This window comes from Conger conger, chromosome 5 (genome assembly GCF_963514075.1).
Source record: "Conger conger chromosome 5, fConCon1.1, whole genome shotgun sequence".
In the NCBI taxonomy this organism is placed as follows: Eukaryota; Metazoa; Chordata; class Actinopteri; order Anguilliformes; family Congridae; genus Conger; species Conger conger.
Window position 1 is genome coordinate 51182525 of NC_083764.1, and position 243793 is coordinate 51426317.

Consider the following 243793-nt stretch of genomic DNA (forward strand, 5'->3'; position numbering starts at 1 on the left):
TTTTGTAGAATGGTGTCCCTGGGGCCTGGCAGGGGCTGTGCCCTGGGGTATATGTGCCTCATTTTCTGCAGTGCCTGGCCATTTTGGTATGAGGAACGGATCAACTGCTAATTTACGGGCAACCTGGAAAGGGTAGTGCTATCTTACAAATTGTGTATATAAAATGGCAATTGACTTTCTGGTGACAGAATAATTAAAGTGACTTACACAGTATTCTACCATTGAGAATGGGTAAAATAACATGATTGTTTCTCTGGCAGTATGGCATTGTTATATTCAGTAGAGTCCCATTCAATAAATGGAATATTTTAAAATATATTATGTCTGTCTGTGTATATACGTATGTGCAGTATGTAATAAATATTTTTGTTTGAATTCTATTCTTGTCATTTGTAACAGGTTACGTCATGTACCATCTTGGCAACATCTGATGTTTACTGTAGGACTTGCGATAATTATTCAAAGTCAGTTCATCATTATATTGCATAATATTTATGCATTTTGTGAATAGTTTTCAAACTTAATTTACCACAAATCTCTGTACTCTTCAGAAAAAATACAGACATTGCAAGGAATTCATAATTTGAATAAATTAAAGTCCAAGCAACAAGCTCTATAATATAGGAATACAACTTGAAATTAATATTGTCAAAACAGGCTCTGTACAACTTGTAAACTCCTAAACATAAAGAAAGTGAGGTCTCAGAACCAGCCCCACAAATCCATACAATACTTAACCCTGTAATGAAATATAATTACTGGCAAAAATCTATTTTAGTGAATTTTACAATCTTTGAATTTGTAAAAGAGAGAAAGAGCCCTAAGTGTAATGTACACAGATGAGTGAATGAAAGAAGAAAGAATTGTTCAGAGCTGCTGCAGTAAAACTTCAACTGGTCAGAGCAAAAATGGAGGTAGGAAAATATGATATCCTTGCAAGAGAGGGCGGGGGGAACCATGGGATACTATGTGCCTCCTCAAACTCATTGATGTTCCTGCAATGGAATGGACTTGCATTTGTAACTTGGTGTTCCAAACAACAAAATAGAGAATATGCTCTTTGTATCCCGACTGTACCTATGGTTAATTACCATGCTTATATTTGACATATGGTTTAAAAAGCAGGATATTGAACTGAAATACATCACGTTAAGTATCATTTTGTACAGGGATTAGCTCCCCAGATATTTTTTAGTTTTAGGCTGTGAGCCCTTAAGTACTTCACTTAACTGTCATCCTTATATTGATGAATATATTTGTCTTTTTCTTTCCATGAACCTGATTGAATGTGCATCCATCATGCTTGAGTGAGCATATAATCAGTTCTTCAATACAGTTAAAGCCTGTTGGTGTGTAAAGAATTGAACTTAACCTCTTTCTGGTTACTGGAACTTGGTTGGCATGACAGCAGTTTTCAGCATAACGTGGCCTCCTTGCAGAACCTGTTCTGGCAATATCCAGGGAACAAAGAGACCTCACCTCTCAAGCCATTTTTTTCTGGGCAAACATTAGTTTTATAAATGCTTAACTCAAAATAAGACTCAAAGCTTCGGTCAATCAATACTGCTTACATTCTACAGATGTCTCAACACTGCCCCCAAGTGGAAGAGACTAGGCAAATCGTAACGTTGCCTTGCTGATCTGCAATTGCAGTTTTGACATTCACAGATGCTGGCACCTTATTTAATGCTTATTTAATACTTATATGAGTTTTTGAGATATGAGCATAATATCATGGTGTTCTGGGTGGATGTTTATTCTACAAAGAGCTGTCACCGGTTGTTGTGAATACAGGGAGCTACAATTCTCTGGTTTAGATCGTTCAACACACTTTTTTTATGTATCTACCGAGCATTATTAAAAAAAATGTTTTTACTCATGATCTCCATTAATTTCATTTATTTCAGTTTTTTTGCAATAACTTGTAAAAAATATGTATATATTTTAAATTCATTGGACATAATTATTGACACCCTTAATAATAATGTGTAATGTTCAAACATATGAGAAGGCTATGGACTTTTATTTCAATGCATTACTCATGTTTCAATGTTTTTTATTAAGTAATCTATTTTCTTTCTGAAAACCATAGGTGTCACAATTATTGGCACCCCTAACAGCTATTGTAAATAGATTCCAATAGAATGTTACTTAATTTATTTAATCTCAGTCTAAATGAATTATATTGAGTCATTCCACAAATTAAGAAGACTTGTGGCTTTTATTCTTGCCACGTCTGTTTGCACAAAGTATTAAACCAGGGGTGCCAATAATTGTGAAACCTGTTTTTTGGTGAAATACATTTTTTATTTGAAAAATGTAAGACTTTAGTTGATTCCATTTAATCATTAATAAAGTATACTGTTTTACACATGTTGTAAAATTAAGCTTATGTCAATAACTGTATTTTTAGTTTACACTATGTTTTGTGCATATTTATCAAGGGAGCCACTAATTCTGGAGCCCACTGTATATACTGCATTTTTTTAAAGGGCCTTGTACACCTACAGTACACTAGCCAGTTTTGTTATCAAATAAATTAATATATTAGATTTTAGCAGATTTTTTACCGAGGAGTAGCATTGAATTGGCTATTGAAGATTACATTTTGTGATTGAATGAGCTCTTCCATATGAATGGGCTGCCCTTCGGGTTTCCACGGGCATCATTAAATATACACCAGGAAAAAGAACAATGTTGACAATCATGTCAGAAAGTATCAGTGAAACTGAGGAGAATCCCAACCCACGGCCGTGACATGTGAGTTTCTAATCGGTAGGTACAGTGCTCATCGCTGTACAGGTCCAGGAGATGGAACAGGCTAAATAATTCAGCAGTCGCAATATGTTGCACCCAGTGCAACCTGTCTAAAACCACAGCCCTGTCTGCCAGCTGCCAGCATCCATTGAAACATCGGTGAAAATGTCAGGAAGACTCTGCAACGGCACCATAACTCTCCAATTCCATGGGTGCAAGACAGTGATTTCAGTCTCTCTCGTTCTTTCTTCTTCCTGAAAATGTTTTTTTTTTTTTCAGAACATCATCGAGGCCCGGTTACCATGACAACAAAGTGGAATCTCATACTAGATCTCACCTCCACTGTTTCCATTCACCTGACACTCCCTCCACTGAGTAAACATGGATCCCTCCCTTCACAGAGTCTGCTGAGCTAACCTTGGACTGGCTCCTCTCTCTCCGCTCTTTCTGTTCTCTGCCCAGTCTTTTACTTTTCGCTCTGCAAAATCCCCTTTCTCCCCAACATATATGCCTCTTTCAACTCCCCTTACTCACTACTTTTTTTCTCTCTATTTCTGCCTGTCTCTTTCTTACTTCCTGAACCTCTCCATTTTGGTCTCTTTCTCTCTCACACACGCACAAACATACAGAAACGCACACTCCTCTCTCTCATTCTCCCTCTCTCTCTCTCACACGCACACACACAAACTCTCCCTCTGCCTCTGACTTTTTTCTTGGGCTTAGAGGGAAGACAAGTTCATAATCAGATTCCTTTATGTGTCCATTGAGCAAAGTAAATGCAAATCCATTAAAAGTAATATGTTGGCAAAGCTTATAAGGGCCCTCATATGGTATGTGAACAATTTTCTATTGTTCACATTGTGGCCCCCCTCGGGGTACCACTGGGCCAACCTGGCACTCATCAAGGGCCTGCCGCTGGAGGATACCTCTTGGTCAGGTGATTGAAGGAAAGTATTTTCCTGCTGATATGATGGAGGGCTTTAGGACCATGGAGAGAAACGCTGTGCCAGTCTTGAGGACAATAATTGAATGATTGAAGCTGATCAGAACCCAACGAGGCACACCTGGTGAGTGTGAACTGCTCCTGGCCACACCCCCTCAAGCACAGATGGGCTGTGCTGGAGTGATGAGGCCAAGCACTTTAAGGACAGGAATTCTCCAAGAGCAAAGGAGAGTGTGATGGTGAATTCTGTGACTGCTGAATTTTTGTAATCTTTTCTCCAGTTTTCCGGAGTAGTACCGAGCCCACTAACACAAGAAAAGCTTGGGAACCGGGAACCCACCAGCCGGGAAGCTTTGGATCGGCTGTTTTTTGTTCTTTCCCGCCGCCCCTTGCCCTTCACTGTTTTTTATGAGAATAAACGAACCTCGGTTTTTTTCACTTAAAACATTTTGCTGCCTGTTTTTTGACCAGGGATCTCACAACATATATATGCATGTCATAAAGGTTTTAAGCGGGTTAACATCCAGGTTGGCATGAAAGTCATGTTCCTCTGCTTGGGGGGAGAGTTTTCTCTGCCAAAACTTTTTTTCATGTCATGCCATCTTCTCAGTAGGAAGCAAAGCATGTGAGCACAGCTGAGCAGGTAGGATATAAACGGGATATAAACATCACTCAGAAACTTTTTAATTACTTCTCTCTTTAATTTATGTTCCATGTTTACACTCAGGTGCTTTGTAGTGTTGCCAGTGGCACTCTTTACCACCCTCTTCAAAACAAAATACGTTTAGTTTTTTTCCATGGTGAAAATATTAGCTAAACTCTGTCTTGAAACGGAATTGCAAAACATTTTTAGGGCCGTGTTGACAAGCAATTGCGTACTAAGCTGGCAGAGCATGTGTTGCTCGTGGGTCTAAAGAATGGAGTGAGAGAAGATCAGTGCTATGACAATGCTCGCATGCTCAACATGAAAGAATACCTCTGCTGGAAACATTGCTCCTCCCCATGCAATGGTTCATTGCACAGCTATAGTTTGTATGCAGCAGTTGTTTCTTTCCGTTTCTTCCCACAGTCCAAAGACATGTAGGTTAACCCTTGTGTTGTCTTAGGGGTCAAAAATCAGCTGTCACTATGTTTTACAGCAGAGAAAACCCCCCTAAATGATCTTTTTTCAACTTGAAATTTGATGACAAAGTTTCTGATGAGTGAACGGTTGTTTCTTAATACTAAATAGATTTTGGGTTTAAAATTCAATTAAGCTGCTTTATTTTAGGGGTTTAGTGAAGGCGGGTCATTTTTTACCCAGCGGACAAGGGGAGTATACAGAATGTTAAGACTACACAAGGGTTCACAAAAGAGTCTAAATTGCCCCTTGGTGTGCTCCTGCTGTTGCCCTTGCGGCACTGAACTGGTGTTGGTTCCCGGGTACCTATGGCTGCCCACTGCTCCTAAGTATTTGGGATGGGTTCAATGCAGATCATGCATTTACAACCATGAATCAATAAAATCCAAATAAAATAGAATACAATCACTGGAGAATAAGAGGATGCTGTAGGGATATAGCCATTTAAATATTTGTTTTAAATAAATTCCCATTTAAAAATAATCATCACTGAGTCTTTATATAGGAAAACCAGAAAATAAAAACAAAAAACATGTTCCCCCTTCCACTGAACAACAATAATCATCTAGCTCGTTCCATGTGTCCTTGAATGTGTTTTAAACAACATCATGAGGTAAACAGCATGAATCATATGCTTTTATCCAAAGGTTATGAGGATGCACATTTTGCAAATGACAACCATAACTAAGAGCTACATGCTGTTTAAGATGAGCATTTTGTGGGGATGTATTTATTTTGGCCTATTGGTTAAATGGGCTGCTGATAGCATATATTAATCCAATTTAGTGTGAACATTATTCACATTTGAGGTGCCATGTAAAGTGTTTTCTGACAGGTTTTCTGATTAGTGCGAACATACATTTCATTACAATACAGTTATGCAGCTGATGTTTTATCTAAAGTGACTCATAGTTGATTACACTAAGCAGGTAAAATTATAGCGCACTTGAGCAATGTGCTATAGGTGAAAATTGCTTTGCTGCACTGATCTTATTGTAGCTACTAACTACAACATTCTAGGTCCCAATCGAGCAGCTTAACTATAGGCTATAGCTCACTGTCACCATACCCATCTCTGTTAGCTAATACAATATTAAATGTTTATTTTCCATGTGCGCATTTTTACTTTTATTACAATGTTTTTCTGGCAAGGAAACAAACATTAGCATCAACTTCAGCTTCTGTTTATTTCTTCTGACTTATTTCTTTAAAAAGCACCTATAAAAGCAGGGATCACGCAAAGTATCACACTAAACCAGTATCCCTCAATGTAAATTATAATCCATGTCATAAATATGTATTTAGAAGTTCTAATTCTAAATACATACAATTCTCACAAAGAACATATGGGATTTATGCAGAGTGGTCATTAAAAGTGAATGGGGATTCTTATAAGATTCCAGTCTTCTATATGTCTTTTCCATGGATGTTACATGGGTCAACTCATTCTTGCTCCCCAGTGAAACAGGATGACTTTTGGTTGTTTCAATTTGAAATTAATTTAAGGTGTAAATTGTGATGCAATCTTATAATTATATATTTTTGCAGCACAATAGCTGGTTATATCAGTGCCTGGGGCGAGATAAGCCCCAGCCACCCTTCACCAGTTCACCTTTCTTGTATTTTAAGGAATCAACCCAGGGGACAGCCCAAGCAGCACACAGAGAGGCGTGCAAGAAAATAGATTATTTTATTTCTTAAGACAGTTTCACACACACACTAACCCTGGTTCCCTCCCCTCCTTACAAGACCAACCCTCCACTGCTGTAGGCAAAACCCATAAGCTGAGGAGTCAAAGCAGGCAAGGCATAGCACACACCTGCTTAACCAGCTGACACACGCACCACACACTGATACAGTAATTAGCACGGCCCAAGATAAACTGCAGCCAAATCTCAAATCCTCCTCCCACTCCCAACTAGTACACCACACAACCAGACAAATAAACAAAAACACCATTCTGCCTATTCTACCCCCTTTTATCAGTTTTCCTCAATCAATGCCCATATTCACACACCAGTCACTCACTATAAAAGTGCAAAAACATAATTTTAGGTTGCATTTTTTTAATAAGGTGGCTAATTTGGTTACAATTTGGAGTCCACGTGGATGGCAATAAACGGGTCCTCATCCATGTTATTGATTATAAAGTGAGCTTGCCCATCGCTGCCCACGGTCACCTGCTTGCCGGTGCAATGGTTGCCCTCCTTCTGACCAGAGATGATGTCACAATATGTCCCACCAGGCAGTGCGGTGTTCAGAGTCATGTCAAGAGGCCTGTCAGTGACAGAGGTCATGTTATAGTTTGTGTGGCTCAGAAACATACTCATGTCAGTGGCAGTTGGAAAGAGTTTAAAAATGAAAATTTCAGCGGTCGGATTGGAACCGACAATCTCTGGCTTGCTAGGACCAAATGTACTTGACTGCATCAATTTAATCATTTGAAATTACCCAGCGAAAGGTATCTCAGAAACACGACTTAGTAAGTTCTGTGCACGAGTACGTTTTCTCGCGCGCATAAGTTACTTTACGTTTTTTTGCAATGTCCCTTTCGGGGCTCTGTAAGTTTGTGACACAAGAGATATAAAACATTATAACACATGCAAATCAAGAATAAGCATATTCAAGTGTGAGTGATGATTGTTAATATTTGCTAAAATATGTACTTTTAAAAAAATATTACACTTGACATAAATACAGAATGTACATATTAATTAATGTAATCTTTTTTTAAATATTATAAATATTTTAAATATTTTGCAATGGAAGACTGTACCAGAGTTCAGAGGAGTTAGATCCTTACCAGTCATCATTATTGAAGACAATGAACCCATGGTTTCCACGGCCAAAAGCAACCTGGTTGCTCCCGTTATCCCACCAGTGTGAGAATGGCTGGGTGTTGACAACATTACGGAAAATGACCATGTTTCTGCATAGGGAAGGGCCAGAATTGATAAAATGTTGTATTAGTTCTGCATGAAAGCTTCTATTTCAACAATTGTAACCTCTTGCTCACCTGATCTGGCGCCATCTGTGCTCGCACACCCAGCCGTCCCCACAGGTGGTGTCCGGGTTGATGGGGACAGGCTTTGTGGAACCATTTGAGTAGCTTGGGGGTCCCATCCAGTCATTCTGGTCCTGAAAAACAATACATGGTAAATGCTAATGTCAGTATGGCAATAGTTTTGATTGTGTTAATTGCAGTCAGAAGTAACATTAAATGTATCTCCAGGAAAATATTCAGAGCAACTTAGAATGACAGACCTGGCTAACAACATTCCCAAGACCAACAAGTATAAATGCAGCATGAATTCCCCCCCTGTAATGAAGTAAACGTTTGCCAACTTCATCAGTTATAATACAAAATCTAATTTAATATAATATAATGAAGAAAAAGGTACTGGGAGGTGGGAATAGGAATACATTTAAGCTTTATGGAACAAGAACCCATGGTATATTGAGTTCCATAACGCTTTTATACTACGGTTACCACGTTTATCTTTTAACGTTTCACTAAATAAAGACAAGATAAACTTTAAATTAATGTATTTTTAATGGAACTGTTTTATGGTAAATGTATTCTTCCACTGAACAGTAGTTTATTGGTTACTAAGCAATGGTATTGCGAATGTTAGCAAGCAATAATGTATCCCCACTGCACTAACATTAGATAGCTAGCTGACATACAAGTAATTTGTCTTTGTTGTAGACGTTTATCTGGACACTGCCAGACAACATGCAGTTGTTGAAATAACTCATAAGTTATCGCCTGGGTTAGGTAATCTTACTGGTATTTCGATGTTTGCTTAGTTGTATATTTTTTGTTGCTACTCCTTTCCGAAACCCCAAGAAGGTCAAATGACACTTTAAAATCACTCATTTTGTTTTACTTTGGTAGGTTACTAGTGGCGAGATGATGATAATGTTAAGTTAATTTTGATTACAAAGTAGATAGCGGTGATCTACATCGCTATACAATTTTAAAAGATGTGTTAAAGATGTGTTAATATTCCATTTAGCTCTGCGTATATCGTGGATATTGGCATGGCTGAAACGCAAACTGACCAATAGAGACAATGGACCGCATCTATCCGTTGTATATTTACATTTGCTGGACCTTCTGCATTTTTAAAATAGTTTTTCATGCTTTGTTCCCCCATTCTCTCCCCAATTTGGAATGCTCTTTTGTATTTTACCAGCATTCATTGCTACAACCTCGGAAATGCGATATCAGCTATTGCTTCTAATGAAACCACATTTCAGCTCACACAAACACGAGTTACCTTTCCATCCACAATGTGACGATCCCAGCGGAAGCTAGACATCACCCTGGTTACTCCATATGGATGGGCCAGCATAAAACCCATGGCCATTTTGTAAATTCTGAGCAACAAGAAAGACAGAAACCAGATGTGACAGTGTGACAGTGCTATTTCCTATGGTCTCCAGGTCCAGAGTAGTATCGAAGTAACACAAGTTACCTGGGGTCCCAGAAGGTGATAACTGAGCTACCTCCTGCTCCATGGCCTCTCTGGTTGTCATGATTGTCCACAAACACTAAAGCCTTGTCCGAGGACATGAATCCCCAGCCTTCACCCCAGTTCCTGTAGCAGACCCAGGACAATTAGGAACACATACACACATACAGGCATACACACAAATACATACATGCACATACAAACGTGCCCACACACATACACACAAAGACATACAATCATGTCCAGATTCACAAACAGCCTTTTGTTTAATCTCTAAAAGCAAATACATTCATCTTAACTGTTTTATAATTATTGCCATCATTGATGATAATAAATGTATACATTATATTGACATATAACATATCGTACCTCAGATAGGCCATCTTTTCACCATACATTTTGCGGATGACTGTTCCCAGTTTGGCGCTGTACTTGAATTCTGTGACCTGACCCAGTCCAGTATACTCACTTGCAGTAATGGGTTCCCCACCAAGGTCAATAACCTACAGTAGAATGTGAGAAGCACAAAAGTAGGATTAGCACTCCATCCACTGGTCAACATACCCTCATACCTGATGTCCTTACTATCTGAATGCTTAAGTAAGGCTCACCTCTTGGTAGATGAAAGGCTGTGAGTTGATGTGGAACCAGTTTGTGTTGAGGCTGTGGAGCTGGCTGTACACAGCCTTCAAGTCCCCAGGCCACATATGCTTGCAGGCATCTACCCTGAATCCAGCCACACCCATGTCAATCAGAGTGTTCATGTACTCTGCCACCTTCCCACGTACATAGTCCTTCTGCAGGTTCAAGTCCAGGAGGCTGACCAGCCGACAGTCCCGCACCTGTCAGAACCATAGACTATAAAAAAGTATATATAGACAAAATGCCTGTGACATCACCTACTGATTTTCCCCTGCTTGCGAAAAAGCATTTTGAAGCCAGGGCAGTGCATTTTTTTGTGTTACAATGTAGCACAATTTGAAGCTAGAAACTGCAGAGTAGGGAAAGGAGGGGACCGTTATAGGGTCATGAAGTCTGGGCCCGGTCCTGGTCCTGGTCATCTAGTAAGCGCCATAAGATATTGCCCCCAATGTGACGTTCACTGATTAGGCAGTGGTGCAACCTGTCCCTGATTGGTACACAAAATAATAATATATTGTCCAAATGATACAATAACTTAAAGGTAGAATAGGGATTTTTTGTGTTAAAACACTGTTACAAGACCATTGTAAATGCCTTCCTAACATGGAAAAAGGCTCACTGACATGTCGACTCACCCTCTGCCTGTGTTTATAGTCCTTAAATCCAGGTTTCAAAATATACACATGACTCACTTTGAATAATACCAGGTCGCTATTGGTAGCAACAAGCAAATTAGCCATAGTTAGCTTGACAAATTTACAAATATCCACCAGGCAATATGAATATAGTAGCAAGCATTGCGAGCATAGTTGCACAAGCTTTGTGCATCAGGTGGATATTTGTAAATTTGGCAAGCTAACTAATAGCTAATTTGCTTGTTGCTACCAATAACAAATTGGTATCGTTTTATAACTAGATATTTTTTCTTCACTTGGATAATAAGCAATCGTAAGCTATACAGAGTTTCAGTGATCCCTTGTCTGGAGTGCAATTTCAGCAGCTACACGTTCCTTCTATCTCTTTACGTGTTCAATCCTGCGTGTTTAGCTAAACTTTTATTTGTCTCAAACTGTAAGTTACAGTTACATTGTTTGTGGTAGACTATCATATCTTACTAATATAGACAGCTAGTTAGATAGCCAAATAAGTTGCTTGCTCCTAATGTAGTTGGTCAGCTGAAGTGAAAACTTCAAAAAGACCAAAAATAGAAATAGTGTTGTGAACTGAACTGTATAATAATGCTATATACTATATATTATAGACTGGGGGAAGGATAAACAGTGTTGTGGTCTGAGGGTGTTTGTTGCTACAATTCCTCTCTTGGTCGTTAGGAGTCAGAAACTACCTATTTTAACTTTAAGAAAAGGGGAGCATGGGGTGACATTAAAAAACTCAATTTGAAACTACATGATCTTGTGAGAAAAAAAAAAGGATTAACTTTGTATTTTGACACTGAAACAGGTAGCTGAACAACCTATACTGGAGCCAACCACACTAGCACTAAAGAACAACAAGACCAGGAAGACATGGCCCATTGGTCACAACAAATCTGGGTATCCCGTCATCCAGAGAGATTTTAATGAAAAATGTAGTTGTTCTGCTTGTTTTTTTCTCATTTAAATCCATACAAATTATAAAGTTGGCGGCTATTCACATCAGCTACATCATCAGTCAGTCTCTCATAATTCGAGTGACCGGGGTTAGCTAGTTAGCTAAATTAGCGGGTTACAGCTGGACCAAAGCATCATTGCTTAATCTAATGAGTGGAAACATCATAGCTGTCGACATCCAATGTAAAGTGAGCTAGCAAAACGCAAAAGTAGGCTGTCAGATTTATTGATCGGCTGCAATGGAGCCGGTAGAATGTTAAAATGATGGCTGACGTTGATGGCTGCATGTAAGAGCTGTCCTCATATCGCTCAGGATAACCAAGGTATCTGTATGCTAACCTTACCGTATTTTTGTTGGAGTATCATGTGATGGACGTGTTTGTTTTGAGAAGTTTTGCCCCATATTTAGGAAATGGCTACGCTGACTGTGATTTTCAAAATGCCGACACACATAATTTAAGCATTTAATCCAAATGAGCTCAACTGAAAAAAGCATGACAGTGCTCGTTTAACAAGCGTACACAGGGAATAGGTTAACTCAATCAAAGATTAAGTTATTATTCGCAGTCATACCTGGAAAATGTCATGGTAGCTCTCAATATTACCGCTGCTCGTCTTGCATTTATCATTATTGAAGTCCCAGGAGGAGTAGGGCACGGAGGGGAAGTCGGGCTTGTGGGCATTAAAGTATGTGCCACAAGATGAATGCTTGCCTTCACCCCCACTAGCTCCACACATGTGGTTGATGACCACATCGACATAGATATTCACCTGGAGGAACAAATCATTATTATGTGCCACACTAACAACACACTTGATGTTACCCCAGGTAACTTGTGTTACACTTGTTAAGTAGAATCGTACAGACTGCATGTTACATTGGCATACTGCATTATATTAAGGAGTGAACAAAAACTCAGTGTAAGTACAGAGCTTTAATTTTTGTAAATGTAATAATTGGAGCCATGCATGTGATAACACCTTGGATAAGGACTTGCAAGTAAGTATCTGCATATAAATATGAAAAGAAATATCAGAAAACTAATCGGTAATTGTAGGGAAATGCATTATTCCAGTGTGATAAGAAATACCTATTTGTCAACTGCATGCTCAGTAATTCCATCTAATTACTTCCACATTCTGTCTCCCTTGGTAACTTCTGGACTCATTTTTAGACTTGCAGAAATGTACTTCATTCAATCACAAAAATGAAATGTTTAGTAATATTTTACCCCAACGTTATTGCACCTGGTGACCATGTCTCTCAATTCTTGCTCGCTTCCTGATCGAGAGCACAGGTTGTAGCTGATTGGCTGGTACCTCTCCCACCACGGCCGCCAGGGATTTGAGAGGACAATGCTCTCAGTGGGAGGGGAGATCTGACACAACAGACATACCCATCAATCAAAGATACTAGCAACAACAGCAACATTACATTACATTAATGGCATATGGTAGACGCTCTTATCCAAAGCAATGTACAACAACGTATTACCAGGGATAAGTGCCCTGAAAGACCCTATAGGGAAGTACAATTTAGTACAACAAAGATTTAGTACAACAAAGATCTTATATCAGTATATATACTGGTATACCTATTTGATCATTGGAATTATTATTATATATGAATATACAGCTTATCTAGTCAAACAAAACTAGCAAAGGTATCATCCTAGTAACACAAGTAAATAACAACAGTTAAGGTTTACAGGGAGTTAGGGAGGGGCAGGGAGAGGTGCAGCTTGAAGAGGTACCATCACCAGGTTGAAGAGGTACCAATTGGTGACATCACCAAAAACAACAGCACCAGTCATGACCATATTTCTTGTGGTCAAACAAGCAAAATTGCTTGCTCTTGCCGATGATTAGAGACAATCAACTTTTTAGATAGCTGGTTGTCTCTAAAGTTTGTGAAGTACATGTGGAGAATATTGTGGATGTGTTGGATGGACATGTGTATTACATGCCATTATTTTGAGAACCTGATTAGCCTAACACAAATGAGGCTGGCACAATGTTAAACCTGGATTTGGGGATTTTTGGAGTGTTTGTTATCCATGCGTAGCCAGCCCATCATAGTAAGACATTTTTTTAAAGTAAAGGCAGCTCCCACAAGAGATTTATTTTTTCCCCACTTCATTTCTTCACATTCTACTACTAATATCCCAGTGAATGCACTGGATTGAGTTCAATGCATAGAGTAGTAATATTAGTAGTAGTAGTAGACAAATAATGGGACTAGTATTGTAGTTTGAATACTGTAAATTAAGTTTAAGCACTGCATCACTATAAACTACAACCTTTGCTTGATCATGGTTTATAATATTAAATGGTTTATAAGAGCTTATTTACTAAAGCTTTGTGGTTCAATCTAACTGCAATAGTTTTTAGAAAACATAACAGTTTGACTGAAGTGTTACTTTGCCTTTCAAACTATGTTCAACCATTTCAAATTTGTTTTGTTATCAGTCAGATGTGCATTATGTACACACATATTGCATTTGAGCATAAAGCCTAGTGCTGGATATCATTAACAACATGCTGAAACATGCAGGCTTGTAGATTAGCACACAAGTAATTTCAGACAATATACTTGGTTAGTCTTAATGACTGTACTTACCTGAACCCCACCAAAACCATTGGGTGCTAAATACCGCTCACATTCCTCCGCTATGTCAGCCCAGCGCCACTCAAATAAATGAACTATGGACGTCCTCCCATGTTTCATGTGTGGGTCATATTGAGCACGAGTCATATGCAAAACTAAGGCCAAAATGAAGATCTTCATTTTCACCTGGTGAAGGATGGACACATTACCCAGAGGATAAGCAACTGGTACTGCATATATACACAGTAATGCATTCACACTGTCCAATGAAATCTGTTAGATGTTATTTATTGTATAACTGTACTTAATCAGAAGTAAGGAAAATGAGAAGCTAACAGGTGCAGAATGGTATTTGTTTCTCACCGGTTACACTGGTTACAAATTGACAAATCAAGGTGACCTGTTTATTTAAACATGATATATTCGCATGAAGCACATGTCGCTAATTCAAGATGCTTACCCTTCCTCTAATAAAGTTTGCCATGGTGATTAGCAACTTCATGGTCACATATTGCTATGGATACTTCAGTGGATAGACTGCCATATTCAGACATCTAACATAAATGCCTTTTTTAAATGAACTGTGATATGTTCAATATTTTGTGTTGTGCCTTCCACTATAGATCGATGTAGTCACAGGCAAACTGGGATGACTACAACCTTCCCTGTGTCCTCTTTGGAAAATGTCCTTACAAGCCATGCTCAACATTTTATGAAACAGGTGAATGGTACAAATATGAAAAATAATTATATGGGAAATGCATACATTTTGTTTATAAAAGATTATCAAATGTGAGTTTATTGGGTAGTTTTACTTTATCAAATGTAAGTGATTAAAGTTAGTAAAACAATGTTATCAAACTATGTTGGCTAGTTTCAAAACAACATTTTCATTTTATATACTTAAATTTGTCCTGCAATTATACCAACTGCACCAAACAAAACATGTTTGTTGCCTGAGAAATATCAAACCAGCGTTTTCTTGGATTTAGTACCCAACATTTATAAATCAGCCCTGAATGTGTTATTTGATTGGTTTCTAGTTTGTACCTCTGGCAGCCAATTATGTTCATTTTAAATACAAAATGTGTTAATAGTTTTTGTAATCTTGCACACAGAAACAACGTGATAGATAATGTTTGTATTCATTGGACTTAGTCCAATGTATAAAAAAACACTTTCTGTTTATTCTTTACACAACGCTGGCTTTTCCCAGGCCTGTTGAGTGGGAACACCTGGACTGGCCTCACAGAACTTTAAATAACTCCTGTGGCTTTTTTACACTTGTTTAGTGCCGCCCCTTGAGTCTCATAGACTAGACATACATTTTTCATCAGAATATTATATTACCCATTCCATATCCAATATACTGTATACAGCATAAACAAATCCTATAATATTAATCTGGCAAATACGACTGAGATGGTCAGTGCATCATATTGTTAGCCAGGTAATGTATTTTTGTGACTTTTTTGTGACTTTACTGAAAGCATAACCTTTGAAATATTCAATGTACATTCATAATTCTTCAATCAATTCAGTCTGAACTACAACTAATTCTTAAGGCAGTGTCACTCCTGGGAAATCAGAAAAGGAAAACAGGCATTGTCTTCTGTTAATAACAATTCTTCACCTGGAGACCATGGGGTAAAAGCAAGGTGACTTGACATCATTTTAGAGAGGCCAGAAGTAGACAGCTTGCCACTGCGACAAAATAACTCTGTCCTCGATACAAAATCAATTTCAATATAACAAAAAGTTAATTAAAATATGAAGAGTGTGGATTATCCAAGATTTCAGGAAACTTCCTGGGTGCGTTTTTACAGGTCACTTATAATGCCAATCTATTTTCTCACTTGACAATAAATAAATAGATGGCACAATTGAGACATTCAGTTCTTTGCTATGCTGTATACGGTAATGTATAAATGTACTCATTAATTATAATTCTAAGAATTACATGAAAACGTCCATGCAGGAAATGCGTATGAACTTATTTTGGCTGCCCTGCCTACTGCTTGCTAGCGAGCTGACTGGTCAAACTTTATCACAATATGTGCAAATGAATAAATGACAGCATAAGCCAGGTTATGGATTCTTGGTTAACTTGTTTGTCTAAATTGTCTTAGATTAATCCAAACTACCTACCTCTTGGGATGCGAGTGGATCAATTGCTTCACACAACTAGACGTTGTTTTACATTTGTCCACTTGCTTTCAGTGTTGACCTTTTGTCTACATGCTGGATGTTCTTGCCAAAGCAAATTGTAATCTTGGCACAGATGTTTTGTGTGGATGAAATTCATGTCAACAGTAAAGGTATTCAAGCAAAAGAAATACCAAAAAAACATTTTACCCCTTATTGTAAGTCTCAACCAGCCTGTATTTGGGCCCAAGTGGGTTTATTTGTGTTCAACAGTTCTTTTATCACAGTGAAATTTTCAATCAGTCAGGTCACAGAGTATACAGTATACTGCTTGAAAGCAATACAACTCACGGTTGTAGTAACTATTTTACTATAACATTGTTTTAACAATAATGGTCCCTTATTTTGTAATATTTCGGGTGGCAAAAAAAACTCACCACACCTTCTATGCATTCTGAAAACCCACAGATGACACAAATCATGGTAAAGTGGAACCAAATCCATAATAATTTTTAATTCCAAAATCCAATTAGGCATATATCAGTGAGCATCTAAATATGTTATTATTAGGACAATGGTGTCTGCAGGAGGTCATTCATAGATGCCTTGATTAGGGTATCAGCATGCCTTTGATGTTGGTGGAGGGGAAACAGACTGCATTCTTAGAAGCAATATTTTGTGGGTTTTTTAAAAGTTTGAGGCAGAAAAACTCTGAAACAGTGGCGAGCAAAAATTCCCCAAGGGGAAGAAATCTCAGGAGGAATCTGGCTATAGAGGGATTCCCATCCTCTGTTGGCCTATAGGCTGAGATGATAACAGTTCAGGTGTTAAACTAACAGGTAAACTAGAAAATCCACATGGATGGATGTAAAGTATTCAGTTCAGAGGGGAAGGGGATGAATCTGTAGCTCCAGGACAGGAACCATGTCCATGACCTCAGAGCTGGGGTACGGTTGGAGTGGTCAATGAGCTTGGGGGGAAGGGGCAGGTACCCCAGGAAAAAGAAACAAAGAAAGATGTTAGGCACTAGTATCAGTACATAGAATAAAATGTTCTCATGCATAGAACACCTGTCCCACACAAACCTCCCCAGTGACGAAGGGTGTAACTAACCCCAAAGGCATGCTCAGTGCTTCCAGTCATGTGTGGATTTATAGAACTAGTAGCCTGACCGGCCAGGCATGACCAAAATGCCAGTACTTTACAAACCTCCCTGGTGACTAAGGTTGTAATTAACCCCACCGGCACCGTTAATGCATGTACAGTGTTGCCTGTTACCTGTGGATTTATAGAACCATTATATACAAATCAGTGGAACTAATTCCTCATTCACCATTTGGCCATGGGAAACTTCAAAAGGCCTCTTCACAGTGGGCTGCAGGAAGGAGCAGGAACTGGGAGGTGTTAATGTTTGTGTGTGTGCGTGGCTGCGTGTGTGTCTGTCTAAATGTGGGTGGCCGAGCAAACTTCACGCTGGCACCTCTCATACTATTAAGATTATTTTATTATATAAAGTAACCTGCCATGTGACTTGAAATAATCACGTGGCAAGTTATTTTATGTCATTTAATGCCCCGTTGTAGTAACTGAACTAGGTCATTTGTAATTTAACAGTGGAGAAATTAAAATGTCCGCAGCCGGATTTGAACCGAGGAACTCTGCTCTGTTAGTCAGATGCCTGCATATTAGTATCTCTAGTATCTCATGCGCACAAGTTAGTGTCTCGTGTGCATGAGTTAGTTTTCTCCTGAGCGCCAGTTAGTATCTTGTGTGCACAAGTAATTTTTTTTGTGAAGTACATTACAATTATTTTTTCGTTTTTTTGCAATGTCCATTTAGGGGCTCCGTACATACGCAATGGGCGGCCTGTAGTGTAGTGGTTAAGGTAAATGACTGGGACACCCAAGGTCGGTGGTTCTAATCCCAGTGTAGCCACAATAAGATCCGCACAGCCGTTGGGCCCTTGAGCAAGGCCCTTAACCCTGCATTGCTCCAGGGGAGGATTGTCTCCTGCTTAGTCTAATCAACTGTACGTCACTCTGGATAAGAGCGTCTGCCAAAATGCCAATAATGTAATGTAATGCAAAACATAATAATAATAATCATCATCATCATCATCATCAATTGCAGTGTGCTTACCTGTTTCATCTTCAGTTTTAAATGTCAGGATCACAGAACTGCATCACAACTGGAACATACAGTATATCCTAATCATTTAGGGCTTTAAATCTGCAATTGATCCATGCTGTTTAAATTATTCAGATAGCCTGCAAAAAAAGGCTCTACATGTGCGGTGGGCAGATTATTCCATGTCCATATTAAATTCTGCTTGCAACAATACAAAGTGCACTGGCCAAGTGGGCAACAAAATAATAGAAGCCACCAGGCTCAAAGCTTGTATTGGTCCTTTAAGTTGCTGGATATTATTTTACCAACAGAGGTCACTATAAAGCAACAATATGAATGGTGGAATTGATGTCCTTTTGAGAATTTTATGAAAAGTAACGGGAATGTTGAGCTATTGACTTAATTTTTCTCCACTTTAGTAGAATGTTCTTCTTCTTTAGTAGATGAGCCATAACTACAAAGGAATACAACTGCAAATGTATGTAAACAAGTACGTATTTTATCTGAGATTCAGTGGTTTGTGTGTATGATTTGACCAGTTCTAAATCCACATGGCATTTCAGCACTCCCTCTCTGGAAAATTAAGAATGAACTGAAATGGTGATGTCTGAGTTCTTGCTGTAGCCCTGTATCAGGTGGTATATCTGCACCCACCCAGATGACGTACAAACGAACATTTCAAAGGAGAGCACGGAGGCCGGGGGCTTTGCACAGCAATCTCAGGGATACTCCACATTCTTCCTGGTATGCAGTTTCTTACTGGTACAAAGCATAACTTTTTGAGTGACTGGGGTTCCAGTGTTGGACAATGTGTCTTTTCAGTCCCTCTCTGAAGTTTTTTAGGTGAAGACACAGTAGTGGTCTTAAGATCATATTCACACTTCTTAACCAGCAGGGAGAGTGAGAGTGAAAGAGAGTTCAAGGGTTCACTCTGCCAGGCAGTGAGCAATTACATGGCCAGTCAGCACAACCTCTGAAACACAACCTCTCCACTGTGGTGTGTGAACACATTTTGTGCGGCCTGTAAAGTTCCAGACCTGGGTCAAATATGTAATTGTTTTAGATTCAAATACTTTTCTATGCTTTACTGAGCTTGTCTGGTGTATTGGAACCTATGAAATATTCTCAGAAAGTGCAAGCCTATTGGTTGTCTCAATTGCACCAGGCAAGATCAATCAAGCACATCTCCAAACAATGACATATTTGTCCCAGGTCTGACATTTACGCTTTATTGTTGTCACAGAATCACCCTTTAACTGCTGCTACTAGGTCTGGTTATCAGGTTCTATTCTACACATTTTTATAGTTGACATCTGTTGAATTACGCAATTATCTAGCCTACAAATCTACTTACGATGTACCTCAGGCTGTTCCCGCTATCTTTTTATTATATGTCCATGACCTCACTTTTTTCAGCTGTTGTGCATGAATTCCTGCCAGTTTAATTTGGATTTTGGAGACTTCCAAGGTAGAATAAATAGTGGCGACTGGATCTGCAAAAATGGTAATGTGGTAAGACCAAGCAAGAACACAGTGGGACCTAGGAACTTATTTACACAGTGAAATGGGTGAAAAAGAGTTATACAATGATTATGAAGATGAAGATGCCGAAAAATGACAAACTAGAGCTGGGAAGCTGGTGGGTTCTGGTGGCCAGTACTTAGAACTGTAACACCACTGGCATGCAAAAAGTCACTCTGCTGAAAGCTTGGCAAAACATCACTTGTTTTTGTGTATTTATGCTTCAGAACAGTCCTTTCATAGATTTTGGTTAAAGTGAATACTTGACAGACATCTTGGTCATGGATCAAATAGAAAGCCTCTATCAGACATTCTGTAAACATATAAATGACAGAAAAACATAATCTCTCTCTCAAGCTTACATATTTCTAAATTGTGTTTTAAAGTTTATAAAATAGCTCACTGTCTGCTTTTATATTTGAGTCCTAACAATGCAGATCGGTTTGGGAATGAACAGTAGCAGTGTCATTTGTGAACTGGGGAGTACACAAGATCTTGTATCGGGAATTGAAGTGTGTGCAAAGCTCTATTTGAATGTTAAATCCTTAGTCCTACTGGGACATAGAGTAACTCATATTTTACCTCTGGGTACGATTCCTATTTGAAAATGCTGAATTGTTCTTCAAAGCCCATGGGATAAAAAAATGAATAATTGTATTACTATTGAAATTAACTCTTGATTACTGAAATATGGAAGCTTTCAGGAAGCCGTATGTTGAAAAGTTTAACAACTAGTGTCCTTGAACAATCGTAGACTAGCCATAAATGTGGAAAAACTGGTTACTTGTTACATTTCCATACAAATGGGCAACCAGCCGAAAAACCGCAACTACCTTTTTTCACTTTGGAAAAAGCACAGTCGCGTATTAGCTGGCAACCTTGTCTCCAGGTAGCCTATGTTGTTCCATGCCAGTCCTCAGGTATATAGTTACAATATCTGTTGTTCAGCGAGTCACCTATTATTTAATAGCTTGGTCTTGATGTTTCAAGTTTCCCTTTTCATGCAATCATCCCTTGTCAGTGTCATGCCTTCAAAATATTTGGAGACTGGAAATATTACCATGTTACATGCTGTCTTTTGTCATTTTTTACCCAAGTTGAAATAATGCCCCTGTTGTGCAGTAATATGTCTAATTAATGTGCTTATACTGACTTATATTGTTTTGGCTGTGGTTCAGCCTATTGCAGCATGATTGTAAAGCCTATTATGGATTTTTAATTGATTAAATGTTGGCGGTTACCAAAACATGAAAATACTGAAAATGCCCATCCCTACTTGATAGCATTTCTCTACATCAAAAAATCATGTTCCAATATAAGAACAAAAATATACTATTCAGAACTTGCATGAACAAACACATCGTTTTTTTTTTCTTAGCTCACCTTTATTGCAAGTCCGGCCGACTTATTTCCAGTTTGGTAGAAATATACAATTGTGTTTCTAATCGGTAGGTACAGTGCCCATCACAGTCCCTAGGTCCAGGAGATGGAACAAGCAAAATAATTCAGCAGGCGCAATATGTTGCACCCAGCGCAACCTGTCTAAAACCACAGCCCTTTCTGCCATCGACACATTGGTTGTCTCTCTTCAATTCCATGGTGCAAGACAGTGATTTCAGTCTCTCTCCTGCTTTCTTTTTTCTTCCTGAATTTTTTTCTTTTGTTTCTGAAAATCACTGAGGTCTGGTTACCATGACAACAAAGTTGAATCTCATACTGGATCTCACCTCCACTGTTTCCACTCACCTGACACTCCCTCCACTGAGCAAACATGGATCCCTCCCTTCACAGAGTCTGCTGAGCTAACCTTGGACTGGCTCTTCTCTCTCCGCTCTTTCTGTTCTCTGCCTAGTCTTTTCCTTTTCACTCTGCAAAATTCTCCCCAATATATTTGCCTCTTACAACTCCCCTTGCTCACTACTTTTTTCTCTGTATTTCTGCCTGTCTCTTTCTTACTTTCTGAACCTCTCCACTTTGCTCTCTCACTCACACACACACACAGAAGCACACACACACAAATCCATGCTTCTCTCTCTCTCATTCTCCCTCTCTCACACACACACACACACACACACACACACAAACTCTCCCTTTGACTTTTTTACTTGTGCTTAGGGGGAAGACCAGTTTATAATCAGATTCTTTTCTGTGTCCAGTGAGCAATAAAAAGGGAAATTCATAAAAAAAATAACCAACAATTTCCTTTTTTTTGCTCATGCAGGCCCACGGGAAGTTAAAAGAAGAAAAGACAGTTTGAATGAGATAACCAAGAGAAGATCCCATAAGTGTGTGTAAACAGCTGTTTTCTAATTTTTGTCATAAAGGTTTTGAGCTGGCCAATGTCCAGGTTGGCCTGAAAGTCATGTTCCTCTGCTTGGGGGGAGCGTTTTTTCCTCCAAAAACTATTGCAAGTTAAAGCAATGTGTTTTTTTTATGTCATGCCATCTTCTCAGTGGGAAGAAAAGCATGTGAGCACAGATGAGCAGGTAGGATGTAAACGGCAAACATCACTCAGAAACTTTTTAATCACTTCTCTCTTTATTTTATGTTCCACATTTGTGCTTTGTAGTGTTGCCAGTGGCACTCTTCTTTACCATGTTCTTTAAATGTTTATTTTGCCATAGTGAAAATGTTTGCTCAACTCTTGAAACAGAATTGCAAAACATTTTTAGGGCCGTGTTGACATACAATTGCGTGCTGAGCTGGCAGAGCATGTGTTATGCTTGTGGGTCTAAAGAATGGAGTGAGAGAAGATCAGTGCTATGACAATGCTCGCATGCTCAACATGAAAGAATACCTCTGCTGGAAACGTTGCTCCACCCCATGCGATGGTTCATTGCACAGCTACTGTTTGTATGCAGCAGTTTTTTCCTCCTGTTTCCTCCTACAGTCCAAAAACATGCAGGTTAGGTTAACTGGAGAGTCTAAATTGCCCCTTGGTGTGCTCCTGCCATTGCCCTTGAGGCACTGAACTGGAGTTGGTCCCCGGGTGCCAGACTATGGCTGCCCACTGCTCCTAAGGATTTAGGATGGGTTCAATGCAGATGATGTATTTTATTGCCATGGAAGGCAATGACAACCATGAATAAATACATAAAATCAAAATAAAATACAATACAATCACTGGAGAATAAGAGGATGCTGTAGGGATATAGCCATTTACAATGGGGTAAATAGTTATTTGAAAAATACAATTTCCATTCAAAAACAATCATCAGTTAGTCTTTATATCGGAAAACCAAAAAATGAAACCAATAAACATGGCCCCCCTCCCACTGAATGACAGTAATCATCTGGCTCGTTCCATGTGTCCTTGAATGTGTTTTAAACAACATCATGAGGTAAACAGCATGAATCATATGCTTTTATCCAAAGGTTATGGGGATGCACATTTTGCTAATGAAAAACCATGACTAAGAGGCTACATGCTGTTTAAGATGAGCATTTTGAGGGGATATATTTATCTTGGCTTTATCAAAATCTATTGGTTCAATCCAATTTATTGTGTAGATTATTTGAGGTGCCATATAAAGTGTTTTCTGACAGGTTTTCTGATTAGTGTGAATCACACTGTGAGTCAATACCATGGAGGACTTGGTATCATTTTTTCATTTTTTAGATTTTTAACATTTTCCAAAAAAGAAAACAGAATGTGCAATATAGCAGTGCAGGAAGCCACTGTTGTGCCAGGGTCTGTTGATATACTATGCAGCAGCCACCATGTTGTCTGTCCTGACCAGCAGAGGCAAAAAATTATGGAGAGCAAGTAGAACTTCCCCCAGCTCCAAAAACATTTTTGTGCTGAGATGCTCAGCTTCATGTCCAATGGCCCCAATGCAACCATGCCCTGCTCATCCTGGAGCTGAGGTGACACGGTACAGTCACAGGTACAGTCAAAGTGCACCCTTGGCCAGCCGTATCTGGATTGCCATTGCTCTGCACATCCTAGTGAGCAGATAACTTGGGCATGTGGCTGCCCAACCACAACTGCTTCTGTATTATCTCCTCAAAGTCTTGGAGAAGAGGCATCACTGTCATCGTCAAGTGCAGCAAGGGACCCTTGGGGTCTTCTGGGAGAGAAACATCCAGGGCATTAACTGCCCTGCTGATCAATGCCCTGATCTGGAAGTTAGGCCATGGCTCCTCTGAGCCTGGTGCTTTCACTTCCCATACATGTCATTACATTAGAGTTATACAGCAATGTGAACAATATTAAATGTTTATTTTCCAACTGAGCATTCGGATTTATGCAGTTTACTATACCTTAAATGGGTTATGATGGTAGTGGTCATTACAAGTGAATGGGGATTCTATAAGATTCCATTCTTGTTCCATCTACTATGTTTGTGCCATGGATTTTACATGTGTTAACTCAATCTTACGCCCCAGTGAAACAGGATTACTTTTATTTGTTTCCACTTTAAAGAAATTTAAAGTGTAAATTGTGATGCAATCTTATAATCATATATTTTTTCAGCACAATATAGCTGGTTATATCAGTGCCTGGGGTAAACCACAGCTGGGACCCCGATAAACCCCAGCCATCCTTCACCAAAGTTCCCCTTCCATATATTTTAAGGAATCAACCCAGGAGACAGCCCAACCAGCACACAGAGAGGCTGACAAGACAATAGACTATTTTATTTCATAAGACAGTTTCACACACACGCCTCACAGCAAGGAGGTTCTGGGTTCGAATCCCCGTTGGCCGCGGCCTCTCTGTGTGGAGTTTGCATGTTCTCCCCGTGTTTGTGTGGGTTTCCTCTGGGTACTCCGGTTTCCTCCCACAGTCCAAAGACATGCAGGTGAGGCTGATTGGAGAGTGTAAATTGCCCATAGGTATGAGTGTGTGACTGAATGGTGTGTGTGTCCTGGCGACCTGTGCAGGGTGTATTCCTGCCTTTCGCCCAATGTATGCTGGGATAGGCTCCAGCCCCCCTGCGACCCTGTTCGGGATAAGCGGGTTGGGATAATGAATGAATGAATGAGTTTCACACACACACTAACCCTGGTTCCCTCTCCTCCTTACAGGACCAACCCTCCACTGCTGTCGGCAAAACCCATAGGCTGAGGAGTCAGAGCAGGCAAGGCATAGCTCACACCCGCTTAAGCAGCTGACACACACACCACACACTGATACAGTAATTAGCACGGCCCAGGATAAACTGCAGCAAAATCTCAAATCTCAAATCTCAAATTCCCAACTAGTACACCACACAACCAGACAAATAAACAAAAACACCCATTCTCCCTATTCTACACCTTTTGCCCCTTCCCCTCAGTCAATGCCCATGTTCACACACCAGTCACACACTCTCCTCCTGCTCTTATTCTTGTAAGCTGTGGGGTTGTTATTCTTCTTGGCGACATTGGCTCAGGAGGTAGGTGATAAGCGCAGTCGCCTGGCAGTCGGAGTGTTGCTGGTTCGATTCCCCGCCTGTGGTGTGTCGAACTGTCCCTGAGCAAGACACCAAATCCCTAAATGCTCCTGACAAGCTGGTTGGTGCCTTGGATGGCAGACAATCACTGTTGGTGTGTGAGCGTGTGTACGAATGGGTGAATGAGAAGCATCAGTTGTGAAGCATTTTGGGTAAATATTTATATATATAAATGCCAACCATGTACCATTTACCATAAAATGATTACTGTAGCTTAACCTCTTACTCACCTGATCTGGCGCCATCTGTGCTCGCACACCCAGCCGTCCCCACAGGTGGTGTCCGGGTTGATGGGGACAGGCTTTCTGGAACCATTTGAGTAGCTTGGGGGTCCCATCCAGTCATTCTGGTCCTGAAAAACAACACACGGTAAATGCTAATGTCAGTAAGGGAATAGCTTTCAATGTATTAATTGCAGTTGCAGAGATTAATCTTAATCTCATCTGTCCATAAAACTTTGTTCCAGAACTTGTCTGGCTCATCTCTTCTTTGAAAATAATACCTTCTGATTCTTACTACTGGCGAGTGGTTTACATCTTGTGGTATAGCATCTATATTGCTGCTCTCTAAATCTAAATCTAAATACCTTCACCCCTGCCCTGTGGAGATTGTTTGTGATGTCACTGACTGATGTTTTGGCATTTCACAGTTTCACAGTTTCATAGCTCCTACAGTGTTTCTGTCATCAACTGCTGTTGTTTTCCTTGGTCGACCTGTTTGATGTTTGTTGCTCAGTACAGCAGTGGTTTCTTTCTTTCTCAGGACATTCCAAGTTATTATACAAGCTATACCTAATTATTGTGCAATGGCGCTGATCGATTTCCCCTTTTTTTCACAGCTTTTCTCCCAAAGACAGCTCTCTGTTGGTTTATCTTTTCTAACACAAATGCAGTCTTCACAGTTTATTTCCAAAACTAAGAGTAGAATTTCAGAAACACCTGTCAGTGTCACATGTTCCAATGCTTTTGCTCACCTAAAAATTGGGTGGTCTGATACAAAAGGTGTATGAAGTTGTTTAACAAATCTAGATAAAAATACCAGGAAATAAAATCAGAAATTCAGATCTGTCACCTCATGTACATCATTTGAGGTCAAACTTAATTGTCTTCAATACATAGCAAAAACAAAGGAATTGACATTTCTGTCTCAATACTTTTGTATTTTACTAGCATTCATTGCTGCAACCTCTGAAACATGGTGTCAGCTATTGCTTCTAATGAAACCACATTTCAGCTCACACAAACACGAGTTACCTTTCCATCCACAATGTGACGATCCCATGCGGAAGCTAGACATCACCCTGGTTACTCCATATGGATGGGCCAGCATAAAACCCATGGCCATTTTGTAAATTCTGAGCAACAAGAAAGACAGAAACCAGATGTGACAGTGTGACAGTGCTATTTCCTATGGTCTCCAGGTCCAGAGTAGTATCGAAGTAACACAAGTTACCTGGGGTCCCAGAAGGTGATAACTGAGCTACCTCCTGCTCCATGGCCTCTCTGGTTGTCATGATTGTCCACAAACACTAAAGCCTTGTCCGAGGACATGAATCCCCAGCCTTCACCCCAGTTCCTGTAGCAGACCCAGGACAATTAGGAACACATACACACATACAGGCATACACACAAATACATACATGCACATACAAACGTGCCCACACACATACACACAAAGACATACAATCATGTCTAGATTCACTAACAGGCTTTTGCTAAATCTCTAAAAGCAAATTAATTTCTCAACTATTTTATAATTATTGATAAGACATTTTTTTATTGTGCCTATTCACATATAACATATCTTACCTCAGATAGGCCATCTTTTCACCATGCATTTTGCGGATGACTGTACTTGAATTCTGTGACCTGACCCAGACCAGTATACTCACTTGCAGTAATGGGTTCCCCACCAAGGTCAATAACCTACAGTAGAATGTGGGAAACACAAAAGTAGGATTAGCACTCCATCCACCAGTCAACATGCCCTCATACCTGAGGTTCTTACTGACTGAATGCTTCAGTAAGGCTCACCTCTTGGTAGATAAAATACATATATACTGTATATTGACAAAGTGCCCCCCCCCCCCCCCCTCTCCCGCTCACTGATTAGGCAGTAGTGATGACTTTTTCCCCACTGAAACAGCTGAACTACCTATGCTGGAGCCAACCACGCTAGGGTTAGAGAACAACATTTCTCAGCAAAACCAGGATGTCATGGCTGATTGGTCACAACAAATATTTAATATTCAAACAAATATACACTCAGTGAACAATTTATTCAATAGACGTGTACACCAGCTTGGTAATGCAAGTATTTAATCAGCCAATCATGTGGCAGCAACTGAATCCATATACACATGCAGATATGGTCAAGAGGTTCAGCTGTTTCTCAGACCAAATTTCAGAATTTCAAGAAACGTGATATAAGTGACTTCGACCATGGAATGAGTGTTGGTGCCAGACAGGGTGGTTTGAGTATCTCAGAAACTGCTGATCTCCTGTGTAAATCCTTTCACATGCAACAGTCTCTAGCGTTTGCAGAGAGTGGTGTTTAAAACAAAAAACATCCAGTGAACTGACAGGAAGGAGATAGTAATGCAAATAACTACAGTGGTATGCAAAAGAGCATCTCTGAACACACAACGGGTCAAACCTCTAAGTGGATAGGCTACAGCAGCAGAAGACCAATAATTCAAAAAAAAAATGTATAATAAATACCTAATAAAGTGCTCATTGAGTGTATATAGACTTTAGCCAATTTGAATACATGGTACTGAACAATATGGTAAATGGCAGGCATTTATATAGCGCCTTTATCCAAAGCGCTGTACAATTGATGCTTCTCCATTCACCCATTCATACACCGATGGCGATTGGCTGCCATGCAAGGCCCCGACCAGCTCTTCAGGAGCTTTTCTGGGGGTTAGGTGTCTTGCTCTGGGACACTTCGACACAGCCCAGGCGGGGGATCGAACCGGCAACCCTCCGACTGCTCTTACTGCCTGAGCCATGGCGCTCCCACAATTCATATCTACAATACCTTCTACCATAAATCCTAAAATTGCATAAAAGTACAATGTATATAAGTACAAATTAACAAGCTTACACAAGGAATAGGTTAATTCAATCAAAGATTAAGTTATTCTTTGTAATTATACCTGGACAATGTCATGGTAGTTCTCGATATTACCACTGTCTGTCTTGCATTTTTCATTATTGAAGTCCCAGGCGGAGTAGGGCATGGAGAGGAAGTCGAGCTTGTGGGCATTAAAGTATGTGCCACAGGATGAATGATTGCCTTCGCCCACAATAGCTTTACACATGTGGTTGATGACCACATCAGCATAGATATTCACCTGGAGGAACAAATCATCATTATGTGCCACACTAACAACAGAATAGGACACTAGTTGAATCGTATAAACCACTGCAGGTTACTTTGGCATACTGCATTATATTACGGGTGAGGAAAACCTCAGTGTAAGTGCCAGTGCGAATTCCATAACAAATACCTATTTGTCAGCTGCATGCTCACTAATTCTATTTAATTACTTCCACATAATGTTCTGTCTCCCTTGGGTACTGCTGGACTAATTTCTGGACTTTCTTGGAGAAACGTACTACATTCAATCACAAAAACTGAATGTTTAATAATATTTTACCCCAATGTTATTGCACCTGGTGACCATGTCTCTCAATTCTTGCTCACTTCCTGATCGGGAGCACAGGTTGTAGCTGATTGGCTGGTACCTCTGCTACCACGGCCGCCAGGGATTTGAGAGGACAACGCTCTCAGAGGGAGGGGAGATCTGACACAACAGACATACCCATCAACCAAAGATACTAGCAACAACAGCAACATCACCAAAATCAACAGAACCAGTCACCTTTCTTGTGGTCAAACAAGAAAAATGACATACTCCTGCAGATGATTAGAGATTACATTACATTACATTACATTACATTATTGGCATTTGGCAGACGCTCTTATCCAGAGCGACGTACAACAAGTGCATACCCATAACCAGGGATAAGTTCGCTGAAAGACACTAGAGGGAAGTACAATTTCAACTGCTACCTGTACAACAAAGATAAGGACAAGGGCAATTTTTTTTTTTTTTTTTTTTTTTTTTAACAAACAAACAAACAGAGCAAAAGTGACCAAAGTTAACTATCCAAACACTGCTTACCTAGCCAACTAAAAATACCGATACACAAAGCAAGTCACAGAGACAACAATTAAGGTTCACAGGGAGGTAGGGAGGGATGGGGAGAGGTGCTGCTTGAAGAGGTGTGTCTTCAGCTTGCGCTTGAAGGTGGGGAGAGATTCTATAGTTCTGACCTCAACGGGGAGTTCGTTCCACCACCGTGGGGCCAGAACAGACAGTCGTGAGCGTGAGGTGGAGGTTCTGAGAGGGGGAGGTGCCAAGCGACCTGTGGAGGCTGAACGAAGAGGTCTGGCAGGGGTGTAGGGTCTGATGATTTTTTGCAGATAAGCTGGGGAAGACCCCTTAACTGCTTGGAAGGCTAGCACCAATGTTTTGAATTTGATGCGAGCCATGACAGGCAGCCAGTGGAGGGAAGTAAGCAGGGGGGTGACGTGTGAGTATTTGGGAAGGTTGAAGACCAGACGAGCTGCTGCATTCTGGATGAGTTGGAGGGGTCTGATGGCGGACGCTGGGAGGCCAGCCAAGAGGGAATTGCAGTAGTCCAGGCGGGACAGAACCATCGCTTGGACCAGGAGCTGGGTCGAGTAGGGGGTGAGAAAGGGGCGGATTCTCCGTATGTTGTATAGGAAGAACCTGCAAGACCGGGTCACCACCGCAATGTTCTCGGAAAGGGACAGTCTGCTGTCCATCACCACGCCGAGGTTCCTTGCACTGGGTGACGGCGTGAGTGTGGTATCCCCAAGGGAAATGGAGATATCCAGATGGGGAGAGGCATTAGCAGGGATGAATATCATTTCAGTTTTACCTGGGTTGAGCTTTAGATGGTGGTTGTCCATCCAGCTCTGGATGTCCCTCAGGCAAGCAGAGATACGGGCTGAAACCTGCGTATCAGACGGCGGGAACGAGACGAAGAGTTGGGTATCGTCCGCGTAGCAGTGGTAGGATAGCCCATGTGCAGTGATCACAGGGCCAAGGGAGCGAGTGTAAAGAGAAAAAAGAAGTGGGCCAAGGACTGAGCCCTGGGGAACTCCTGTGGCGAGGGGCTAAGGTGTCGATACCGAACCAGCCCAGGCAACCTGGAAGGAGCGACCAGAGAGGTAGGACTCAATCCAGTCCAGGGCTGTGCCACAGATGCCCGTTGCTGACAGGGCAGACAGGAGGATGGAGTGATCCACAGTGTCGAAGGCAGCAGAGAGATCTAGAAGAATGAGGACAGAGGAGAGGGAGGCTGCTCGTGCGTCATGGAGTGACTCACTGACGGAGAGGAGCGCAGTCTCTGTCGAGTGGCTCGATCTGAAGCCAGGCTGATGGGGGTCTAGCAGGTTGTTGTTAGAAAAGAAAGAAGAAAGTTGAGTAGAAGCGGCTCGTTCTATAGTTTTAGAAAGGAAAGGAAGAAGAGATACCGGGCGGTAGTTCTGGATGATGGAGGGATCCAGGGTAGGCTTTTTTAGCAGCGGAGTGATGTGGGCCCTCTTGGAGGATGCCGGAAAACAGCCGGAAGACAGGGAGGAGTTGACAAGGGAGGTGACAAATGGGAGAATGTCAGGTGTGATAGTTTGGAGAAGAGAAGAGGGGATAGGGTCAAGGGCACAGGTTGTAGGGCGGTGGCAGAGCAGGAGTTGAGAAACATCAGAGTCTGTAAGGGGGGAGAAAGTGGAAAAGGAAGGGATGGGCCTAGAGGGGGGGAAGGGCACAGTGAGGGGGGCGGTGGTTGTAAAGGATCTGCGGATGACTGTGACCTTCTCATCGAAGAAATCAGCAAAGTCATCAGCAGCGAAGGAGGACTGAGGAGGAGGAGGCGGTGCGTTGAGGAGAGAGGAGAAAATGGAGAAAAGTTTCCGGGGGTTAGAAGCAGAGTTCTGAATTTGTGTTTGATAGTATTTTGCTTTGGCGGCAGTGACATCGGAAGAGAATGCCGCCAGGAGAGACTGGTAAGTCATGAGGTCTGAAGCATCTCTGGATTTCCCCCACTTCCTCTCCGCTGTGCGGAGGCTGGCCCTGGAGGTACGGAGGGTGTCAGATATCCAAGGACTGGGAGGGGATGTGCGAGGTGGCTTTGAGACAGGGGGACAGAGAGAGTCAAAGGCGGAGGAGAGAGATGAAAGGAGGGTGGCAGATGCAGAGTCAGCGGGGAGTTTGGAGAAGGATTCGAGAGGGGGGAGTGAGGCGGTGACGGTGCTGGCAAAGGAAGAGGGTGAGAGGGAGCGGAGGTTACGGCGGGCTGAGGAAGTGTGGGTGGGAGGAGGGGGAGGAGGATGGGGAGGAAGAGGGAGGGAGAATGAGATGAAGTGGTGATCAGATGTATGCAGAGGGGTAACCGTGAAATCGGAGCATGAGCAGTTCCTCACAAAGACAAGGTCTAGGACATTGCCCGCCTTGTGGGTTGGAGGAGAATGTTGCAGGGAGAGGCCGAAGGAGTGGATTAGCGGTAGGAAGGCAGCAGACTGGGAGGCTTCTAGGTGGATGTTGAAGTCTCCAAGGAGAATCAGTGGGGTGCCATCCTCAGGGAAGGAGCTGAGAAGGGTGTCTAGCTCATCAAGGAAGTTTCCCAGGGGCCCTGGAGGACGGTAGATAACTGCAATGAAAAGGTTAGTAGGGTAGGATACTGCAACAGAATGGAATTCAAAAGTGGATATTGACAGGTCAGAGAGGGGGAGAACAGAATTTCCATGAGGGGGAAATTAAAAGACCAGTACCACCGCCACGGCCGGAAGGCCGGGGAGTGTGCGAGAAGGAGAAGGAGGATGAGGGCAGCGGGAGTGGCGGTGTTGTCAGGTGTGATCCAGGTCTCCGTGAGGGCAAGGAATTGTAGGGACTGGAGGGAGGCATACGCAGGGATGAAGTCAGCCTTCCGAGTGGCAGACTGGCAGTTCCATAGTCCCCCTGTGACAGCAAAGTCCTCACAGGGGGTCAGCGGGGGATAGCTGAGGTTTGAGGGGTTCCGACGCCGTGGAGGCCCACGTCGCAGGGGGGGTCTTCGAGGGAGAGAGCAGACTGGGATGGGGTGAAACATAACATCACAAACTGGGACGGAGCGTCGCTCTGACACGCCTATTTAAATGGCCTACAATTGCTCACAAGCAATACCAAATCAAAGCTAATCTACTGATAAATTCCACAGCTATTTAAGTTATTTAAGACAAATGTTCAATCACTCTACAGGTATGCAACCAGTAGAAGTGATTAACAGGTAATAGACAAACAACCTGGCTCAAGCCCTAACCCTTGCTGTTCAAATGAGCAATTTAAAAAAATCAACGATCATGGCTGGTTGTCTCTTTAGTTGTGGAGAATAAGTTTTGGATAGACATGTGTATGCATCCAGAAATGAGATTCAATCAAAAAACATATTGCAAATCTTTCATTATTATTTTTTTGTACATTCCAGTGGACACTAGGTCCAAACAGTTGTAATATGTAACATGTAAGATTCAATGGACTTATATTGTTTTATTAATAGATTCATATGGTAAAAAATTTCACAAAGCATTTGAAAAAAAGGGGGAACATGTGTTGTTCATTGAAAAGTTGTTTTATCCTTTTTAGTGTTTGTTTAGTGGAAGCTGTGTAGCCAGCCCATCATGAGTAGAAGAAAAGGCAGCTCCCTCAAGAAATGTGTTTCTTTTTTCCATCCATCCATCCATCCATCATCACCCGCTTATCCGGAGTCGCGGGGGCAGTAGGCAAAGCCGGGTATTCCAGGCGTCCCTCTCCCCAGCAACGCATTCTAGCTCCTCCTGGGGGATCCCGAGGCGTTCCCTGGCCAGGAGAGATATATAATCTCTCCAGCGGGCTCTGGGTCTCCCTCGGGGTCTCCGCCCAGTTGGACGAGCCCGGAAAACCTCCAAAGGGAGGCGCCCGGGAGGCATCCTGATCAGATGCCCGAACCACCTCAATTGGCTCCTTTCGATGCGAAGGAGCAGCGGCTCTACTCCGAGCTCCCTCCGGATGTCCGAGCTCCTCACCCTATCTCTAAGGCTGAGCCCGGCCACCCTACGGAGGAAGCTCATTTCGGCCGCTTGTATACGCGATCTCGTTCTTTCGGTCACTACCCAAAGCTCGTGACCATAGGTGAGGGTTGGGACGTAGATCGACCAGTAAATCGAGAGCTTTGCCTTCCGGCTCAGCTCCTTCTTCACCACAACGGTCCGGTGCAACGCCCGCATTACTGCTGACGCTGCACCGATCCGCCTGTCGATCTCACGCTCCCTTCTACCCTCACTCGTGAACAAGACCCCGAGATACTTGAACTCCTTCACTTGGGGCAAAGACTCGTTCCCAACCCGGAGGGAGCAATCCACCGTTTTCCGGCAGAGAACCATGGCCTCGGACTTGGAGGTGCTGACTCTCATCCCGGCCGCTTCACACTCGGCTGCAAACCGCTCCAGTGCGTGCTGAAGGTCACGGTCCGATGAAGCCAGCAGAACCACATCATCCGCAAAAAGCAGAGATGCGATTCTGAGGTCACCAAACCGGACACTCTCCTCACCTCGGCTGCGCCTTGAGATCCTGTCCATGAATACCACAAACAGGACCGGTGACAAGGGGCAACCTTGGCGGAGTCCAACACCCACCGGAAACGTGCTTGACTTTGTGCCGAGAATGCGGACACAGCTCTCACTTTGGTTATACAGGGACCTGATGGCTCGTAACAACGGCCCCGGTACCCCATACTCCCGCAGTACACCCCACAGGGTTCCCCGGGGGACACGGTCGAAAGCCTTCTCCAAGTCCACAAAGCACATGTGGACTGGATGGGCAAACTCCCATGACCCCGCCAGCAACCCTGCCAAGGTAAAGAGTGGTCCACTGTTCCACGGCCAGGACGGAAGCCACATTGCTCCTCCTGAATCCGAGGTTCGACCGTCGGTCGGAGCCTCCTTTCCAGTACCCTAGAGTAAGCTTTCCCAGGGAGGCTGAGGAGTGTGATACCCCGGTAATTGGAGCACACCCTCCGGTCCCCCTTCTTGAAAATGGGGACCACCACCCCGGTCTGCCACTCTACAGGTACTGTCCCCGATCTCCACGCGACACTGAAGAGGCGTGTCAGCCAAGACAGCCCAACAATGTCCAGAGCCTTCAGCATCTCAGGGCGAATCTCATCTACACCCGGCGACTTGCCACTGAGGAGCTTTTTGACTACCTCAGCAACTTCCGCCAGGGATATAGGTGCAGATTCCCCCAAGTCTTCAGGCTCTGCCTCTTCCACAGAGGACGTGTTGTTCGGGTTCAGGAGCTCCTCGAAGTGCTCTTTCCACCGCCCGACAATATCCCCAGTCCGGGTCAGCAGTTCTCCTCCCCTGCTGAAAACAGCCTGAGACAAGCCCTGCTTTCCCTTTCTGAGTCGTCGGATGGTTTGCCAGAACTTCCTCAAGGCCAACCGAAAGTCCTTCTCCATAGCCTCCCTGAACTCCTCCCATACCCGGGTTTTTGCTTCAGCGACTGCCGAAGCTGCAGCCCTTCTGGCCACCCGGTACCTGTCTGCTGCTTCAGGGGACCCCCGGGCCAGCCAAGCCCGAAAGGCCTCCTTCTTCAGCTTGACGACCTCCCTCACCGCTGGTGTCCACCAGCGGGTTCTTGGGTTGCCGCCCCGACAGGCACCGATGACCTTCTGGCCACAGCTCCTGCTTGCCGCCTCTGCAATGGAGGCTTTGAACATGGCCCACTCGGACTCCATGTCCCCAGCTTCCCCCGGGATGCGTGAGAAGTTCTTCCGGAGGTGGCAGTTGAAGACCTCGCGAACAGGGGCCTCCGCCAGACGTTCCCAGTTCACCCTCACTACACGTTTGGGTTTACCGGGTCTGTCAGACAGCCTCCCCGGCCACTTGATCCAACTCACCACCAGGTGGTGAGTTGAAATCTGTTAGATGTTTTTTTATTTATTGTATAATGTACTTAATCAGAAGTAAGGTGTAGCGTTCCACGTACACCAGTTTCCACTTGCTATAGGCCACGGAGTTACCGCGAGGTAACTAGGTGTGTCCGTAGGCCTGGTAGTGCCCTGTGCAGCATTCAGCCTCTGTCTGAGTCTCGGAGCAGATGAGCCGAAGCGAATGGCCAAAAAGGGTGCGTCGAGGAAGGGAATGAAGAAAGGGAAGAGAAGAGAGAGATCTCAAGAACGTGTCTTGCTCTTATACGGGAAAGTTTATTGCTCCCGCCATACGGGATTGGCTGAATCAAGTTAGACGTCATTCCTGGTGGACGTCGCGGAATTTTCCTGTGGGAATGTGGAAGTTGTAGTCCCTACAAAGGGAAATGAGAAGCTAACAGGTGGAGAGTTGTCAGGTTCTGGGTTTTCTGCATCTGTTTTTGTTTTAGTCATTAGTGGTCATCTAGGGTCTTTCAGCGAACTTATCCCTGGTTATGGGTATGCACTTTGTTGTACGTCGCTCTGGATAAGAGCGTCTGCCAAATGCCAATAATGTAATGTAATGTAATGTAGTGCTTTCGTTTATTTTTACCCTCTGTTCATTAATTTCCTGGTATTCATTTCACCTGTCTCCCACTTCCTGATTGTTTCCCACACCTGATTTTCATCCCCTCTCATTACCTGTGTATTGTGTGTCTTACTCCTGGTTTTGGATTTTGATTCTGTCTGGAATGCCTTTGTGTTTTCGATCCTTCCCCTGTGATCACGACCACTCTCTGGATTTTTTTTGTTGTCCCTGTTTGCCTGCATATCCGACCATTGCCTGAACCTTTGATTACGGACTGCTTCATCTACGTTACATCTGTTTGCTGGTTCTTGACCCTTGCCTGTCTGATCTGCTGCAAAAAACATTGACATTAACTTCTGTGGTCTCTCTCTTGGGTTCAGTGTTCTTACATACAATCCTTGATCACTCCCTACTCCCCAGCTAGACCACTCCGGTCTGCCAGCTCTGATCGCCTTATGGTTCCCTCTCTACGTGCACCTGGCAGTCGAGCTGCACGTTCACGCCTGTTTTCCGTTCTGGTTCCACAGTGGTGGAATGACTTGCCTACCACTGTCAGGACAGCAGAATCCCTCCCCCTATTTCGACGCGGACTCAAAAAACACACCTTTTCAAACTCTACCTTAGTCCTCCCTCCTGATTTCCCCCACCCCCCCTTTCTGATATCCCTATCCTCCTTGTCTAACCCAAAAAAAGAAAATTGCACTTATGATGACTATATGCTTAGAACAGCATTTCATGTGTATTTTCCTCGTTATGGATGTGATGCTTTGACTTGTGGAAGAACCTATGCACTTGTAAGTCGCTTTGGATTAAAAGCGTCTGCCAAATGATTAAAATATAAAATGTAAATGTAAATGGTGCCTGACCGAGAGTGCTGTTTGTTTTTCATCGGCGGGGCTGGTTACAAATTGACAAATCAAGATTGACCCTTTTATTTACGCATGACAAATACACATGAAGCTCATGTCATTAATTCAAGATGCATACCCATCTGTATGTCTAATAAAGTTTGCCATGGTTGTTAGAAACTTCATGCTCACACATAGCTATAGATTTAATTAGCTTATAGTTTGATTGCCATATTCAGACATTTAACATTCCAACACAAATGCCTTTTTTAAAGGAACTAATATGTTCAATATTTTGTGGCAAGTAAAGCATAGCAGTAGTGTTGTGCCTTCCACTATAGATCAATGTAGTCATAGGCAAACTGGGATGACCCTGAAATCTGATGTCTAAAGGCAAACAGGTTGTTGGCTGAGCAATATCAAAATGGGTTTCTTGGATTTAGTACCAAGCATTTATAAATCAACCCTGAATGTGTTATTTGTTTGTGGTTTGCATCTCTAGCAGCCCATTATGCTCATTTTACACATAAAATGTGTAAATACATTTTGTAACCTAGCACACAGAAACAACATTATAGATAATGTTTGTATTAATTGGACTCAAATGCTTTGTCCAATATAAAAAAACACTTTCTGTTTATTCTTTACACAACACTGGCTTTTCCCAGGAATATTCACTGTGAACACATGGACTGGCCTCACAGTACTTTAAATAACTCCTGTGGCTTTTTTACACTTTTTTAAAATAAGTGCCGCCCCTTGAGTCTCATAGAATAGTCATCCGTTTTTCACCCACATATATTATTAATTCCATATCCAATATACTGTATACACTATACACAACTCCTATAATATTCATCTTCATCTGGCAAAGACCACTGAGAACGAAAGTGCATCATATTGTTAGCCAAGTAATGTATTTTTCTCTGATGACTTTACTGAAAGCATAACCTTTGTATTCAGCGATATTCAATTCAATTCTTCAATCAATTCAGTCTGAGCTACAACTACTTCTTAAGGCATTGTCACTCCTGGGAAATCAGAAAAGTAAAATCTTGATTCTGTCTTCTGTTAATACCATTCCTTCACCAGGGGACCATGGGCTAAAAGCAAGGTGCTTTACATCATTTTAGAGTGGCCAGAAGTAGATAACTTCCCACTGCAACAAAATAACTTTGTCCTTCATCAAAAAAATAAAATATTAAATAAAACAAAAAGTTAATTCAAATGTGAAGAATGGATTATCCAGGAGTTTTCATGAAACTTCCATCCATCATCATGTGATAAAACTGTCAAATCTAGTTTTATTTGACACCTGTAGTGCTACTGTAATCCACTATGTATCTGGTCCATACTTGAGAATGATGGCGGTATCTAATACAGTCATGAAGGATAAATCATTTTCTTTAACTTTCCTGGTGTCAATAAGGTCTCATAATGTTACTTGGAAGAACGGATGTCATCATCAGATAATGTTGTTCTAGCTGGCCTGACAGATTCTATTCATTTTAAAGCTTTCTGTTCTTTGTTATTCTTTGCTATACTGTATACTGTAATGTATAATTTTACTCATTAATTATAAAATTACAATTTAATATAAGAATTAAATGAAAGCGCCCATGCAGGAAATACATACGAACTTATTTTGGTAAGCCAGGTAGTGGGTTCTTGGCTAACTTGTTTAACTAAATCACCTTAGATTAATCCAAACTACCTACCTCTTGGGATTGCGGGTGGATCAGTTGCTTCACACAATTTGACGTTGTTTCACGTCTGTCCATCTGCTTTCAGTGCCAACCTTTTATCTACATACTGGATGTTCTTGGCAAAGCAAATAGTAATATTAACACAGATTGATGTTTTGTGAGGACACTGAAGGTAGTCAAGTGGAAAAAATACCAAAAAAGCATTTGACCCATTGCTGTCTCAACCAGCCTGTATTTAGGCTGGTATGAGTTTATTAGTGTTCAACCCCTTTTTTTATAACAGTGATATTTTCCGTCAGTCAGGTCACAAGATATACAGTATACTGCTTGAAAGCAATACAACTTACTATCTATCTGTATAAACTATTTTACTAAAATATTATTTTAACAACTGTGGTTCCTTATTTTGGAACATTTTGGTGGCAAAACAACCCACCACACCTTCCATGTATTCTGGAAATCCACGGATTACACAAATCATGGTAAAGTAGAACCAAATCCATGATCATTTTTAATTCCAAAAACCTGATCCAATCATATATCGGTGAGAATCTAAATATATTCTCATATTATTATTCAGTATGCTTATAAATAAGGAGTAGGCTTGCTTTTGAATAATAAATGGAATGTGTTGGGAAGCGAGGATGAATATATATATTCTCCGAATCCAGCAGTTGCAACAATCAATGCCCTTTGCTAGAATATTTCGCCCTTCTCCTTGGAATCAAATGCAGGCTGATGAAGAACACGCGAACAACTTCTCTATAGAGTTTTACAATTTATTACAATGCTCAAGGGAGAGACAAACACAGAACATTTGGGCAGTCTGTTCTGAGAATATCTCAACCCAACTAGTGTGCATGGTCTGTTAAAATACATACATATCAAAGGTATGTTTGAATTTAAATGGGAACCTCAGATGCACTGTTTTAGCAAGAATGGGTTATATCCCTTGCTGCCACAGAGACAGGCTACAGAGAATGGTGTCAAATGAATACATATAATGTCTGAAGTGCAAGTACAACTAGTAGTAGTAAAAACTGGGAACCTATCACCTTGTTAAGATGTTCAGCCCTCTAGCACTGAATACTGAACACAAGTGGTATTGCATGCTAGACATATAAAAAATATTTTATGTGATTTCAATTAATAATTATTATTAAGAATGACAATTTACAATTAAATCGCCTAATTATTTGATAGGTCAGTCTACAGTAAACTGGTGGAATCAACCAACAAGTCAAAACAAACTGAAATAAAAGAAGCAGACAGTTGGAATGATTAATAAAAGTCATACATTCTTTATTGAATGTTGGCTCACTACTTCTAATTTACAACACAGAAGACATCACCACTTTGATTATCCTTATGTATGCCATATTTTATAATAGCACTATAATATTTATTCTAGTATTTGGGGTATTCTAGCTGCCCATCATTTGTATGCTAGTTGGTAAATTGTATTTGTATGCTAGTTGATGCACTCTTCAAGGGTTCAAGTTGTACCTATGTGATTACTCTAGGACTCCAAACTGTACTTTCCTCACAGGTCCTCAACACACTTGTCCCTGGGTTTGACTTGCACTTTATTGTATATCGCTCTGGATAAGAGCGTCTGCTAAATGCCTGTAATGTAATATAATGTAATGTAACGTTAAACAAGACATTGTTTAAGAGAGAATGAGACTGATATATGTAAGGTATACAGTTCAGAGAATTTGAGAATCTGTAGCTCCAGGATGTTTCAAACTGTGGGCATGAATCAGGGGAGGAGCAGGGCTGCAGCAGTCCATGACCTCAGACCTGGGGTCCGGTTGGAGTGGTCCATAAGCCCCAGGTGCCACAAGAAAAAGAAACAAAGAAAGATGTTAGGCACTCGAAAGATGTATTAGTACATAGAATAAAATGTTCTCATGCACAGAACACCTATCCCAGCCAAAAGTTTGGACACAAACCTTACCCTTTTCTGCTTTTTCCTATTAATGTTTTATTTTCTCTGTTCACTTTGTCCATTCATGGTCAAAGTGCAGATACTCATCTTTAAAAGGTATTTTCACCATGTAGTAATTACAGCACATAGCCCTGCATTTCAATGTTTGAGACAAATGAACATATTGTGAAATAAAATAGTCATGTTTTGTATTTGGTTGTATATTGTTTGCATGCCATGACTTCTTCGACCCCTCATGAAAATGAGGGCTTCATTGTGTGCGTTCCTGGGCTAATGTTCCTAGGCTTTTGGCTTACAGTGGAAAGGAGGCTAGTGTGTGCATTACACTTGCAGCGTGGGTTATGTCTCTTGTTTCCCTCTGTGACTACCATAGTTCTGTATTCTGTTCATTATCTGTTTCACCTGTTTCTTGCTACCTGATTCCCTGTTGTCCAGCTGTTAGTCATTGTTTGTCATTATCTGTCTATTTAAACCCGCCTCTGTCTCATGGTCAGTGCCAGATTTTAATGTGCTCCAGCCATTCTTTCTAGTGGTTAGTCTGGCTGATCTGCCTGTATTTCAACCCGTGTATCCCAACCACTGACATTTGGATTTCCCTACTGCCTGTTTTCGACCTGCTGTGCTTGGACTGTGTTTGGATTTTCGGTTTGTGATTTTGCATTTAGTTTTGGTTTGTCTGCCTTCTCTGACTGCCTTTCTGTTAAAAAACTTTTGCCTGTGACCGTGACCACATTTTGGATTACCTGTTTTACATCTGTTTGGGTTTCCCCTGCCTGGATTACTGATTTGCCTGCTCTGATTGTTCAGCACTTTGGTCAACGTGGGTTGTTTTTAAATGTGCTATACAAATATATTTGATTTGATTTGATTTGAATATGAACTGTATTGTCTCTAACATTGCTGTTTGCCTGTGCTTGACCTGCCAGTCCTTCAATAAAGACTTTTATTGTAAGTCCTTTGTTTTTGATTGGTTCCTGGGTTCTGCGGGCTGACAGCTCTTATGTGTTAACACAATCTGTGAGCTTGCAATTGCAAGTAATTCAATTAAAGCTGATTAGAGTGTATATGGAGTAGAGGCTTTTGAACCACTGATCTAATGCTGACTAGGAAATTAATTTTATTGTATTTTGGTATATTGTATCAAAACAGGCTTGTGTTGAAGAGGGTGACACAGAATGGGGACAAAGGAGGACAAAAAATAAATGAATAAATGAAAGGGGGTAGGTGTCAGGCTTCAGAACAAGGAACCCAATACCGAGACAACAGGAATAGAGTTCAAAGTCTTTATTTTGGCGGAGTTTGTGTCAGGAGCCGGTGGCTGGGCTGGATTTGCCAGAGTTGGGTGGGGCTCGGTGTGCACATGGATCCACGCATGTGACGTGCCAGCTGTCGGGTTTGGGGGCGTGACGCAGCTGTTTCCTGTTTGACTAATGAAGTCAGGTTTAAAAGAAGCAGGTAAGGGGCAGACGCGAGAGAGTCGCCAGGGTTGAATGTTGGGTTCCGCGAACAGAATTTTAACTGGTCGATTATATTTCAGTTTGTTGTGTTTGGGTTTCTTTTTCTTTTTCTTTTCCTTTTCCTGTTTTGTTTCTTTTGTTTTTGTTTTAGGCTGTCTCCCGCATTGGCGGTGGTTAGCTGGCTGACAGCCCCGGGAAATTGTGGACGCTACACGGGCGATGCTGTTCGCAAGTGGGACCAGCGCTGGGTGATTCCGGTGGAGCAGCGCGGTGTGGAGCCAGACTGGTGCCGTGGCAAAGACCGTGCGACTTGGTGGAGGAAAGACGCAGTGGGACTACACTAACCCTGACGAGGGCGCAGGAAACTGTGAGTCTTCCACGCGGCGGAAAAGCAACGGGCGGACCAGGACCGGAGCCAGCACAAGCTCACTCCCCATTGGAGGAACAGCGAGGACGCTGAGGGTGGACAGTGCGGCAGTTCCAGTGTGTAGTGGACAGCAGAGTGGTTCGGGGCACAGTCCAGCGGCCCAGAGACTTAAATGTGCAGCGGGAGACAGCAGATTGTTTAGGGGTTGGGTTTTCTTTTTTTGCATTTTTTTGTTTTGGGATGTGGAGGCCCAGCACAGCGGTGGGGGCCAAATACATCCCTTCTTTAAAGATTATTTGTTGTGTTGTTGGTGTGTGTGGGAGTGAAAGATGTGAGTGCGTGTGTGAGACCCCGCCCATGTTGGTTGACTTCCCCTTTGAGTGGGGTTTCTTCCCCCCCCCTCCTGGGCGTGGGCTGGGTGGGGGACACTGGAGTGCCGTTTGGTCACTGGGGAGTTTAGCTGTGATTGCCTTTGTGTGTTGTGTATCGGGTTTACACTCTACCTGTGCCAGGCTCTGAGTACGGGAGGGGGGGAAGTGTTGGTGTAGGAGTAGTGGGGAAGTCAAAGGGGGGTGGGGTTGGTGCGAGTTGTGGCGTGCTCTGTGTTTTTTGAATAACTAAAATAAAGCTTTTTGCCCTTTACCTGCTTCGCCCTGAGCTCCTTGTGGTGGGTGGGTTCTGCATAAGAACAATCGGAACCCGTGGAGGGGGCGGGAATCAGCTGGTGCTTTTCCCGCTCCAGACATTTGAGAACTAACAAACAGGTATAACAGATTTCAGGCAGTTTGTGAGTGGTAATTCAGGCAGAGGTCCAAAAGCCAGACAAACAGATACAACACAGGTAATCCCGCGGATAGTTGAGGTCACAGGCGGAAGGTCAAAAACAAGAAGGCAGTTCTGACAGGCAGATAAACAAAGTCGGAACCCAAAAACAGAAACCGATAAATCAAAGAGAGTTGAAAAACAGTGGGTCAAAGAAGTACAGACGGGAAGCGGTTGTCAAAAACGAAGCAGGTCGATACCCTGGCGAACAGACAGAAAATAGCGCTGGAAAGCAAGGTGGAAGCATATGACAATCTGGCAATGTAATACAGAAACAGGGGGTTTAAATACAACACTAATGAATATAAAACATGGGACAGGTGAGTAGAAGTTGTAGGCGGAGCCACTAATAGAACACAATGAATGAATACACACACTCGCAGCCCAATGGCGATTGGCTGCTATGCAGGGGCATTTAGGGGTTAAGTGTCTTGCTCAGGGACACTAATGAACGACACAGAAGACAGACTATGGTGGTCACAGAGGGAAACAAAGAACGGAAACGCTAAGGACAGAAGGGCTCAATTACCTGACACATAAATGTGTAACATTTAAGTTGACTTCACATTTGAAATGCATTTGCCTTTAGTAGCATCCAATATGTCTGCATGACTCAAAGCATTAGTGATTCTTAGTTAAGATGGCATTCATGTGTTTTTTTTTAGTTTTTAGTTTTTTAGGGCTATAGATGACTATCATCATATAACACCCCAAACTCCTGTCCTTCCAATGCTGTTCATTTAAATGTGCCTTTTATCAGCTGTACAAATACAGGTTACTGAAAATACATGCATTTTAAGTTAATTCATTGTGGAACGAAGAAGTTCATTGTGTGGTTCATATTACATTTTGGGCCCTTTTGTTGACTACACAAATAATAGTTATTTTGCACATATGCAAATCTTATCTGCCACGATTAGAATTTGAGGTGATGCATTGTCATGAATAATGTTGTATAATATCTTTTGAAACTTTATTACAAACCCTAATCACATATTTTCAGCAAATTTTACCTCCTAATATGTTCTCTTCCTAAGGTTCTGGGTCCTGACCTTAGCAGGTCCATTACGAATGTGGATCATTCATGCTCTGTAGTGGTAGCCCATTGAACATTTTATATGATTTTATATGTTGGTATGAACCAAAACCACATTCTTGGTGCCAAAGGTATGGGACTTTGAAAGCATATACGGTAAGATCAATCAATTTTACAAAGAATATGGCTTGAAAAAGCACCACTGCTTGGGACACACTTCATCAAGACAGCAGTGCCCCCAATAGGTAGAAGTGTGGCTGAAATATTTTTTTTCATGAAGAAAAGCTTTATTTGAGGGAAGAAATAACAAAGCAATACATGATGTTTCCCATTTAGGATATGCATACTATTGTCCTTTATTACAGTAGATAGGAATAAACAGTTTGGTATCGGACACAGGGCTCAATTCAAGGCAGTTTTACAATGGCCATTCTAGCTCTGATAAAATTGGATGGCATGTTTTGCTTGTAATTCACACAGACCACACTTCTTTTAACCCTTGCGGCATGGGTTGCCGGTTCGATTCCACCCTGGGTGTGTTGAAATGTCCCTGTGCAAGACACTTAACCCCTAAATGCTCCTGACAAGCTGGTTGGTGCGCTGCATAGCAGCCAATCGCCTGCAAGTGTGTGTATGAATGAATGAATGAGAAGCAGCAATTGTACAGCGCTATGTAAATGCCTACCATTTAATAATAATAATAATAATAATAATAATAATCAATTGCAGTGCGCTTAACTGGACTTTAAGCTTTAGTTTTAAACATCAGGACCACATAACTGCATTACAACTGGAGTATACAGTATATCCAAATTGGTGAAATAAGGATGAGTTGTTCCAGCTGAAATGCAATTCTGTTATCTAGGGCTGAGGCAAATCTGAGGTTTAAACTCCTTGTAAAGAAATTGCTATTGACCCATGCTGTTTAAATAGATGTTGGCTAAGATAAGAGTAATTCAGAACACAAATTATTCAGATAGCCTGCAAAAAAGGCTGTACATGTACGGTGGGCAGATTATTCCATGTCCATATTAAATTCTGCTCGTAACAATACAAAGTGCACTGGCAAAGTTGGGAACAAAATAATAGAAGCCACCAGGCTCAAAGCTTGTATTGGTTCTTTAAGTTGCTGGATATTATTTTACCAACAGAGGTCACTATATAGCAACAATAAAAATGGTGGTATTGATGTCCGTTGGAGCATTGTATGAAAAGTAACGGGAATGTTGAAGATTTTCAGCTATTGACATGGAAGTTTTTCTGCATAATATGATCAGCTTCCATTGAAAGGCTTAACATAATCTATTAGCTACTCAAAGATAACCAAAACTCTTGCACCAGTATATAAAATAAAAACAACAATACAAACCATTGAAATGATTCTTAGCCATCTTAACAATGATTCATTACTTCTATACTCCAGAAATAAATACATGCATACATGTTGTTGATATACAGTACAGCTCATTCATAACATAACCTAGTAATCTTCTTTCTCCCATCTGTGTTTGTGGTCTCCAGTGAATTGCCTGTTAGACAGACACCTGATTTAAATTTCACTGCTTCCGACCAAACTGGCCGTCTGTTAATCACATTCAGGCCACGAGTGCAGAGCTGACTGAAAGGATGAGTTTGTCGCCTGAGAAAGATTAACAATATGGTCGAACTTCCATGTGAACAAGGATTTCAGAAGACCCTACAGGGAATCTTTTCATACAGGATTGAATTAAATGTTAATTTCTTAGGAATCTTCCTTATCTGTGGTGACTATGTATGCAAATTATGACAAGACAGAAAACACCCACAGTCATCTCTATATTACATTAATTATAGCAAAGAAGATACATCTGAGCCAAACTTGTAAACAGGTTGAAATTGTATTTAAACATTACATGTTACCTGTTGACATAGTCGGCAGTAAAAGGGTGAGTGCAACAGCAGTGCCCCACCTGGAATTCTAACCGGTAACCTTGTTATGAACCAATGCTCAACATTGCTGCCATAGTAGAAGGTTCTAGTAGATGAGCTATAACTACAAAAGCATACAACTGCAAATATATGTAAACGTGTGTGACCAAATCCAAAACCCTCAGTGGGTAGTGTGTATTATTTTACCTTTAAAGAAAAAACAAAAACAAAAAAAAACTAATATATATATATATACATATCCATCAATTCATTATTATGACCGGGATTCGAACCCAGGACCTCCTTGCTGTGAGGCGGCAGTGCTCCCCAGTATATATATATTTCTGTAATACATCTTGTTTTTGTGTGCAAAAGTATGATACTGCCAGTTCTGTATTTCAGGTTCAAATCTGCAGGGCATTTCAGCACTCGCTCTCTGGAAAATGAACACTTTATTAACTAGAACTGAAATGGTGATGTCTGAGTTGTTCCTGTAGCCCTGTATCAGGTGGTATAGAAACTGCACCTACCCAGATGACATACAAACGAACATTTCAAAGGAGAGAACGGAGGCCGAGGGCTCTGCTCAGCAATCTCAGGGATACTCCACATTCTTCCTGGTCTGCAGTTTTTTACTGGTACAAAGCATAACTTTTTGAGTGACTGGGGTTCCGGTGTTGGACACTGTGTCTTTTCAGTCCCTCTCTGAAGTTTTATAGGTGAAGAGACAGAAAATGGTAAATGGCTGGATTTATATAGTGCCATGCAAGGCACCAACCTGCTCATCAGGAGCCATTGGGGGTTAGGTGTCTTGCTCAGGGACGCTTCGACACATGCAGGGCGGGATTGAATCGGCAATCCTCCGACTGCCAGACGACTGCTCTCAGGTGGTCTTACCATCATGATTACACTTCTCCACCAGCAGGGAGAGTGAGAGTGAGAGAAAGCGCTTGCCACGGCTCAAGGGGTCAGCGAGTATATAGCCAGTCAGCAGGCCCCAGTGAAACACAACCTCTCCCCTGTGGTGTGTGAACATTTAAACACTTTGATTAAATGGGCAACCCCGCAGATTTGGTGCATGTTTTGCTATATATTTACTTACGTATATAGTCAAAAGGCTAACAAAAGGTCAGTTGTTCCACCACATGAGGAATGTAAAATAATGTTTTTAAATGAACAAAGTCCTTTCAGAAATGTAAATTTTTAGTGCAAAATTGGAAAAACCTAAAACATTTTCCAGTAGGTTGTCAGTCCATCTCTCCTCAATTTCCAGGAACCATATCCCACATTTGGATTTCAGCCTCATCACTCTGAACAATGTTATGTTTCAGTGGTAACAGTCTTTACATTTGTAACAAACTGACAGAAAACTGACGAAAGATGAAAATCAAGCTGGGGACCTTGAGGTTTACATGATTTGTACTGTGCTGTGATTCATGCACAACTTTGAACAAGTCATGCAAACATTACTTGTTTTCATTACCTACCAAAGAGTTTCAGTGAACAAACTTTTAACACTGTAGAGGTAAAGGAAGGTACACACTCACTTCAGCTCACTGTTCAGGGCTGAAGGCTAGCTGCAAAATGGCACGGCAGGCCTCAGTGTCCCATACAAAAAAAGATGGATAATTTCCTGCTGTAACAAAACATGGAGATGAAATGAGTTCATTAAATGTTGCCTTATCACTCAATTTGATGCATTCATTTGTATTCCGTTCCATTATCAAACACAGAATTTGTCAAATAAAAATTTGATGCAGGACAGGCCTTGAAGCCAAAAGAAAATCTTCAGTCTGTGCACACTGTTGCCATTATCAATGTTACTTCCCGAAAATAAACAGGATATAACATAACACTATAAAATCTTTAATAAATAAGTCGGAATAGTCTAGGATGCACGTCCATCAAAAGTGCTTCCTGCCAGTCACATCACCTCAGTCCACCATCTGACCTGTCGTTATGCTGGAAGACTACAGCAAGTCAATGAATTGTGTTAGGGTTACATTCCTGGGATCACCATGTGAGTCATTTTATTTGCAACTCGGAAATTCACGTTTAACTAAAGAAACATTCGGTCAGAAGACGTTACAAACATTATGTTCATGGAAATCCCAACATGGAAGAATACAAACACAAGTTTAAAGTAATTGTACAGTTGACATAATAACTGTAATAAAAACTTGAAAGTGAACTAAAATCATACTGTAAAGTACTGTTAAGTACTGCCATAAAGTTTAACTCATAACCTAGTATTTTCTGGTGTGTGGTTGGCAGGGAATTTGTTTTCCATAAGCGTTCAGTACCTTTGGGTGGTGTTTCCCTCCTTCTGTATTGATTTTTAATTTAATTTAAACAATTTCTCTCAGTGTGGATTTACATTATTGAATTTTATGTAGGTTGGGGGCTTTCTGAGAATTTTAGGTGCATTTGTATGGCAGACCAGTTATGGCCGGTCAACCAGAAGGGTCATTCTTGTACAGTGGGATGGGGGAAGTGCTGGCAACTGAATCTTTCCTCCCATGGGTGAAGCAGCAAGTGATTGTGCATTAACCTTGTGTTGTCTTGAGGGTAAATGACAGGACCCCTAAATAATCTTTTTTCAACTTAAAATTTGATGACAAAGTTTGTGATGAGTGACAGGTTGTTTCTTCGTGCAAAATAGATTTGTGGTTTAAAATTCAATTCAGCTGCTTTATTTTAGGGGTTTAGTGAAGGTGGGTCATTGTTGAGCCTTATGACAAGGGTAGCATACAGAATTTTAAGACTACACAAAAGTTAAGCCCCAGAACACTGAGCAACAGGTCAGAAATGTTTATGGTTAGGATTTCATTCCAATTTTATTGCAGTTATATATCGAAGTGTTTCAGCTGGGTGCACCTCACTGGAAACCTCACAGTGATGTGAAACTAAGGGCTGTGGTCATTTTACAATGGCCCCACAAGTGAGTGATGAAATGAAAGACAATTTTTGGATTCAAAAATTGGTCCTAAACTTTGACTTAAAAATGAATGCAAGTGTTTGTTTTGTTCCTTTCACAAGCAGTTTTAGATAAGTATGGGAATAACTGAATCTTCATATGCACATATGCTTATTTTTCTTCAATATGAGTTAAGTACATTGACCAAAGACAAATTAAATTCAGGTCAATATCCAGACTTTAGTTTTAGAATTTCAAATTTTTTTTAGAAAGGTTTTGCAATTATGGCCCATTAAGACCAGTCCACAATTCAGAGACAAATATAAAATATTATATAAATATTATTAAAATATGAATCACATTTTTTTGTTATGTTAAACCTGCTCCCTGACTTCAAATGCCTGGAAATGTTTGTGTGTTTCTTCCATCTTCCCATTAGTAACTGCAACTAACACTCCAGTGTTAGTTCCAATTCACAACATGTGAATTACACAAAAAATTCCACAAATGTGGAAATAAAATTCATTAGAAATAGTGTGAGAGGGTGGGAATCAGGCAGTTGTTGGGAATTTTCCATAATGCACAACACAGAGCAGAGGAGCACATTTCACACCCAAATGTAACTCTTGGTATCTAGTATCATCTTAACAAAAGTCATGGTTATTTTTTCTGAAATCAACACCAGAAATGTAACACTCATACACATTTTCCCACAAAACCAATCATTTAACTCATTCAGATTTACTGTGTGCAAAGCAAGAAACTACAATTAAATACAAAACAAAAGAAGAAAACATATGTCCTTCAATCCATTAGCCAGAAAAGAACAAACGTTAACATGCTCGGATTGAAACCAGGCCCTGTCCTTGTGTTAGTGACAAGCAGAGGAACAGACAATTTTGGCTTTTGTTCTAAAAAACAATAAAACATATTAAAAACAAATGGCATGATGAGACATGTCTTTACAAAGACACTTCAATACCCAAAGGAAACTTTTGTGTTCTGTTTTGACTATGTTTGCCAAATTAGACCCATTTATCATGTCTTTCAAATTGGAAAAAAGTCTGTGTGAAGCCTCTTAGTCTTTATTGCTTATTCAAAGCCCTTTATTCAACAACTCTGGAGCAGGTGAAGCTATTGAATAAGAGTCTCACATCAATGTCTTTAATTCTACTTATTTTTCCTTCTCTTTCCATACATGTGGTGAACGATTTAATGCTCTGCAAAGAAAGGAAGGGGGAAAAAAAACAAGGGCTGGTCTGAAGGAACACCGCACTGCATCGGATCGTTGGAAAGTCGGCTGTAAAAATACAGATGGAGGCAAGTTTATTATCCTCTTTCACAGTAGTCAGCAGGAAAAAAAGTGCTTCAGTTTTCATGGTCACAGGCCCAGACTCACTGTGCTATTAGGAGTCTTCTGAGCTACTTGCCATGCAACATTCTGTTCCATTCCTGCCATTCCATTGCCTCCATTGGATTCCTGGCAAACAGAAGCCATGGCAACCCTGGAACCCACAACCTGGGAGGAAGTCTGGTTCCTTACATTGCATTGCATGTGGCATCTCAAAAAACCTTTGTATAATGTGTGCAACCTGGATTCAGTCATGGACTTTACTTTCTTTAACGTTACTATAAATATTTTCAAAGCAATTTCAATTATGGTCGCTGAGGTTGGTGATAATTAATTCATAATTAAGGAGAAATGATGACTAAATACAGCTCTGGTAGCTGATACTTATAGCTATTCATACTGGCATAGGCACATACTCAGAACAATATAATTTTAAAGTAAGACAATACACTATTTTATAACCCTGATCCAGGCTCAAATGCGTCCAGGAGACCCCCAAAAGTTAACTTTCAGGGATAACTTTATTTGGTATTTACTCTTTTGCCTCCAGAAGAGCATGTATTATTGGTGGCATTGATTCAACAATGTGCTGGAAACATTCCAAGGATTTTGGTCCATGCTAACTTGATTGCATCACATGATTCCTGCAAATTTTTGGGAACACATTCATGCTATTAACCTCCTGTTCCATCACATCCCGAAGATACTCTATTGAACTGCAATCTGGAGACTGTGCAGTCCATTGGAGTAAACTAAACTCAGGTTCATGGAGCCAGTTCACATGCTTTATTATCCCACTAGAAGAATCCATTTCAAAAAGGTTAGACTGTGGCCAGGAATCGATGCACATGGTCGGCAACATCATCCAGTTTTGGTGTCCAACATGCCCACTGTAGCCTGATGTTCCTGTTCTTTGCTGCCAGGGCTGTGTGTCTTCAAGGCTCAAAATGTTTAGCATTTAGAAATTGCCTTATTTGAGCATTTGTGGCCTTTCTGTTAGCTTGAACAAATATGACTTGACCTATCTCATTTTGGCGATACTTTAAAAAAAGATTTATATCACACTACTCCATCGACTATAATGCATGGAAAAGAAGGGAAGCAGCATTGCATATAGTCATTTCATATCAGATACTCCCAACAGTACCTTCAAGGACCTCCAGGAGACCTCGGTCCCCCTGTTGAAAACCAAGGCACACTACTGTATTGTACTACTTTCAATATTTACATCTTTCAACATCATCCATTGTCACAACGTGACATAAAAAATTTTTTTAGCCCTGTCAACTGAAACCAGGCATAGATTGTTCTTTGAATATTAATCTGACTTGAAATGATATCCGGCTCATTGAATTACTGAGTGATTGCAGTTTGTAGCTACTCATGAACGTGTAATGCTGATGAAATGGACATGAGGCTGTGGTTCTTCATGCAATAACTTGTTAGCATTTTACTTGGCTTAATATTTCTGGATTAGATTTGTCAATTCATATTTTGGCACAGGGATAGAACACCCACATCCCTCTTCATGCATGTCCAGCAGGACTGGCCAATCCCTTCTAACCCAAACTGTCTGCACCACATTTTTTTAAAGCGCACATTTTAAATTAAATGTTCGACTTCATTCCTATTTCTTTAACAGCCCCTGGGTGACTGGTTGGCCAGTCTTGATGACTAAATTACAAACTGTTGTAGGTCTTGTGTAATTTTGTAGACCAAAATAGTAGTGTTTGGTTAGAAATAGTTTTAAACCTGAATTGTAAGGGACACTGTTTTGAGTGGGCGGCATGGTGCCTCACAGCAAGAAAGTCATAGCCTTTCTCTGTGGAGTTTGCATGTTCTACCTTTGTCTTCATGGGGTTCCTCTGCATACTCTGGTTTTCTCTCCACAGTCCAAAGACATGCCGGACATGCCAAAGACAGGCCGGTTTCCTCCCACAGCCCAAAGACATACCGACAAAGACATAGGTTAATTGGAGAGTCTAAATTGCCCCAGGTATGAGTGTGTGTGTGAATGGTGTGTGTGCCGTGTGATTGATTTGCGACCTGTTCAAGATATATTCCTGCCTTTTGCCGCAACCCACACCAGGAATAAGAGGGTACGGTAATGTATGGATGTTGTGTGCTTGAGATTTCGGAAAGTTGGGAGCTAAGGACTTGGACATGTCCTGGGTTGACTTACAGCTATTTGCATGCTCTCACGTTGGTTATGTGACAGAGTGTCTATTTTTGGTTACAATAATCTGAAGGGACTAGACTGACTAAACAGATTTTATGAAATCTGAGAATTCTTATCCCTTTGTTCTCTGCCATGCTGTGACGTGTTTTATTCTGCTATGGCCCTGCCTTCCAGTAAATCACACTGTAAAAAGCTGGAACAGCTGTTTCTCTCGTTGGTGTGTTCTCAGAGAGTGAAAGCCAGATCCGGGTGATAATTGGGAGGGGATTTATGCTTACAGGCTTACAGACAGCATAAAAGTAAATACTATGGGCAAAACTTGCTTGCTGCTGACAGTAGATATCAATAGAACCAACTCTCTTTGTTTTGCTCTCTTTCACCATTATTTCCCACTGCCACTCTCCTTCTGTCTCCCTGTTTCCCAGCCATTATCTCTCACACATCACAATTAGACTTGAACAGTTATAAATGCTGCATATTTCATTATGTTACAACTTAATTTATGTCCCATGTAACTGACTCTCCTCCTTGCTCCCATTTAAATGTTTCTCTCAATTTGTGATATTTTCTCTCCATTTTCTGTCTTCTGCCTTCTGAATTCAGGTTATCTCAAATATGTTAGTCCAGTGGGCTCCAGAATTCTTAAACCAAAGTTTAACAATTTTCAAATGAAACATATTTCTCCACAAAAAAATGTTCCTTGATTATTGGCACCCCTGGTTTAATACTTTGTGCAAACATCCCGAGCGAAGATGACAGCTATGAATCTTTTCATATCTTTGATAAGGTTAGAGAACACATTTTCTGACCAATCCTTTATGCAGAACTGTTCAGAATAATTTATATATTTGGGATAACCCCCTCTTCAGTTCAGACCACAGGTTTTCCATGGGATTTAAGACTGCAGACTGAGTTGACCATTGCGGATCATGGTTGGTGTTCTTACTGAATAATTTCTGTGTGGATTTTGATGTATGTTTGGAGTCATTGCTCTGCTGGACAATCTAGAGTACCGATAACCAAGGCTCAGTTTCCTAGCTGGCAGTAGTTCCTCGTGCTTTGTTGAATTAATTGTGCCATCTTAAATAGTTTTATAAATATCTTTTTATCATTGCCATTAAAGTGTAACAGTAAGTGGTATGTTTAATCATTAATGCATTTTTTGTACCCATTACCCAACTTGGTCAATTACCATCTGTGTGCCTTCTGAATTGAGAGTTCTTTGGCTTTTCCCATGCTGATGGTTACACTACATTACATTACATGTCATGACATTTGGCTGATGCTTTTATCCAAAGTGACTTACATTTGATTTAGACTAAGCTGGAGACAATCCTCCCCTGGAGCAATGCAGGGTTAAGGCCTAGCTCAAGGGCCCAATGGCTGTGCAGATCTTTTTGTGGCTACACCGGGGATTGAACCGCCGACCATGCGGTTCCCAGTCATGTACCTTAAATTGTACCGTGGTCAAAAAGCCTTTTACAATGAATACCTAAGTGAACAGAAGCGAACCTGACCCCAAAATGATACAACGTTAAAAGTGACACATTTCGTACAATTTTTTTAGTTAAATATTTTACAGTTTAAATAAATGAAAAAGGAAAAAGGCCCTGCACAATAGTTTGGCAACACTGTCATACTCCTGCTTGGGCAACTGTAACAGCTTGTAATCGATTCCTGAAGCGAGCTACGAATCTTTCAATTCCTGCTTTTTTTTCCCCGTTCTTCCTAGCAAAACACCTCTAGCTCAGAAATATTCTTGCCCATGTACGGAATGTTTGAGATATCTCCATAAATTTTCAGTAATACTCAAGTCTGGGACTGTGGTGGCCATACCAAAACCTTCACCCGTCTTTCCTGAAGGTACTTGTCATGGTTGATTTTGAGGTATGCTTTGGATCATTTTGTTGCTGGAATCCCCAACCTCTCTTAAACTTCAATGTCTGGACTGACCTTTGAACATTAGCCTCTAGAATGACTTAATATTTGGTGGAATCCATTCTTCCTTCCACTCGCACAATATTTCCTGTGCACCCAGCTGCCACGCAACCTGAAATAATGGATGCACCAACATGTTTCACAGTTGGTAAGATGTTCTTCTCTACAAAGGCTTTACCCTTTTTTCTCCAAAAGATACCTTCTTTGGTGGTGACCAAAAAGTGCAATTTTGGTTTTGGGAGTCCAAAGCAGATTACACCCCAATATGTAACTAAATTAAACAAAACTGTATTGACAATTTCACTTTGTTTGATTTTATCTACGATACTTCTTAGGGGTGCCAATAATTCTGGCACCTGAGGTTTTCAGAAAGAATAAGGTTCCTAAATAAGAAACATGAAAACATTTGAGTAAATGTGTTGAAATAAAAGTATATTGTTTTCCCATGTTTGAACATAAAATATACACTTGATTAGGTATTTATTAGACTTATTTTTTTGACATCTTGGTCTTCTGCTGCTGTAGCCTTTCGACTTAGCGGGTTGACATGTTGTGTGTTCAGAGATGCTCTTCTGCATACCACTGTTGTAATGCATGCTTATATGTTTCTCTTCTGATATCTCTCATTAACAATGTATTTTTGCCAGCAGAACTGCTGCTCACTGAATTTTTTTATTTTTAATTTAGCTTTTCGCACCATTCTCTGCACTCTCAACCATTGTTGTAGACGCACTGCCAGAAAACGTGCAGGAATTGAATTACCGTTATGATAATTTGCTTCGCCGGGGGTTTGGTGGTCTTGCTGGTATTTCGATCGAAGGATGTTGCCTAAAAGTTGTATTTTGTTAGTTCCAATCAAAGGACACTTGAAACTAACTCCTTTTATTTTACTTTATTTTGGTAGGCTACTAGAGGCGAGATGATGATGACGATAAGTTATGTTCATTTCGATTACAAAGTAGATAACGGTGATCTGTAAACGCAGAGTAATTTTAAAAGATTCCATTAAACATTCCATTTAGCCGTGCGTATATCGTTAATATTGGCACGGCTGGAAAGCAAACTGACTAAAAGAGACAACTGACCGGACCTATCCATTGTATAATATACAGTATGTAGCTTTTTTCTAAATTTGTATGATTTTATCATCCTGGAGCCCACCGAACATGCATCCCCAAAAATAAAAGAAGTGAGAAGGGTTTTCCAAATTGAATATAAGGGGTATAATGTAAAAGTATTGATAATTTGGTCAGCCCATGATACATACACTCCCTCTCTAAATTCAATTCAATGTGCTTTATTGGCATGACACATTTTACACTTGTATTGCCAAAGCTTGTTGGATGAACAAAACAAGGAACATGGCAACTCTCCCTCTCTGTATGGGAAGAGGTAGACTATGTTGTGCTATGGCTTCTCCTTTAAACAATATGAAGAGCCAACGAGATAATTGATTTCAGGGAAATATTAATATTCAAAATATCAGTTTCATAACAGAGTTCAAATGCTTGTACAGATGAACTGGATATACTTACATTTCACTGCCAGAGCAATATTTTTTGCAGATGTAATGGAAGTATCTTAAATTAAATGAAGTCACATTGAAGTGAAGGAACTCCAATATGTCTTATTTTCTGTTGAGAACAATAGGACCTCATGGCCACACAGACATCGGAAACTTTTTGTGCTATGAAACCATGTCACATAAATTAATTAATGAATGCTGCAGAAAAGCTGTTTTTTTCCATTGAAATCTTAGCATGTACATGTACTTCGTTCAATCGTGTATTGCATATTTTCATTTTCATTTGCTTTGGCTTTTGAAGGGCCAAGCCCTTAAATTCTTGGACAAGACGGAGCATTCATCGCCCCAGTCACCAGATACTTATTGCTTGTTATTGGACATGAATTGACACCATTTCCCACTGAGAGGTTTAGTTCAAACCCAGTCTGTACTGATGCCATCTATAGAATTACATCTGGGTACTGCTGAGCTGACAGAACACTTAGACAGTTTAATTTCTGTCTGGTTGCAAATGACTTCAGTTTGTTATGATTCTCCTGTTCGGTATGGACAGGGCAGTTTAACTGTTTTGCTCGCAAGAGCCTTTTCCAAACCACATGGGCAAGAATGGAAGATAACAACAAAAGCAGCACTGCCCAGACATGTTTAAATGTTCCTGAGGGTGGAGAGAGGCCAAAAATCTGGTACTGGGTAAAATGTAGAGAATGTTGCCTAAAGCTGTATAGAACCCAAGAAGTCACTTTTGGATTGGAAGTTTTCCAATATTTTATGTCTCTGTCCCCAACTACTTTGTGGCTGTGAAAAACGAAACAGATAATCATCCTCAAGCCAGTGCAATGTTCTGCTGATTATAATTAAGGTCTGCTTTAGGGAAATGTATATTTGTGAATAAAATGGAAAGAAGCTGTGGTAACAGCAATATAGCTTCAACAGCTGGGATAAATCCTGGTAAGTTCTTTTTTGTACACCACCAACCCTTGTTATAAAAAAAGCTATTTTATATATATATAATACAAGATAAGCCCTAATTTAAAAAGTGAAAAAGTGAACTGAAAATGTAAATATGATAAACGTTATCCAGGTAAATATTAGGCCTTAACTACACAGTTTGTGTGTTCAGTGAACCCTTCTACTATCATCTTTATACATTAGAAAACAAAACTTGTGTGTATACCTATACACACACATGCACACACACACACACACACACACACCTTAAGAAAAGTATGCAGTACATTCTGCACAAGGTATGGTTGGCTGGACTTTACACCTAAATACACACACACAGACTCTAGAATATCCAGGAAGTTAATGTTATAAAGAATCCATGAGGCATTATGGAAACACTGCTCTCTTCCCAAATTGAATGGAAAGTTATGCAGGGATGCAAGAAGTTACAGTAGGCCACAAGGGATACCACACTTTTCCAGAAAAGAGAGCCAAGTTTCTTCAGATGGCATGAACACAAATGTACTTTTTTATAATTTATCATTGGCATTAAGAGAAAAGTGAAACTTTCAAATAGGCTCAAATGTACGTTCAAATTACTTAAACCCTTCATTATGTAACCCTGTTATAAGCACTGGATGAACATCTGCGAGTACCGCCATTAGGCCACACACTTGCCTAATGTTATGATATGATCCACATGGAAAATTATATCACCAGTCTGATTACACCATTATTCAGGACATTTTGTGCAGCCTGCAAAGTTCCAGACCTGGGTCAAATATGTAATTGTTTTGGATTCAAATACCTTTCTATGCTTTACTGAGCTTGTCTGGTGAATCAGAACCTATGACATACTCTCAAAAAGTGCAAGCCCCACCTTCTGGTCCTATTGGTTGTCTCACCTGCACCAGGCAAGATCAATCAAGTACAGAAAAGTATTTGAATCCAAAACAATTACATATTTGTCCCAGGTCTGACATTTACTCAACCAATAAATAAATCAATAAATCAACCTTTATTATTGTCACAGAATCGCCCTTTAACTGCTGCTACAAGGTCTGGCCATCAGTTTCTATTCTACACATGTAACAGATTTATAGTTGACATCTGTTGAATTACACAATTATCTAGCCTACAAATCTAGTTACAATGTACCTTGGGCTGTTCCTGCTATCTTTTTATTATTTATGTTCATGACCTCACTTTTTTAAGCTGTTGTGCATGAATTCCTGCCAGTTTAATTTGAATTTTGGAGACTTCCACGGTAGAATAAATAGCGGCGACTAGATCTGCAAAAAAAAAAAAATACTCAACACAGAGAAACATACAGAAAGCACACAAGTGATACAACCACTTGCAGAGAGGTACTCCAGAGATGGAGGTAAGTGAAATAATGAAGGACTTGGAAAAACTAGCATTTGAAACAAAGAAACAAAACAACAATCTAGCAAAAGGAAAAAAATCTAGGACTAGAGTAGACACTTATTTACCTTTTTCACTGTGTAAATAACTTCCTAGTTTCCTAGGTTTTTTGTTTACCAAGCAAGAACACAGTAGGAACTTATTTACGCAGTGAAAAGGGTAATACAATGATTATGAAGATAAAGATGCAGAAAAAGGACAAACTAGAGCTGGGAAGCTGGCGGCTTCTGGTGGCCAGTACTTGGAACTGTAACACCACTAGCATGCAAAAAGTCACTCTGCTGAAAACCTGGCAAAACATCACTTTGTTTTTGTGTATTTATGCTTCAGAACTGACCTTCCATAGATTTTGGTTAAAGTGAATATTTGACAGACATAAAGTAATGATAATCAAACTGTACCTTAGTCCTACCTCCTGATTCCCCCGCCCCCCTTTCTGATATCCCTATCCCTCTTGTCTAATCCCCCCCCAAATAAATAGCATTTATGATGACTGTATGTTTAGAACAACACTTCATGTGTATTTTACTAGTTATGGATGTGATGCTTTAACTTTTGGAAGAAACTATGCACTTGTAAGTCGCTTTGGATTAAAAGCGTCTGCAAAATGATAAAAATGTGAATGTAAATGTACATGTAATGAGGACATCTTGGTCATGGAGCAAATGGAAAGCCTCAGTCAGACATTGTGTAAGCATAATCTCAAATCTCAAAAACATAATCTCTCTCACAAGTTTACCTTTTTCATATCTGTGTTTTAAAGTTTATAAAATAGCTCACTGCTAGCTTTCATATTTGAGTCAATACAGTACTAACTATACAGATCGGTTTGGGAATGCACAGTAGCAGTGTAATTAGTGAACTGGGCAAGATCTTGTATTCGTAATTTAAGTGTGTGCAAAGCTCTATTTAAATTTCTCACTCAGTCTTACTAGGACATTATCATACCTTTGGGTAATGATTCCTTTTTTCAGCTGATTGGAACATGCTGAATTTTTCTTCGAAGCCCATGAGATAAAAAAAAAAAAACCTACAAATTGTATCACTAGTGAAATGATGAAAAGGAGGATAGACTCTTGATTACTGAAATGAGGAACAGGTTGTATGTTGAAAAAGTAATCGCCTATCCAAGTCCTAACCAAGCCTGATCTATAATTATGTCTATGTATTACAGTGGTCAGTACAACTGATTTGTAAGATATTGGTATTTGTAGCAATGGCTTTGTACCACTAATTATAGAAATGCCAGATTTTTTGGAATATGACCAAATACAGTAACTGGAATAAATATATTGCAGCTAAATCTGTTTATCAAAGAGTCGGACTGTATATCTAAACAAAGTTAAAAGAAACCGTTATAGTTCCGCATTTGGCTAACTTGAGAAATGCCAGTATCATCCAATTAAAATGCACTTTTTGATCAGTTCTGGCACACACAATTTTCAAAAAATAATGTTCATGTGTGTCAGTCTCACTAATCCAATTTTCTTTTTTGAAGTACCTTACAAACTAATGCAATATCTGCACACTTTATGATGAATTTTTAAAAAGGAGTGACTCAAAGCATAAAATCAATTTGTTCAAAAAGTGGGCCATGCTCTGTGAAATGTTGGCAGGGACTGTTTAGATAATCTCCTCCATGTTCAGCTATTCATCAGTTTTGCCGTTTTGTCAGACTCTGTCTGAACAAAAGCATATGCCATAACATCAAGCAACTGAGTTTCTGCACCACTGTCTCAAGATGTTTTTGAAAGAAATCTATTTTAAAGTAAATTATCATGCCACATTTCAACCATACATGCTCCTCTCTCTTCGCTTCCTGAGACAGGGCATTGTTAAGTACTTAGGGTGCTGGTCTTGCACCCTTAGGTTTCAATATTTAATTCCAAACTAGGCACTGGACATACCCTACACAAACATACTACTCTAGTATTACTTAAGTAGTACTATCCAACAGTACTATATGAATGCATCCTTCAAATATAATTGCTGTACTACAAATTATTTTGGAGAAATACAGGGCTCCCTCTTTTTGAACTGATAGCCTCCAAAAAAGAGTACTCTTGCTTTCAATTACATTTTATTTTATTTGTACTTTTCACAAAGGGCATTGCCACAAAGAATCTTTACAGACATCCAGGCCTTACCCCCAAAAGCACTCCTAAGGTGACAGTGGCTAGGAAACATTCCCTGGCTGAAAATAAGAAGAAATCTTGAGCAAAACTCAAAGACTCACAGGAGGAGCCCATCTGCCACTGGCTGGCATTGCTTAGTTGAAAAAGGCTATACTTTTATACAAAAGTCGACACATTCACCCAACATAATATGCAATAGTTATTTATGTGCAATATGTATTTCTAATCAAAACATGCAAATATAACCAAAATACAAAAAGTCAGTTTTTATAGCAACCCCAGGTAGCGAAATCTTGAGTCATGAAGCTAGGACATGTATGGTCCCCTGTCTGCGGAGTTTCCATTTGTTGAGTCACTGTTTCCATCCTCTTTACTCTCACTATACACCAACCTCAGATCTACCTCCCTTCTCTAAGGGGTTTCCAACAGAAAATAATTGTAACATGTAAAAAGTGTACAAAATGTGTACAAAATTTTCACTTTCAAGTTTTTACTTGTACTGCACCTGCCTGAAATTTTACGTTTTTAATGCTGGGAATCAACGAGAAAACTGACTGGAATCAATGCAAAAGGTGTCTACATTTTAACATCTTCAGATTGTATATACACATTTAATCTATGGAAAAGGGGGTAAATACCTATAAGATATTTATTTAAAGCTCCAATTCAGGAAGAAATCACTCCACATGTAGAATCCATTCAGTGGATAAATGATTCCAGATATGCTATATGCTTCATATGGTCAGTCACTGCCACGTTCATCTGGAACATGCATACCATGTCTGTAGCCTTGGTGTTCTCTCCTATCTGACACTTGTCAAATACTTATCATTGTGGCTGAAAGCCAGAAGCACAAATGCACAGAGGACTGTGAATAAGCTAACATCAGCCTTTTCCATCTTTTTTTTTTTTCTATTTTTAACATTGTTTCCATTCCATTACATCCAAGTCAGGAAAAAATGTTTATGATGGTCTTAAATAATATTGCCCTCCCCTGGAGCAGGAAGCCAGATGCTGGATTGTGCGTAATTTTGCAGCTCTTTTATGATCAAACCCTAACTGCTGGTTTAAGAAAAGTGTGCGTTTGATGTATCCAAACATCATTATTTCAATGGGAATTACTCCCGTGATCAACATTGCCCTTTTTTATTTTTGCTAGGGAGGGCCCAAACACCAAAATTTGTCAGGGGCCCTCAGAATCCTGATGGCCCTGAGAAAGGATGACATTTATTTGAAGAGTGTAATTTGTCATTTGTAATTTGACATGCCGAAAGGCACATTGTCATGAAACGTGACTTTGAGTGAACTTCTTAATGACCAGCTGTAAAATACCTAATTTCAACTTAAAAGCCAGTGACCAGGGTTCAATAAACATTTGTCCTTTGTGTTCAGACAATATTAATCCTTCTGTAGACTGAATTGGCATTTACAACCCATCTGAGGAAAAAAAGGAGTTTGTACAGGTTAAACTCAGGGGAAATGTTGGATGGACTGATCACACACAAATGGTCCTTGTGGGGCTGGCAAATGTTTGAAAGGACCAGACATGTTCTTTGAGTTTTGCCACGCTCTCTCTCTCCGGAGTTGCCCTGCAAGGGGTGTCCATTTCTCTACTGTCCTGTGCTGATTGTTGTAGCATTCTTCTCCCATGCAAGCAAGACATCAGATATGTAACTCTGTTGCAGTTCTTTAATGCCACCAGACTTTACAGTGAACCACCACGTCTGTCAATAAATGCTTCAGGTGCGGAGCATCAAAGCGACCGTTCCTCTTTTCAAATGTTACTCTTTGTAAAAGAAAAACTTATTTGCAGATGAAAATAAATGGCTATCTATCCTGCAGTTTAATGTTTTAATGTGCATTGATTGCAATTGTGCTGAAATGAATTACTCCGTCTTTCCAATCGATCAATAAGTAATTATTACAGCTCAGTTGCCTCTCGTGTTTTTGTACAAATTCACCTGGCTGGTTAGCATTGTTGGTTGTGGTCAGCCCCTAATTCACTAGGACCCCTGTGCTCACAATAAACAAAGACCCAATGAGTCTGCTAATAATAACTACTGTAATTGCCACTTTGGGCCCTAATGCCTGGGTGCATTCTCATGTGCCCCCTATGGAGAACTCCTGCCACTGTCCTGCGGTATGGATTGCACTGGTTTGGCTTTGGTCCAGAAACCGCACGTGTTCCAGACCAGGCTCATTCCAGACAGCCTATACCTCACCCTAAATTGACTATGGGACCTATACAGTCATTGTAATAACAACAGATCAGAAGGTAATAGGAAAATAACTGCAGCGGGAGAGTGCACTGCACTTCTGAAATGAAGGCATGAAATGATTCTGCCGACCAACCAGATACTCCATATTCCTAATATTTATTAAAGGCCCATTCAGTTGCTAATAAAATGCTAACGGCTTACATCAAGCAAAAAGATGAAGATATGCTACAATTTTATATAATTATTCTCAAAATATAAATAATGGTAGAGATCCATGTGTACTAATCGCTTCAAAATTATCGAAAATATGTCGGCCACTACAGCTGCGTCCGAAATCATATACTAGTAAGTGCTACATACTATGCATGTATGTATTATGTATATGTACTTAGATGGATTTAGTATGCAAGTAAGAAAGTATGATGGCTTTTCAGATACACTACATTGTCAAAACAAAATTGGCACTTACAGTGCTCCTTGATGATGGCAGCTAGGAGATGTGACTTTGTGTAAGGAAAACAGAAAAAAAGTATTCAAAGTTAAAAGGAAATTAAATTAATTGGACTGTCCTCCTGTTTCTCGAGTGGTGACCTGTTGCAATGCATTATGGGATACCCATAACATCCATATGTTTTTTGCATACTATTTTATGCTACTATTTTTTCAGACATACTAAACTACATGTTCACATACTATTTTGACATATTAAAAATAATTCTAAGATGCGATTTCAGACCCAGCATGGACATTGCTTTGCCGTAATAGGTGTAAAATTTTGCTTCATAGTTAATTGAACTACAAGACACAATTGTGGCCATCGTGAATGAATAGTTACAGGCCAGCTCTGGTCTGCGACCAGTGTGAATGTAGAAACATTGAAAAAATATCTCTTAATGGAAAACCAGCGTGGTGCTCCTTCCTTTCGTTAAGCATTTAAAGGAATGCTCAGTGACTGCTGTCTAGTTTGGGGATGGTTTTGTAATTACAAAGGGCAGGCACATGTGGAAACAATGTTTATACAGGACAGTAATTTAAAAACCATGATCGTTGCAACCCAGCTATTAGCATGTGCGATTCGGTCAACTTTCATTTTAAGGGATTTTTAACTTTATATCATTATGCTACATTTACTACCCACCTTTTCCTGAGCAAAGCATTTAAACTTCCAGAACATTCCAAAAAATGGACTAAAGACTTTTAGCCTCAATGCTTTGAGTTAGGAGACAAATCTTTTTATGTGTAATTGCTATTGAAAGAGATCAGATTTGTTGATAAGGCTGTTAGATGTATGTTTGGGAAAATATTACACTAAGATTCCCTTTCTTTGTGGTATCTCTTGCATACCTCATAAAAGCATGAATATTTGGACACAAAAAATATCACTCATTATGACATAGGGTCTGCTCAAGGTAGAAGAGTAGAGGCTGCTGATTTTCCTCCCATTGAAAAGGATATGATGAACTGTGGCTTGTAATCAAATTCATGTGTTTTTCCGATCCCGCCAGCCAAGAATGGCCTCTTTGGTGTTCAGCTTGGATTCACTTGGATGGCTGGGGAATCACGTCAAGATGTTTTGGATTTGTGTTTTTGCTGTTGTGATGAGTGGCGACATGCAGCCATATCCCTCAACTAGATAATAGCGGCAATAATACATCATTACGACACCTTTTTAACGAGAGGTGTTGCATCGATGTGCCGTGCATGGTTTTTTCATGCCTTCATCAACATTACTTTTTCATCATTCATTCAACAGACACTTTTACAATGGCAGGGAGCCAGCTTTAACCTTGCCACCGTTTGTGTTGAACAAGTTACACTGAGTGATATCTTCAAGCAATTGTCAAATGTTGCAACTCATACCAAATATTTCCCGTTTTCTTTAGCAGCTCCTTGCTGAATATTTAGTAACATATCAATGCTTCTGCTGTAATTCATTCAATAAAATAAACTGTAGTCACACTGAAACTAGGCTCAGCCAACAACAAGTACAGTGTCTGTACAGTGTGTGTTCTGCTCACGAGGAAATGAGATACATTTACGGATGTAAAGTGCATACCAGACAAATTACTTCCAGTGCTGACTCAGACAGGCAGCATGGCAAAACTGCCTAGTGATTGACATCATTGACATAATCTTCAGACCCGCTAAAAATAGATGTTTGCTCAAATCCTTTCATTTCTCTGTTACGTGGTATGCTTAATTTGTTGATTTAAAAAAGAAAACACTATCACAACAGTATTCACTAAAATGAGAAGCTGGGAAAGGCTTGCTTGTGGTTGTTCAATAACAGTAAAAAGTGAAAAGGCCATTGTAATATCAGAACTAAAAGGCAGAGCACAGTTGTAGTCGTCTTCCTCCAGTGTTATAGTAAATCACATGAGCAGGTTAGCTAAATAAACCGTTCTGCAATAGCAGGAAGGGACTACTGTACATGTCTTCAGACTGAGGGGGAAAAGCATTATACGCTCAGGAGGCCTTTGCTGTCGGTGGACTTATGATTTGTGTGTTTTGCGTGAGGCTCATTTTCCTACTTTCATCCCATTAATACTGTATTTGCTGTGCTACATACCATAGCATATGTACTATATGTTTTGTATTGCACTAAGACATGTTTTTAATGTGTAGAATGGGGCTGTTTCGTACTTTGAACAGAATTCCTCCTTTGTGAATTGTAATGTTGTTATAGTGGAGTATTTTCTGTACTGAGTTTCCCAGCCACATCGATTTCAACAATGTATCCTCTGTGATTGGTGAGAGTGCTTTATGAAAGAATGTACAAAATAATAAATGGCACCATACCTAATACAAGCATAAAATATTTAATATTATGTTTGAAACATTCCAAAGCAAAAACCTAAAAACTGCAAATATTCTTGACATTTTATGTATTTTAATTTTAGATGAAGAGCATGACTTTTCAGTGCTATATACTTGTACAAGTATATAGCACATTACAAGTAATTCAGGGTGTGAAAACAGTACTATTGGCTGATATGCTTCTCAAATATCCACTCTGCCATCCTACAGTGTAGTTTCTACAGAAGAATGAGTATGGTATCTGGTGTGGGTAGCGAGCATGGCTTCCTGTTTAGTCTATGAATTTCCCCTGGGTGGACTTAAAAGGGATGGCACGTCAGTCATGTGCGTTCTCAAGTATGCACAGTCCATGAAAAAAATCACCATGTGAGAAAGACAAAAGAAGAAAAGGGGCAGAGTTTAGTCTAACCCAGTGCTACTCAACTCCATGTCCTGCAGGCCACAGTATATGCAGGTATTTGCTGCTACCATGAGCGACACTATCTGATTTCACTGATTAGCTTATTATCTGAACCAAGCAGGTAAAATAATTAGGGAAATCAGGTGGTGTAGTGCACAGTAGGAGCAAATACCTGCAGGCATTCATTATATCAGAATAACATAAGTTAGAAAATACTAACTCATCATTCATGCTATCAGAATAGGCTTTCCTCATAACCTGACATTTGTAAAGGACATGCCCTTTCTCTGATCTGATGGCTGAACAAATTATTTTTACAACATACCAGTACAACCTTTGAATAAATGTCATGCATCACTGCTTGTCATAACATCTGTGTGTGGCTGGTTCTAATGCTGCACTGTACAAAACCAGCTCTGCGAGCAGCTATTAGAAAAAGTGTTATAGATAGATCTCGGTCACACTTTATAATACATTAACTAATGCAGGTGTTAACATTAATTGCATTAATGAATGTAGTTAAATAAAGCTGTACAGATGAAACAACTACATTAGCCCATGTCAGTTCATGTAACCTTACTGTAAAACGTTTACCGAGATCTCTTATTGAAGCTGAGACATGAGTCATGTACTTATTGGAAATACTATATATTTTCCTCCAAAGATTCCCCTAAGAGTTCAATACTATCAGGGCTTCAGATGGCAACAGGCATTTTGTTGTCGCATCACACATGTTAGTTATTTAGCATATTTAAAACAAAACATTATTTTAAACAATAACTTGCTGTTAATATTTTTAAGTTTCAATATTTGCTTGCAAAATGTGGATCTAATATTGGGCAGTATTTACACATGAACACCATGACACAGCACATCACTTTTCCATTGTGGTCGGGATCTGATGATTCACTGACATCTTTGCAGCCCACTGAGGAATGACAATGAGTTGTTTCTGCAGATGGGATATCTTTAAGATATTCATCTTAAGTCACCATTGAGATATGAATCACTTCTGCAAGCTGTCATGTCTCAGTGATTCACAGAGAAGAGGTTTAGCTCTGGGCAGGATTGGAGGTCCCCCTTCACAGTGGAATTCCTGTTAAATGGCCAGATGACTGTCAGGAAAGAGGTGATTATCACTACCCCTTGACCCCACTATGAAATATAATGTGCAGAGGTTCATGCTGACTGGTATTACTTAAAGTGGCACCCTTGTAATTACTCAGCTCAGATGTCTAGCAATGATCAAAGCGTGCAAATACAAATGACTAATTTTTACAGTAGCATGCTCAGTTTAGCAACAGGGAAAACAAGGCAGCGAGATTGAAGAGCCAACCTGTCATTTGATCTATAAGAATAGCCAATCTATTTTGCTAATTTGTTTATCTAGTTTATCTGTCATTACTTAATTCAATAACAACATATAAAATGCATTTGTTGCCATTTTTATACATATGTGTCATGGTTTTCATTGTCTACTCCTAGAAATTCCTGTATTTACCGCTCTAGACCTCTAGAGGGCTTGCCGGCTTAGCTCAGCAGGAGAAATTGCCTCCCGCATGTGGAATGCGGGTGTAATCATGGCCAATTGCAGTCAGCTGCTTGGAGAGCTATATAAGTCTCTTCCTGGCACTGCTCTGAGCTTTGGTGTTTCAGTTTGACATGTACACAGAGCCGGTAAGGTATTAAGACAGACAGACAGACAGACAGACAGACAGACAGACAGACAGACAGACAGACAGACAGACAGACAGACAGACAGGCAGACAGGCAGGCAGGCAGGCAGGCAGGCAGACAGGCAGGCAGACAGACAGACAGACAGACAGAGAGTTCTTGTTCTGGGTTCCGCTTCTGTTTTGAAGAGCGGGTGGCAGAGTTCAGCGCATAAAGTTTAGCCCGTTCGAGACTGCCGGTAAAATATCTTGTTTTGTTTTTCCTGACCAGTATAGCTCAGGTCAGTTTTTCTGTTGGCAGATCGCCGGGGAGTTTGGTTCCCTTTTTCCATTCTTTCCTCGCCTATTTTAGTGGTTATCCAACTTATCATTGGTAACTTTGTGATCCCTTGCCGGTCGCTCTTGGTCTCCCGCCCCTGCTCCCTTACAGAACACCAAAGCCAATTATGGAGGGACCAGTGACCCCACCGGGGTTGGATCAGATTTTGGTCATGCAGCAAGCAGCGTTAACTGCTCATGAAGGGGGACTTCAAGTCCTTCAGGCTCAACAGGAAGATATGATGACCCAGCAGGGCCTGTTGGTAGAGCAACTGTGTCACCAGGAAGACTGTCTGCACAAATTAACAGACTGCCATCTGGCAGTCGCAATCCCCGCTACAGTTACACAAGCACAAGCACAACTCCCCAATACACCCCCTACTCAAAGCACTTTGGTTTCCAACAAAGAACCCAAACTCCAACTCCCTCTCCGTTATGACGGAGAGTCAGGAAAATGTAGAGGTTTTCTTTCCCAATGTCTGATATTTTTTAAAGCACAGCCCTCCCGATTTGTCTCCCACGACTCACGGGTAGCCTTCGTCCTGTCTTTACTAACCGGGAGAGCACTTGCCTGGGCAGATCCCCTCATTCATGCGGATGCACCTATTATGCGGGATGTAGACCGCCTCATGAAAGAGATGGTGATAATCTTTGATCATGACGTCTCGGGCCAGGAGGCAGCCATGAAGCTAACCCGTCTCCGTCAAGGCAACGACACCGTCACAGGGTTCTCCATCACCTTTCGAGCCTTGGCAGGTGAGACTGGGTGGCCCAAGGGACCCCAAATGTCCCTATTCCGCAATGCTATCTCAGAGCTGGTCAAAGACGTTTTAGCTCCTCTTGCACCGCCCCCAACACTGGACGCTTTGGTGGCTACCGCCATTCGCATTGATAACAGACTTAGGGAGAGAGAGAGGTAGAGAAATGGTATGAGAGATTGCCCATCCCGGCCAGCTCTCACAGTTGAATTCCCCCACGCCACTTCTCCGACCAGGCATGGGCCTCTGACCTACGAGGAACCCATGCAGGTGGATGGGTCTTGGCTGCCCAAAAAACCCAAGCCCCGGGCTAAAGAAAAGTGGTTTCATCACTGCCAGCGCACAGGGCACACGGCACAGGCATGTTCTAGGCTGACGGAAAATGGGGGGTCTCGCTGAGCAAACGAGGGGGCACAGCGAGACTCAACACCCACTCTCCTCGTACCCTGCTGGCAGTCCAGCTGGGCTTCTAGGAACACTGAGGTCTTTTTGGACTCCGGAGTAGAGTAGGAGTAGAGTGTTTCATAGACTCCCAGTGGGCACTGGGCATCCCATCCTACCCACTAACACCCCCTTGGTACATATCAGCCCTGGACGGGCGCCCATTGGGCACCGGGCTAGTAAAGAGGATAACCATCCCCCTGACCATGCACATCGCGCGGGGCGAACACACTGAATGTATCCAGTTCTTTTTAATTCACTCCCCTACCTTACCTCTACTCTTAGGTCATTCGTGGCTGGTTCAACACAAGCCTCAGGTCGACTGGGGCAGGGTGGGAGATGCTATCCTCCAGTGGGGTCCACAGTGCGCATCTCATTGTGGGCAGCTATTACCGAGCACCCCGGAGACTGGCGGCCCCAAGCTAGATACTGCCATTGATAGCGAGGAGGAGGAGGCTGGTTTTTTTATTGATCAGGGGGGGTCCCCGCCATCACCTGAGGGGGGGGAAGGAGAGTTGGCCTGGGATTCGCTAGTGGACTGGGAACCTCTGGTGGACGATTGGTCCGGCAAGGAGTTCTCCGACTCTCCAACCCTTTTGGGGAGGTCACGCCCTTAGTTCCATCAGGAAAAGAGGGGGAGAGCGTGATGGGAGCGTTCACCTTCCCATTACCAGCAAATGTTCCCCACGAATACATTGATTTAGCGGAGGTATTCAGTATACAACGTGCCACTGTTTTACCACCCCATTGACCATATGACTGTCCAATAAATTTATATCTAGGGGCTCTCTATACTCTTTATCCATCCCTGAAAGCACCGCAATGAAAGAGTATATTAAGGAAGCACTGGCCAACAGGTTTATTAGACCTTCCACATCACCGGCGGGCGCCGGCTTCTTTTTTGTGGGGAAAAAAGATGGAGGGCTAAGGCCCTGTATTGACTACCGGGGACTGAACAGCATTACTATAAAGAACCGGTACCCCCTTCCCCTGATTAACTCGGCATTCGAACGGCTGCAGGGGGCATCCGTGTACTCAAAACTAGACCTCCGCAACGCCTACAACCTGGTACACATCAGGGAGGGGGATGAGTGGAAGACCGCTTTTAACACCCACAGTGGCCACTACGAGCACTTGGTGATGCCGTTCGGGCTCAGTAACGCCCCTTCCGTCTTCCAGGCAATTGTAAACGACGTGTTCAGAGAGATGTGGGGGAAGTTTGTCTTTGTATATCTGGACGATATATTGATCTTCTCCAAATCTCATGCTGAGCACATCAATCACGTAAAACAAGTCCTCAAGTACCTGCTGGATGCCTATTTGTGAAGACAGAGAAGTGCATGTTCCACACCACATCCGTCTCCATTCTGGGGTTCATCATATCGGAGGGGCAGCTCAGAATGGACCCCAGGAAGGTGGCGGCAGTCAGGGACTGGCCCACCCCTGGCACAGTGAAGCAGGTGCAACAGTTTCTGAGGTTTGCTCATTTTTACCACAGATTCATTCGCAACTTCAGCGCTGTAGTGGCTCCCATCTTTTATGCATTTACATTTACATTTACATTTTTGTCATTTGGCAGACGCTTTTAATCCAAAGCGACTTACAAGTGCATAGGTTCTACCACAAGTCAAAGCATCACATCCAGAACAAGGGCAATACACATGGAATGCTATTCTAAACATATAGTTATCATAAGTTATCTTTTTTTTTTTTTTGGGGGGGGGGGTTAGACAAGGTTAGGGATATCAGAAAGGAGGGGCAGGGGAAATCAGGAGGAAGGACTAAGGTAGAGTTTGAAAAGGTGGGTTTCGCGTCTGCGTCGAAATAGGGGGAGGGATTCTGCTGTCCTGACAGTGGTAGGCAAGTCATTCCACCACTGAGGAACCAGAACGGAAAACAGGCATGAACGTGCAGCTCGACCGCCAGGTGCACATAGAGAGGGAACCATAAGGCGACCAGAGCTGGCAGACCGGAGTGGTCTAGCTGGGGAGTAGGGAGTGATCAAGGATTGTGGGGCAGTCCCCTTAGCAGCCTGAAATGCCAACACTAGGGCCTTGAAACGGATGCGTGCGGCAATAGGAAGCCAGTGGAGGCCAATGAGAAGAGGAGTGACATGAGCCGACCTGGGCTGACTGGTGATCAGCAATTCAATGTAAATGAGAAAACAGTATGAACAGTATAGGTACTCATCCAGATACCCAGTATGCTATTTTTTTTGTTTGCACAACAAATGACATGTGTGCTTCAAATACGTTTCAAAAAGGAAGAACTGGTTTACTTCGCAAATGCCCCCAAAAAATTTTTTCTGGACTTTTTTTCTCCTGCCTTTGTTTTGATCTTCCATGTCAAAATCGCTGACTTTCAAAATGCTGTTAAATGTACTTAACAGGAACAAATGCAACCTGGTCAGCTGTTGAGTTTGCTATTAAACCAGTATGCCTCTGCAGACACCAGGCAGCAGATAAAAACGTAAATAGAAGAGATTTACTTCAATGTATTCTGCAGCAAAGATCTTCAAACATTACCTCTTTAACCTTACCTCTCTCTCTCTCTCTCTCTCTCTCTCTCTCTCTCTCTATTAAAAGTCTATTAAAAAGTATGTTTGCCAATGTGAACCAAGCTCAGATTTATGCTGAAAAAAGAAATAGTTTAGACACTGACAAAGTAGCTGGGGTGAGGTAGTGTGTGTCTGTGAAAACTACTTCTCTTGTCACACCTCACTAGAGTCAGATTCTCATCAGACCCAATGTGGAAAGAAATCTTCCTTTTTAACATTTTAAGAGGCTTTGAAAGATTGTGTATTTCTGTATTATATGATGGAACAACATTGAAGATTCCACAGAACACATCATACCACAAAGAACAATTGCAGCTTTTTATGAAAGGATAAAATGTTAAAATTCACATAAAACTCACAGATTTTAATATGTCTGTTGAATTCCTTTAAAATTAGATTGTGTCATGGGTATGCTGAGTTGCCTTGAGGTTTTGATAGTGTCATTGCAGTTTTTAATGTTTGTTTTTCAAAGCATTAAAACTAACTGCTGATTTTAAGGTTTAGTTTACCCGATTAGAATCAAGTCATTGCATGCCCTGCATCTAAGATGCAACCAAGTCCTTTTCCATCACCATCTTTCTACTCTCTGGTTTCCCATTACCCATGACTGGAAACTGGTGATTTTGAGCTCGTAAAATAAAAGATTTAGCACCGCCTAGCATGGGGTCAAACAGTCAATTCCCTTGTGAAGGACATTGGAATCCACCTTTGGTTACAAAAGAAGCACTTTTTCAGCATGGTGCCAATGTGCAACAGCAGTTGTAGTCATAGCAGTCAGAGACATTAACCTTTCATGAGACAGAGTCAAGAGTGACATTCTGAGTAGAACACAGCCAATGCACCCTTATTCAAAACACTGAATTTGAAGGGCTCTAAAAATGTTCAGCAGTTTCAGTTATATTGTTGAATGTTTGTAATAACAACATTAATTTAATCATATTTTTACTTAACCATTTCTGTGTGGATGTTCATGTATGTTTAGGGTTCACATACCAATGGGGTGTATGGCTAAATAGTTACATTTTAGTCTCATGTGACCATAGCAGTCTCTTCCAGTCATAATTCCAAAGATTTTTTTTTGCAAGCTCCAGATGCTTGATTTTGTTCATTGTGCTCAGATGGCCATTCTTTGTGCAACCCTTCCAACGAGTTTGTTGGTATGGCTGTGGCATCTAATGTTTCTTATTGAGAATTGGTGACAATGAAACCAATCTGTGCTATTCTTGAACCGTGATCCTTGGTTCCTCACTCACCATCTTCTTCACCATCCTTGGGGACAACATGTACTTGCATGCTCTTCATGGAAAGTTTTCAGCCATTCCATGTCTTTTAGTTTTTTGGATTACTACCCTTACAGTGCTAAATGTTATTTTTTAACCAGTTTTTGTATTTTTTTGGTACCCATTACCAGACTTGTGAGGGTCAATTACCATCTGTCTCTTTTGAACTAATGGTTCTTGTGATGGATGTCAAAGGGATTGTTACCTGATTTTTATACTCTAGTACAAACAGCAACTGGTGGAATGATACAATAGTAGTTGCTTTAGACTAAGATTAACTTATGGTTTCTGTTTGATCTATTTCTTCCCAGATACTTAGCCAAGAACATTTATTGCAAAAAAAAATCACTATTTGGGCACTCTGGCATAAATCATTCTGGCATAAAATTGCAGGCCTCCTTATTTTTCCCATTTTTTGATCCCTGCGTCTATACGTTGAACAACAGCCTGGAAGAATCAAATAAAAGTCGTATTTTTAGGGACTTCTTTGTGTCAGCACAGGCTGTACTTAAATGAAAGTAATTATTTTTGGCTGGTGTCCAATAAAGCAGCATGAGCTGCAGGTCTGCAATTTCCTCAAGACATGAAATAGCCCCACCCTTGTTCTCTGTCATAAGATTTAGAAGCCCAGCAGGGTCCCATGCTGTGAGAGTACAGTTGTACATGTACCACGGGGGAAGAACTACTGTAGCACCACAACCAGGAATCCACTATATGTATGTAAAGCCATTACCCAATGCAAAAAGACATACAGTAGGATGGTTCTGGTTGTAGGCAGTCATACAAATATTTTTTTACCTTATTCGTTTCTTCATTCCCCAATTCTGAATGCCGAATCCAAAGCCAACTGTAAGGCCATTTCCACTTTCTGCAATGCTCACTCTCGATTTGATTACTGCAGATTAATACACATCCTCTGAATGGTGTGTAGCCTTTTCACTCCACAAGTAATCACTGAAGTGCAAAGATATTGCTCTGGAGGACTGCAAATCTTATGCGCATGGGGCAAGTAGTCAGGCAGACCCACAGGAGTGATTATATGACATGGAGGTAGGGGTGTGCAATATGACGATCTTAGATTAATTTAAATGTATCCACAATCTGCCTCTCACACACAGAGACACACTCCTGAGAGGACAGACAAGCTGGACACAGGGTGATATGGAAATTCAGGATTGCAACAGCATTTTATTCAAGGGTTTGTGGTGTGGATAGAGAGATAGAGAGAGTGTTTCCTTAAAGTAAACACAAAGTCTTTGCCCTCCCCCTCATGGGTTTTGGGTAAAAATAATAAAGGCAAAATAAATCAAACCTGTTGCTTTTCAGCTACGTCTCTCCGAACACAGCTCTCTCTTTCTCGGATGCAGTTACCCGGTCTCAACAACCTACTGTGGAAAGAAACATGCCTTATAAACTCCTGGACTGATTTGCAACGTAGTCCATATGTGTGTAACCAGTAGGCGTGGTCTTCAGATTGCCCTGCTTCCTTCCCAAGCCAAGTACCACACTGCCTTTACAGAGAGATCGGACGTGTCTTGCTTCAGTGCTACTTTTCATTCTGTCAAACAAGCTGAACTGAAAATGCTCATCGACACTGCTTCCAAACTTCCGTCATTGCCCAGACCAACATAAAAGCACACTGTGTTGTCCCACCCCATCCCCAACACATAAATAAACTGATAGCATCACCTGTATGGTAGATGGTACCTCTAAAACTGAATACTGCATTTGATATGTATTCCTATCCCCTATAACATACCATGGCAAGGCTGTCCCAAATAAAGTACTTGCTCAGTAATATAGAACTGGTTTGGATTTGCCAAATCCAACAGTGCTCAAAGCAGTCATGGGCAAAGTCTGTAGAGATAGGACTACATCGTATGACAATGCAGAAAACCCCTTTAATCACCTGAAAGGAAAGCACCCCAAAGAGCAAGCAGATAAATTAACATTATGTGCATCTCACAGGGGTGTATCCAGTGTAAAAGTGAACAGAGCCTAAACAAACATAACTAATTATATAATTTAAGATAGCCATTCCTTATGACAAGATAAATAGGCCATAGGCCACAGAATGGTATGGGCAACCTGGGCCAGGGCCCAACCTACTTGAGGATTTGATATGTCAGCTAGATCCGTTCAGTCACAAGTTAAAGACTTCAGTTGGCTTACTTTGTGTGAAGCACAAGCTAACCTTTACTGCATTCAGTGTCCATTTTGTGCAATTAAAGGGTGTCTTTCCTTGTCAAAAAAGAAAAGAAAATGCATTTGCAACTAGTGCATATCAAAATTGGAGAATGTAGTAGTTTCCTTTCCAGAACATGAAAACACCAATTTCAACGGGAAGCCACGGCTCAGTTTCAAAGTTTATGTCACAAGCTCCAAGCATAGTGACTGAACTCGACATACAACTGAAAGCCAAACAGAAGCATTACAGAGACATGCTATTTAAACAGCTAATGTCCATATGTTACCTTATCGGGCGATTGACGGTCACAAATCCAATTAATTGATCCACCTGTGCACTCTATTTCCAATTCGATGGACTGTTCAAACTGGCACAGTGAAAGCAGTCCTAGATAATTATATTGTTTTCGCTAGCCTGATGGCCCATGATGAATTTGGCAGAAAGGCTGGTGGCATTTTTGGCAGCGCTAGAGAAATTCAGCACATGGAATGGTCTGCATCTACTTCTCTGGGTTTTTTCTGCAATTGCAGTGATTGGAAATGTTGCAGACAGTCAATGTCATGTTAGAAGATCATGCTCAACCGGCAGTGACAGTGACACAGGGATATATTCAGCGGTAGCGGTCAATGAAGAGGTAAGCCAGCAACTGTAACAACAGTGAGATCAGTCGCCAACGCAATGAATGCAGTCCAAGTGTCAAAAACGTAACTTTCTGATATACACAAACTCCTTAAACTGTATTTCACTATACCTGTAACTACAGCCACCACCGAGAGAAGCTTTTCTGCACTCCAAATGCTTTCGAAATGACCGTAGCAGCCAGTTCTTTGGGAAGTATGGAGACAAATAAAGACTGGCTACATGAAGAGTACCCACAGAAATCAATGTTTACTTTATTCACATTTTAGTTATTTCAATGAAATGTCCTGCTATATTGTCATCAGACAGCTGATAAGTTTGAGAAATAAGGAAGTACTCACAAACATTGCCAAATTGATTTTCAACTGCAACCACAAAAGTTGTGAGTTTATATTTCTTAAATACAAAGTTACGATTATGTTATGTGTCCATTGTGTTTCATTCATTCAGTTAGCACAAGTAGCCTGCATTTTTTGTTTTGTTTTTGATCGTTGGCCCGACCTACCACAAATGTGTTCCCTGGCCCATGAAGTAGAGTAAGTGCTGGAAAGAGGTAACAGATGCTTTGACATTACCTGGCCATGGATACAGTTTCTATTAAAAAAACTGTTGAAAATAAGAGTTTCATAAGAGTACTTAAAGTAGTTGAACTGTGTTACGAGATACCGAGCCGCAAAAATTCTTTTGAACACCGCTACCCCACTTCTGTGATTATAATGCTGCGAAGAAATAGAAAGGACAGTTCAAAACATATATTTTTTGGCACACAATAGATTTACAGTAGAGTCCTGTAAGTATTTGGACAGTAGCACAATTTCTGTTATATTGGCTCTGTATTCCAGGACATTGGAGTACATTTACATCACATTTTGTCATTTGTCAGACGCTTTTAATCCAAAGCGACAAGTTCACAGGTCCTTCCACAAGTTAAAAGCATCAAATCTGTATCTAGCAAAACACGCATGAAGAGCTGTTTATGAACAAAAATACAATAGTCATTGGAAGTGCAATTATTATTATTATTTTTTTTTAATTATTATTAAGGGTTAGGGCTAGACATGAGGAATATCGGAAGGGGGGGAGGGAGGACTAAGGTATAGTCTGAAAAGGTGTGTTTTTAGTGAGTGTCGAGATATGGGGAGGGATTCTGCTGTCCTGACAGTGGTAGGCAAGTAATTCCACCACTGAGGAACCAGAACGGAAAACAGGCATGGACGTGCAGCTAATGAGGGAACCAGAAGGTGACCAGATTTGGCAGACTGGAGTAGTCTTGCTGGGGTGTAGGGAGCAAGTAAAGATTGGAAGTGAAGTGGAGCAGTCCCCTTAGCAGCCTGGAATGCCAACACTAGCGCCTTGAAGCGGATGCATGCAGCAATAGGCAGCCAGCGGAGTCCAATGGGGAGTGGGGTGACATGAGCCGACCTGGGCTGACTGGTGGTCAGGCGGACTGCAGCATTCTGGACCAGCTGGAGGGGCTTGATGGTACAAGCTGGGAGACCGGCCAGGAGGGAATTGCAGTAATCCAGATGGGAGATGACGAGCACCTGGACTAAGAGCTCCATCAGGAGAATATTCTCCTCTATTATAGAGGAAGAACCTGCAGGTTCTGGGAGTGGAGGATATATGTGGAGCGAGGGTGAGGTGGTTATCAAGGGTCACCCCAAGATTATTGGCCGTAAAGAAGGAGCATACTACAAAGTCCTTGACAATTAGTGAGAGGTTGATTGTCGGAGAGGACATAGCAGGGATGTACAGAAGCTCAGTCTTGCCAAGGTTAAGCTTCAGGTAGTGGGAAGTCATCCACACAGAGTCAGAGATAACAGAGCCAAGAGACATGGTGTATAGAGAGTAGAGGAGAGGACCAAGAACTGAGCCCTGCACGACTCCAGTTTGTAGGGGGTGTGGGTCAGAGACTGAGCCCGTCCAGGTTACCTGGTCAGAAAGACCAGAGAGGTGACTCACCATGTGAGTGCAGCTCCTGTGACACCCATCTCAGTCAGCGATGAGAGCAGGCTCTTATGGCTGACTGTATCGAAGGCAGCTGACAGTTCAAGGAAGATGAGGACAGAGGACAGGGATTTGACTCTGGCAGAGTGGAGTGCCTTGGTGACTGCAAGAAGGGCGGTTTCAGTGGAGTGGTCGGACTGGTTGGGAGGCGATAAGTTGAGTTGGATTACAATGGGTGTGAGGGTGAAGTGTAGACTGTCTTCTTAAAATTCAGTGTAATTTACATCCATATCAGGTGATCTGTGTAAGAATTAAATCCCATTTTATACATAGTCCCCCCCATTTTAGGGGGCCAAATGACGGGATGGCGAACTGTTTGTGCACTTCTGCAACCACCAAGAAGGGGCCAGGACCCCAATGCAACCATACCTGGTAGGGGCCCTGATGGAGCAAGTGTGAGTGGACATCCTGGGCCCCTTTCCTCGAATGGATGCTGGTAGCTATGATATGTCCTAGTGGCCCTGGACTACGACACAAAATGGGCAGAGGCGTACATGGTCCCTGATCAGAGTGTCGCCACTACTGTCGAGAGATTGATGAAGAATTTCTTCTGCCTTTTTGGGGTACTGGAAGAATTGCACAGTGATTAGGAGTGGAACACCCAGGCCAGCCAGCTTGCCATACTCGTCGTTCAACACCAGCACGACTGGGACAGCCACCTGCACCTGGTCCTGTGGTTCTCCAGGAGAGCACCATGTACACGCCAGCCACTCATGGCAGTTGACCTGATCTTAGGCCCTCCCCCATGATGCTCCATGAGTGGACTACCTTTGATGGTAATATTAGACAGTTATATTAGATCATTTAAACACAGTAAATGGTTAATTACAGGTCAGTTAAGGTGTACGCGATGTTAGTTGTCATGACAGTTGTTAATTGCTGTTCTTGTTAACATGTGAGGCTAACCCATAAGTGTGTCTGCTGTTCTATATAGTGTGTCCCCAGTGGTTCAACCTTCCTGTGTCTCTGCTTACACTGTGAGCAGTTGATACTCTGTTCACAAAGACACTGAATAAAAACAGTACATCGAAACTAGCATGTCTCTCTAATTTGTGCGAGAATGGACCCTAGGCTCATCACAATATTTTGGCCATATCGCCAATCCCTACCAGGGGGTGTTCTACTGAACCCCTCCCCATCAGGAGTCCTGGCCAGTGTCAATGCAGAAATTGTAAGGACTTTATTATAGGCCATGGCACATATTGCTGCACTGAGAGCCAGTGCTTTCATTGGAACGCCAAGTGAGAACCTCCATAAATCATCTCTGTAAAGGTCACTGGCAGGTGTGTGCTTGGTACATTCAACTAAATGTTTTCCAAACCCAAAACTTCATCATCTTTAATGGATTTTCGGAGGCACAAAAGTGTCCATGCTGTACAGATTAATCTACTGACAATCATTCCAAGCCATGTGGAAACACTCCTGTTTCCATTCCCATTCAGATCTGGAAATCAGCATTGAACAAACAAAATGATGTACTGTGGGATCAATACAATACATCAGTGTTCAAACAAACATTCTGGCCAGTGGTGTGCACCTCCTCAGATCTTAATCCAGTTTAAACAATGAAAGAAGATGAGAGTGGAGAAGAAAGCGGAAGCTCTTCTGTCAAAGATTTAACTTATTACTTCATATTGTCCACAGTGGATCATTTTGATTCATATCGGCCTTAGCCATACCCGGGACAGAAGCCGTTTTTTCCTTGCATGGCCTTGTTAGTGACAGGCAATAACCTCCAATTGGATGAAATGTCCGTGGAACTGTTATGTGTTAACAAAAATGTGGATGTACACTATACTCACTTAGGAACATGTTTATCTAATCTTCCAATCATGTGGCAGCAGTGCAATGCATACAATCATGCCGATACGGACCAGGAGCTTTAGTTAATGTTCACATCAACCATCAGAATGGAGGAAAAATATGATTTAAGTGACTTTGACCATGGAATGATTGTTGGCGGCAGGCAGGGTGGTTTGAGTATCACCTTGATTTTCACACACAGAAAAACAAAAAACATCCAGTGAGCAACAGTTCTGCGGGCATGAGAGAGTTTCGAGGAGAATGGCCAGATTGGTCAAAGCTGACAAGAAGGTGACAGTAATGCAAATAACCACACATTACAACAGTGGTATGTAGAAGAGCATCTCTGAACACAAAATGCATCAAACCTTTAAGTGGATAGACTTAATATGTCTAAAGAAAATGAGTGTGATGTAATATGATGTCATTCAAGATGTAACGTGAAAGTAAAATATGTGGGACAGTGGGATTCAATATCAAAATTAAAATTATTGGATTTTTGTCCTCTCAAAGGGATGACAAAACAAAGACAAGGTAGCTATTGGCAGCATACTGGCTAACTTATAAACACACTTTACTGGGGTGCCTGTTTCTACACTATTTTTTTTTCACAGCTCTGTGGTTGTGATTTGCTGTGCATGAGTCCCTTGAATCATTTCTCATTAATGTGAGAACAAAATCATGCGACTGCCTACAAGCCAAGAGATCCTAAGTGTCAAGAGCCAGAGCGACCTGAAGAGGTTGACAGATACAGTAAGGAGGACAGACAGTGGCTGACCTGGATGGAGTGCACAACTTAGCTCTCCTTCCTGCCCCAGAGGTTTGTCAGAATGCAGTGAAACAGTTACTCAATTAAAAGGTTCAGTTACAATGGCTATCGTAAGTTAATGAATAAATAAATAAATAAATGAATAAAATCTGTTTTAAATTTGCACAGCAATTATTGTCATTACACAGTCACAGACAGTTTTATGTTGCAAAAAGCACAACACTGAGCTCAAAATTATATGGCTACCACCTGCACTTCCCCTCTCCATCAGCCAATGGTCCTTTTTTCCATTAATTATTTTCAGAAGGGGAGAGCTGCCTCAATCCAAAAAATACAGACTGTAAAATAAGACTTTTGAGAATGTGGAAAGTATTTTCTCCTGGCAAGGGTAATATCTGCCCCATCGTTTGGCCTGGCCCCTGCGTGCTGTCCGTGCTTTCCATCTTATTTTCAGATTCCACACTTTCTGGAAATATTTGGGAGGCCTGAGCACCCCTCCCTGTAATTTTACTTACAATACCAATGAATAACATTGTTTCCCCAGATAACTTTTAGTTTTGTGTATCCGTAAAGGTTTTTTGGATACACAGAGCACCTCACTATTCATGATTTTCACTTTATTGTACGTCGCTCTGGAGAAGATAGCAATGTAATGTAAGGTAATTCAATGCATTAGCAAAACGTTCCAAGGGAAAAAGACACTTTTATGTACAGCATATTCCTGATAAATATTATATACTTACCCCTGAGACAGATTGGAGTGTTAGGATGACAGAAATGAAAGTATTACTGCATGTTGACCTCAATGCTAAAATGACATGAACTGTGGACTTACGTATAATAAGAAATGTAATAAATCTCCTTTATGTTGAAATTATTTGGCTGATTTGCTATTATGTGTCAGCTGCACACACACACACACACACACACACACACACACACACGCACATATGCTGAACTCTCAGTATTCGCACATTATGTACCATGAAAGGCCCTGAATAAAAAGCAGATCACTGCTCCTTCGGTCGCTGGCATCCATACAATACTACTTTGTTCATTTTTACAAGTTATCTTACTTCCATTTTATTTTCTTTTTTTCATTTTATTAGCTGAAGCCTTTACCCAGATCAAATTATATAACTCACAGCCTATCCACTTAAGCAGCTCTGTATCTCAATTCAGGCCTTTTACCTTGGTGATCTGTACACAAGAAGCATTCTATCTGAGAATCAAACCCATTGCCTCCTGGTGACAAACCTGTTACCACTGTGCACTACCAGCAAATTTTGAAAAAAAAGCAAAGAGCAAAAGGAAAATTCAAAGGGCCAAACTTCAGCGGGAATGTGAAGAGATAGCCAGCTGTTAGAAGGCTGAGGGCTTTCTGAGCTCTAGACCCCTCTAGGATAAGAACCTGCTAAAGATTTCAGCCTTGTTGCTTCCTGCTTCAAGTACCACTGTTCAACACAAACATCTTGTGACCAGAGACTTGATTTACTGACTGCACATCAGGAAGACAAGTAACATGAGGTCTAAGCTCACACTGCCATCAGCACATACTACCAGCTACAGATGTCATGCAAATGCTGATCTCTTGACCAAATAATAACTACCAGGAGTGCTTCAGGCTGCAGGACTGTCAGGACTTTGCCAAGGTATAAAAGAAATGAAAGTTGTAAAGATAGCTGACAATGAGCCAATATCTGTACCTTCTTGGATGGATTATCTAAGGTGAAGTGGAATATGATTATGGAATGATATGACTGGGGGAGTGAAACTGCTTTTCATGTCATATAATGCCCAAAGGTCTTACCTGAGACTCCCTGCAAGATAACTAACAATAGACAGATAGATCATTACATTTATATAGTGCTTTCCTAGACACTCAAAGCACTTTACAGAGATGAGAGGAAACTCGCCTCAACCACCACCAATGTGTAGAAATTGAATTGGGATGATTTTGGTGTTAGGATGAAAGAGCCAGAACACACTCCTTAGACCAGCTGTATAATAGTTAACCCTTGTGTAGTCTTAACATTCTGTATACTACCCTTGGGGTGAAAAATCTATTTTGCATGAAGAAACAACCTGTTACAACTCATCACAAACTTTGTCATCAAATTTCAAGTTGAAAAAATATTATATATATATATATATATATATATGCTGTTAAACAAAGTGGCGGGTCATTGTTTTTACCCTTAAGACAACACAAGGGTTAAGCACAGCACATGGTGCAATAATCCAAGTCAATCCTGAACAGATAATTCCAAAAAAGACCAAGCAAGATTTCAAGCCTGCAGCCTGAGAGAACTGCGAAGGACAAGCTAGGGAAATGTTACGTATTTCAAAACCAGCCCTGTCAGCACAAATAGTTGACCTGGGGTTTTGTTGGCTATGGATAAGTTACTCATAACCTCTAGTAAGAGAATTATGAAAGGCACCAAAAAATCATGATGGAAGGCTATGCAATGAAATAAATGTATGTGTTTTTGTTACTGACATTACATATAGACACGACCAATCTTTTGGGCCATAATTAAGTAAAAGTTTCTCTTGACACATGTAATTATGGTAAAGTAATCAACTGACTGTAATCTAAAAGAAAACGTTCATACTGAAGTTTTTAAGGATCTTTCAAATATATGGGCAAATATATATTCCATTGTTTGCGATGATGTTTAAGTGGCACTTTTTTATGGGAGCCACATGAAAAATATGAGGCCTCTTGGATCAAATCTATAACTTATAATGTTAGTACACCAGTTAAATATTTTGTACAATATTTTTTTTCTGGTCCATGTCCACCATTTGATGGATTTGCCCATCTCACCATGTAGCAAGCATCAGATTTTGACACGCTGAAAAAGGAGGGTTAAACAGGTACATACAGTGTACAGGCACAAAAGTTTCATGACTGGACCTGCAATCAGTTTCATGACTAGACCTACAGTCTGCAGTTAGAGCAAAGATGTATGATTTAATCCTGATTACAGAAGCCAAGCTACAGGAACAAATTGTCATTGACATGTATTTGAGATCTCTGCCGAGAGATATGAAGACAGCCACGAGTCATGGAATCCCAAATTCCGGTGATCAGTTTATTGTGATGGTGGACAGCCATATGGTAACCATGCAATTACTGAAAACTGAGTAGAGTGAGTAGAAGTCAGACGACCATCTCCCAAACCCATGAGGTGACATCTGAAGGTGGCACCTTCTTGTGGATGGGGACACTCAGAAGTGTTATGAGTGAGGGGAAGTGGGTCATATGTCATGGAACTACCCAGGAAGGGTGTTCCACATAGAGTTCTTACTCTACTCCAGAGGTGACACAACAAAAAACACCCAGGACACACAACAAAGGTACAATAGCACATCCAAACGGAACCAGGTAAGGTTGTTAGAATATAACCCTATCATATACCAGAGGCAAAAAGACAAGCAGTGGAGGAAGAAGTCTAAGCAATGTTGAAAATGGGGGTGATTGACGAGTCCAGATGTGAGTGGTCAAGCCCCATTGTAATAGTGCCAGATGGAAGCATCAGATTTTGTAATAACTTCAGAAAACTAAACAAAGTGTCTAAATGCGATGCTTACCAGATGCCCAGAGCAATGAGCTCATAAATAATCTAGGAAATACCCGGTTCATCAGCACACTTGATCTAACCCAAGGATACTGGAAGGTTTCCCTTTCTCCTGCCTCCAGTAAGAAGACAGCATTTGAGACCCTAGTGGCCTGTCCAGTATGTTGTTCCTCCTTTTGACCTACATGGGGCTGCCACCACTTTCCAGTGACTGATAGACCTGTATGCACACTGGAAATTTGCTACAGCTTATCTTGATGACACTATCATTCACAGTGAAGACTGTGAATACAGTCCTGGGGGCATTACAGGAGACAGGGCTAATGGCAAACCCAAAGAAAAGTCAGCTGGAGAAATTGAGTGTATTGGATTCATCATAAGGAGAGGGAATGTAAAGCCACAAGTGAAAAGAAATAGAAGTGATCTGGAATTGGCCCAAGTCAGTCAATAAGAAGCAGGCGAGAACGTTTACAGGACTCACAAGTTATTACCATCGCTTTATCCACAGGCTTTGCCTCCTATGCAGCTCCCTTAATGGAACTGACAAGATAGGAACAGCTAATGCGTTGAGGTGGACTATGGAGATTGAAAAGGAGTTCCAGGAACTGAGAAAGGTCCTGTGATTTGGTCCAGTACTGACAACTCCATACTTCAATGGGATGGTCCCTGTCCTTACAACAATTTAACTTTTTGTTTCCCACAGGAAACAAGCATGCATACACACTGTCAAAACGAGATGCTTTCAGGACACAGATCACACCGCCCTCAAGGTCAGAGCTGAGAGGAAGGTTTTTTGGGGAAATATACAGAAGAGTGATGAATGGGTGATATGTGAAGGCAAGATGGCTTCCAGCAGGTGGAGTCATAGGTCCTCCCTAATGGCAAACAAGCCAAACACAAACCTGAAGAGGAATAAACAATTACGCCACCCAAATTAATCCCATGGCTGTGGCTGCAGTGGTGGTGGTGTTGTTGCTGATTGGTTTTTGAATACCATAGTGGATGGATCTGTACATAACCTGTGTTTATTTGAGAACCAGATTTGTCTGTAGACCCTGGCAAGTCAAAGAACCCATACTGGATTTTTGATATTAGAACAGAATTTTATTCCGACATGGCTTTGTTTTTGCCGGTTTTTATTTGCTGGTTTTTAACTCAGACAAGCTGGTACAGAGAGAAACCAACTGAGCAGTTAGTCTCCAAAAGAGAGAGATAAAAAAAAGTCAGAGATATAGGCCAAACATAGGCTTAGTAATAAACATATCAAAGGTTAGAACATCATAAATATAAAAGGGAGCACTGGTAAGCTCAGTAATCACAAAGGGCCTGGTAGACCAAGTCTGGCAGACCAGAAACACATTAGGAGGCAGTCATGGATGTGTAAGTGACTAATATCTGCAGAAGACTTTACAAACAGAACTACAGAGGGTACACTGCAATACGCAACCAGTAGTTAACCACAAAAACAGGATGGCCAGGTTACAGCTTGCTAAGAGGTATCAAAAAAAAACCTTCTGTGAGTTCTGGGAAAAGAACTTGTGGACAGACAAAACCAAGATTCACTTGTATCAGATTGACTCAATTCATTTGTATTTATATAGCGCTTTTAGGAATACACTTTACAGAGTACCAGAATGGCAAAGAGATGAAGAGCAAACACTAAACAGCCCCAAAACAGCAAGTAGAGGAGGTAAAAATAAAACTGGGGAGAAAAACCGAACCTGAATTGATTGATTTTTTTATTTAAGGGCAATACATTGAGGTACAATACATATAACCATGTAATCCCCCCATCCCACCCCACCCCTACATGGGACGTGAAACGAAATTAAATGAATACAGGATGAGAAATAACTTGGGAGGAACCTGGCTATAGAGGGGGAGCCCATTATCAAATGGCCAGCAAGTTGTAGTAAATCAATTACAGAAATTAAATAGGGTTGAACCAGTTACAGTTACAGAAAACTAGCCGGAATGGAAAGACGTTCAAATGAAGTTTTAGAGGGACACAGTGATGTAATTGGAGCTCCAGGATATGAGAAGACGTGGGCATGAACCAGGGGAGGAACAGGGCTGTAGCGGTCCTTGACCTCAGGAAGAACATAGGGCTGCAGCAGTCCATGACCTCAGGGTGGGGGAAGGTCCGTAGAAATCCTTGAACTCAGGTTGGAGGAGGGGCAGGAACCCCAGGAGAAAAGAAACAAAGAAGGAGAAGGTTAGGCACTGTAGAATGTATCAGAAATAACAGAAATAGATGTTACTTCTGCACCAAAGCTCCAACTCAATTTAAAATAATTATGGCAAGAGGAAAGAGGCCAAAATGAACTGCCCATGATCCAAAGCACCATCCCTTATCTGTGGAGTATGGTGGGGGTATTATGGTTTGGGCATGTATGGCTGCCCCAGGTACTGGCTCACTTGTCACAGAATTCTGAAGTATACAGAAGCATCGTATCTGTTCAAGTTCAAGTAAATGGCTCCAAACTCATTGGACAGCACTTCATCCAACAAGACAGTGATATCAAGTAACAATTGATTTTTCAAATCCGAAAACTGGAATATTCTTGACTGGCAAAGTTATTAATCTGATCTGAATCCAACTGAACATGCGTTTCATACGGAGAAAAGAAAACTTAAGGTAACTAGCTCAAGGCAAGGAGGAGCTGAAGATCGCTGCAGCACAGACATAGTAGAGCAGCACCAGAGACGATACTCAGCACCTGGTGATGTCTACGGGCCACAGACTTCAAGCAGTCATTGCATGCAAAGGACATGAGCAAAGTACTACACATGACCACTTTCAATTACATACATAATGGCAAAACAGTGTAGTGTCAAATGAAATGTCAAAACATCATGGTGTATGTGCTGTAATGTCTACATGGTGAATCAAAAGTGTATAACTACCCTTAAATAAAAGCTGAGAATGTGTTACACATCTAAAATTGTGGAGTACAGAATAAAAAAATATATACAATATGTCTTTGTCCCAAACATTATGGAGGGAACGGCAGTTCACAGTATAGAACACAAACATAACGTGCAAAACATTCCCTTGCCACTTTCTAAGTTATAAAGAGTTGGCTTACTGAAATTGGACTGTACCACATCCCATTTACATATGCAGGAAGAGGGCTGGCTCTAGGCATAGGCAACAAGGGTGGTTATAGTGCCTGGGTGGGCACAAAAGACCCCCAACCATATCCCAATCTTGCCTAGGGTAGCAGAAAGGCTAAAGCTATGCCTGTGCAGGAATTAAATAACATTGTGAAAATATATTCAGTGTTATTCATAAATTATCTTCAACAATGAACTGCACACAAAGTACATTAACATGAAAATAAATATAATGAAATGCAATGGCTCACTTTATCAAATCTATAATGCATGCTTGAAGGAAACTGACCACTGAACTGATTACATGATTTAGTACAGTATATCATATCATGTATTTGCAATGAGGAAAACGCAGAATAGCATCATCACTGTCAAACACATCACCACGATAACTGCAAAAGAAACAACGATATACTTTCAAACCAAAATTCCAACGTGAGGTTAACTGTCACATTTATGGAATATCAAAGTGCATACTCACTTTATTATGGATGATGTCAACACGGTTATTGTGTAGTTGTACCTGCAGTGTCAGTTCAACTGTACTGACAAATAGGTTCGTTGCAGTGATCATGCATATCGTGATTCCAGTTGTAAACGCATAATTACTTAGCAAACTGCCGTCCATATAGGTGCCGATCTCTTGATGAAACGACGACTACACGCACACGCATTGTTGCAGTTGTGCAGGGCGCTCGAGGTTATCTGATCCTCCACACACAACACGCACGGGGAGGGAACACGCTGATTCAGTGTGTGTGAAGTCAACAACTTGCGTCCAATTCCTGGCTGAAACCTAGGCGATGCCTAGGTGATGTTGGTCGAACAAGCATTGGTATGCGGGATAAGGATGAATACTCAGTGTGCGTATTTGGTAGATTGACAAATAGCCTACGGACTACTGCTAGTAATACCCCCTCCCCCCGGCTTTCGCCCAGTCATTCCGTATGTCCCCCGGGGGGCGGGGGTGATTCAATCGAAGTTGGGAGACTTGGCAAGTTTCAGTAAAACTGAGGGGGCGGGTCCGGAGGCAAATGTGAAGGCCGTGATTCGCTAATCAGAGGATTTTCACTTGTCATTTATCTGCAGTCGTGGGTCTGGTTTACGCTGCTCGTCCGGCCCTCCTGACGGTAAGGTTCTTGTGGAATCTAATGGTCTCTGCATTTTGACTGAAGCCCAAATACCTTCAGTCTGAAGGCAGGGCGCAGGGAAGGAAGAACGGAAGGGCCTGGACCGGCCGCACGAGGAAAGATTTGCTTTTCACTTATGGCTGCATAGAACAGATTTAACACATTTTTTGGGATTGTGGAAGGGACTGAATTTTGTTTAAAGTTTCCCGTTTTTTGTCACTGTCGTTGGCGCCGATCATGGAGATGCAAATGTGGTCCACGAGGTGGAAAACGAAAAGGTGGCTTTTGGATTCCGCTTTAACTACAATCATCACCTTTACTTTCCTTCTGCAGGCTGCCAATGTCAGAGCAGGTAAGACACGTAAGGGAAAAGCACAAATATTTGTTAATAGCCTGCTAGACATTTTAAGTCAGCCCCAGGGCATCCTGACTTTAGTCTATTGATACAGCTGCTGCTGTTATGATAAACGTTTAATTGACACACAGCTGAAGTTCTGGAGTCGATTATAACTCACGCTAATGTGCCCAATATTTCCAAAGCGCAAGGCATCTCTCAGGGATGGGCAGACCCTTCAGATGAGTAATTCTAATAAGCGGTCCGTTTAACACAACAGGCTGTTTAACCCAATGAAACACAGGTACTGGCATTAACATAAAATGTGTATACAAAGTCACTGTGTGATTTTGATCTAATTCTGAGCTCCATAGCCTACAATTTTAGCTATATTTTTACGATACCGCAGCGTTGTGTTTCACTTTATTCACAAAACGTCTAAGTAGGATATTCTGCTGGCTACACATTTAATTAAATTGATAGGCAGAATTTCAAGTCATCCTGCAGTGTGACCGGACTTTAGTTAACAGTGGACTTTTCAGACTGATGTTTGTAGGCTAGGTTACACGTTTGGTACGTGGCACTACGTATTGATGGAGCCAAACTCAAAATGTGTGAAGTTTCTGCACTACTGCTTTAAATATATTGAACCTTGTACAGCATTGAATCATTTTTTCGCGTATGGTCCGTTAGGTGAGTTTGGACACGGTTAGCAATGATTTGGGGCTCTCACCCTCACCGTTTGCTAGAAATAAATATGCAGATCTGGGGTTTCCTTGGTTTTTTGCGTTTTACGTATCCACCAATAATAATCGAACGTGCGTGTATATAACAATGGTTTGTGTATCATATTGGCCTTATTACATATTTATCTTTTAATGTATTTGTTCTCATTTAATTTAATAAGAGCTTAATTAAAAACGTAACGTTGGATGTGTTTATGAATATTCAAATAGTATTATTTATTTCTGACAATAGACTACATATGGGTAACCTATTTACTCATAAAGCTGTTGCATATCAACAATCGTTCAGGCTAAGGACCTGATTCTAAATTAGCGCATCTACCCCGCAAAGGTCATGCCTATACGATGGTGACGACAAGACCGAATTTTCCAAGTCACAAAATTTGGGTGAGGTGCGGTTTGTGGGGAAAGATTTATTTGAACGTGATGTACTCCTCCCCCACGCTGTTACGCACGTAGCCAATGTATGAGACCAGTGATTTTGACAGTGAGCCTATTTGATTTCATTGATGTTATGTCATTTTTACTTTTGAAAAACATCCTTTCGTCGTCCAATTATTTTAGATGAGTGTGTGATCCCCTGTACGCATTGAGTTATGGAAATATGTTGCATAGGCCTATGCGGCACCTGGGCGGTATGTGAGCGATAGATTCCTGAGGTACTTTCAGTGGCCAGAAGGAATACCCTTTCACCACACTACCCCGGTTCTCACTGAAGACTAGAAGGGGGCTTCACAGGCAGTTATTTCAGGAAATTTACTGCCTTAGGTTGCATCGTTTCCATCATAATTTATATCTGTTAATTTATCAAACATTGTTAAATGTATTGAACAAAATAATGCTGAGTTAACGATTAACTATATCAATTCTCATTGCAATTTTATTTTCCCACCTGTGTAGCTCCAAAGGCTTGAGTAGTGCATGTGTCTTAGTCATCAAATAATTAGAGGAATACCAAAATATCACAAAGTTACAATTTTGTAGTGTGCTTATATATTTTCATTTTACAATGTTGATACTTTAGCAGATGTGTTTCAGTAGTGTCCATATTGTGGGCCTACATTATTGGTTGAATATATATACAAAGAATGCATTATGTATTTATTTACCTTCTGTATAGTCTACCCTTGGAGAAATGAAGGAACTTTGGTGCTATTTTATTTTATTTCAATTATACTATTTGCCCTCGCTGAATTGCAGCAACTGTAGAAAACATGTTCGTACCCTATCCCACTAATTCTTTATGGCAATAGTTGTGTTTGTGATATTTTCCCAATCTTCGTACAAACAAAAAACATCAGATTATGCTGTTTAGATGCAGTTTGATCTGAAGAAACAATAGTGGTTGTTTCAGTTCAGCATTGCCATTTATAGCAGCAAAATCATTCTAAGCTATGGTGAAGATATTTATTAGAAGATTCTGTCCATCAGAGCTTTTGCAAGGAAAACTACATATTTTGGGTTACTGGAACTCCAAATTATATTGTTTACGAAGTGACTTCATAGTACAAATACAACTTTATGTCACTGCAGAAAGTACTTCATGAGTACTTCAATAAATGCTGAATGTAGTTCAGTCAATTCAATCCAAGGGCTACTGATCTTCTGTTGTGTGTTTCATAAGTGTGTGGTGTTTAGATACCATAATTGCATGATGCACTCTTTTGCAGTTCTTTTACAGGCCCTCATAACTATTTGTGTCTTATATTGGCAACTTTATGTGAAATGTCCATGATAACCAACAGCCCATTGATGCTATCCCTGGATTGGCTCTCAAATTATAGGGCACCAAAAATACATTTAAAACCCAATAATTTGCAGAATCACTAAAGGCATCTTATGGCATCTTATGAGAAACACAGAAAGACTTCGGTGTAAGGGCTCTTTGTCTAGGCTCTGAGAGCAGTACTTTTCTCTGCTCTCTGAAGAGTGGCATTCTAACTGAACAGATTGTCTGAGTCTCAGGGACCAGGAGGTGAATAGGTTTAATTTTTCCGTCCCCCCAGAATTGTTCAAAAAACAGTAAAGAAGTAATGCATATTTTTTGTTCTGCGTGTTCGATTCCTTGTGATGCTGCCGACTCCTCCGTCAGCTGACTCAGGTGTTGACGTGTGTGTTAACTTCCTGGGTTGCGTCATCTAGTTTAATATTGCCTGTAATGTCTGCTTGTTAACATGAGAGGAATTCAATCAGGCATCAAGATGCACTATGCAAATATATATACGGACACCCAACTGCCCCCCCCCCCCCCCCCCCCCCCCATCCACCTCCTACTCACCGCTTGTGGGTAACCAATAGCTGGCAGCCAACATGGAAGCTTCTGTGTGCTTGAAACGTTTCCTTTTTTTTTTTTTTTTTAAGAATATCTCCTTCCTGGCTGTAAAATGTAGGGTTTCCCCTCAGAGGTGTATGAATTGGAATCCATTTCAACAATGACCAGGGGAGTGCAACAGGGCTGATCAATTAAAACATGTTTTATTGGCAACTGTGCATGCTTTTTTGAGTTTTAATGGATCTTAGATATTGGTGTTCTTTGCACTTCAATGAGGGGTGCGAAGTGTGATCGTTGGGGCTGGGGAGGTGTGGGTTTGTAGTGCAGTTGAGATGGGGGGGGGGGGGGGCTTACCCTAGCCAAGTCGGCACATCTGGAATATATGAGCCTGGAGGTATGCAGTATGCAGAAAGGAGTTCTGAGGCTCACAAAGAGATCCTTAGTTCAGTTTTCTTTTTTCTTTTTTGTGAACCGGTAGCAATGTAGTTTTGCAATATACAACTAGAGCAAGTAGTCAGAAACAATTTCCTCTCTTCTTTTCCATGAATGTTACAAGTTATTCCGTCTCAACTTCACCTATAGCTTTCAAAACCTTGGAAAAGTGTTTGACTGGAAGTACCAAGCATTTATGAAACTAGGGACATTAAGTTTTGTGATAGGCACTGTGCATCAAATACTTCCTATTGAATTAATTTGTCAAAGTTCCAAATTGTTACATAGTAGGCCTACATGAAAATGGACAATTTACAACAGGTGAAGTCTTTTTCATAAAAATGACTGGGAACTCTTTGGAAGGTGTTTGGGGATGACTCACAATATAATTTTGAGCTCTGTGGCACTGCAATTTGGAAGTATTTAGCGAGAGCATTTATACAGCCATTTAAATCAGATTAGAAGACGTTGAATCAGATGGCAAAGCCAGAAATGGCCATGTGGATTTGAGATCTCTGGGAATGTCGAAGGGCCCCCGGCACATGGTAAACACTGGAAACCCAGGGAGTGGGGGCAAATTCAGGCAGTCTTAGAGTCTTAATGCGTTCAAGATGCTCAGAGCTTCACCTGGGTACCACATCAGACCGGAAACTGCAAGCTCAGCATTTCCTGCTGATGTCAACCTATCCAGCCAGTCTATTTCAGTAAATAGTAGCGAGCCTATATTTAATCCCTAGTAAAAGTACAGGAATATACATTTCATAGTAATGGATTGCTTTTTCATGACAGTTTCATGTCCTCAAAATGCTTTACAATGAAGGGTTACACTTACCTCAACCATCACCTATTCAAAGTAACTAACTTCAAAGATGTTTGTTTGGACCTTACTGCACTGGGAATGAGAAATATGGCTGATTGCAGGATACTGCTAATTGACAAACCAATAAAATGTTATATGCATTTATGTAGGCTCTATTTTTTGTCTAATAAAGAATGAAGACAGTGTTTTAGTTGGATGAGATTCATGTTGGATCAGGTCATTCATTTTTGTGTTGCTGATCCATAACATTATTTTCCAAAACTTCCATTAAGTTTCCATTAAAACACAAGGTTACAGTCTGCTTATCCAAGGTGAAGCTGGAATTTCCCTGGTAATGTGCATACAGTGGAGGTAGATTAGACATTATCTATAAAATCCTAGTACGAAGTACGCTAAGGCACATTCTAAATAAGATAGCTTACAAAAACAGTATTTTTAGACTTTTCAAAACATTTCTATAAACCATGCTTAGAAAAAGAAACACTTCTTTCTTAGAGAAAGAAGCACTTGTTTGTTGTATGTGGATTTTTGTATTTTTGAATCGTTTAAGAAAAACACTCATACTGCAGATGTCTGCTCAAAGGATTAGTGAGTCTGTCATGTAGTGTGGTGAATTTGGCCTGGAATATGTACATAGCCTATTCTGCGGGAACATCCTGTGCTTTTTTTCTCCATTATTAGAGACCGGATAGTTAGATGTATGATATGTTTTAAGAAAGGCTTCATTATTGTCTGTCGAAGGCACTTTCCCAAGGGTTCTTCTTGTGTTGAGTGAGATCAAACAGGAAAAGTACTATGCAAATTAAATCAGATAGCAAGGAACAGAGAACTCTGCTTATCATTGGAAAAAAACATCCAGAAATGCGGCTTGCATTTTTGGCAAACCACAGGCACATTGTTTGGCTTTGAAAGGGCAATTTCCTGTTCATCAACAGCCCATTGGTTGAACATCAGTCACTAAGCACCTCATTGGTTGGACCAGGAGGATAGGACAAACAATTGGTTGCCTCCATTAATTAATAATTAAACACAATTTGGTCAAGAGAGGCTTTGAGTGAAGCATTTGGGGTGGTTGCTGAGTGGATGGATGGCTAGTATTGGTTCAGTGCCACTATTTGGTGGTTGGGGTTAAACTGTAGCAGCAATATTTCTAACGTGTGTGTGTCGGGGGAGGGGCCTTGGCAGCATGGGAGTTACTAGTGTTACTAGTACTAGTTTTACTCTTCCACTGGAGAAGAAACAATAGTGGTTGTTTCAGTTCAGCATTGCCATTTAAAGCAGCAAAATCATTCTAAGCTATGGTGAAGATATTTATTAGAAGATTCTGTCCATCAGAGCTTTTGCAAGGAAAACTACATATTTTGGGTTACTGGAACTCCAAATTATGTTGTTTACGAAGTGACTTCATAGTGCAATGTAAGTAGGTCAACCATTGCTTGCTTTTCTGTGGATGTGCAGATTCTGTCTCAGTTCTTGAGATGGTTTTCACCATGTTCCCCATGCACCACATACAGTATTTGGATATAATTTTGTATTATTTTAGAAAATGTATGCTAACTGCATTGCTTTATTGCAATATTAACATAGTCATCTGTAATTAGTTTGTCACTAAGCGCAAGTTCTGAGGTCATGAGTAGCTTGGCCTCACAACACAGATTTAGGGCTTCCTCTGAATGACGCAGTTGTGTGAAACGGCCATTTTCCATAGTGTGAGTCAGTGGGCCATTGCTGCTCCTGGGGGGAGCTTCAAAGTCAAAAACTGTGGGGCTTTGGAATCTGATCTGGATGGATTGTGGTAGCCATGCCGTCTCCCTGTGGCCTCATCTCTCAGACCTGTCCTGGTCATGAGATCATGCCATGCGCTTTACATCCATAATTTTTAAATAAAACATAAAACATAAAAAAACTAAATAAAACATTAAGGTTAAGTTTTTGTCGTAGTTGTATTGAGTTTCTACCAATGGATTATTACGGGATAACTTCCAAGGTATTTTAACAACATTTATTTCTCACCCAGCCTGTTGTTTTACCCTACGTGTTCTTGTGTCTGTCTTTTTTAACTTAGCTGTGACCATATTGCCCCTTGGGAACAATAACGATGTATGGAATTGTAATTGAATTATTGGGCCATTATCATGTCATTGAAAAAACAATTTCTGTGATAAATTAAAAACCATGGTTCTGGACAGGTGGTGATCTTAAAGAATCATGTTACAAATCAGGGAATTCTAGGAAAAGAGGAAGTGTATTACCTTTGTCTAACTATGATACATTTGCTTTGAACTTTCAACAATACATTATTAATTGGTATGTACTCTTCAGGAATATAAATATTTAAGTTTGGGTCACAATGATATTGAATTGGGGGCCATATTGGATTTAGATTTTTCATATGCCACTTTTTACTTAGGGACCTGTAACTATGGTAATGTCACAAGTAAAAAAGACGAAATGTCTTCTCCTGGGCAGATCAACCCCTCTGTATAGGAAAACTTGCTATGCAAAACATTGTGGCAGCAGTATGCAAATTAACTTGCATGTTAGCATAGTTAGCATATTCTCGATGCTTTGATATAAAAGGACGAAGTGCGGAATAGACAAATCTAACCAAAATAAAATGTCGCTTCTCATTATTAAATAAAAAAATTCTGAATGGTAACAAATGTGAGCTAAATATAAATTCCAAAAAACATGTTTGCTATGAATAGGCCATATGAATAATATGAATAAGTCATAGCTTAGAACTTTGTTTATTTGACCTGTTTTTACATTACATTTACATTTATTGTTTTATTAGAAGATTTGGCGCATAGCGTAGCCTACTTCGGAGAGGGCGCATCTTCAAAGACCGAGCTGATATCTTTGTTGGTTCCAACCATAGGCCATATAAAAATGGTTCTGACTGCCCAGACACCTTCTTCTGAGTTTGGTAAAACAAAAATTTTGACATTTGACATTAAACTGGAGACAAGGTGATACAATTGTAGGTGAGACATTGTTGTCACTGTCCTGTGCCAGTCCCCAAGAAGCTGAGGATGGAAAGCACCGTTCCATAGTACATGGAACTTGAGACAGAGTTTACAACAACAGCAATCATCTTCCCAGGCTTTAGCCTGACATTCCATCCCTGTTTTACTCAGTGTGTATACAGCTCCTAGTACCATATTTTACACCGTTCGTTTTTATTCCAGTCCAATGTGGCACATACATAGTTTATGTAGCCTATATAAACAAAGATAGGCTAATTAGCAACAAACTATGGTTAGATGTTAGTTTGGCACATTGAAATCGGCTACTTATCAGAAGCTCCATCAGCGATCAAACATATTTTTCAATGTTGTCTTTAGACAGTCAGTTACTGTGGGTCATAGATGTAGCTCATGTTTCTCCACCAGGACAATCAGGTTTCTCTCATTCATTTTTGAACAAAATAAACAATGAACAATAATGGCAAACAACTGTTAGCTCCTAAATACATTTTAATATACATTACAAAGTAGCTGCAGCACACACAGTCATGTAATGAGCATCTGTCTAGAGTCTTAAGTCTAGAATTGTAGCATTGGGTATTTATGGTTATGACTGCTTCGCCCCCTTAATTGCTGCTTGCAGCTATTTCTTTTTATATTTCTCATGATTCACACATTGATGCCAGAAATCATTCATCGGATCATATTGAAGTTAAGGACTAAGTATTTTATGTTCAAAGTTGAGGGCCTAGGGCCGATACAGATGTAGATGGAATGAAGGCAACTGTGGCAAAATAACAGTAATTAATTTGATCTTTGGGAGTGGCATTGTATCAAGGGGAGAATAGTTTACAGGAGTGTAATGTTTTTAGTCCTATAGTTTGTCAAAGCTGAATGTATCAGGTACATGAGGTTTATTCAGCCAAATTTGAAATAAGGTATGTAATTCCCAGAGAAGTATCTGTCTATCCAGACTCTTTGACTTGTGTTGCATTTTCTAAATATTTGCTGTAGTTCACCCTGGTAAAGCAGACCATATGGGTCCTTCACCTTGTGGCCTCATTTACATTAAAAAACTGCAAAAACTCTTTCCAAATATAATCCTGAGGTTGAGCAGGAATATTCACAGGGTTTATTTTCTGCAAGGTTCCATCAACCTAGTTTACTTCTACCAAAGTACACCAACATTTTGTATTTTCAATATAACATCTGGTTTGCAACTTACTAGCGTAAAGCAGCTTTGAAATTCATGGTTGGGATATTAACTGGTGTAAAAAATCTTAAAATACGTAAAATACACCCTGTTAATATCTCAACCATGAATTCCAAAGCTGTTATGTGCTTTAATAAAGTTAGATGCTAACAACCAACTGCTGTTAAACTACAAATGTTTAAACTACAAATGTTGCAGAAAATAGGCATTGCTGTTTTTTTTAATATAAATTTCTGGCACTTTGAGGCCATAAGCTGAAGGAACCATATGGTCTATTTTACCAGGGTGAACTACAGCAAACACTGTATATAGAAAACGCGACAAATTTCAGCAAAACTATCTTGATGGACAGATACTGCTGTGGGTAGGTGGTTGCATGCCTTAATTTAATTTTTTGGGTGAACTGTCCCTTTAAGTGGTAAAGCTTGTTTTTCCTCTGTGAACTGCAAACCCCAAAAGTCATGCGACATGTGCTGTTTGAGTCTTATCCCAGGCCATTTGTATATTTCTTTCATGGGTTTATGCTCAGGATGACCAATTATCCCAGCTGCATGCCTCTTTTGATGCCATTGCTCTGGGCACTCCGGAAGCAATTACACAAAATACAACATTACACATGTAACATTGCTGTCAATAGCTTGTTCAAAAAGAACATTTTTACACATTCCTTTTCTGCAGCTGGATCTTATCTTGAATCAAATCTATCACCTTCTAGTTCATCCTAGCATGGTTCAGTGGATCTACACCACTCTGCTGCCCACAGCTTTATACACTCCCAGAAAAATCTTATTACATCTTTTGAGTCATTTATGGATTTATGGATCCCCCTACTGTGGATGTGAAGTGTGAAAGATCCCACACAGAGAACCATTTGCCTGACAAAGAGCCTTTGAACTAGATAGGCTTCCTCCATGAAATCACATGGATCCTTTTGAAACCAGCATTTCTGAGAGTGTATGGAGAAAATAAAGCTCTGTACACCCAGATTTTACCATAGTGTAGTTGCCACATTTTTATGTTTAATATTATATAGACATTAAGAAATTGGATTTATAATTTCAATAACATTTCTTGTGTATAGTAAATATACCACGTGTTCTATTTCTACATTAAGACATTTTATAATACTAGAGGTAGCCTACTATGTTTTGCGTTTAGCTCATTGCAGTGGTACTGTAATGACTGATGGGTCTTCAGCAGACTCTGTAAGGACCAGATTTTCTATGTGGTTTGCCCAATTTAGTGCTGTATATCTCAACATTAAGTACTGTCCCTTTGCTCTTTTCTCTCACAGCAGATCCAGTGGATGTGCTTAAAGTATTAGAATTTCACCAATCTCCTGAAGGGGTCAAGAAAACGACAGGGTTTTGCAAAAATAGAAAAGCATCACAGCCAGACACAGCCTTCAGAGTGGGAAAGCAGGCACAGATCAGTGCCCCAACCAAGCAGCTGTTCCCAGGTAAGCAATGCCATTCTTGCCTTGACTTTGTTCTTAGCTTGGTACATTGGCCCTGTTCTGTTGCTGGTGAAATAATTTACAGGAGGGATTCATGTCAGTTATGCCCAACTAAGTCTCCTTGACTGGGAATGTTCACAGAGAGAACTCCTAAATAACCCATATAAAACAATAACCTAATAACTCAACTGAGTTGGGAGTAGGAGGTAAAGTAAAGTTTAATAACTAAAGGTTACAGTACCGAGGTGACAACAGTCCAGAATTCCCTGTCATTGAAACTTAGTTTGACTTAATTTATCTGCTTGCAGACTCCCCTTTCCCTCAGCCTAGTGTTTCAGTGCAGTTTCCTAGAACTATAAAATTGGCAGAGAATGCAGAATACAGCTGAGTTCTCTTTTCTCTTTTTCTTCCCTTCTTTCCTGAATGCACAATGAGTCATAACTTTAGGGATACAGTGCCCAGCCCTTGATGTCAGAAATGGTCTGATATTTGTATTGTTTTTGGAGTGAGTTCATCAGAAGAGTCAAAAAGGGTCTTTGATAATGTTTTCATTGGGCTGGCTACTGTCTGAAGCTACTTATTACTTTCCGGCAAACAGTTTTTACAATAAACACGTTACAGGGTAAATAAGGAAGTTGCTCATTACTTGAAAAATGCACCCTTGCTCATCCTGTGTTAGGCAATGCAAAGATAAGTTTTGCAATAATGTTTCAAGAATGTCCTTGTGCAAAAAATTTACTTGGCAATCTTTCAGTTATGCATAATATTTGAACATTTTATTTGAACAAATTATTTTATCAGAGCTAATCTTGTTAATTTTTAATATAGTAAATGTGTCTACAAGAAATAAATATTTTCAGATATTTTTCTCCTATGTTATGTTGGCATATACACTCTGTGAGCATTTTATTAGGTAAACCTGTACACCATGTTAATTAAAATATTTAATTGGCAGATGTGGTCAAGAGGTTCAGCTGTTTTTCAGGCCAAATGTCAGAATGGGGAAGAAATGTGATCTAAGTGACTTTGATCATGGGATGAGTGTTGGTGCCAGACAGGGTGGCTTGAGTATCTCAGAAACTGCTGATCTCCTGGGATTTTCATGCAAAACAGTCTCTAGAGTTCGCAGAGAATGGTTCGAAAAACAAAAAAACATCCAGTGAGCAGCAGTTCTGCATGCAGAAATGCCTTGTTAATGAGAGACGTCAGAGGAGAGAGGAGGTCAGACTGGTCGAAGCTAACAGGAAGGTGACAGGAACACAAATTACCACGCATTACAACAGTGGTATGCAGAAGAGCATCTCTGATCATACGATGCGTCAAACCTCTACTGTAGGCTACAGCAGTCTAATAAGTCTAAAAAATAAGTCTAATAAATACCTCATAGTGCTCACAGAGTGTATGTTTATATATAAGGACAGGAAATATTGTCAGAGTTGTTAGTGTGCTTGCTAATTTAATAACAGGTCTTGTATTTATGGCCTGGCTGTGTACGCACAATTACTGAAAGAAGAGTGTTATGAAATGAATTTTTTTTGTGTTACTCCAAATTGGCACGTCTGTGCAGGAAAATTTAAATGCTGTATTATGGGAGATTAAATGAACAATTCCACTTCTGTGAGTTTTGGCAGAACATAGTTTCCCTAAAACCCTATGCCTTTAAGACTGGAAACTTTAGTAACTAATAGGTTTTCATCAGTAAATGAAAAAAACCCTTTCTTTTTAGCATAGCTTTTGGATGAATAGTCTGAGGAATATTTCCTCTACAATATTTTTACTTCATTTTTATTTCTTTGGGAACCATAAATTGTTATTTATAACATCTGTTACAATTACTGGTAGACCCAGTGAATGTATTGTTTTAAAACTAAAGAAGCTAAAAGAAGATGACATGGTAAAAGCATTTGTCTTCTTTTAAACCATGGCCAATACCCTGGTCTGTACTTTGATTTTGGATTAAAAATGTGTTACTGATAGTTACTTGGCTGGAGGTATGAGGAAGTCAATCAAAGCAGAATGGACAACAGCAGTATTCCATAAAATACTTACAGTAATTGACCTTTTTCCATCCATTACAAAATTGAATAAATCAGTTTTGTGATCCATATAGATTTCTGTATCATGGGAATAACACTTTTGCAGATGTTCACAGTTAAGAAAAGAAACAGGTCAGCTGTAATATGTGTTTATCAGCCTCAGGTTTCAAACTTTTCAGAAGACACACCAAAAGATGTGATTAACTCCCTGAGCTTGAGACCTCCAGGTCTCCAGGTAACTAATCACACTTTTGCACTCAGAAGGTGACATCATCTTACAGCAGTGGCTCCCGAACCATGATGTTACTCAACCATGATTACTCAAATTTGAATTGAACAATAAATTGCGCACAAATTCAAAAGCCAGTAATTGCAACACAAATTACATGGTTTCTTGTGTGTGAATTGGTTGCTCTCGTCTCAGGAGGTGTGTTCCCTGAGGATTTTTCCATTCTCATGACCATCAAGCCCAAAGCTGGGATGCAGTCCTTCCTGTTGTCAGTCTACAATGAGCAAGGCATTCAGCAGCTTGGAGTGGAGGTGGGACGATCTCCCGTCTTCCTGTACGAAGACCAACACGGGAAACCGGCCTCCGAGGACTACCCCTTGTTCCAGACCCTCAACCTCGCCGATGGAAAGTAAGTAAAGCTTGGTCCAGTCCACATACAGTGGGGTGCAAAGATTTGGGAACCCCTGGTTTAAATGTCTGTTACAATGAATCTGTATGTGATCGAAAGCAAACCTGAAATCAAAATGGGGTTAAACATGAGACCTTTCTGCATATTTAGCAAGATTTATTTTTTTATGTATTATTTATAATATTTATTTATATCTATTTTTTACTGTTTATAAATAATTTAAAAATAACAGTTTGGGGACCATTTTGGATTATTCTTTGCTGCTTTTTAAAAAGATAAAGATGATACTAAGGCCCAGACCCAGGTGATTTACTCATTAGGGCTTCACTGAGTCAGGTGAGTATAATTTTATTCTGAAGTAACTCCATGCCTTCTAAAGTATCTAACTGCAGTGGCTGTCTGGAGTTAACAATCATGGATTCCTCTAGTTGTCCAAGGATTTCAGAATGAAGATGGTTCATTTCCACTAAGAATTAGAACAAAAACTCTCAATTTTTCAAACTACCTATTCCCACTGTATTAGAAAATAGAAGAAAAATAGAAGAGTTGAAGTCAAGGCAAGATCTGGAAGACTAAGAAACATTTCACATAGAATGGCCCAAGACCTGGTGAGGAATTCTCAGAAGAACCCTCACATCACTGCAAAAGAGCTGCAAAAAAAGAGTAGCAAACACAGGTCTAGCTGTTCACATGACAACAATACAACGTTCTTTAAACCTACATGGCAGAGTTGCCAGAAAGAACGACCTCAACACAAAATTAAGTGTCTGAAATATGCAAAGGAAAACACTGAGAAGCCTGAAGCCTTTTGGAACAATGTGCTTTGGACTGACAAACCAAAATTGAACTTTTTGGCCACCACCAAAGACAGTATGTTTGGAGAAAAAAGGGATGAAGCCTTTGTAGAAAGGAAATATTGTGCGAGTGGAAAGAAGAATGGATTCCACCAAATATCAAGAAATTCTAGAGGCTCATTTTCAAAGGTCAGTAAAGTCATTGAAGTTTCAGAGAGATTGGGTATTCCAGCAAGACAGTGATCCAAATAGATGATACTTTGAAATACCTGTAGGAAAGTGTGGGTGAGGGTTTTGGAATGGCTACCACAGTCCCCAGATTTCCAGAATATCATTGAAAATCTGTGAAGAGATCTCAAACATGCCAGAAAGAATATTGTACCATGACGATGTCAGGTTTGCTTTTCTTCAGTTAGATATTAATTGTAAAATGCTTTTTGACCTCGGGGTGCCCAAGGTTTTGCACACTAATGTAGCTCAGTAGGTTGAACTTGTAATAGGATCACTACATCCATAAGATGCTTTCCCTAAGTTGTCATTATAGTGATAGGAGAGCAAGTCTTGCAAACCACCCTTGTGGAAAGTGCCATCAATCACAGATTTGTTTATATTACTATCTTGGCCCAGATACATTTGTTCATAACTTTGAAATGGAATTACATGTAGTTTCTTTGACAAGCACATGTTTAGCAAGTTAATTTTGCCAAGTGCGGCGATCTTGTCAGTGTACCTGGGGCAGTTAAAAGCAAGATTTATTATATTTTCTTTACAAACACAGTAAATAATAATAAAAGTCACAGAAAGAAAGTCACAGAATATAAGTAAAAGATTAAAGACAATAGTTGATGCAGGCCTGCATGTGTCCAGAAACTAACACTTGCAACTGACAGACAAAGTCAAACACAGAGGTTGATTGGACACAGGCTTAAGATTCAGTCAGAGAGTTGTTGGTAACTTAAGATATCCCATTGTGGGCATCCATGAGCATTCAGTTCCATCATATCATACAGTATAAGTTGCAGGGCACAATAGAATCCTTAGAGGCTTACATGCTGCAAGATCACATAATGTGCCATCTATTCCAAACATATGTGGCAAGAAAGTTGTGAGGCTGTACTTGAAGGAGACAAATACAAAGACAAAAGTATTATAGCACACAGGCCTCATCACCTCAGCAAAGCAATCTCCACTCTGTTCAAAAGAGAAAGGGAATTTGAACCCTGATTGCTTCAGCCAATCAGACTTCATGCTTCTCAGAGTCTTGTTTCCTGTTAGTTGAAACCATTGGGCTTGGAAACCCTGGATTCCTTAGTAATAACAGCAGCTTAGCAATAAAAACCGGAAGTCTGGAGGCAGGGAGGAACAAAGAGACTGCTTTATAGTGTTTTTGTCAGTATTCATGGCCTCTTTTCATCATGGATGTTTTGGGCTGAACTTTCAGATTAAAAAAAATATTATGGCTAGGCTAGATTAGACTGTATTATTTAGAGTTCCATTAACTAAAATGATGAAGAATGTTTGGAAATGGCTCTGCTTTTGTCATTGAGTTTCTAACAGAACTCATGAAAATGACAAGCAAAAATCACAATACATCTGCCTGGTCCTTTTTAATCCGCATTATTTGGATTTGGCTGTGCTACTCTGCTCTGGTTTCACCACACACAGCATACACTGCAGCTGTGCATCTGCTCTTCTGCCATGACTCTTTGATTTTCCACTCTACACCCAAACAGTGAGTACAGGAGAGCTTGCACCTCTCGACTAGAAGAAAGGTATCAATGTTGATTGAATCCTGCCCTTGCAATAGAAGACTAATGGTATCATCAATGGATACCAAAACATATTTATAGTGACTCTTGTCACCAAAAAGAAACAAAATGAATTGAATTGTTTTTCATCGAAAATAAAAGTACTATAACATAACATTATAGGTCACCATATCTGTATATTTCTCAATATTTTTTTCTCAAATAGAAATAATGGCAATGTGTGTGTGTGTGTGTGTGTGTGTGTGACTTGTCTTTAACCATTTACTGTATGGTGTTCCGATTGTATCTGGATGAGGGAACCATCATATTTAAATCTCTTAGACAGTTGTGTTTTAACTTGGCAACCCATTTATGTGTGACTACACAATTCAATTTTATCTCAGAAAGTTATTTACAATGCTTTAGAGGTTACTGTACAGTCATTCCCCAAAGTACTATATGACTCTGATTTCATTTATATTTGTTTAATAATTTAGTAAACTGTCAATTAGAATGTCGCTCATTAGTCAGATCTTAGTTTAATTTGAAACAAGTGTGGTGCTTTACTGGCAAACATAATGCCTGTTATTGTCCTGCAGGAAAAGGATGTGAATGAAAAGTCATGCTTCAGACTAAAGAGGCAGTTCACTCCAACAACAGAGGAATATGTTTTCTTTTAAAGGCACCATGTCAGCTCTGTGTAAATCACAAGTATTTTACCTACTTAGTACTTACTTCATTTTTAAGATAGGGAGGTAGGGATTGTTCCTTATTTTGTAATTGTTTATTATTTGTCAAGATCTGAAAATGTGCTTTGTTGAACACACTTAGCCCAGACCCAGTCCATGGCATTTACACATCCTAGAAGTGTGGAATGTCCAACCAAACATTTTCCTTGTGTTTCTCAATGAACCACTAAATGTATGTACATTTGAGGCATTATTTTCAAAATTAAATGTAAAACTATTGTGAGATATGGGGTCAAAGGAGTCCATGACTGTTGGTGGCCCTGTATTCTTCTTCTGTATTTTTCTTTTTTTTGTATAGTTCTGCTCAAAAGGCTTACTGGCACCCTTTCACCATGGTGTTTGCAGTGTCTGTCACAGTGACTAACCCAGAAGGAGGATTATATTGTGCATTTAACCAGTTTAACCCAGTATAAAAAGGTTTGAAAAAGAAAATCCAGTGTGCAGACTAGAGGGCAGCTGTATGCCATGTGCCACAATGTAACATTTCACCAATGTGGCTGGTTGTAATGATCAGAACAGCCTTGATTCGATTAAAATGCTTGTCAATAATTTGCATGTTTCATTCCTTCCCTTCCTCTTCTTCAAACAGGTGGCACCGGGTAGCTATCAGTGTCCATAAGAAAACTGTCACCATGATTCTGGACTGTAAAAAGAAAGTCTCCAAACCACTAGGCCGAAGTAACAACGCAGCCATCAACACCAATGGGATCACTGTGTTCGGGACCAGGATTCTCGATGACGAGGTCTTTGAGGTAATGCCTTCCAAATTCCACTTTCTCTTTTCAGCTTTACACAATGTCAAATTGGATCCATTTACTCAATTTATTAGCACTGCTAGAGCTGGTTTTGCTTTTTTAAAAATTGATTCTAAAATGCAGACATGAAGCATTAATGTACTGATTTCTAAAGCCATATGGGGTATTCTATTTTTAACTGTTGAAATCATCACTATCTTCTACTGCATATAAATGGCTTTTGATTCTGGTGATGCTATGCATCCCTTGTACTGGTGATACTCATTCACTGTACATCATACTTGTACATTTTGCTAATATTGGTTATTGTTATTTTAAGTAAATGTGATGTTTAAAGTGCCATTACATTTTTTGTAATGAGCATTTGGCTTCAAGTATATATAGTGTATCACATTGAAGTCATCAAGTGTAGAAAGCATTATTGTGTTGTCGCTGCATGGTGTAAAGAAAGTTCTATAAAAAGTTACACAACTACTAATTTTATTTTACTGGGCAGAGTTCACTAATAAATAAGCAAAGTGTCGATTCCGGTAAAACTTGAAACACTGTGAGGTTTGAGGCTGCCAAATAACCAAACCAAGTGCCAGTTGCAAATGTCTTGACTAACTATAGAAAACTTGCAGTTGTGGAGACATGTGGAAATGCTACGAGGGGAAAAATACACACAGGGAAATGCATTTGGTTCATTCACATAGGAATGCCTTGTTACTTCAAAGATTTTTATTTTTTAAGAGCTGAAGTTGTATGGTACATGAGTTTATTCACTCAATAATGTGGAAAAAGAGACCTGCCAATTTAATAAATTCATATTACTACAGCTATAAATTTCTAATCCTGCTGCTATATTGAATTTACACTTAACGGGAGCCAAGGTTTTCTTTGGTTGAGAGACACGTTCATTTTTACGATATATTTTTTAATGTTTAGAGGGACATTTGTGGCACCAATATTTTTCAGCTTAGAAAAGTCTGCTTGCAGAAAGCATAGTGAAAACCTTTCTGGTTGAAAAGTAGCTTATATTCCTGCTATGGTTAGATTAACTGCAATACATTACTGGCACCGTGTAACCGGAAACCATTTGTCTGTGAAGTCAAGCATCCCTCTGAGATTAGGTGTCCGCAGTTATTTGTCCATGGTGGTGACCTGTTTGAGTTCAGTTGTTGGGAGGTATTTAGTCTTTGGGAGTGAAATATTGTAGACTCCCCAAGGCTGTTGGGAAGGGGGGATGGGGTGTGCTTGCTGGATGGATACTGATACAGAGGCAACGAAGAAATACTTTGCTATAGAGCAATCTCTTTCAGAGTCTAGTTAAAGCCAGTTAAAGGACTGCATACTGAAAAGGACAGAGTAGTTTGATCATCAATTACTCTTTATCATGTAGCCTATAACCACCCTGTTGAAAATCCCAGCTAAGACCAGCTGGGATTCTAAGCTGTTTAAGATGTGTTTTCAACACTTCTAGCTGATCTGTAGCTGGTCAAAGCTTGTATCTAGATGGTCAAAGTTAGTCAAAGGCTAATAACGTAAGTTGGAGATCAAACTGCTGGAAAAGCTGACTAGGCTGTTCAGCTGGTGAACAGCTGGTCGACCATCTGAGAGCACAGCTTTTAAAAAACACAACTGAAACCAACTTAGTACATTTTTTATGCTGAACTACATTACATTAGATGTTAGCTGACACTTTTATCCAAAACGACTTACAGTTAATTAGACGAATCCCCCCTGGAGCAATGTGGGGTTAAGGGCCTTGCCCAACAGCTGGACAGATTTTATTGTGGCTACCTTCACCACTAGGCTACAGGCTGCCCCCCATGAATCTCAAGGAAGCTATTTGGTGAATAGACATGCTGAGTACAATTCCTGTGTTGCAATGCGATATGGTTTTTTTTCCTAAAGCCTCTAAAGAATGTTGGTTAAATTGGACTATTGAACAATGACAAATAGGTAACAGCTATTTTCTGAAATGGACAGCCAGGCTGCAGCCAATCTTTTCATTTGTTGAAGGACTGCTAGGCTATAGCATTCAGAATTCCTTAGAGGTTGTAGGTCATAGAACAGACAGCCACCAACAGCCCAATCAAACCTTTAGTAGGTATTTATTAGACATATTTTTTCTTCTGCTGTTATAAGCCTATCCACTTAGGGGTTTGAGTTGTTGTCTGTGCTGAGATGCTCTTCTGCATACCACTGTTATGTAATGCATGGTTATTTGTGTTAGTCACCTTCCTGTCAGGTCGACTAGTCTGAGCCTTCCCCTCTGACCTCTTCCGTTACAATCATTCCACGGTCAAAGCCGCTTAGATCACATTTCATCCCTATTCTGACATTTGGTCTGAAAAACAGCTGAACCTCTTGACCACATGCTATTTGCATTAACACGCTGGCAACAGGCATACCTAATAAAGTGTATATGTAAATATGCCCTGCTACTTTCCCTGGGTTTATATTTCTTCTAAGGACAAAGTTCTTTTTAAGGCTAGAGGATGCCCCCTCAGCTCTGAGTCTGCTTAATATGCACCTTGTGTGCCTCATACTCCCCTCAGGTGCATATGGTTTTTTGGAGGAAGACCAGTCTGTATTTTTTGAGGAACATCTGGTATCAAATTGTGGCTCATTCAGTTGTCTGGGCCAAGGGTATTAACAAAATTGTTTTATTTGTCCCTCGGTTGCTATTGTTCTCAATTAAAGATTGCAGTGAGCATGTTCTGGATTAGCACTGCATTTATTTGTAATTCAAAGTTAAGGACAAATGTTGATTGAATCCAGGCCATAGTGCGGTTTTCCAAGGAAAATCCACTCAATGATTACCTCTGCCAACGGAGGTTATGTAATGTTGTTCATCTGTCTGACCGTCCATTTGTCTGTCCGTCTGTGACAGACATATCTAGAAAATGGCTGGTATGGCATAACATTTGCTGTGCCCATTCATGTTGACAAGAGGAGGGAGTTTGTTTTGACCCCATGACCTTTTCTCTAGCACCACCATCATGGCCAAACTTTCAATTTGTGATCAACATATCTTGAAGGATTGCCATGGCATTTGCTGTGGACATTCATGCAAGGGTAAATTGTTGTACCTTTGCAGAGTTTTGCACTTCACTGAGTGCATTCTTTCCATCTGAATTGTCTGATTTCAATCTGGATAATTGCAAGCAATCTGTGAAACAATGAACACTTGTGGTGGGGACAACCTATTGTGGTGAATTGCAATTACAGTCTGTATCTGATACTGTCGGGAGTTAAGCCTACATTTATTTGCACTGCAGAAAGGATATTTTCTGGCAAGGTATTGTTACTTATAATTTGCTGAAGTTTTGCTGTAAATCCAGGGTATGCCTCACACAAATTGCTCTGTGAAGAATCAGTGGTAATTCACCCTAAAATTATACTAAAATTTTACTTCCAAAACAAATTAAATTAGTCAAAATGAAATGGAACAAATTGCTACAAAAAATAACATTGATGCTTTTTCATAATGCCCAGAAGTAGCTAGATGAGTGTGGAGGATATGGGTGCTTAGTAACTGAGAGATAAGGCATGTACTGCCACTACAGTCCAGCTTTCTTATCCCAGTTTGAGGAATGGGCAGAAGGGGAAAAATTAACTGTGGCAATGCAAGTACAGCTGCCTCGCCTAATTTAAGCAGTACTTTTCTGTCTCCTGAGACTTTCCATGCGGAACAGTACTGGCAGAATATTTGCATCATTGATTGCTGCAAGCATGAAGATGATTGTCAATTAGTACTCTCAGGAAAACAACTGTCATACGTCACATGGGGATGGCTAGAAACTGTAATTTATGAACTGTAATTTATGGCATAAACCTTACAAGCAATCACTTGTAATGTGAATGTGAACAATTTCTGCATGCACATACAGTGGGCTCCAGCATTATTGGCACCCTTGATAAGTATGCACAAAAAGTGCTCTAAACTAAAAAATAATACAGTTATTGACATAAGCTTTATTTTCCAACTTGTGTAAAGTAGTATGGTTTATTACTGATTCAATGGAACCAAGTCTTATTTTGAAATAAAAACATTATTTCCCCAAAAACACATTCTACATTATTGGCATTTCTTAATACTTTGTGCAATCACCCCTGGCAAATGAGTCTTTTCCTATAATTTGTGATAAGTTTAGAGAACACATTTGGAGGGATTTCTGACAATTCCTCTATGCAAAACATTGATATCCTTTGGATAGCCCTCTCGTCTGTGTGGATTTTGAAGTATGCTTGCCGATTGGACAATCTACCTACAACCAAAACTCAGCTTCCTAGCAGATTTCCTGTACTTGCAAGATTTTCATAGAGGAATCTTGTATGACTGGCTTGGTTTTTTTAGCACATCATGTTTCCAATGGTGAGCCCTAGGTGGTCGCTGTAATTTAGCAGAAATCCATTCGTCACGTGGCATCAATACGTCTGCGTTAATGGGCCGGGAGCAGCACATCTGGGAACCAGCAGTCATTGTTTGACAGTTTGTTTGTTTGTTAGAGGCTGTGAATTTCTGCCAGCCAGCCCCCCCATGTCTCCTCCCAATCCTATGGTTCACCCTGGCTTGACTGATGATTCACTTCACAGCTTCAAAGAAACCCTCAGTGTGGCTGTGTCATCACTCCAGTTACTAATATCCTGAAGGGCCAGTAAGACGCATTTGTGATGACATACAAGTATGAAGTCTTGATAGGTCATGGTAGGTAGGAGTCTGCTGATGATGCAATATCCCCTGTTTAAAACTCGGTTGAATGAGAGATTAAGTATTAAGTAAATTAGTATGGCCTTCTCCTTCCACTTACTTGACCATTTGATGCATTATATTTAGTGTGTTTTAAGGTGTCTCATTACAATACTACACTATACTGTACATCCTGTCTAAATGATAATGGAGAATTCAATTAAAAGTTTAATTGGCTTAGCAGTTCCCTTCTCAACTTCATCTGATGTGTAAAGCCTATTCTAACACAAAATGGCTGCCAAGCATCAAGCAACCAGACCCTTTCCTTGAGTTTTATACAAGTGCTGATACCACTTTTATGTGTATATTAAAATAAATGTTAATGCCAAATGACATGTGGGACAGTAGGTACATTGGTAGTGGTTTAGGGGGAAAGCATACATACTGTATGTGTGTCAGATACATTTCTGGATTATCTGAAAAAATACTTGAATGTGGGCGTGGCCCCGGTAGAAAAAATTGTGATCTTTGTGCGATTTGTTCTGGCAGGAGAACCACGGCTGTTTTAGAGATACAGTAACTAGCCAGAGTCTGCCTGGTGAAGTCATTTCTGCGATGAAACCCACAAGACACATTACTCAATGTCGCCAAACTGTTTTATCTTTTATTTTTTAGAAGGGTACACAACCAAACTGAAAACAGAGAACCTGTATTGGTTCCCATCAGGCAGTAGGCTCTCGGGGGAGGGGGGGCGCTGGGCTGGCCACGGACTTTGACACTTCTCCCCTGTGTATTCACCTCACGGTCAATCATAACTGCTTTTAATGTCTTTGGCAGACAACTAATCAGGTTGGCTAAACAATAGCGCTTTTAGCCCAACACCATATTTTAGAGTTCCTTTTGGATCCAGTCCTATGCCAAGACAACAGTGTACACAAAAGTACACCTTTTCGATCACAAATGTGATTTTTTTTTTTACTGGAAAAAACAACAATTTATTTATTTATTTATTTATTTTTATGTAAAAAGAAAATCCTGTCAGCTCATGGCACACATCCTGATTGGAGAACCTGACAGTTTCAGCACTGCAAAGCACACTCTGTGAATGAAGGGCTTTCATTCCTACTCTTCCCTTCTTCTTCCCCCTGTCCCCCTAACCCAGCTCCCTGTGGAGCTGGGGCCATAAGACTGACCATTCATCAGGCTTTGACATTTCTTGTCAGACGCATGGATGTTATACACCCCCAGATTGCCCCCATCACCCTCCCCCTGCTCTGTCTCCTTCACTCCTGCTTAACATGCTTTACTACTTAAGGGCTCCCAACAGAACTATAAGGTATCACTTGACTATTTTGGGGGGCATTCGCTGGGGCGCTTCAGTGGAATTCAGTAGCTGCTGCATTGAGGAGGAATGAGTAAGAGAAGGAAAGTGTGGCAAAAGAAAGAGAGGGGTATGCAGATAGAGGGAGGGAGAGGATACGGGGGAGATATTGAAATCAACACCCGCCATGGAGTTATTGCATTGTGTGAGCCCGTCTGTAGACTGCATTAATATTCAGTCTGCAGATGTCATCTGTCTGCCCTTTATCCCTTCTTTGTCCAAAAAGGCAACATTTGATGAAAGCTGTAAAGTTTTGGAGCATTAAGGCTTTTTGGTATATGCTCACGTCACCAGCACAGGTTGGAAAAGAAGCGATCAGTTTGAGGCGTGCCTGCCTTTATGTACGTCAGCCAACTGTCTGGGTCGTGGTTGGAAGTATGTGTTTCAGGGAAGGCTGGCTCAATGTCCTGCCAAAGCAGACGTCACTCCTCATTACATTTGGACCCTCCATCACTGCTGTGCATCAGCCCTGTAATTATTACCATTTACTGCTATACTACAAATAATGACAGTAATTATGTGGGTCCATCGGCATACGGTAGTTTTATCTTTGGACATTTTCAGGCCCCGTGTCCTAGCTTTGTTTGGTGTTACATCTGTGTAAGTTTAGACTTACTTTGGATAGTCATTTCTGGAATTTCTGCAATTATAAGACAACAATACATTATGGGTCGGTTTCACAAGAGACGGTTTAAGCATAATCCTGGACTAAAGTGAGTTTTCTATGGGAAATCTCCATTTAAAATTAGATTTAGTCTAGGACTATGCTTAATCTGTGTCTCTGAAACTTGCCTTAAGTGTCAATTGAAGGAGTAACAAGTGAAATCGTAATTATGTACAGAAACAGAACAGCCATTAGCATTAAAAAGGGATTGAGTTGAAAACTGACACAAAAAAACACAGTAAAAACACAGCAACACACTAAAGTAACTGTCAAGTGTAGTAACAATCCATAAAAGCAGAATGCCCTAGAACTATATGGATAGCCTGGCATGTCAATGGGCGTTAACACAGGGCTCCTATCAGAAAATAAAATTATTTCATGATACATGAAATCATGATACCTTTTGATTCTCATTTTAACCTATGGACCTAACTGGAGCTCACTGGACACAGTGGGGCATTCATGGCATATAAATGGCTGCTGCTTCTAATACTGTCCTTAGAGTTTGGCTTCTCAGAGTGCTTCCCAAGATCCTTTTAATGTCAAAGGTCAAAGTTCAGTGACCTGGGCCTTTAAAGTTTTTTTTTTTTTTTTCATTACTGGGGGCAAAGGTTCCCATTGCCTGATTCCTTCTTAGAGGTTTCTGTACAAAGAGAATTGGTGTAGTATTTGAGAATTACTTGCGATTTTGTGCTGAGCAAATTTATGACATGTCATGTTTTTGTCTTTGCCCAACCCCTGAAGTGATTCTTCCCTGTGTTTTCCCAATACTTGTCACATTTGTTTATTTCTACTCAACCTTCCTTATCTCTGATCTGTGACCGGATGTGGCTATCCAACACAATGTCCCCTCTTACCTCAATCAGGTCAAATTTAATATACCACATGCTGAGCTGAGGTCAGAGAAAGGTCAGGTTTTTACTCATCACTGATAAAGAAAGGCTGAAAGACTGTTTGTTGTTATTTTGTGAATAAACAGTGGCTCCAAATACAGCAACACGCAGTCAAAACGATCTTGTATTTGTTATAGTTTTGTGAAATTATGCTTCTAGGATGTCGTGACATTTTCCTGACCTCAGAACTCTCTTTTTACAGCCTATATCTCTGATAATCGCTTCCTTCATACTACTCATATTATGTATGCAATGAACATTTGGCCTGAAGATACATTTTTAGTTATGGCATAGCATAGTAAGTATTTGAAAATGAGACCAACATGAAATAGTTTGTCTGAATATACCATTAAGGGGATGACCTTTATGTGTTTTTTGTTAATCCAAGACTGGGTTCATCCAACCAAACACTTTCACTGAGTTTATGAGCTGAGAAGAAGTCCTTGTTGCCCTCTAACTGTGTGCTATGCACCTGAACCCTCTCCTCTGCTCCATCTGCAAGAAGTGGGGTATTCCAACTACAAACACTGCATTTATAATCACAGCTGCCTAGGAAGCCAGGGGTATTCCCCTGAGACCTTAGTGCAAATCTCCCCACAGCTTATTACAGAATATGCTCTTCAAAATTGCCTCTGAGCTTGCCAGGTGTTCACAAACCGAAATATGCAGACAATTCTGTGCACCTGGACTCACAATAACTGTTTTTCTCCAGCACATCTAAAGCCCCTACAGAGACACAGAATTGTGAATGTGTGAATATACATATAGGTATTGTCTTACCGAGTGACATACTGTATAGACATTGTAACTATACAGAGAAATACTATGAAATCTCTATGTAATGAAAGTCTTAAAAGGGCTCTCTTGGCAAATTGTTCCTGGTCTTTCCCTGAATCCATTCATAATGCTTGAAGAGGGATAGTAGCAAATTCTGCGGACAGCAGACGTTAGCCTGGATTCAATTAGCATTTTTATTAACTTTGGCTTCTGAATGCATTTGAGTGTTTATTTTTTTCAGAAACATAGCTTGGCAAGTTCATGTTGATTGCTCAACTCAGCCAACTGTTGGTGAAAATAAAATGAAAGTTACAGCCAGATTTTTATTGAGTCCAGGGCTTGTCACAGATGTTTCAAGCCATTCCTCACCTGATCAGTGTAACCAGAAGACACCATCATTAGTTCATACTATCTCATCTTTTTGTGATGCAACTGATTATTGGTGTTTCCCATGACAGATTCCATTCCAGATTTCTGACAAATTCATTAAATTTGTATCTGTCTGCAGTGAAGTAATCTGCGGGTATGGGATGTCAAAATAAACTTGTTAGGTATACTCTGCCTCTGGCTCAACCTAGCAATTGTTTCAGAAAGTTACTATTAGACCCGCCTCACTTTCTGCGAGTTGTTTTTTATTATTGCTATCAATATACATATTGATTAGACATACAGTATATATGAACACATATACATATATCAATGATAATATTGTGCCTGTTACATCCAAAACATCAACTCATGCTGCAATAACCGTGGACCACCTTGGACGGTAACACGGAGCAAATGCCACCAAACAAAACAGGCATCCAAGTCAACTAGTATAATTTCTTATTCTCGGTCATACATTGTGCTTGGTAGTCTTGAGTTCAACAAGCACTCATTCAGGCATTTCAGTCAAGCAGTAATTTATTTGCACAGTGCAGGGCTCCCACTCTAAATCTGTTGCCAAGTGTAGCTGGTGCATGGGCTTATTTTATTATATGGATACAGCATGTACCCTGCATTGTTTGGACTAACTGTGTGATGCCTGCCAAAAAAAGAAGAAGGTTTTTTAAGATTTGTGGTGTTGGGCAGTGAAGTCAATGGCGATATGTAATACAAACTTAAAATTTTATCAATTGCACGGCTGTAGATGTTCTACTATTTATGTGTACGTGTGACCACACATGCGAGTGTGCTAACATTTCACAGTACTGCATGTGATGTGAGATAATGTTCATAATGTTCATTTATATTATGTGGAGACAGAATCTTTTTCCTTTGCACTTTCTGCCAAACATCCTGCAACAAATCCACACTGAGGTATCATTGAAAGCATTCTCAGCAGTCCTCAAATCATGTCAATGAGGCAGGAAGTCCATAAAACAATATGAATAACTGCTGCATAAGAGGCCAGTGTAACTATGCTATGAACTCTCTTTTTTCTCAATGAAAACTGCAGAGCAAACAAGAAAATATGTGTTGTGATTAATGGTGCGGTATCATCAACATCAAACAGAAACATGATACAGTATGAGCTGACTGAGTGCCTCATTCCATTTAGGATTCACTCTTATGACATTTTCCTTTGTGCCTCATTTATGAACTACAGAACTCAAGCATCGATTTTTATTCTTCTTTTATTACTAAAAAGGTTCACTGTTGTTAGCTTAATTAAATAGCTTGTATTTGCTTTATTAATAGTTAATTTGTTGACAATTTTACGCACATATTTTTGCATAGTAACTAAGTAGACATAGCCCTCTGAAATTCATGACCATAGCATAGGAAAATAAAAAGATGAATAAAAAGGAAATGGCATGTAAGTTACACAGAAAATACATTGTGTGGGGTAAAGCATACATGAAACATAATAGTTTTGTTAAGTTCTTTAATATTATGAGGCAATAAATCTGAGTGTGTGAGTGTGCATGTGTTTGTGAATGTGTTTCCATGTATCATTTGGGTCACTGCATGTTCAAAGTTGTCACAAATAAACATTCTTTATCCGTTGCAGAACCAAGAATGCAAATATCAGAAGAACTTTACGTGCCGCCACATGAAAATTTATGTCATGGTCTTTCACAACATATATTTATGAGACACCAGGTAGTGGGGAGGAACACACCTCCCAGAGAGTTAAGCTCACACAGCTGAATGCCTGTTGTTATGTATCAATTGCACATCTTTATTTGTTTCTGAGGGCCACCCTGCTTGTGTTCATATTTCCACATGGTGTCAATTTGAGGCATCATCTCATTTTTAGTACCATAGCATGATGACCCAGAACCTATGCAGGTCAGCTGAGGTATTCATGTGGTCTTGTGGAGTTAGTTAACATTCTCTACACTGGCTGAAATGCTCCTGGTGAGGCTTTGGATTTTAACCACCCCCCTCCCCCCCTTTTTTTTTGGTGGAGAATTTGGGATGGGGGTATAATTTCCTTCTCCAAATGCTCACGAAAATCGGACTATTTTAGGATTTCTTTCCAGAACAGTACGGTCTCACATTATTTCTCTTACCATTCCTTTACAATTAAAGCACAAATCTACTGTGAAATGTAACTCTGAATTATTAATTCTTTGGGGAGGAAAGTGCAGTGTTACAGCCCCTCAGCTATAGACAGACGCCACCCCACCTATGTACACACAGAGACGGCTGCCGGCTGTCAGTGAAGGGACCCATTCAACATCAAGCACAGGGTGTTGGTCTTATAACATATTGCTATCTGGCTGAATTAAAAAAGAAATATGCATAGCAAAATACAAAGCATGTGTCTCTGGTGATATAATGCAACATTATATTGTTGAATGCTAAACAAGTCTCAACTCAGTATTGTTTTATGAGAAGGAATGTTGGCTGGTACTGTAAATTTCCACAACTACAATTTCTAGTAAACATCCTTATGCAAATGTATTATTTTTGCATAACTTTTGGAAATACACAAAATAATTGAAAATTGTTACAATTATCAAGACAATGTGAGTTTATATACTGACAAATATACCGATTTATGTTAATTAATTAATTATTATTTTGCATTTCTGGAAAATACAGGATATGTCCAGTATATATTGCTTAAATCACATTGTACTCAGAAGTGGTTGCTTTGATATTGTATCAGCTAAGAATTCCTGAGGTGTAATTAAGGTTGGCCAGTTTCCTATGACGGAAAATGACCATAAGCAGTTTGGTTACCATGGACCTGGTGCAAGTATATAGCATGTTGGCAGTGATGTAGACTCATTTGGCTTAGACTGACCATACTTCCCAGTAGAGTCAAGCAGCACTGTGAGCTATGAGATCACAATCCGGAAGCACAGAGGCATACGTCTTTAACACACTGTTGAATGTTATGGTTATTTCCAGGGCGACATCCAGCAACTGCTTATCGTGGCTGATCCTAGAGCAGCCTACGACTACTGTGAGCACTACAGTCCTGACTGCGAGACTCCTCACCGTGACACGCCCCAAGCCCAGGAGCCCGAGGATGAGGTTAGTATTGGGGGCCCCATAGCGTGTATGTGGCTATCAAAAACCTATTCAAAGAAATATCTCTATTTGTCTCTGTCCATACTATATTTCATTTCAATGTGCGGTTTTATGATTGTTGGCAGATACAGCTTTAGTTTTACCGTCTCATAGGGTTTAACTTAGTAGCCGATTTCATAATCGAAATACAGTGCATTCTGCCTGGCCTTTTGGTATTCATTTTTCCTCTGGCAGGCAGACATTTTCCTTTGGTATTTTACTAAATAGCGGATGAGATCACGGTGGAAAGTTTTTTTTTTTTCTCGTGAAGTCTGAGTCCACTTTGGAGTTGCCTGTGATTTATTCCATTAATGAGTTCAGCAGGTTCTTCCCTCTGCACAGACTGAAACTATACCCCTCAAACGAGTCTGAAGACACATCATCTTATAAGAAAAAACCATGTCATAAAAGCAATCAATTTATTTATGTAAATATAGTTATATCAGCAAGAGATTGGTAATGGGAATGTTCAGTTTTCTTATAATGCTGAAGAATAGGATTTTATTTTGGTAAAATAATTGGAGAAATCAGCTGGTTAATAGAGACAAAAATAAGGATGTGTAATACAGCCTGATTGGTCTGATGCCTGCAGCTTGGCTGAGCAAAGTAAACCTTTGTTTACTTAGAAACAAAGCCTCCCTGTGCCTTTTTTCAAAGGACCAGAACACATCTCCCATCGCTTTATGGCCCAGCTTTAACTTTCACAAATGCCTTCCCATGAGGCTTTGCAGCAGAACGCCACATGCTGGAGCAATATACCTGCTAACACATGTGGGCGGGGGTGGAAGAGGTTATTATTGCAGTTAGATATTTATGACTTTCATTCAGTGGCCCTGCCTCTCACGGTGAATGCTCTTGGCTAGGAATGCGGAGAAACATAAATTGACATGCTCTACTGGTTCTCTTTTCCACAGTCCTTCTCTGCGGTCTGGTGGAAGGTGGCCAGCTCAGCAGACCCTGGTTTTTTTTATTAGCTCAGCTGCTGTATCGGGACTAATATTTATTCATCCCCGATGGATGTGGAGATATCAGGGTTCGCCTGTTAACTTAATCCGCTTTGTCTTTGTTTTGACTGCTGATGTTCTTCAGAAAAAGTGCAGGGGAAAAAAGAAAAAGAGAGACAAGGAACTCCCTGCAAATATGCAGACTAAAATAAATAATTAATGGATGTGACGCAGGGACCCAGAAAAATATAAAAATCAATTAGCGCAGGCAGCAAACTGGAACATTTTCTTTCTGAGACTAACGATTACACGATTGTTCATTGTCAATTTTTTATTTATTTATTGAGAAGTTGACTATGAACAACATTATTGCAATGTTAACATGCTTTATTTTTTTCTTACTTAATTCATGTAGTTTTTATTGTGTTACGCATGATGTATTCAGATATAACAGCAAATTGGCTGGGAAGAGAAGCTGATATCTATGAAGCATGACTATACATTTCTACAAAATGCTATTTTTCTTCTTAACCCTTGTGTTGCCTTAAGGGTAAAAAATTACCCACCTCTATGTTTAACAGCAGAGAAAACCCCCTAAATGACCCTTTTTCAACTTGAAATTTGATGACAAAGTTTGTGATGAGTGACGCGTTGTTTCATCATGCAGAATAGATTTGGCGTTTAAAATTCAATTAAGCTGCTTTATCTTAGGGGTTTAGTGAAGGCAGGTCATTTTTTTTACCTTTAGGACAAGGGGAGTATCCAGAATGTTTTGACAACACAAGGGTTAAAATGTAACAAAAATAAAAGTGTGTGTGTGTGTATATTGTGTATACATGCACACACATACATGCACCTACGTGTGTAAAAATGTCAGTTATTACTACTACCTATGAGCAATGATAATGATCATATAATACAATTACGTATATTATAAAGTAAAATATATGCTATACTTGGCATTTATTATGGTTAGGGCCACCAGTTCGTCTCCACATTGTGACCTGTATTTCAATGGTTATCCTCCAGGGGTCCCCATAGGCACTCCAACAGCACAGTTCATATAATTAGATTAGATTATTAGATTAATTCGATTAGATTATTCATATAATTGAGTTTCTAATTGAGACATTTATAAACATGTAGTTGCTTCTATCAGCCCCTGTACAACATTTTTAAAATACTGCAGTATATCCACAGTAGTACATAAATAAACTGAATGTAACATGCGAGTGTCACTTGTGAACATTGCTGTCAATCAATATCCGTACTTAATTTGTGGCATTTACTTGATCAATTTAGATTATTGAGGTGGTGCAAAAGGGTAAATATTTGCTAAGGGGCTTCACAATAAGGCTATTGCGACCTATAGCTGGCGGAGGATTAAAGTACCATGGGAGAAAACAAGGGGAGACAAACTGGTGGCCCCAATTGAAGTGGAAATAACTGACATTAAAATGCTGGATTTAATATGAGTATAGCCAACTATACCATATTTTGACATGTATAAATATATGGTCTTATTTACACATGTTGCTCTTGTGCTGTTAATTTGCTTCTTGTGCTTTACATAAGGTGCATAAGATAAACATGTAAATGTAATATGAGGTTTGGTATACGCATTGTTACAAACCCAATGTGATGTTTACATTTCACACTGGCTCATACTAACAATGCTGTGCTTCATTTCTTTCTCATTGAATCCAGTACACCACTGACTTAGAGTACAGTGAATTCTATGAGTACGGTGAAGGAGATCTAACTGAACCCGCAGTTCCCACAACTGAAGAGGCCTATTCTGAAACAGAGGTAAAAAAAAGTATTGGTATCAGTCCTCATGGGATTCACTGTTCCCCTCCCCCTTAATTAATGCTGGGGCCACTGTGTGTGGTCTGCTCCTCTGTCCGTCACAGTTCATCTCCGTGTTGTAACTCCACCCCCTTCCTCTCACCCAGATGGAAGACCACCTGAAGAGCCTGGGTGTTTATTACTCACTCTTTGTTCACTCATTCTGTCTCAGCTGTTTCCATCTTTTGTTTTATGTACCTTCGTGGTTTATTTATTCTGTTCGTTCTTTCACCACACTTTTTTTTTCCAGAAAACGAAACGTATTTCTTCAGGCAAAGTGAAGAGAACCATAAAGTTGTCTAAGTCTATGGCCCGAACACTAAGGGTTAAAATGTTAGCTGCTAAGAAGAATTACCAAGCTACTGCACCGTTGAGGCCAGCAGTCGATCTAGGGGTAAAGATAGCACAGACATATCGAGACCTTTCCTTTGAAAACAGGAAAATCTTCGATAAAGACTGAAGCTCTCTGCCTCACCCCCTGTAGACCATAGATATTGTAGACCAAGGGTGGGCAACCGTGATCCTGGGCTACCAGAAATGTTGTTCTTTTAAGTTTGATAACAAGGTTTGATTACAGACCTGCATTGATTAAACCTGATGGTAATTAAAACCAGCAATATTTCTGGTACTCCAATGATGCATACCCTGCTCTAGACTATTACTAGTAACATCCTCCTTCTGTTTTAACACTTATTTTTCTTCTACTTCTCTTTCAATGTGACGTGAATGCAGCTTAATGTTGATGGGGAATATTATACTGAGGTTGAAACTGACTACGGAACTGTAGAGGGTTATCAGACAGAAGCTCCAATTAAACAAAAGCAGGTAAAATCTCCATGTTTCTATTTTTTATTTGCTCTATGTTTGCCAACTATGCAAAAACAATGAAGTGACTCAGTACTGGGAGTGTACAGAAAAAGCCATGGATGACAATGTGATAAAGTCCTGTGGTACGAAGAGTCAATTTGAAGCAACTGCTTAGTGTTTTATCTTCTTTAAAAGGGTCTGAAAGCTATATCAATGTATCACAGTGATGCCCAGCATTGTGATATACCAAAAATCTCTTTAAAAAGAGGGACAATGTAAGCCAACAAGCTGGCAAGTCAGAACAGGAAGTATTGTTCTAGGAACACCACCATCCAGTTTGAATTTCCATCAAAGCCTTCAATTACATTTTTCATTTAATTGTGCCATAACATAGCCAATTTGTCCAGTCTTAGTCTAACAAGTAGTATGTGTTGCTACAAGCATTTCCATAATTTCCGACAGTCTACATAAGGTCTTTACCTCCGCAAACAAATAATTTATTTTTACTTTTTGAACAACACAGATGTTCTATTTGACATTTCATTGCTGTCTGTGACAAATAAAGAGATACAGTGGGCTGCAGAATATGATAACAGTATAACAATATGATAAATATGCACAAAAAGTGCTGTAAACTGAAAAAGAATAGTTATTGACATATGCTTTATTTTCCAACATGTGTAAAGTAGTGTGCTTTATTCATGTTTTATTTGAATCAACCATCTTACATTTTTCAAATAAAAAATAAAAAAATCCCCAAAAACAGGTTCCACAATTATTGGCACCCCTGATTTAATGCTTTCAAATGACACAATATAGTTCCTTTAGACTGAGATTACTAAATATAACATGAAAGGAAATGCATTTAAATAAAAGCATATCATTTTCCCATATGATTGAACTCAAAATATAGATAATTTTCCATGTTGTTTATCATTTTAGCTTTTAGTTTAGCCTTTTATTAGTGGTGGCAATAATTCCGAAGCCCTCTGTATGTAGCGCTCATTAGCATAAGCTGGCATTCATTACAGGAAATGACAAGAGTTGACCTGCCAAAATGTTCAATTGACGTGGTAACCAGATCTTTTGGAACTCTGTGTAGTTCGTCATGGTTCTTCTTCAAAACCTGTAGTCATTTATATGCCATTTATAAAGAGATGGAAAACCACAAGATCATAGCCCTCCTGGATCACAGTTGGGCACCCATGCACTATGACATCATTTAATTCCTAGCTCAGAACGAGGAGCATTACACTTTGCTGCTCTCAATCTGTTGATCTGCGTCCATAACCGTTCTCTGATGGGTAAGTCATTTTGAGCTTTAGAGACTGTAGTAAAGAAAACAAAAGCTGAAGGCAAGTTTGAATCCAAAAAAAGATCAAATAAAAGAAAGCTTTGGATGGTAGCCTTGTTTGTTTTGAGAATTTTGGTAGTTGCCATAAAATTTGTGCAAAGAATTTACATAAGGACAAATAAAGTAATGAAAACCATTCCATGAGAAAGCAACAGAAAACATATTTTAATGTGAACCGAAGGAACCATTGGGGCTCTTCATGAACCTAAAGGCAAAAAAGGGTCGTCTTTATGCACAAACGAGCCTCCAGTCTGCAAAATTACTGTGGTAATAAAGGCCGTTATCAAAATCTATTTTTCTTTTTGCTTGAAGAAAATTGGCTTGAATCTGGCAAATGCAGCTTTACCCATAATTGACATGATTATATGGCGAGTAAGTGCTGTTTTTAAAACTTTTTTTAGAAACGAGAATATTTAACAGAATAGTTAAGCCACATAGCTGCAAAGCTATGCTTTGTTGCATCAAGTTATGCAGTCGATCCTCCAGTGAGATATGGCATCAAAACTGTTGCTCATGCTTTGTTGTAGTGTAGCTCATCAAATGCCCTGCAGCATGTTGATTTAATAGTTCTGATGTTAATAATTTTCCTGAAACTATTATCAGTGTTACTGCAGGGTATTTGCCACTACTGTAGCCCTCTGTGAAACCATATTAACTACTGTCAGACTACTGGCTGAATGGATATGATCTGACAGGTAAGTAAGTACTGTAGCTGGTCCATGCTAATCCAGAGCCTGTTGCATAATATACATTGTGCACAGATCCTGACCTGTCAATTGCACATACATATTGTTGTGAATTGAAGAGGTGTGTCAAATGCATAATACTGGGAATATACTGGGAAAGTTTTTCTTTTTTGTTGAATTAAGCCAAATATTCCAAAATAGTTTATTCTCCCGAACTAATTCATGTAATTCATAATTATTGTGTTAGTGAGAATATCAGTGTTTTTCCACACATTGCTACAGGTTATGTATTTCACACACCTTAAATTGCTTTAAAAAATTCTTAAGAATTGGACTTAAAGGTCCCTATTCAATGTACCAGCAATGTACAACATTTAAGAAATGTTTGGTGTTTGTTTCTTGCATGTCATTTTGAATCCATTTTTACTCATCTCAAAATGTACTGACAGAACCAAACAACAAAAACATAACATATTAACTGCTTAAAGTAATTATTCGTACTTATTCATGCATAAGTACTGTACATTTATTTTGCATTGAACAGTGCCCTTCATGCCATTGCAGATGTCAGATATTCACATCCCTTTTCCAATATACATAATTTTATTTAAAAATTATGTGTAGGCACTGCAGAAAGGGACTACATATAGATTTGTATCAGCTGATCATTTTGTAGAATAACTTGTAATCTTCAAGAAACACCTTATTTTGGCCCCTGGGTATTGCTATGGAAAGTTACTCAATTATGCTTTGGGCAGAGGGGTAAGGGCCTGGGGTCAGAAAGTCCTGTCACGTGTTTCTTCGACCCATTAAATCAGCCAACTGATTTCACTGATTAGTTCTACCTCTTGGCACAATAATTGTGCTAATTAGCAAATCCAGGTGATTGGAACAAAATACTGAGAGGGACTTTTACTTTCTGAACCTGGATTTTCCACCTCTGGTTTTGGGTGACTTGACTTTGTTGAAGTATTCTGGAAATTACTATATTTGAACTGTTAACAAGATGGCCCAATCATCTTTCTTAGATCTATCAGAAGATGAAGTGAACCAAAATGAGGCTAACAGCCAAATACAAATGAATAATTAATAAGTTGCAATTTTGAAAACAGTGTTACAATCACACTGACTGAAAGTAATTATGGTTTACCATTAATGGGCAGAAAATAAGGTGTTGCTATTGACAGCTTACATGTCATACTGCATTTAATGTTCATTTTCTAGAACATGAACATATGCACCCATGACTTAACTGCTAAACTAACAATGATGTCCATTCCTTTTTTCAACACTACGCTTTATTGCTTGGGCAATATAAGCCGGTTGAAGAGGAAATCATTGATGACTATATTACTGGAGTGGATCAAGTCGGAGTGGATCCTAGCCCAGCTACCTCTGTGGTGGAGGCAGTGGCGACCAAGGAGAAGGTGGACCTGGACGATGCCTATGACTTTAAGGAGTATGATATGAAGGAATACAATACGGGCGATTTTGATAAAAAGCAGTATGAGTACGGGTTCTACGACGAGTACGACATTCATGAGCTCAAGCCTACCACCAGCACTTACAAGGACGAGTTTGGGCCTGGTGAGCCTGCGGAGACTGACATTACAGAAAGCAGCGTGAGTATGCAGTGTGCCCTCACTTCCTCCCACTTTGGACCAGCACCAAACTGGATTATCCTGCAGTCTACATTCAAACATTTAACCGTCCTGTAATTCACATCCAAACATTCAATAATTTCATCAAAACCAGACCGTCCAATGTTTCTGCATAGTGAATACGATATTAAATTATTTTCATGCTGCTATAATAAAGCTGTAGCTCTTTACTCCAAACACAAAGTGACATATGTGCATGAAATGATATTATACCCTGCTGAAAAAAATGCCTCAGGCTGGTTGACCAGTTTAGACCAGCTCAAGATGGTTTAGTTGGTTGACCAGCTCAAGCCATGTTTTCACAGCAGCTTGGCCATCCTGGTTGACCAGCTCATACTCAGCAAGACCAGAGCTTATGAACAACTCAATTTTCAAGCTGGTCAAGCTGGGATAGCTAGATTTTTCTGCCGGGTGCATGTATGTGATTGATAAGCATTAGATATTGAGAACATGAATAACAAAAAGGCACAGGAAGAACAAATGGGGCACTTCCTGGAAGTCCTCAAGCAGTGGAAAAACTGCATATGGTATAGCTATAAAGCCATCATGTCATCATCTGTTTTTTAAGTTGTTCAGGATGTAATAATACTTCCTGAGAATGACACCTGAGACATTTTCACTGATCTGCTCTGTCAGGAAGTTTAAAAAAAATGAATACAAATAACCTGGGCCCCTTAAATTGTACAAGATGTGCAATGATTTCCATTTTAAATATGTGCACACATGAACAAACGTATGTTGACATGCCCTTTTATAAACACACATACCCTTCCAAAAAAAACCCCACTAACTGGTTGTGACCCGTTTTGATGCAGTCAGTGTAAGCTAGTGTACTGTATAGAGAGTATAATCGTATATAGAATATATCATATATACTGTTTGGACATAGCAATATTTATTTATCTGATCTGTCGGCCTTAGACTTGTTGCTACTTTCTATAGTGTAGTGAAATGATGATTTTAAGGTGAACTATTTTGGAAAACAACCCTGTGTTACCTTAAATTTAAAATACAGGTACACGATTTATAAAATCCTTAGCAGCAGAATAGTCTGTTGCTATGTTACTAGGGAGGAAACATAATTCCATTTTTACCAGCAATACTTTTCCACGGACATTCTTGAGTCTCCAAGACAGGAAATTAGTCAGTGTCTGCAAGCTCCATATTGATTTCAGACTGAGGCCTCCTATTATAGCAGCTCATGTGTGGGGTTTTGCAAAGCTCGAATCTGCTCAATGCAAACACACGCCCAGACCACAGAACAGTCTATGGTTTTAGCTCCTGGAAAAGACACGTGCCAAGGACATTCAATGCTGAATAGAGTGATTCTTGAATGCCACACTTATGAGATAATTGTTAAAACAGCACCTGGAAGCTCTGTTCCAAGCCACTACTTTTTATTACCGGCAAATACTATTTAATAAACTACAAATTGTGATACAAAACAGTACGGTTCCATAGAATAGGAGTTTATATTCCCTCTTATCATGATGGAAATATCTTTAGCCATTTACACAGATAAAAAACACATTGCAGATGACTGCAAATAATAGAAATATCCTACCTGCCCATGCAAGCAGGAAGCAATCAGTACAGCTACTTATATTGTGTATAATTAGAATGAATCTACATTCCTGAACATTATTTACTGTCAGACATTCATATAGCATAGCAGTCATTGAAGTTGATGAATTCACACATGATTCATGTGATGAATTCACATTACGTGTTCACTTGTGAAACAGGTTGTTGTATATTTGCGTGTTATGGGACAGAAATATTAATATTCTTGTAGCATCATTGTATGCATCATTATCATTACGCTGCCAGATTCAAGCTGGTTGGGATCCTTGTTCCGCCCAACCTCACGTTACGTATAATGTCATGTCAATTATTCACTCTTTCCTGTAGTAACTTTGCACTAATCCTTTATCTGATTCTTTAGAAAGTAGATTTTGCATGTTTCTCAATCATGAATGCCTCTATTAATTTCCCTTCACAATCGTGGTTGCCTATCTTGTTGTCTTTGTTTGCAGGTTGGGGGCGATATTGGCTATGGATCGAAAGGCGAGAAGGGTGAACCTGCAGTCATTGAGCCTGTACGTATGCCAGCTGTATTGAAGATTTATAGAGAATTGAAAAATGTTTACTTGCTCCGGACATTTGTTAATAGGAACTGTTATTGTAATCATTAACATCATTTCAACAGTGGAATCACGTCTGAATTCAAATAACTTCCATAAATTGGATTTGTCCCAAGGACAGGAGGAGACTCGGCGATATAAGCGAAGCACAGACGTGGCCTCTCAGTCTGCATATGGTGGTCTCAGTTCTTTTTCCCCTTTCTGCGGGCCGTTAATAATATTTGCTACCGTTTGCTCTTTTTTTCCAGGGAATGCTTGTCGAAGGCCCCCCTGGACCACCAGGCCCCGCCGTGAGTATCCCATTCATGCCGACCTCTTTCCCAAACCCGTCCCCCCCGTTTTTCTTTTTTTCCTTTCTTAAAATGGAGGAACAGTATGGAAAAAAAGACTTAAAGGAAAAGTGCTCCAGCCAAACGAGTGTAGACAGTGTAGTCAAAGTAAAAGCGGAGAGTTTACTGTGTCCTGTGGCCGTTCCGCTTATTGGTTACTCTAACTGCATAATGACTGGAAAGTGAATTGTCTTCCATTCACACGGGGGTGTTATTGACGGCATTGTGTTTTTTTTTTCAGGGTCTTCCAGGTTCCGCTGGTCTACCAGGCACCCCAGGTCCCGCTGGAGATGCCGGTGAAAGAGTAAGTGCTGGTTTTACGGGGTCCCATTATCTTGGGCTTGTCCAGGGGTACATGCTGTGACCCCTCCGGTACCATCAGGGAGGTCTCACGAAACCACTCACTCAACCACCCCCCCCCCCCTCCTCTGAGTATCCTCAAACTATTTTTTATACCCTATGAGCATTTCCAAAAAAACGAGTGAGAGGTTTGCACAGCTATTAAACTGTCATCTCCTCTTTAAATCTGACATTTTGTAATGGTGCAAAATGTACAGGGGGAATTGCTCAATAAAAAGTGGTCCCAGATGACTGTTATGTGTAAAATAAATAAACAGAAATATTAATTTCCACCACATAGCTAAGCATATACAATCCCACAGCTGCATGCTGCTTTATAAGCCTCTCTATTATGTTCAAATTGTGAGTATTTTGGTTTACTGTGTTTTATTCTGTCCTGTTCTTGCAATCTGTGCATTTCTTTGTATTAGGTTCTGTACTGCTGTAATACTGTTAAGTAATTTATAGTTGGGCTGTTATAAGTTCGTTATCTTTTCATTCCAACATGAAATAATTAATCTAGAGTATGTGTAATACATATTCGTTTAAGGTGGGTGAGTAAATGTGAACTGAGATTTCCAAAATGGCGGAGAGTCTGCATTCACAGCCCAGAGTCAGGCCATGAGTAAAATGACATGGTAACGAGGAGCACTACACCCCAAACAACTGGACCTAGTTATGGAAGCTGTCACCAGAGCTTTGGCGATACAGGCTTTGGTATTCATTATCGGATCGTGCCGCAGATACCTCAGATACCTCAGACACCAGCTTAATCGGGCCGGATTGGACCACTGGCAAGCCAGTTTGCGGGGGCCCACTAGCAGAAGCTTGCATATGACATTACCACGAATAGTGCTTTACTCTGCTTCTCAGGAAAATTCTCGGAGGCCCCCAAATGTTAGTTGATTGATTCTGAAGCACCGTCTGAGTGAACCTGAGAGCTGGAGGGAGGATTGTTTTTGCAGACTGTGATCACATCCATTCCCCCAATCCCCAACCCACCCTCCCCCCCCAAAAAAAAAAAAACATCTGGGAGGGTTAACCCTTTAAAGTCAACCAATGACACGAAGAAATGGCATCTCGGAAACAATGGGTTCATTGTGAGTGTGGAAGGTTTTTTTTTTTGATATGGAACGTTCTTCTTCCTGACAAGAAGCAGAGAAAGAGGGAGTTCCCCCAGGGAGAGGGAAAGCAGGCCGATACGGAGCCAGAGTGCGGTTTCTCTGACTTGCGGCTGCACACAATCCCAGGACAGAAATTTGTATCCTTGCGTTCGGTTAATTTTTTCCCAAACACTGTAACTCAAAGGCACTAGATGGCACTGTGTGACCTATCTGGCCCCTTGAAGCATATTTCCCTTTCATAGCTTGGCCCGAGTGCACATGGGAGCAATTAGATTTGAGCAGATTAATGAAGAACCGTATATATGATACTCATTTATTTTCGGTTTATTCTGCATTTTTCATTTCATTCAACTAAGATATAACTAGAAAATATTTTTCTACTTCAGCAAATACCATATACAATTTACTTTACATTTCATGTTTGCTATGACATCATCACTTCTTTGTTTATTTCCCATTAAACTAAAAAGTAGTTTTGAAATATTTATTGAAAGTATAAATATTGCCTCTCTGGCAGGTTTATTCGTCTTGCTCGCAAGGAGCTGTACATTTCATATACAATGGACTTTTGAAGTGTCTTCAACTCAGTCGCAAATTGATTTGACTCTTATCGGATATATCCAGGGTACTGTGAAGAGAAGTATCCTTGCATTTTTGTGGGATTTTTTATCCCCTCATTTTTTCTGTGAACTTGGAATGTCCATTAAGTTTTGGTGGTCTGTCCCATTGCTACAGAAGATTAGTATTAATTTCCTCTGAAGGTTGTTCTGTGAGCCACTGCTTTTCATCTGCATTCCATCGGTGGAACTAGTCCAGGCAGAATGCAGGTGGCCAGCCAATCAGAGGGGTTGTTGTTGCACAAGGAAGGGGAACCCTGCTTGTTGAAGCTCTCGCTCCCTGTATGATGCTATGGCTAATTTTGTCTTGCCTTGAGTTGGCTTTGGTAGAGTGAGCATTTTATTCTGGACCAAGGGGCACATCATTGCACCATGCTTGAGCTAGATACGCCGTCTGGAAGGGCTGAATATATTTAACATTTTTAATTCAAATGTAAAACTGTTCTCAATCCTCATTTCATCCGCAAGTGCACCCAATTAAATAAGTGTTAATTTAATAATATTTGTATGTTCCTAGTTACTGTTCTGTTTCTGAAGATGCTATCAGCGTATGATAGCCAAGTCATTACATTATTCCCACAGCAGCAATATAATCCCGAATTCTTTCTTTCATCCCTTGTTTTCATCCTTCTCTCGCTCTGGCTCTTTATCTCTTTTTCTTTCTTCCCTTTCTGTCTCTGCAAACATAGTCTTGTTTGGTGCTGTGATGCATAAGTGATTTTACAGTGGTCTGTCTCTCTCTCACACACTCTTTCTCCCTCTGTCTCTCAGGGTCCTGCTGGGCGGGCAGGTCTTCCAGGGGCAGATGGGATACCTGGACCTCCAGGAACCATACTGATGCTGCCAGTAAGTCCACCTTCCCTGAAAAAAAACAACATAATTTTGATCTTATATTTAGAATGAACATTTTATTTTCTATTCTTTTCTTTGCAAAATAAGACAATTGTCAATGACAGTTTGGCTCATTTCTAGATTTGCAATGGGGAAATTGACAAGTTATTAAAAAAGGATTTTAAAAGAAGCTAATATGTTCTACTTATAAATGCAGTTTTAAGTCTCATTACATCGCATTACATCGCATTTTTGCAGTGTTATTTCCTCTCAAATGACCAGAAATATATATGGTTCAACCTTTTCATGATAAATTAATTTTCAAAAATGACAAGCAGGGCTATACTCTTAACTCTTAATCATTCTAAATATAATTTAATTGATCTAAATCATTCTAAATATTCTGATATAACTTGTCTTTTCACTTGTACTTTCTATACTGAAAGCAGTCTGCCAATGTACAGAAATAAAGCCAAGGGGAAAGGCTTTTATTTTGATGGGCCAAGCCAAAATGACCCTTATGAGGGGTAATCCCTGCGTCTACCCAAACACTTTCTCTTAGACTTTACCTTTTCATGGACCTTCTCATTAAACAGACCATTAACAACAGCAAACAGGCCCTTCCCCTAGCCCACTTATCACTATCTGTGAGTGAAAAGTGTGGTTCTGAGGAGCTTAATAACAGCTTTAACGAGACTGGTCTCCTTGAGGGGACGGTAATAGGGGGGTTGAGTTAATCGCCTGTTTTCCGGACAGTTCCGTGCTGGCGGCGATGGCCACAAAGGTCCAGTGGTGTCTGCTCAGGAGGCCCAGGCTCAGGCAATCCTCTCCCAGGCTCGGGTAAGTACCAGTGCATTATGGGTAACCAAGGCCAAATGGTCATGCAAGCACAACATGACTGGTGAGGCCTGGCCTTTATAGGCGCCACTGGGTTTGTCTGGCCTTGGGTTCGGAGAGGGCGAGATGCACTTAGCGGCCTGGGGCAGGGCGCGTGTTCAGAGTGTCGTTAAAATACGCCACGGGGGCCTGTGACCTCCATGTGGCCCCCTGGAACAGGTGTCGGAAAGAAGTACAGCGCAGGAATTCAGCCAGTTAGCCAGCTTTGAGTGTTCAAGCACTGCTGATTTTTTTAAACCGTAAATTTAAAAAGCACAGCTATCCCAGAGTAACTAACTCATCACACTGCAGTAGGAAGCAAACAATTCCTTATAGACTTGCATGGAACTACTACACACCTAAAGCTATACAGAACTGGAGGAATAAGATACTGACTGTAGTTTTGATGATTATAACATCTGAATGTTTGATTATGAGAACAGGCTACTCTATTGTCATGCACCAACTACTTGAAGAGCATCGAGATCGGTTGTTCCCAAACTGTGGTGGAGGAGTTGAGGTGGATACTAGATAAAACCTTCCTGTATAACACACTATCAATTGATATTCTTACCAAAGAAATAAAGCATTGAAGTAGTTAAATGGATTGTATATGTAGTGTATATGTGTTTTGACACATTCAAATATGTTAATTCCATATTTTAACAGATTTGTTAATATTTACACTATTTCGTTTATATTGTGATTGAGGGTAGGTCACAGAAAAGCATCTACTCATTAAACAAGTTGTGGACTAAATCAATGTAATGTGTTCAGTGTATTGCTACTTCTTGTGGTCATCTGGTTTAGCTCGACATGATAGGTTGGCATGGCTAGGTGCTAGTTTTGGCTAGCGTGAGAGAAGGCAGTTTCTCATACACATGCATGCCTGACAGGCATGCATCGCCCAGAGTACCCCCCAGCCACCAAGCCCTGACAACTATTTATGGTCCCCACAGCTCGCCATGAGGGGTCCCCCAGGACCGATGGGACTGACAGGAAGGGCCGGACCTGTGGTAAGTCTCTCCCTCTCCCCGGCACAGCCGCCGCGCGCACAGACGAGAACCGCCGCGCTGTGCGCCACGTCATCCGGCCCCACCCGCACCCCTCACCCGCACAGCGTGGGTTCCCCTTCCTCCACGTTCAGCCAGCACCGGCAGACCGTGGCATCTGGGCCCAGGTGGCCGCGTCGACATGTGTTATTTCCATACGGGCATGTGATTTACGAGTGGAGTGCCGGTTCCTTTAACGCACCGGGGTTATGGCTGTTAGTCAGCACGTAATTCTGTCAGAGGCCGTCTCCTTCCCAGGCCAGTCTGACGTCAGCGCTGCTCGGTACAGTAGGTCTCCTCGACCCTAATGACCAGGCTACTGCTGTGTGTCATCCGTCTGCCTCCCCCCCGTACTCCCACTCCTCACAACGGCCAGTGTAATTCTGAGTCAGCTGGGTTGGAGGGTTTGCTGGCTGGAATCTGAGTTTGGTCCCTTGGCTATGTCTGAGCCGAGATATTTCAGCTGCATAGATTATCGTAGGAACCGGAGGTCTTGGACATTTAACAGGTTACAAAATATTAAGACTTCTTACTTCATATAGGAATGTTAGTCTATTATAACACTAATAGTATTTAAAAGTACCCTGCTATAAAATCCAGCTTTGACCAGCTTGAAATTACCAGCAACCAGCTGTTTAAAAACCTGTATTGAGCTGTACCTGTATTTTTCAGCAGGGTGTGAATGTATATTTATATTTGTTTACTTATTTGGCTAACATCCACACAAAGTGCATCCGACTGTCAGTGTTTGCGGTGTATATTCCCGCCTATCTACTTTGAGATGAGAGTTCCTAGACATGTACTGAATGCAGAACACACACAATAATGGACTTTAGCACATTAATAGTGTGATATCCAACTTCATGAATAAAGCAGCTCTGTGTGCTGCTGGACTGACATTGACCCCATTATGAAACACCAAGAGGAAAGTCTGAGCCATTGGAACATTATATTGGTAATTACCTTAGCATGCTTGCCTTTAGAAGAGCCTTAGATCTGCTCTGTGAACTTAGCTGTCTGTGTGGACTGGAAATGGGAATTTGAGACAAGAGCTTTAAGGGACTGCCCCCCTCCCCCCAAATGCCTAAATGCTCACCAAGGCTTGTTGAATAATGCTGCCATACCACTGCTTTGCATGTTTACCATGTTATCATTGCTGTATATATCACAAAACTGGCTTGAGAAAAAAAGGTTTGGGGTGTTACGATTATAATGTCTCTCTCATGCAGGGTGGTCCCGGTGCCTCCGGACTCAAAGGAGATAGCGGAGATTCCGGACCCCAGGTCAGACCTCCGGACGTGACATTTCACAACTTCCTGCTTTTTAATTTCATTTTCTTTACCTGTTATTTCCCTCTCTGAGGTCATATTGAAACAGCATTGATAACAAAGATATCCTCAATTAATAGAACATGGTGCAAAGCATCTCTATAGCTCATAACAAAAGCAATAAGTGAGAGAGACAGCTGTTGCTGTTTTCTGCCTGTCTGAATATTTTTATTCACATTGGGAGAAATTATTGCAAGTGAGCAACTGATTTTTTAAAAAGTCACATGGAACAAGGTTATAAAGTAATGGTTACCATTAAATTTGAGAGCAAACTTGGTACCAGAACATAAGGGTGCTGATAAAATAGCTATTTGCAAGGAATCCTCAGTGCTTATCAACAAAAAAGGTTTCAGACAGGAATGTGGGCTGGTCTCAATTATGCTCTGTTTTAGGGCCCAAGGGGAATCCAAGGACCTATTGGACTGCCAGGAAAAGCTGGAAAGCGGGTAAATAAATTGCGTGTGACACTGACACCTTTGTTCAATGTTGAACTCACCATGCATTGTTCACCATTGTTTACATGTTCCTCTGTCCTGACTCACGCTAGCGCAAAACATTTTCATCGCGCCTCCAAATCTCAACTCATTCAACACTGCAACAATTACCTTCTTTGCTATTATGAGTAGTAGACATTGAACAATTGAATCAGTTAATGATGGAAAAGCTGCATCAAATTTCATTTGTTTTGAAGAACTGTTCTCATAGTATTACTCCCAGTCTGGATTGAAATACTCCCAAGCCCACTGAGGATTGGTAAATCACTGATCACTCTGCCTTTTCACCTGCCTGCATCAGGACTTCCGCTCGTTGTGCTGTACAGACAAACCTGAAATTGGACACACATTCCTGAGCCAGTATTCCCCTGCCAACACACCAGGCAGTAATCTTTAGGCAGGCCTGTGTAAAATTCAAGATAGGTTCCTCACCATATTTAACAACATGGGGACAGCTCACACCCCAGAAGACTGACAATGATGTGGATATGCTAATAGCATATGCTAATGCTAATGAATAGTTTTTGGTGCTTTGTATGTGTGTGTTGCATTTGATTCTCATTCTGAATTCTTCCAAAGGGTCGCAATGGAGCTGATGGAGCCAGAGGAATGCCAGGAGAGTCCGGAGGCAAGGTATGACCTCTGAGAAAAGTCTAAGGGACTTTTCTTTATATCTTATTCAGTTAAGATAGATCATTCCCATTTGATATTCTGCAAGGACACATGTTCCAATGAGCGTTCTAGGCTCAGGCCTCTTTCCTTTTCATTTTTAAGTAGCTGCATATCAAATGTGTAGCTACATTAAAAAAATTGTTGTACCAGAAACCTTGATGGTGAAAGAAAAGCAGAGAAAGACTGTATGACTGTTGTATTTTATATTCATGTTATTGTTTCCACGTCCTTGCAGGGTGACAGGGGTTTTGACGGACTTCCTGGTCTTCCAGGTGACAAGGGACATCGGGTATGTACTGTACAAAATGGTGCTTTTTTTCTCTATGTATGGGTGTGTGATGAATTGTTTGAAATTGATCTCTGAAAAAGTCGGTGAACATTATCTTAGAAAATTAACCACAAAGAAAGAATTTGGTTTTAACAAGCAATAACATGCCAAGTCAGTGGCACCCAAACATTGCTTTACATTGTTGCCATGCATTATGTCCATCAACTCTCCCTGGGTTTTATGTTCATGTAAGCTGAGGCATAAAACATTATGATTTGTGACAATCTCTAAAATGGCCGCCACCATGTCAAGTCAAGTCAACAGTATTTGCATGGCATGGACACCCTTTTGCTTTTACTGAACCTGTGGGATTGTCAGTAGCATCTGGTCAGAAGATCTAAGTGACAGAGAAGCAGAACAGGGACAAAGGAGGTCAGTGATGTAAGACAGTGCCATTTGCCTATTTAGTACTTTAAAAACAAATAATCATCTGCCTGTTGTTTCAGCTTGACCGTATTTGGTTCTCTCTCAATGATTGACTAGTTTTTTTTTTATCTTTTGTTTCTGTGGAAGGCCCTTCTGCAAGAAGGATCCATTCATGTGTACTGGGAGAGGGCTAGATACACCTCAACAAACCCAACATTTAACTTGTCAACAGGAACACACATCTGTCTAGGCCCCCAAGTTTACATGCTGTCATTTAATAGCACTCATTTCCCAATGAGAAAATCAACCTTCCCCAAACACATTTAGAGATGTTAGCACTCTACTAGCACTAAATTTGCACTTGTAAAATAAATTAATTCAGTTAGTCATTTTCCACATTGCTGGTTTCAGCATCAGTTGACGGACAACTGAAATAACACTAACTCTTCTGAAATAATGACGAGAGACACAGGTGTGGAGAAGCTTAAGCCAAGCCACATGTGTTCAAAACATTAGCATTTGTCAGGCTGAGAAATTGAAGCTGGTCTAAGAGAACTGTATAGCAGTAAATGTAGTTTGTTATAAATGTAATAGTTAAAATTGTTCTAATGAAATGGTTAATGCTCATCTTGCTGAAACACTGTTATACAGTATGTGATGTGGTCAATTCATTTGCACAATGCCAACTGTGTGTTATTAAAAACAGGTAGTTTTAGTCAAATTTATAGCATAGACTGTATGTTATTTCACTATTCAGATAATATGTTGACACAATTTCGCCCACTGTTTCTTAAGCAGAAATGTGCTCCTGTAATGGAGAATTTTATTATTAGCTTAAGGCAAACTAAGGTTGTGATGACTGGGACAGCTTGGGCTTAAAGTCCCTTTTATTAAGGTATATTAAGGTTACAATGCTTTAAATTAATTATACTCTAATTGTACTTCTTTAGATAAGTGGGGAACATCTTAATTGCTGCTTTTTATTAGCATGGAAGAATATTTTATAGGAAGGGATCTTTTCGCACTAATAACATCTCCTTAAAAATTGGCTTAGGCTTCCTGCCCTGACTATATATTGTAAAAATACATTTGTGGCAGTCTTTTTCCACCATTATCCGCCAAGAAATACTTTAATTACTCACTAGTATTATTAGCTATAGCTATGACCAATTAAATAGGTTGACTATTTTGAAAAAGGGTCCTGTGAAATGTAGCAGAATTGAGAAATTGTACAGAAAAAATAAAAATGACTACTGGGTGCTTGTCAGCTGCTCTCCGTCCTGGGTTCTTCCCTAGGCAACCTATAACTTATCACCTAACTTTGCCGCTGTGGTGGTTCAGTATATACATAGTTTATGGGCACAATAAATATAATTACGCTTGGTTAAAATCTCGGTCCCTGCATTTATCCTTATGCATGTGGTCGGTTTGGCTACATTCAAACCATTTAACACAAAAGATGGTGACAGCTACCTCAGTTCCACCCTCTGACCCCCCACCTTCCCAAGCATTTTGGGAAGGTTTAACACCACAACTGACAGTAGCACTTGGCAAAAATGTTGGGTTTGAGGAAATTTCAGGAGCACAGAAAGGGGCCTTAGATTCCAGTGGAGATATTTCCGGCCCAGGCTTAGGCTCATTTCTAATCCTTCTCCGGGTAATTACAGGCCTCCTCTGAGCAGGCCTGACTGTCTGCCTTCCAAAGGAGGGACTGTAAATACCGGGTATTTCCTTAAACAATGCTATAGGTCCAAGCTGGCAACATTGGTAATAACATATCTTGTCGTGTCTGGGACCAGGGAAAATATAGTTTCGAATGGAACAGAGCGATTTAACGGCATCAGTAGTTATGTTGAGGAATGGTGTCAAACTGTTCCAGATTTCCAATGTGAAAACATTTGTTTTCCTCTTGGACCTTACCCAAAACATGGAGCGTTCATGTGGAGAGCTGTGCTCTGGGCTGCTAAGGACCGGTTTGTTTCAGTTATAGACCCGTTCCTGTTCTGACCTTTAGTATCTCTATTTTTGCTTCTCTCGCTCTATCTAAGGGTGAATTTGGACCCATGGGCCCACCTGGACCACCCGGAGAGGACGGCCCAAGAGTAAGTAAACCACCCACCAAAAACGGTGTTTTTGTACTTCTCCCTGTACCCTGCACCATCTCACCACTGGCAATGGTCTTCTCATTCACAGGGAGAAGATGGAGAGATCGGGCAAAGGGGTCTTTCTGGAGAGAGCGTAAGCATGTTTTTTGTATCTGAACCTGATTTATTCTGACATGATAGAGAGGTGGGCAAAACACTGGCTTCAGCCACTCGTTTAGATACTCAACATGATAGCATGGCACACCCAACCGTCTCTTCAAAACAGTGCAATGTTGCATTTTTTCAGGTTGTGACATTTGTCGATTTATGCCAGCAGTGAGCAGCTATACATCTAGGACATTTTGTGGATTATTCTGTACGATAGCTCCTGTGAAGCGCAGATTTTTATGCTACTTTGCATAAAATACCCACAAAATATAGCACATTGACTTTATTTTTTGTTACCTGGTTTTATAAAGTGATGTCCACTAATTAGCCATTTTATTTTGAGAAGAATAATATTCTCTTGACAGTTTTTTCAAGAGATTTGGTCAATAACATTGACCCTGACCTGGTGCCAAATTATCAATGTATGTAGCTGTGAAGCAACAAAAATAATTGTACAGGAACTGACACTCAAGTAATTTGGTAGTGCATTGCATATTTGCAACACTGCATATTCAGGTCATCAACCACCAGAGGGAACTGTTGTGTAGCTATTCCTTGGTGGTTGGATTTTTTTTAATGAACACACACCAAATGCTAGCCTCATTCAATCCAGTTATAATTTAAACACTCAGTGTTTGATTAAATGTCTTGACTTCTCGAATTTCAATTTCTTTTGTTTTCCAGGGCCCAAGAGGATTGCTTGGTCCACGCGGGTCTTCTGGACCACCTGGACAGCCTGTGCGTACAGTTGAATACTTTCCAAAATGTCACCAACATAAAACTTCACCCAGTCCATAATATTGGCCTGCGCCCATCAACTGTGTTTTATTTCCACAGGGTGTTGCTGGTATTGATGGTCCTCCTGGTTCAAAAGGAAACATGGTAATTTCAGAGATGATTGAATATTTATAAACATACTTTTATTTCCTTACAAAGATGGCTGTGCATTTTCTTTTGTCAGCTATTTCACCTGAAAAGGTTGAGAGGGAACTATGTGGCCATGCCACTGCTGGTTGTGCAACTACCAAAAGGTCTCTGTTTTCATACTTTGTCATGCTTCAGAAAAGATTAGACTGATAACTAGATAATTACTTCCAGGAGATCAAAGTTCATGTGCTTGCATGAGTGCTTTTAAAGCACGATCAACAGTTTCAAACTGATGCTGGCAACCATATGGATGCTGTGTATGTACTACCACCTCCCTACCACCTGGGGCAGCACTAAAGTTCCATCCACTCAGAGTTATAAGGCAAATATAGGACAGGATATGGAGACGCCTCTATGAATTTTACACCAATGGCATTTTCTATATGCCTCAAGGAATGGTTAGAGAGTCTGGTCGAAACAGCAGGCCACAAAGCAAATAAACAGAGTATTTCAACACTGAGGGTGCATGTTGTTTGCACATGTTTCCCTCTGGCAGATGAGAAAATAAACACAAGTCAGCTTCTGAATTCTCAATGACTCATGGAGAAAAGCGTGAAGAACAGATGATTGTGGCTGTATGGCAAAAAATGTTAAGACAGCTACTGCACAAGAGCCTGTCCTCACACGATGTCAGTCTTTTCAAAATTGTGTTGAAGGCCCAAATAAACAAATACATCTTGAGCTAAAATGTACAGCAAGATGTGGTAACAGTAAATGCAAACAACAAAGCTTCAAAGCTGAAAATAATTTCTTACACAGATGAGAGAAATAACTATTCTGGTTCTGGTCCCCATGAAATGTAAGAAGTTGATTATTTTTGGTGTAATACAATACAATACAATACAATACAATACAATACAATACAAGCCCCACAGATACTTCACACAGAACTGTAGAATAATTATCCTTTCCCTAAGATATCCTCAGCTAACTGTATGTGCAGGATTTTACAGTAGCTTATAAAAGTTGTGTGCTCATGGTTCTGTGTCATGAGCTGATTGTGTCATGGATATTTTATTAACTTTGCTTAATAATTTTAATTTGCTATAGTTATTTTTTGAACATAATGGGTGTTCCGTGGGTAGTCAAAACAGGATTGTCCCTGCTTCTGGAGGTCATCATTGTAGCATTGTAGCATTGTGCTTTAAAAAACTTTCTAAATTTGTTAGGAGAGCATTTACGTTTTTTGCTTGGCAAGTTTTACTTAAAAAGAAGCTTTGTCTCTATTTTGATTACTTGTAATATTATTTTATTTGGGACTTTACTCTCGTGCTTAGTATGGACAATTAATTTGAATGGTTGGCGTTGTTTGGGAACAAATACAACATCAACATCCACACCCAGAGTACATATACATACACACTGGAAATATTTATGAAAAAAACTTAAGATCAATTTTTCCTCTCATAGGGACCTCAAGGAGAACCAGGACCACCTGGTCAGCAAGGCAACCCCGGAGGTCAAGTGAGTATCAAAAAAAGAGTCCTTTTGTTTATTCATCTCGGATGACCTATTTGACTGTATTTCTATGTGGCACTCGGGGTTAGTACCACTGCAGATGGTCTGAATCATGTTTTCTTAGCATGTGTGAACTTTGCAGGCTGTTTTTTTTGTTCAAATGGTCTCCTGAAGGTAATGTAGGGCATGCAAGCATAAGGTCTGGCAGTTTGCGGCTCATGCAGCTGTAATTCTGATAGAAAAAGCCCCTGGGGGCCCAGAGTGGGAGATCATATATCCCCTGCAGAGACCAGTTAACCATGGCCTCCAATAAGTTAAGACAAATCTATGGGAAAAAAAGCCTGGTGCCATAAGTGTCAATTTTGTAGTATTCTATTGAGGCCATGACCTCCTCACTCTCTTGCAACTGGGATATCTAACGCTAAAATGAGTGCTCCGGTCGCAAAAACAAGTGTCAACCTCCGTCACTGCGTTAAACACCTCTGGTTAATCTGTGTTTCAGGGTCTTCCTGGCCCACAAGGCCCCATTGGACCACCTGGAGAAAAAGTAAGTGTTTAAGGCTTTTCCAGCACCCCTATGGGGCTCTGTTATTGCAGACAGCTTGCAGGCCGACTCTGTAACTGTAAGTGCTTTAGCAGACTCATTGGTTTTCAAGCTGTGGCTCCCTACTGACTGACACACACACACACACCCACACACAGAAACACGCACACAGTATATAATATGGTCATATTTATTAGGAAATCATATACTTCGATATAAGACAATTATAATTAAATATTTTTTTGGTGTTTTTGAGCTTCTCATATCATCCTTCAATTTGTGTCCCATACAGTAAAGTCAAAAAATTGCCATTTTGGTAGAAGTATACATACTTTTCCAGGATGTAAAACGATTTCCCATGTGACATGACGTATGTTTTTTCATAATTATCGGATGAGGTTGCTAAATGTAAACACAGGGAGCTGACCACATGAGACAGAGGGGGAGGGGGAGGGGGAATTGGGCTCTGGGGGCAGTGTTAGGGACTTAAAAAAACAGTCAGTTCTCTTTGCGAAAGTTATGTCAGTGTTTTAGATACTAAATAATATCAGGAAGAGAACCTCTTAATCAGCATTTGTAATTGTTTATTTAAAAGCACAAACTATCACCTTCCTCTACCATATGTAGACCCTAATCAACACAAAGTGTCCTGGTGAGTTGTGTTGTGTTCTGTTGAGGTGCTCAGAATTAAGTTGTTCCTGCAATAAAACTGCCATTCTGACCTTTAACCTTTGGCCTCTCCCTCTCTTTCTTACTCACGTTCTCTCTATTTCTCATCCTCCAGGGACCTCAGGGCAGAGTTGGTCTCGCTGGCTTGGCTGGTGCGGACGGGCCTCCAGTAAGTCTGTTTCTCTCCGTGTAACTGTTGTAATTCTGTCTTTTACTGCGTTGCCCTTAAGAACATACGGGTCATTCCGTGTGCATAGATAACTCATCAACATATTCTTATGTTTGCTTTTTTTTTTGGTCCTTGTGGGGAGGGGAGGGCTGGCATCGCAAATATTTACGTACAATGGGGTACAAAAGTGTGAGACCACGAGTGAAAATGCTTCTATTTTGCATTAATTTCATACAAACCTTTTCAATATAAATTATATTATCAGAATAACAGTTAAAAACATTGTTACAAACTCTGTTACAAACAACAGAGCAAAAACATTGAGTCATTAAAATTTCATAATGTTTTAGTATTTGGTATGTCTACCTTTTGCTTTAATGGCAATGTGCACTCAAGCTGGCAAAGACTCCACAATTTGTTGATGTCATCCCAGCATTATTTGTTATTTGACAATGTTCCAAAGAGCATCTTGTAGTGTTCCTGAATGCTTGGCTTTTGTCAGTCTTCAAGTGCCCCCATAAATGGGGTTGAGGTCAGGTGGCTGTGGATTGTGCAGCACTCCTTGCTCTTCTTTGGTCTTCGAGTAGTTCTTGTAAATGCTTTGAACTAACTTGAACTAACTTTTGAAAAAAACGTGAAAAAAAATCTTCTTTTTTTTTCCAATGTCGTCTCAGACTTGTGGGCCCCCCTGTAGGTGCATTTTGTGTGCACAATTTGAAAAAAGTGTCAGGATGGAGAATCTGTTTTGTTCTGTAGAAAATATGGCCAACTTTATTTTACCAGGGACAGGCGGGTATGCCACCGGGTCCCTTGGCCTTGTAACCATTCATTACATTTTACATTTTAGTCATTTGGCAGACGCTTTAATCCAAAGCGACTTACAAGTGCATAGGTTCTTCCACAAGTTAAAGCAACACATCAAAGGCAAAACTTCATAGTTTCTCCAGAAGCAGAGCAGTGCTTTTCAGCCAGTGGCCCAGAGGCCAAATTCAGCCTGCCACAGACATATACTCAGGCCTTGGATCATTTTATAAAGTACTGTTCTTTCAGTAAATTTTGTACAGCTACATGTGCAGTGTACAGCTTTCCTCCCACTAGTGGGAAAATCATAAATAATAAGAATACATATTTAAAGTATATGTCCGCCCCCCCCCCCCCCCCCACATGTGCTATACATCTTCTTCACAAGCTTTTGTAAATGAGACATGGCAAATGCTTGCCCCATATGTACCATTTTTTAAAATAAGAATCCCCCCCAGGTTTAAGAACCGTGGACTAGATGAAAAATGTACAGTATGGGAACATAAGATGGGGAAATTCAACACACTAAGATTGTTGCAGTTCAACCCAGGACGAACAAATCCCAAATTTTAGTGCTTACTTTTTTCCACAGGGTCACCCAGGGAAGGAAGGCCCACCCGGAGAGAAAGGAGCCCTTGTAAGTGTTCTGCGTTCATCTTTGCACATCTCGGCGTCTGCACGACGGGAGAGCCGTCACGTGTCACAGTGCGTCCGTGAGACCTTTCCACCAGGACGTCCCAACACAGCAGCTAAAAATTCATCTTAACAGTAAATACAAAACAGAAAAATTTATTAAAATGTCAAAGGGTCTCGAAGGAGATGGAAAATTAGACGAGGCACCCGCTGTGAAGATTAAAACAACTGACACGAAAATCACGTGCAAGGACTGAATTTTCACGGACAGTCAGAAAGCTGAGGTGGATGTGTGAATGTGCTTGCTGTTCGTGTTAATGTGACTTCTAACAAATTGATGCCTTTGTTTTTGGGATGGCTTTTAGGGTCAGGCCGGTCCCCACGGCCCCCTCGGGTACCCAGGCACACGTGGAGTAAAGGTACCTCTGAAGGCTGTGTTGCCGTGTGATTCAGTGGTGTTTTTACTGCGGTCGACACCGTGATTTACTGTGGTTGACTCTCTCTGACAGGGCGCTGATGGAGTTCGTGGTCTTAAGGGTGGGAAAGGAGAAAAGGTAATTCTATTGTCAACATATTTCTTGCGTGTGTGTGTGTCTGTGTATGTCTGTATTTCAGTACAACATGCGTTTTGTGTTTGTGTTTGCATATATGTATGGATGTATGTATACAGTATATATGATATTTTTGTTGTCTTTGTAACCAAGTTGGATATAAGAATGATATCTAAGCACACGACATATGGAAATGTGTAGAGAGACTGAGAGGTTAGGTTAGTGTTGGTTTTCACTCAAAAGCGAAGCAGTTTTAGTCCATTAGGCTCAAATGAGCTGTGTTACATTACAACAGGAGTAGGCCCCAGTTCAGTCAGCCAGAGGAGGAAATGGGTCCTCCTCTGGCAGAGACTTTCCCCTGGGCGGTTTTGCTAAAGACCCTCGCCGTGGTGTGGCCTGTGCTTTCCGCCCCTGGTTGAGTTTTCCGTGTCAGTCAGCGGAAAGGGGATGCAGCAGCGGTGTTCGAGTGGCCGCAGGCGGCTCGATGCACAGCCGCCGCTGAGAGACTGCCCATACGTCATGGCCTTATGTGCACAGCCTGTTGTGTTTTCATAGCACTTAACTTAATTCATTTTTGGGAAGAGCTTCTGGCTCCAATTAGTGGGTGAAGCGTATGTGTGTACAGCGTCTTCAGAAAGTATTCGCCATTGAACTTTCCCACATTTTGTCCTCATGCGCCTTGAAATTGAAGCGCATTGAAACGTCTGCCCCTACACAAACACGTCAACGCATCTACGACGCAAAAAAATATTTGTATCGCACACTTTTTATTGACCTAGTGTCATTACTTTAAAGAAAGGCCTTTGGAATCAATTACAGTCTTCTGGAGTATGTCTAATGGGCTTTGCACATTTCGATTTAGGATTTTTTTTCCTCATTCCTTCATGCAAAATGTCTCCAGCTCTGCCAATTTAGAAGCCGATCAGCAGGGGACAGCAGTTTTCAGGTCATACCGCAGACTTTCAATGGGATTTAAGTCTGGGCTTTGACTGGGCCAATGCAGAATGCAGAACGCTAGCCGTGTCCTTGGGTCATCGATCTTCGGAACAGGACTCTGTGCCATAAATGCCGATCTCTTACAGACTGGGCTTGTGCTTTTCGCCTGTCAGCCATCTTGATTTTGTTGGCAATAATCATCACAGTCCCTCTTGATGAAAAGCAACCCCATAGCATGATGCTGCCACTACCATGCTTGATGGTAGGGGACTGCATATAGACTAGTGGCTAAGATGCTTGACTGGGACCCAGAAGGCTGGTGGTTGAGGCACACAATAAGATCAGTGCAGCAGTAAGATCAGTAAGAGCTTTAAGGCCCTTGAGCAAGGCCCTTAACCCCACATTGCTCCAGGGAGGATTGGCCCCTGCTTATTCTAGTCTACCATTCCAGCCAATGAGCTCTGTAACTCTGTGTCTCTCACTTCTCTGATGCTGGCTCATCTCATCCAGTAGCTTGTGGTGATCTTGGTAGTGTCTGGGTTCTGACATATCTTTTCAATTTTCTTACTGTGGACTTAACAGTTACAATGCTTCTAAGCTTGGCTGATGTTTGTATAACCTTCTCCAGCTTTTTATCTTCTAGGAACTTCATCTGGAAGCTCCACATGCATGTCTCAGGTCTTCATGACAGCATGATTTATCTGATCTGCTCCAGTATATCTATACACCAGTGATATTTATACAGAATACACCTGGCCAAATTTAACACTAGAAAGGCCAGAGCTGACACCATTGGCCGTTCAGAGGGCAGCCTATATACTAGTGGCTAAGCTGCTTGACTGGGACCCAGAAGGTTGGTGGTTCAATCCCTGTGTGGCCACAGTAAGATCAGTGCAGCTTTTGGGCCCTTGAGCAAGGCCTTAATCCCACATTGCTCTAGGGGGGATTGTCTTCTGCTTAGTCTAATCAACTGTAAGTCACTTTGGATAAAATCGTCAGCCAAATAACATGTAATGCAAACTTTATTCCGTTAAGACAAAGGGGTACATACTTGAAGTTTTATTTTAATATAATTCTTTAGGCTTAGTCAGTGCCAATTGAAGTTATTAATCCTCCTAATTTTTTACTGTCGTTGAGAAAAAAGGGTCGTTGATATCAGTGAGTTTAAAATGTATACGCTTTATCAACACTTTTCTGCAGAGTAGAGTAGTACTGTACACACTAATTGTAAATTGCAGAAATCCCAATCATTTCCCAGCTGTAAAATGTTTGTCCCTGGCATTATGCCAAACACATTTTTTAGTTCACTGGTAACCACCACATAGTCATATTTTCATATAAGGTTATTTTCTAAAGATAATAATGCTTTCGATTCCAAATCATATTGTTAATCTGGCAATTTTTTCTATTATGATGCTGGTATTTCTCCGGCCTACAGGACATGCATACCCTCATTCACATATAACATTTGCACTTATGTAGTTAAAATTTCTTTGAACCCCTCCTCTGCATAATGACTGAATTACATTTTACAATCCTTATAGTATTGCTTGTGTAAATCAACAGGTAGTATTTTCCCTAATGACAAGCAATTTTTTCTCAGAAGCAATAGCTAATAAATAATGTTTTAGCTCACAGGGTCAGTGAAAATACCATTAGCATGAATGTACATACATACATAGCTGTTGGATTAACATTTTTTTTACAACTTGCCTCATGGAAATATCTCAGCATACCTGAAAATGAATGTTTGCTAATATTTTCAAGGAAACGTAACTACCGGCACATGTGACATAATTCTCATTAGAGCTGACAGAAATGGAGTGTGGCAACAAATCTTTTGCTGGCTACACTAGCCTCATGTTCCTCATGAAATACGCTATGTTATCTTAAGGGCAGCAGGTGACCCAAACCACACTTTTCACAGAAGAACTCACACTGTGACTACTCTATTATTGCCACATTATATTGCTGCTGTACTCTTCAAATGTATCTCTACAAATCTCACTCTAAATAAACTATATTTACTACACCTGATGAAATAGTCTCAAAGGCACATTTGGACCAGGTTTTTAAGTTTATGTGTAATGTTAAAAAACCGCTATTTAAACTACTCACTGCAGCCAATAATTCCCTGTGTGGGTGCAGTCTGAAGAACCACCAGCAGGTGTCACTTGACTCAATACAACACAGCTCACACTGACTGAGGAAAATGTTCCCACTAAGAGGTTATATGCCACAACACTAGGATTATCAAAGGTATTTATAAAGTTAATCAACCAACAAGGAATATTGTCTGAGCCAATGTGTATTTTCTATGTAACTATTTTTATTAGAAAGTCCTCCATTAATTTACGTTTGCTATGCATATAAACATGAAATTCAAAGAGCTACCACTAGGTGTCAGCATGTATCACAATATCGAACAAGCCGCAATAAAGCATGCTTGTGGGTACAAATGAGATTGGACAAATGCATTCCTGCCACAAGTTATATAAAGCCAAAAAGAAATATTTTATCACAATGATTTATAGCAGATATTTGTTTTATATTGGATTTATACCTTATATCATATATTTTAATGTCTAGACATTCTATTCCTAGATCACAAACCTTCAAAATAATGAAAAGATCACACACATCATTAGGCCAACAAATTAAACAAAATAAGTATGATATTGATTTTGAGAAAGCACATAAAAGCTTTTTTCCATGCTTTCTCCATTTGCCTGTGTGTACTTCCACCATCATGCACTCTGTCAATAATCTACAAACACAGTCAATACTGTCCAGTTCCAGAAGCATCCGCTGGCATCATGAGGAAATAAAGGTTTTCTACAAGGTCATGAACAAGCTCTTCAGCTGAACATGAATTCCCTTGTGCTTACAGGGAGAAGATGGCTTCCCCGGTTTCAAGGGCGACATGGGTCTCAAGGGTGAATGGGTAAGTGTAACACCAGGGTAGAAACCAGTGCTGAATGTCCATCAACAGTGGCGGTCAGGAGTGACACGCCAGGTCACCAGGGTGATAGTCTGGTATGACAGTTGGGGATCTTGGCTTGTAACTTGAACAGTTGAGGCAGAGGTGCCTTTCATAAATAATGGGACTGCGCTGAGAGTAACTGTCAATCTCTGTCCTACAGTATCTAAGCCAGGGATGCACACCTCAAGGGCCAGTATGCGTACTGAGTTTTGATCCAACCAATTGCCTTGCTTTTAATTTGCTGACAGCTCTATACATTTCCCTGGTTCAAGCCTGTACTTGAGCACAGTAATATAATTAGGATACATTTGCAGTCTGCAGCTGTAGCTGGTACTCATACACATGTCAGATAAGATATTATTGAGTCAATTAAGTAATTTAGACCAGAAGTTGATCTAAGCCAATCGCAAAGTTTTGCTATCCACAGCAGAAACACAGTGATCAGTAAATCCCTGACAGCACGGATTAGCACCACACATTTTTGTTTCATGAACTCAGATTCCCATCATCTGAAAGGTACTTAACCTGAAATTATTTATTGGAAGAAATAACACTTGTAAACTTGATCAGTTTATCTACAAAGCCAGTGAAGCAATAAAGAAAGGAATGGGCTTAATGTGAAAGTGTGGCGTCTGGGGGGATGACTCTTTGCTGTGTTTGTAAAGGGTGAGACGGGTTTGTTGGGGATCCGAGGAGAAGACGGGCCAGAGGGGCCAAAGGGCCGGTCAGGGCCTAACGGAGAGGCCGGGCCCCTGGGTCTGGCTGGAGAAAAGGTATGTTCATAATAATAATTTTATTTAGCACTTTTATAGCATGTTATGGCACTTTTCTTAAAACAAAGTTTACAAAGTGCTCACAAAAAGTCACTTAAAAGATAAAAAACATACCAACAGCAGACAATTTACATGATATGCATATATACATTTTTTTTTCAATGAATGAAATAAATAAAACATTCCTATAAAACATGAAGACAAATAAATATTAAAAAGGCACAATTGGTCAATACAATCAATAATAATGTTTCTGAGCAGCTCTCTTTGCTCTGGCTGTTCATTTCTCAGATTGGCTTCAATCTTACTATTTTGTATTGACTTGTTTTATGGAAATCCCACCTGTGGGAGTGTGCCAGTGTCCCATTCTCTCTGACTGTTGACACGCGTTCTTTCTGCACATTGCAAAAGGATGCAGTCAATGTCCCCAGCCTGTATTTTTCAAGTTAGCGAGTTCAGGGATCACACACACTAACTTGCCAAGCTGTTTCGAGAAATAAACATTTGTCTATAACACATGTTCATCTAGTTCTAGCTAATGTCTGGTGTCTGCATTATGGAATGCTGATTAGATAGAGATATAGGAACTGTCAATAGTGATATCCTCTGCATTTTCAGGTGGAATAAATGTTTTGAAAGTGACTTTGTTCCATTTGGTCACTGTCGTTTGTGTGTCTTGTCAGGGTAAACTCGGAGTTCCAGGTTTACCCGGATATCCAGGAAGACAAGGTCCAAAGGTATGTAAACACAGTAGGAAGTTGCGTCATGGGATTGCACATTTTAGGGGCAAAACTAAAACAGTATTATCAGGCTACAAATTATAACAGTATCTGCAATATTTCTCATAGAAGCAATTTTGTATTGCGTTAAATGGCTAGAAAACATGTTTCATGCATTCATCTTTTTTTGTTTGTTGTAATTCTTGAGAAATTATGGGTATTTAAGGTTGTGTCTTTTTCCCTAGAGCAGATGGCAAATTTTAATGTCTAACTTGTATATCTACAGAATAGCATTTTCTGCTACATTCAGGTGGACTGTGTTGTGTGAAGTATGGTTTACATGTATAAACAAGGCAAGGACACCTGCCTCAAATTCATGCATTAATACTGGCTCACCACTAGATGTCTCTCTTTGCCTGCTTAGGTCTGACAGGTGTTTAACCTTACACCTTTCATTCGTTCAGTTTATTAATACTTTTAAAACCCCGTAATTATAACACAGAGCTTCAGGCATATGAAATGGAAAGAAAGTTTTGAAAATGTATATTTTAGCTGTAAGCGTAGGAGGATTGCTCAGTGTTGCCTGTTGGCAGGGATTATACTGGGCTGTTGACTCACTATTAAACTTACTTGGGCAGCCTATTGTATCTGTTGTTTGGCCTGAGCAATGGCCTCTTAATATTTTATAAAAACACAAAGAAACATACATTATGCTTTTCAAGAGCAATTCACCGCCCCCCCCCCCCCCCTTCAATGCCTCCATGGTTTAAATTGGCCACTTCCTGTCATGAAATCACGAAGCCAACATCATAAAGCAAAGTCTATTGTGAGAAAATTTGACAACTAGTTGAGTTGTTACCCTCCAGAGGAATTCAGAGCTGTTTTTGTACAAAGCGACGGTGATTGGGAACCCAGAGTGCAGCACCCAACTGTCTCTTCAAGGAGAAACTCAGCGAGGGTTTGATTGGCTGCAAACCCACACTTAGTCCAAAGGTCTAGGGAGTGAATGCTTGAAAGTGAGTTGGGCTAGAAGGATTTGCACTCCGCTTGCAATTTGATTGACACTTGGAAGACATTTTGGCTCCGGCACAACACAGGACCTCATCAGAGGACAGTCCAGCTAATGGAATCCCTACCTCCTTAGGCAACACTAGAGCCAATGATGCCTTGCCCTGCTGGGGAGTCAGACCTAACGGAATGTGGCAACATTTATTTATAGCTGACTTCCTTGTCGGGGATTGGTGTGTTAAATTGCCATTTCCATGTATAGAAATTGTATTCAAAAGAAAGTATAATGCTGAATATTGATGGCATTGTTAATGCTTTTAATGCTTCCTGGATTGAAAGTATGCTGGTAAGCTCTTTTTTGTTCTCACTCCAATGTGATGCCGAGGGTGCTAGATGAAGCTGCCAAACGTTACCATTGTAAGAAATGGCTGAAATAATGAAAGGTTTAGAAACCCTTGTCTAACTATGGTAAGTTCAGTAACTGAAGGCTATTTAACTTATCATTAAAGTTAAGTATTAGAAGCTTCCAGAAGGAGGCGACACGGATGGTGCAGTGGGTAGCACTGCCGCCTCACAGCAAGGAGGTCCTGGGTTCGGTACTCCAGCTTCCTCCCACAGTCCAAAGACATGCAGGTTAGGCTGATTGGAGAGTCTAAATTGCCCATAGGTATGAGTGTGTGAGTGAATGGTGTGTGTGCCCTGTGATGGACTGGCGACCTGTCCAGGGTGGATTCCTGCCTTTCGCCCAATGTATGCTGGGATAGGCTCCAGCCCCCCCTGCGACCCTGTTCAGGATAAGCAGGTTAGGATAATGAATGAATGAATGAAGCTTCCAGAAGGGAGCAGAGTGTGTGGCTCATGCCAGCCTACAGGTCCTTACCATCATTGCAACAGCTTGACCACTTTAATTTGGTCCCACAGCCAGTAGGGGGCAGAGTGAAAGTCTAGGACAGAAGAAAAAGCATTGCTACTCTGACCTTTCTCTTCATCTGCAGGGCTCGACTGGCTTCCTCGGATTCGCAGGAGCCAATGGGGAGAAAGGAGCGAGGGTAAGTAGTCTGGCACATTGGGAGCGCGTTCCCAAGCAACAAGAAGTAGCAAATTGCTTCATAACGCAAAGAGATCTGAATCAGGGGTTGAACGAACAAATGCTGGTATAATTGATGACATTCTCAGCATAAGCTGTTCAGACGTCGCAACAATTAAGGCTGTGTCAGCTGCCAAGAAATTCTTAAAAATCCTCATTTACACAAATTGTGGTTCACTTTTTTCACATTTTTTGGAGAGAAAATGAAAGATGCTGATTGTGGTTGCGAGATTTGATGATTGCCTTCAGCAGCTTTTTATGCACATTTCATGTCCTTTGAAACCTGAACCAGAATCTACTCAACTAAAAATTGTCTGGAATTGGATTGGGTGGGAAAGCTGCTGAGCTGAGAACTGAGGAGGCAGAAAACATCCCCTTATGCTGATATTGCTCTTTAATAACTTTCCATGATAAATAAATACTAAACTCAAGTACAAGTAAGTCAGAGGGCACAGTATGATAAACCTAGCAAGGTAGGTTTCAAATATATAGTATAAATAAATATACATGTATAGCTGGCCTACATGGGTAGTATTGCAATTAATGAAAAGTTGTAGTAGGTATACTGTGGAAAACGTTGACATCGCGTCAAATCAAGTTAGAGCAGTGGGACACACGGTAATAGAACTTCCAGAACCCTGTTCCTGGAGATCTACCATCCTGTAGGTTTTCATTTCAACTCTTAATTCAGCACACCTGATTCTACTACTCAAGGGAGTGCTGTGTGCAAGGTTCTCCCAACACTGTTTAACTTTACTTTCAACCACTTTAACTTTAACATAATACTACAAATAATAATCACTGAGTCCACAGCCGGTGATGGTGTTATCATTTACTGACAGTTAATCTTGTTTTGGTTTTTTTAGGGTGGGGCAGGCAAAGCCGGTCCAAGAGGGCAAAGAGGGCCAACGGTAATTGATTTCACTCCACCTTCTGCCTGTTTTTCAACATTTAAATTCAGCCATTTTCCGGATTGAATATTGAGCTGTCGTTGATGTTGTTGCTCTCATATTTCAGGGTCCACGTGGTGGTAGAGGTGCCAGAGGTCCCACTGGAAAACCAGGTCCCAAGGTGACTAATATCCTCTCACTGGACACACTCCCAGTTTGAACCTGATTTGGAATGATCACAGTTTATTTTACTCACCTTGTGAGACAGCCTCCTTAGCCTGCTCATTCTAGGTTTTGAAACAGCTGATAGCTGGTTGACCAGTCAGACCAACTCCATACTCAACATGGTTTGACTAGCTCAAGCTATGTTTTGAAACAACAGGTAGCTGGTAATTCCAGCGGGTCACAGCTGGGTTTTACACCAGGGTTGGCTTACACACAATCTATTCCACTGGGCTTGCTCGCAGTTTATCTGAGTTACTGTGTTGTGGCACTAATGCATACAGTCCTGAGTAGTGCAGGGCATCGTATTTATGTAGTTACATGTTGTCATTTGTGATGCACTCTATGTTTCTCAGAATGAGACTATCACCAGTGTTAATGGTTTTGATGAAGGTAACATTTACAGGAAAACAGCAGGCCTGACAATGTGCTGACTCACACTCTTCTTCTCTCTTCTTTTTGTGCAGGGCACTTCGGGTAATGACGGACCAGCAGGTGGCCCAGGAGAAAGAGTAAGTGTAGTAATCACGCGGCTAAAACAGGCCTTCTTTTTTGATGCTCATTTCCTGGTCATGCTGAGAGACTGTCCTCACTCACACCACTGCGGTTGGCTCCAGTATAGGTCATTCAGACCTGTTTTCAATGTAAAGTCAATGGTACAATTGTGGTCAAAATACAAAGTCAAAAACATTTTTCTCACAAGAAAATGTACTCGCAATCTGTGTTTTTTCCTTAATTTCCGCAATCTAATGCTCCGATTTTCAAGTTATTGTATTATTAGGACAATAAATGACGCAACTGATTTAAACATAAAACACGATTTAAAACAAGCACCATTGCTGACATAGGCTACGAGTGTGTCTTGGGTTGTGTCCAATGAGGTTCCTTGATTGACTCCTGGGTCGAGTAACCGGGATTCCTCATTTCATACCAAAGCTCAGCCGTTTCAATCCCGGGTATTTCCCAGGTCGAAAGCAGGGTTGCGAACCCAGGACGGATATCCCTGGCTGACCCTTTCACACCAGCACATTCCCAGGTTGTTTCTTCTGTGAAAGGGCTATAACTGACTTTATGTTTTTTCTAGGGGCCTCAAGGACCCCAGGGCCCTGTCGGCTTCCCAGGACCAAAGGGGCCCCCTGTAAGTATCCTCGACTGATATGCCTTTTTACCTCTAGTTCTTAGAGGGTGACATTTAGCCAAACTCACTGTATTGTGCAGCCAGGCAAAATCTATGTCTCTGAGGAGAAAAGGCGGTGTGCTTTGTTTTCTGAACAATACTGTATCAGGCCTCTGAGAACGCTTGAGGCATTATATTGTAGCTTCTGCTGTGAATGTTTAAATAGAAGTACTGTATGTCAGTAACTTTTGTTTTACGTGAAAGAGAAAACAGAAAATGATGACTGCACAGTAACTGTGATATTTCCACCATCTTAGGGACCACCCGGAAAAGACGGGCTGCCTGGTCACCCAGGACAGCGTGGAGAGACCGTAAGTGAACCCAGATTGTTCAGCTTTGCTGCTGCACCGACTTGCAGTCCAGCCTTTTTCTGTGAGCCAGAAATACTAGATATTTATCATTTTTATTTCAGAAATGTCCAATGACTACAATATACAGCCCTCATTGGCTACCATTGAGAAAAGTACTGGTTTATTGGTTAAAGGGCAAACCCACTTCAGGTTTCTCCTCAGCAGCTTGTATGGCAATATTTGAGAGGTATACATAAGTTACATTTTTCAATGTTTATCCGCAATTACAAACATTGTTGTTGCTTTGAGATCTTCTCTCTCACACAGTCATTTGATTCTCTCCACATCAAACCATTAGTATCCTTGATATAGGAAGCCATGCTACTTCCTTTATTGATTGTAATGACCTCACGCTGTGCCTCATTGGAAATAGTTCCAAACAAAAATAAGATGAAACATAAAATCTTTTTTTTTTTTTTTTAAATACACATTTTCAACTTCTGGAAGCATTAGGTCACTGTAGTTGCTTTGGAGGTACAGTACCTGAAGTGTATTACCAATATTAACAATGTGCATATATACTGTAAATATCATTGCAGGGAGTCTTAAACTCAATCAATATGCAGCCAGATGCTCCCCTTGGCTGACACATCTGTGTAGAACAACCTCAGATGGCTTATGATGTTATATTCAAAGACTGACTTGCCTGGGAGAGGGAAAGGCTCTTAAAGCCATGTTGCCCGGATCTTTCCGGAGTCTGACAGGCTCTGCACTAGGGTCTTGTTCTCGCAAGCAGACCTGATAAGATCAAGAGCCTTTGAAGTGGCTATAGAAAAGATTTCATTCATCGTTGTTTTATGAAAGAACTAGTCTTGCATCATAGGGAGCTACTGAGTCTGCCACACGGATGGCTACACAGTAGGTCTTTATAAAATAAATATGAAGGAGACACCAATATTGTAACTTACACCTTGATACTGATAGTACTAGTTTGATATATAGAGCACATTTTGCATTGTTTTTATTTTGGGATATTTAATTTGGAGTTTGGACTCTTATTATTATTAATATTATTATCATTATTATGAACACTCCTATCAATTCAGGAGAGTGCAGATTCCAGCAGACATTCTCCAAAAGTATACGCAGCAAAACCATTGCTTCTTTTAGTCTCTAGTCCAGCAGCTGACACAACTAACGCACATCCTGTTCAAGCAGTACAGTCAGGCTGTAGCCACTTAATCGACCAAATGTGTTGCTAATACATTATGAGGTGTCCTCCTTACTTGCACTCTTCTCTTCCTATGTGACAGTATGGTAGCCTATGCACCACACTGCAACATTGCCCTATGGTCAATACATTCTGGACCAGTGAATTTAAACTTATGTTAACATTAGTAGGGGAGATTGGGGTCTATTGTGACAAGGTTTGATTGTTATGCAATGTTTTCTGAGCACAAAACTGGTCCGTTGAAATCCAAGGCAGAAGAGGACATGTATGGGCGTGTGCAATGTGATTTACAGCAGGCTAGCTCGTTTCTACTCGGGAAAAAAACAGTAGCCCCGGCTCTCCCCTATATCTTAAAGGAATAGTAAAATAGTAAGAGTAAATATAACAGAACAGTAATGAAACTTGTTCAATGGAATCATTCTTGTAAACTTGAAGAAGTATACAGTATATGGGTCCATTACAATAAAAGTATACAGCCAGCCTGTGACTGTGCTTGCAGACTGCCCAAATGAGAAGCCTGAATAAAACACTGCCAGCTACACAGTCTTCCTCCATCCACTGACCCTCTACCAAATGATCCCTCAGCCTCCGAACTGGCTCATTCCAGTTCCTGCATGCTAATGAGGCATCAAATCAATGTTTATAATGCCTGATTTATTAGCCAGCAAACGGCTCAACAAGCCTTGGATATCGGATTCGATCGCCGCGGCGACGCCGTGTCAGGCCCAGAGTAATGTCGGCTTTACTTATGCAGAATGATTTCTGTCACAGATGATTCCTATTGCACTTTGTGATTTAAGCAGCCAGCCGGCAAGCCAATAGACCTCAGTGGAAACCAAAATGCTTCCAAAATGCTGCCATTTCTGCTGCAGCCATCTTGTGATTCATTCTGATTTTAAAGAGGTGATAAACCCTAAATTACTGTTTTTGGAGATATAAGGCTGAGTGTCTTGCTTCCCTTTTGTAGGTAACATTAATCCTATTGTAAAAAAAGGCTGGTGTTTCATTACCCTTCTTTTCACATGATTTGTATGGTTTCCATACTTTAGGTTAATTGGTTACTAAAATAAGTGTACTGCTTGTTTTTCTGTTTACAACCTTCAATGTTTTTGTTGAAATTTTTCAGGGTTTCCAAGGTAAAACTGGACCACCAGGCCCTGGAGGAGTAGTAGGACCGCAGGTGAGAATGTCACCCCCTCACAGCTTCAAACCCAATAAGTACATCCTGCAATTGGGTTTCTCAACTGGAGTCCTTGAGGGAACGGCTAAAACATTCCTAGTTTTTCCATATTTTATAAATAGATCAGTCTGATGTGAAAATTGAACCAGTGAACATTACCAATCCAGCGTAAACAACCATATAATTCTGACATCACAACAAGGCATTTTCAGCATAACAAATGAGATTGCATTTAGTATGCCAAAAATGATCACTACAACAGCCACAAAATATAGACTGTAAAATGAAGCCGAACTTAACTCACCCACACATTTGCATCAGCAACCTAAATTAGAGTTACAGTTTTCAGCTGAATTAAATCTCAACACGTCCTTTCATCTCTCCACCTTGAAGCAGCCATTATTGCTAATGACAGTCACTGCTGCTCTTAGTCCTACAGTATGTGTGTAGAATTAATCTCCAGGGCTGCTATGATAGTTTTGAACATTCTTGTTGCTATGGCAAGCATCATTATTAATTAAAGCTACAGTAGTATTATTTATACATTTATATTATATATATATAGATCATCGGAGAAGCAAAAATTTTAGCCATTATTTCTAGTAAGTGTAGTCTAATTGTAGTAACTAAGTTCAGATCAAAGATAAAATGGCAGTCGTGTAATGTGTTATCATAAAATGAATTTTAGAACATCTTCTGTTGGTATATCTGAGATGGTGGAGTTTTAGAACATCCTAGGAGTTTCTGAAAACTTGTTGTCTTCTCTAAATCCAAGCAGGCTAATACTGACCTGAAATGTATTGGGTTGACTGAAGGTCAAACAGCTTTGAATTGTCTAGAGTTACAGCACCCTGGACTGCTGCCTAATAGGGTGCTTCACAGGGTTTATCCCAAGAAAGCCCCTGAGGTTTTGGGTCAATTTCAACTTAAATGTGCTTGCACACTCTTCATTGACCATTTCATGAATGGTCGCATTTACAGTTTAGCTATTCCAGTTTTAAAATAATTGGAACTACGAGTGTTCTTGTGTGTTAATTTTCTTTGTGCAGTTCATGATTTTATTAGGAAAAAATGTTGTGGGGGAAAGTTGATGAAACCAAACACAAAACATAAGGGCATGTTACATGCACATTTGTATGCAGTGTGTCTAGAACGGAATTAAGCTGAAATTAATGAATGATTGTTTGTGAAACATTTCTTTTTTGTGTTTTCTGATTGATGATTCATACCTTGATGTTGAGTACAATATGCTGTCATGGTGTGGTCCAACAGGGTCCTACTGGAGAGACAGGTCCCATTGGGGAGAGAGGTCACCCAGGCCCCTCTGGTCCACCTGGTGAACAGGGTCTACCTGGTTCTGCTGGGAAGGAGGGAGCAAAGGTAAAGTAACGATAACTCTTTGGTCTGCTGTACCCAGTAAAACCCAATAAGCCCACCCCCCAAATAAGAAAGTGACTCGTCTTCCCATTAAATCAAATGGACAACAATGCTCAAGCTTAAAACATTCATCTTGGTACATTTGAACAAAGGACACTCCTTTGGACCACTCACAAGTCTAAATATATGTATTTTAGAAATAGTGTAATCAAAGAGGTAGCTTTATGCTTTATATCCGGCCTCTACCTACTCTACCTTAGTCCTCCCTCCTGATTTCCCCTGCCCCTCCTTTCTGATATCCCTATTCTTGTCTAATCCCCCCCCCCCCCCCCCCCCAAAAAAAAAAAAAAAGCACTTATGATGACAACTATGTTTAGAACAGCATTTCATGTGTATTTTGCTAGTTCTGGATGTGATGCTTTGACTTATGGTAGAACCTATGCACTTGTAAGTCGCTTTGGATTAAAAGCGTCTGCCAAATGACTAAAATGTAAAATGTAAATGTGGCCTGGGGGCGGCCTGTGGCGTAGTGGTTAAGGTAAATGATTGGGATACACAAGGTCGGTGGTTCTAATCCCGGTGTAGCCACGATAAGATCCGCACAGCTGTTGGGCCCTTGAGCAAGGCCCTTAACCCTGCATTGCTCCAGGGGAGGATTGTCTCCTGCTTAGTCTAATCAACTGTACGTCGCTCTGGATAAGAGTGTCTGCCAAATGCCAATAATGTAATGTATCCATATCCCTGCCTCTTTGCCCATTAGTCTTAGTATGGAGGAAGGAAAAGCTTCCTTCAAATAGCTGCTGTATGAGTCACTGTTCCTCCCTGAAATGGGTACTCTTTGCCTTCCATGGGAGTCGGGTCATTCATGGTCAGTCTCATAGATAGATGATAGATAGATAGATGCATTTATATAGCACTTTTCTCACACTCAAAGCACTTTACAGTGATGAGGCAGAAACTCGCCTCAACCGCCACCAATGTGCAGCACCCACCTGGGTGATGCAACAGCAGCCATTTTGTGCCAGAATGCTCACCACACATCAGCTAAGGTGGAGAGGGAGAAAACAATGTTTTAGCCAATTAAATCAGGGGATGATTAAGTGGTAGGTTGAAAGTGGGGGGTCAGTTTGGAAATCTATCCAGGGGACATCGGGGAACCCCCCCTACTCTTTGCACAGTGTCATGAGATCTTTAATTACCGCAGTCAGGACCTCGGTTTAACGTCTCATAAGAAAGACGGATTTCCTCTGCATCTTATCATTCGCAAAGTGCCCATGCTTACACTCTCTTCTGTCCTCTCTGTCTGTTTAGGGTGATCCAGGTCCTCAGGGGCCCAGTGGGAAAGATGGCCCATCTGGTCTGAGAGGATTCTCTGGAGAGAGAGGACTTCCTGGAGCCATGGTAAGGAACCCTTCCCACAAACAGCATACAGTACAGTATGGTTCTAAAGACACAGCACATTTCTAAAATATAATTTACCCTCTGCTTAAGTCTATGCCAAAAGTATATCCCTTACACAGACCTCATTGATATCTTGGAGGCACTGTTATGCCAAACAATAGAGTCCAATTTCACAAATAATGGCATTTGGCCAGTTGACATTTTTAACTGGAATGTATTACGATTATGATTTTATTTATTTACTGTATGTCACCATCACAGAAAAGAATATAGTATTTCAGGTAATTGTAGAAAATCATTTGGTTGGCATCGGTAAGCGAGCAGGGTCGGTCATACTGAGGCAGCCGCTGGCTGTTCAGTGTAGGGATAAATACCACCTCTCACCGCCACAAGGCCTCATTACTGGGCCCCGGTCCAGAGAGGTACTGCTTTGAGGAGTTTATCTTCTTGGTGCTCGTACTGTAACGCATTTCATTAAGAGCGACTGCCCAGGGAGACAGGATATGAACTAGCTCAAGCATTTTGCACGCACAGACCGTTTCTCAAATTGAATACTTGTGGACTAGTTAGCGCGTGAATCAAGCACAGAAGTTAAAGGTAATGTGATCAAGTGTGTCCCAAACTCATGTACAAAGCTGGCAAGTACACATAGAATTCACCAGACATTCTCTTGTTGAACTTGGGGGGATCGAAAATTTGAGTCAGCTTTGGAGCACACTTTCATTTCAAGGAGTCATTGCGATTTCAGCTAATGAGGGCATAAAACTACATATGCTAGCTAACTGCTAGTCAAACCTGCATTTCTCATAAAGTCAGAAGAGTCAACTTTATAGTACAAGTGCATCTCAAATTAACGGATTTGATATTCCTGCATTGGTAATATTAGTTCACTTGTTGGTGCACTTGCAAGTTCACTGATAAGTGCACTTATAAGAACACAAGTGTGCAATTTGATACACAGCCACATTATAGAAGGAGAGCGTAAGAGAGATTATAGGTAAGGTTCTCAGAAGGGGATTATGGGTAAGGTTCTGAGCTGGTGTTTTAAGCATAGGGAAGGGCATTGAGGGTCAGATTCAGAGCTGGTGTTATGAGATTAGGGACAGAGATTGGAGGAGAGGTAAACTCTGCCTGCAGCTCAGATGCTAAATGAATCACTCATTGCTTATTGCAGCTAAAACACTCTCGTGCTGCACTCTTGCCAGGTTTAGACACTTTCCCTTTCTTTCTGTGGACATTTAAAGGAGGGAACTCAATCTTAAAAAGTTTATATTTTAGGAATGGGTCCTATAATGCTCGATATAAAGCAAAAGGGCCCAGAGTGAGGTTTACATCAAATCTGTTTTCAGTGTTTGATTCTGTACTTCCTTAAAGCAAAAGGGAAATAACAAGGTGGGTTTGTGTCAATAAAAGAAGTGGCTAAGCCTTTCTATTTACAAAGGAGAACAGTGCAACTGTTGCCTGGATATAATCGACATTCAATTTGTCCTTAACGTTGACAAATTGAGTGTTGCTTTCTTAGTTTGTAACTGCTGTTCTCAAGAGTAGAAATGGATCTCCATTACATTACATTACATTACAATGGATCCCCATTCCAATCATTTTGCAGATAATCTTTCTTTTGGGGAAAAGGGAGGACATTTATCAGGTCCAAGGTTCTCAGTTCCTGACTATAATGCATAGTACTACTCACACAGTAGAGTCAGGAGATCTTACACAGAGGTGTAAAATCCACGTTTAGAAAGTACAAGTCTAACCCCACTATTTTATTCCACTGACCTAGAGGGACACTTCTTCAGCCAGGAGGTAGAAATAATAAATGAAATGAGCTGGATTAGAGTTCACAGGAGGAAGTAACACATAGCAGGACTTTTACCTCCTGACCACTGGACTTGCCAGCTCTGGTCTTCCAAGGCTGGTTCATAAATGCCGATCAAATCTAACCAGTCCCTTTAATTGGGTTTGGATGTGAATCTTTTCAAACGTCAGATCCTGGGACCTGCATGCCTAGGTTTGGAATGTGCACATTTCATAATTTTAAATAGAATTCAGGCAGCAGATGTTTACAAGAATGCGCTGGTGGCCATTTTTGCCCCTAATTGATTGTTTTTTTCCTTGCTCTTCTTCCAGGGTCCAGCTGGTTTGAAGGGAGGAGAGGGCCCACAAGGTCCTCAAGGGCCCATTGTAAGTATCCCGTCGCCATGGTTACCTGGCCACATTGTGGGAACAATGCACTGGTTTGGCAGGGGAGGGAGGGGGGGCATCTAGATCTGCTTAAAACAGGTGGCTTTAATGTGACAGTTGATCATTTCAGTCCTCTGATTGGTCCAGCGGGGGATTGTGCAGAACCATCTGGGTGCAGTGCAATGAATTCATCAAATCATATTGCCTCTGTATCAAATGCGTTGAAAGGGGAGTGTGGGCAGGGACTGGTTTCCTCTGCCATCAGGGACAGTTATATTCTGGGCCCTGCCTTTTGTTTTTTCTGTGACATGCAATTAAAAAGTCAAACACTAGAGGGCACTTTATTACCCTTCAGGAAATGTGTCAATTCCAGTCCCTCTAATAGTGTTGAGGTATCTGAATCTGGGTTGTAATTAGTATTCCTTGACATTCTATTTTGTGGTTTACAAAAAAAAAAAGAATGAAGGAAACTAAGGCTGAGGCACAGTGTCTTGAAATAGCAGTTCGCTGGTGACATTATTCGTCAAATTAAAGCTACCACATTGTCTTCCAGTAAGAGCTCGTAGTTCAGACTGAGAGCTTAATTATATGTTGACAGGCATTGCACAAAACATGTATGTGTGTTTCAGGAAACACCAGTCTCCATCTTTGATGTTTATCTCATTAAGACATTATTTCATGTGAAAAGATTTTTCATACCCGTATCATATTGCTGAGGTGCTGTAGGCAGATTGCGTAGTGCGCGTCAGTGTCCGCAGAAAGCAGCAATTAAATAGTGTTACGGGCGCCCTGCTGGCAGCGGGGATGGGGATGGGGCTGTGTGTGTGCTGCCGAGGCGTCGGTGTCTGGCTCGCAGCCCCGAGGTCTGGCAGCAGTAAGGCTTCTCGAGACCAGCCTCAGAGCACCAGGTGGCGGCTTGCAGACAGATGTGATTCTGACTCACGGGGCAGAATCGCCTCAGAATCACACCTTGTCTCCTGCAGACCATTTTGACCTTGCCGACGGTGTGTGTGTGTGTGTGTGCACGCGCACTAGTTTGCATGTGTGTGTGTCTGTGTGTGGGTGCGTGTCTGTGTGGGTGTCCACTTGTTTGTGTCTGTGTGCGTGGGTGCGTGTCTGTGCACACTAGTTTGCATGTGTGCGTGTCTGTTTGTGGGTGCATACGTGCATGTGCACTTTTTTGTGTGCTTGTTCATTTTTTTGTATGATTGTGTGTGTTTATGTATCCCCACAGACAAGCAGCAAATCTTGAAGCATTTATCCAATGTGTAAAGAGTACCTATGTGTGTGTGTGTATGTGTTCCAACAATAGAACAAGTTTTGTTCTTACACTCATTGGCCATGTACAGCACATGAACACATTGGCGAGTATATGTGCATGATCCTACACAACAGCAGTTGCATACATGCGCTCACGCACACACCCACACACATACAGTCGTATGAAAAGGTTTGAGCACCCCTGACAATTTCCATTATTTTCATTTATAAATCATTGGGTGTTTGGATCTGCAACTTCATTTTGATCTATCAAATAACTGATGGACACAGTAATATTTCAGTAGTGAAATGAGGTTTATTGGATTAACAGAAAATGTGCAATATGCATCAAAACAAAATTAGACGGGTGCATAAATTTGGGCACCCCAACAGAAAAATCACATCAATATTTAGTAGAGCCTCCTTTTGCAAAAATAACAGCCCCTAGACGCTTCCTATAGCCTCTAATGAGTGTCTGGATCCTGGATGAAGGTATTTTGGAACATTCCTCCTTACAAAACATCTCCAGTTCAGTTAGGTGTGATGGTTGCCGAGGATGGACAGCCCGCTTCAAATCATCCCACAGATTTTCAATGATATTCAAGTCTGGGGACTGGGATGGCCATTACAGAACATTGAACTTGTTCCTCTGCATGAATGCCTGAGTAGATTTTGAGCAGTGTTTTGGGTCGTTGTCTTGTTGAAATATCCAGCCCCGGTGTAACTTCAACTTTGTGACAGATTCTTGAATATTATTCTCAAGAATCCGCTGATATTGAGTGGAATCCATGCGACCCTTTAACAAGCAACTTTAACAAGATTCCCAGTACCGGCACTGGCCACACAGCCCCACAGCATGATGGAACCTCCACCAAATTTTACTGTGGGTAGCAAGTGTTTTTCTTGGAATGCTGTGTTCTTTCGCCGCCATGCATAACGCCCCTTGTTATGACCAAATAACTCAATCTTTGTTTCATCAGTCCACAGCACCTTATTCCAAAATGAAGCTGGCTTGTCCAAATGTGCTTTTGCATACCTCAAGCGACGTGTGCGTGTGGCGTGTGCGCAGAAAAGGCTTCTTCTGCATCACTCTCCCGTACAGCTTTTCCTTGTGCAAAGTGCGCTGTATTGTTGAACGATGCACAGTGACACCGTCTGCAGCAAGATGACCTTGTAGATCTTTGGAGGTGGTCTGTGGGTTGTATTTGACCATTCTCACCATCCTTCGCCTTTGCCTCTCCGATATTCTTCTTGGCCTGCCACTTCTGGCCTTAACAAGAACTGTGCCTGTGGCCTTCCATTTCCTCACTATGTTCCTCACGGTTCCTGACAGCTGAAATCTCTGAGATTTCCTCTAAACCATAATGCTGAACAATCTTTGTTTTCATTTCATTTTCATTTCATTTGAGAGTTGTTTTGAGGCCCCCATGTTGCCACTCTTCAGAGGAGAGTCAAAGAGAACAACTTGCAATTGGCCACCTTAAATACCTTTTCTCATGATTGGATGCACCTGTCTATGACGTTCAAGGCTTAATGAGCTCATCAAACCAATTTTGTGTTCCAATTAATCAGTGTTAAGTAGTTACAGGTATTCAAATCAACAAAATGACAAGGGTGCCCAAATTTATGCACCTGTCTAATTTCGTTTTGATGCATATTGCACATTTTCTGTAAATCCAATAAACCTCATTTCACTACTGAAATATTACTGTGTCCATCAGTTATTTGATAGATCAAAATGAAGTTGCGGATCCAAACACCCAATGATTTATAAATGAAAATAATGGAAATTGTCAGGGGTGCCCAAACTTTTTCATACGACTGTAGACACACCCACACACACACACACAGCCAGACTTCTATAGCCCCTTGAGTGTTTACGGCTAGACTTTCCACACAACAGCGGGAAGAAAAGTGAGCTAAAGCAGATGGCTTAAGGTTGAACTTGGATAGCACCAAAGGGTGCTCTCAAACAATGAAAACCACCACATGTACAATGTTGCCTTGATGTGGGGAGCTTCGCTCTATGGCTCAAAAGCGTGCGCTCTGGCTGAAGAAGCCCTGTTGAGCAGTGTTTTGCATTAGCACAATATGTTTAACCTGATTCCAGAATTTTCAGAAGATTCCCTCATTGGGTTGTAATGATGTTGTCTCCATTGTAGGGATCTCCTGGAGAGCGAGGAGCAGCCGGGCCTGGAGGACCTATCGGTCTCTCTGGCCGAACCGGCCCTCAGGGGCCCCCTGGCCCAGCAGGAGAGAAGGGCGGCCCCGTGAGTACTGACACCCTTGCCGAATGCCACAAGCATTACATTATATTACATTACATTACATTATTGGCATTTGGCTGATGCTCTTATCCAGAGCGACGTAAAACAAAGTGCAAAGTGCATACCCATCACCAGGAACAAGTGTACCCTAGACGGAAGTACAATTTCAAGTGCTAAGGTTACAACAAAGATAAGCACTAGGGCCTGTTTGATTAATGTGCAGCCATTGAAGGCCCTGATTGGCTCATCTGAATGTCACTATCCCCATTAGAGGTTTTCCTTCAAACCTAGCCTCTCTAGGCACTTACAGTAACTTCCCACTTGAGTTTGAACACAGCTTAATTTTTGTTTTCATCTCTTAATTGAAATAGGAAACATGGCTCAAGAACAGGGGAATGCAAACTAAACATTATTGAAATGATTAAGTGCATCATTTGGTCCATTATTCTTGCAATTAATGTGACTTGGATATCAGAATCCCTTTGGATATAATATAGCTTGTGACTAGCAACCGCTAATGCTGGATTAGCCTGTTAAAAGCATCTTGAAATACACATATTAATTTATGGAACATTTGTGTTGAATACATTGTTTTGTTAGACTATATAGCATTCATATAGCATATAGGACTCATCTACTAATAAATACATGTAATATATTTGTTGTTAACTTCAGGGTGAGAAAGGTCCTACAGGGCCAGCCGGACGTGATGGAATCCAAGGCCCTGTCGGCCTACCCGGCTCAGCTGGACCTCAAGGACCACCCGGAGAGGACGGTGACAAGGTACGCCTTTCCACGCCACTAGGCTCAAAACAGCTGCTCCATATTAATAATAGAAGGACAGAAAATATTCCCATGATCAATCATCATCACACCCCTACACTCGGAACATCTGTACCATAGATACGCGTGGCTCCGCCATCCATCATCGTAACCAAACGTGACATAAAATCTCATTAAGCGAGGCATAAAAATGAAACAGTGTTGACGTTTTAGCAACGTTTTATCGCCTAGCCTCGTTTATGAGCCGTGTGAAATATGGACAGCGTCTAAGGTGTCAGAGACACACAGCTGCATTGGTCGGTTGTGGCGGTTTATAGCAGCCTAAGGCTACCGCATTTCATTTTTCCCCGCTAATGTAAAACGAAATGTACCGTTGTGCATTTGCCTCGCTCTTAACACTGCTGGGGATGCAGAACCAAGCATCGATACTGGCACCAGTCGAATGGAGAAAGCCAGCCAAGAAATCAATTAGCAAATAGCAAACCAACAGCTCACCCCAGGCCCTTTGCTGTATGATGAAATTAATGTCTCTCTTGTGTTCTTCAGCACAAACATGTTCAATGTGGTATGAAAAAGAGAAAGAAGCTCAAAGTTGGTCAGAGAAATGATGAGGGATTGAAAAACAGTAACTCTTTTTGTCGTCTTTCCCAGGGAGAAGTTGGTGAGCCTGGTCAAAAGGGAAGCAAAGCTGACAAGGGCGAACAAGTGAGTCCCTCGTGTTTCCACCTTTACGTTTTGTTAGTTTTGAATCACAAGGTCAATCGTGTCTTAGGTTTTTAATTGTCTGGCATAATAACTTGGAAATATAACACGTATTTCGTGACATATTGAAGTGAATTACAGATTAACGTGAAAAGCTATAAAAGCAAAAAATTTATTTATGGTATCCCATAATCCTCCTGTGATTTCCCTTCCCTTTGCGCTCATCTGCTGTCACTGGCATTTAGATTTATTCGGACATATTCGCTGTCCTCAGCGAGGAAATCCAGAAATGCATGCATTAAAGCTGACTCAGGAGTATGTGATATCTGAGGCCTTTTTTTAAATAAGAAGATATTTTACATTCACACACCACGTGGCTGACTTCAACACAGTCCCCTCATGGCAACTGCCTGCCAGTAGATTACTTATTCAGGAGGTATGTTGCGACTGCTTTGTCGGTGTAAGGCGGTTTCGGTTGTTGCATTGAGCTGTTTTTCTGCAGTGCAGAGGTATTATAACACCCAAGGGCAGTTTTTCCTTCAAAAAGTAATGCAGGGGGAAAATGTATATCCACTACCATTACATCAGGTTTGCACCAAGAGGCTGCGCTATTGAGCTAGTGTAAATTTAGTGTAAAACTGGAACATTTTTAAGTTTCAGTTTTAAAAGTTTCATGCTCATATTCTGGTAAAATATGGTATGTTTTCAATCCAGGTTTGATCGCACACCATGCCCTCATCTGTGTCATGATCCCTTCTGTATGTGTGACTGTGTTTACTTTCCACCTGTCCAAATAAAGTACAATAATACAAAAGTAGGGCTGGCCAGAGTTTTATGGGCAGTAAGCACAGGGGGGTGACCTGTTCTTCTTTGCTGGTTCCAGGGTCCTCCAGGTGCAGCTGGTCTTCAGGGTGTGATTGGTGCCCCTGGTCCTGCGGTAAGTATCTGTCAGTTCATCACGCCATTCTTCTCCGTGTCTGTTTATTCCCCTGGACGGATCCCAGCCGGATCACATCCGGCCGGTCAACAGATCAGAAACTGTGCTTTGCATTTCTCACTTTAATTTCAGTTCAATTCAGAATGCTTTGTTGGCATTTCCAAAGCCCAATATCCAAGTTACAGTGCATAATTCATTTCTATTCAGCTCTCTGACATCTATCTGTGAGTTGGCACATACATGTATATCGTCTTTGCCCTGCCAACCCCCCTGGTCTGGGCCAGTAATTACAGTAGCCAGACAAATCAATTACACCGACAAAGTCTGAATGTGTAAAGTAGGTTTCCTTCATATGGTGTCTGACCTTATTCCACAACAAAGAACTCGCAATTCAGGGAAAGCATTGGGTTGGATGTGCTGGGCATTTAAGTATCAGCTTTCTGAAGCCTGTTGGCTTGAGTCGAGTCCACCGCTGAGCTTTCCATTCTTTTCCTGATCTCACTCGTTGACCTCTCGCTGAAAACTTTAAATGAATTCCTGAAACCAATTAGATTACAAGTATGAGAAGAACACATCACTAGGGAATTCAGTCACCTTTTCTTTTTTGAAAGCATAGAAATGTGACCTGCAGCACTTTTTGACACTCATATTAAAGCACAGAAGAAAATAGCGTCTCATTGCCAAGCAGCCTGAAGGCATTGTACCTCAGCAGCATACTGCTTTAGCTGCCTCTGTTGTACATTGGATCATTATCCTGACCTGCAATACCTGCTGAAGGGGAATTACAGCCTTTTGACAGATTTTTTGCAGTTATCTCACCCATCCCCTCAAATCTTTGGTCGTCTTTGTCGGCAAAGCTATGGGACAAGGCTGCCATCAGTGAATTCTTCATATTGAGATGGTTCTGAAGTGTTTTTTCTTTTTCTTTTTTTCTTTAACTCCCGAGGCAGTGTCAATGTCCCCAGGGTGGAACCATATTTTTGGGGGGTTTTTTTATATGCAGAAGCCCTGTGTGATCTTCCCTCATGCCTTGCAGCGCCTGTCATAAATGTCTGGAAATTTGGACAGTATTTTCCATATTTTTCAATTTTTTGCATTTTTTGGGGAAACCATCCAATTATTTCCAGTCTGAAATTAAAAAAACATACTTGCTATTAGTAAAAGTGAAGGGCCGATCTGAAACCCAACCAAATATTTTGGACCTCACAGTGCTCTAATTAACATTTTTTCAATAAAATTAAATTCATTCTCCAGCTCACATAAAAATTATTTTTATGAATAGCAAGGGTTATGCCCGGAAACACAGAAACAAGTATTACAAGTACACCTGCTACACTGTGTTAGGTCGATACAGCGAAATCCTGGAGTTACACTGAGTTTCAGGATCTTAGAGTCATTCTACTGTAGTCTCCTCCTCAGGGCATGGAGAGTTATTAGTAACCCTTTAAAGACAAGCTGAAATCAAAGCTCAATTTAGTCCAAATTATTTTTGTATTTTCACGGCAAAGTATTTCTCCATCCACTTCCTGGAATACAAAATTTTCCATCGTCATGTACCAATGGGCATGTATGTCATTGAAACGTCAATTTTCCATTCCCCTCCAATCAATATCCTTTTTACTCATGAACTCACATCCTCATTGAACGTCCCTCTCCTCAGTCAAATTGACTCCCCGCTCTTCAAAAATTTCCCGCAAGATCAGTTTCACTCCTGCATACGTCATATCGTGGAAGCTAGTGCTGCTCTAACTTCTGTTTCAGGTTGTCTTAAGGTGTGAGATGATCATAGATATGTGATTAGAAAGTTCTTAACTGAACATTCAAATGATGATGTAATTATCACTACTGGTAATGGTGAGCAATGTAGTTCCAAGATCACACTGGCTTTTTCTGAAACATTCTAAAAAAACATAAACAACTCTTCACCTAAGGGTTAAATACAGTCCACTCCAAGAACTGTAACTGTAAACATAAGTATAATGGTAATGATATGAACATCCACACTGATGAACGATAACCAAATATCCATTTTAAATGTGAAGCCTTGTACATTTCGACTGGATTTTGATTGGCTGTCAGTGTTTCTGTCATTCATGCAGCTGGAAAAAATTGCTCAAAGTGATCCCAAAGATATCGTTTGTCACAGTCGTTGTCGTTGTCGTTGTAGTTGTGGTGTGAACTCCACCATCTGCCATTAACTGTTCATATATTTATTAGTTCTAATTATCATTCTTGGTGTGGACAGACTTAAGCTCAGCTGTTTCCTTCCTAACTTCCTCAAAAATTATAAAGGCCACTGCTTACACAAGATAATTCTGGGAAAAACACAATCAACAGCAGATGCCAAATCTCTACTGCCTTTTATACTGTGGCAGTTTTGCCTCTGCAGATGGATCAGAGCAACATTTAATGTTGTTGAGCTATGGTCATTTCTCATTTACCACTGGCTGTCCTTGAATATTGGCTTGTTGACCATTGCGTGCAATTATGAAATTGACTCAAAGCTCCCGTGCTAGCAGGCTGTAGGCACGCGATTCATTGCAGAGTCTACACTATGAAGCACAATGCGCAATTTCAGCTTGCGTCTGCCAGGAAACGCCGCCAGCCCTGTGTAGATTGTCAGCAGTGTGGCAGTGTCAGAGGTGTGATTGGCTGCTGATGGTTATTTCTGTGCTGTAGGGAGGTGATGGAGAGCAAGGACCCAGAGGTCAGCAGGGCATGTTCGGACAGAAGGGAGATGAAGGATCACGAGGGTTCCCCGGTCCCCCAGGCCCCATCGGACTGCAGGTGAGCCCTACACACACACACAAGCATATGCAGACTATACACTCACACGCGCACACGCGAAGAACCACCCACACACACACACACACACACACACACACACACACTGCATATGCAGACAGACAGACACACACACACACACACACACACAGACTATACACTCACACGTGCACACGCGAAGAACCACCCGCACACACGCACACACGCACACACACACACACACACTGCATATGCAGACACACGTGCACACAGAAGCATGAACACACTCACATACAAACATGCACTGCACACACCCACACACATTCAAATTGCACAGAAAATGAAAAGAATGTAAAGAAAATTGACCTTAGAAGGTAGAGTCATGTGGCGATATAACTGTTCAGCAGGTTGAGTTTGCTGTCTCAAATTTTTGCATACAAATCTTAATTTAAAACTCCAAAATGTGCTGGTCCATTTTGATAATTAGCATTTAGAGTGTAAAAACTAAGTGGTAGAACATTTGCACTATGATCATGATGTGGTGGAGTACTGGGGACACTTTCTGCATTATTTTAAATCAAGTGGCCATTAATTGATCCTTAAATCATTTTATAATGAAATGTCACTGAAGACCGGAGCTGCTATTAAATCTGATCCTGTAGTCATTCACTGCAACAGACTTTTAATTGGGCTAAAAGTACACTCATTAATTGATTTGGCTAACCTCCAACTCAAATAGGCTGAATGCCATTGATGTACCATTCATTGTAATTATAGTAGTCATTAATGATCTTTAATGGAGGTACATTAAAAGGTTGATGTATTTAATGAGGATCGAAGCAGTAAATATTAGTGCTTTTATGTATTGCCTTTGTAGGCTACTTGTACTAATGAAGGCCAAAAGCCAAGGTGGAAGCATATATGAATTGAGTATCTATTTCACTTACAAAATACTGTTTCAATGTCTCATACTTTAGTCTGTATGTGTGTTTTATTTATTAACTTTTTTAGAGTACCTGCTAATACAGCTAAGGAAATTGTGCCTTTATATAACTATTCCATTCCACTGAGCCATTCACAGCCAACACTATTTTTGAATAGTACATAGCTTTGCTGACATATTTGATCTTTGATTAATTGTTTTAATTCCATTCACTCTCACAGTGGCATTTCTCTTCCTTTATTTATCTCATTTAAATTCACGACAGCTAATTATGCAGTAAGTATTTTGAAATGCTAATATCATGCTAGACTCATGCTAATATCATGCTAGACTCATGCTAATATCATGCTGAAATGCTAGACTCAGATCACCATGTGACTAATTAACTTACTGTTTGCTTCTCAATTCTGCAATATGTTCCTGCACATTTTCAAAGGAGCATTATATTTAAAAGCATCAAAATGAATTTAAAACCAATACAGATTCCAGTTTAATGAATGATTGCACACCGTTTATTAACATATTTTAAAGATTAAAAAAAGTATTTTCTTAACATGTAATACTCTTCTTTGACAAAATATTACATACATAAATTTTTAAATATATTGCATACAAACTCAGAAAAGGTGATTATATATGAAACATCTGCATCATCAGGTAAAGAATTGATTTATATTCTTACCTCAGATTATATTATGTAATCAAATATTTTTTTGACAGTGCAGGCAACCAACAAGCCCTGGATTAGCATAACATAAATGGGAAAAATAGAGCATCAGGAGTCAAAACCAATCAAGGTCAGGCTGAACAAACAAATTGAAGATGCAAAGGTCATCTAAAGAGGAGGTCAAAAATCTTGGACAGGAATACGTCTTCTTATCAACTAAGCAGAATCCCCCAAACATTCAGTCTAAGGAATATTGCAGCCCATTTGCCGAGGCTCATAAATTCTACAGCAGATTTCCTGAAGTTCCCCGTAAGAATTTAGTTCTTCTATTCTGATTATAGTATATGTTATCAGTTCCAATTAAGGAGCAAATGATATCTGATAACATCCATTCCATTAAAAATCTGTAAATCTTTTACTCTGAAAAGATCACTTCCTGTCACTTACTGTAACTTCCTGTCTCCTCAAAGGGTCTTCCTGGTCCACCAGGTGAAAAGGGAGAGAATGGAGACGTGGGGCCGATGGTGAGTTTCGCCTCATTTAACAAGAACATATTTTATCAATCTTGCCTAGATACACATCACTATCCTGACAGCAGCCACAATGAAAAAATAATAATCAGTGAATCAAAACGTATTCCGATAGAAACACCAATAGATTGGAATAATAGTGGTCCACTGAATAATAATAGTAATAATACAATAATATGGTATATCATTCGTATAATTTCCATCACCAACATTTCAATTGTTTATATACTCACTTGTTTTCAACACATTGAGATTTGGCCACAGGTGACACTAGTTTCACTGTAGTACTTATTCACAGTCAGTGTCAGTGGTTTAAAACCGTCAAAAATAAATAGTCAAACAATTTTATTTCAGTTACAGTATACTGTAGTGGCTTATAATATATATACTATAATTGTTTTTTTTCCCTCATAGGGCCCACCCGGTCCCCCTGGTCCAAGAGGTCCCCAAGGGTCAAGTGGAGCTGATGTAAGTATCACTGTAATGTTCAAAGTGCATACAGATAGCAGCATTATGCTTCAACTGATATTCTTGACTTATTTGCCAGTTTCATTTTGCTTTTATATACTTGTGAACTGTTAGTTTGCCTTATGCCATTTTTTGTTTTCCTGACAGGGTGCACAAGGACCCCCTGGTGGTGTGGGCTCAATGGGAGGAGTGGGAGAGAAGGTGAGAATCATATATGCTTCACAGATACCTGCCGAGGCCTGTAGCTTCCTCTTGCACACAGAAATAAAGTGACAGCGGAGGTGCATTTTTGTTCTTCAAGGATCAAATTTCAAATGTTCTCTCTGGGTACAAATTCAAGGTACAAATTAATTAAATTGCTGGTTAGGGGTACACTTTTATGCACTTATAAGTGACAAGCATTTGCACTTTTTTAGGCATATTTTGTATCTTTATTTCTGAGGTTGCAGACTGGCCTATGCATGCCAGTCCTACGTTTTAGCCACAGCTATTAAAAAATACGCACCCTCGTCATACAGGTGTATATTTACTGGAGTCATTCAGGTTCAGGGCCTGGCTCGAGTGTGCCACAGCAGTGTTTCACCCTGTGATCTGGTGGTTCTGGTTGTATGCCTACTTCTGCTGTGTGCTCTTATTCCCTGTCTCAAAGAGTCTGCTCATTTCACCAGCAGGCCTCTCTTTCAGCCAAAATCCCAGACATCGTTAATGTCTAATTTACACCACTTCCAGCACCATCACTCGTCTCATCACCATTTGGCCGCTTTCCTCGTGCCATAATATCATGTCTGGCAGTAGCAATATTTCTCCAAAATTTACCGTGGAATGTTATCATTTTGCTTATTGTACTGAAAAAGCTTGTTCATACCTCTGCCAATATGCAGTCCAACATTAACGTTAAGGGGTACAGCACTTGAGCGGGAGTGTTTCTATGGCAGCGTACAACGCTAATGTCAGGGGACTACGGTTTCACTGTTTAGCATTCAGTGAGACGCAAAATGCTTAGTGCACCCGTCCGGTTGTTTAAAAGACAAAAATTAAAAGACACAGACAACAAGCAATTAAAGATGAATTACTCATGTGTGAGTGCAGGATAAAAAGTGCAAAGTGCAAGTGCAAAGTGCAGTGGCAGTCCCATTTTTGCTGATATGTAGGTGTGTGTGTATGTGCTAAGCACAATCCTCATTCAGCAGGCGGATGGCCTGAGGGAAGAAGCTCTTCCTCATCCTCTCTGTTTTTACCCTCAGGCAGCGATAACGCCTCCCTGAGGGCAACAGAGAGAAGAGTCTGTTGCTGGTGTGGTTGGGCTCCCTGAGGATTTTGTTGGCCTTGGACCTGCACCGTTGGGTATAGGTGTCCTGCAGGTTGGGGAGAGTGGTTCTAATGGTTCGCTCGGCTGAGCGGACCACCCTCCTGAGGGCCAAGTAGTCCTTCTTGGTGCTGCTGCCCATCCAGGTGGTGATGCTCCCCGACAGGATGCTCTCTATGGTGCAGGTGTAGAAGTTCTTGAGCACCCTGAGGGGGAGCTTGAAGTCCTTCAGACGTCTGAGGTGGTAGAGACGCTGTCGGGCTTTCTTCACCAGGGAGTTGATGTGGCAGGACCATGATAGATCCTGCGTGATGTGTACTCCAAGGTATTTAAAGCTGTCCACCCTCTCCACCTGAGCCCCGCTGATGCTGAGTGTGTGGTAGCTCCTCTGCTGCTTCCTGCTGAAGTCCACTATCAGTTCTTTGGTTTTACTGACGTTCAGCAGGAGATTGTTCCCCTGGCACCAGTTCTCGAGGTGGTTGATCTCCATCAGGTAGGCCTTCTCATCATTGTTTGAGATCAGGCCCACCACAGCTGTATCGTCAGCAAATTTTACAATGAAGTTAGAGTCTGAAGTGGCCGTGCAGTCATGGGTGTATAATGAGTACAGCAGAGGGCTCAGCACGCAACCTTGGGGGGCTCCGGTGTTGAGGGTGAGAGGGGATGAGACATGGTGGCCTACTCGTACTACCTGTGGTCTACTGGTCAGGAAGTTAAAGACCCAGTTGCACAGAGAGGGGTGTAGACCTAGGTCTCTCAGCTTGGTAGCCAGTCTGGAGGGGATTATTGTGTTAAAAGCCGAACTGTAATCGACAAACAACATTCTAACATAATTACCCCCCTTGGTGTCTAGGTGGGCTAAGACTGTGTGGAGTATATATGCTATGGCGTCGTCTGTCGATCTGTTGGGGCGGTATGCAAATTGCAAGGGGTCTATGGTGGCAGGCAGGGAGGATGTGATGAGGTTTTTGATCAGCCTCTCAAAACACTTCATCACTACAGATGTGAGGGCTATAGGGCGATAGTCATTTAAACAGCTGGGCTTGGGCTTCTTAGGGACAGGGACTATAATCGACTGTTTGAAGCAGGTGGGAATGATGGACAGTGAAAGGGAGAGATTGAATATTACCGTGAACACAGGGGCTAGTTGGTCAGCCCAGGCTTTTAGGATACGTCCGGTGATACCGTCTGGTCCTGCTGCCTTCCTGGTGTTCACGCTCTTGAACGTCCTCCTCACGTCGTGCTCCGTCACGGTGAACGGCCCCTCTTCCCTGTCGGGAGATATACTGGCTTGTCGGCTGTCAGCCTCGAAGCACGCATAGAAGTTGTTAAGTTCATTTGCCAGAGCAATGTCACTGTTTACCATGGGCATAGGTGTCGCTGACTGCGTTTCCATGGCGACCTGTAAGACGGCCTCTGATTGGTCAGACCAACACGTCACCTCTCTCTGTACCGGGGCTGCTAGCTTCAACCGCTGTATATTTCGTCATGAGGAAGATAGCAGCATGATCGGATTTCCCAAATGCAGCGAGAGACTTCGCTTTGTACCCGTCCTTAAAGGGTGAGTAACAGTGATCAAGGGTCCTCCCTCCTCTGGTGGGACACTTGATGTGCTGCCGAAGGTCTGGTCTCACCTTCTTGAGGTTTGCGCTGTTAAAATCCCCGGCTACGATGATAGCAGCATCTCGGTGGTTAGCCTGTTGGCTAGTGAGAGCCTCGTTTAGTTCACTCAGAGCAGCGTCCGTGTCCGCTTGTGGTGGAATATAAACGGCGCTTACGATGACTGATGTGAACTCTCGAGGGAGGTAGAATGGGCGGCCTTTAATAGTCAGGAGCTCCAGGTTGGGCGAGCAGGAATGTGTGAGAGGAACAACGTTCCTGTTGTCGCACCAGTTGTTATTTACCATCAGACATACGCCACCTCCTCTCGACTTGCCAGACTCTCCCGTTCTGTCCATCCGATGAACCGAGAGGTGTTCTGCTGGTTGAACGGCATGGTCCGGTACTGACGGTGTCAGCCATGTCTCGACAGATGTCCCTCTGGTATTTCAGCCTGGCCCTGAGCTCATCCAGCTTGTTCTCTAGGGACTGGACGTTGGCTAGCAGGATACTGGGCAATGGTGGTCGGTGTGCCCTGTTCCTCAGCCTGTTCCTAATGCCGGCTCGTCTTCCTCTGCGCCTCTTTCGTGTGGGATTTGTGCGTCCATTGTTTGTTTGTTTGTTGTCGGCTCTCCGTATAATCTCCTCGGGCCAAGCTGTATCGGGCTCAGGTGCCGAGAGACAGTGCGAGCAGCCTATATCTATCAGAGTCTGTTTGTCGTAGATGACACGACCTAATGCAGGAGTCAGTAGGTTTAGTACCACAAACAGAACAAACAAACAGAATACCGGAGCAGGTACAACGGCAGCCGCACGCACCGGCGCCATCTTGTTCCATTCCAATGTATCCATTGTTGAAAGCTAGTGAAGGGGAGAGCAAAATGCCGATAGCAATGTGTGTTACTCGCGTCCATACGGGATGCCTTGGCGTAATGTAACTTTTTATCGTTGTGTCATCACTTCTTCTTCCTTCAGTGGGCCCATAATCCCCATGCCCTAAATTGGTTAGAGCTCATTGTCACAGTTCCACTGCCTGTTTGACATGCAGAAGTGGCCAGTCAGCTAGTCAGTCTATTTTAATCTTCCTTCATTCCATCTCTATATTTCAAGCTTGATGAAAGTTATCCAAGCTACAGTATGCTAATGCCTCTGGGCAGTGAGTCAAGCAAACGTATTGTGCCACAAAGATATGGCTGCATTGGCGTTGGGTTCTTTTTCTGTGTATAATTCATGAACAGTAAGCAATGTATTTTCTAAAATATACGCATGCAGTAAAAGCAAAAAAAAAACACAGATGCGAGTAGATGCTAAGTACTACAGGTTGAAATAGGAATGACATAATTAGCATCATATAGCAGTAAAATAGAGTTCTGTGTAATTGGATTTTAATTTTACCCATGATTCCATATGATAGCCTTTATTCAGTTGCTAGGCTCTGTTGAGGTCTGATTAACATTTTGACTTGTTATCATTGACCATATTGACCATTGCGATGTTCCACAGGGTGAACATGGTGAAGCGGGTAATCCTGGACCACCTGGAGAAGCTGGCATTGGAGTAAGTGAAGTGTCACACTGTCATTACATTACTGTGTGTGTGTGTGAATGGCTTGTGGTAAATATTCTGCACCGCTCCTAATTAAGCCTCCTGTTTGTCCTCAAGTTCCAGCATAGCAGAGAACTCCCACGTATCCACTCATCAAATAACTCCCCATTTTAAACGCTCTAAAAGGCTCACTGCATCCATCAATGCTGGCTCGTGTGGACTGTTTCACTGTGCGAGAAATCTTTAGGAATTTCAAGAAAGGGGCATTCTCTTCGGTGTTTGTGTCGCCATATCGCAGCATATTCATCAATGCCAGCTGACAATACCATGTGTGCCCTGTGAGAGGAGAGATGTTACATTCGATATTTATATTTTTGATATATTATCTTGTGTGTAGGCTGGTATATGAAGTAATTCGCTTTGACATTGCCATTAATCTTGTCTGGTTGCAGGGTCCGCATGGTCATCTCGGCTTTCTCAGGTTATTCTTAAACTTGCCTGTCGCGTTGTATCAATGGGCTGTCAGCCTCATTTATATCATTTAAATTGACTGATGGAGGAGTCCAGGCTATTGATTGAAAAGGAACCATAGTGCCATTGACTAGAGGAGTTTCTTTTTAATGGGGCTGCTAGTATCCTGCCTCAGATCCTATATTTACACTGTTTACTCCATTGCAGAGGCCCTAGAGTCTACTCTATCTTCCCGTTTGTTTTTAGAGACACGGCTTGTATCCCATTTAACATCCTTAATTTTATTTGTATTTGTAATACATGCTGTGCAGGTATTTAATAGTTATAATATCTCTGACATATGATGTAGAATAATCTCATGTGGAAAAAAATATGTAACACAGCAGGTAAGCCCACGCTTAGAACTATAGCATGGGGATGGGACTTTATCTTAATTTAAATCATTTTAGATTTACAGAACTGCATTTTTTGTTATATTACATTTTGCCTGCACTTAACTTTTTTTGTTTTTTTTTACAAAGTTGCTTTATAGTGCTTTAAACCATTAGTATGTTCAGAAACTAACCGCAGAGGTCATTTTGCTTGGTGTAGAAGTGGCTAATGACTAAAGTGGTTTTTTAAAAAATAGCCGTGCTGTACATTCATATATTGGCTGATATTAAAAATGTAAACAGATTCATGATCTTTTTTTTGTGTGCAAATAAAGTTACAACATAAAATAAAAGGATGTTAATAGCTATACGGTACGTAGATATGTATCATTCCAAACAGGACGTGGGATGCTTAGTTTTAGTTTGTGACATGGATATTTATGTCCCTCGTGTATTTTGCAGGGACCTAGAGGTGAACGAGGAGATAAGGGAGAGGCAGGTCCGCCTGGTGCTGCTGGTCCCCCTGGAGCTAAAGGACCCCCCGGAGACGACGGCCCCAAGGGCAACCCCGTAAGCCACCCCAGTCCTCACCCCAGAGCTGAAGCACTTTAGTGAATAAAGAATTGAAGTGCCATTTCAGGGTTTAGTACCTAATGCACATCCATTTTCATTTTGGGTATTTTAGCCAAACCAAATGCAGGAGTTTAAATTATTGCGGAACATTGAAATACTGAAATGTTAGCACAATAGTCACTGTTAGAACCATGTTGTCCGTGTTTACATTAAATCAAAAGTGTCGTTCTGTGACCGATTCTAGTAACAACCTATTTTAACCACTATATAGGGTCCTGTTGGATTCCCTGGAGATCCTGGTCCTCCTGGAGAGCCTGGTGTTGGTGTGAGTACAATACATAAACTGCAATGCAATTCATCTACAAGTACTTTTCTGTCACAACCAATAGTTTCAATGTGTGTCTTGTTGAAAAACAGTTTGTAATCCACAGAATATATCTGTTGTAATAATGACCCTGGACCTTGAGTAAACCTGAAGCGTATCTTCATTGTTGATGGGATGTGGACATGGGTTAGAATGTGATCTTGAAATTATACTTGGAATGTACAGTACAGTACAAGTTTCATTAAAAGTATGAGCTTGGCCTGGAATATAGGTCTTGGCCTGGAAAGATTATTGGCCTGGAAAGATTCCATAATGACAGTATGGCTTCTGTAGCCATGAAATCCAAGGCAGCCAGCCCTACCTAATGGCAGTCAATGTATGTACTGCATATGTACTCCCTAGACTCCCATAGGTTTAGTTAGTAGTTGTCTTCAGCAAGAGATTGTCCTCCATTTTGTGATTTTACGGGCTGTGGACTCTTGAATGAGTGCAGGTGGCACAGAACACAAGACAGTAACTACTGCAGAGAGAATCAACTTATTATTTCAATTTGTGGAGCAAAACAAAATCATAAAGAACAAATCATTTGTAAACAGTAGCTGATTGAGTTTCACTCTATGTATGAGACTTTTTAATTATTATATACATTTTTTTAATATTATTTTTTTGTTCCAGGGAATTGATGGGTCTGCAGGTGAAAAGGGAGAAGATGGAGACGCCGGTCAACCAGTGAGTTTATTTTTTGCTAAAATTGATAAGGTACTAAATTCTGCCATGGCTGAGTCAGCCAAATCTCTAAAAATGTACTGCACAGTCACAAGAAAATATGACTGTGCACCTGTACTCCTGCCCTTTTATTATACATTGAACCTATTGCTGCAAAGGTTGTTGTTGACACAAATGGGTTTATTACAGACCATAGAAGTATGGGCAAAGGTGAAAAATATTCCTTTTGCACTACTGTTATCACCAAAATAGGGACAAGACTATTGCATTAATATCACACAGTATCAATGCAGTATCAGCAGTTTCTAGTTTGTGGATATATTTATCTCTGATCCAGTAAGTATCATTTCATTGAATCGTATTTAATAGAATAACAATGATTGGTAGTGTTTTACCTCAAAATCAGATATATTTTAGAAAAAGGGTTGTATAGTCATTTGTAGTATTTGGGAAGTGCATTTCTCATTAATGATTCGCGATATAAAGTTTCAGTATCTACCCATCTTCCTGTTAAATAGTTCTGAGCACTTTGTGGTTTTCATGCTCATCTTAATTTGTTTGGCTTGCATCCACTATCTCGTCTGGAAAGGCTAAAATGGAAAAGTAATCTTTTATTTTAATCTCCCAAAAAAAGTTACTTATTTTGACTTCAAAGAATCCTGGTACAGTATGTAGTCATTCAAAACATACCTTGGAAAACAACACATTTTCATATGTTTAGGATACAACATATCCCATTGTGCTGCATATACATTATAATACATGAACAAATGAGAGTAAATAACTATTACCACATGGAATGACTGAAAATGATGAGCACTGGACATATTGTGTTTGATTTGCAATTTGTTGTACATCGCTCTGGATAGGAGCGTCTGCTAAATGCCACGTAATGTAATGTAATGTAATATAATATTACTTATATACCAACTCAGAGCACAGAAAACCAAACAGTCAACGTGTATTCCCAACCACTTGCTAACCAAGGGATTATCTCCACTGACTACGTATCAGAAAACTGGTTTGTCTACCTAGTTTCCTTGGGTCTGGGCCCCTCAGAGCTCATCCCTCTCTTTTTTTTTCAGGGTCCTCCAGGTCCCTCCGGTGAAGCTGGCCCACCAGGTCCTCCTGGAAAGAGAGTGAGTACCCACAGCATCTCAAATTTTATGCACAGGAAGTGACATCATTGTGGAGTTTGTCATGTGAGCAGTGTATTGGCTAAGGACAAGGTCTAACAGACTTGATATGGACCCCATTGAATATTATTGAATGGGTAGACAGGCAGACTACGGAAAGCACAGAGGTTAACAAGAGGCGAAAATGCTGGGGACATAAAACATAAAAACACAGAACCTGACATTCTGTGCACTTTTGGATATTGAAAATGTGCCTCTTCCCCCCCTACTTATAGGTTTTTGTTATACTTGTTATAATTGAGTCTAACAATTATACATTAAAAAGTAGAACAATTAAATAAATATTAAAATTTGACATTCTTATTTGATATGAAAAAATATGTTTGGTTTCAGGATTAAAATCATTATTCATGTGCTTCTTTTAAGAGGAAATCTATGAATTTAACTAATGAATGGTGTGTGTGGATGTGTTATCCAATCAACTTTGTACCATACAGTCCTCATATTGTCTTGCAATAAAAGTGAATGAAAATGTAGCATAGACAGAGATTTTTCGCAGCCATTGCAATGACTGGCTGGTGAATGGAAATTAAAATACATCAAATCTCAGGGAGAAAACAATTTGGCACTGCTATTAAATCCATATGTGAAATTATGTGCTAAAAAGACAAATTCAGCTAACTTATTTAGTTAGGGTACTATAGCCTTCAGGTTGACATAAAGAATAGTTGTCTAATAGAATATGGATCTCAGTTGATTGAAACTCATAAATGAAAAGCTGTACCATGCAGTTACCATCAAAGGGATTTTTTGTAAATGCATTATTCGGTTGGATTTTGAAGTCCCAACTTCAAAATGTCATTTTTCTGCTGTGGGTAGAATTGCATATTTTGACTAGTCTTCGCAAAGCAAAAGCTTTTCTCTGCACATTTAGGGAAGTGATAAACAATTTAAGAGGTGAAGCCAAATGAAAGCTCTGAAAAACGTGGATAAAGAGCTGTTTAAACTGAATTGGTGTTAGTTCATTTTCCATCCTAATGCAGGAATTTGAATTGCCATGAAAGATTAGTTCCTCTCTCAGTCTCTCTCTTGCTTTCTCTCTCTCACACACACCTGCTCATGCGCACACACACAAACACACACAGGCACACACATTCAGAGCAGCTTTCTTGCATCTTATGTGTGTAATTGGCATCACCCCCTAGTTCCATCCATGTTTATACTTCAAAACAGAGCGAAATGAACATTCAATACATTTTCATGACAACAGAACAAACTACAGTAATCTTTGCTGCATATGTACATACAATCATGGCAATATTACTGTATCTATGAGCTTCAACATTATGAATGCCTTCCAGTGCTTGAAAACCCCTCAAGTAAAGCTGTTTTATTGCAAATAATGAAACATAATCAATTACATTATTAATTTAAATTGTCATTATTAATTGTCGTTAATATACAACTTGTTTTAAATCGTCAATATCGAGAGAAAGTGGATTGTTTTGACAATCACATCATAAATATTAACAGTGTACCAATTGCTAATTACAGAGAGAATATGCCAGGCAGTTTGGTCAAATTATACACTGATGATTTTTGAGAGTTTCTGGCAATTTGCTGTATCAGAAGCACAGAATATGAAAATATAGTATATATAAATAATTTCTTGCACAGATTATCTGTGTGCTCTATACACCATTTCTTACCATGATTATTTTCTTTGTTCACACACGAAATTTATTAAGATGCAAAATGTAGCAAACATAGAAGTAAGCTCTAAAATGTGTATAACCATCAAACTGTCCGTTACACTTTGATTTGAGTCAATCAGCATGTTTGAGTGGAGATTAAATTGTTTTGATTGCTTCAAACAAGTCAGTGATGAATGTAATTAAAATCAATTCAATGGTGGTTTTGGCTGCATTCTGATCTCTGATGTTGCCATGGTTCTTTAGCCTTGATAGTCTTTCCGCATTGCCTACACATCAGTTCCTGTATCGCAGCCAAATCTTTTTAAAACCTAATACACACAGTCAAACAGACCCTTTTACTGGGGAGTGTATAGTTGCCATGCTGCTGGGTTCAACATTTTGAAACACATTTATGGGTGAAAGAGAGATTTTAATTAGTAAAGTGAACCATCACTATCAAATACACTTGCAATACATAACTGTAAACTGTTTGAAAATATTGCTTCTTTATTATTTCATATCATGGTATAGTGTCACCCCGGTTTCAGCCCTGTTCTCAACTATACCCCCCAATCCTGAAAATATCTATTTTTTAAATGACAAAGCTGGCCTAAGCAGGCTTTTCTCAATCTGCTTCCAGCTTGTTGCGAAGCTTTTGATGCAAAGGCCTCTCAACAAGCTGAAAGAGCTGTTTTAGACTCGAGAGGTTTCGATCAGGAGAACTGCTGACCTGGAAAACCTAAAATAATTGGAGGGCCATTAGTGCTGTCTGGCCCAGAAAGCCGTCATGTCCTTTTGTTCTGTAGGCCCTGGAGGCGGTGAAATTGGTATGAAAACATACATCACAGCCAGCTGCAAGATATATGCTTTAAAGGAATCTTGAATCTTAAGAAAATCCTTTTATTAGAATAACACTGCGTGGTTCTGTTCAGTCAGGATAAAATGTTCACCTGCGACACGTGGAGACTTATTTTTCCCCGACAGTTCGCTTTATGATGGCAGTTCATACACACACACATTCCCTTCATGTCATGTCGATAGGCTCCATGCATGTGTGCGCTGAAGCGCATCATGGACGAAATGCATCTGCATTAAGGAAGCTGGGGTATTGTTTACGAGGGAATAAATTACAACAGGTGCACCTTGGGGTAATGTTACTTTACAAGAAAATGCATTGGGTTGGAAGAGGAAAACAATACCCTTCCATTCGCTAGTGAGTTGTATATACTGAGTAATGCATGTTGACGTCTTCTAGGTTCATTGTACATGTCATTGGATTGTCACTGAGCTCTAAATGGTGCCCAGCAAGTAGGACTGTGTCCACAGGCAATTCCCACGACAGCTGGTTAAAATTCAGCCTTGTAACAGCACAAGAATATGGGCATCTAGCATTCCCATATTCTGTCTGTTTGCAAGTAGCACATTAAGCCCACACAGCCATGTTTGTATAATATGTCTGTATTGTCCCAAAATGGCTTCTCTGTTGTCCCTTATGCAGAAGAGGCTAACTTTGAGTAATTATGTCTGTTGCTTTTCTCTAGGGACCCCTAGGCCCAGCTGGTGCAGAAGGCAGGCAAGGAGAAAAAGGTGCAAAGGTAAGATTTCATCTAAGTATGTTGACGATGCAACTTATTTTCATTTTCCTCTTCCAAAGGACCTCGGCCATTAAACGGCATGATAGTTGGAAGTGTGCTCATTAAGTCTGATCATTTTAACTTTAGATGTAAGATTTTATTTATTAGTCAAAAACCCTTGAGGGCTGTCTTATGTGCATAAGCTTACAGCACAAAAACACCTGTGGGCTTCAGTCATTGTCATGTCAACATTTGACTAATGCCTTTGTCTCTCTTCACTGAAATTCAAAGCGTCAAAGGTGTTACACAAACAGAAGGTTCACGAATAAAACGGACACCAAGCCCCCCTTATCACCCTTAAATGGTTTTTGACTATTTAGATTGCCACACCAGTGCCTCAGAATGTTTCTATGGACATGCTAATGTAATTTCTGTAGTGAATGATAAAAAAAGTGCCTGAATAATTCCTTGGATTCTCTTCTTGTGCAGTACCCTGGCCCTCTACCAGTTCCCAGCATGCCTTGCTGCCATGTCCCAATAGGTTGCTTACTAGGGTTAAATCATTGATGTATATATAGCTAGATTGGAAATCATGTCCTCAGCCAACCTAAGTGAAGTCCCAAAAGTAAGCCTGCACTGTGCATTTCTGTGCTGTTAGTGGAAAATATGGAGTTTCCCACTGAAACCAAAATCCAAAAGTTAGATCCTTAAATAAATTATCCCATATTATTTTTGATACCCCATGTGCCACTGTTATATTTCTTATTACGAGCATATTGCGAGAATATTTTTAGACACATTTTCCAATCTAAAGTATATCAATAATGCCAAATCATGGGAAATGAATAGACCATTATTTAGCTTCATGCTGTGTAAGTGGTAATCACTGACCAAAACTGGACAGTTGAACTGACCAGAGACGACATGCTTGCACACACACGGACACCCACATCTTAGGTAAAATGTTTTCAGATAAGGGCGCACTACACCACCGCACCATTTTCTTGTTAAGCCCATTTTAAGGGTAAAATAAATCTGACTTTCTAAGAGCTGGAGAGCAAAGCATTGGAATAATTGAATGTCAAGACAAATCTAGCCACTCACACCAAGATCGGTTATTCATATTGACATGAAATCTATGGCAATTCAGGCAAGTTCAAGACTCATTTCATGAGCAGCCTCACACTAGTTTGGTTGCCATAGTCATTGTAACATTTGTCTTATGACATTAAGCTCTGACATTATGCAAGAAATAGCATTGCGTGAAACTAACTGCAGAAATGGGAAGATTTGTAGAGTGAATAAAGCAAGTGATTTCAGGAAGGGTTCACGCAGGAGTGTTGATGGGTTTTTAAACTAGCCAGTGTAAGAATTGCAAGGCAATGTAACAGAAATCAAACCAAGTAAGGAGAACGTGAGCAAGAGCAGGGCCAGTGTGGACTGTGTTCTCATGTGGAAACCCTAGGAGAGCCCTGTATGTTTCAGTGCGGAAGCCTGATCTGAGCCCTGTACGTTTTGGTGCAGAAGCCCAATGTGAACCTTGTAAGTTTTGGTGCAGAAGCCCTATGTGAACCCTGTACGTTTTGGTGCAGAAGCCCTATGTGAACCCAGTATGTTTCAGTGCAGAAGCCCTATGTGAACCCTGTATGTTTCAGTGCAGAAGCCCTATGTGAACCCTGTATGTTTCAGTACAGAAGCCCTATGTGAACCCTGTATGTTTTAGTGCAGAAGCTCTATGTGAACCCTGTATGTTTCAGTGCAGAAGCCCTATGTGAGCCCTGTATGTTTCAGTGCAGATGCCCTATGTGAACCCTGTATGTTTCAGTGCAGAAGCTCTATGTGAACCCTGTATGTTTTGGTGCAGAAGCCCTATGTGAACCCTGTATGTTTCAGTGCAGAAGCCCTATGTGAACCCTGTAAGTTTTGGGGAAGAAGCTCTATGAGTTACTTATTCTGTTTCTAACCACAGGGTGAAGCTGGATCAGAGGGTCCTGTGGGTAAAACTGGACCCGTTGGTCCCCAGGGCCCCCCAGGAAAGACTGGTCCGGAGGGTCTGCGTGGAATCCCTGGTCCTGTTGTAAGCTAACCATTCCAATGTATTTATTTCGAAAGATTGGCATTTTATTGTATGTACAGTATAGGCTACACAATTTATTTCTACAGTGTTACAACATGTATACAGTTTTGCCAAATATTCATTTCCGTAGATCTGCCTTTTATTTTGTATTGAGCACGAGTCTTGACATCTCCTAGTTGCCGAGATCTGATTTGAACCATGCCTCCCTTTTTGTGCTCGCTTTAGGTCTTGAAAGAACATGATGTTCAATCTTTACCATGGGATTTTTTTTACATGAACAAATAATTGCATAATCTATCACAGTACAGGCACTAAATGATTCAAGTGAGAAGATCTCACTTAGGAAGAGCCAAACAATTTGAGGCAAATTAAACTAAATTAAATCAATTAAGTTTCATGTGTTTTGTATGTGATTTTTTCATAAGGGAACACAAGGCTAATTCATCTTATAACTGAATAAATGTTTGCAGGGTGAACAAGGACTCCCTGGTGCTTCTGGACAAGATGGTCCCCCTGGACCCATGGTAAGAGAAGAGATGCTTCATCTGACTGCAATGAAGACACATGCTTTTTACAATGATTTCTCAGTCCCTTTCTGTTCAAATATTTAGGGACCCCCTGGTCTTCCTGGCTTGAAGGGCGATCCTGGCAACAAGGGCGAGAAGGTAATACCATATTTTCTTGGAGAAGTATTTTAAATTGAATTTAGGATATCCCAATATTGGTGTGCTAGACAATGAGTCTTCCCTTCGAACAAGTATGAAAACAATGTCCCAAGGAATGAGTGGTTGTACTTTAGGTATCATCTTTTGGATATTTTAGCCAAAAATGGAAACATGTAATAAGGCTGTTGCAATGATGGGATGCCCCTACCAAAATAATTGCCCATTTTAAGTTGTGTTACCGCATTCATTACATTACATTATTGGCATTTGGGAGACGCTCTTATCCAGAGCGACGTACAACAAAGTGCATACCCATAACCAGGGATAAGTTCGCTGAAAGACCCTAGAGGGAAGTACAATTTCAACTGCTACCTGTACAACAAAGATAAGGACAAGGGCCTTTTTTTTTTTTTTTTTGAGAACAAAGAAACAAACAAACAGAGCAAAAGTGACCAAAGTTAACTATCCAAACACTGCTTACCTAGCCACCCTGTGAAGTGAATCAACATGAATAATCCTGCTGATTTGTCTTCGTACTACAGGGTCACCCAGGTCTGATTGGTCTGATCGGCCCCCCTGGTGAACAGGGTGAGAAGGGAGACCGAGGTTTGCCTGGTCTACAAGGTTCTGCAGGAGGCAAGGGCGATGGTGTAAGTGTTGAATCAAATATCCGCCTTGATGTCACGCATACATTGTGCTCTTACCTTATCCTATTTTTACTGTCATTTGTTTCCTTTGTGAAACCTCATGATTATCTCACTGATATCTCATGTTTATCTCACTGAAAGCTCTGACTTGGCTCACTGGTCTCATTCTCTCTACACAGGGCATTAGTGGGGCACCAGGTCCTCTCGGCCCACCTGGTCCTCCTGGCCTGCCTGTAAGTTGTAACTAACTTTTATTGTTTTTCAAGAGATTAACAGCATTTCAGCCAAGTTGATACATCACCGCTCCTCTCCTTTTTCTTCAGGGTCCTCTAGGTCCAAAGGGTTCCAAGGGTTCCTCTGTGAGTTCTTTAATGTTTTACTTTTTTTAATGTTGTTGGCCTAAATAAATGATCTTACTCTGTCTTTATAAAGGCATTTTCTTTCTCTAGTCAGAAGTAATGAGGCATTTCCTTATTTTTTAGGGTCCAGCTGGTCAGAAGGGAGACACTGGAATGATCGGGCCACCCGGTTCACCTGTAAGTAACCTATTTTAATGAGCTAACGTAAACTTGGGAAGCGGCCACTTCCACCAGAAGTTAACGTCCGTTCAATGGCAGTTTTTCTCCTGAGGAATGTGGTTTATGATTATGGTTTCTTATTGACCATCTTAGACACTAAACTGTTTGATTGATGTGAATTGGACCAATAAATATTGAGAAAACAACAAATAACTGTACAGTGTGTCCCTGTGTTCGGAAGACCATGTTAGATCATGATGGTCCGAACACTGCCGTATAAGCCTGCCCGGTTCATAGTCTCTCATTAGCAACAGCTTCCCCACCACAAGGTCACAGTGGAACACTATTACCACGTCACTGTACGCTGAAATGGATTGTGTATGTGACTCGTACCAAGTTTTTAATGAAAACAGAAGGAATTATACTATGCAGAATCTGAAGCTGATCTGGAAGTAACTTTTTATTTATTTGCCATGAAAGTTGCACTGTTTGGAACATGGTAAGCTAACTTGGTGCTCAGAACACAGCAAGTTTATGTTACAACTTCAGCGAAAATACTGATACTGAAGTTCTCTTAAGAGTAGTCATCCATGTAGAAGCTTCTGATTAGCATTCAATAACAATTAAAACCTGATCTCGCCGATTCATTTCTCTCTTGTCCCTGAAGGAAAGTTACACATTTTTATCGCAAATCAACCCAAGCATTTCTTTCCTGCTCAGACACAGAGAGAAACAGACACTTGCATGGCGACCACTTTTGACCTCCACTCCACCCCATTATGAAATATTGTGTGAGGTTTATAGTGGCTGAAAATGTAATTTCCTTTCTCCAAGGGTCCACCTGGCGACATCATCCAACCGCTGCCAATGCAGTCGCGCGGGAAGACACGGCGGTCGGCCGAGACCCAGGCAGACGAACCCATGGCAGACTATGGAGAAGGCATGGAGGACATCTTTGGGTCCCTCAACAACCTCAAACAAGACATTGAGCGCATGAAGTTTCCCATGGGTACACAGGACAACCCAGCCAGGACCTGCAAGGACCTTAGTCTCGGCCATCCAGAGTTCCCTGATGGTGAGTGATGTCAGATCCATGCTCGTCTTCCATCTGATTAGTCAAATCGTTGACGTGGTGCAGCTCAGTGGTACTGTAGTGTTAATACATTGATGAATGCATGCCAGCCAAGGGCCTACTACTATCTGTGAGGCTAAATACTGATAAGAGTAGGGAGAATAGAGTATGAGTGGATTGCTGCTTTTCCTTCTTTTTTCAGTTAATCTTGCTTGGATTGTATCAGATTTCCTCTTCTGCTGCAATTGCTTAAATAGAATATAACCATGTGCTATTTTCAGCAGTTTAATACTTTAGATATCAATCTATATCTTGAGCAAAACCTATCAATTTACCTTTTCCTCTTATTTTCCCTATACTGTATGTCTCAGATTGAGTTCACCGATTAAGGGTGTGACATCATCACTTTAAATTAGCTAGCTAGCTTGTTAGCTTGAAGAGTAATTTTTTTAAAACATACAATAAAATGTGGGTGTTTCCCCATAGGTGAATACTGGATCGATCCAAACCAAGGCTGTATGAGCGACTCCTTCAAAGTATTCTGTAATTTCACATCTGGAGGAGAGACATGTATCTACCCAGATAAGAAGTCCACTGGAGTAAGTGACATTTATTCAGTGCTGTCAATAGAGAACAGGGAAAAGCAATGTAGAACAATGTATTGAAATGCTTAGAACCAGGAACGCTAAATTTTATTTTCACATAGCGTAGGCACTTTCTCTCAACACTTGCAATACAGATCATATCTAGTCTGAGCATGTAAAATCCTTATGCAGTAAATGCATTAATCTTAATTTTAATGTAATTTAAACCATTTAAGCTATTTTTTATAGTTGTACATACAATTGAGCATGCTCGGTATCTTGTTTTGTTTGTGATTACTCAGAAACACTGTCTTCTGTGCATTTATGAAAATACAAGCGATGGGTAGGTTTTTTTGTCCAGGCATTCATCGCTGTCCTTTCTTTGGCACAATAGGTCAGAATATCTTCCTGGCCAAAGGAGGCTCCAGGATCATGGTTCAGTGAATTTAAACGTGGCAAAATTGTAAGTGGACTCCAGGCCTCTTTTCCATCTTCACAAAGCATCTCCACTTCTCCACATTCAGTACAAAGCTAAAAGGCCTCTGCCTCCACTAATCAGCAAGTGTGCCCATGTCTTCAATCCGTCAGTACCACTTTGAAGCTTGCGATACAGAAATAGCAGCTAGCAAATTCACCAGGCAACACAAATCGTAACTGCAAACTGCAAGAGCTGAACATTCATTGGTCAAGTACTTTTCTTTTGTGTAACATAATTATCAAGGGGAAAATAACTATATTCAATATGTACAGCCTTGAATTTATGAATTGTGGAGCACATACCGTATGCATACAGCACATGGAATGCTTCACATGGTTGCTGTGATTGCATTAATCATGCTTCATATTGGTTCTATGGTTTCCTTACACACAGATTTTCTAGCTGTTCAGCACTTGACCCATTATGATTTATTACATGCTTTCTTCGCCAGTCATGCAGACCTATTGATGACTTGCACTTTTCCAATGTACTCTGCTCTTATTTTCCTCCACCAGCTTTCCTACGTGGACATCGATGACAATGCCATAAACATGGTCCAGATGACATTCCTCAAACTCCTGAGCTCTTCAGCCCGGCAGAACTTCACCTACATCTGCCAAAACTCTGTCGCCTGGCATGACGCCAAGGCCGACAGCTACGACAGAGCGCTGCGGTTCCTGGGCTCCAACGACGAGGAGATGTCCTACGACAACAACCCCTTCATCTACGCCATCTCAGACGGCTGTGCGGTGCGTGTTTCCCCATTGGTTCTGAGTGCCAGAACTGTGCAAAACATGGCCAAGATTTCAAATTGGATATTTACATACTACATTTCTTTGCGAAGCACGAGGCTAGAAACTAACTAAACCAATATTTCAATATCATGTGTTCTCACAATGTCTTGTTTGTTGAGGCTGTCCTGACACTTTTTTTGTGTGTCTTTCTTGCAGTCAAAACAGGGTTACGGAAAGACTGTGATGGAGATCGACACTCCGAAAATCGACCAGGTGCCAATCATTGACGTGATGTTTAATGACTTTGGTGATCCAAACCAGAGATTTGGGTTTGAGGTCGGAGCAGTCTGTTTCCTCGGGTAAACTTGATGGGACGTCAGACCGCCAAGCAAGCCAAGACGTAGTACCACCGATTCCTCCACTTGCCACATGCAAGTTTTGAATAAGGACAGTGCGGAAAGTATGCCTTGCCGTGTATGTACGTACTATCTAGAAATGACTTGTTGCCCTTGTAGGGCCAGAATCACATGACTTAAACCTGTTATGGAAGCTCTTAAAGGACATTTGATGGTGTGGCAGAGAGTGGGGCGCAAGTAACATCACAGGGAGATCCACAGAGCAGTGGAGAGACTACCATTTGGAGTCTCCAGGTGCTGTACAAGAAACAACTACGATGGTGCTTGTTTCCGAAGACAAACTCTGAGGTGCTAAAAAGGTGTTATTTTGCTAAACTGTAATTATTTTTGTACAATACTGTGATATCTGAATCCACTTTCAAAACTTGCATGTGTATCAGAATGGCATCTGTCTAATTCTGTATATGTATGTGTGTGTGTATCTGTGTGTTGTGTGTATGTGTGTGTGTCTGTGGGTGTGTGTGACCACACACACACACCCACAGACACACACACACACATGCATACAAAGTCAATAATAATTATATGTTGTTAATGAATACTGTTTACCTGTATTAAGCGAAAAAAAAACAGCCTTTTTTCAGTCAATTCCCAATTTCTAATTATGATACATCCCCTTGTATATATTGACAACCCAAGTAGTTAAGGACTTGCTATTGGCTTCACGAATCCACATGGCACAACTGGGAGATGTCAATGGTGCACTCAAATCTGATTGGTTCACGATCACGTGTGCTTGTTTTAAGCAATCATGGCATTCAATCTTTCTATATTTCATTTTCAGTTCCAGCTAACACATATCATTCTCATTAGTTAGTGATTGTTTTGTTTTGTATAAAAAAAAATAAGATGCTATGAGAATGTTTAGTGTCAGCCGGATAGTTTTTCAGGTGGTATACCTCAGTCTTTCACGATAATTGTTTCAACGCGAGGATTTTATGCCCTGTACATACCGTGATAAAACAACTAAATTTATATATTTGGGGTGGGGAATTTTTTAAAGAAAAATACTTATTTGTTATCCATTTTTTTGTGAATGCAATGAATAGCCCTTTAGATAACCCTTTTTTGTAACTAAACTGAGAAAATGTTTTAATGTGCTTTCTGGTTCATTTAAAATATTAAAACTGGATTCAAAACAACAACAAATCAAATGTGTGCATTGTTTACTTTAATGTAAAAAAAGTGCATATATGTGTGCATTTTGTCAACTCCTGCATACTCATCTACCTTTGCTGCCAAGTGCTTTTGTCTTGCGCTTCTGAATGAGATTATTATTATTTACATAATATGTCTAGGTCATGTGATTCTACCTTGCAAAGCAACACTTTGTTGGGCTGCTACCTTCAGAGACTTTCTGGTTCAAGATCTGTTTGCATTAATGAAATACATTTTGGTTCCATCCTTCTGTGTCTCATCTACATCAGTTATCAAAGTTGTTGACTCATTTTAACTCCCAGGAACTGTGTGTAATTTCCGTAATATATGTACGATTTGAAATGAATATTAAAATTGGATTAAGTCAGAATCTATAATCACCTTTTTTGCCACATATGTCTGGTACAATGTGCAGACATAGAAGCAGTTTTAGTGTTGATATGAAATATGCATTTATTCCTTTCATCATTTATATAATAGTACCAGCAGTAATAATTTCTTAAGGTAAACTATTGTAGACACCTGGGTGCCTTTCACATTGACACAAGACAAGAAAAGCAAAACATTTTAGGTGCAGTTCTACTTGAGAAATTATTCTGGCCTGAAACACCATACCAGCTAAATTTACTGACCGTAAAAAGCAGTTCTTGGAATTCAGTATTTGCAATCTGCACTAAATAACAGCGATGAAATACATAGGACAAAGTAGAAATACATACTGCATACAGTAGTAGTACATATAGTAGTCTCATGAACAAGATCTTAAGATCTTAATGGAATGAACTCATGGAATGGTACTGAAACACCTACATTTTGTTAACTGATAATCACTTAAGCATAAACATACATATTTCCGTTTTTATCCCAGCTTCATCTCGAGTTGTGAGCATATTTCAGAATGCAGAAAAAGAAATGTATTCCAATAGAAATATCTACATAAATGTTGAATTCTAAAAAAAGGCTTATACTATTAAAAACATCCACATAAATGTCATACATGAAAACAGAAGCTGTAGACTGTATTGAACAGCCATAAGGGCAACCAGAATATTAGCGTTGAAATTTGTCCTTGCTGAAGTTGAAACGTATGCAATTTCAAGAATGTCATTAATATTTTCTGTATTCAGTGTATTGCAAAAACAAAGGAATTGGCCTTGCTGTTCCAATACTATTAGAGGGGACTGTATGTCGGTGTTTTTGTACATTTAATCTGCCATATATGTTTGTGTCATTTACATGTCCCAGACGTAGTCCAGCAAGCACAGGCAGCTTTATCTACATGCCTGAGAAAGTGAACATAAGAGGTACAGATTAATCGAGTACAGATTCATTGTCCATTAGACTAGTTCCCTTAAATGGTGGGTTTTTCACATGTGCAAAGGTTCTAGAATGTACACACCACAAGGTGAAAGGCGAACATATTTCATATGTAAATGATGGATGATTTCAAATCGCATGCATATTTAATTCCTGAATATGAATAATACATTATATTAATAATATAATATTTTCAGAGGGGCCAGTGGAACCCGCTGAACATTTTAATCAGCGACCTTAAGAACACCGAATATTGTGCTCTTACCATTCAAGTTCTAGTTACTCAACATTGTGAACAGTGCTATGTATTGAATACAGGAGTGACCTTTGAATTTATTACAGAAACTGTGGCCTTTAAACTGAAATATTTGACATGTCTTTTTTCTTTTTTAAATGACTTTCTCCACAATAGGCTTTGAAATAACTGTAGAGCTGAGGAAATAAAATTTTACTGTGCCTCACCTAAAGGTAACATGCCATTTTTATCATCCAGAAACGATGGCAGTCAGTCAAAAAATCTGTCATTTAAATGCAGAATGTTTGATCTTCCATCATGCTGACTGGAAATACACTCACTGAGCACTTTATTAGGAACTATCTAAGTATTCATGCCATAATCAGCCAATCATGAGGCAGCAGCGCAATGCATAAAATGCAGATACGGTTCAGGAGCTTCATGTTCACGTCAACCATCATGATTGTAGGTGCCAAAATGGTTGATTTGAGTATTTCTGTAACTGCATATCCTGGGATTTTCACTACAAACTACAGTTTGCACAGAATGGTGCGAATAACCCAGTGAGCAGCAGTTCTGAAATGCGTTGTTAATGAGAGAGGTCAGAGGAGAATGGCCAGACTGGTCAATGCTGACAGGAAGTTGAAAGTAACACAAATAATCACATATTACAACAGTGGCATGCAGAAGAGAATCTCTGAACACACAACGTGTGGATAGGCTCTAAGTGGATAAGCTACAGCAGCAGAAGTATAAGACATAATAAGTCTAAAAAAGTCGAATTAATACCTACTGGACCTAATGTATACTGACAAAGCACTGGTACATGCATTAATGCCATGTATAGGAAAATCCTGATTGGCAGTTACCAAAAAATAAAGTCATGAGATGTGAATGGTAATGGTGAATGGTCGGCATTTATCCAAAGTGCTGTGCAATCGAGGCTCAAGGACACTTCGACACACAGGGCAGGTTCAAACCGGGAACCCTCTGACTGCCAGACATTACATTAATGGCATTTGGCAGTCACTCTTATCCAGAGCGACATACAGTTGATTAGACTAAGCAGGAGACAATCCTCCCCAGGGTTAAGGGCCTTGCTCAAGGGTCAAACAGCTGTGCGATTCTTATTGTGGCTACACCGGGGAGCGACCACCGACCTTGCGTGTCCCAGTCATTTACTTTAACCACTACGCTACAGGCTGCACTACGCTACAGGCTGTCAGACAATGCCAATGCCTTCTGCCCTGGAAAGCTCAATGCACGAAAGAGTAGATAAAAGCTCCATCATTCATCACTGGCTGAGCGGCATTCCTTTCACAAATTAGGATTAATCGCACAGTAAGCTTCATATATCTGTCATATTTGCCCTTATACAACATCCTCCAAAGGCCCCACACTACTCCAAGTTATTGTTCCAGAACAGCCATTGGGGAAATCCAATCAACGCAATACTTTGTCTGCTGTGGGATGTGACCTACTCATGGAGAGACTGAAAATATATGGCCGTGCATTGGACTGCAACAACGATGATTAAGTTTCCAAAAGAAAGCAACAATTAGTCAGCTGTGTGTCAGAAGACAGACCCAGCTAACTGAAATGGAGTGTAGAAAAATGGCTCTAGTTGGCAGATTTAAACCTCCCATGCTCTATTACTTTTACTACTATTTCTACTCTACTACTATTTCTACTAATATTTCTACTTAGCTTCTGTATGATGGGACTCTGCTTTGCACATCCAAAGGCTGAAAAATCCAGGTATGAAATGGCAGTCAATGGAAGGATAAATTATGTGGATGACCACTCCCAGTGGAATGCGTTTACAGTAGTGAGATTGGGGGGGAGAGAGAGATGGTAGACATCTGGATAAGAGCATCTGCAAAATGCTTGCAATGTAATGTAGGGGACAGGACAATCTGGTCATTGTTAAAAAAAATTATATTAGCATCTCTCTCCTCAAAGCAGACTTTGCAGCCCTTCATAGAGGTGGTTGATGGAGGCAGGGATTTGGGTTTCATAAAGGTTCATCTTTGCAGAGATGCCAGCTCATGAAAATGCAATGATCAAGGTTGGGTACTGTAAATAGACAGAGCAGGTGCCCTGGATTTAGCTTCCCCTCTGTTGCCCATAGTTTGGTCCTGTTGCTTGTCAGACAACCAAAGACAAGAGGATATAGAAAAGGTCACAACAAGTGGGCAGAGGAAGTTTTTAAAAAATCAGGTACTGTAGGGGGGGTGGTAGTAACTTTGGATGAGAGGGGTAAAGGCTGGGAGGTTCCTGACGTTACAGCAGACAGTAGGAGCGTTTAGAGGGTGACAGTTTGGAGGGGAGTGGAAGCACCTCTATGGAGGGAGAGAGGCACAAGCGAGAATGGGGAGAGAGCACATAGTGTAAGTAGTCAATAAGGGTGGCTGGGTGCATTCGACCCTGCTAGTTGGACTCCTGCAGTTAGATTCCCTTGTCTTCATGTAAAAAAAAAAAAAATCTTAACGCGAAGGAGGTCGCTTCTACAGCTACTGCCCCGTGAAACAGAGACTGATATAAACAACCAAAAATTTACCAGCTAAAACTTAACATGATGACTATTAAATAGACAAATCGACACTAAACACTAGGACATACAAAAAGAAAACCTTGGCCTGCTTTTGAAGACACAATTCGAATAACATCAAAATACCCTTATCAACAGGAGATAGGGGCATCATCAAAATCCTTATCTTTATAAACCACTGTTCCTTCCTTATGTTGAGGCTCTTCCTAAGTTTCCTTTTCCTACTGCAGTACTGAAGAAACATGGGCAATTTGCCTTTCGAAGAACCTTTTAGCTGCCTTTTAACCTTAGCATATTACAGTATTCTGAAATGGTCTTCTTATGCCTCAAGTTAACTCATGAAATTCTAAATTCTAGAGCTAGAGATTGAGATCCTAATTTTCCACAATACATCAAATGTAACACCACTAAAAAGTATACAAAGTGTGTTTTTGGTTACACTCTTCTGTTGTGACAGAGGAGATAAATAGTCAAATAAAACTGGCATACACTGGTGAACATACATTTAATCTTCAAATCTCATTGTATTTGAAGATTTCAAGTGAACAATGGCAAAGGCAGTTTAGTACATCTGTTTACAAATGAGCATTACAAAAAAAAATGAAATCCTCTTTCCAACTTGTACCGATCACTCAAAGATACCATGAGAGACAAAGGTAATTCCTTTGATGGGCCATTCAAAGAAAAAAAACACATTCAAAAGCAGAAACAAAATCAATATCCCATCCTGAGACAGACATTTGAATGAAAAAACGCAAACATATCCAGATACTCATACTTTTATTGATTTCTGTTCCATGAATCACTGGAAGAGAAAAATGTATTCGTTGTATTTCATTGGTAACCCCACTTAGAAAGCTTTTTTCCCATCTGGCTGTCTAAGCAGTACATTCTTCTGAGATGGAACTATAGTACCAGTCATATGATGTAATCCCTATGGGATGGTTCTATTCCAGTTTTTTTCACAGATATTGAATTTGTGAAGTCCAGGGGCAGACAACACGACTTTTCTCCCAATATGAAAAATGACATATGGCTCCTTCTTGTGAACAGCAAACACATAAATCTGAAGTATGTAGTCTCTGAGATGAGAAAGAAAAGCTTTTATGTTGTATAGTTTTTTTTTATTGAACTACAAGATCAAGAACAGAACTTTTCATCATCCCTAAAGCTGTCAGGTCAAGGGTTTTCCACAGAATTCCATTGCATGAATTAAAACTGTAATGCAATGGATTCTTTTAACACTGTTCAGAAGTTTACATTACCTTGTTTGGTGTAAAACAATAACAGTGAGGCTACTGCGCTTAGTATTTATTGTCAATCAAGAGAGAGAAAGCTCTTGAACTGCTAATGAAAGGTCCCTCTTGCACAGCAAGGTTTTTGTGGCACCATGTAGGCTGTCTGCTCTGATTAACATTCAAAGAGCATCACACAGCTATAGAAATGAAAGTACAGTCTCACAGCAAGGAGGCTGTTGAAAATAATTGAACAAACAATTAACACCTTCACCTTAGCTTATCTGTACTGCCCACGGCATCTAATCAATACCTACATAACTTGGAAAGTCATTCTGAGAAAATCTATTTTCAGGGAATCGGGAAGATGTATTTTACCAATGTGTTTAATGATTCTTGAAAACCATTATTTTTTTTACCAAAAAATTGACTGAAACAATATTATTGCAGCATAGCATTAAGAAAGCAATGTTAACAAAAACAAATAAATGACAAAAGCGGAATTGGTATACTGAAAACCAGACTGAATGCCAAAAGACTGACTACTGATATATACCCACAGAGATCCATGCAGGAGTTTTATGAGAAGATAGAAGGGAATCAAATGAAATGCAAACATTGTATTATAATAGATAGCACTTCTCAGTTCTCAGTAGATTTATGAGGCAGCAGTGAAATTACTCTCAATCATATCAAAAATAAACACCCACAAGAAATAAGTCCAATGATTATCATACTGTCTTGGCATTCCTTTCTTGTTCAGCAAAATTCTAATGACAAAACAGCTAGTATAGATACAATAAAATATAAATTTCAGATGTCCAATTCAGATAAGGAATTAAAATAATATTTCAACATTATGCTATTTTTAGAATGTTTAACTGGATATCGCTAATGGAACAGCCCATTAACCTCTGCTAAGGCACTGTGATGCGCTGTTATATTTTTCGAAATACTATTATTGGCATCACATGCAAAGTAAAATGGGATTTTTCTCTGGGACAGTGACATTGGCTCACCTACCGTAGATGACTTAGTTGTATATTTTTGAGCTGGCAAGGGGATACATTGCTCAACACAGAGAGGGATGGCAAGTAACTACATTAATTTGGCTCAGAAACAACGCTAGGGTGTTTTTTTCAGGCTTCCCGCACTATTTTTCTTTTCTTTTTTTACTTTGGTGTATTTTCCTTGATACATGCTCATATCACTCAGTAATATTTTAACCCTATTGAGCAGCTTGCCCTCTCATGGATTTTCCATTATACAGAAATTTGAAATACAATGCAGGTCATTTGAATGGATCTGTATGGGAATTTTTGGGTGGCACTAGATTCAGCTGTAAATTATACTGATATAGTATGGAACACATTTGTTGGCTAAACGGCTTTAAGTCATCAAGGGTCCACGGTATCAAATGAGCCTCAAACCACTGTGCTGTTGTCAGATATGCAGTAGATACTACAATAATTGTTTCTCCTGAATATTCTCCTATCATTTGGTAAATGGTAAATGGTTGGCATTTATATAGCGCTGTACAATTGATGCTTCTCATTCACCCATTCATACACACACCCACACACTGACGGGGATTGGCTGCCATGCAAGGCGCCGACCAGTTTGTCAGGAGCATTTGGGGGTTCAGTGTCTTGCTGAGGGACACTTAGCCCGGGCGGGGGATCGAACTGGCAACCCTCCGACTGCCAGACGACTGCTCTTACTGCCTGAGCCATGTCGCCCCTATTTGTCAGGGGAAACGATTTTTGTGTTACTACATGGTGAAACCAAAATGCAGACAAAATACCATAATAAAAGCTCTGAGTCTGTGCTTTGGCCACGTATCAATTGTAATTGATTACAAACAGAGAAAACAAAATATTAAATCAGAAAATGCAGACAAGATGATCCCAAACTATTGAATGTTAGTGTAGGTGTGGCAGCAGATGGAGTGAAGGAGCTCAAAGGGCCACAGGGAAAGGTTGTGCTACATAAAGGACTAGTTTGTTTTATGGACAATGTTGGGGCTTTTGGTCATTATGATGGATGGTTCACAATAATGCTCCTAATAACCTCTCTGCTCACATTACCTCTATTCTTTCCCCATCATGTTTGCAAGGCCATTAAAACAGTTTCAAATTCATTTCATGTGAATACTCTAAAATGCATTTTTATGGAAGAATGTAATGAAAATGATGAACATTTGTGCCAATTAAATCCACCTGGCTGTCAATACATAAGATAAACGTGCAGTGACTATCAATATTCAGCTTTTACAAGAACCTCTACACTGGTCATTCAGAGAACATAGATGTTAAGCAGATATGATGATTATGATTAGTTATTATCATGAAGTAATGTGTTCCCACCTTAAATTCAGGTAAGTACTGTATATTTAGTTTGAGTTTATAATTTGTGCAGCTGTGTAGGCTACCTGAACAATTATGGTTTATAGTTCTGCTTTGTAAGAAGCAGGACCTCAGGCTGTTTCTTCCCATTTAAACAAATCAAGAGAAAGAAAAACGGAAAAACCATGACCGGGCAGAGCGCAGCTACATTTTGCAACAACCATGAATGGTGGTAAGAGCAGTCATCTGGCAGTCGGAGGGTTGCTGGGCCCTGGGTGCGTCAAAGTGTCCCTGAGCAAGACACCTAACTCCTAATGCCCCTTGATGCCTTGCATGGTAGCCAATCATCGTTGGTGTGTGAGTGTGTGTATGAACGGGGGAATGAAAAGCATCAATTGTACAGCACTTTGGATAAAGGTGGGATATAAATACCAACAATTTACCATTGAGGTACAGTAGTACAGGCCCCTGAGTGTAAAATAAAACTTCCCAACTGACAACTCCCTTCAGCCTGTGCTGGAACTCTCTTTATTAACTACAAGGCTACTGCAGAGTAATTGCAGAGGAAGAAATGATGGATGAGGCCAGGGGAGGGGGGCCTGTCCACTGTGCCTGCCCAGGCTCAGACAATCTCATGCGCCAGAAAACCAAATTCCTTGACATTTTGTTTATTCGTTTGTTTCGTAATTTTCTTTTTATGGTTTTTCAAAAAATGTTATTGCCCAAGTTTGGCCAGGCGCTCGCCGGTCAATGGGCATGAAGCCTCTGATTCATCAACTTGAAAACAGGGTTGTCCTTTCTGGCAGGGTTCTAAACCTACTTTACAGGGAGACAATATTTTGTCAGCATTGGTGATTATATTTCAAAGAAGCTGAATGTTACCTATGGAATTTCACAGGGCAGTATTCTTGGGCCATTCTGTTCTCATTGTACATGCTCTCACTCTGTAATATCATCTATCAACGTAATGTTCATTTTCATTTTTATGTAGATGACACAGCTGTATTTATCTGTGGAGCTGAATGACCCCAGTGCTCCTAATGCATTGTCTACCTGCTTGTCTGCAATCAGTGAGTGGATGGCCAATTTTACAAAACAGAATGAGGATCAGACTGAGAACTTTAATCAATAAGAGATCAACGTTTTACTAGCCTGGGCAGTCTGGCTCTACAAATAAATTAGTAGTTAGAAATCTGGGAGTCATTTTAGATTCAGACCTACTGAAAAGTGAGACCAGTAAAATGCTGAAAAGTTGATATATGCTTTTATATCAAATCGACCAGACTATTGTAATGCTTTGGCAAAGAAAACTATTGAGAAACGACAAATTATTCAAAATGCTGCAGCCAGAATTCTAACTGAAACCAAAAAGTGAGAGCACAATACTGTCTTGTCTGCATCACATTGGCTCCCTGTGTCTTCTAGAATTGATTTGAATGTTATTTTATTTGTTTATAAAGCACTTATTGGCTGAGCACCAACTTATATTTCTGATCTCATACTGCATAATTACATGTCCCAACTAAAATCCTCCACTGCTAGTCTTCTCAAGGTCCCAAGGGTAAGTGCACAAAGGGTGGAAATAATACGGTTCAATGAATTGGCAAGAACTAATGTAGCTCTTAACTACTGTAACTACAACTGAGAAGTTCATCTGTACAGCTATGTTAATGTATTTGTACATTGGTAATTCACGTTAACTACATTAGTTATAGCCAAATCATATTGGAATGAAAATGTCAGTTAATGCATTTGCTAAATTATAAGTCCATCCTATGGTTTGTATAAATATCATGTAACCAACATAAAAGCATTAACTAAAGGAAGGTTAAGGTCATGCGTAATTAATGTATTTTTCCATCATTAATTCATGTTAACAACTGCATTAGTTGGCAATTCATGAACCTTACTGTAAAGTATGACTGAAATATGAGAGAGGCTCAGTTGTCCCATTTGGCTTAAAGGAGTAACATGGTGGACAAAGCAATTTGACTGAGATTTTATTTAATCAACATTTGTCCTTTGGATAAATTAAAATGTTATTTCCACTATTGAACCAGCAGAGTCTGATTTGTAAACATTTATTTTTTACATCAGAGTGAAGGATGAGGAGTCTATCACTGCTCCACTTTACATGAGGAAATGTTTGCTGGAAAACTGAAAGCATCTGTAAACAAATCCAAGGCATATTGGTTGTTATTTAGTTGGAGGAAGCATAGGCCGCAATAATTATTTTCTTGGGTTACATTTTTTCTGCAGCAACCTAAATGTCCTCACATGGTTTGAAGGTCATAATAAAATAACAAATTAATATTCAAGGGTGAACCAAACTCTTTCTATGACCATCTTACATGGTCTTGTAACCTGCTCAGAGAATTATAAAGCCGGCTTTCATGATGCTAGATTTTAGTGGCCAAATTCTATCAAAGAGACTTTAGAAGTCTTAAGGAAGCAAATGCATTGTAATAACTTCTCGTTATCATTCAAAACCACACTAGCTTTTCCAAGGTGTCCACTGTCAACACTATAAATGAGTCAGAGCATAATAACTAAAGTAATTCACGGAACAGGTTTAAGTGCGCCTAATATAAGTTTATCGCAATGGTAATTTACAATCCTCTTCGCAAATTAGACACTTTGTATTGCACCCCAAATGATGTTGATGAAATGTATGTAGTTCAAATATGCACAACCCAGACAGTGCACTTTGCAGTGTCATTAGTAGTGCTGATGTGTATTATTACTACGTGTTGAAAGTGCTTTCTGAATCCTATGTAAAAACATAGAATGGTTACTTTGCATCCAAGTATCACAGGCATTTTGTGAATTGCCCTCCATGGGTTTTATCAGGATGACCTACCTAGCGTTTCAAAATTAATTTTATTCAGAAGCCACAAATGGGTTGGACTGGAACTCGATTCTCAATGTCAGATGGACCTGTTGGGATGTTTTATCAGAAACTATTTGGAAACAAGTAAGGGGTGATATTTGTGAGAGGAGGGAGGGTGCTTTCATATGTCAGCACAGAAGTTATGCTTCATCAAATGAGCACCCACAAGAAAAGAACAATCAACCCAATGAAAATAGCACTGCCTTGACTCTTACTTCATGCTGTCAAATGTAATTAACAAAGGAGCTGAGTCAGCTGACTAATTCAATTTACAATGAGATACACCTCCATTGTATTGTTGAAATAAGGAATAAACAAAAGCTTCACGTTAAGCCTGATGATTTTTAGCTATGCTAACAGCTCAATGACCTAACTTAGAAAAGATTATACATTATATAATTTGATATTATTATTCAGAACACAGCACGAGGACCAGATTTAATGAATGAACATTATTCTGTTACACAATTGTTAAACAATAAGAACTGGCTCCACTAACCACTGAGGAAATTGAAGACAAAGGCACATCTTTATTTTGCCAGAAATGGCTAGATAAGTAATGCAGTACACTTAGTCAGAAAATACTATTATTGTGCACTAATCTTAGTCTGTCAAATTGCTTGTACAACTAGACAAATACACAGTACTTGATCTCACAAGGCTGACAAAGCTGTAGATAGTAGTTGACTTCATTCAAGACATGAAATGAAAAACATGTAAAAACACAAAAATAGTACCTTAGATAATACTTAAGTGCCTTACATTTTCCAAACCAAAACGTACATACAACATGGATTCCTTTGCACATGTTCCTTTGCATGGACACACCAACAAACATAAAGCCTTGTACAGTAATGAATAAGAAAAGAGAAAAACATCGTCCTGGTGTTTTCTGCAGGGCTCGACTTCTGTTTAAATGAAAAATATTGGCCAAAGGAAAAATAATTCATAGTGGCAAAGATTCACATAATCATGAATGGATGCATTTATGATGACAAATAATCAAATACAACAAGTCCGAGCTTATGTTTTGAAGGTGGATATTCATATTTCCATGCTTTGACAAGTGCAGAGTGACACAATGATTAATATGTGTCCCCTTTCTGAAGGTGCTGAGGCATTGTTCATTGTTGAGATAGAGATTGATGTGCATCATTATGTTTCAAAATTACTGTTGTGGAGGTTTTCGCTGTGAAGGCTTTATGCTGTTCCATTTATACTAATTACAAATACATTTTTGTGCAATTACTTCGTAAATCCATCTTCATCAGTAATTGTAAAACAAATATTTCTGATTGTCCGGTTTTATTGGACTGAACAAGACACGCACATGCGACGTACAAAGCTGATGCAAGTCGGATCAGGAGAATAAAAATGATGGAGCAAAGACTGCATTATAAGCCAATCGATGTGAAATATTTATGGTATATATTGACATGAACACAGCAGTATTATGTCAAAGTGCTGAAAAGCATTGCAGTCTTTAGTGTGCGCATTCCGTACTGCAAATCAATTGCTCAGCGTGTCATATATCCCATTCAAATATGCAAATGAGTTTAATCCCAGTGCTAATGTTTGAAAAAGTGATTTGTTAAGCGAAAGAGGGCAATATCTATAAGGGTCCACAAAGAAAAGTCAATCTTCTGGAATTAATGTCGAGTGAAAAAAAAAAAAACATTTGCATGGTCTGTTGTGGAATAATTCTGCCCAGCTAAATCGGTTCTGCTAATAAAGCTAACTGTCTGTTTCCAGGTCTGATCAGAGGTGAACAAATAATTCATGCTCAATGGTTAACTGTTTTTTTTAATATAAGTTTGAGAATCTTCAGCTGTTGCTTTAATGTCAGTGGTGTACTTGAAATAGCTGCTGTAACTAACCCTGCTCAATTGAGGCATTCAGACACTTAAAAGACTGCATTGCCATGGTGATGCACAGTGTTTTAAAAAGCTTTTTCAAATTTGTTCATTCTTCAATACAGAACAAAATCACAAATATTTGTCCACTGGCCTATTTGAATGAGTCCAATCACCGAAGTGGAATCACTCTGAAAAGTCAACTCTGAAAAGATTCACAATCAGCTCATCAGGTTAAAGATTCCAGTACCTGCACATGGATGAAGGGGTGTGATACGACTTACTATAGCTCATAGCTTGGTATAGCTTTTGAGATCGACTACATACTAATACACAACTGCTAATAGTAATATGGCGCTTCCAAAAACAGCTGCATTTTGAGTTCCAGCATCTTCTGTAGTTTTAAGCTAACTAAATTTGCATGTTAGACTAGTAACTATGAATCAACCATGGTATAATAAATATAAAGGATTCATGTGCCAATACACAATGGAAAAAGTCTCACTATCATTTGGAGGTTTGGAAGGAGACACATATGGTCCTGTGAATGACTACAGAATTGACTTTGTGAATTATTAAAAAGATAGATAATGTTGTGTTTATACTGCCCGTCCCTCAGTAATTACCATCTTATGGATTATTGAAGACTCAGACCGTTTAACTGCAAATCAAACTCAAAATGGCCAGCCGTTCCAGGCCCCATCATTGATGTCATTAAACACCATCGTTCAAGGATTGTGAAGTGTAAGGTAAGTAGTCTGTTTACCAGAGGGACATTAATATTGTGTCTTTGAAGGGAAATCATTGAGTAGATGCAAATGAATATTAGCATACAAGTTTGAAGAAAATTATGTATGTGTTGAAAACACTGCTGGGGACCAGTTTTCATATCTGGAAAAAATATTTTAGTATAGGAGTAAGAAGGTGTACATGTTCTGGGGTGGGTGGGTAGACAAAGGTGCTGGAGGCCAATACACCATAAAACCCCCTCATCTCAAGTACATGTTTAATAATAATAATAATAATAATAATAATAATAATAATAATAATAATAAGTAGTATTATATTATAAAAGCCTACTGTATTACATACTGATACACTTACTGTATCATCAATACTATCAAGTTATCACATCAAACTGGGTTTGTTCTCTACAGCTGAAAGTCATATTAGCCTCCAAATGTAGCTTTGTAGTAATAAGTTATTCATGATGGAATAGAAAATGCAAGTCATTTCCTGTAGTTTCACTACAACCCTGGGCCCTCTAGTACACCAACAGTCTGGAGGTGTGAAACACATTTCATTACTAAATGGACCTGCTCAATCCACTCCCCCGACTCCTCTACTCACTACCTCCTGTCCGCAATCTAAAAGAAAACATACAACAATTAAATGTTAATTATTAATTACATGAAATATGTGTACCCACCTCAACCCCAGCCTGGTGAAATGCATTTGCATGTCTCGAAACAGGCTAGTTCTAGTTCTGACCTGAGCAGCTTGGTGTCGGTGCAGCTCGTAAATCCCATGTTTATGGATAGCGGGGTGTTTCTGGCAGTAAGAGCAGGCTCATTCTTCAGGAGCCTCTCGGGAGTCCAGAATGGGGAGCACACTGTTCACCCCCTTCATCCATGCCGTGGCAGGTTACAGCAGTGGGCACAGGCGAGGCCGTGGAGGGGGACGTGACTGGGGTTTAATGGTCTCTTTGGTTCGGCCGGGAATCTTCACTTGCCAGATCTAACTCAAGCTATGTGTGAAGAGAGCTCTACCCTTCCCTTTGGCTTAGCTTATTTTATCCTGGGAGGGAGGAAGGGAACGAGGTTCCATGACATGCAGTATGTCACCTAATTTCACTGTGGCCCGCAGGACCTAAGTTGAGTAGCCCTGCTGTAAAGTATATATGAAACAGTTCACTTGATTATATTATGAATTGATTAATAGTCTATTTTATCAAATATATTATTTTTATATTATTATTTGCAAATGAAATATCTAGCTCCTTTGAGGATTGGCCTTTCAGACACCTTTTGAAAATGTTTTGAGCATTTTCATGACACTGCTACAAACAGCCATACGTTTGTTTGGAACAAAGACATAGCAAACAAAGATGTTGTTCCTGTTCCATTCTTGGAGGTGCCCGGTACTTCAGCTGAATATCACCCTTGACAGCATGAAATTGATGGTTTCAGAGATGTTGGAAGTGATGGAGCAATGTAAAACAGAATCCATTTTGGAGGATACACATGTTTTTAAGAAGTTTATATTCAAAGGGCTCTATTTTATGAAACAGCATATCTACCTTTAACACAGGAAGAGAGCTGCTGAGATTCTGTTTCATAAAATAGAATCTTTTGAATATGAACTACTCAAAAACATGTTTACACCCCGAAACAGGTTCTATTTTGCATCACGTCACCACTTCCAACACTTGATAGGATCTTTGAAAACCTTGAATACAAGCTACCGGGAGGCATATCAAGCCAAAGTACCAGGCAGGGAGGGTAAAAGCATAGAGTTGAATGAAAGTACAAAAAATAACTGGCAGACATGTAAAAGAAAACTGATCAAAGTAGGATGAAGCAGTAATTACAGCAGTACATTATTTGCTTTTGAGAGGCACCCCAGATGAATGATAAATAAAACCAGTAGTCTTAAATACAGCATTATAATCTGCCAACACCAGCGGAAAAGAGCCAGGCCAGGGCAAAGACCTTCTGTTTCACCCTATTTGTTTCAGTTAGGAGGTCTGGGCAGGATAAAACGTAAACAATGACATTGCCAAATTTGCCAAGTTTCAACAGGCTTTATTGCAGATAGATGATGCAAGGGTAGAGTATTTCTGGAAGCTAATTAGAAGGCTTATGTTTTTTTTCAGCTGATACGACTGAAAGCCCATTGGATTGGATTCCCCAGTGAAAATGTAAAGTTTGACAGAAAAGATCAGAAATGATGTTCAGTGGATTTTTATCGTTAATAAAACAGAAACAAAAAAAGTGTAGAAAGGAGATGTTACGGGAATACATGTCGATGATTAAACCGAATCAGATGGCTAACATGTATGATGCTAATGCACTGTAGCAGAGTTCCTTAGCATCATACATGTTAACCATCTGATTCGGTTTAATCATCAACATGAAACCTGACTAGATGTGGAGGCGGGAGAGAGAAGAAAGCGATTCTGGGCCCTCAGTGTCTTACGCTACAGACAGTGAAAGCTTAGTCCCAAGAGCCAGCATAGAAAGCATCACACATCACACCTGCACGCCTGCTGTACTCAATCCACGCAAATGTCTTAACATATTGAGACCTTAATTATAACATGCCATTTTATTTTTCACACTGTGGAATACAGAGCCAAATCAATAAACAAATATCTATCTGTCCTGAGACATATGGATCTCATTGTATGAAGACTATTTTTACATGTGGGGAGCAATGGATATTCTTCAGTCTGCATCTTACCAATGATTAAAATCTTAAAACAATGCAAATCTTAAAATCATTTTCTGACTGATTGCAATTACTTCAGTGCATGCAGCACCGTATGTGATAAAACAGCCAAATGTAATACAAGATCAAAGTATGTATTTCATGTTCCGAGTGATATCAACAGAATCTCATAAATATGCAATTTGCACTCGGTTTTGAGATTACGGTCTCAGTATGTAAATGTATTAAGGAGAGCAGGCTGAAAATATTTGGACTGGATATACATGAAAGTCATCCATGAAGCATGCAACTTCTCAAACTAAAATTTCACTACACATTTAGAGAATGAAAATTAAATAAAAACAAAATGAATGCATAAAGACCAAATGAAACACTCCATATAACTTGCACATAGACGTAACCAGTCCAATTAAAATAAACAAATAGGTGTGCGGTTAGGCTACTTTTTAAAGAAATCATAGCCTCCATTGCTACATTTGCATACATACCTACAGTCCATCAATAACAAAAGTATAAATCTCTATGGGAAAAAAATATCTGTAATTATCTGTTGCGTAAGACTTTGTGTGGGAATACAGGCTTTTCATTTCAACCAAAATTGAATAGAATGAATGAGAAAGTAGCTTTGATGGACCCTGCACTCTGAAGCTGTTGCTGAGCAACTGCTCCTGAGGGGCGGGAAAGTTCAATTCCTTACTGGCTCACTCAGAACCACTGCCTCGACGTCCTTGTCAAGAAGAACAGCAGGTGCACTTAGGCTGATCCGGCGCAAGGCACATATCATTTTTTTTCTGTGGTCAGTTTAGCAGTCATAGTCTCAGAACCCTCAAAGTCACTCAATCCGTGATATGAATTAATGGACCTGTGTGTGTGTGTGTGTGTGTGTGTGCGCGCGTGCAGAGGCAGAAAATGATCTCCACACCATCACACTACCACAACCATGTTTGACTGTTGGTATGATGGACTTACTGTGAAATGCTGTATTTGCTTCACATCAAACATAATGGGACCTGTGTCATCCAAAAAGTAAAATTTTTGACTCACCTCCATAAAACATAATCATCAAAGGATTGAGGATCATCCAGGTGATTCTCCAGGGAATCCAGGGAAAATTCACTACTGTTCTTACGGTGTTTCAGTGGAGTCAAATCTTTGCTTGAAGCCAACTGAGATGCGGTGGCAGAACCTGAAATTAGTATTTCATGCTCACTTTATATGAATTAAAGCAGCAAGAAGAGCAGGCTAAACAGGGGGCAAACACTTTTTCATGGCACTATATAGACCTGTGTGTATCTTACTGAATACTTTTTGTTTGTAACTGTCAAAGGGTAATGCACAAAATCCAACTGGATGAATAACTGTATTCTGAAACATAGTACCACACAAAGAAAAACTGCCAGGAAATTGGTTGGAAATCTTAAAGGTTTACATCCTTGAATGTCAATCATTATTTTAACCAGAATATATAAATGATGAATTAATAACTTAGTCAATGTTAAAAGGCAGCAGTCTATCAGAAACAGGCATGTATATGGCTCACATTTAAAAGTTGCCCTTTGTGAACACCTCATTACAACATGAACTCCAGCTGAGCCAAGCTATACTCACCTCGCTCATGAATAAAGCCTCCCCCTTTCAAATCCTATTATCGGGCAAATGCAGTGTAAAACAAAGTTGAGACATAAATCACTTTAGATGGCATTATTTGGCTTATTTGAATACCTACTATATTGTTTTTGCCTCAAATGTCCCCAAAATCAAACTTTGAAATGTCAGCTCCTTGCATTTATTTTTGCCTGTTGTGCCCAGCCAACACAAAGGTATGACATACCTAAATAACCACTAAAATATCACCCCTTTTTCTTAACACAAGCTTGATGACATATGACATAACAAAAATATAATGGTTACTATTCTTGAAGTCTTTTCACTACAGGCATAACCCTGGTCTCTTTTGTAAGGTGACCCTTTGGGATTTATTTCCCAAGAGTCAAAATGACAATTAAAACAAAGTTACATAAGCTTAATCACAGTGGAAGTGATAGATTTTTTCCGCTGTATATGAGTGGATACAGATTATTGTGGCTTTCTGGAAATAGAAACTATAATGCATTTGGTCCGCTGGAGCCTTTCTGTGAATATTACCTTGATTCATGTAGTATGCAGATTTCCAAAATGCAGAGAATGTGAGGTCCCTCAGAATTGTCACGAAAGGAACTGTTGTCACTAAAGCAATGGCATTGGGTTTTAAATGCTTTCAAACTGTATCCTGCAATCATAGTGAGTGAAAATTGCACCATGAAAAATGGAATGAATACCAAACACCCATACACAGGCACAGGTGTGGGTTTTATAGCCAAAACTATAACAAATTATAGTTTCTAATTCTAAAAAGTCTCACAGATATACAGTACTGTGCAGAAGTCTTAGGCACCTAGACCTAATTTTATATATATATATATATATATATTTCTTTTTTTGTGTGTGTTAGTATAAAAAAAAACACATTTGAGATTTCCAAATATTCATTTTCCAAAAGATTACATTTTACAGAAACATTTGTGTATTTAATGTAAAAAAAAAGTTACATATTACTGTAAGCAATTGACTACTTTTTACATAAAAACTTGATCAAGGCTGTCTGAGATCAAAAGCAAGGAGCCAACCAAAGTCTGCAGAAGAACTGTGGCAAGTTCCCCAACATGCTTGGAACAACCTCCCTGCTGATTGTCTTATAGAACTGCAGGACAGCGTTGGCTATCTCAGGGAAGCGATGCAGTTTTAACGCCGAAGGGTGGTCACAAAAAAAAAAGATTTGATTCAGTTTTAAGCTATTCTGCCAAATTACTAAAATGTAGCGTAAAATGTATAGTACATTTATTTAGGACCTATCATTGAATTATTTTTGAAAGAATCGTATCTGTATCATATCGTATCAGAATGTTATACAGGTGCCTAAGTCTTTTGCACAGTACTGTATACCGTGAGACTTAAGGGGTTAATGTTTGATATGCACTGGCATAGCACCATTTATGAGGCAGTTTTTAAACTGTGACTGACAACTCTAATGTATGTCTAATTTTATTCTTTGAAAAGCATAATATGCTTTTTTGTAGGGAATTCTCACTGTGCATAATAATGTCTGCATAGGGATGAAATATGTCATTCTGCCAATTTATGATGGATGTAAGCAACAGTGATAAGAATATTTTAAAAAATAAAAATAATAATAAAAATTGGTAATGTACCTATTTTCAGGATGTCAAGCAGCTGGAAACACTAGGACCTTGCAGTGCACCTTGCATGTGTGTCTACATTTGCCATTTGTTTAAATAAGCAAAGAGCAGTAGAAATTTCCACCTTAAATGTTGTTCTTCCACAAAAAATTCACATGATCAAAAACCCAAAAAAACGAAATGTTGTTGTTTTTTACAATTGCTAACAAACATTCATAATTAAAGAGTTTAAAAACTCTTTATTTTCTCAGTCAGGCTCAACCACCAAAAAACAATAGATTTTTACAGCCCAATTTGCAAATGTTTGCACACACCATTTCAAAACTAATACACTCAAGTTCAAATATGCATTCTATAAACACATAGGCTAAAATTCAAGTGGATAGCTAGGCCACAAATACTATATAGAAATGCATTCATAACCCTAAAAACATTTTCATAATAGTTATAGAAACAAAGCGCTGATTGCAGTTGATGCAGATTGTGCTTCTCATTGTGAATTGGTTATTGAATAAAACAATCACACCTGATTCAGTTGGAGATCTGCCCAGGTACTGAGGGAAATTCAATTTCATCTTTTGAATGATTTTGTTCAAAATGGAGCCAGGAAGAAATACAAAAGTGGGTTAAAGAGGAAGAGAAGTGACTGGAAGATGGACAAATTTGTGGTGCCATACAACATACAACATAACATGGATGCCGGTTGCCAGGGATGGATCAGACATGCACAGAGGTTCTTTCCCCAGCATGTAGAGAGACATGATGTGATGTTGACAAGAACATGTGCCCAAATTACAAAAAAATAGCATTACTGTACAATACCTGCAACTTCCAATATATTTCTCACTGTAAACTACTCCAAGTTTGTCAATGAAACATTTACTGCAGCATTTATATGACTTGTCTTTTTGCATATACTGTGGCACATTCCATACAGTAAAGATTCTATTGCAGATGCCATTCTGCTTTGTAAAGGAAAGTTTTTAAAGAAAAAAAAAAAAAGAAAAAAACAAACAAAAAACATTGCTATATTAATGTTACAAATTACAAAAACAAAACAAAAACTAGAGAGCACAACGCTATGCTACTTCAAAGATTGACAACAATTGTGCATCTTCTGTAATTCCACTAGTTGTTAGTGTGTTTTTTTTAGCTCATTACCAATGTAATATTGACAATGTATTCTTGTCTGAACTAGTGCCGGTGTTTTTGTGGATGAATTCATTTTGAGACATGTTTGCAGAGTTTGGCAGAATTGGTGCATTTTGAAAATGAAATGAACTGTAGCACCAAGCTGCGTGTTGGTGTTGAGTTGTATGAAGAGTTTTGCAAAAGTCAACTCAGTATTGAAAAAAGCTTGTTAGCAACTGCAAAAACCTGTAAGTAAATTGTTCATTATTAGGCTAAATAATCATTTGACATTTCACTTCCTCTAAAACATTGAATAAAGTATACAGTCATCCATCCATCCATTCATTCATCCATTATCTTAACCCGCTTATCCTGAACAGGGTCGCAGGGGGGCTGGAGCCCATCCCAGCATACACTGGGCGAAAGGCAGGAATACACCCTGGACAGGTCGCCAGTCCATCACAGGGCACACACACCACTCACTCACACACTCATACCTATGGGCAATTTAGACTCTCCAATCAGCCTAACCTGCATGTCTTTGGACTGTGGGAGGAAACCGGAGTACCCGGAGGAAACCCACCCACGTAGTCTAGACTCCAGTCCATTCAACTGTGGTTCCCGCATTAATGACTGATTGCATTTGCAGATAATGTAGCATTATTATGAAAAACTAGATCTAGGATACTTACTCTAAAAGCAGAGTAGGGGTGGTGATCTTTGTCATTTTTCTCTTCAGAAGCAAGGTATGCCCACTCCTCTAGTTTAACCGCCATTCTTTACACTCAAGTGAGAGTGTTCTCTTTTGAAAGACTGTCTAAAAACAAAATATCTGCTCCTTCAGATGCTTTTAACTCTAATTGTCTTTATTTGTTCTATGATATAGAGCAACAGTTAAGCAACAGTCAATCATCCTTTCATATTTTCATATCAGACAAGTGAATAGCCAACCTGGTCGTAACAGACAGGGAAGGGACCACAGCACGTCAAAATACTGCCTACTTTTACAGTTTCTCAGTTACTTTGATACATTTCTCAGATCAGAATGAGATTTGAAATTCTCAAAACTACTTGTTCAACCTCCACATCATCTAGTCACTTGTCCACAAGATTTTTCATTCTTTTGAACAAATTGCTTTGGCACATTCATGCAAATGATTATGTACAATTGTCTGCCGTTTCCTACATTAACAACATGGCTAACCATTTTGACTATCTTGTTTGTAAACAATGACACACAGACTTGTCATTCTAATGGCACTGACATGTACATTGACATACATATTTTCTTTTTAGAGATAAACTAAGGATTTTTACAGCTAATTCATTGTATGGTGCTCTTTGAACGAATTGTTTAGAGAAATGCACTTACTGTTTTGCAAATCTTAAGGATGATTCAAGAAATGTTTTGATTTTTTTCTCTTTACAATAAATTCAAGATGTGGGAAATGCCCAGATCTGTACTTGTTTGGACCCAAATTTCTTCAAATTAATAAGTCAAAATGTAAGAGTGTTCGAGAACAAGAACAAGTTATTCAGCTCATTATTAAACAGCTGTCTTGAGAACATTTACAGTAGCATGATCTTTGACACTCTGAGGGTCATCGCTTCTGCAACATTCCCTTATTACACTGATTGTGTGAAATGTTCTCCTGATCAGTGCAGAATATACTTTTAACTAATTTCCAACTTGGATCCTTTGTTCAACTGGCAGAACTGAAGAACTCAAAGATTATCCCTTGCAGAAAGACTGACCAAATACTTAGATTATCTTCTTGTGTCATCTTCTCTTCTTGGTTTTATTAACCAAAACAAACTGACCCTTCTCTGTAGAGTGACAGCATTGAAGTGACAGTCTGCACTCATGCCCATCATATCACTATGGTGAGATGTTCACTATTGGCACAAAATGGCTTGACAATAGGTTCCTTTCAGCGCCAACAAATACAAACACAGGAACATTGGACTGTAAAAGTTGGCTCTGAAACAAAACTGCCACCTTTACAACTTTTACTGGAAATCATCATTATAATCCTGGTCCCATTACCATTGCATCAACAGCTTGGCATCTGAAAATAATGATGACATAATGAGACAAGGGCAAAATAAACTGTTGGACACTCACTGTAGGCTCCCACATCTCTTATCCTGTCCTCAGTGGTTCTGTATTTTTTGATCCAAATGCCAGTTTCTCTGCACTATATAAACAAACGCCTCAGCTGGATACCTTACATCTTCCACTTCAAAAATACGCTAATTAACATTTACAAATGTGGTATTCAGCAAGCATACCAATGTTTGCTGGTCATAGTTGTTTAATGTTAACAAGCTAGCATTATATTGATTTCAAAGTCATTAAGGGTTTGTGTCCTCATTAGTCTCATAAGGAAGCTGTTCATGCATTGAGTAATCTGTGAAAAATATAGGGTGAGCCAACACAGAGAAAGGGTACATCCAATGAATGGTTAGTTTCCAACAACCAAGACAGAAACATCAATATTACAGATTTAAGCTTAACAAGTCAAAAAAAAGAGAAATTCTGAACCTGAGACTTGCCAGTGTGGAGAAATATTTCCTTATTTATTGCCTTTTGATAGAAATAGTACAAAGGTCAACGTTTCTACCTGACCTTCTCACAAAGTGCTGCATAGTTCACGAGTCAGTCAGCTGGGTGAGTGTAAACATCCCAGCCCCATACACTTAGTATCATAGGATTGGACATAGAAATGGGAGATTCACAGTACATGCTATATTGACTACAACAGCAATGTACTGTACAGCACACGCATTGCTCGAATGAACATCTTTTTTTAACATGGATGAAAAAGTTGATACTTATGACCTTGCTATATGTCCATTTAATGTTTATGCCATGGAATTTTATGATTGCTATACAGGACAAACTGGGCCTGAGGACAACAGATGAGATTTAAGAGCTAGTTTGAGTTAATTGTAAGGACCACTGTGTAGGACTGTTAGCTTTCAAAAGAGATACAAATATTTTTCTGCATATTTGTATATGTTTTTCTGGCATTTTGGACGCACAGTTGCAGTGTTTCAAACATACTGCCCCTGTCAGACAAAGTGTACAGCAGCTTGACTTGTCCATGTTCTTGTCTCTGTATAATAAGGTGTCTACCACTCAAATGTAACAATTACATATAAAAACAAATAAAATAAATTCTATAAATTTAAATATTAAAATATTATAGGAATGTATTAGTATATAGTCATAGTTTTTAATTATTATATTAATTTTTGATATTTTCAATATATTGTTGCCTTTATGTATGGTACAGAGATATATTAAAGAACATTTGTTGCATATAATAATGACCTCCCTGTTATTGATCCGATGCAATTCTCAAGGCAAAAACAGCTGCTTGATCTATTAGTACCGTGGATCCATAGGATTATGAGTGTAGGCTACCCCACGTTATGTTTTCCAGTAACCGAATGCTGTACTGTTTGGGCGTGCGTGCGTGCGTATGCGTGTTATAATGTATTGGTTCGTTTATGCTGCGACACTGTCCTTATATTGATCAACATGATCACTTATTGCTGAAGACCCATGAGAACCACCAAATGATGTCATTTCAGACATACAGGTCTCAATACCTCCCTCGCAGCCTACCATTGCCATCCATCTGCTGCTCAAACTTTTCTGTGGTCTGAACCGGCAGCGCGGCGAAAGCCCAAGGAGCGGTAATGAAAGTGGATCTATCTCTTGTTTTCTTTTGGGAGGACTTTCACAGGCGGACGCTAACCACTAGTAAGGCTTACAAGTCCCGCTCTGAACACTGCGCGTGAATAAGCGAGGAAAAGGCTACTGCCACCAAACAGAATGCGGGCACGGAGTAGTGTTCTGGATCCCATACTACTGCTGATGCTGTTCGGATACTACCCGTCAATGGTAAGTTTCCACTATCGTGCCGTAGGCTGCATGCTTGATATCATGTCTAAAGAAGAAACACTCGAAAAGTGACTATTAGGAAGATACACTCAAATGTAGGTGCCATTAATGTTGGGAAATGTGTCGGGGCGAACGTTAATCGTGTCAACACACCGAAATGGCAAAGAACTGCATTAAATAAAAAATACATATTTATTTTTAAAAATAACCTTGCATTAAAGAGGGAACCGCTGTTATTCATAGATACCCAATGCAACACATTGTAGATCTCCGTATTGGAAGATCATGGGCTATCGGGCGTTTCTTTCATCCGAATGACAGCGCAGTCTTCGAAATTATTTGAGTAGCCTACAACATAGCACATACTGGACTCAATTAATGTCATTCAAGGCAATGCTCTTGATGTACACGTGGGCCTAGTTGACTGGTCATTTGCGTTGTTAGTTATTTTTCTATCTTGAGTAACTGAAGTTTGACGAACATTTGGACCTATAGCTTCTGACTACAGTGTGTTTTCTTTAATACCTGCTGTACACGAAAAATGAAGCGTGCATTGAATTTTCACTTAAAATCGTAGAGGAGTAGCTACAGTCTTCACTTGGAGCGAACATGTATTGTTTGAAAGTGCCCGTTTGTGACGCAGTATTTTTCTATATTGGAATGTGGATTTTCAATAAAACAAAGGCTATTAAGAGACTTTCTATTAAAAGTGAACAAAAAACCGATACTGCTTGCCAATGCTTAAAAGAATATATAGACCTTTAACGTTACTGTCGCGACATAAGACGTTGTGTTGTCTATACTAGATATCCGCAACGTGACAGGCTCTGTGACAATTCTCAGTAGTAATTCCACACGAGCAAGTTCATTCTTGAGGCAACCACTTTTCCGCAATTACGCACATGCAACATGAACCTAAACATGTAGGTTACAACATATAACTATTACATTGAATACAAGTAACTGGGCTACTTTTTTAAGTTTTGTCACAAATGATGCTTTCACGTGCGCTTTGCTGCAGGGCTATATGGTTGCTCCTGTCTTCGAGTGAAAAATTCTAACTGGAGGCGCATGCAACTGGCTGTCAAGTGAAATTAAATTGAACATAATTTTTTTTTTTTTTTTTTAAGTACTCAATTGGGAACGTATCAGTGGTGTATTCACTTAAAATGCTTACCTTCCTGCTTGTCGATGGACTGAAATAAAATAAAATAAAATAACCCCCGATGTTAAAGGTTTCAACTGCTTACATTAGGTGCGATTTACTGCAGTCTCCCAAATAAGCTATATCTCCCCTAGAAGCCTTGTATCCTGATTGCCTTAATTTCCGTTCAGTGTTAACTGCTCTTTGCTAGCTGCAGCTTCTTCTAGATCTGGGTAACAAAAATGACTCATGTACTTCGAGGATTCCGCGCTGTATTATACGAAATCTCAAAGTAAGCTCCAGATCTTCCTTTTATTTATATGGGTCACTGATGGTCAATGTTTGATTGAAAAATGCGTTTCCCGTCGTTTATAGCGTTTCTCCGATTTCACTTCTGAAATCAACCATGTAATCACTCGACGATTAAAAAACTGGAATGTAGTTCCTCAAACTTTGGTGACTATGTTGTCATTTTTTTTAGCCTATGCATCAGTCATTCGTCCAAACATTTAATTTGTAATTGTATTATTATGAGACATTATGAGACGTGGCTTGCAAAGCGCTGTTTTGGTCGACATTAGACAATGTCCAGTGATTAAATTATATTTGGAAATAGGGCATCTGCTTTGTGGGCTGGTCTTACATCGCGAGCCACTCATTAAACTGACTCATTGCTTGAAATAAGGTTACACCCCATCTGTTTATCTAAAACTGTGATATAACGTGGACATGCTGTTAATTTCAGTCTTTTTGCCATAAAAGGTTTATGGCTATAAGTTGTTGGTTGGAGCGGCCCACAACACTGTAGAATTGTGTTATTTATTAGATACAGTCGCCTCCAAAAGTATTGGAACAGCAAGGTCAATTCCTTTGTTTTTGCTATACACTGAAGACAATTGAGTTTGAGGTGAAAATATGTACATGAGATGACTGATCAGCTTTTATTTCCTTGTGTTTTTTTATCTAGGTTTGTTAAACAACTTAGAACATAACACCTTTTGTATCCAACCATCCAATTTTTAGGTGAGCAAAAGTATTGGAACATGTGAATGACAGGTTTCTTGTTGCCCAGATGTGTCCTGTTTGATTGATTGGTTAAACAATAAATAGTACCGAATGTCTATTCTTTATTCTTTTATTGTTTTATTCTTGGGTTTTGTGTGATGAATTAGTGTTAGAAAAGATAAACCAACATGAAGACCAGAGAGCTGTCTTTGGGAGAAAAGGAAGCTGTTTTGAAGCTTAAATCGATGAGAGCCATTGCACAAGCATTGGGGATAGCACAAGCAAAACCTACGTGCTACCTTCTGTAAAGCAAGGTGGAGGACTTGTATGGCTACTCCTGGAGTGGGCTGATGATGGTAGCAGCAGGATTAATTCAGAAATCTACAAAAACATTATGTCTGCCAATTTACAGAGAAATGTGTCCAAACTAATTGGGAGGAACTTCATCATGCAGCAAGACAATAACCCAAACCATACTGCCAACACAACAAAGGACTTCATTATGGAGAAAAAGTGGAAGGTTTTAGACTGGACAAATCAATCACCAGACCTTAACCCTATTGAGCATGCATTTCATCGCCTGAAGAGGAGATTGAAGTATTGGAGGGCCTTGCTGTTCCAATACTTTTGGAGGGGACACTAGGTTGGCATTACTGATATATATTGGATACAATAGGGTGCTGCAATTATTCTGGCAAAAAACATACAAGTGTCACTGTGGGAAAGGGTTCAAAGAGAAATAATGGATTGTCAATGTTAACATAGTTGAAAGAATCGCCAGCATAAGACCAATGCTTAAGGCTTTGGTTGGAAGCACAAAATGCATAAATGTACTTTGTGCTGACCATTGATGATTTGGCATTTGATTAGAGTCCAGCTAAACACAGGGTAGAATGCAATTCACATTTATGTTGTTAGTTTTCCCAGAAAATGTAAGAAGTCTTGTGGATTCAGTACTGATGATATGTACTGTACATTACTGTAAATTGCCAGCCCTTTTCACTTCCACTATCAGGCAGGCTTTTTGTAGTCAATTTACTCATGATATCTGCAGTGTGGGTTTTAGACATCACCCGAGTGCAAATTCCATAGTATGAGCTCATAACATAACTAGGATGAGTCAGCGCTACGAAACGATAAATATAAGGAAACTATCAATGGCTGGGCATGTTGAGTAAGAAATATTACTGACACCCTTATCACAACTGAATATTCACATGCATTATTCATTTCAACAGACCATTTATTGTTTCTTTAAGATCAATATTACATCCCAAAGCAAAAAAGTTGTGCTCTTCTCTGAAGAGGAATGATATGGAATATTTTTATGATGGTGAAAGCAATATCCAACTTTATGTCAAAGGAAGAATAATATCAGCCCAAATTATGTCCCACAGATGCTGCCAATGTAGTAGAATTATTATATTATGCAGAACACTAATGTTCGCTGGCTGCAAAAAACTGCAAGATGCATGTCTGCTAATTTGAAACGCGATCTCAAATTCAGGTGATTAACATGACAATGCAGACAATCTTCTAGGTATTTATTTCTTTGAACAGCTGTAGGTATTATGGATGTCCTAGAGTAGGAAAACAGAATTGCACCTGGAAATGATGCATTTAACCCTACTGAGTAGTAGTAGAGTACTGTATACTCCCCTTGTCCTAAGGGTAAAAAACGACCCGCCTTCACTAAAGCCTTCACTGGAACGGGCGGTCTGCTCCCAACTGTCCACCTATCTTCTCCACAACAATCTCCATGACCCCAACCAGTCTGGCTTCAAGAGTGGCCACTCCACTGAAACCGCCCTGCTCGCGGTCACTGAGGCACTCCACTCTGCTAAAGCAAAATCCCTCTCCTCTGTCCTCATCTTCCTCGACCTGTCGGCCGCCTTCGATACAGTCAACCATGAGATTCTGCTCTCATCGCTGGCTGGGATGGGTGTCACAGGTTCTGCACTCGCTTGGTTTTCCTCCTACCTCTCTGGTCGCTCCTACCAGGTGACTTGGAGGGGCGCACTCTCCGACCCTCAACCCCTACGAACTGGAGTCCCGCAGGGCTCGGTTCTTGGGCCTCTCCTCTTCTCGCTATACACCATGTCTCTTGGTTCTGTTATCTCTTCCCACGGCTTCTCTTATCACTCCTACGCTGATGACACCCAACTCTTCATTTCCTTCCCCCCTGACACCCAAATCACCACACAGATCTCTGCCTGCTTGGCTGATATCTCTGCATGGATGACTTCCCATCACCTGAAGCTCAACCTTGCCAAAACTGAGCTTCTCTACATCCCTGCTAAGTCCTCTCCGTCAATCGACCTCTCACTGACTGTGGAGGACTTTGTAGTTTCCTCCTCCCGTACGGCAAAGAATCTTGGGGTGACTCTTGATAACTGCCTCTCCCTGGCTCCACAAGTATCCTCCACTGCCAGAACCTGCAGGTTCTTTCTGTTTAATATACGCCGCATCCGTCATCTCCTGACGGAGAAAGCCACCCAGCTCCTAGTCCAGGCGCTCGTCATTTCCCGCCTGGATTACTGCAACTCCCTCCTAGCCGGTCTCCCAGCGTGCGCCATCAAGCCCCTCCAGCTGGTCCAGAATGCTGCAGCCCGCTTGATCACCAGTCAGCCCAGGTCGGCTCATGTCACCCCGCTTCTCATTGGCCTCCACTGGCTTCCTATTGCCGCACGCATCCGATTCAAGGCCCTAGTGTTGGCATTTCAGGCTGCTAAGGGGACTGCCCCACATTACATACAATCCCTGATCACTCCCTACTCCCCAGCTAGACCACTCCGGTCTGCCAGCTCTGGTCGCCTTACGATTCCCTCTCTACGGGCACCTGGCGGTCGAGCTGCACGTTCACGCCTGTTTTCCGTTCTGGTTCCTCAGTGGTGGAATGACTTGCCTACCACTGTCAGGACAGCAGAATCCCTCCCCCTATTTCGACGCAGACTCAAAACACACCTGTTCAAACTCTACCTTAGTCCCCCCTTCTGATACCCCTATCCCTGTCTAACCCCCCCCCAAAAAAAAAAAAATAAAAAATAAAAATTGCACTTATGATGACGACTATATGTTTAGAACAGCAGTCCAGGTGTATTTTTCTAGTTCTGGATGTGATGCTTTGACTTGTGGTAGAACCTATGCACTTGTAAGTCGCTTTGGATTAAAAGCGTCTGCCAAATGACTAAAATGTAAAAAAATGTAAAGCCCTAAAATGAAGCTTAATTGAATTTTAAACCCCATCTATTTTGCACGAAGAAACAACTCATCACAAACGTTGTCATCAAATTTCTAGTTGAAAAAATATAATTTAGGGGGTTTTCTCTGCTGTGTATAATTTCAGTGCCTTGATCAATACTTCTGCCATAATGTAGTTATGAGGTGCATCCAGCTGGTATGTACTAAGCAGTGATGTCACAATGCCAAAGTTTTGACTTTGGTACAATACCTGCACAAATATCAGAATTGTGTCAAATCACACAATTTCAACAAGGCTGGTAGGCCTATCGTTCAGAATCATTTGTGCTTGTTTGATTGAGAAATCGCTGTGATATATCTGGGCAGGGTCTGCTCTCCTGATACAAGTCAGGGATGCTTCTGAGCTTTTGGTGAGGACGTGACCTGGGTGCAGTAGGGTTGAATGGCTTAATACAGGTCTTGCCACCTGCAAGGGCAGCATCTCTCCGGCTCCGGGCTGCTTTTCATACGAGCACCGGGATCACGTTATAGGAGGGCAATGACTTTTAGACCTTGCATGACTGTCCTGTCGCCTTGCCTCCAATGCAAGAGACAGGTGCTTCTGAAGAGTGTGGTGCCCATGTTCTTCCTGAGCTCAGCAGATGCGTCATTTCTGAGGGCGGATTCAATCAATTTTTTATCTGCGCTATTGCTAAATTAGCTGGGTTGTTAGTTGCATCTGCCCCACGGTACCAAGCTGAGCATTCAGAGATGTCTGGATCATGTGGGGAGGTTTGGCTTCCTTGCATTCGACCCTGCTGTGAAACTACTGGGGCTTTAGTTGAAAATGGCCTGTCCCAGGAAAGCTGCACAGACAGGCACACAGGAGTTGGTTGTACACCGTACCTCGACGTGTCACACTTGTAGGCTGGGGCCAGCAGCTGGTTAATAGGCACTGGAGGAGGAGGGGCCAGGGGAGCTCCACTCTCATCACCTGTCATTGCTGGGGTTGAGCCAGAGCCTGAACGCTCCAAGTTATGTTCTGGAAGGGCCTACCGGTCGTTTGCATGGAGCAGGTCTTTGCCGTTGTCCCCAGAGCTATCAGCAAGGCTTAGGAGCACCCCTCCCAGATGAGCTGGGACCCTGCCTCCATGAGGGTCTGGCCTGTCCTCCTGAGAATGCATGGCATAAGGCTCCAGACAGTCTGCCCAGCTGCCATCTTCGCAGTGCAGTCATGCGCAACGCAGACGGTGCAGGTCATCTTAGACCGTCAATCTCTTCAGGACACATAACAGCACAGAACGCCTGCATTGCATTCACACTGCTTCATTGTCAAAAAATATGTCCATCATCTTCCAGTGAGGGCCTTGAGTGAAAATATCCTTACTCATAGTGGTGCGTTTCTGCTCAGACAAAAAACTTCAGCTCGGTAGAAACAGTCTCTAGCTAGGTTACTAACCTTACGCTGAAACTTTCAGAAGAAAGACTACCGGAGATGTTGCCTAAATAGCCACCGTATGTAAATTTGGTTGCAAAAGCACATCTTCGCCCTGATTGGCCATCAAGATGGCATTGTGTAGATCGTTTCCAGTTTTGAGTTTAAAGTGAAGCTAATAAGGAAATAGAATCATGCTTGTTTCAAAGCAAACATGAAAAACTGCTAACTACACCCTTCGCCTTTATGTTTGTCCAGCGGTCTTATTTACAAAATTATGTAGCGATACTCATTAACATTGCTGTAAATACCTGAAAAGCACATATTTCCAGGGTTTTTGCTGTTATTGAAAAATGTGGCAGACCTCATTGCACTGATGCAGGGCACCAGGTCCAGGTTGCCAAGGGCAACAGCAGGCTGAGTGCTCTTGACAGTAAACGGAGCATTTGGTGGGGCTGAAATGCTGTTAGGTTTGTGTCAATCTGCATTACAATACAATAGGTCACTTAAGTTATGCTCATGAGTCATGGACAAAAAAATAAAAAAAATTAAAATTAAAAAAAAGAATAGATACAAACCAGAATGTTGAGGTACGTGATGGTATACCAACCATCATTGCATGCAATAAATCTATCGTCATATGGACATTCAGCTCTACACAGTTTAGGCTTATTTACTATAGCTCAGAATGGACAGGAAGCTACTAGGTAGTGAGGATGAGAGCAAGGAGGAGTCCTATTTACAAATAAGTGAGTAAAAATGCCTTACAAAGAGCTTAAAAAAAAAGAAAAAAAAAACAGATTAATGAATGGCTTAAAAAAAAAAAAAAAACGCAGTCGCAGACTGAAATGCGGCAAGCGTCTGACCTCAGAAATCAAGATTTCAGAATTAAAAAGAATTAAGAAGTAATATTAAAGTACCTGAGAATCAGCAGACAGGAGATACTGAATACTGATACTATCAAGAGCGTCAGACCTCGGGAACTGAGATCTCTGATCATTTCGGATGATTTTGCACAAGCGTACAGTAGATTTGATTGCGTATAGAGGTATTAGGTCAAGAAAGGTGTATTATGGATATTTCAAAACTGAATATGAATGAAATAAACTCTTGTGGACTCCTAGTCCTATTCACACACATTAAGTCTATATAACAGCTTACAGAACAGCCGTTTCACATTCTGTTCAAAATGTTTTTGGTTGGGTGTTTTAAGATTCCATTAAACCTAAGAAACAGCTGCTTAAAAGCATGCAATTTGTGACTGAGTCACGCTGCGAGGGTGGTCACGTTCCCAACCTCCTATCGTCCAAGAGCATTAGAGGAGATACTGAAAGGCCATGCTGCATAGGGAGAGGTGAGGTCATTAATCATGGCCAGAAGACACTTATTTACTGAAATAAGCCTCTGGAGAACTCAACGTTTTACCGCAGGCTGCAGCATCTTTTGTTACAGACCCCCCCCAACCACCACCACCCACCACCCGCCCCCACATGCGCCTGAAACAAAGGCAATAAGAAAATTGAAATCTGAGCAGATAGCCTAAGTATTATTGCTGTAATCACTGTATTGTGTAGGATGAACGATTGTAGGCTTTGGAAGGGTCTCCATGTTCAGATGAGTGGTATTTGGCTATCGCATAGACATAAGAATTGCTTCCATTTCATACCTTAACCAAAGAGCGTTTGTGTGTGTGTGTGTGTGTGTGTGTGTGTGTGTGTGTGTGCGCACTTGTGCACTCGAGATGTGTATTTTCAGTAAGTGTGCTGACAGGGACTAATCTCCCCACAGACTATCGGGCCTAAGGAGGGCTGGCAGGTGTACAGCTCTGCCCAGGATGCTGATGGCAGGTGTATCTGCACTGTGGTGGCCCCAGAACAGAACCTCTGCTCCAGAGATGCCAAGGGACGACAGCTCCGCCAGCTGCTGGAGAAGGTATGTTTACACTCACCGACATTCACCATACCCAGGGAAAAGAGTCAATTAATGTACAGTCCAGAAGAGGCTCTGTTAAAGGGTTCCAGGATGTTCTCCTACAGATTCTTAGGCTTGGGTATTAGCTCTTTAGATCCAAATTGAATGTTTTGCTGCTTCACAGTGTCAGACACCTTGAAATTGCGGAATATACTTTGCGGCGCTGGATCTATTAAGACATGGGATGCTATATTCCAGCCAGCGTATGGTGGGTCGTGAGCTTTGGTGAAGTGGCATTTTCCTCACTGATTTTGACACGCCAGAGCCCTTTGGTAATCTTGTGACTCACTGTGTGCTGAAGTGGGATGAGAGGCACTGCTCAGGGTGGATCAGTCAGGATCTTCACCACCCACTGACTCTACCCAGGTCTAATGTGAAGGTTTCCGGCCAGTTTATGGAATATTGCTAAATTAAGGGCTTTGTCTTGCAATGTGCACATGATCAGCCTATTCAAAAACCAATCAACAGGAGTCTTGAACATAAATATATATTTTTTTTTTGTTAAATAGCCAAAAAACTTGAATCACAATTATTGGCCCCCCTCATTTAATGTTTTGTGCGGCTACCTCTTGCGAAAATGACAGCCATGAGCCTTTTGCTGTAATTTGTGATACAGTTCGAGAACACATTCGGATGCATTTTTCATCATTCCTCAGTGCAGAACTTTTCAAGATCATAGATTACCATGGGTTTGCACTTATGGACTGCCCTCTTCAGTTCAGGCCACAGGTTTTAAATCTTAAAAGTGTGGAGACAGAATTTCCACTGTTGTTTGCCACATGGAGAGTGGCAACACCAACACAAAATAAATTCTCACAGGTTTACGGCAAAAATAATAAACTGATACAAAAAACTCAAATAAAAAAGGCAAAAGAAAGTAAAAACCAAGCGGCAGCCTTTCAGCTAGCAAGCTCCACTGCTTTTCAGCTGCATCTTTCTTTCAAATGCTGTGACAAACTGAAGGTTAAACAACCAAACAGCCAACCAAACCCACGGTCCCAGCCCAATACTGTGGATGCGAGCAGACTTTAAGCACCTGGGCTGATTAATTAATGCAACCCAGGTGCATGTGCTCTCTCTACCAGAAGGCGGGATAATCTGCTTCTTCAGCAGACCGAATGTGACACATGGATATTGTTTTCACTTGAACATTTCTGTGTGGATTTTGATGTATGTCTGGAATCATTGTGCTGCTGGAAAATCCACCTACAACCAAGTCTCAGCTCCTAAGCAGAGACAACCAGACATCATTTCCTAGTACTTTGTTGAATTCCTTATGCCATTGATGTTAAACAGTGCCCCTGGCCACTGGCAGCAAAACAACCCCAAAACATGATAACGTACCTCTATATTTGACAGTAACTATGAGTTGCTTCTCCTTATGAATGAATTCGTCGTCATATAAAATAAATAATATCATCATAAATTCATCCCTTTGGCAAGACTGTGCATAAGATACAAACCTCAATCATAAGAAGACAGAATTAGCTCTCCACTCACTCCTACGTGACAATTTAAAACTTGAATCGGATGGTATGGATGGCAGTGGCTTGCTTGTGCATTTGATTTATGCTACAATCATAATGTGTGTGATCTTTACCAGTGATTTGATTAAACTTGTAAGACATTAGCAAGTTAATCTTAGTTATAAATCATTGAAAGAACTGGTGGCCAACCAATCTTCTGCCCCAAGCATACTTAAAATTGTTTTCAAAAAATGTTTTTCTCCATGTTTGGAAATAGGAGTAAGTTAATCATATAGAAGTTATATGATTAAGTAATCACAGTTTGGTTGTGATAATGATAGTACTGGAATAAAGTTGCTGTGTTGTGAAACAGCTTAGACAGATGTAATGGTACTGCATTTTACAGGTACAGAATATGTCCCAGTCAATCGAAGTGTTGAACCTAAGAACACAGAGGGATTTTCAGTATGTCATGAAAATGGAAAATCAGATGAAAGGACTGAGATCAAAGTTCAGACAGATTGAGGCTGACAGGAAAACAATAATGACAAGAAATTTTCAGGTAAGTGCTTGTCTCCCTTTTATTTGTTTCCTTTATATGTTGTTATTGCTATTAATTCCTTCTATTATAATATAGAACATATTACATTTGGGTACTCAGCTTGTAAAGAAAATTAGTAATAACAAAACTAAGTGTGGACCAGCCCCGGGCCAGAGCAGGGAGGGATCTAGTGGTCAGGGTCTATGTGGGGACCAATGACATAGGTATGGGTAGGTTTGAGGTTCTGCAACACAAATTTGAGGAATTAGCAGAAAAGATTTGGAGCAGAACCTCCATGGTTGTCTTGAGTAGAATTCTACTTGTACCATGTGCAAGCAGAGGAAAGCAGAACTTTATCTGGAGGTTTAACATGTGGCTACGGCTAGGAGAGAGGGGTACACATTAATGGAGTATCGGGACTCCTTTTGGGAATGGGGTGAGCTGTACAAGCGTGATGGGCTGCACCTGAACCGGACGAGAACCTTTGCACTGGGTCAGCGTATGTTTAGGGTAGCACAGGATTATTTAAACTAGGGACTTGTGAGGGGCAGGGAGGATAGAGAGTGAAATGGGCAGGGAGGCACAGACTGCCCAGAAGGAAATGGCAAAGGCAGTAATAAAATCTTTGTAGGCCCGCTTGTTTATACGGCTCATCGTGTCTCATCCACGGGTCACAGGAGTTGAAGGAGAAAATGGATGCGCTACAGCCCCTAATTCCGGTTCTGGAGCAGTACAAAATGGACACCAGGCTGATCTCCCAGTTCAAAGAGGAGATCAGGAACTTGTCTGCGGCACTGATGGGGATCCAGGAAGAGATCGGGGCCTACGACTACGAGGAGATGCACCAGAGGGTCCTTAGCCTGGAGAGCCGGCTGAGGAACTGTATGAGCAAACTGAGTGAGATCCCCTTTCATTGGTTCCACAACACGTTTTGTGGCCAAAATCACCACATACTCTAGGACAGAAGACACATGCATATTAAAACATCACTTAAGTGTTGGTTAACTGGTACTCGCACTCTATACCAAGGTGCATTACAAGCAAGGCAAGCTAGATAAATAGCTAACAAAGTAAGTCCAAAAAAGGATTTGGATAAATTGTACATTTAAATTTGGAGCAGTATGAAAATGCTAGGTAGCCACATTATGAAAATTAATATTGCCTGCTGGTGAAAAATAGTCACCATAGACATTAGCTAACCTTGAATTAGCTAAAATATCTAAACACAATGTTTCTATAGCTTTCTTGCAAGCACAGACTACTGGCATGCTGGAACTTATAAAGAAGGAAAGTGCCAAATTCAATTCAGTCTCCCAATCTGAACTCTCCAAGAGAGAATCAATTTAAGCTTCCCTAACAGAAATGACCTGTCAGATTTATTTCTTTATTAGACAAACCAATTTCATCCAGGATCAAAATAATTTACCAGTAGTCCCTTGGGCTTTGACTTGCCACAGTCTAGGACACAACATGGCATCTCAGGTCACCCAGAGTACTAAATTGTCCAATTGGGGGAAGGTGGTCAGCTATCAGTGCATTAGATTAAATTACAAATTTACATTTTCACTCAGCCAGAAATAAGATTCAATGAAAGTTTAGGTATTAGGTTATAGGTATTAGATAGACCTGTATGCCAACTCATTTATTGTTGTTCACACAGGTGTGAGAGTTCCTGGTTACAACAAAAACCTTCAGAAACGCTGAACTAAGTGACTTTACCATGGGGTGATTGTTGATACCAGATTAGTTGGTTTTAGTATCTCAGAAATTGCTGGAATTTTCACGCACGGCAGTCTCTAGAATTTACAGAGAATGGTGAAAATGGCTTGTTAATGAGAGAGGTCAAAGGGAGACTTAAAAATGAATTAAAGTGGTCACTGAGTGTAATACAGATGCATGTACCTGGCTTCAGAAGTCTTATCCGTGTTATTTTATTAACAGCATGTGGAAAATTAATGAAAATCACCGGTCCTGTGACAATAAAGACATCTGGAACCCGATTTGGGGCATGGATGACGGACCCTCAGGCGTCTCTAGGCAACAACAGGGTGAGCTGTGCCAGTTGGCTACTGTGCTTTTCAATCAGTGTGTTTTCTCACTTCCATTATTAAATACATTTTGAGGATCAGCCCAAACAACACTGCTTCATTCTCAGTCCATACTGTACATGAATATGGTCTACAAAATGTTTATTTGTTTATTTTGAAATGTAATGTTCATTTAGAGAGTATCATGAATTGGGTAACAGTTTACAATAAGGTCACATGACTGGCATGAACTAATGTAGCTCTTAACTACTGAAAAGTTAAGCTGTTCAGCTTTGTTTATGTATTAGTACATCATTAATACATAACTGCATTATTTCATGCCAATTGTATTTGTTAATGGTTAACTAATTCTAAGTTTATCCTGTGGTTTGCTAATGTATTAATATTCATGTAACTAATACATTAGTTAGGAGTTAAGAAATACATTAAGTAATGAAAAGTTAATTTCATGCTTAATTAATGCATTTGTGAATCATTAATTCACGTTATCAACTACATTCGTTAATGCAATTTAATGTGACCTTATTGTAAAGTGTTACCATGAATCGTAATGTTTGTATGGCTTCAGATGTAATAATTTAACATGACTGGTTTCCTATTTGGACACAGGTGTGGTATATGGACAGTTACACCAACAACAAGATTGTCCGTGAGTTCAAGTCGATGGATGACTTTGTGTCCGGGGTGGAGTCCCGAACCTACAACTTGCCTTTCAAGTGGGCTGGGACCAACCACGTGGTCTACAATGGCTCCCTGTACTACAACAAGTACCAGAGCAACATCGTGGTCAAGTACAGCTTCGAGACAGGCCGCATCCTGGCCCAGCGGGCCCTGGAGTATGCCGGCTTTCACAACGTCTATCCGTACACCTGGGGGGGCTTCTCGGACATCGACCTAATGGCAGACGAGCTGGGCCTCTGGGCCGTGTATGCCACCAATCAAAACGCCGGCAACATTGTCATCAGCCAATTGGACCCTCAGACTCTGGAGGTTCTCAAGACCTGGTACACGGAGTACTCCAAGAGGAATGCCGGGGAGTCCTTCATGATCTGCGGGACCCTCTACATCACTAACTCTCACTTGACCGGAGCCAAAGTCTACTACGCCTACTCCACCAAGACCTCCACATACGAGTACACGGACATCCCCATTCACAACCAGTACTTTCACATGTCCATGTTAGACTACAACGCCAGAGACAGATCTCTCTACGCTTGGAATAACGGCCACCAAGTACTGTTCAATGTCACACTTTTCCACATCATCAAAACTGATGATGACTCTTAAAGGGGAATCCTTTACAGGGAAAAAAAAAAAAAACCACCATCGTTCCTGGTGAAGCACTTTTGTATAAGTATATTTTTCATTCTTCTAAAGTGGACAGCATTTACATCATAGTTCCGTGAAATAATGCCTTTTATACATTTGCTTAAAAAAACAAAACAATGAAGTTATGAACAGAATTGCGAATATTTATCTTTTCCTCCATCCTGCTTTGCATTTTTCCCCTTAAATTAGTGGTGCTTTTTTGTTTATAGCAAACTTTTATAACTATGTACTGTACAAGCATGCCTTATTTACAGTACATATTTCTGATGATACAGATGTCACCGACTGTTGGTGAAAGATTTTTTTGGTAACTGCCCATTGTAATGCAATTGTTTGAGCTGTTATACAAGGTTGCACACGAACTACTGAAATATTTGAGAAATAGGGAAGTAATAACCGTTCAACACCACAAGGGATTATGATAGATGAATGATGAACTTCCTTCAGAATATTTATTTATTTATTTATTTATTTATTAGTCACAGGGAATCTGAAGTCCTGTTTGAAGATATATTCAGTTGCTTAAGACAGTTCTTAAGTGTTTTAGGAACAAAATTCAGTCACGCCTCTCACTGCAACCTTCATGCACTGCACCCACTGGTGACATCACAGCACTGACTGTGTTCTGTAAGGCTACAGTCCCTTTACCAGTAACTTGAGGTGATAGGGATTTCACCAGTCATGTCTGCCCACAACTTTCCTTTTTTTACATACACAAATCCAAACTAATTAAGATATTGCAATAGGTATAGTTGGAAAGATAATTTGGCCGAAGAATGTTAATCATCATTACTTGCAAAATCATCTCACTGCATTTTATTTTTCCATTTTATTTTCAAATATGAACTGATTTGCCTTTAATATGTGATAAGCTATCATTATGCCAAAAATGTATTTGATCTTTGAATCTATAACCAAACAGGGCATCGTTTCCCAAGACTCTCATAGTGCTAACATCATCATAAGAACCTTGGTAAGGTGCATTGTTGATATTCAAGGTGTTTCCAAAACTCCTCACAACATTGAACTTACCCCAGACCACTCACAGAGCAGCAAAGTGTGGTAAAGAAGTACAGTTTCTTCCTAAACTAAAAGAAAAAGAAAAAATGCAATCGAAATAGTTAAGCTGGATGTCCCCTCATACATTATTTCAATATTAAGGTCAAATGTATAATGTGTCACTGTCACATGAATAAATACATACAATGCAAGTAAATAAATTGGCAAATACAAGCAAACAGATGGTAAATGGACTGTCTGTAAATAATTTAAACTGTGTAAGTCACTCTACATAGTCAGAGTGTCTGCTAAATGCCTAAAATGTCAAATTAAAGTGCTATGTTAAAATTTTATGTCCACAAAATGAATTGCGGTATCAATTATTGACTAGCTATAAATTGAACTCTTCCTGCCTCTGAAGTGGTTTTGGTAAGCAGTCGTAGAACTGCAAAATGTTAGCAACGATGCATCATAAGTTCTGTTATTATTGGGAAACAGCGCCCTGTTTCTACAGAATATTGTAAATTATTGCAGTGACCATCCTATTTACCTGTAAGAATCAATGCATAAAGTATAGTGAGATGTGGTGAGTTTATTTCTCTGCTAAATTGGTATCATATATGTATATGAATTATCAGTATCATTTGTGTTTGTATGGACATTCACTGTTGTATATTTATCTTGTACTTAAGAATGTTAATTTTAATGTGAACAGTTGAATATATATTGTAAGTTGATGTAGTTTTGCACTGCTGTTGGTGTAACTGGTTTTAAGTAACTGCATCATACTTATATTGAAGCCATTTAACTTTATAATTAAGAGCACAGTAAATATATGGGAGTGAAGGTGGTGTGAAACATTAGCCATCTTCATTTAATCACTGTAATGCCGCTTTGGGTTTTAACTCGAGCACGATTCGTGATTCAACCGCACCTGGTCTCATCTCCTCTCGTTTGTACTAAACGTTTAGTGCTGTTATCGGAAATTCTGAATCCACCTCAGTCCAGATGGCAGACTTAAGCACCACGTTTTTAGAAGTTATGGAGAAAACTCTTGAAATCCCCCTGAACTGTGCATGGGAAAAACGGTTTAAAACACATTGTAAATGTAGGTCTATCCACAAGTACCACTTCCAAAGAAAGCTTTGGAAAAAATGTTTCCCCTGATAAAATAATCAGTATTATTCTGCATTTCTATATTTATTGTTTGGTCTTTGTCAGTTTAATCTCAACAGAAACAGTGATGTCCTGCCAGTGTATTGGTCCTGGGCGTAGTTAACTAATGATAGCTATTAAGACCACCAGTACAGTAAGGGTATGAATTGTCCATCAGCTGTGCAATTATCTTTTAGAGGTGAGAGAAGCAGGGATCCTACAGAGATTTGTAGGGCAGAGCACAACAGGTACAATAATGATGATGGTCAATCGCAATCCCAAAGAACATCTGTCAGAGTTTCCCTGCTCATTTTCCAGGCAGTATCGTTTTTCTGGCTCACGCTTGCAGATTGCTGCCTTGGTTAATTGGTTTCCAGGTGCAGTCTAATTACTAACCAATTATCTGTTATTGGTAGGTGGGCTCTACCCTATTTAAGACTCATTGTCCCTCTGCTCTGTGCTTGAGTGTTACATTGTGTTTCAGAGACTGAGCCAGGTAGAGGTAGCCTTCAAGGCTGGTTTTTCATTAGAGACTTAAAGGCGTGTTACCCTGTATTCAGGTAACCGCATCAGGTTTTCTTTATTATTTTCTTTCATATATTTTCTGTTTTCTGTCCTGTTTTCCGTTTTCCCATTTCTTCTCTAGTGGTTCTCCCAGATTATGTAGGGTAGAACCCTAGACTATATTTGTGGTTATCACATGTTCTGGTGGTAACTTGAAGATTCCCTTTTCAGTCGCGTCTGGTCCTCTGTCCCCACGCCCTTACAACATCATTACATTACACTACATTACAGTCATTTAACAGGCGCTCTTATCCAGAGTGACGGACAATAGTGCAAATCTGAACCAGGGACAAGTGCTTTGAAGAGCCTAGAGGAAAGTACTGTTCCAAGTCGTAGAGTGATCACATAGATAAAATGTGAACCCTTGAAGAATAAATCAGCTCCTTTACTCTCAGTAAATCAGAAGAGTAAAACATCATTATCTTTACAGTGTAAGAACATTCCCTGGGATGTGGAAGATCCCTATGCTTCCATAGGGAATGATGGAAACAGACTCATTCTTGCGTGCAGACCTTTGAAATGTGTGCTGTGGTACCAGCTCACAAACTATCGTATTATTAAAACGCAAACATACTCAGTTTTCCTATTTAAACACTGCCACAGAATCTTACAGTAATCATGGCCCTCAGAACAAATAGTTGTCACTTGAAGAATGCCATCCTTGGTGCCTTCTCAATGCAGTTAAATTCTCTGCCAATACCGTGCATGATTTGTTTTGGGGCTGCTTTCTCAATCTGAAAGGTTGATTTCCCTCAGGAGACAGGCCCAATTTCAAAAAGTAACTACATTTTAGTAGAGCACAGAATGGTTTGTTTTCATCCAGATTGTTATGTTGACAATGATCTTCTTGTAAGAGGCACATCTCTGAAAGTATTTGTTTTCACATTCGTCATTTTAAAAGTATATTTTACCATCCATAATATGTAATCACTGATGAATATCCACTGATAACAAGAATCCCATAATGCGCCTACATTTGGGACTGTAGATTTAGCGACCAGGTAGAACAATGGGAGGTACACTGCTACATATATCAGTGAAGGCACATGATTTGATACTATCGACAGTTTTGAAACCATGCCAAAAATGTATTACTGGTCACCTCTCCTGAAATTTGAATGTCAGTGTCAGTTCTTTTTTTTTTCTTTTTTTTCTGAGGTTTCAATTAATTTTTCATGTTTAATTCCTTTAGAGCCATACAGTATCTGAATTTCAATGTCGAAAACGAGAGACAAGGCTGCTAAAGGAACATCTTCTCATATTATGAGGAGGACAACTAGCCTGGCATGCAGCACTGATGCTTGCCTCCAGTCGCACTTTCCTCAAAAGGTTCACCGAGGTGTTTAGCACCTGTAGTGCTTCCATGGCAACAAGAAAGGAGAGACCACCTTGTTAGGTGGCTTGAGTCATAAGTCAAGTAAGTGTTACTTTATATTTACAGTGTTAAAATGCTGGTATAAAAAAAAATACAAAATAAAAGGCTTGGGAACAGATGTCTGACTTAATTAGGACAGAAAGTATGACTGAATACATTTAGCAAGAAAAAAAAAAAGCAATTACTGTTCTGCTCAGTAAAACAGCAAAAAAGCAATACTCGGGGTGTTTAATAACAAAAATCTATGCAATTCCACTGACTCTGTCTCAACCAACACTTAAGCAAGTTACACCAGAGTATGAACTTTGATCACTTCAGGCAGGATATGACATACATTTTTCCACTGTTATTTCTCCCACTGAATCACTCATTAGCAGCGCTAAATTAGAGAGGAAATGCGTACTGACCTCCATTCAAAACAATTGTTCAGATATTGCTTTGACTCATGACTTTGTTTTTTCTGAATTACAAAGCAACTATTATACAAAGGTGGGAAGTCAATACAATTTCTTAGACCCAGAAGGAAATGTTATTAAGGAAAAGCTTCATGTCAAGGGCAAACTGTCAAAACAGATCATTTGTTATGTTGCTTCTGGCCTTTGAAACAGTTGGTTGTCATATCCTTCCCATTACTGGAAAACCCAGCCGTGCATCAGAGAGGTGCGTCCTCAAAGTGCCTACGCCACCTCAAGGCAGAAACCGCACAGGGCCAGTGATATTCCACCAATCTCCAGTTACATCTCGTGTGCCATTTCCAGAAAACAATCACAGGTTTGGGCATAGCGAGGAATTCTGGGGCCCTTAGAAGAATATTGCTCTGGGGCGCCCTTACCAAAACAAATATATTTTTATATATACAGTAAAGGACATTCTAGGATCCCTCCCGCCAAGTTCTGGGCCCCTAGAGTCGTCACCACCTTTCACCCCACGAGTGATAGCCCTGATCACTGGCCTAAAATCTTACCGGACAAGTGATATTCCACCAATCTCCACGGTTGTATCTCCATGTTATATTGCAGATGGCCGCCAGTCTTCAGACTGTGAATCTTCATGGAAGGGGATTGCCAGAAAAACTTTCCTTAAACATAAAAACATGATTTAAAAAATCTTTGTTTCCATATTTTCCAAAATCGATACATTCAGAATATATGGATTCGCACATGTGCCAGTGTGTTCAATAACACAGTTTTAGCCAAAGGATGGCCATTTTAGGGGGGTTTGGTCGACAAGCTTGGAAACAAGGTAAAATGTTTCCTGTATTGATCTGAATGTTGTCTTTTAGTCATTTCAGAGACTTTCTCTGTGTCTAGCAAATAATGCCACTTTCCATTTTCATACATTTAGTTATATGATTCTTTACTCAAATGAACATTTGGAGGATAACAAATGCACTGCTTGTGTATGACAGGAACCAGGCGATGAAATTTACATCCAATTTGGATATAAAATCATGGTCTAGAAGAAAATCCCACAGAACAAATTGAAAAGGAAAGAGAGTTATCCTGGTGTCCCAGCTAAATGACCAAGCTGGCTCTATGCATGAAGCAAACCTAATCTTCTTTGTAACTGATTGGTGACACAATCCCTATTGCAGCCTTCATTCATTTACATTTACAGTGGTGCATGAAGATTTGGGCGCCCCTGGTCAAAAAGCTTTTTACAATTCATATCTAAGTGAACAGAAAGGAACCTGACTTCTAAATGGTACAAAGTTAAACATGACACATTTCAAAAAAATAACTAATAATACTAATAGAATAAAAAAGGTTCCCAGAAATTTGCACAGGGACCTTTTCCACTTATATTTGACTCATAAACAATAGAAAATGAAAATAAAAAGCAATCCTGCTTTAAAATTTGCAGAAAGATATCATGTTTAATGCTGTACCATTTCAGGTTTGCTTTTGATCACATATAGATTTATTGTAACAGGCATTTAACCAGGGGTGCCCAAATCTTTGCACTCCACTACATAACTTTACATGTCCCAGATCATCTGCAAACCCATCACAATATCCATCAGAAAAGCACGATTTTATACATAGTAAAATAGAAATCCTCTCAGCAAACTCTTCCCTCTAATGAGTTTGAAATGTGCGTGAAATCCCTGTTTGTATAATGGAAAAGAATCCAGGTGTCCACAAATTAACGTGAGGCCCTTTGACAGCAACCAACATGATGCTCCAAGAGGCACAAAGTGAATTTCAAATGAAATCAAGAGAAAGGAGTACACACAGGCTTTTTCATCAAGCACTTTTCCAAGGCTTAAGGGCTATAAAGCCAATTAAATTATATTCTGTTGTCTTAAGTTCTAACAAATCCTTTTATGTAAATGTAAAGGATTTATTTTCTTTGCCGGTGTTTTTTCATAATACTGAAGGTATTCTGCTGGATTCATTGTTTCTCTAAAGGATTTTGTGACATTATTTTCAGACTGATTAAAATGTTCAAATTTAACCCTTGCTGCACAGGATTAGATTGGTTTAGTGTTCTTCTATAAGTCCAACTATTTGTTTCATTTTGGTTTAGGCTACGTCTTTTTCAGAAGATGTTTTTTTTAAGTGCGATGGCTGTCCATAAAAAATGTAAATGTAACAGGTAGGCTGGCAGGAATCAAGACCATGGGGCATAATGATTTGATCGCACCAGTACTCTGCAGTGTAGACAGTGGGAAGGGGGGAAAACCCTCAGAAAGAGGAAAACTATTTCCATATTTATTATGTAACAGAATGCTGGCATTGGCACCTCTGACCTTTTCAACCACAATAGTTACATTGTCACTGATTTTGCAGGGGAGAGATTGCCAAACTTTCATTATAAAAGCCAGTTGTATTTTTAAGGGTATTGGGGGGATTGACTTGTCTCCGCATGTAAAGTTGTGATCTTGGCTTTTTGACAGATTACTTAATGTTGGCATGGGGATTTTGAATTCAGTCTAGCAAACCTACAGCACATTGTATGTGTGCATGTGCAAATGTGTATGCTGCCTGTTTGGATGAACAGGGTAGTGGCTAGCCAATCTTTTGGAAACATGCCAGACAGGCCAGTACGGGGGCTGTTTAACAATCAGGATCGGAAATTGCAGTGGGTGCTGGTTAAGCCCAGACCTCTGTACTGGCCGATGGCGGGTGAGGTGACTCACTGTGGGGTATCAGTTGAAGAATGGACCTTCAACAATGCTCTCCTAGGTGCATCAGAGGAACACAACGCTTTTGGATACTTTCTCCCCATATGTCATGCATCGGAGGGGTTGAGTTCAAACATTATTGCAGGCTTTGTTGCTACCTCCTACGCAGCACTTAACGATTGCCAGTGCAGCTCTCGAGGGCCAAGCCCATTAGCCTTGCCCGAATGCTAGCTTAACTGCTAGGTTATGCTGTGGGACCCATCAATCAATTCTGGGCTTGCGTATGGCCCACTTTGTGAGCAGTGAAAAGCATCTGAATGAGGACAGGTTGGAAATGGATTGGCCAGCCCGGAAAACATAGACAGGGTCCTGTTCTAGGACAAAGGTAATGTGTAACAGTCAGCAAGAAGAGATTGGGATATATTGATATCCTGTATGTGTTCTGCACTTTGGTATACAGGATATTTTAGTACGACTTTCTCAAGTTTCCTAAAACAGTCCCCCACAAGAAGGATTGAGTGGCTCTGCCACACAGAAATTGAGGAAAGATGTAATTTTTCACGTCCCGCGCGTCTGTCATAACTCACTTCCTTGTTTCCGTATTAGTATTCTGTTTCATGTGTTCACTGGCAACCACCAGGAGGAGATTCACCTCTCGTCACCTCTCGTCCCTATTGTACTTGGATCTCAATGGCTCGCCAAACACAACCCCCAAATAGACTGGACTCTTTCATTATAGTGACATAAGTCATGGAAGATTGTTTTTACTGATGATTCATAATCTGGAATTTCTGATGAAATTTGATGCAATAGGTATGGCTCACAAAACCCTATTATCAACCCCAATATTTGAGAGGAATCATTTATGACTGTATAAGTATATAATGTTATGAGTAATCATTTGTACCATATGCACCTCACTCCCCTCATGCCCACTGTTGCATTAAAGAATAAAAATGTATTTTAAAAAAAAAAAATTAAAAAAACAGATTCAATTAGGAGGCAAAATTAATGCATTCTTTTACAAATCCTATTTTACCAGTTATTTTTCATTTAGCAAAGATGTCCTTAAGTGAACTGTAGGCTGTAAAATGTTTAACAGGAATTTTTATTTGAACATCGCTGAAATATTTATAGTATATGCATCAGAGATCACACGGTTTGGACTGGAAGTTTGCTTAATGGGTTCATGAGATCATACTGTGTGTGTGTGTGTGTGTGTGTGTGTGTGTGTGTGTGTTGTAAGTAAACTTTCATATTTTATCTTCATTCTGAATTATTATTTTTTTGCTTAATTCTTTTAATATATTACAGATATGCAGACACTTCTTTACATCTCCACACATTTTCATGTTGTGCCTAATATTGGTTGAGCAAGAACAGACTTATGGTGGGTAGGTCAGCCTGAATCCTTAATGTTGCCTATTAAGGATCTACCTATGACCGAGATTCAGCTTCCAAGTAGAGGCAACCAGATTTTCGGCCAAAATTTCCTTGTACATTGCTGAATTCATTGTATCATTGATGTTAAATACTGCCACTGGTGGCAAAACATCTCCGGAAAACCAATGACCCACTGCCATATTTGACAGTACATATCTCCTTGCATGCATTCCATTTTGCCGCCAAACCTGACAATGGTGTGTATGGCCAACATGTTAAATGTTAAATTTTGGTCTCATCTGACCATAGCACTCTCTTCCAGTCATAATTCCAATGAGGTTTGACAAACTCAAGATGCTTGGTTTTTTTCTCTTTTATTTGTGACCCCAAAACACAACCAATCTCTGCAATTCTTAAACTGCAACCATTGGGTTACTTATGGCCTCCCTCACCATCTTCCATACCGTCCAAGGGGATAATATGCACCTGCATCCTCTACCTGGCAAGTTTGCAACCATTTCATATGTTTTTTTCATTGTTACTCTTACAGTGGTATGTTTAACCGTTTATGTATTTTTTGTACCCAATACCCGACTGGTGACGGTCAATTAGCATCTGTGTCTTCTGAATTGACAGGTCTTTGGCTTTTCCCATGCTGATGGCTGACAAAGAGATTTTGCATGCTTGTTGCCTAATTTTTTATACTCTAGTGAAACAGTAAGTGATGGAATAACACAATATAGATTCTTTAGACTGAGATTAACTAAAGTAAATTAAAACTGACACAATAATGGCTTTCAGAAAAAAAATTGATTTAAATAAAAAATACATTTATTGAATTTATGAGTAAATTTACTGAAATAAAAGTATATTGTTTTCCTGTATGTTTTAACCTAAAATATAGATCATTATCCACATTTATTATATGCAGCCTTTTTAATTCTGGAGCCCACTGTAGATGGCATGTTCTGCCCATGCTTTGAAATAATGCTAGAAGTATTTTGTTAAATATTTCCATTTATTAAGAAATATATGTCGCTGCGGTGGTGTGGTGGCAGGGGTTAGTAGAATCACATCGGACTCACAGTTGTGGTCGGAGACGATGCAGCTTGGAGAAGGTGTGTCGCTCTCCAGATCATTAGATCCATTCGTGCTACCGAGGGACAGGGTCGAATGGGGTGTATCCTAGATAGCATGGGTAACTGGTATAGATGGGATACAATTGGAAACCAAATTGGTAGAAAAAAGGGAAAAAAAATTCTTGTCTTTGACCACTTTGACAACATTTCTGCTGGCAGAGGTGATGCCACACCCTCTGCTAGAGCTGAAAAGTCCAGGGGTTATTCCATCTGTGAACTCAGATTTTACCAATTAGTTCTACCTCCTGCCTGAAGAATTGTGCCAATTAGCAAATCCAGGTGATACTAATACTAGGGGGCACTTTCACTTTCTGAACCTGGATATTCCACCTCTGCCCTCTGCAACCAGTTCCTGTGTCTATGTAAGGCACACTGATACCAAATGGAAACCATTAGTTATGAGCAAGATGACAATACAAAAATCAGGTTAATACATGAAAACCCAGGAAATGGCAATGGATATATGAGGTCAAGAAGGCATCCATTTTTTAAAGACATATGCTGATCTCCAGGTTTCTGAGCATCTGTCTGTGCATTCAATGGACACAAATTGCAAACACTCAGAAATCAGTCTACCCACACTGTCACTGCCTTTGTATAATGCTGTAAAACTAAAACACAGTACAATGAGCTACATAACGAGCCTCTTATGTTCTGTTTAACTGAGTTTATTGTTAATAGCTTCAAATGAAAAAAATCGAAAATGTCAGATGAGCGATTGGGTTGTTTCACTTTTCATTTAGCACAATAGAGTTCCCATGAAGCACTCAGAACTCAATGACACAGCACAGCATGGAACTAATTACATCCAAATTTTAACTAATGTTAAGCCATTCAAGATCCTCTGTCATAATCAGTTGCTATATTTTGCAAATTCGCTCCCTGTTAAGCCTTCTTTAAAAAACACATTTAATTCCTGCTTTCTATATTTTTCCCAGTTTACAATGCATTTTTTTGCAGTTTTAAGTTCATGCTGTTTTGTCGGTGACTACAGACAAGGCTGTCTTTCAATGCTTGTTTTTACTCCACAGCCCACAGACTGAGTTGTGCAATCGTTGTGCATCAGCAATGTATGTGTTGTACACACTTCAAAGACTACAGGTGGCTGATCAATGATAGGAGTTCTCAGGAAAAAAGTAGAAGAACAAAGATCATTCACTGTGTCATTAAATTTGTAACCAGGCAGCTTGACTCATCTTGTTTATTTTCTCATGTTTTTTTAACTTTTTCCACAGATTTTTGCCTTCTTACTCCATTGGCATTAACCCCTTAAGTATCGCCCCTTTTCTTTGCACAAGCTTCAAAATTACATATTCAAAATAAAATGGTTACTATTCTTGAACCCTTTTGACTACAGGCATAATCTTAGTCTCTTCTGAAAGGTAACCCTTTGGGGAATTACTCAAAATATTACTAAAACAAAGTTACAGAAGCTCAAACTGTATTTGACTGGACACAGATTATTGTATCTGTGGCTGGTGCGCTTAGAAACATATTGGGGCGACATTGGCTCAGAGTAAGGGCAGTCCTCTGGCAGTCAGAGGGTTGCTGGTTCGATCCCACCGTGGGTGTCCCTGAGCAAGACACCTAACCCAAGAAATGCTCCTGACGAGCTGGTTGGTCCCTTGTACGGCAGCCAATTGCCGTTGGTGCGTGAATGGGTGAATGAGAAGCAACAATTGTACAGCACTTAATATAAATGCTGCGCTATATAAATGTTTTTCTAATACAATTTTCTTTGTCTAGTTTTCCAAAAAGGACATTTGAAGACTCCAAAAGGACACATGTAAACTAAATGATATTATGGGTCTTATGTGTAAAATACAGCATTTTGCTTACTGAACTAGCTATCCAACACTTTTTATCCTGAAAAAAAGTGTTTGCACTTCCCTCTGCCAGTCACCTTCCCCTACCTCTCTGTTCCAATATATTCATTGATGCCTGCTGATTGAAGTTTGTCAAATACCCAACCCCCATCAACAAGACAAACACATTCCAAAATTTTACATGCTATCTATTATGCAAGAGCAGGCTGGCTCTTTACATATATGCATACTGAATAATAAAATGTTTTGAGAATGTATTTAGATGCTCACCTACATAAAATGCGGTCACGTCAGTGAAAATGCCCTCGATTGTGTTGTCAACAGACTTCCTCAGAAATATTCCCTCAGATGAGAGATTCCCTGGAACTCCTCCAAGGATGTAGGCATTGCAAAATATATTTTTTGTTCAGTCAGTTCTTTGATGAGCCTATTCAAAACGTAGATAATAGAATTTCTATGTCCAAGTACATCTGTAAAAGTATACCAACAAACAACAACAGTATAAAACAAATTTAATGGGAGGGCATTTGGCTAACCACATGGGGGGCAGAAACTGCCGTTAGAGAACTCAATCTATGCTTGATAATGAGTTTGCCATCAACAACCAACACACAAGCCCCAACGCAGCTCCAATCTCAAAACGTGTGTGCAAAGTCTCTTTCTCTCTCACTCACTCATACACACTGCACGTGTCATTACAGCATTGGTGAAACGAAAAAGGCTACACAGGCTTTCTCTCTTACCGAATAAATTCAGACATACCTCAAAATCATTCAATATTTTCCATAATAAAGAAAGCCAGAGCTGGCATCAAAGTAAATCAATAACCACATGGCTTACCTTTAAAAGAGTTGCAGGCGGCTAGTGCTGGTACTGAACCTCGTAAGAACGGTGTCCTTCCACTCAGTTGTGCATTTTCGTGTTAAGTCCTTTTCAAACGCTAGTTGGACCAACTGTGCCTTTCTTTTGTGGTGCATTCTGCGTCTATGGTCCGAACGTTTCTCAGCACGGAGATTGAATTCTCGCACATTGCTGTGGAGGCACCGAATGTTAAGGCATGTTTGAAAGCAGTCAGTACGCTGGGCATTGCGATCACATGTGTGTGGTACTTTGAGAGGACGTGCTGTTTAGTCTAATTCCCCTCGATTGGCTGTGATTGTTTTTGCAAGCTGAAGAATTGTTTCGCAACTTCGTACTCTGTATCAACGTTAGCCACAGCGAACGTTGGCTTATTTAGGCCCATCACCGTTGGCAGGTGTATTAGCATGGCTGCTCACCGAAGGCGGCTCTGAGCGCATCATTTGCTCCCTCTTCAGATTCTGGAGCTCGAGGACACAGAGAAGAGACAGCACCGTGTAGCCATTTTCTTTATCTTTAAGTGTAGTCTGATAATCACATGGATGGATGTACGCTTGCTCTCAAAAGGTATTAACGCTGTCCGACTTGGTCAGTGCCCGCGCTCTTATTTTGATGTGATAGGTCAAGTGCCACACCAATGAGCACACACTTTCTGAAATTTGACCTCACGTAACGTAAATATGACCGTGTTCGTGTATGGTGTGTTCTTATTTTATTTATTTATTTTCATGCTTTTTATTTATTTCATTTTACAAAACATTCAGCAGTTTTAATATGATACATATAAATGAATTAATATAAAGCAAAGTTACAGGGCACAAGAACTGATCTGGCGGGCGTGGCATTTTTCAATGATAGGAAGGGATTTACTATGGGCTTGCAACAATATTTTAACACAAAAATCTTACCTAACTTTTTATCTTTGAAATAAGATGAATTTGCTCAACTCCATCATTACAATTAATTCAATTCACAATGGTTCGATTTCAGTGTGATCTGAATGTAAGGTATGACTGAAGCTCTAGAAGCCAAATTGAATTTAACTTGACAGTTCATTCTGGGACAGCCAAGTGGATATGTACTGTCTCAGTCAATAAATAAATAAATACAGGATGAGTCCAACATTTTTTCTTCTCACTCTTAGACTGATATGGATAATGCAGCATTGGTAATGCTATTATTGATAATAAAGGCTGACACTCCTTCCATAAATTACACACACTCACAAGACCTACATTACCTCTTCGCTGAAATGAACCCTCCTGGCTGTTATTTACATCCAATGCATTGGGGCAGTCCAGATTAAATTGTTCCAATAAATTTTCACTTTGGAGTCCTTCCAGTTTACAATGACTGCTGTCCCTCCTCTTCTGGCTAATGTGGAAGTGCACTTTCAGAAGATCATGACTACCCTCCATTGCTTCAACTTGGTTGTCATTGACCAAACTTGATATAAATTTGACTGAAGTCCATAATACGGTGTCTGTGTTTGAATAATAATGTGTTTGTCAAGGCTGTGTATGCCCCACATGAGAATGGTTCCACTGATGAATATCACATCTTACAAATATGTGTATCGACACAAGCTCCAGCTCCATGCTCAGTGAATGTGCTGAAGTAGACTTACATGGTGTGCCATTCATGATATATTCATCAATACGAATGAAGTCATTTTGGTCATGTGCTCACACCAAAATGTTTATATTGCCTAAAACCTATACTATATCAAATAAGTACACAAGTGAAGCCATATTCAGATACATAAA

At 40.3% G+C, this 243793-nt stretch overlaps 3 protein-coding genes, 1 long non-coding RNA gene and 1 pseudogene across 6 annotated transcripts; 2 read left to right on the forward strand and 3 right to left on the reverse strand.

The window, feature by feature from the left end:
* Positions 1-6903: 6903 nt before the first annotated feature.
* amy2a (amylase alpha 2A) lies at positions 6904-16378 on the reverse strand. The gene is made up of 11 exons (XM_061242233.1): positions 16307-16378; positions 14171-14344; positions 12783-12929; positions 12124-12321; positions 9910-10140; positions 9668-9801; positions 9302-9424; positions 9104-9203; positions 7837-7958; positions 7624-7749; positions 6904-7097 (listed from the first exon to the last, which is right to left on the reverse strand). The coding sequence occupies exons 2-11, from the start codon at positions 14336-14338 to the stop codon at positions 6908-6910; spliced, it is 1539 nt and encodes a 512-aa protein (XP_061098217.1). The 5' UTR covers positions 14339-14344; positions 16307-16378; the 3' UTR covers positions 6904-6907.
* A 9237-nt stretch (positions 16379-25615) lies between these two features.
* LOC133128912 (alpha-amylase-like) lies at positions 25616-27443 on the reverse strand (annotated as a pseudogene).
* Positions 27444-88263: 60820 nt separating this feature from the next.
* On the forward strand, positions 88264-191696 carry LOC133128659 (collagen alpha-1(XI) chain-like). Of its 3 annotated transcripts, XM_061242366.1 has the most exons (67): positions 88264-88562; positions 98291-98455; positions 100913-101126; positions 105007-105169; positions 116914-117039; positions 119727-119828; positions 120600-120692; positions 124034-124336; positions 126412-126474; positions 126768-126809; positions 127090-127152; positions 129700-129774; positions 130516-130599; positions 131595-131651; positions 132917-132970; positions 133408-133461; positions 134089-134142; positions 134417-134470; positions 136924-136977; positions 137069-137113; positions 137812-137865; positions 137965-138009; positions 139465-139518; positions 140015-140059; positions 140841-140894; positions 142288-142332; positions 142694-142747; positions 142838-142882; positions 146706-146759; positions 147464-147571; positions 148255-148308; positions 150294-150347; positions 151252-151296; positions 151403-151456; positions 151965-152009; positions 152582-152635; positions 152932-152985; positions 155322-155375; positions 156648-156755; positions 158064-158153; positions 160284-160337; positions 163760-163867; positions 164540-164647; positions 165299-165352; positions 166233-166286; positions 168966-169073; positions 171130-171183; positions 171604-171657; positions 171805-171858; positions 176066-176119; positions 177412-177519; positions 177794-177847; positions 178523-178576; positions 179659-179712; positions 182945-182998; positions 184947-185054; positions 185525-185578; positions 185666-185719; positions 186262-186369; positions 186546-186599; positions 186690-186725; positions 186849-186902; positions 187719-187959; positions 188443-188555; positions 188935-189003; positions 189534-189767; positions 189969-191696. In XM_061242366.1, exons 1-67 carry the CDS (start codon positions 88448-88450, stop codon positions 190113-190115), a joined length of 5448 nt encoding a protein of 1815 aa, XP_061098350.1. In that variant the 5' UTR covers positions 88264-88447; the 3' UTR covers positions 190116-191696. The 3 variants fall into 3 exon arrangements, with proteins under 3 accessions (XP_061098350.1, XP_061098351.1, XP_061098352.1); XM_061242367.1 differs by lacking the exon at positions 120600-120692; XM_061242368.1 differs by lacking the exons at positions 119727-119828; positions 120600-120692.
* Positions 191697-206670: 14974 nt separating this feature from the next.
* LOC133128660 (uncharacterized) lies at positions 206671-242590 on the reverse strand. Its single transcript, XR_009708769.1, has 3 exons — positions 242010-242590; positions 234659-234772; positions 206671-208388 (listed from the first exon to the last, which is right to left on the reverse strand). It is a non-coding gene; the product is annotated as an uncharacterized LOC133128660 (long non-coding RNA).
* LOC133129824 (noelin-3-like) lies at positions 215261-231784 on the forward strand. Its single transcript, XM_061244167.1, has 6 exons — positions 215261-215482; positions 224035-224178; positions 226090-226245; positions 226902-227121; positions 228166-228272; positions 228882-231784. The coding sequence occupies exons 1-6, from the start codon at positions 215414-215416 to the stop codon at positions 229557-229559; spliced, it is 1374 nt and encodes a 457-aa protein (XP_061100151.1). The 5' UTR covers positions 215261-215413; the 3' UTR covers positions 229560-231784.
* Positions 242591-243793: the final 1203 nt, after the last annotated feature.

Bases quoted from the DNA above. Each gene is read 5' to 3' on its own strand.
- amy2a (XM_061242233.1), bottom strand. From the start codon at position 14,338: ATGAAGATCTTCATTTTGGCCTTAGTTTTGCATATGACTCGTGCTCAA. The intron at 12,930-14,170 runs GTAAGTACAGTC...CTGTTGTGTCAG, and splicing joins ATGGTTTTGGTGGGGTTCAG to ATCTCCCCTCCCACTGAGAG. The intron at 7,098-7,623 runs GTAAGGATCTAA...TGTCACTGACAG, and splicing joins GTCTTCAATAATGATGACTG to GCCTCTTGACATGACTCTGA.
- LOC133128659 (XM_061242366.1), top strand. From the start codon at position 88,448: ATGGAGATGCAAATGTGGTCCACGAGGTGGAAAACGAAAAGGTGGCTT. The intron at 137,114-137,811 runs GTAAGCATGTTT...TTTGTTTTCCAG, and splicing joins GGGGTCTTTCTGGAGAGAGC to GGCCCAAGAGGATTGCTTGG. The intron at 176,120-177,411 runs GTAAGTGAAGTG...TGTATTTTGCAG, and splicing joins CTGGAGAAGCTGGCATTGGA to GGACCTAGAGGTGAACGAGG.
- LOC133129824 (XM_061244167.1), top strand. From the start codon at position 215,414: ATGCGGGCACGGAGTAGTGTTCTGGATCCCATACTACTGCTGATGCTG. The intron at 226,246-226,901 runs GTAAGTGCTTGT...CACGGGTCACAG, and splicing joins TAATGACAAGAAATTTTCAG to GAGTTGAAGGAGAAAATGGA. The intron at 228,273-228,881 runs GTGAGCTGTGCC...ATTTGGACACAG, and splicing joins CGTCTCTAGGCAACAACAGG to GTGTGGTATATGGACAGTTA.